The sequence below is a fragment of the Crotalus tigris genome, unplaced genomic scaffold (genome assembly GCF_016545835.1).
Source record: "Crotalus tigris isolate CLP2741 ecotype Arizona unplaced genomic scaffold, ASM1654583v1 scf7180000018606.670481, whole genome shotgun sequence".
Taxonomy (NCBI): Eukaryota; Metazoa; Chordata; class Lepidosauria; order Squamata; family Viperidae; genus Crotalus; species Crotalus tigris.
This window is the reverse complement of record NW_024097102.1, coordinates 10,646-299,003: the sequence shown is the minus strand read 5'-3', so window position 1 is coordinate 299,003 and position 288,358 is coordinate 10,646. Positions and strand designations below refer to the sequence as shown.

The 288,358-nt window shown below is 38.4% G+C and overlaps 1 protein-coding gene and 1 long non-coding RNA gene across 4 annotated transcripts; both read right to left on the bottom strand.

The window, feature by feature from the left end:
- Positions 1–12,848: 12,848 nt before the first annotated feature.
- LOC120313325 lies at positions 12,849–14,222 on the bottom strand. Its single transcript, XR_005558120.1, has 2 exons — positions 13,704–14,222; positions 12,849–13,302 (listed from the first exon to the last, which is right to left on the bottom strand). It is a non-coding gene; the product is annotated as an uncharacterized LOC120313325 (long non-coding RNA).
- Positions 14,223–49,671: 35,449 nt separating this feature from the next.
- Positions 49,672–227,897, bottom strand: PARP8 (poly(ADP-ribose) polymerase family member 8). Of its 3 annotated transcripts, none has more exons than XM_039355122.1 (26): positions 227,287–227,897; positions 226,351–226,405; positions 147,992–148,029; positions 144,693–144,782; positions 136,356–136,426; positions 126,253–126,330; positions 117,967–118,061; positions 112,843–112,903; positions 111,377–111,467; positions 102,232–102,298; positions 101,022–101,147; positions 96,467–97,052; positions 92,941–92,994; positions 92,743–92,838; positions 75,858–75,950; positions 68,926–69,051; positions 67,503–67,568; positions 63,198–63,265; positions 62,422–62,470; positions 60,410–60,522; positions 60,185–60,257; positions 59,098–59,167; positions 57,632–57,708; positions 55,279–55,348; positions 53,121–53,205; positions 49,673–51,340 (listed from the first exon to the last, which is right to left on the bottom strand). In XM_039355122.1, the coding sequence occupies exons 1-26, from the start codon at positions 227,375–227,377 to the stop codon at positions 51,238–51,240; spliced, it is 2,592 nt and encodes an 863-aa protein (XP_039211056.1). In that variant the 5' UTR covers positions 227,378–227,897; the 3' UTR covers positions 49,673–51,237. The 3 variants fall into 3 exon arrangements, with proteins under 3 accessions (XP_039211058.1, XP_039211056.1, XP_039211057.1); XM_039355123.1 differs by having other exon boundaries at positions 49,674–51,340; positions 96,488–97,052; positions 227,287–227,377; XM_039355124.1 differs by lacking the exons at positions 136,356–136,426; positions 144,693–144,782; positions 147,992–148,029; positions 226,351–226,405; positions 227,287–227,897 and adding an exon at positions 133,662–133,711 and having other exon boundaries at positions 49,672–51,340.
- Between the last annotated feature and the right edge of the window lie 60,461 nt (positions 227,898–288,358).

Below are 288,358 nucleotides of genomic sequence, written 5' to 3'. Positions count from 1 at the left end.
CAGTGTATATTTATCAGTAAGCCATTGGCAGGTGCAAATGAAATTCTGCAGGGTCCAGAAATATAATGTATAAATATAATTTAACTCCTTCCCTAATGGTTCAAGGAAACCCTAAAATAAGTGGTCTCCATGTTCAAGCAACAATTTCCAATGCTAGATGAATCTTGATGATCTCATTTTCATCTCAAGGCCCATCTGAATATCAGATCAGGCAGAATTATGGAATCATCACAACCCTAGAATAATAAAATTGAAGGGAACTAGAACAACTTCATATGACTCCCTGGCTCAATCCAGGAATTTTTAAAATATAGTATCTCAAAAAAATGCTATCTAGGCTGTGCTCAATTATTTTCAGCAAAGTTGAGGCCATTCTCTCCATTACATTCAGTCCTATTGTTGAATGTTCTTGCAGTGTTTCCAATTATACAAGCTGGCTTCATTTTCTTCCATGACAATTTCTCAGATCTTTGAAGACAGCTACTAATATACACTTCTTTGCTCAAGACTAAATATACCCAGACCTCTAAATTATTATTCACAAAGTTACAGCTGGCCCAGGACATTTTTCTCATGGAATGGTAGATAGCACTACCATATCACTTATAATAATTCATTTGGTCACTTATAATAATTCACTTGGTGAATCTTATTTCAACAATGTTGATAAGTCAAATTCATCTACATTGCTGGAGGGCAGTAAGCAAATGTAGAGGGCTCATATAGAAACATGCAGTTAATTGTCCATGCATTAATCCTTCCAAACCAACTAGTAACTGCTATCTTAAATTATTGTTTCGCTCTGATTTGCATAGGACTCAGTATCAAGCTCTATCAATAATCTAACTGTCCTCTTCTATCTTTTTTTTTTTAAATGTGACATTTAAAAATGCATATAACATTATGGGTGCATTTGGAAGCATGTAATATTGAGAAATATCCCATTGCTAATTCTTTACAGGAAGACATTACCTTAAATTCAGGAAGGGTCCACATATATATAATCATCATCACTGGATCATTGTAACATCCTATATTGAATTTTATGTCCATATGCAGAAGCTATAAATGTCCATATGCAGAAGCTATAACAGTAATTAATTTTATTATTATTACTATTATTATTATTATTACTATTATTGCTTAGCCACTGTTATAAAATATTACTTTGATACTGTGATTCTAAGACCTCCCCAAACTGGTTCTTTGTGAGTCATGTTTTGGGCAATTATCCTACATTTTTTAAACCATTTATTTCGCTAGTGGTCTCTAAGAAAATGAAAATAACAACTTCCATAAACCAACAATGAAACTAAGCATGGAGAAAAGTGTATGTATAAAAAAAATTCTTGGATGGCAAATTGTGGCTAGAGCAGAAGTCTTTGAAGCAGAAATCTAGATCCCATGCCACAAAATGAAGGACTGCCTTACTGTGATATGAGGTAAGCAAAATAATACATTTCACTTTCTAAAAGGTTCTTTCTCCAATGCAGAATCGAACATTTCAGCTAATCCACTGATGGAAGGAAACTGAAATATTTTGAAGATGAGGAAAAATCAGACTAATGTTTTATAAACTTTGAATATATCTGGGACAACAGAAGGGGCTCTCTGCTCCAGATTATTTCCTGTTGATTTCATGCTAATGGAAAGAGTATCTTTATATTTTTTTAGAAATTCAGCCTGTCTGAATCCAAAGTTCAGATGCTGCATTCTCTGGAAGAAAGGGAACCTAGTCACACCAACAAGTTCCAAAACAAAATCCATTAATTGTTTTTCTTTAGCTTCTGTCTCTCCCAGACTAATTCTGTCTAATGCATGTACGCTCTAATTATTCTCAGTATTTTTTAATCAGCTAAAAGCAGCTCTCATTGCTCCTACCATATTTCATTGCTCCTACCATAGCTGTACCCAGATGTGCTATTTTTGGTCTTGGATGGTTACAGTTTCCTCCCTTGTTACTATGGAGATTATCTACTCAACAGTTTTGCTTACCAGCTCCTATGCTGTCATCGTGTAGTGTTTAATTTATAAAACTGATACAAACCTTGGAGGGGGAAAAAAGTTGCCAATATTTCTCACACTCTGTTTGATTTATTTCTCAGTGTCAGCCAAAGTAGAGCATTTATTATGATTCACCTTGGCCTGATGACATTCCATTTTTCATATTGAAGATGTTCCTGGAAAACAAGATCAACTTCCCTTTAGACTTCAGGAGATCACATAATAAATGAGAAGTCTGGTTTTCTTCAGGGCCCCAATAAGAAGGAGTGTTTATGTTGAAGGATCAAGCCCCATGGAATATTTACAAAATTTGTTGCGAGGTGTCGAACTATAAATCTCCAGCTTGAAGCCTACATCAAATAGAAACCAAGATCTATAAAACATAGTGTAAAACAAGATGTCAGAAGACAAAAATGTAAATATTTTAAAGAATTATTTAAATCCTTAAGTGTCTGCCACATAAATAACACAAAATTTATGTTATCAAATGGACTTTGGGGCTGACATTCAAAAATTATAAATGAATTAAATATTTTCACTACAGCAAGCCAGCAGAGAAAAATAATTTTAGAATAGGAGATAGTGGTGCTATTATTAATAGTTATTATTACCACTGCTATTTTCTTGATAATAGAACATAGTACATCTAAATTCACAGGGCACTTTGATCATTTTAATCTCATCCATCACCAAATAGTCATACAGACCAGGTCCTTAATAGCTCCAATTTACAGATGGAGGATTGAGGCCAACGGACAGTGACTTAGCAGAATCTTAATGGCTGAGAAGGCCAGTTAGTGAAGAGACAGAGGAAAAGAATCTTTCTATCAGGATTGTATGCCATCAGTGAATCAAATATTCCAGTATTAAGAAGTATCAAAATCTAATATAGACAAAGTTGATCTCTCTCTCTCTCTCTCTCTCTCTCTCTCTCTCTCTCTCTCTCTCTCTCTCTCTCTCTCTCTCTCTCTCTCTCTCTCTCTCCTCCATCTTTCTTTTTCCTATTCTTCCCTAGTTCTTTCACAGACTTTGAAATCTTTGAAAGTATATGCAAATAAAAGATGGACCACTAACAGTCTTGCCTGAGTTGCACAACCTTGGACTGATTTGGATGTGTGCTTGGTTTTATTGTTGGTTACTTGTGTAGTGGTTAAAGCATCAGGCTAAAACTCAGGAGATCATGAGTTCTCAGTATTCTTCATAAATGACTTAGATGAAGGAATAGACAAGGAACTCATCAAATTTGCAGATGACACTAAGCTGGCAGGAATAGCCAACACCCCAGAAGACAAGCTCAGGATCCAAAAAGATCTTGACAGACTTCAACAATGGAAATGAAGAAAATGAAATTTAATGTGGAGAAAAGCAAAGTGTTACATTTAGGCCAGAAAAATCAAAGGTATAAGTACAAATTAATTGAAATCTGTCTGACAAACTGTAACTGTGAGAAGAACCTTGGAATCCTCACTTAAATATAAGCTCTACAGAGGCATAGAATCAAAATCACATGATGTATTAGTACTGCTTTATAAAGCCTTAGCAAGGCCACATATCCAGTTTTGCTCACCACATTACAAAAAAGATGTTGAGACTTTGGAAAAAGTGCAAAGAAGAGCAACTAAGATGATAAAGGCCTGGAGACAAAAACATATTAAAAATGGTTGCAGGATTTGGTTTTGGCTAGTCTAGAGAAAAGAAGGACTAACAGGGACATGATAACAATATTCCAGTATTTGAGAGGTTGCCACAAAAAGAAGGGGATCAATTTATTCTCCAAAGCACCAGAGGGCAGGACAAGAAACAATGGATGGAAACTAATCAAGGAGAAAAGCAACCTGGAATTAAGGAGAAATTTCCTAACAGTGAGGACAATTAACCAGCGGAACAGCTTGCCTTCAGACATTGTGAGTGCTCCATCACTGGAGGTTTTTAAGAAGAGACTGGACAGTCACTTGTCTGAAATGGTATAGGGTCTCCTCTTTGAGCAGAGGTTGGACTAGAAGGACTAGAAGTCCTTTCGAGCTTTATTCTGATTGATTGATTGATTCTGGTCCCACCTAAGGCACAAAACCAACTGCTGGCCTTGAGCCAGTCAACTTCTCCCATCCCTAGAAAGAATTTTTTTTTTTTTTTTTGCTCTGGATTTTTGTCTGACAAATGGCAGAAAAATTTTTCTGGGATATATCTTACAATGGAGGGAAAAAATCCTTCCAAATTGAAACCCGTAAGTACACAGTTTTAGTTAACTGCATTGCATTATTTATCATTGAATTACAATGAAGTTTTATTTTAAAAATATTTAAGAAATCAACAAAGTAATCAGATATAGGTAGATATGCTGTTTTGTGCTGTTAATACATTAGACTACTATCCATTGGCATGGATGATAATAAGGTGATAATATCTGTCTGTCTGTCTGTCTATCATATTTTGGAATAACTCATCTCAAAGGACTCTGGCTGAATGTTAAAACATAGAAACAATATATAAAAGTTAAAAATTAAAAAAAGGCAAGGATAGTTAAAAACAATGTTAAAAATTATTTAAAATGAGAGGGGAGGGCTTTCAGGGTGCTAAGCACCCCCCAGGATGCCTGCTTCTGTCTGTGCCCCATACAAGATCACAGAGCCATGTTTTTACACTTTCCTAGAAGGTCAGGAGAGTGGGGGCCCACATCACCTTTGGGGGCAGAATGTTCCACAGTGACAGAGAAGGCGCTTTTCCTTTACCCTTTATGCTTTTTTACTCCTTAATGTCACCAGGTCTGGGGGATCCAGGAAACTGCAGATATTCTTAGGGAGTTCCTATGTGGTCTATCTTTTTACTCTGTCTATGTAGTTGGCATATTTTAATTTTTATCATGTGTTTTTCATTTTTGATAATGATTTTTATACATTTATAACATTTTTTATATCCCTGTGTTATTATTGATTGTTGTAAGCCCTCTAGAATCAATGGGCTGCCATATAAATGTAGTTAATAGATACAGAATTAAAGAGTAGAGTAGAGTAGAGTAGAGTAGAGTAGAGTAGAGTAGAGTAGAGTAGAGTAGAGTAGAATCTCTTCCTTTTAAAAAATTAACAATTGAGTGTGGTTTATATGAATTATTCAATGCTAAACATTTGCAATACTTTGCAATATTTGCCTTTAGGTTTTGTTCTTGTATCCCCACTCACTCCCACTCATCTTGTACTCATCTTACACTCAGGTCATCATTCTTGCAACTGGCCTGGGGCTTCATGCTCAAACTAGTTCCTTTGGAAATCATGAATGTCCAGATTGGGCAACCCAAATAATTTTGTGCTGTTCTGTGTTCTGTCCTCTTGTCAGTACAAAGTGCATAAACTGGAAAGCTAATAAGGTCATGTGATTTGGTCCACAAAAGCAGCTGCTACATGAGAACAATATCTCCATAGAGATGCAATCTGCATATTGTGATGCAGCAAACATGAAACCAATGCAAGATGCTTTCTAGATATAAGCCTTCAAAGTTGCATTTTGTACATAGGACATGTGTAAGCTTGGGACCTTTCTCATTTTCCTACAACAACCATCCTTGAGGAAACTTGTTATTCTTTTCCTTCAGTTATGTCCTGTATTTGACCTTCACTCTTCTTAAAGATAAAGCAATAATGCTTGCCCCTTTTACCAAAGAAGGTTGGAAGGGAGGTGAATTATTTCCGTGAATTTTAATAAAGATTTTTTTTCATCCATGAGCTAGGCGCTAATCACTATTTGAATCATACTTGGGATAAATGATTCCTGATATAAAGCTGACTGGAAGGATACTGAGGGGACTGCCAAATGTGGTGATGCTCTTTCTACTGGACGTGTCTGCATTGTCCCAGGAAATAATGATTTACTTCTTTTCCTTCCCATGCAGAACTGCAGTACAGTATCCTCAACTGACTCTTAGGACAACAATCTGGAAATCATTCCAGATCTGCAATGCAGTATCAAGAACAGTGATAGAAAGCCAACTGACCAAGCTTCTGCCACCAGCGCCCTCCCATTGTATGGTAAATTGATGCACACAGATTTCAGTTTCCCACCAAGTTTCACTTGTGTGAAAACTGGGGAAAGTCACATTCCAAAAGTGAATGAGTCCAGTGCAAGGAGGTAGGCAGGATCAAGGCAAAAAAATGGATTTGTTTTCTTGTATTTATGCTTAAACGTATACCAAAAGTAATGTATCAATTGCTGCTGCTTGGATTATTCTTTGCCTATTTCATAGCTCTCTCTCTCTCTCTCTCTCTCTCTCTCTCTCTCTCTCTCTCTCTCTCTCTCTCTCTCTCTCTCTCTCTCTCTCTCACATTAAAGAATTATACCATGCCTTGATGCCAACCTCATTTGCAGGGGTGGGGGTGGGGATTTTGATCACACACCCACAGCTGCCACCTTTTTTAAAAAAAAAAATTGCAGCCCTGCTTGCTCAAATGCCCTTGTAGGCTTTTGAGAGCACATAGATTTTTCAGATTGTTCAGTTCTGTGATAGAATAAAAATATATGGCTGAAAGGATAGGAAGACCTGAGTTGGAGTTATCAAAAATTTCAATGGACTCCCTAGCATGCAGCACTGCACATGAAGATGGGCTATTAGCATTAAAAAGGCAGGATTTCCAAATATGTGTGAAGAATCCTATACCCATTCAGTGATACATGTGGAGGCTTCTAATAAATGCAAAACCTGCTTCTGCTGCCCTTTCACAGGTGCTAATCTTATGTTAATGAAAGGATAAGAAAGGCCTGGCCTGAAAGTCAAATCTGACTTGTGAGACTTTTTTGTATGATCTGCAAAAACTCAAAGTCATGTCTGAAAATTCCTCCTCACTCATCCTGCCCATCCATTCAGCAACGATCCACCCTAGACTAACAGTCTCCAGACACTGTTCAGTCCACACATCTCTGAATCATGAAAATCCACTTATGGGATATTGGCAATGAATGAGAATGAGGATCACTGTGAAATGATAGTATCAGAGTAAAATTAAAACTTTCCTAAGAGTCATTCCCACTCTGTAATAAAACCTTTAGCTAACTTATTTGTTTCTTCTCTTCTAAGATGTGCTACCATTAAGTAGAATGAGATAGCTGTCCCAGATCACTGATTTAGAAATACAGGAAAAGGTAGCTAATTGTAGAGATGGGATATTGTTTTTCCTGCCAAGGGATGTGACAGGTGACTGAAGTTTTCTGCCTCAGGTGCCAAAAAAAAAAAAAGGCAAACATTTGATACACCTTCTCTTGGGGAACTTCCAAAAGCAAATACATTGCATGATAAATTAATGTTGCTAAATATACAAGCTTGCCATCTGCAGCCAACTAGGATTCCGCAAAATACACATACATTCATGGCACAGTTTTCCATTTAGTAGTGCTATTTGTTGGAAACCATCTTCAGTTTCTTTCTCCTGGCACACAAAATATCCAATATTCATTTCTAAGTCTGCCTGTTCATCTGTGACTCTGGGCAGCTTACAGAACATAAGAAGATCAATTAAAAGATGGTTAGGAATGAATTTATAACATTATGTCTGTTAATATGTCAAAAATCCACTTTTCAAACCTGTATGTGATTCAGACAGAGGTTTATAGTTTCTGATGCTATCTAGGGAGGAAAGGGGAGTGGAGAGGAGAGGAGAGGAGAGGAGAAGAGAAGAGAAGAGAAGCCTTGCAGTCCTGTGAGTAGGCAATGATTCCCCAGTCAGAATAGAAATCAGAGGGGTGTCCACTGGGAGAGGAAAGAGTTGAATAGAGCACAAGCTTATTTGATTTAATGGGCCATTGTTGGATGAACTGCAACATTATTTAAAAGGCAACATAAACCAGCATCCCCAGTTGAAAGCTATGTGGAGCAGTAACCAGCTCTTGGAGGGGAGGGGCAGTGCCAACGCTGTGGCCAATCAGAGTTGGATTGTTGCTAGATCAGACAAAGTGTGTGAGACAATTGGCCTTAAGAGCTTAAAATGGCTCAGACTGAAAAAAAAAAATCTGCAAACTGAATATTTATTTATTTGGTTAAACAAGTCAACATGTCACTACAATTAAAAAAAACTTATCGGTTTTTATACAATATAAAAGACAAATATCAGGTTGGGAGCTCAAGTTTTCCATTCTTCAACATTTGTATTAATGGATAAGTGATAGGAATCATAATCAAATCTTTCAAATTTGAAATATGTTGATAGGAAACAAAAATTAGATGAAAGTAACAGGTTCATATTTAATGCAGATAAATATTCTTTTATTTGTTTGGGCAACAAAATCAGAATGGGGGGATCAAATTCACATTGAGGGAATAGGGCAGCAATATTTAAGATCTTGGAATAGCATTTGATTACAAATGGACTATGAGGGTAAAAAAAGTTGACAGTGGAATCAACTACAATGGTTTGGAATCTTCTTCATTGAATATTTTCAAGAGGAAACTAGACATCCATGATCTTTTCCACATTTTGTGATCCAAAAATTACCCAATCTAGCTAGATAAACAACCTGGAAGCAAAGCAGAGTTGAAAACTCTATAGGAGAACAAAATAAATGTCAAACAATAGAGTATGTCCTTGAGGCTGAGGTGGAATCATTTCCATCTGTTAGTTCTACCAACTGTGTAAAGACTCTAAGTAGAACATATTCTTCGCATTTAAAAAAAAAAAAAAAAACAGGTTTCCAGGGAGGTTAAAGAGGTATGGGAAAGAAGAACTGGAAAAGACCACAATTAGCAGCCTTCCCTAAATTCCATGCTTGCAAATTCCATGGCTGGTATTTCAAGGGGTTCAGCACATCTGGGAGCACAGGGTTGAGGAAGGCTGCAATTTGCTTTTAAAGCTTTGTACCAGTTATTTGGCTGACTACTCAGCACGTAGCAAACCAATGAGCTAGCTGTTCTAATGTAACAAGTCTTCAAAACAACCATAAACTATTAATATAAAAACCACCATCACAAGAAATTGTAGGGTTTTTTTAACTAGACCCTTATTATTTTTGTTAGATTGTTTTTCTACCTTTGACTCACCCAACATCATTAAATGAGTTTCCATAACTGAGAGTGGACCTGCCTTCTCTGATACCAGTTCAACCCCCTATAACTACTAGATCCTGCTGAGTGTTATCATATCTTTTCAAATGGTCTAGTTTACAGGTGTCAAACTCGCCACACCATGTGATGTGTTGTAACGTATCACAACTTTTTTCTGGGGTGGGCTGGTCTCTGCGTGCTGCAACCGGCCTGTGGGCCCAGCAGTTTGACACCCCTGGTCTAGTGAAAAGAGTATTTGAGTACTTGAGGGGGGGTTGCCACAAAGAACAGGGGGTCAACTTATTTTCCAAAGCACCAGAAGGGAAGACAAGAAAGTATGGATGGAAACTAATCAAGGAGAGAAGCAACCTGGAATGAAGGAGAAACTTCATAACAGTGAGGACAATTAACCAGTGGAACAGCTTGCCTCCGGAAATCGTGGGCGCTCCATCACTGGAGGTTTTTAAGAAGAGACTGGACAGCCAGTTGTCTGAAATGGTGTAAGTTCTCCTGCTTGAGCAGGAGGTTGGACTAGAAGATCTCCAAGGTCCCTTCCAGCTCTATTCTGAATGTGTCAAAACTGTCCTCCAGCACATGCTAGATTGCAGCATCACTGCCATCTTCTCTCTCCCTCTCCAGCTTCAGCTGCCATCCTTTCTGCCTTCCTCAGCACATTTTTTTCAGGGCTGCAAATCAGGCTGGCAGAAGAAGGGCAATGGCTAATCGGATCCGGAGGTTTCTTCTAATCCCGCTCTATCCACTGCACTCGGCTTTCCCTTCCCCTCTCTCCAATATCACTAATGCCTTCTCTATTGGCTGCATTAGACAGATGTTTGAAAACTCCCTCTTTGGCTAAATCTGATCTCTCTGTAATACTTTCACTGCTATTAAAGCCGCAAGCTTGCTCTCTATCTCCCCACCCTCTGTTATTACATTCCCAAATGGACTTGGGAGAGGTTAGATCGCCTTTTCCAGGGCAGAAGAAGATCTGCTGGAAAAACAATGAGATTTCCTCCCCCTCCCCCACACCCCACTCCCATCCACCACCCCTTTGGCTCCATCTGTTGATATCTTAGAGAACACTTTCAAAGGCGCAACGACTGGATATGAGGAGGCCTTCTGCTTTTTTTTGAAGGGTCACCATTTCGGTGCAAGATTAAACCCAAAGTTAGGTATCGTCTCTCCTTCAGCTTATTTTTAAAAGCAATTCTGAAAGAAGGTCATTTGAATGGCACCTTTTAGAGCACTGTTCCTATAGCAGAGGAGTTGGACAAAGTTCCTCCCAGCGGAGCTGGGCAGGAAAAAAGGAGAAGCAGCCGTCCCCAACTCTATGGTCTCCTGATGGCTTGTGCTAAAACTTCCATCCTTCCCAGCCAGCCAAAGAGGTTCTTATTATGCCAGCGCAATAATGGTAGAGGACCGTGAAGACTGTGGTTCAAACCATCCAGAAGGCATCAGATCCGGAGAGGCTGGAACGTACATTGCGTGATCTGCTCTTCGTGAAACGAATAGATCTATTCTAGAGGAATCCACCCCTCCCTTCTCGCCAGTTGCTCAACCACTCTCTTTCGTATCCACCTCGACCAACCCCCCCTCTTTCCTCCCCCCGCCTTCGGGAGCCCCCGCATCTCACCGGAAGCCAAGGCAGCCCCCTCGCGGTGAGAAGGTCGCCTTCCCCGCGGAGCTAGACCCGTTCCGCCCGGCAACCAGCTTGGCTCAGGACTCCTGAGCCCTCAGCGTTTGGAGATGCTTCTGTCCCAGCTCCGAGCGCGATTGTCCCCAGCCTCGGCGCACACTGAAAACAGGCTCTTTGAAAGGAGGGGGAGAGAAAAGGGGGGAGGGTGAAGGGATGAATTGGGGTGATTTACCACTAAAGCGGGGGCTGCGGGAGGCAGAGCGGCAGGGTAAAAGTCATTCCCCAAAAAAACCCCTTTTTATTCTGCACATCAGATAAAGAGAGAAGAAATAGTGGGTGGGCGGGTGGTAAGGCAGATGGGACTTTTTCCCTCTTCGCAGTCCCGCTGATTGCCCTTGCCCAACGACGGCAGACGTTCCAAATCAGACTCAGCATCGGAACAGCTGCAAATAATGCCTTGTTTTGTATCCACCAATAAAGGATTGTAAAGCCCCCAATGATTTTATCCCCTCGGACGATTCGTGTTTGGCGACGGCAAGGAAACTTTTGGGGCACTTGGAAGTTGGATGGCGCAGATTCTAAGGGGGGGGGACTAGATTTGGGGGGAGGGGACTGATTGTCTATCTACCCACACGCACACACATATAAAGCCACACACACGTGTATTTGTATGTCCATTTGCATCCCAAGTCGGAGCAAAGAAAGTTGTAAGGCTTTGCTTTGGTGAACAAGAGGGTCACTTCCCCTGTAATCATGTCAGATCGCCTGTTGAGAATGGAGGGGTGGGGTGGGGGGGCTGCCTCTTAATTCCACACCATTCCGGGTCTTTGTATCCGAACAGCAGGTGCGTTTGGAGGTCACTAATTGATCAATGGATCTTCCTCCTCCTGCGCCTATCCAGCCCTCCCACTGCGAGCGAGAAATCGGGGTATGTGATTTAAGCTTGAGAACTGGAAAGAGCCAAACTACTCTGAGGCCACCTCTTAATTTTTAATTTCGAATTGTTCTGTTATCTTTGTGGAAGGAGGAGCGCCTATGGCTTTAGTTGTGCTTGCACAGCACCAAAAAAAAAAAAAAAAAAAAAAAAATCATCCATGGGAACCAGTTCGGGTGTGATTCTTTTCGGCATCCTATGTACAACCTGGTGCCTTGCTTATTTACAAATACCTCTGAATAAGTCTTTAATAATTACAGTAATAATAATGAAATAAAAGCTTCTCCTTTGTTTCCAGCTACCACGTATGGCTCCATCTGCATCACAGAAACGAATAATCTCGGTTGGTTCAATCCTTAATCCATTTTCTTTCTCCCCCTCCCTCATTTTTTTCCAGGGAAACTAAGCCTGGAGGGGGAAAAATTAATACCCCTCAAACAAGGCACCGGTTCTGCCGCCTCCTCCCTTTCCTTAAAAAAATAAATAAATAAAGATTGCTTCGCTTTAAATAGCTGCCCTTTCCATACCCCTTTACCGCTCACTGCAGATAGTTTTGTAAAGGAAAATAAATAAATAAATAAAGGAAATCGACAATTCCCTAAATCTTCAGCTATTTTTACTATGTTAGACTTGGAACCTCCAGATCATTCTAAGAGCGAGAACGGAAACCTCGACTGGGCAAGACCCGTTTTTTTCCGACCGGTCTATATTCCTGGACAACATGTCCCATCGCCTGGGGATGCGTGTGGGATGGAAGATGCAGTCCCAGCGGTCTGGGAGTGTCAGCTTTCTTCTTGCTATCTAGTGTGGAACTCGCTCGCTTTCGGTCTCGTTGTCCTGAAGTTGTTTTTGCCACGCCGCCGCCTTTCCCGGGACAGAAGAAGCCGAGGCGGCAAAGGATGCTTTAGCCATAGGACCTGGAGTCCCTTAGCGCGCCTCCAAGCCTGGTTGCCGCCTGTCAAGAATTCGTGGCTGGGGGATTTGGAGTGCCTACTTCCCTGCGGAAAAAACCCTTTCTCCCTCCCGCCCCGCCTCCAAGAACCCTTTTCCCTTGGAACGGGCAAAAACGTCTCCTCTCCCTTTCAAATGACTGTTTTCTCTCTCTCTCTCTCTCTCTCTCTTGTTAAAAGACCCGCAGTCATTTGTTGTACGTATATAGCCACCTGTGTGTACATGCCTACGCGTGTCTACACTTAGGTGGGATGCAGGAAGCCTGCTTCCCAATTCACGTCTTATTAAAAAAAAAGATGAAAGAATACATTAAGGAGTCGTTGTTGTTTTTTTCTAGCCAACTTCCCTTCCCCAAGTATTTTTCGTGGTTACCACCACCGTCACTGCTATTTCAACAACTAAAGGCTGGGGTTTCTTTCTTGAAGTGGGCTCCTGTTAGGGAGAACTCGGCTTGACTTGGATTGAGCGAAATAAAATGTCGACTTTTCTTTCTTTCGTTTCCTCAATAGAATCCATTCAGAGCACGCTGTTTGGGACGCTGAGAGAAGGGGAACACCAGTCGGAGGACATAATTGGAGTGCTTCCCCCGGGTTCCACTTTGAGTCCGAGAGTTGCACTTTTTTGGCAGGGTTGAATCCCCGAATTAAGTCGGCACAAGGCGATGGAAATGGGGGGGAATCACCGTTGGCCTGCATCACGGTTCCGTCTTCCTTTAAGCAGAACAATAATAATAATAGAGCAGAAGCGAACGTGAAGAACCTGAAACAAATTTTTAAACAAATCGTCATATGTAAAAAAAAAAAAAAAAAAAAAAGGGAGGGGGGAGCAAATTGAAATAAACGCCGTGGTCAAGCTGAAAAATCTTAGACCCGCAAAGGGCCTTTTACCTTCAGACGACCTCCATAATAAAGCGTGATAGCCGGGGCTTTTGGCAAAGAAGATCTGAAAGGAGCTCCCAAGCGAGACCTAAGCTAATTTCATTAATCTGTGACTTTTCTGTTATGACTTTAACCCGGAATCTTTCCCTCCCATCCTCTGGTTAATCCCCGCGCCTGGAAGAAACACCCCCAACGCCCACTCTTCTTGACTGAGCCTTTGAGACGCAGTCCCCACGTTTGGTGAATCTCGAAGTTAACAATCTGGAAGCCGGAGGGACTTACTCCGAGAACTCAGAGAAGTAACAGGGTCAGACGTCGTTTTCGTTCCGGAGCAAAACCCAACGACTTTCTCAAGATTTCGCCTTCCGGGAATCAGGAATACGGCCGCCACGGCCCTAGCTTTGCTCGCAATACTCTCCGTCTCCCTTAGATTTTGCTTCCCCCCCCCCCTTTAACAGAAATCCAGATAAGGCTGCCCAATTCCCGCCCGCAACCCTAGAAGGAGATTCTGTTTTGCGGAGAGGGGTGGGGAAGGGGCAGAGATCTTCTGGCAAGGATTTATTTTGGGAAGGTGGCACAAAGTCTATAACAGATGCCCATTCGCCGACAGCCAAGCGCCTGCTCTTCCCGCTCGGCTCCTTCCTCCCAATAATGTCAAATTGACTTAAGTGCTGGTTCATCTGCGTTTCTCTTTGTCCACACCGGTTGTAAATTAGGGTTTCGAGATTAGCTAATTAAGGTGCATTAATCACGGCTAGAAAGAGAATGAATCAAAATCCCTGCTCCAAATTTACAAACTCACTTGGCCCTCCCCGCTCTTCCAACACCCCCCCCCCCCCAGAAGGGAGAACTGCTGACTCTCCCGACGAGGCTTGAAGGGCTGCCAGCTGAAAAACCGCCCTTATTCGCACCATCAGACTATCACAATCGCCGCCCCCGCCGCCGCAGAATACCTGTACCAGTTGCGCGGCTAAAAATCACCGCGAAAGGAGAGGGGAGAAAGCATTTTATAGGATCGGGGGGAAAAAAACACCAGAAAACCAATGGGAAGGAAAGGGGAAAGGAAAGGAATGGGGAAAGGAAAGGATTCAATCTGCTTGTCGCGTTGTCCCTGCTTCTTACAATTCGCCTCCTCTCCGTCCCAATCCTGCTTTCCTTAAACTGACAGACAGATCCCTTTTCCTTTAAGAAGCAAGACCACCACCCTCTCCATTAGACGCCCCCCCTCCCCATTCTTGTAGCCTTCCGTCTCCCTTCCCGTCCTCCCCCCCTCCTCTCCCAGTCAGGCGTCTATATCCGATTTGTGAGGCCGCGGCTGAAGGGGCAAAAAGACACGGACTTCTTCCTGCTCAGTTTTGTGGACGGGGGTCCGCCCCCTCTGGTTCGGAATCTGAGCCCAGCTCACAGTTTGGCCAGAGAACTCCCCCGTCCCCGATCATCATCATCCCCTTACAACAGAGCCAACAATCCTAGACGCTTAAAAAGGCAACCTCCGCTCTCCCCCCCCCTCCCCAATTCTCCGCCGTTAAATTAAGCCCGGTGTGGCGGAGGGAATACGCCTCTGCTCTCTTCTCGCCCGCCCTCCCCCCAATGCCCTCTCCGCCCGAGTCAGTTCTCTCGGCAGCCTCCATGCGCAGCTCTTCTGGAGCAGCCGACGAAGACGAGAGGAGCCAAGGCGAGGGGCTGCAGCCGGACCCCCACGCGGGCGCCGTCAGTCACCCCCCCCCCTTCATCCCCAGCCCTCCGGGCGGCAGCACAAAGCCAGCGGTTCCCCTGCGTTTGGCTAGGCAGCAGCCCCGCTAAGTGCAGGTGGCTCAGTCTCTGAATGCCCAGCCCGCTGAAAAGCCCAGCCGGCCCCCCGCTCCACCTGCTGCCCCCGCCCCTCCTTCCTTTCTTTTGGTCAAGAACCTCATAATTAATTTTAAGTTAGTCAAGGTACGGTATCATTAAAAACGGGGCTGGCAAAACAGAGTCGGAGACACGAGGAGGAGGAGGGGATGAGTGTGGGTGTAAGTGGCTGGAATACACAAGAGGGGAAGTGAAGGGGGGGCTTTAAAAAAAGACAAGAGGGTTGATTTGCATAAAGCTTTGTCTTTTTTAGCGCCTGTAGCGCTGCCAAGGGTTATAACGCTAATTGCGCAAGATCAATGGGACTATTGTAGTCCACGGATTTCTAGGATTTTATTTTATTTTTTCAAATGGCTCTGTGTGAGTGTGTATGTGTGTGTGTGGGGGGGGAGGAATGGGAGAACGACCCCAAGTTGTAAAATCCCAGATGTGGGTGATAGGGACGAACTCTTTCTGCCATAATAGCTCTCACGTTCGTATTAAAAGAACCAGGTGTTTAAAATGGGCTTCTACCACTAAAAGAAGCGACCTTCTCCCACCCACGCCAACAGACTCAGGACGTATTAACCTTGTTTTAGATTAGACGGGTATTGGTGGTGGTTACAAACATGTGTGACAGTGCCTCTCAGCGGCTGGAATAGGTATTTCAGAGAGTCAGCGGATACTTTGGAGAAGCAATCGTAGCGCGGGACTCTGCTGCCCCTTAGTGGACAGAGAAGAAAACGAACCATTCCCTGTGGCAAAGAAAAGATGTGGGAGCCAGATTGTGAAATTGCTCTCCACCAAGGAGAATAGAATAGAATAGAACAGAATAGAATAGAATAGAATAGAACCTTGGAGGTCTTCTAGTCCAGCCCCCTGTTCAAGCAGGAAAACCTATACCATCTCACACAAGTGACTGTCTAGCTCTTCTTAAAAATCTCCAGTTATGGAGCACCCATGATTTCTGGAGGCAAGCTGTTCCACTGGTTAATTGTCCTCACTGTCAGGAAGTTTCTCCTTAATTCCAGGTTGCTTCTATCTTTGGTCAGTTTCCAACCACTGTTTCTTGTCCTGCCCTCTGGTGCTCTGGTGAATAACGTGACCCCTTCTTCTTTGTGGCAGCCTCTCAAATACTGCTATCATGTCTCTCCTATTTCTTCTTTTCTTTAGGCTAGCCCAGGGGTAGGCAACCCAAAACACTCAAAGAGCCACTTGAACCCGTTTCCCACCAAAAACAAAACACCGGGAGCCGCAAAACCCTTTTGATATCTAAAATGAAGATAACACTGCATATATTCTTTTTTATCTTTATTATAGGTGTGTGTTTGTGTGTGTGAGAGAGAGAAAGAGAGAGAGAGAGAGAGTTTGTGTATGTGTGTGTGTGTACACACACACACACACACATACACACACACACACGTTAAAAATAAAAGTAAAAATATGACTCTTGGGAATATCCATACTATTAAAACAATGATCACCGAGAGAATGCTTTAAGAGAATAAAATTACATACACACACAGGTAAAAAAAGGATATATGCAGTGTTATCTTCATTTTAGATGTCAAAAGGGTCTCTCTCTCTGTGTCTCTCTCCCTCTTCCCCCACTCTCTTTCTTTCTCTCTCTTTTCTCTCTCTCTTTCCCCCTCCCTCTCTCTCTCTCTCTTTCTCTCTCTCTCTTTCTCCCCCCCCCATCTGCTGCTCACCTGGCAAGCTTCAAGTTGTTCTCCAACAATCTCAGGGGTAGGCAACCTCGTGTCTTTTATGACTCATGGACTTCAACTCCCAGAATTCCTGAGTCAGCCTAGCTGGGCTAGCTAGCTCTCTCCTGCCCTTCCTGCTTCCTGCAGAGACGCAGCAAAGGGAGGAGCTCCGCCCAGAAAGCTTTTCAGCTCCTCGGAGAACAATGTGAGTGCACTCTCTTTTACACATATATACACACACACACACACACACACACACACACACACAACACACACACACACACACACAGAGAGAGAAAGAGAGAAGCAGGGAAGCGCAATTGCCTCTCTCTGTCTCTGTCTCTCTCTGCAAAGGCAGAGGAGGCTGGGAGCCACAAGGGAAGGCTCAAAGAGCCGCATGCGGCTCCGGAGCCGCAGGTTGCCGACCTGTGGGCTAGCCAGACCCAAGTCCTGCAGCCGTTCTTTGTATGTTTTAGTCTCCGGTCCTTTGATCATCTCAGTTGCTCTTCTCTGAATTTTTTCCAAACTCTCAACATCTTTTTTGTGATATGGTGACCAAAATTGGCTGCAGTATTCCAGGTGTGGTCTTACTAGGGTTTTATAAAACGGTACTAATATTTGGTGTGATCTTGATTCTATGCTTCTGTTTATACTCAGGATTGTATTAGTTTTTTTGGCTGCTGCTGCACGCTGCTAGCTCATGGTTAAGTGATCATCCACTCCAATGTTCTTCTCACAGTTACTGTTTTTAAGCCAAGTCTCACCCAGTCTGTACTTCTACTTTTGATTTTCCCTGCCTAAATGTAGAACTTGGCTTTTCTCCACATTGAAACTTATTTTGTTGGATAGGGCCCATTGTTCAAGTTTGTCAAGATCTTTTTGGATCCTGGAGTGTTGGGTACTCCTGCTAGTTTGGTGTCATCTGCAAATTTGATGAGTTCTCCTTCAATTCCCTCATCTAAGTCATTTATGAAGATATTGAAGAGTACGGGGCCTAAGACGGAACCTTGTGGCACCCCACTGCTTACTTCTCTCCATGTGGATGTAGTGCCATTGAGGTCTACTTGAGTACGGTTTGCCAGCCAGCTATAGATCCATCTGGTGGTAATGTTGTCTATTCCACCTTTTTCTAGCTTACCAAGGAGTAGGTTGTAGTCTACCTTATCAAATGTCTTACTGAAGTCTAAGTATACTACGTCCACAATATTTCACTGGTCTATTAGTTTAGTCACTTTATGAAGAATGAAATAAGATTGGTTTGGCATGATCTGTTTTTAACAAACCCATGCTGGTTAGTAGTTATAACTTTGTTTGCTTCTAGTTGTTCGCAGATCTGTTTTTTGATTATCTTTTCCCAGGTATTGATGTTAGACTGATTGGTCTGTAGTTTCCTGGGTCTGTTTTTTTTTCCTTTCTTAAAGATGGGAACCCCATCTTTAGGTATTTCCCCAGTGCTCCAGGATTTTTGAAAGATATAGTGCAATGTTTCTGAGATAACATCTGCCAGCTCCTTCAGAATCTGGAATGTAGTCTGTTGGGTCCTGGTGATTTATATTCATCAAGGTCGGATAGTGTTTTCTTACCATTTTCTTGCTTATTTTAATTTTTGTTTCTAGTTTGTTTTTTGCAGTATTTTTTGGGGGGTATGTTGGGCTATAGTTTCTTTTTATGTGAAGACTGATGCAAAGTATGAGTTAAGCAGCTCTGCTTTCTCCCTGTTGCCTCTAATTACCTTGCCATCTTTTCTCTTTACTGGACCTATAGTTTCCTGGGGGGCTTATGGAGCTAAGACTGAATGTGTTTCAGCATAGATGGCCACCACAAAATTGTACATTGGCTCCTGGCTGGCCTGGGCCAGGGCCAAGGCAGAGAAGGCCATTCCCTCACTGTTTCCAGGATGGCTTCGCGGGCCACATGAAACCACTTCGCGGGCCGCATCCGGCCCCTGGGCCTTGTGTTTGACATGTCTTTTCCTAGACTCTCTTGTTACCTGCCTTCCATTTCAACTTCTCTCCAAACTTTCCAAAAGGAGAGCTCTCCTCAACTATTTTATTTGGGGAAGAAGGGGGGTAGGTTTGTGCTAGCCCACCTTAATAATATTTGGAAATCTATTTCTACTTTATATGTGAAAGACCCTTCACTGCAGTTGGATATTGAAGTCACTGTCATTGCTTATTCATCCATTCCATGTTTGTCAGATTCAATTATTGCTATCCCCTGCAAGTGAGTAATTACTCAAAAACCATTTCAGTTACCTCACTCCTAGACACAAATCATGACAGGATTTTCCTCCCTCCTCTGGGTTCTATTTCTCTCACAGGGCTGTTAATGTGGGAATAAAATTAGGGGAGACCCCATCCCAACTCTGTTGCCTTGAGAGAAAAAGTGAGATATCCACAAAGTTTACTTGGATATTTTTCTTATTTCTATTTTCCTTATCCATACCTTTTCATAGCTTCTTATGCATATATCCCCTCTCCCATGAAACATAACGCAGGTAGATATGAGAAAAAAGTTATTTTTCATATCATGATAAATTGCCTTTCCTCCTATCCGAACTTTAGGGAAAGAAAACATGGGCAAATCTCATGCAGTATCTGTTAGAATTTTAAAACTGAAGCATGCAGATGAAATCTTAGCAAGAGTCATTCATGTTATCATTACACCTCATACTGGATACATCTGCTGAAGATGATCATGCTTAACATATCCACAAGAATATTCTTGTTATCAAAATTTGATATTCCTGTTTGTTAATTTTGCTATTTTTATATTACTGTAGCTTTAAGGGAAAAAAGCAGATTCAGGTTCTTTGTCCTTCAGGAAGAAGGAGGGAAAGTTTCTTATCCATCTTCTTTTGTGAATCTTCTTTTCAAAATGGGTAATAGGTCATCCCAGAGCCAAAGCAGGCACTAAATTTGCTTGCTACAGGATCCAGATTAGGCTTGCAACAACTTCAAACCTGGGAACTGGAACTACATTAAGGTCTTCAAAGAAAAAAAAGACACCCTCCAGCCAAGGCAGAAAGTGTTATCAGGATAAAGAGAGAGTTGCCTATGCTCTCCAGTTCTCCAACTTCCAAATTTTAAAATAAAGTATTATTACTTTTTGCCCGATCTGCAAATTTCCTCTACACATTTGGGAGAAACCTCCATGAAACCCAGAGGACTTTGTTTTTAGTAAAGGATAGAAATTGCTGTACTTCTGAACACTAAGCCCTTCCCCCTTCTCACCCAACCCCCATCACTCACACGGTCTCCAGGCCAGAGGATCTCCTGAACACGCAGGCACAAAACAGCTTTTTCAGGGAAGGGAGGAAAAAGGTGCACACGCATAGAAGGCGAGACTCTGTCACCGGCACTGGGCAAAAGGCTCCCCTCTCTCTCTCTCTCTCTCTCTCTCTCTCTCTCTCTCTCTCTCTCTCTCTCTTTCTCTCTCTCTCTCTCTTCTTTTAGCCTCAAAGAAGCTGGAGTAGGGAGCTGCGAGCCAATCCAAGGAGGCGAAAGATGTCTTTATTTAGGAAAGGGGAACGGAGCTAGAGCCGAGTGTGTCTCAGTTCCTAAGACCATCAGTAATATGTGTTTTCCGATGGTCTTAGGCGACCGCTGTGAAAGGGTCATTCGATCTCCCAAAGGGTTGCAACCCACAGGTTGAGAACCGCTGCTTTACATGGATGCAAAGCTGGCTGAGCAACCATACCCAACCAATGGACATTGACTGCTTAATGAGAAGCCAAAGAAGAATGTTGCCTGGTGATATTTATCTATTTGTATCTTGTACTGTTCAAAATATTTATAAATGACTTGGAAGGATAGTTAGAAGATATTATATAATATAATCTTGGAAACTGCCCATTTGCTATGAGAGGGTGGCAAATAAAAAAAGAAATTATCAAATTTGTTGACATCACAAAGATAGGACTGATTCAACTGATAGCGTTGTGATTCAGGAGGAACTCAGTTAGCTGGAACAATAGGCAAAAATCGGAAAGAGGAATTTAATTAGGGACGAAATCCAGTAGGACCATACTGGTCAGCAAAACATGTGAAAAGGATTTGAGTGCTTTGGCAGATCATATGCCAGTAATTTGATACAGCTGCAAAAATATCAAGATTATCAAACTAACCTAAGAGAGAAGCAACCTAGAAGTTCCTGACAGAACAATTGTTCCTGTCAGAACAATTAACCAGTGAAACAACCTGCCTCCAGAAGCTGTGAATGCTCCAACACTGGAAATTTTTAAGAAGAGACTGGACAGCCATTTGTCTGAAATGGTATAGCATTTCCTGCCTGAGCAGGGGGTTGGACTAGATGACCTCCAAGGTCCCTTCCAACTTTACTACTACTACTACTACTACTACTACTACTACTACTACTACTACTACTACTAAAATATCTCTACTGCATTCAATTCTTTTAGAACAGGCAGTGACAAACTGGAGCTTGCCCAGATTCAAATAACAGGGTTGGAACGGGCCTTGGAGACAATCAAAAGAAAATTCTGGTTTACAATCTTGTCCTCTGACGGCTGGATAATTTCTTTGAGATTCTTTCAGAGTCTTTATGGGATTTGTTTTAGCCAACTTGATTGTTGGGGGGGGGGACCAATTCTGCTGCTGCTGATTCTGATTTCAGTGATAGCTTTTTCCACCAAACTGGGGCTTCCATCCCTTGTGATCCACATTTTCCAGTCTAAAAGAACAGGAAGGAGAGAGTTCCCTTGTACAGATAGTCCTCAACTTGCAATAATTTGCCTGGTGGGATCACGTATCATCTTTTGCGACCTTCTGACAATCAAAATCAATGGGGAAGCCATATTCACTTAACAACTCTGTTACTAACTTAACAAGTGCAGTGATTCCCTTAACATCTTTGGCAAGAAAAGTGATAAAAATGGGGCGAAATCCACTTAACAAAAAAATATTAAATTAATATTTTTTAAAAAATTATGTTTCAGCATATTACATAAGTATGTAAATGTTTGATTGTGGAATGATGAAGTGAAAGAAACCGGGAATAAACAATTGCGGAGGAAAAACAGAATGAGAGAAATAGATTGTATAATGTGTATAAAGAAAAAAGTAAAAAGATTGTCCAACAGAGCAAGCAACAGTTAAATGATCTTGAGAAAAAGCTAAGCCAGGTTGATCAAAATGAAATGTTTTGGAAGTGAAGAGGGCAAATCAAGGAGAGGAACTGGGATTAAAAAGGAAAATAATAAAATTATTTGGGATGAGAATGAAATGGAATGCTGGAAAGAGTATTTTAAAAGTGTGTAAAAGGTTTGAGAGGTAGATGTCAAAAAGTGGAAATTTTTAAAAGGCCACAAATGTTAATCCCAAGGAAAAACGTTGATGAAAAGTAAGTCATGAGTGCTATGAAAATATTGAAAAATAGTAAGGTTGCGGAAGTAGATGATGTCACTGGGGGAATGTTGAAATACAAATCTGGCTGATTAGGAATGACTGTGACTGTGACTTGCTTAATATGTGAATAAAATCTGCATCTCAGGCTTTTGATTGGAGAAGTGTTGATATTGCTCCACCAAACAAAAGGAAAGGTAACAAAGTGAATGCACAAACACAGAAGAACAACTTTGTTAAGAGTGTTTAGGAAGATACTTATCAGAGTTCTTAATGAAAGGGTACAGGAAGGAGAAGAAATAAAATTTGCAAAAGCAATACATTTTATGCAGAGAAAGGATGCTCAGACTAAATTTTTGGTGTTCCTCAGGTCAAAAACTACTAAATATAAAAAAATAAAGAAAAAAATAATTATGCTGGTTGATTTAGTGGGAACATATGATAAAATGAACAGGCTTCAATTGTGAAATGTTTTGCACAAATATGAAGCTGAAATGTACAGTAAGAAAGGTCTTACTGAAATTTTTGATGAAAGTTGTAAGATTGCTACCGGTATATAATAAAAACATGCACGTGTGAGAATAAACAGAATGCTTTGTAAATGGTTAACATTGATTGAGTAAGGAGAAAGATGAGGCTCTATAAAGACCTCTTGGTCCATTTACTTACTTACTTACTCACTCACTCACTCACTCACTCACTCACTCACTCACTTACTTATTTAATTTTTAACTCTACCTGTATTGTTTTATACCTAACTCAAAGTGGTGAACATACTTAATACTCCTTCTTCTTCTTTATGGACAAACACATAAGGAATCTTTATGGTGATGTTAATGATCTGTCAGTTGGGTACATGAATAAACACTTCTGTAAGGAGATGATGACACCTTATTTGCTGACCATCCAAATGATGACACCAGTTTTACATGGATTATACGCTGCAATAATTGATATAAATCTATATATTAATGCAGCAAAATTTTGTTCAATGGGAAAAACTGATGCAATGATTGCATGTTATATACAAATGCTTAAAAGAGCATAAAAGTGCATAAATTTGTGTACCTTGCCTACTAAGTATAGGCAAGAGAAGGAGACATTTTAAGGTGCTAGTGGGAAGGTAGTGAATCGTATATAGTTTGTTGCACACAAAATACATAATCAGCTCAATTAGACAACTTAGCTACATTTAAAGAATGTCAATCTTGGCTTGTTTTAATCTTAATTAGTGCATGTGTGTGTGAATCCAAAGAAATTAGTTCAGGATTCACTGCATTGTGTAAACTTTGAAAATGAGTTGCTTTAGTAAGCAAACTAACTATATTATATAAATACAGCCAATAAGTGTGATACTTATTGAAGTGGTAGAATCCAAAACCTAGTTTTTCCTGGCAAAGCTCTTATATTTTAGTATCCCAGAGACAGATGGAACTCACAAGTCCTCCATGGAAGAAAAACCTTACCTGTTAAATTTCAGCCTGCCTTACTGTTATTAGAGGCACAATAGACTGTCACAATAGCTTCTTGAACTGTACCATTGTGGACTCTAACTGAAGGGCTATAGGAATAATAGGAAAGGAAAGAAAGGAAGACAGAACTTCATCTGAAGAAAATTTCAGTTTATTGTAACATATGCAGCTCTACACTTTTTAAAATTAAGGTTTTTGAACTTCTCAAATACAATTGTGTTTTCAAGGGTCTTTTTATGATTGAGAGTTAAAGAAAATCTTTGATTCTCCAGATTGTAACATGCTCAAAGGAAGAGATGCCTTCCCCTGATTGCCTGTTGTGAAGTTAGGTCGTTATCCTTCAGAAATCACTCCGAGGGCAGCCTGATTAATAGACTGATCCATCAAAATTGCTGGCATTGGGTCAATGTCACATGGCCAGGCAGGGAGAAGGCCATGCATTATTCACTCCTCTTGCAAAAGGGCTTCAGCCACAAAATATGAATGCATGATGGATGTAAAGGATTGAGATCTACAAGAGGACAAAAGACCAGGCTTCCAGCTACGTATATCCTAGTACATAAGAGGAAGAATTGACTATCTGTCCCCACAAAATGCATTTAGGTTTTCCCCAGGTTTATATGGACATGGGATGGATGAGCCTTAAGTATCTGGCTTGAGAGTGTTCAAGAACTGGAGCCTGACGGGCATTCTATGCAACTTTATGTATGTAAGGGTGTATGTCTGTAGTACAGATCAACAGAGACATTTCAATTCCAAATCAATAGATCATATAATGTGAAAATGACCTGAAGAACTATAGCTAGCTAGGCAGTGTTTCCCAAACTTGACAATTTTAAGGCATCAGGACTTCAACTCCCAGAATTCTGGGAGTTGAAGTCCACATGCCTTAAAATTGTCAAGTTTGGGAAACACTGAGCTAGAGGAAACTAGCTGAACCAGATGAATAGTCTGTCCAAATTAAAGAAGGCTTCTAATTGATCTCATGTCATTGCTGTAAGCTGCCTAGAGTAGCCTCATGGTGAGATAGGCAGCCAATAAATTTAACAAATAAATAAATATCCTGTCCAAAAGAAGAAATCTTGCTGGGTAGTTGGCAAATCTGACAGAAACTTTGGATCAGTTCCTTCAGCTTTGCTCATTTGTTAGCTATTTTGGACAACCATACCATTTGCTATCAAGTTTTGGCACCAAACTGTGTAGCAAACAAAGGAAACTGTCCCAGCTAGTGTAAGCTGAGATGATCTAGAATTCCAAGAGACTTATTAAAAGAGTTCTGCATGCCATCCCTTGACTCATATCTTATATGCAATTAGGATTATGGACCTCCTTTGAAAGATGAAGATAAGTTCAGAATGACTAATGTTACATAGTGCATGGAAAAAATTAAAATATTTGCACAAATTGTCCCACCCATTTTTCTATTGGTCCCTATCAACCTTGTGGGGATGAGTGGAGCCTTTAGCATTCTATCCAAGACTGGATGAAAGTTTCAACTCCAAGAAAAGTCACCCACCCCTGATCTGAAGCTGACAGTAAGTAATGCACACAAGTAGGGTCTAGAATTATTTCCTGTCCATAATACATTCAATCAATCTTCTTGCTTTTAAAACTAACAGTACTGCAATACACTTTTCCTGTTACCAAGAGCTACAGCAGCTCAAGTTCACCTTGCAGCCTGTTGAATCAACATAAAACCTTGAAAAGGACAAGATATCATATATATTACCATCTCCTGCTTAGTCTCTGTCATCAGTGCTGAGTGGCAATTAAAGCACCCTGCCAGGGCCAGACTGAATGAACAAACAATTCAAGCTGTCACAACAATTGCATTGTTGCCAAGGAAGTAATGTGCAGTCTGAAAGGTGTGTCCTCCTGCGAGGTCTTCTGTGACATTGGAAAGGCAATTTGTTTGCTTGCTTCTTTATCCTAAAACTTATTTGTCACTTTTTTTCCTGGGTGATTTTCAAAGATGACCTATAAGCAAAACTAAAGCATTAAAATAACTCTATAAATCAAAGAGAGAAATGGTTGCAACAACTGTGCAATAATTAAGAAGAAAAAGTGTTCCCATAAATGCCTTAATTAAAAGATCCAGTGAGTGAACTACTAATTGATTTTAAGATGAAAGTTGAAAATCCCATTGTGAGATATAAATTTTTGCATGCTGAAAAACAAATTGAGGGAAATGGAGGCTAGTTTATAAGGTCACCCATCAGTGCTTTACACAAGGCCTTTAGCTTCAGTCTGTCAGCTATTACTCCACTTGAACTCAGTCATCATCATCTGTTTGGCCATGGTAGATTAAGTCCACTTTCTGGACCTTTAAAGTCACAGCAGATAGTAGTAGCTAGCTAACCTTGGATGTTCTCAGAAAGACCTAAGCATATAAAACTGTTGAGAAGAGAGTGATTGCTAATTTGCTGATTAAAAACCAACTCTTTGATATTTATTACATCAGATATATATTGTAGCTATCCAATCAATGGATGGTTATGTTATAGACCAAGGGTCTTCAAACTTGGCCCTTTTATGACTTGTGGACTTCAAGTGGCTGAGAAATTCTGGGAGTTAAAGTCCACGAGTCATAAAAAGGCCAAATTTGAAGAGCATCCATTGGCTGAGGTGGGAGGGTCAAGAAATCAGAATGCTAATCATGATTGCATAATTAAGCCTAACTTCTTTTTTACCTGCTTTTTATATGTGCAATGTCTATCAAAAGAAGTGTGGCTTTGATCATGAGGTCATAGCTGCCATATTAATGTTTTTGACCTCTTCCAGAAGACACACATGCTCAATGGGCTATTTTTTGAGCAGTTCCTTTCTTTAGCAGTACAACCTCAAAGATTTTGTCTTGTTTTATTTTATTTTGATAGTCCTGGAGGTTTTAAAGCTCGCTTCTTGTCGATGAAATTGTACAGTTGAGTTTCATAAGCCACAGTCTTTCAGATTTGAATTTTGAAAATAGAAAGCAGAATCAAAATAAAACAAAAATATCCACTATGAATGTTGAGAGTCCGCAGATCAGATGTTTGTTTCAATCCTTAGGAAAAGAAATGCAAAATGAGATCACCAGTTTTAATTTTCATTGTGTATGCATTAAATCTAGGCAGTTGACCAAAAATATGGATTTAATTAATACTTGAACAGAGACAGAAGCCCCAATGACTAGTGCTCATCATTCCTGTTAATGTCCCTTTTTTGAAAAGTACCTGTGTACATATTATTTGTACATATGGAATCTTTGAGCAGAAGATTATAAGAACAGGTGAGGATGGGTGGCAGTTATGAATTATAAAAGCCCCAATATTGCCTTCTTCTCCATATGTCCAACAAACATTTGGTGTCTGAAAAAGACAATTGCATTGCTTCTCCCCAGAATTCATTTAGTGAAAAATGAAAAGATTTGTATGAAGTGGGTATTGGTGCAGATGTTAAAAAGTGTGAGCCAAAGTCAGTGTAGACCATATGGCTGGGATTATGTTCAATTTAATTCCCTCCGGTTCATTTGCTAGCATATGTGTGCTTGTAACTACCTTTGTTACTTGTTATGTTAGACAGAAAAGGAGATAGGAAAATGGAAAACTTGTGAGATTTTTAATCTGATTTCGAGAGTATGCAATTTGCCATGTGCCGGCATAAAAACTAGGCTTTTGATGATTATCTGCACTAACTCCTCAATATTTGGAAAACTGCCCAAGAATAATCAACATGTGAATTGTGACTGTCTTTAGTGAGTGTACTGAATATATAAATAATGATGTGAAATTTGTTTTCATGCTAGCAGAATTATTTATTGTGTGTGTTTGCATGTGTACAGATAAATAGCAAAGAGTTAGTTCTCCTAGAAAAGAAGGGATTGGAGGAAAGCTATTTTAGCCCTGGGGTGAAAGTAGCTACCAAAAAGCCTGTCAGGAACATCCTGAGAATAGTAATACAGCCATATGTCAAAACAGGAAGAGATATTCCCTGAAGCCATGAGACCTTTGAAGGACTTACATCCATGACAAGCATTGGATTCATCCTGCATCCACTGAAAACACATGTATTAAATCAGGGGTCTTCAAATTTGGCCCTTTTATGACGTGTGGATTTCAATCCCCAGAATTCCTCAGCCAGACACTGGCTGAGGAATTCTGGGAGTTGAAGTCCACATGTCATAAAAGGGCCAAGTTTGAAGACCCCTGTATTAAATCCTAGGAGTTAAGCAGGGTCAAACTATGGTTAGTAGTTTGGAGCTTGCCTGTGAATTCTAGCATTATTGACTTAAATGTGGAGGCTGAAAAACCCTGGAAAATAGGCAATGGCCAATCATTTAGATAGCACTACTAAGAAACTGTATGAATGCAATTACATGGATTTCAGTTCACTTCGAGCACATCTTTACATATGTCCTCTCTTCTTGCTCTCTGTACTGTGGTGGCCCAGTAGTGCAGTGGTGACACAGTGGTTAGAATGCAGCATTGTGGGCTAATTCACTGCTGACTTCCAGGAGTTTGAACCTGACTGGCTCAAGGTTGACTCAGCCTTCCATCCTACCAAGGTCAATAAAATGAGGAGCCAGATAGTTGACTCTGGAAACTGCTTAGAGAGGGTGTAAAGCACTATAAAGTGGTATATAAGTCTAAGTGCTATTGCTATTAGACTGTATACAAGTAGTTCTCGGCTTACGAGTATTTGTTTCATGACTTATCAAAGTTACAACTATGCTGAGAAGAGTGATTTGCAAGCAGTCCTTGGATTTATGATCATCACAGCATCCCATGGTCACACAATCACAGTCTGGATATTTGGCAGCTGACATGCATTAATGACAGTTGCAGCATCCCAGGGTCAAATGATCACCATTTGTGACCTTCCCAGCCAGCTTCTAATAAGGGGGAAGCTGGCACAGAAAGTTGCAAGTTACAGTCACACTGCTTAACCATGAATTTTACAGTCCCAACTGAGGTCATAAGTCAAGGACCTGTATGAGTATTTATTGAACAGTGTACCTCTCTGCACTCACAAATATATTTGTATATCATTATATAAATTATAATATATATGCATTCATAGACACACTTGCACACACATACATAAATACAAGCATATACATAGGCTGTTTAATAAAATGTAATATTCTTTTTTGCAAATTCTATCTAAATGCAGAAGCAAGGTTTCATTCCTTACCATAGCTATGCTTTGTATTGAAAATAAGTGAAAAAGCAGTACAGTTTTTACTTAAGAGTCCTAACCAAGATTGTGATGGTTTCTAGCTCTAGACCTTTTTCTTTCCAAAAGGAATTAATTTAAAGCTATAATTGTTCTCTTATTTCCTTTCCTTTTTTTTTTTTGAAAGAGAGGGAGGGGTTATCTGACTAAGTTAACAAAAAGCTGCAATTTTGTAGTCAAATAATGGAAAGTGCATCTGCCTAAATTGATTTGCTTTTTCATTTTGTCTTATTTTATCTCTTTGTTCTTATTCTTGCTAATGAGACTTTGATCTAAAACGTATGAAAACAGCATTATTGTGGTTGCTGATGGATGGCCTAGTAGTTGCAGATTCTTAAAACAGAGCCCTATGACCTATTTAGCAATGGGAAACTTCCCTAAAATTAAAAAAAAAAAAGTCTTCTAGACAGTGAGCTAAGTATTATGGCACACCAAGAACTGGGTGCCCATTTTCATGAGTCTGCTAATGCTAGCCATTTCAAAACAGGATTTGCAGACAAATTTGATCAATGAACAAATTTGTGATTTTACTCCCTTCTTGCTGAATGTGGGAAGCTAAAGGGGGAAAAAAAGGGTACAGTGATAAAGAAATGCTAATATTTAAGAAAACTTCCAAATCCATCTGATGGAAGTTAATAGAGGTGGAAAAAATGACCAATATGTACTAGTGGAATTTGGGTGCATGATTTTGGAACCTACTGTAGTTTGAGGTAGCTTGTGTGGGCATCTTCATCGAGCAATTTGCAGCCTTTAGACTCCCTCATTGCAATTAAATGCCAGAGAAGAAATCAAAGAATTCCTTCCTTCCTTTAATTTTCAGACTTTGAACTATTTCCCAGAAAACTAAATTATACTTTCCACTCTTTTAATTTCTGAATATTTATATTTCACATCATTTTATAGATAACAGTCTAATAAAATCAATAAAATGAATTGACTCCAACAAGCAAAGTAATAATGCCACCAATAAATATATATTTTATATTGCCAGGCACAGCTATCCACCACCCACTGATAAACCTGCTGAGGTGTAGATTTTTAGATTTTTTTTGTAGTGGTCAATAAACATACAAAAATGATTTACAGCAAACTGCTGTAGATGGCTGTTTCCTGGCTTGAGAATCCTGTCTCTCCTATAGCAGAGAACCAATATTTTTTCTTCTGACAGACTTGTAAAAATTTTAATTTAGGGGATGGAAGCTCTTAAATTATTTATTGATGGGCATTTCTCGGATGATTTTTTTTTTAAAAAAGTTCAAGCTGTAGAAGTTGGCAGACTCGAAAAGCTACTTTCCATTTCCAGAATTATCTTTATTATGAATAAGATAATGCCCCAAATCCTGAAAGTCTGCCAAAGCCATTTTCCAGATCAACTTATACCTAGCAAAATTAAAGCAGAATTACCCTGAGTCTCTTTCTCTCACTTGTCTCTCCACTCCAAGCCCTAAATCTTTTCTACAACAATCCTAATTTCTGCTCTATATTTGCAAGGTGTGCTAGACTTTACAAAATGAGAGAGAGAGAGAGAGAGAGAGAGAGGGAGGGAGGGAGGGAGGGAGGGAGGGAGGGAGGGAGGGAGGGAGGGAGAGAGAGAGATTTGCAAACAAGGGCCAAAATGGGTGGAAGGTGTATGAAGTTGTACCATGATGATATATTGGTTTGTGCTTGTTTATGATTTTCCTGGATTTCTTTTGAGGTTCTTTTCTAGTTTGTCTATTTCACTGTATTAATTCTATCCTGAACTTATTCAATAATTGTCATGTATTTTCAGCCTATGTGACTGTGAACAAGTAAAGTGAATTGGTGGTCTGCACATGGGAATGGCAACTGCAGTTATTCAGGGAGAAACGCTTCCCACTCCATTTCTAATTGAGTCACACCTTGATGTTTTCAAGGATATGCTGATGTCCAGAGGCAGCCTCACTCCAGCAAAGCTAAGACAGAATATGTGTAGAATAAAACGTGTAGAATAAAAGGAGATAGAAAGTGGATGAGACTTGGATATTGATAAGTATTATAGGCAAGCAAGAGGACTATTAGTCAACTGGTGAGATTCCTGCCTAGAACTTGGCTTGGGAGCTCAGCTGGGGGGCTGAAACCAACACTACTGAAACCAACACTACTAAGAGAAGAGCTTGTTGCTTGACCTGGACCTGGGTAGCAACTAGAAAAGGAAAGACCAGATGGAGGCAGTACTTCATTACAACTATTGCAAGAACTTTTGAAAAAGGGCAAAAGTTGTATGCTACCTTATAAATTTTCAGACTTTTGTCTGAATTGAATATTAAAAGATTGACTTCAAAGGACTGAGTATTAAAGGTATATTTATGTGGCACCAGCAACTTGCAAGTCCTAGAAGGATGATGTTGATCCAGAGCAATAGCTTGTTGTTGAGAAGGCATGTGCTGCAATAAAGCATTTTGTAAAGATTTGCTACACTGTGGTGTGTCAAGTCCCTAGAAAGCAAAGAAACCTTACACTAGCAACTGAAATTCACTGGAGAGGTTAAAGATGGCCATTAAGGTTCAGGTGGAGCTATTATGACTGTTGGATTCTGTGAATAATAAGTCCCATGATTTGAGACCTGCTCATACTTCACCAGGCCTGGATACAATATACAAGGAATGCGATATATTCCTGATTCAAGAGGCTACATTTAACAGAATAACAGAATTGGAAGGGACCTTGGAGGTCTTCTAGTCTAACCATCTGCTCAATCAGGAAACCCATAACATTTCAGACAAATGGTTGTCCAATCTCTTCTTAAAAACTTCCAGTGCTTGGAGCACCCACAATATATTTCACTTTATATTTTGGAGGTGTCCTAGGGGACAGAAATGGGGATATCACCAAGCAAGCTTCCTTTACCTTGACCCTCTTTGGGTAAAAGATGTTTAGCTTACCTTCTTGGCCTATGTAGAATATATATGTGATTCTGCCTGGTTCAAATGGTCCTGAAGGTAATGAAGAAACAACCATAAAGGGTTTTATAGATAAGAGCAGATGCTTCAAGCTGGACCAAGAAGCCTATGGGTAGACCTTGATTTATTAAGAGGGTGGCTTAATAACTTTTCAAAATTAAGACAGGTCTGGAATAGGTGTTCTACTACATCCCCCAAAGCTCTTTTGTTCATCATTGTCAGGTGACCACATTTCCGGTGTTTGACAAACTTCCATGAGCCAAGTTCAGAATTTTTTCTTGGCGATCTGCCATATGTAAGAAGTACTTGTGAAAGAACTGGACAATGCCAATAAAATAAGCTATCCTGGAAAGACAACCCAGAAGTGGATGGGTGGGGAAAGCTAATAGACTAGAGAAGCAGGACTCATGTGCTAAATTTCCAGAAGGGCTTGAAAATGCTTCCCATATGTTGAATTTTAATTCAGTAAAGTGAATGTGATCACAAGTTGTTTTCAAACTACTTTTTAAGGAAATAGAAACATGGGCAATATGAAAGGACTTTCAGTCTGGGATGCTCTCATTCAGCCGGGAATCAGGAACTGGATAAATTTAAGGCACACATAGCTCAAGATGGGGGTTAATTTGGAATCAGATCATTCTGTGGTCTTAAGTGCAGCTGGATAACTTTATGTGGGTTGAGAAACTAAGCAGGATCAGGCCAGGATAATACAAACAATACCAAGATGGCAGGCTAGAGTCAGAAATGAGAAAGTATCCCAGAAGAAGGCAGTACAAACCATTTCCATATGACTGCCTGCATGGTGTGTCCATGAAATCACCAGAGACCTTATGTTTTATTATATTACTGCTATATGTAGAAAGAACCTTTTTTGGCTTCATCATTCTCTTCTGACTGCAATTTCATTTCCCCTGAGGGGTTTCACTGAGAAAACCCTATAAATACCTATATGATACATTTAAATGATATCCAACTTAGCAAAATATACTATTTTCCTCTACCTTTAGTTTAAATTGGTAGAAGCCAAATGATGTCAAACTATTAATATAGGAAGGAAGGAAAGGAGGAAAGGAGGGAGGGAAGGAGGGAGGGGGAAGGGGGAGGGAGGATTAAAATAGGAAGAAAGAGAAAAATCATAAAGTAACAGTATGCTCCATGATGGCTGTGTAGAAAAGAAAACCAAAGATTAACCTTTCATTGGGTGCTATCATTCTCATGACCCCTAATCATGGTGCTTATCATCAAGCTCTTTTGTTTCTAATTTTTTCCTTTTCCTCAGAAGAGCCCCTTGTGCTTCGGGTCAAGATCATTCAACAATCTCATGTTTCAAATTCACCAGCTGAAGAAAGTGTCATGTTGTGTTAGATTTGAAGAATAAGGAGGGTGCTCATCAATCAACGGTTTTGCAGGGTGCTAATCCTCGCCACAGTTAGTTGATTTGGCACTCTGAATTTTGACCACTGCTCTGGTCAATCACTAAGCAGTTCTTTTCAACTTCATCACCTCCCTATTCTTGTCAAAGTCCCCCTTCCCCCACTTGGACACCTAGATAAATAAAAGAAGGAGGTGGGAAGGGAGGGTGGGAGAGAGAACAAAACCATCACAGTTATAACTACTGTGGAAAATAACATAGGCTCATTCATCCATGAACTAAGTTAACACAACACTATTTATAACTCCATCTTTTCAACTTGCCTTTCTATTCAAGGAGTTTTTTCAAACAGATCCTTCCCATAAAACCTTTGTAGTTAATGGGAACAATGTAATCAATGGAGGAAAATAAATAATTATTTGGGGATGTATGGATATTCTTTTCAGGTATTTGTTTGTGAAGTTACTGTTAAATTAGACTTTGTAATTTGGAAAACAACTCTTTTGATGTATTTGTATATGTAAATTTGAAAATAAGTCTCCAAGTCATGTTCTCTAAAGTACCAGAGTGAGAATTTAGGGTGGGACTTGGTCAATTCTTTGTAGAACTCCCTTGTGAAAAAATATTGATGTTGCTTCCTGATTATGATTTTCTATGCAAAAATCTTTAAGGAATTTTGTGTTGACTAAGACAAATGCATAAATAAATAGATATACCACATCTGGCTTTTATAGAAATATTTTCACAGTTCTTTGCACCAATTGAACTTGATATTTTACGACTGCAATATATTAATCAGTTAAAATGGATGAATTTTTAACTAGAATGTTTTTATCATTCAGTGATTATATAGGCAGTTCTTGGCTAACAACCACAATTGTGACTGGAATTTCCATTGCTAAGCAATGTGCTTATTAACTGAGTTGTCCTTGATTTTATGGCTATTTTGCCATGAACTTTAAGTGAATCACTATCATTGTTAAGTGAATCATGCAGTCATTAAATGAATTTGGATTCTCCCATTGATTTTTTTTTTATCAGAAGACCCTTGTGAAGGTTATCAGTGGCAGTCACATGACCTTCAGGGAGTTCCAACTATTGTAAATACATGCCGGTTGCCAAACACCCAAATTCTGAACATGTGATTACAGGGACATTGCGACAGTTATAAACATGAAGACTGGTCATAAGTCCTTTTTTTCAGGGCCATTTTAACTTTGAACGATCATTAGAATGAATGGTCATATGTCAAGAGACTATCAGCTAACTAATATGTTCATAATGTATCTTATTCTGCCAAGATTTTTATTCTTTAAATTCTGTTCTTATTCAGGGGTGTCCATGCCAGGAAATTAAAAAGAAGAAGTAAAAATGGCATTGTGGCCATGTGATCAAAAGCCCACCTCTTGTTAACACCTTTAAAAAGAGGCAGACTTTGATCAAGTGGTTGAAACTGCCATTTTAACTTCTGGACCTCTGCCCCTGGGATTTTCCTGTTCTTCTCCCTTTGCCATTAAACTACTACCTATTAAGTCACATTTGTAATTATGTCAACAGCCACCACGTAATAAACCAACTTGTCCGAAATGGTATAGGGTTTCCTGCCTGAGCAGGGGGTTGGACTCGATGACCTCCAAGGTTCCTTCCAACTTTACTATTATTACTATTATTATGGATCATCGCACAGTCAGCCAGATGTTCAGACTGGATTTGGCATTTTGTCTACCTATCGAGTCCTTACCCAGGACCTGGGATAGGCAGATGTGGATGTTTGATGGTATTACAGATATCGTCGCAGGATGGAAGCAGTTCCTAGTAAGGCCGCCTTTTGCAATTGACTAATAGCGAATTTGTCAATGCCAATGGTGTTCAAGTGGTGCTCCAGTTGTTTTGGGATTGCACCCAAGGAGCCTATGACTATTGGTACTACCCTTGCTTGCTTTTGCCACAGTCTTTCTATTTCTATTTGTAGGTCTTTGTATTTTGTTATCTTCTCCAGTTCTTTCTCTTCTATTCTGCTATCTCCAGGCACTGCCACGTCCACTATCCAGACTTTTTTGTCTTTCTTATCGACAATTGTTAAGTCTGGGGTGTTATGTTGCAGGTGCTTGTCTGTTTGAATTCTGAAGTCCCAGAGCAGTTTAATTTTATCATTTTCTATGACTTTCTCTATTTTATGATCCCACCAGTTTTTGCTTACAGGCAAATGATATTTTTTGCAGATCTTCCAATGCACCATTGTTGCTACTTTGTCATGCCGCTGCTTGTAATCAGTCTGTGCAATCTTCTTGCAACAGCTTACCAAGTGGTCCACTGTTTCTTCAGCTTCTTTGCATAGGCGGCACTTACTGTCTGTTGCTGTCTTCTCAATTTTGACTTTGTATGCATTTGTCCTTAAGGCTTGGTCTTGTGCAGCCAGAATTAGTCCCTCGGTCTCTTTCTTCAATTTTCCTGCTCTTAGCCATTGCCAGGTTTTATTATTATCTGCTTTCCCAGCTATTTTTTTCATGTATTGGCCATGTAGTGCTTTGTCTTCCCATGCCTCTATTCTGTTCTTCATTTGGTCTTTCTTGTAGGCCAGTTTGGTCTCTCCAGTAGTTAGTAAGCCTTTCTATTATTATTATTATTATTATTATTATTATTATTATTATTATTATTATTATTATTATTATTATTATTATTATTTTGAAGCATAGTGTAACAAGTGCATTTAGGATTGCAGCTGGTGTCTCTTACCTAATGAAGGCTTTAAGATTGTTTTAATTATTAGATAAGTACCCCATCAGCAATATTGAGATGCAAAGGGAAGATAAATTGAAATTATTTATCTAAGCACAACCAACAGTATTCCCAGTGACTCTTGTGGAAGCAAAAGTTGGGCTTTGGAGAATCAGGATAGAAAGAATATTGATGCCCATAAATGTTGGTATTGCAATAGACTCTTGAAAATCCTGTGGGCATCGAAGAAGACAAACCAATGGATCATCAAACAAATCAAGAGTTCTTACTCAAGGCACAAATGACCAGGCTGTAATTATCTTACTTTGGACACATTATGTTAAAACTCAGTTCTCTGGAGAAGACTTTAGTGCTGGGAAAGAGAGAAGGAAAGAGAAGAAGAGGAAGGCCAGCAACACGGTGGATGGACTGAGTTATAGTGGTGATGGGTACCCAGATGGAATTGCTGAAGGACCAGGTTAGGGTAAAATCTATGTGGCTGATACAAGTTGATGCCAACTTGACAGCACATATTCAATCAAGCAATTTCAGGCACATTATTTTACTCTGCTTAGTTTATTTCTCTGTACGTATGTATTTTTAACACATATTAAACTCAAATAAATTTTAATAAGCAATTATTTGAAGCAAATTGTTCTGCAGAAATATTTTCTGGATTTAGGGACTTAAGAAAGAAAAGTCATAAGCAACATAGTAGATGGATGACCTTGTTCTGGGTTCTTCCAAAAGTCACGACAAGAATCAAGTTGGGAAATAATAGAGGAACAGACTTAAATTAAGAATTAGGAAAAAACTTATTGATGGTAAAAGCCATTCAGCAACAGAAGAATGCACTCTGGGAAGTGATGTATTATTTTCTGCATTTATTGTTGGTGGCTATATGGCCATTCCTTACACCCTACCCTGTAATTCTTGCCCAAAGCAGATTACAAGTCTATAGGACTCTTGATGTTCTCCTAACAGCGGCTTCTGTGTTTTTCCTTCTTTGCAGATGCTTCTGACCTTGATTGTATTTCTTTTGTAATTTAAAGGTATCTGGGCCTCAAAAATTGCACAGCCAGTAAATGGCAGCAGAGTTATGTTTTTGAGATTGTTAATAGAAAGTCAGATTTAGTTTGGTCAAAAAATAAGAAATGTGTGGACTATAGTGACCTCTTGTGGGCATTTAATTGAATGAAACTAGATATTTCTTACAAATAACTGGAACTCAGCAAAGTTTGAAAATTATATAGAAAAAATACTTTGGGCACACATAAGCACACTCTCACTTTGCTGATGTTTAAATCAACCATGTTTTTTTCAGACTTCTGGGTGATTCTGAAAAAAGAAAGAGATATTTCTACTTTAAGAAGTGGCCCTTAAGCGGCCCTTAAACAATCAGCAACTTTGGAACCAAATTAATGTTCTTGAAAAACGAGATGTCTTATCTAATAACTATCTGAGAGATACTTTGCATGTACAGGATCCAAAATATTGCTTTTGAATAATTTTGAAGTGCATACAGCTGTGAAATGTCTATTTGTTGGGTACTTAAATAACTATTTTTTGTTTGGTTTCAATTTAGTTTGCCACTGAATGAGAATATAGAACAAGCAGGATGCCTTTGATTGCATTTCTTGAATATATAATAATTTTGGAGGCAGTTCCAGAATAGTTCATAGTACAATCCACCATTCAATCTTCACCAGTCTGTTGGGTTTTTTTTTTTTTTTTTAGATGAACTGCATTACAGCCCACAGTGCTTTTTTTGTAAAAAAAAAAAAAAAAAAAAAGGTGCCAGAACTCACACACGTCAAATAACCCGCCTTGCCTACCCTACAAGGTTCCATCCAAAAAAGGTGCCAGAACTCCGTTCTGGGCGTTCTATGAGAAAAAGAGACCTGCAGCCCCAAGCATTACTCCATTAGTTCTAAACCTGGGCAACTTTAAAATGTGTGGACTTCAATTTCTAGAATTCCTCAGCAATCCTTCATGCTGCTGGGGAATTCTTCAAGTTGGAGTTTGCACACTCAAAGTTGCCAAGGTTGAGAAACATTGCATTATGCAGTTACTAGTGTGCTAGCGTGGAGTTACAGGAGTTGTATCAAATACATTAGGAAGGTCACTGGATGATGGTTCCTCAGCTTTGTTGTTGTTGCAGTTCACGGATGTCAAATTCGCCATGTCACATGATGTGTCGCAATGTATCACAACTTTTTTCGCATTACCGGAGCTGGGGTGGGCGAGGCCTTCACATGATGCAACCGGCCCAGAAGCCGGCAGTTTGAAACCCCTGCTGTAGTTGGAGTACTATGAGATCAGGATGATTGCATTTTTGGCAAAGTTATACCTTGAACTAAAGAGAAGCCTTTTCAGGACCAAAATCTTGGGAAATCTCTCCCACAATGATTTTGCTCTCGTGGGATATTTGTTTTCTTTTTCTTTTTTTCTGGCTTCATCACTCCAAACATGGTCATGGTCTGTTCACTTTGGGTAACAACCTGAGTAAAAACTGTAACAAAGGTTTATGCTGATGGATGGATCCTTCCCTTCCATAACTTCTTCCCATCATTCATCAGGGTTCAAAAAATTAACAAGGTGGAGAAAGCCTACAGAGCATGGTGTCTGGAATTCTAGCCATTTAACAGCAATAACTCTAGGAAGCATCTGTGTATGGAACAAAGTGAGGCCTGTGTGTCTGGAAATACCTATATGCATTTTCTCCCCAGAAATTAATCAGGGTGTATGCCTATGTGTGTTGCTTCTCTTTGTGTGTGCGTGTCTCTGTGTGTGTGCATCTGTGGGTATGCATATATTTAAGCTATATAAAGCTATATGACTTTTAATGCAAATTACAAGCTGATAAAATATCTAAAAAGTAACAGTATGTCAGCTGTCACCTGATGCTTGCTGTACTTTGCTGTATTATGGTGACAGACTGCCATGAACTGCAGAGAGGAGGATGAAGAAGGTAAGGCTTGGGGAAAAATCAGTGCAAAAATATGGCTTACTGATAAAATAGAATAGAATAACAGAGTTGGAAGGGATCTTGGAGGTCTTCTAGTCCAACCCTATGCCAACCAACCCTATTTCCTGCTCAGGCAGGAAACTTTATACCAGTGGTTCTAAACCTTTTTAATGCCGTGACCCCCAACCAGTCGTAAGTCGAGGACTACTCAACCGGTCGTAAGTTGAGGACTACTCAACTGGTGCAGTATCATTTGCAGACTGGGACTTTTGGTGGGCTCAGCAGGGCAGAGACATCCTGGACAATTCCTATTGGCTTTTGAAAGCCAATAGAATTAGACTCTATTCAAGAGAGTCTATTCTATTGGCTTTCAAAAGCCAATAGAATAAAAGGGAGTAGCACAGCTAAGGAAAAGGGGAAAAAATGGTGGCCTGCGTTGTTTGGCGACCCCTGTGAAATGGTCGTTCGACCCCTGACCTACAGGTTGAGAACCACTGCTTTATACCATTTCAGACAAAGAGCTGTCCAGTCTTTTCTTAAAAACTTCCAGTGTTGGAGCATTCACAGCTTCTGGAGGCAGATTGTTCCACTGATTAATTGTTCTGCAGGAAAAATTGTTCTGTCAGGAACTTCTAGGTTGCTTCTCTCTTTGGTTAGTTTCCATCTGTTGCTTCTTGTCCTGCCTTCAGGTGCTTTGGAGAATAGCTTGACTTCCTCTTCTTTGTGGCAGCCCCTGAGATATTGGAACACTGCCATCCCTTGTCCTTCTCTTCATTAAACTAGGGGTAGGCAATCTTAGCTCTTTTATGACTCGTGGACTTCAACTCCCAGAATTCCTGAACCAGCATAGCTCAGGAGTTGAAGTCCACGAGTCATAAAAGAGCCACGATTGCCTACCCCTGAACTAGACATACCCAATTCCAGCAACCATTCCTTATGTTTTAGCCTCCAGTCCCCTGATCATCTTTTGCTGCTACTCTCTGTACTCTTATAAGAACAAAACATACATTTAATGAGCTGAAACCACTGTAAGATTGGTGCAATTTATTGTACGAGTATGACAGCTGAAAACTGCCAGAATGAACAATCACCATTATGCTACTTTTGCACAATATTTAGCTAATCAGTTTGTGTTTTAACCAACTGTGCAAATTTGTTTGGTTATAATTCAGTTTGTGTGACTGGTAAATATGTCATGTAAAGACAGCCCATAGTTTGTGGATTTTGCTTGTTCTCTGAATATTTGCTAGGGTGAGTGGAGTGGGGTGATGGTGGTTCAAAACATCAAGATAGCAACCATGACTGTACAACTGAAGCTGCCATCTTGAGGTTTTTTTACCTGTTTTGGGGATGTCACTGTTTGTTGCTGAACATATTCAGCTACCAATGGTTGTGAAGGGACTAAATATGGGAATCCACCCAAACTCAAATTCTCTATGGATTTTTAATGAATCCCTAATCACTGGTAGTAGTTTTAATGCATCTCCATGAATATCTCTGGTCTTATTTCAAAGCCATTAAAAGTTTAACTTGTGACTACACTTTATGCCAATATATTTTTATTTTGCAAAGGATAAAAAGGATCTTTGTTTTTCCTTACATTCTGTTTGTAGATGTTCATATAGAACCAATATTAAAATGCCCCTAAATTCCTCAGTGATCTTGCATCTAGCACAGTGCTTCTCAACGTTTGTGTGACGGCGACCCCCGTCACACAAACGTGCCGTGCATGTGCAGCGGCACCCCCATGTGCGGCGCCGCCCCCATGCGTGGCGCCGCCCCATGCGCGGCACGCACACGTGGAGCCCCCCATGCGCGGCGCCACCCCCCAAGGGGGAAAAATGGCGGATCGCCTTGTTTGGCGACCCCCAAGAAATGGTCGATCGACCCCAAATGGGTCACGACCCATAGGTTGAGAACCGCTGATCTAGCAAAACACATGGTCATAATAGAATTTGGTCCTTCTCATCCCTTGTACGTTGTCCCTCTTAATAATAAAATACAAGCAAAATCTGGCTTACAAGAGATTTAAGTAATATAGCCAGATGTCAAAATTAAAATCAAACAAATGAGGAAGCAGCAGTAATTGAATAAGTGGCAAAATCAGGAAAACTATTCAGATAATAACAATGCATTGCATATATAAACACTTCTCTTTTTTGCTATTGTAATTTAGTTGTCATTATCCTCTAGCCACAGAAAATGCTGACATTGCAAAGGAACTGGAAAAAATTAGAGCAGAACATACAGAATGGGAATCACAAGAGACTATTAGAAATATACTGGAAGAAGCTCATAGCAGGTGTATCTCATAGATTTATCTCTAATCTTTGGAAATTTGCTTATAAATTGTGCATAAGATTACTACTAGTTGTACTTTCCCTAATTTCTGTTTCTACCTAAATGCAGAATCTTACATTGGTTACTATTTATCTGCAGATTGATGGCTAGGGCCCAATGCTCAACTATTTCAAAATATGTCTTAATTGTGTCTCTTTTTGGAAGTGTCTTTTCTCCACCCTCATATTGTCTCTCTCCCCACTTAATTGTGTTGTCTGAAAATTGGATGAGTTTACATGATTCAACTGCCAGTCAAATCTACCTGAGTGACCGAAATTCTTCATATACATTAAATAATAATAATGACGACAATGATGATGAGGAGGAGGAGGATGGAGGAAGGGACATTGAAGGTCATCTAGTCCAACCCCCTGTTCAGGCAGGAAACCCTATACCATTTCAGACATATGCTTTGTTTAAGTACAGGTAGTCCTTAATTTGCGATAGTTCATTTAGTGACCATTTGAACTTACAATGGCATTGAGAAAAGTGACTTGTGACTGTTTTTCACACTTACAAACATTGCAGCATTCCTGTGGTCACATGATCAAAATTCGAACATTGGCAACTGGCATGTATTTATGACGGTTGCAATGTCCCAGAATCACGCAATCAACCTTTTATGTCCTTGAGAAGCAAAGTCAATGGGGAAGCCAGATTCACTGAACAACCATGTTACTAACTTAACAACTGCAGTATTCACTTAACAACAAGAAATGTCATAAAATGGGAAAAAATCTTTTAACGCTTGTCTCACTTAGCAACAGAAATTTTGGGCTCAGGGTCGTAAATTGAGGGCTACCTGTATATAATGAAAATGTTGCAGAGCATTGGCTATCCACTTCCTTTACATCCTTTTAAACACAATGTGTTTAATAATTTCAAATTTGTGAATGTTACATGATCACATATCTGCTCATCATTCTGGACTGATTCAATTTAGAAGGACTAGATTTAAATGGCATGATGTTTACTAGATGACCTCAGAAGAACATCATAAAACATTAATCTGAAAAAATCTACATATGCTTTTTAGAGAAGAAACTGAGATTTAAATGTATTTAAGCGCTTTTTGTGCTATTCCTGCCAATTATGAAATACTTCTCCTCTCAGTGGCTCTATGATTATATTTTCTAGCATGATTGCAAAGGTGCTAGATTAAGTACCTTTCAGTCTGACCATTTCAAGTTGCCTTAAGGAAACTATTTTTACCACCTTTTCCTGCTGCCAATGGTGTATAAATAAGTTTTTAGATAAATGAATAAGTAAAATGATCAGCATAGTTATTACAATAGGTATTTGCTTTTCCCCAACTGTGCATGGTGAGACTACCTTTGTAGAATATATTCATAGAGTTTGCTAATGGCCAGGAGATTCAATCCCACTAGAAGCAGAACACCAGAAGATTCAATCTCACGCCCCATGCATTCAAATGTTCAGGTACATCATGGGAACAGATTAATTGGCTGTTTAATAGGAATGGAGCTGTACTGTATTGCAGTAACAAGCACACATATCCTGAATTCTATCTCCAACTTCTCCCAGTAGGATTGTCTTTAAAAAGATATTTTTTAAAAAATAAAGGAACAAAAAGGAAGGGAAAAGCAGAACTTTCATCTTTCATCACATGGAGTAATACTGATCAGTTTTTTCATTACATTGGTAGAGAGCCAATTTATAAGAGGAGAGTGAATATCATCAATTCAAGACTATAAATCTGGAGTGTTGCTATCGTTTCACTATAAAAGTATTGTCTTGTTTGTTGAGCCCCATGCTGATTAAATACAGTTGTCCATAAAATGATAGATACCAATATTTTGGTATAAAATTCAGAATCACATTTACATTCATTCTACTTTCATCAAAACTGTATTAACAAGCACATGAATATTAAAGCAAAATGCAGCAATAATGAAATAAGCCTATATCATATAATTAACTATTTCCTCCATTATTTCACACTTCCTCCAAGCAGCTGATAACTACCCTTTCTAAACATTTTCTATAGTATCCAATAAATATGAATAAATGATTTTGTCCTAAAAACATTAAAAATATAGTCTTTAAGACTATTATGAGGTAATATGAGGTATTCTAATTCTTTATTCCACAATTCTTATATATAACCAATATCCACCTTAATAATTCCCTTTTGTTTTGTGTCTATATGCATGTGAGCTTATAGATTCTACACACTGAAAACACACACACACACACACACACACACCACACCACACCACACCACACCACACATAGTAAACTTCCGTAAAGCTATTAGGAGTTTAGGTGCTGCTAATATTTCTAGAGCCAACTTAGAATCAAAAGATGTGTTATTAGATATATTATCATATTACACTTAGAGACAATCCAAATTCCTCTGGCAATAATTCAGTTTTCTTTAAAAATTGATTGGCAATAAGATTATCTATGAATATTCATATTGTCCCATGAATTTTTCATTTCCTAGAAAAATATTATTATCGCTTTTTAGACTGAAGTGTCTAAAGCATCCTAAAATATAAACAGGGGTCAAAACATTCCTTTCATCCTAGCATCTGTATAATAAACCATATAGTTTTTAATGTTGAAATATCTCTTAGTGCAGGGGTGAGGAACCATGGTCCTTTTATGACTTGTGGACTTCAACCCCCAGAATTCCAATTCTGGGAGTTGAAATCCATAAGTCATAAAGGGTCCATAGTTCCCTACCTCTGTCTTAGTGGGATGGGGAAAAGATCTCTTTATGAAAACCTAAAGAGACATTTACTGTCCTTTGAGATTATACTGAGCCAGACAGACTAAACATTTCTTTTGGAATGAGGCAACTTCCTATATTAAGAATAATGGAAGTAGTAATACAAAGGTAAAAAATTTTAGGAAATAATGGTACAGACATACATTCAGAACTTTAGTTGAGACTGATGTTTCAAGGCTTGAGACTGATACTGTATCTCAAGCATAAAAATAGAACATTTGGGACCAGCAGGGTAGACGTTAAGCTAATGAAATGGGTTGTGTTCCACAGTATGCTAATGCATGCATGCATACTCAAACTAATTAAGGTTAAAATTAACCTAGCATAGCATGTTGTGCACCACGTGCTTTGACTATCCAGCCCGTTTATGTGTGTGTTTTCTCAGGAGCTGGCATACATTGGAGTGGGAATTGGTTGGGGTGAGCAACTGTCTCAAAATAATCCTGAAAGGTCCATGAGAATAATTTGAACCTGTTCCCAATCCAGAGGTCCAGATTGACATAGCACAACTCATTTAATTCCTTCAATTTCTTTTTCTTGCTGTTAGTGAAACCATTTTGATGTTCTTTAAAATTCAGAATATCTAAAACAGTTTCTCAACCTTGGCAACGTTAAGATGTGTGGACTTCACTTGCTGGCTGAAGTGTTCTGGAAGTTGAAACTCATCTCATCTTAAAGTTGGCAAGAATGAGAAATAATGGTCTAAAATCAGACTTGGCTACTATGTTTATCATATAGACATTAGAACGGTCGTGATTTATTGAAAGTGAAATCTGCCTTGATTACAACACTATAACTGCTAGATAGCTGAATAAAAGAGTTTAAATAGTGATAGAAAACTAGTGCAGCAGAAAGTGAATATAGAAAATATTTGGCCTATTTCCTTTCTTTGGAAATAGTTATAATTTGTATAAACTATTAACTATCTGTAATAATTTGAAGGCATCATAGGCTAAAATTGGAAACTGCAATATATTTTAAGCACAAAATTCAATACAAGTTTCTTATTGTTTCTTTCTTTTTCTTTTTTAGGAAATACACAGAAAGGAATTGTAGCAGAAAGTAGCAACAATCTCCACTGTAAGCCATGTCAAATCTATTTTATGGCTCTTAATTATTGAGTCTAGCCAGTGGAAACTCTGCAGGTATTGCAATCATAAACTAGAATGTTTACAAACCATTTCAACGTGCGGAAACTATCAACCTTGGAACAGTTCTGCAATTAATATATTATTTTAAGCAAATCTATTTAGAGCAGGGACTGACATTTTTGCCTTGCTAAGGGCCGCAATTGACCTTAAAATTACATGTTGAAAACTGCACTCCAAATGTAAACTGAAGCCAAACTTGGGTTTAATATAGTTAATGAAATACTACTAATATAGTTACTTGCCATTTATTGTAAAAATTATGTTACAGACTTTTTGTCTTATGGAGCTGCTTGCAAGGCTTTGGTGATGAATAAAACTGCTTATTTCTGAAGTTAGGTCTACCAAATCTAGGCTGAAGAAAATCTAAAATTCACAATGACCTGGCAGCAAAAGGATATGGAAAACTCTTTTAATTATTTGCTTTCATGTAGTGGTTGTTCAGATTTTTGCAATACAAATGCAGTAGGTCTAGTTTATTTCATAGCAATAAGTACTGGAATGACTCCTAATTCAAGAAAGGTCAGAAATATCAGCTAAGTAAGCAAGGATAAACATCCAGAAATAGCACTATACAATTCAGTACTATTTTCAGATGTCTCTGCAAGTACTTCACAACCAGAAAGTCAATTCAAATACACTACTGTTAAAACCATTCAACTAGGCCTGTTAAAACCATTCAACTAGGACTACTAGAATATTTACTTACTCAAACAGATCATTGTAAGGCAACCTACCCCTCCAACTGCATATTCTTCAGATCTAAGCAACTTTCTCTGTCTGCTTAGATTTGGGGCTAGATCGGTCCACTGGTAAGTTGTACCAAGTGCAGATAGCAGTCCAAATATCAGACTGTTTTTCGTCTAGAACAAGGGAAGCAAATATGTGACTTTTGTGTCCTCTGGTATGTTCCAGATTGCATAGGATCAACAACTTGAGCTGTTTGTATGTGCTGCAGCAGCCAAAAAATCCAATGCGATCTTAAGTTGCATTAACAGAGGGATTCAATCAAGATCACATGAGATATTAATACCACTCTATAAAGCCTTAATATGGCCAAACCTAGAATACTGCATCCAGTTCTGGTCACCACCCTATAAAAAAGATGTTGAGACTCTAGAAAGAGTGCAAAGAAAAGCATCAAGATGATTAGGGACCTGGAGGTTAGAACATATGAAGAACTGGGCATGTCTAGTCTAGTAAAGAGAAGGACCGGGGAGACATATAGCAGCATTTCAGTATTTGAGGGGCTTTCACAGAGAGGAGGGGAACGACCTATTTTTCAAAGCATCTGAAGGCCAGACAAAGATACTAGAAGAGTGCTTCAATCCATTTGTAATATACTATATGTATTTCAGTCATCTCACGAGAGTGTATCATGTCAGCAGGGACACAGCTGACTGAGCATGGCCTTCTTAGTAAAGAATAATTTTCCACATGCAGAAAAAGCAATTTCATGTTGTGCATTATGAAGTGATATTTTTACAAATATGGCAAGAGAAGTGTATTAGATCAATAAATGCATCAGCAGCTTATGGAATTGTCAAACAAATTTTTGAAGGACTTTTCAATTGTAATCTTTATTGAAACAAGTAGCAATTGAGTTAGAATGGGAGTAAGAAAAATGTTTCAATTTTTGTATAGAAGCACAGCAAACCCAGTAATAAGAATTCCATATGAGGAACAATTTACAATTAAATGCTGAGTGTACTTGGCTACTGACAACATAGAAGCATTAAAAACCTTATAATGGTCCTCCAAGTACTGAATTTCTCATATGCCAGACACTTTGAGATAGAATCTATAGCAGTGTTTCTCAGCCTTAGCAATTTTAAGCTATACAAACTTCAACTCTCAGAATTCGCCAGCTTAAAGTTCCCACGGTTGAGAAACATTGTATGGTAAATGATGAAAGCTCTATAACATTCTAAAAATGCCAGATTTGTCATAATTTCCATGGCTTCTGTAGTTTAAATATGCTGAATGACAAGTGCAAATTCAATAAAATTTCCTTCCCAGTGGAAGTACTGCCTGTCTTGAATTTATGCTCAACATGAAATTGCAGAAAGCATTTAAGCCTGAAGGATACTTGCAATTCTTCTTATCTCTAGCAAAAAATTCCCTGGATATTTTAAAACCTCTTTGCAAATTTGCTCCAGATTTCAATTTCTATTTGTCTTATATACAGACATATATAATCTTTGTGTATGTGTAACTATGGGAAAGAGTTAAGTACAGTTTTTCTATTAGTTTTCAAACTTGGCTGTGTTGTACAAACCTGGAAACTGGGACACTGAAGGTGCAAAATGTAATGCAGCACTGGCACAGGTCAAAGAAAATTTTAGCTCCTGGTGATAGGAACAGAAGCAGAGTCCTCCTGGATCATCAAATCTACTGGCCATATTTTTCCTACCAGAAAGCAAATGCTTTGGGGATGTCCATAAATAGAATGCAGGCTGGAATCTTGTCTGAATCTTGGTCCACAGCATAAAAGCAATATGATGGTATACAATGTATAGCAGAGGCATATTGTGTTTGCTCCGGAGGGACAAGTTATATATAGACACATTTTAACAATAAACTAGAATGGCGTCTTGGACAGATCAATTTAGATGATGTACAGAATACAACTGAGTAAGGTTCTCACTTTTGAAATGCCATCAAGAACTGTATGTTCCAGAAAATCCTTGCAGACTGAAGGAAGATGGCTCCCCTTCAGTGTTTATATAGCTGATAGTTTATGTGGTGCATCAATATGCATTATATCTATATTTTGTATTGTTTTAATCTCTGTTATGAAAATTTTGCCAATAGTCCACCACTATTGAAAGTAGTAATGGCTAAACAATGAAATAAATAATCTGTTGCCCAGCTAATTTCTTCCATCATATCTGTATGATCTCTCTATGAGATTCTGCCAGGTATCGTTGTGTCTCTTATATACTGTATAATGTTTGGACATTAGACTATACCAGAGGGAGAATGCTAAGAGTACAAGGGAAAAGGACTCTGGGTAAATCCTTGGTAGTATTTTCATAGAAGCACTGAATGAGAAAAAGTAAGCATCTGTCTATATCAGTGTTTTCCTCCTTCGTCCACAATATTTGCTCTTGAAATGGAATCAAATGCTGATTTAAAATCTACAAAGCCGCATATGACGTCTTTCCTTTATGGATGTATTTCTTGGTTAAATGTCATAAAGCCAGCACATTAGCAATGGCAGTGTGCCTAGAATGAAAACCTGCTTGTTCATTACCTAGTATAGATTTTCCCTTTATTCACTCCTGCAATTTCTAATTTAAATGGCATGACTAGAGTTTATTAATTATGCTTAAAAGGTTATACAGATGTTTGCTAAAATAGAATTAAATTGGGGTGACAGTCATCAATGGACATATAGACCTATTCATGAATCTCAACTGCTTATAAAGATACTTTAGCACTGAATGTGTAGAATTTGAAATGTGTCCTAATATGCTATGGCCATATTTGCAATCCAGATACAACTATAAGCCATTTTAGCTGAATATGTCTACACTGTACACATATATATGAATGTGACCAATTGTTTCTACAAGTAGTCCTTACTTACTGATGGCCATTGGGATCAGAATTTCCATTGCTTTGTACATCATGTGACAGCACCACTTAAAATGCCAGTCCCAGTAACCATATTATTCTTCTCATCTTTCCTATTATTTTTTCTCATTGGTATTTTATGATTATTATATCATTTTGTTGTTTGTATGTTACACTGAGAGCTTATACACCAGAGACAAATTCTTTATACGTCCAATCACATTTAGCCTATAAAGAATATTCTATATCTATTCTATATCATTGTTAAGCAAATAACCATAGGTCATTAAGCAAGGACCTCACCTTCAGACTCTTTGGTTGGCTTCTCCACTGGCTGCTTGTGGGAAGCTTGCAGGGAAAGTCACAGATCATGGGACCCTTAGATGGTCAGAAATTGTGGCCAATTGCCAAGAACCCAGATCATAATCATGTGCCCATAGGGGCGTTGCAAGAGCTAAAACTTTGAGGACTCGTCATAAGTACCAATTTGTTCACAAGTTTGGATGGTCACTGAGGGAATGGATGTTCAATGAGATCCGCCTGTACTTGGATAGTTTCTGCTGCAATAGTTACATTCATCTTGTTTCTTCAACAATTATTGTAAACATCAAATGAATCAGCAAACTTGCTATTTTCCTGCCTGAATGAAGTCACTTAATGTTTAAATATGTTAAATTAACCCTGTTTTTTTTTTAAAGAAAATGAATGGCAATGACACTTCAAAGAGAATTTCTCATTACAGATTTCCCAACTAATTATTACAGCGCTTATCAGATGAAAGATGTTTGATTAGGCAAGAACTGTTTTATTAGGCAACATCGATACTGCTATCAGCCACTGGGTTTGTTATTTGCATTAGGAAAACTTTCATTTTATTTCCCATTAGGTTAAAATTGTAGACAAGAATCACTGATGGTTTCATGGGTGTCAAAACAAAACAGATAATAAGAACAACCCTCAGGAGGAAGATGCTTACCATCTTATTTGGTTACCCTTTAAGGTGCGATTGTTTTACCCAATTCAGTGACAACAAGACAACAAACTCAGCTCTTAATATGATAGAAGTTGCATACTGTTTCTCACAATCTCCAGAACTACATGTAATGTATGCAATGAGTAGTAGCCTTAGGCCTTTCTTGGGCATAGATTCTTCTTTGTGTAACAAGATAATTGCAAGTAGCCACAAATTGTTTTGTATCCTGAGAAAAACAATGAATCAGTACAAACTATTCTGTATATGTGTGAGTCTAGTTCACAGAAATTAAAAAAAATGGGAGCACATATCCAAGATTCATTAGCTACCCCACTATACAAATATATGTACAAATTACATGTTCCATGTGAAACAGCTCTGCAAATAGGATCAATGTGATTTTGACCATTTATGTGTGTACAGTGAAATGGAAAAGATTGGACATCCAAAAGCATGTTTTCATTTGGAATGGGGGGAATGGTAAAAGTTTTGCAATTAGGTTTCTAGAACTTCTGCTCACGGTTTCTTTTTTTGTCACATGAATATTGCTATATGCTTGTGGCAAAAATCCAAAGAAAACAGAATTTTTTGAGCTGTAAAAAACTCAGTGCTTTGCCTGTAATAATTTGAAATTTTCATAAAGGTAGCATGGACACAATCAGACATTAAATAAACTCTTATGCGCACAAAAAATGTCTTCCCAAGAATTTAAGAGAGATGTATTGATTGAATCCACCAGGAATGTTTTCTCTAAAAGCTCCTTCATCTAACGGAATAAAATCTGTACACCTTCAGATACATGCTGTTATACCGACAATTAATAAAACAATTTTAAGCTAGGATACATATATATATATATATTATGTCAATAGAACAGAAAGGTGTTTTTTCTGTAACATTTTGGATCCCATACATCTTTTGCATAAAGGGAAAATATATTACAACTAACCTTTCTATCTTATTTATTAAATTTCAAGCAACTAATTCCTATGCTGTATTAAAATGTAAATATTTCAGTAATTCCATTTATATAGGATTCCACTTTTTTAAAAGAAGTAGACGCCTTTCTGTAGTTATCATACATTTAAAAATATAGATATACAATAGTAAAATAATCCAATTCAATTCTTTAATATAAAAATAGCAGCACAAAACTCCTGTTCAAAGTATGTTTATTGTGAATAATCAAAATTTCTGTTCAATTATCACCTGCATTGTATCAACACGTCTCCCTACTGTTGCGCATATATATATATATATATATATATATATATATATATATATATATATATTCATAAACTTTTGTGATAAGAAATACTAAGTAAGAAAAAAGTATTCAAAGGGTTAACTTGTTCAGGAAAAAAAAGAAATATATTTTACACTATATCTTCTTCAGTTCAAAATCCAGCTTTGAGACTGAAGAAGGCTCCCAAAACACAAGAACTATTTAAGAGGTCCTTTCAACCAGTAGCAGTTTGATTACCAATGACTCGGAGGATCTCTTTATGGATGTTTGGCTCTTGAGTGTTTATACTTGTATCGCCTACTTGGCCATCTTCATAGCTAAACAAAAACAGAAAGTGTACAGAAAAAATTGTTTAATATTTTGAACACTTCCGTATTATGATAGACAATTTCAAATTTCATCCTTTCTGTATGTAGCTTTTATTTTTGTTATCTTCTATTATTAAGGAATAAAAGAGAAGATGTAATATTGGATTTCTACTTTAACTATTGATGAAACTGGAAAACAGAGAAGCGAATTATTATTGCATCACAAATGCCTTCACTCATCATTTTGCTAAAGAATACTGTCTGTGCTTCTTGGCCAGTGTGATTCCACTATAATTTGCTTGCCTCTGAGATTTCTGATTGCCCTTGGTCTTAACCAGGAAGATAGAAGATTAGAGGAACGGTGTTTTACCTTTTTTTTCCTTAAAGAGAAATATCCTTGAAGACAAATATTAATCTATCTACTTGATATTTTAATCAAATGTGAATTACTGGACTAATAGGAGTGGGGTAGGTTAGGATACTGGGTTGACAATCACAAGCCCGCGTTCAAGACCCAAGTGCTGTTGTATGGTGGGATGAGACCCGTCATTTGCTCCAGCCCCTGCTGACCTAGCAGTTTGAAAGTGTGGAATTGCAACTAGATTGATAGTTACCTCTTCAGAGGCTACATTAATGGGGACATGAAAGGAGGCCCCCAACTGGGCATTCCCTAGACAATAGTGATGCCACTGGCTAATCCCTTAAACCTGGAAGTGCCTTAGTTGCTTCTGAGATGAACACAAGTGAACGACTGGACTAATCACTACTAACTGACATTATTGTACATATTGTATATACTGTATATATATATATGGATTTTAACTTTTTAGTCCTAGGGGCACTTATTTTAAAATGTATTAAACTTCCAAGGAACTTGTGCAAAATGCAGATAATTGTTATTGTAATTGTTGTAGTTGTAATGGTATTGTTATTTTAGTTCTAACTGGATTCTAATGGTCCATATTTTGTCTTAATCCACATTCACTGAAAAATATTCTGTATTGAATGTTGCCAAGAAAGATCATTAGTGGTAACCTATGTTAAGTAATAATGATCAAAAAGTTTCTGAAATAATTGAATCTTCTGAGAAAGTTTAAGTTAAATTAAAAGTATGGGGGACTGGAAGATTCCTAGTGGAGATATACATCAAATTTAGATGCACTCTGAAGATCTTGTATCACCATTAACTTTTTCATCCTACCATAAATCTGAGAGCTCAGAGCAGCTTGCACAAGCAAATCCTTAGTACAGTAACTTTGTAAAATATGTTAGCAGAGAGTGTGTGAGAGAGAGAATGACAGATCAACTGAGGTTCACATTTAAATGAGAATCTGAACAGGGAACCCCATGATTCAAGTTAGTATTGTAATCATTAAAAGTTACGACTAGTTTCATCCTTTTAAAGAATCAAAATATAAAGGAAAACCTAACTAACATTTTTGTACGATTTTTCATTCAATTGGACTTCAGTTCAATACATGGAAATTTATCTTATTTTGTAGTTATAGTTATTTGGTGTTTTCCCAAGGGGGGGGGGGGTGACTCAAATTTCAGATTGCACTCTTGCTAATTCAGATCAGGAGCATCTGTTTAGGTTAATTTTTCTAGATACACAATTGGTTCAATGAAAAAATTGCCAGTGTTTTTTGTCATAGGCAAAACGTTTTTAAATGGAAGGCACTGTGGCTAGATGTTAGGCTGAAAAGAAATTAGCATTTTGTATATTTTAGCATAAAAAATAAAGTTCAGTTTAGTAAAAATAATTCAAATGAAAGACTGCAATACGTACACAAAGAAGAATCTCGTACACACATGATCAGTGTTGGGAACTACCCATATCTCCCCATGTTTGTGCAGATCTGGTGAAGTTATCACTAAAAGAAAGAGATTTGAGGAATGGTTAATATTTGATGATCTGATGCCCTCAAAATAAAATATATTTTAAATTCTAATAAATGGGCTGATTATCAGAATCTGACATTCATTGACTTTATTAATTGCAGCCAAGACTCTTATGGGTGAATGTCAACTTTGTAAACATCAACATTAAAGGCCAATGTAATTTGTCACTAGCTTAATTACATCATGTAAAAAGCCTGCCTTGTGTAATGGTTAAGGCACCAGACTGAAAACTAAAACACAATAAGTTCTAAGCCCATTTGAGGAACAAAGCTAGCTGGGTCACCTTGTCAAACTTAGGAATAAGGCTATGACAAACCACTTCTGAAATCTTGCCAAAATCTTGCAGGATATTGTCCAGGCAGTTGCAAGGACTCTACAGCAATAATAATAATAGCAACAATGTACACCATATGGCAACATCTAGTGGACCTGAATTAATCTCAAAAAAATCTAAACAGGATCAGAATTGGTTATTGATAGGTTAAGAAACCACTAGGAAATGCTACAGCAAAAGGCTAGGCTTGGAAGTTGAAAAAAGAAGGGAGTGATAAACCACTATTGATTAAAAAGAACTATAAAGAAATATTTAGATAATCCATAGGAATTGATATGAGGAAGTTGTTATTGTTATTCTTAATGCTATGTATCAGAATGAAAATATTCAGATGACAAAAAGGACCTAGTTCTAAATGGCTGCTATTTTTATTGTCTCAGAATATCAGTGGGCCTACATAGGTTCAAAAAAAATCATTTGAATTAAAAACTGGAAAGATATTTTGCAGGATGCCAGCCATCCAGTTATTATTTTCAATTAAATATACTGCAACAAATGAGGACAGGCAGATGGCATGGAAAAAAAATCAAGGATTAATGTTTCCATTAATGTTCAGATGTACCATGCTAGAGACCTCAAAACTAACAACTAGATAGGTTACTGAACACAGTACTTCCTGTGAAATAATAAAATCTTTAATCTAAGTCTTAGCTAATGATTTAAATAGCACAAAGAAAGTCATTAAAATCAATCTGCTACAAAATCATAGATCTGGAAGGATCGACTGCAGATCAGAGTGCTGCAAGGGCCACAGGTGAATCCAATCATTAGCTCAGTGCAAGAATTGAAATCAAAGCGTCCCAGAATTCTGCTTGAACAAATTGAATTAAGACTCTGGGGAATAGATTCCACAACTTGCTGCTATGAAGTTTTTTTTTTTTTTTAAAGATTTTCAATTAGCATCTGCTTTCTTGTATTTAAATTCTTTATTCCATGTCCTGCATTCTGGAATGGAATGCCTTCTGGAATGAGTTTGGTGTTTTGTGTGACATCGAGTTTTGACAAAATGAAATTCAATGGTCAAAATAGTAAGGTTCTACATTTAGGCAAGAAAATCCAAATGCACAGATACAGTATAGGTGGTACCTTACTCAATAGTAGTAACTGTGAGAGGGATCTTGGGAGTCCTACTGGACAATCACTTAAATATGAGGCAGCAGTCAGATGTTTAATGATTGCAACAACCTGTTTAATGACTGCAACAACCAATGACTATGATTCTGGGCTCAATTGCAGTTGTAACATGAGAATTATCTGCATTATCAATTTCTATGAATCCTTAAAAGTGTGATGCTCAGAACTGGACAGAATATTGAAGCACTGTATTAAAAGAAAGGAACAACTTGTTAAAAGTACATTAATAATGTGCTTAGGAACACCTCTTTGTTATGGTCCTGGTTAGATCAAACATTGCTGTAAACATTTCCCTGATTCCACCTCTACTTTCTGTCCTGTATTTTCCCTTCTTCTTTTCATGGTATGTAGGATGTAGCAGATATACAGAAATACAAAAATAAATGAAAGATTTGTAAACCTAGAATAGTTACACATAAAAACACAGTAAATAAAATAATAAAAAAATTCTGTGTTTTAAAACAAGTCAGTTTAAATCAGCAAAACCAACAGATTACTTTTTATGTAACACAAGATAACTGCAAGGACATCAAATAGAATTCAGCTATTTATTATTAGATATTTTAGAAGTGCTTACCTTCACATAAGGCTATGCATTTTAAGTTTCGGCTTTGCAAAAATTGAGACTGCTGCCCCTTTTTTTGTAACTGTTAAAGAAAATAAATATTGGAAGTATTATATCAAATATTTTTAAAATGCTTTGATTCATGAATTATTCTTGCTGGTATTACTGATATAATCTCTGTGGTCAAAACCACAATCATTTTTTATATTAGTCATAACTGTCCATTCAAGACCTTGCTCCAATAATACAGATAATTTCTGCAGACATTATGAAGTCTGAATATTTTCCTTTAAAGAATGTTTTTTTTTTTCATTTTATGGGCCAGTGAAAGCTTCTGAAATGAGATTGTATCTGTTAGGAGCATTTATAAATATGTAAATAAAATTTCCTTCTCCTGTCCTCTACCAGAGGCCTGGGAATTTGGGGGTTCTGCATGGTATCTTAGCTCTTTCTAGTGCTGCATTTGTCTGGATGTTTTGGTGTTATTCCAGGGATCTTTTGGACCCATTTTCCCAGTTTAGGAGTCAAAGCCCGAGAATTCATACCACCACAGGGCCCATTTTGGCCTTTACTTTCTACATCCACTCCAGTTTCTCCTTTAGAACCTGGTACTTCTCTAGCTTCTCATACTCCTTCATCCTATGTTGCTGCCACTTGGCACCACTACATCTATCACCACTGTTGTCTTTTGGTCCTTTTGTCTACTACCACAATGTCTGGGTGACTGGTCAATACCTGTCTGTCTGAATCTATTATGCTCTGTGACTTTCTGGACTTAAGAGGATCTAGCCCCATTGTGGCGAACCTATGACATGCGCATGTAGAGCTCTCTCTGTGTGGGCATGCACACTATCACCCTAGTGCTAGGTCTTCAGCTGGGTTTTAGGCCTCCGCCACCGGGTTCAATCAATCAACCAGTTTCAACTTCTCGCAGGGAAAAAAAAAGATCTTGCAAAGTTGGAATTGATTGATTGAACTTTTTAGTCCCACCCAGTCTGCCGTTACCACCGCAGTCACGCCCACCCAGTGGGCCACGCCCACCCAGAACCCGACAATACCTAAATGGGTTTTGGGTTGTAGTTTGGGCACTCGGTCTCAAAAGTTTCACCATCACTGATTTAGCCCGTATACTGTTCATATGTTCCTATACACAATTTATTTATTTATGAGACTTATATACCGCTTTAAGTGCAAGCACTCTCTAAGAGGTGTACACCAGTAAGCAATGTATATATATATTTACATTGCCCCCAACAATCTGGGTCCTCATTTTATCTACCCCGAAAGGATGGAAGGCTGAGTCAACCTTGAGCCGGTGAGATTTGAACCGCTGACCTGCTGAACAGTCAGCTAAAGTGGCCTGCAGTACTGCACTCTAACTGCTGTGTCACCTTGGCTCATACAATGTCAGTTGCTTGGTTGTGCTGTTTAGTGCTTTTATGTTACACCCTGCCCCAATGTCTCTAGGGCCTCCCTGCAGCTTAGTCCTGCCTAAGCACCAAATCCACAGAAAATCCCTGTTTCTATGGATTTGGTGCTTAGTGCCTGTTCTTGTGCTGCTACAATCAGAGCCTCAGTGTTCCTTTTAGCCTTTTCAGTCCTTTTTGACCAGCCCTTTCCAGCCACTGATTAGATTCCCCAATGTCTGCCTCCTTAGCTACCTATTGATGGTTCATTCCACAAAAGATCTTGTCTTGCCATTGTATTTCTTTTGCCTGATCTTCGTCCCCTGTCTGCTGCTACCTCAGGGATTTTCTCATCTTTGGGTGCTGTCTCACTGAGTGATGCTCTGGGTTTTCTCCAGGATGCTGGTTTTGATACTTACCAGACTGCACCAGTTATCCTCTTTGGGTATTGGACTTGGAGTGGGAACCTATGTGTGTTGCAATACAGCTTCCATGTCTTCCTTTGGCCATCTCTTACTATAGCAACAGGAAATCTGATGATTGGGAGGGCGTATATTTGATGGTATGGATTCTGTTCTTCCCATTGAGCTAGTTCTTCAAGATCTATTCTCTCTCTCTCTTCTTCCCTCTCTCCCTTGTCCACATATATAAGTGAGCTCTAATTATCTATGGAATTGTATGAATGGATGTGTCAGCTGCATCACTAGCTTCCAAATGTCTTTCTAAATCAAAATATATTAACAGGCAGAATAAGAATAGCACACACACAAAAATTATGGTATGTCCTTGTCAAATATTAATGCATTGGCTTTCTGGATCTGTCCTTCCCTGTATGAGTCACCCTATGTGAACAAGGAAGCTCTGGGGGTAGATTACCACTGCATCTGGCACCTGCCTTGAGCAAGGAGAATCATAAAAAAAGAAAGTGCTTTTTTGAAGTGTTTCATATATTTCTTTACCTGTAATACACTGCTGCTTTTACTGCTTGAAGCAGGCTCATCCTTAGCTGATACCTTCTGCTGTTTCTTGTTCATCCCTAAAGACATTGGATTTACATCAGACATAGTGGTGCATAAAATACTGTATGTTCCACTTCATATAGAGACTGCAGACAAGTATTAATGCCATTGCTGATTTTCATTTCCAGCAGCCTATAGTTTAGTAGTTAAGTATATTTTTGCAGGCAACAATGATGACCCAATCACATAGCATTCTAAAACCCACTTCTGTTTCTCATAAATAATGGGAAGTTGCATGCTAAGCTCAGGTTAAAAAACAGTCAAAACTGGGTTTCACATCAGCTGAGTCAATCTTAAGTTTATGTATAAACTGCAGAATACCATACAATGTTAGCCTAGCTAATATTTTTTGTTGGAACCTGGATGAAATTTACTACCTAGGCCTTAAAGGTCAAATACTATTACTGCCCACTGCATCAGAAAGCCCAGCACCTCTCCCCCCAGATTTGGCACCTGGCTGGATCTTCTGTTGGAGCTAAATATATAATTTTTAGAGAGGAGGGTATTTCTGTATCTTGTCTTTTGTAGCAGATGTGTCAGGATTCTCAGGAACTACAGTTGAGAACTACAGTTTCTAGCTAAAATGATCAATAATGAGGGATGCTGGGAATTGTAGTCCAGCAAACATTTGGAATGTCAAAAATACTTCATTTCTATTAATATTCTTGGGAGAGTAGAAAGCAATTTGATATTTCTTAGTTACATATGGAAGGTTAAATGTAATTAGTAAGGAAGTAAAACTTGTATGAGCAGACCCCTTGAGGAATCTTGATATTAATTTATCCAAGTAGCTCATGGGGATATAGAGGGCAAGCAGAATAACAAAAGAATAATATTGGTGCAAGTAGATAAATGACATGGTTCATGAAAACTGAGAGTTTAGCTACTGCCTTTTGTTAGCTTCAGACTCCTGTTAGATTAACAAAGAACAGCCTTATATCAGTTTATATTTTACCTAGTGTATTTATTTCAGTTCAAGGTACCTCCTACTCAACAAAAAGCAGTTTCTGTATTCCACTTTGGAATTCAGCTACTTTAGTGTTTCTCAATCTCAGCAACTTTAAGACGAGTAGACATCGACTTCCAGAATTCTCCAGCCAGCAATATGCTAAATTCTGGGAATTGAAGTACACACATTTAAAGTTGCTGAAGCTGAGAGACACTGAGCTACTTGACCATCTTTCTTCTTCCCTACAGATGTTTTTCTTCTAAACTCTATCATGTTGCATATGTAGAATAAAACTGGCCTTATTCAACAGATAAAATTTAGAACTGTGGACACTTTTTAAATTTATTTTTATTTACTAAATTTATATGCCTCCCATCTTTCCTAGGGGTGACTATTATTTATTTTTCCACTCTCTTTGGTATCCCTCCACATGGACAAAGGGATTAATATACATCACCTGAGTAACCAAAAGATATGCTTGACAATGGACTAAGGTAAATACCACTTCCAAACATTGCACCATGGAGCTGAAAGTTGAAATAAACAAAAAGCTAGTAAATTCTTCAGTTGTGGCATTTGATCAAAGATAAACTTGGAAGGTTTTTCTTATGCTAATCTAAGCCAGTTTTGGCTAGTGGATATATCTGAATTTACAAAAGGTTTGCTGTGGTGGCTACAGCCAATCACAAAGCCTCCATTTATCAGAAAGCAAGCATGATGAAGTGCTACTCTCTCTCTCTCTCTCTCTCTCTCTCTCTCTCTCTCTCTCTCTCACACACACACACACACACACACACACACACAGACACACACACACCCATCTGACATCTGAAGATGCGCTTTATCTCCTCAACTTTTACAGCACAAGTTGCTGGAAATGATGGCTACTCTATATGTTACTTGTTGAATGTGCTTTTACTTTAGGATTATGTTGAAATGTTAAGATTTTATGTTTTAGTGATTGTGTGCTTTTATCGGATTACACTGAATTGCCTATAAATATTGAAGAAATAATAAATAAATAATAGAGGTACAGGGAGGCAATTTTTACTTCATCTTCTGTTACTTTTCCAGATGGTTCTCTAAATAGATAACAAAACTCAAGAGGGTGAAAAGAATATCATTTTGGTTCCTGGCAAGTTCTGCTCCTTGTAGTATAAGCAAATTCAGCTCCTTGTAGTATAAGCAAATTCAAGGATCCCAGGTAATAATAACAGTGATGATTATGCCAACCTGATAGTCATCTTTTCATTCTATGAAATTGTAGATTATGTAGGAGATGATCAGGCTGAGCACGAAGGAGGGATCAAATGAGTCATCAGTTATAAGTCCCGTTGGGCTCACAAGAGATCTAAGTCCAGCTCACCTTGAATTCCTTTTACTCTTATCTATACTAGTAGTTCAGATTCTTGTAGAGAGCTTAAGCATACAATAAATCTTTATGAACTTCCTGGATCTCCTGATTTTTCTGGAGCTTGACAGGTTAGGCCTCTATGGCTTTCAAAATAACATTCACATTTTGCTGCTACTTCTCACTTCTTTACCTGCAGCCTTGTATTGGAAGCAACCACTAAGCCATTCCTCAGGATCGAGTGCCAGTTTTCAATGTGCGATCCACTTAAATACAAAAGACAAGACAGGCAGAAATCAAAGTAAGGAAAGCAGTATAATCGAAAAGCACTACCAATGAAATTAGAATGGATGTGTATTCCTATCTCTGTTATTTGGTGAGACAAGGATTTAATTTATTTCTATTTTTTAATACTTACTGAAATGCAAAGGTACTTCCATAAAGAGTTTTAGCAGCTCTGAAATTGGACTCTTTGGCTGGTGGGCTGCTGAGCAGAAGAAACTGGTGTGGGGTGTGCATAAATTTCAATTGCTAAACAAGAACAAAAGCAGAAGAGGAGAACATTATATCTATAACAGTTTGACATTCTCATGACATTGTTATATATTTTTTTGTTATTTTGTGGTTCAGGATGCAGAATAATGGATTTGGATCAAAGGTAGGCAGATTGCATTTCAGTTTTTAGAAAAACTTTGACAGTGGAACCAATCACAGAGAGAGCAGTTTATAAACTCCCTTTCCCTAATCATGTTAAAAAAAGTCATCTCTCTTGAACACTTAATTTGAATCCTACACTGAGCAAGGGGGCTTTACTTAAGTAGCCCCTTCCCACTCTAATTCTATGATAGCCACAGACTTTGCCATTAGCCACAGACTTTGATATGCCAAGACCAAACTCTGTAAAAGTTGTTTTCGAAAACTACACAATCTGAAATTGATCTTGAAAAAGTAGTTAATCCTTCCCGGTCCACACATTTATCTGGACTGAACTCTTACTCTGTACAGATATTGTTTCCTCCAAAGGATCAAATCTATAGATACTATTAAAATGCATATTTTAAGTATGGGATTAAAAATGGAAATTGTTTTCAAACCAATAAGAGATGCTAATGTTTCCCAAAAAAAAGACTGCAATTAAAAATCAGAGAAAGTTTTTTCCTATATGTGATCATTCTAACTGGATTGTTCCAACAGTAGAGAATGCATGCATGCATGCATGCATGCATGAATAATGATACAGAATCTGGTGACAAAGCATCCACAAGAAAACTACAAGCTTAAAGAACAATGAATCCAACTGGTTGAGCTAAAATTTAAGGATGCTTTTGAGGAATCAACCAGAGAATAGACTTTTCTGTTTCTGTTTCCTTTTCTTTGGAATAATGTCTCTCCAGAAATAAATCAGCACTAATACTATTCCAGTTTAGATGCATATTGGGTAAAATAAATGCTTCAACACTGAGAAAAATTGATAGTTACAGTTTCATTGACAGTCAATAATTATGTTATTTTCTTTTGTTTGTGTTAGTTTACAATGTATAGTTTATACTGGTTTTATTACTTTGTACCATCTGGATATATCCTATGTTGTAAATCATATTGAAAGATTGTTGACAAATAATAAAATGATTATGGCCGATAAAGTACATAAAGAACTTCCTTGGAACTTATCAAGTATTTCATAGTTTTCTAAACTTTTCTTATTGTTTTCTAGAAATAACTTTGGATAGTTCTATTTGGCTATTAGAACTTTTCCCAGTTTTAGTACCTTTGTAAAAGTACTGTAAAAGTATTTTTCTGGAAGATCTGCAGATGTGCCATAGAAAGCTGTAATGGCAAACTCATTGGGGTTGGGATGATAAGGCATATTTTTCTAGACTTAAAGAATTTCCTATGCCAAACAGTTCATTCTTAAAATCTGATATCATCTATATCAGACATGTCAAACTCACGACGTCACGTGACATCGTGCAACGTATTGGAACTTTTTCCACATTGCCGGCAATGGGGTGGGCGTGGTTTCCTTGTGACTCATCTGGCCCGCGGGCCGACAGTTTGACACCCCTGATCTGTATATTCAGCCAATATTATTTTATATATAATTAAAGGCTGAGCCAATCATATGTTAGATAACCCAGCAGAACTGAAACACATAAAAAGTTAAGAATGTAAATCCTTATAATTGTTTGTAGGGAAATTTGTCATTATTGCACTCTGCTTCCTTTGAAAAAGCATACTATCCTAATTTTCATGATCTTTCACAGTGTGATGATCTCCATATACTCCCATTACCTCCAGCTTATGAACAGAACGACCATTGAATAGTTGCAATTTTTCCAAGGTAAAAGCACAGAAAAACAAAATTTACTGGTTGATAAACTGAAAGTCATTTTCTTCCAAAATCCAACTTGCTCTTAACCTTAAACTTACCCTGTTCACAGGTAGCTTCACAATATGTGATCTATTACTAGAAATAACCCTGAAATAGAGAATATGGGGAACAGAATAAATCACAGTTTTTCATGCTAGCCCTGAATGCCAAAAAAGTACTGTTGGGAATCTTTATTCCATTTTCCTTGCATTTATATAGAGAAGCTCAACTATTGCAAGGTATATTTTGTCTCCTATGGTAAGCCTGATTATTTATATCAATCAAGTAAAAATGGAGAGTTTACCAAAACTATAGTAAGTCACAAAATAAAATGCATCCTGTTGAATTCAAGGAATCAATCTTTGAGTTCAAAAGAAAATGTACTCTGTACTGTTGAATTCAAGGAATCTATGTCATTTTAATTATTTTTAATCAATATTTACAAAGGAAGGGCACAATCCATCTTCAATTAGCTCAGTGTAAATTTGATCCTTTTTGCCTATCCCCCTCCAAGAAATAATGTTATGAATTCTGAAGCTCTATTTTTTGTTACAATGCCTACATGACCATTTAATGCCCCAGGCCCTCATGCAGGTAAGAATGCTAAATGAGTTTTTAGAAGTTGTACATGATTTCCCTATTACACTGGATAATGTCATAATGCACTGGGCTGTTACTTACTATCTTACATAGGAAGAACAAATTTGGGTCTTCTTCATTTTAAGGAAATTGCACATCATGTTAACAAGCTATGAGATAACTAGAGACTTATCATAATATTTGAAAAATACTTTGAATTAAACAAACAGCATATAAATCTATGTAAGAGCTTTACCACTGTAGTAGAGGATGCGCAAGTGAGTCTTGTTTGTCCATCTGCTTCTTTATTTCTAAATAAGGTGCCTATGAAATAATAACAGTATAATTATCAATTAAGAGATATGCTGGAACTAGATACAAGATAGTTTTGATTCTGATAATTCTACTAATCCAAGAAACTGTGGATCAGTTTAGCAAGTCACCTAAAGAAAAAGCTATCACTTTAAGTCTCCTTTGGGTCAAGCTTAGTTTCTAGTGACCCCATGGCATATTCATGTAGTTTCTTTGATAACAAAAAAAAAATGGATTGTAACTGTTACCTTCATGGATTTCTTCTGGCTTCTTATGGATTTTCTGGTAATTTCCCACTCAAATATTAAGTAGGTCTGATTCAACTGAACTTTTTGTGATTTATAGGCTTTGAATGAACTATAGTTTAAAACTAGCAATAGTAACATGTTTTCTTATAAAACTGCATCCTATCACTAGTTTCTGGGATTCTTTCCCAATTATCTCTTAAAAGATATTTGCCACTCAGTGTAGGCAGTTCTCTGTAGGTGTTTCAAGAAATTTCCTTGAACCTGCTTATGCTAGCCTTATTTTTCAGTGCTCCCCTAAGCCAAGGGTCCCCAACTCCTGGACTGCGGTCCACTATACTTGCGTGAGCGGAAGAAACTTGCACTCATACACAAAGCTTCACTTGCATGACTGGAAGGCGCTTGAGCTCATGCATGAAGCTCTATTTACCAGAATGGAGCTTAATGTGCTGGCACCCTCCACTCGCATGAGTGGAGCTTTACGCACAAGCGTCTTCTGCTCAAGGGGCCTCCGCTCGCATGATCGCCAAGTTGATTTCTAAATCAGTATAGATTTTGTAAAAGAAATTAATCTCTAAATCTGTATGTAGTTTGCCTATGTAAGGTTTTGACATTCTATTTTATATATAGCATTCTACTTACAAAATTCTATGCAGAATTTTGGCACCCCACTAATTCCCCTGAAGTAATCCCATATTCATCTGTCTCTCTGTTTGTCCATCTGTCCATCCATCCATCCATCCATCCATCCATCCATCCATCCATCCATCCATCCATCCATCTCTACATTTCCTGTTAGGAGTGGGACAGCGCTAATACCTATCTTCACTACCTTTCGAATTAAAATTTGATCTTCTTTGTGCCTCTTATAAGTATAATTCACACTTACCCACAACAGTTAGCGAAATATTACTTCATTTTAAAAATTACATTATTGAATGTAATAATCATTAAAAACCCTCCTTGAGAAGCCCATTGTAGTGATTCATTCAGTGATACCCCAAAGGCTTCTCTTTTATCTTGTGTCAATGGAGCTGTGCGCACATGCATGCATGCCAGTCCGTCGCTCTTGCAGCCCTTTTCTCCTCTCTCTCCCAGCTGGGCCACCAAGCTGCCTGCTCCCAATGCTCTAAAAATGGAGTCGTGAGAACAGAGACTGAGTGGGATGAGTGTGCCCTGCTCAGCTTCGCTGACTCACCAAGGCTGTTTGCACAAGACACTCAATCCACTTTTGGAGCATTGGGCAGCCTTGGTGAGTCTGAAGGAACATGAAACCGCACCCCAAAGGTTTCTCTGTTTGGTGCCAAAAGCTTTTGCAAATGGACAAAAGTGATCACCCGCTGCTTCAGACCTTCTGTCTCTTTTGGGGTGGAGAAGCCTGAAGGAGTGCAAAACCGTACCCCAAAGGCTTTTCTTCTCTCTTGCATGAGTGGAGCTGCACACATGCATGTGTGCCAGCCCAACACTTGTGCAGCCTGGTTCCCCTCTTCCCCCCCAATGGGTCACCAAGCCATAAAGGTTGGGGACCACTGCCTTATAGTGTTTTCATGAACACAAAGTTGCATGTCCTCAAGTCTGTTCTTCCTCCTAGATGGCCATGAGATCAGAGCTTTTTGCTTTCTGTTTTATAGTAAAAAGACTTGTTAGATACAAACTGAGAAGAATAACTGTTTGTGTAAGCAATGGTTAATGTAGCTTGTTTGATCCTGGCTTGCTTGCAAAGTAGTTGCAAACCATTCCTCAGTTAAAATCTGACTAAATATCCTCAGATGATGAAAACCCTTGGTTAGTTTAAGATCAAAAGTTGATTATCTCTTTGTCTTATCTGTGCTGCAACTAGAAAGATTTCATGACGTTGCTCATGAACATGAACTAAAACCATGAACTAACTTAAGATAAATTGGTGCACTATGGAAACTATTCAGAACAATTTTATGTGGAATGCTTTCCAAGCATCTAATATATACTTCTGGTAATATTACAATGGCACTGAAAAAAGTGACTTATGACATTTTTCACACTTATGACCGTTGCAGCATCCTCAGAGTCATGTGATTTACATTCGGATGCTGATTCATATTTATGATGGTCACATTGTCCTAGAGTCATGTTATCCCCTTTTGCAATCTTTTGACAGCAAAGTCATTGGGAGGCCAGATTCACTTAATAACCGTGTTGCTAATTTAACAAACAACTGCAGTGATTCACTTAACAAATGTGGCAAGAAAAATCATAAAATGGGGCAAAACTCATTTAACAAATTACTCACCTCTCCTTTTATATCCTCTCCCCCTTCTTTTATCTTTCTTCTCTCTCCCCTTTATATCCTCTCTCGTCTCCCCTTTATATCCTCTCCCTCTGTTATATCCTCTCTTCTTTTCCCCCTTTCTATCCTCTTCTCTCCCTTTTTATATCTTCTCTTCTCTCCCCCTCTATATCCTCTCTTCTCTCCCCGTTTATATCCTCTCTTCTCTCCTCCCTTTCTATCCTCTTCTCTTCTTCTTTTATATCCTCTCTTCTCTTCTCCCCTTCTTTTATATCACCTCCCCCCATTTTCTCTTTGGTACTTCTCCAGCTGAGTGCTCTCCTCAAGGCTGCTCCTCTCTGTCTCTCTTTCACCACCCCCTTCTCTTTCCCCCCATTGTCTTTTTTTCTCTCCCTCTCCTGCCAAAACCTGCTCTTTTTATAGCCTTTCCTCTCTCTTCTCCCCTCCTCCTTTTCTCTTCAGGGTGCAACTGTGCGTGCTGATCCTGGGCTCTCAGCAGGACCCAGGCAATACCTCGCGCAGCTCCAGTTGCATCTGTGCCTGAAGACTGCACGAGGCTGCCTGTCACCCCCAAGGCCACTGCCAATCAGCTGGAGCTGAACGCGCCAATCCTGGGCTCTCAGCAGGACCCAGGCAACACTTCACGCAACTCCAGCTGACTTTCCCACAATCCTGTGCAGCACTGCCACTGCTTCACTTCATCCACTTTTACACTTTTTTTACAGTGCTTTTCAACCCATTGTACGCATTCCACCTGCCAGATGCCAATGTACCAACAGAGGTATGTGTACCACTGGTTGAAAACCCCTGATTTAGAGTGTCCCTGAATAGGGTAAACTGGGGAATGAGGAAACACTGAGAGAAGAGAAATTTCTATCACACTGAAAAGAAGAATTTTCTGCATAGCGTCTGTAATACCAGCACTTCTTTCTTCTTGTTCCAACTCATATATTCTGTTCAAAGAATGTGCCTCTTCCTAATTGTCAAAATATTGTCCATCTCCTTGCAGCTCCTGAGATATAAGCTACTGTATTCTGAAGGGTGCATTTTTAGGGAATTGGGGTTTACCATGGCAAGAAGGGCCAATAAATCTGCACATTCACAAATAAGTACTGTGACCCAATTTTAAACCTTGAGTGAATGTCACCACATTCTAGTACATCATTTTGACTGTCCAATCTGAAGAGACACATCAAATTTAGCTTCAGCAGAACTTTCAGCACAGTCACAATAGAACCCTCTTCCATCTCCAAATGCTCTCCTGTTTCACTTAAGCGAACAAGCTTTTACTTGCAAAACCATCAGTGTCATTGCAGCAGATTGCTACAAATCTGTATTTTTCCCTTGGCAATTTGCTTGGCTTGTTCCTAAGAATGCACATGAATAAAGAAATAAATACACAAAAATGCAGCAAGGGGCTACTGGTCAGAGCTGTATTCCCTGAACATTGAAACAATCCATTTACTCACAGGCAATCCTGCCCCTAGGACTGAATAAAAAGTTCATTGTAATGGCATATGATATCAGTGGTAATATTCAAGCTTGATCTGTCAATGTTCTGGTTCATTGATTTTATCTTGCAACTTGTTATCTACACAAAGATTATTTTGATAGGCTTTCCTTGCACGGGTCTAATAAAACAGCAATGGTACTACACAGTGCTAAAACTCATAAACATATGTATCATATAATAACAATTTAGAACACAACAATTCATTTACTTATTTAATATGCCTACCTGCGTCATTTCTCTTATGGAAGTAATGCTATCCAGTGCTTTCATGACTCGGTCATAATTCTTCTTCTGTGGTGAAAGAAATGAAAGATTACTTTTCAGCAAGCATGTTTTAAAGTATATTAACTTTCAGATGTATCTCATATAATTATAGAATTGGAAAGATCCATTTAATTCCTGGATCCAAGTCTCTGCTATATGCAGGCATTCAAATAAAGAAATCCATAGCAGACGGTTATCAAAACTCCCTGCTTGAATATATCTTGTGAAAGGATTTTACTGTTATTGTAGCTATCATAACCATTTCCTATAATTTTATACAGAATGTGAAATTTATAATCCCTACATCATTACAAGCCCTAATTATATCAAAATGTTGTACACATGACATCATCATGCAAATAATGCAACTGACATACTCATGTCAACGGTTGTCATGATATCTGAAACAAGAACATCAATTGCATCACTTACACAAAGACAAATGATATATTTTCCCACCCTTGCTCTCCCTACAAACAGTAAGATACTGTTTGAAACCACATGTGGAGATACTGCTACTTTCCAATGCTTTAAAATCCATTACAGATTGTATATCAAAAATGTAGCTGAAATTGTGCCTATCAACCAATTGTTGTAGCCCAGAACATCTGGAAATTATTTTCCTCTTCCAAACAAATAATATTCAGATGTTTTGAACTGAATCTCACACTATCCCTAACAACTGGTAATGTGAACTTGGACTGATGGAAATCCTAGGGTGAAACATCTAAAACCAGACTGAAAAAAGCAGTTGAGTACTAAAACTAGTGGCAACTAATAACAAACGTTTGTTTTAGAAATAAATGAATGTGAGTATATATATAAAGTCATTTTTTTCTGTATCCATCTGTATCTTAAGGTAATTATTTCAGTAATTAATTACTGTATTTATTCAGAACTAGATTACTATAGGCATATGTTTGAAAACAACCAAATCTCAGACATAAGGCACATTTTTGCTCTGAAATTTTAGTTAGAAAGATGTTATGCTTTTGCCTGATATCTTAAAGAGTAGATATAAGAATGAACCAAGCCATAACGTGGTTTGCTTGGTTTTGGTTTACTGTATGGTATGAACCCAGTTACTGAGATCTGTAAATTATGGTTTAATACGAATCAGAAAAGATCTAGTTTAAGCAACAAACCACTTTATAGCTTTGCCACAATGTGTGAACTGAATGTTTATGTAATTTTGATTAATAAATTGATACCACTTAAATCTACTGGTTTTCATAAGGAGTTATGCTATTATAAGTAACCACATAGTACATAATTTTTATCTGAGCCTTGATCTCAATCATCTTCCAAGAATGTGGAAAAGGAAGGAAGCAGTGGTTTTTGCCCATAATGACACCCTTCCCCTCCAAATACAAATGATACATACCCTGGGATTAAAGGCTAGCATCTGAGAGTCATTAGGATCTACTACTGAAGGATATGGCTCAAAAATGACAACTTTTCTTGGGGATTCTAATGCAGAACGGCACATAGATACTAGTAAGTCTACAACCTAGAAAAAAGAAAAGGCAAAAGAAAGTTCAAAAAGAAGACTTTCCCCTCCTCCCAAATAAATTCATAAATGATTCCCAATGGATCTGGACCAGAACCTTGTTAAGATTTAACAGGATTTCAGATACAATTGTACCAATAGGACTGAGATCTGGACCAGAACCTTGTTAAGATTTAACAGGATTTCAGATACAATTGTACCAATAGGACTGAGAGAATTTATATCAGAAAGAAGCTCTGGGTCTGTTCTCCATTGTGCTGCAATGTCTCCACTTTGACTAATTTAATAGGAGTGTCAAGTGATATAAGGGGCAACAGGACAGTGTCTGATTTTGTAAAATTTTGCTTTGGCTCCTTTATTTGAGCAACTTCTTTTTTGGGAGCACCACATTTACTTCTTCAAAGACATGGTTCAGAACATTCATTCAAGGATTCAGATTATTCATTCCATAAATGTACAAGGTGTGTACTAACAGGGTTTCCTTCCTTCCATGTACACATATGACATCTTTTGGTGGAGTCCACATGTATACGGTTAAAAGTATGGGAGCCTCTGTTTATGAAATTGTGACTCAGCGAATGGCATTGGATACCAAGTCTCTGTGAATGTTGAAAGGCCACCTGATCTGAGGCAGGATTTTGATCCAATAATGGACTGACTGAGTTCACCAGAAATATTCCAGTCCAACTCAATACCCAGAACTGAAATGAGAATGAGAAAAATGTTCAGTTCTCCCATAGTCAAGCATAGGAAATATGTAGATGACTAAAATATTTTTTCTCCAATCAAAATGGAGGTAAACTTCATAAAATCCATAATGTGTGAAAAATTAATTAGGATAAAATAGGTATAAGTGAAAAGATGTGCTTTTTTATAATGCAGATTAAAAAAAAAACTTCTCATAAAGTCATTATTCCAGACCTTAACAAAAATTTCTATTTTTTTTTTATCTTAACAGATGCTAATACATTTGCAATCTCGACCACATGAGGTTGCCTTTGAAGATTATCTGCAAATTTCAGCTGGTCTGGAATGAAATGCATGTGTGCTCAAAGGTCAGTTACAGTACTACTAGGTTAAACCTCTGCTGCATGAACTGCACAGTTTAGCAGTAAATTTCCAAGTGCAATTCAAGATGCTACTTGCTACTTACTAAATCCCCTGTGGCTGGAGCCCTGAAATCTTGGGGGCCACCTTTCCCAATGTATTTTGCCCATCCTATTCAGATAACCAGGGAGCACTTGCTTAGCATTCTCTCATACAAGGAGGTATGATAGGAGAGGGGCTAATATTGGATGTTTTCTATAGCAGTTCCCGTCTACTACAGTAGTCACATGTGTGAAAAAATAATTGCATTTTTTAAATATGAGTTATTTGTATTTGGAATCAATGAAGGATTAATATGCCAAATCAATACAGCTTATACCAGTTTTTTTTCTGATTGTAATATCACTGTGAATTTGGTATTTATTTTCCAATGGTATTCCCACTGTTGCATATCAATTGACCTGTTTACATTCTACATCAATTTAATCATACAGTCTTTGATTTGATCAGTTTCTGAATCTTATTTCAAAACAACTTAAAATAAATCACAGCAGATGCTTGGAATTTTGTGTTATATTTTTTCAAATTTAGTCAAATTCCTGAGCATTCCACCTTGTTTCTGTGATTTTTTTTAAAAAACTACACTATTTATTTGAAGACACTGAAACCAATGAGTCATTTCTGAATGTCCTACAGAAACTGTCTGTAAATATTTCACCTTAGTTTCAATCTTGCTCTCTATACAAATTATTATCACTTCACTGATGAAATTCTGTAGCATTTAAGCAAGGGGCCATAAATTGGATTTATAATCTTTTACTTTTATCACATACTTTTGGTGTATTGTTTATGATGAAGTCATCTCTTATATATTAAACACTTTTGTTTATATCCCACCAAAATTATTTTGCGTCCTGCAAGTCCTGCTCCTTCAACAATGGTAAACTAGCACTTTAGCAATCCAATCCAATCCAATATGTATTCCAAATTAAACTGGCTTAATAATATAATTTGAAATGTGTGATACAGCTACCGTAGTTCACCTTGTATTTTCACAAAACCTTGCAAAACCTTAAATTTAATCCTTAGTCTTCAGTTTCATCAAATAAAGTTAGTTGTCCTTGCCATTCATTTAACATCTTTTTTTCAATTTTTACTGAAATCATCTGGAACTTGATCTCTGAAAAAATATTTATTTTTACTGATTATATTCTTTCTAGTTTTAACTTCTATCTTAAAATATCTGCCATTATATTTTTCCAAGTCTGTTAATAATTTTTCTTGAATTTGTTGTCATTATATTTTGTTAAATAATTTCCCAGGTATTAAATTGTTAAACAAAGATAGTGAATCTTGTTATTCTCATCTTTTTTTGTGTAATATTTCTAAAGCCAACAAAAATAAAGGAGAGAGAAGATAAATCTGTCTTGTCCCTTTCATTATAATACATGTTGCTGTACATATTAATGGAATTTATTTAGTGGATAAACTACAGCCATAAGAAATTAATTTGCTATACCATGTCAGCTGCCAATGCATCTTGCAAAATCCCATAATACAATTGTTCATGATAAGAGACTGAGCAATGAGATGACACAAATGACCGAATGATCCATCTCTTCCCTCTTACTCAGATGTCATCATTCCTTACCCAGGCCATTCTGACTGGGCTGATAAATAATAATACTGATTGGAGACAAGGCCTGGCCATCACTGAACGAACTATCTATCCTTACAACCTGGTATTTTATGTAAAGACTGTTTTAATTTTCTCTCTGGCTGCTGTGCTTTCAGAGAAACAGATAAGCCCTTCAGCTTTGTACAGGCTAAGAGAAGAAAAGCTCACATCATCATGTAGGTTTAGATTTTATCTGATATGCACCATTATACATTCAACAAATATTTTCATGTGAAAATGGTAGAGGATACTGGCCTTCCCAGATGCATGCTTATTGATAGAATGATTCCCAGAAAGCAGTGATGCTAGCTGTTTCTATGATCCAGGTACTAACAAAATTAACTAACAATCATCTTCAGTTGGGTGGTTTCCAGAAAGCCTGGACAAGAATGGATAATCTGTGACCCATGATCTTTATCTTCTCCCCTGCTTTCTACATGTGTCCCCCAAAGTGTTTTAAACAAGTGATTTTCTGCCTTTTGTTCTTAGCAGGATTTGGTGGGGAAGAGTGTTAAAGGGTAAAATGGGGTTTTTAGTCCCACAGAAACACAGAAAACTCTAAAATAAATCAGGCAATTTCAACCTTTAGGTTTTAGAGATAAAAAGAATGCAATTTTCCTAATATTATTTTCTTTTGACTTTGCTTTTTGTTACATATTGCTTAGTGAGGATATCTGAAGCTCATAAAAATATGCATATATCTGTAATCTTGAGAGGGTGTAATAATAGTTTTGGTCCACAGTTAATTTTGCAATATGCTTTTTTGTTTATTTGTTTGTTTATCAAATTTATTTGCTACCCATCTTGCAGTTAAGGTGACTTTACTTTTTCCTACATAACAATGTGTGCATCATAAAATGTAATAAGTGATTCTTCTCCCCCCAAGATCACAGTAAAATTTCCTGCATGAGAAGCTGGAAAGAGTTAAAACACTTAAAGTATTGTTTCTTAGCATTCCCAAAAAATGTTTTGATTTCAACTCCCAGAACTTCCAGCAATGAACACGTAGATTAGAGAATAATAGGAGCTGAAGGCCCTATAGCTGAAAGGTGCCCTGTTGGAAAAGGCAAATATAAAAAATATCAAAAAAGCAATCTTCAATGGATAATTATGAGAACTTATATGTACTAATGTCATCTTTTCATCAGGAATGACCTATGTCAAAGCCTTCCCTTATAAAAAATGTCAAAAAAGCAATCTTCAGTGGATAACTATGAGAACTTATACGTACTAAATGTCATCTTTTCATCAGGAAAGACATAGGTCTTTTGTGATGAAAAGATGACATTAGTACATATAGGTTTTCATAGTTATCCACTGAAGATTGCTTTTTTGATATTTTTTATAAGGGGAGGCTTTGATATTTTTATAAGGGCAGGCTTGTTCTGATGCCTTCCCTTTTCATCAAAAATGATACTACTAATTAAGATTTGAGAGCTACATAGAGTTTATAATAAGTTATGACTTTTCTCCCAAGCATTCAGGTGGATTTTCAAAAGACAATGGCAAACCATTGCTGGATCACCAATGGATGAAGAGAATGAAACCACATTGCCTGGGATGTGGAGAAAAGCTCTAAGTAAGGTTGCAGTGTTAGTCTTTACTTGAGAACTTCAACTCCAGTGTTGAAGCAACAAACCACATGCCCGATATTGTGATACAACACTTTTCCTATAGAGTAGGTGAACTGGATTGGGGGCTTAGGAATTGGTTTGAGCTTTTCTAATTTCTTTTAGTGCAAGTTAACTGAGCAGTTCTAAATATATTGTGTCTTCAAAATGGGGGCCAGAATGTAACAAGGATACTAATCATTTCTAGTTTTGAACAAACCACTTCTAGAAAAAGAACACATGGGTTTTCCCCATGATGATTGGACATAAGGAGCCTGACAGAACTGGATTAGTCCTATGAAGAATAATGTGGTGGAAATCCATGTCTTTGTTTCTGTTCTCCAAACTCCTGATCTTCAACAGTATTAGCTGCTCTCCTGGTTTCTAATCCTTTATTAGTAGCCTGCCTTTGTTTTGCCTGATTGACAATTTTATGGTGTTTTGTTATTCGTTTGATTTGATTTTATGAAACAAACTAGTGCCTGACCTTCAGCTTCACAGTCTGTCAACTGCCTATGAGGAGAACACCTAAATCATCATTTGATAATGGATTGGAAAAACAACAACATTCCAATGAAAAAGCATCTGATTTACTTTGCAAATGTTCAGATTATAGCCATGTTTCTGATACTCACACTGTCTTTTAAAAGAACAATGTAAAAATATTCCCATTAATATTATTAATAATCCCTCTTGTTGGAGTCTATGATAAAATGCTGAACAACTCTGAATATTTCAGAGTGCAACTGAAAGTTATTTATTTCTGAAATAATTAAGAAAACCAGCAACAATCTACGAACAAAGATTATATTTAAAAATTATTTGACTTCATCATGATATTTACTGTAGCACAGAAATACTTAAAAGGACCATTCAACAACTATTCAAACACTTGAAGGAGTAAACATATTCTTACTTAATGGAGTGCTATGAAATGAATTATTTAGTCCACAGCCCTTCCATCTTTCCGATCTTTATTTGATTTAAAATGATTCATTCAGGGAGAATATTAAAAAAAGGGATTTGATTAATGCAACCCTCTGATTCCTCCTACAGCCCCAGATGGGCTCTGACTCATACCAAGGTTAGTTCTGAAATCTTTATATTCAGTCCTCTGGAGGGAAATAAAAAAGAGGATTCTTTCAAAAAGTGCAGTGAGAAAGAAACATCAGAGAGCAAAATATATTTAGGCTGTCTTCCCTTCTCTCCTTTTCTCACACTTGGCATGAATGGCCAAATGCCAGTGAACAAGTGTGGTTCAGCAGAGTTGAATATTGCATCAATTGCTCCTCCTACCCACAAGATAAGGATACACAAGTATCGGCCTAGCCATAATATCAATGCTAAAAGGTAGCGGAGTGGAACTGCAGCCCTTGCCAGGGTCTAATTTCCATTGGTGGGAATTATGGTAAAGCAGCCCCAGAAAGAAACTGACTGCTCATTCCTGCTATCAGCATAGGTTAAGGTTGTCATAAAGTTTACTTATCTGAAGGCTACCTATCTACGTACTTTGGATTCCTTAACACAATTGATTTTGGAGAATAAAGATATGGCAAAACTAGCACAGGGAGGAATGAAGAAGTTTCTGTGTGGTGTTGTAAAGGGAAGCTTGGATGGAATAGTTTTGGAATATAGTTCTGACATACTAAAAGTGTGCAGTACTTTGATCTCCAGAAAATGCTTTGCCGAGCAGCAGGAATATGAATGGAAAGCCTGGTTGCAACACCTGGGTCATTTCCCAGGATCATTCAGCAGTTCAGGAAAAGCACAGCTACTTTAAGGCAGTGTAGGTAAGTGTTATGTTCATTACTATATGCCCTTTGAAGCATCTTTTGGAGACTGAATTGCTGCACAGTCCTAATGTATTTGTATGTTGGATGTTGTATTACAACCAGTCAAAGTTATACCAGACAAAGGCCCCTGCAAAAGGTACCTACAACCCAGTCCCAAAGTCCTGATAGCCAGGCCCTCCCCATAATGCACTCAACAACTGCTCCACATTTACAGCCATTGGCAGCATCACATGACCCTGATTTATGCTATTTTTGCAGAAAACTGGCATTTACTTCTATTTTTCAGCAAAATGCTCCATTGTAGACAATGGGTTCGCTTAACAACTATGGTGATTGTTCAACAACTTTCACAAAATAGGATTGTAAAATAGGGTACAGTTATTTGATGACCTGCTTTATGACCATCACAACTTACAACCTGTAATCATGAATTTAATACGGATTATCTAATATTGACAAAATACAGTTCCATAATAAAAACATGAAAAGTTGCTTTTCTCTAATTTTCATCCGCTATATCATAAAAACCACTATCTTATAAAACCAAAGTACAATGAATATTTTGTACTAATCAAGAGACAATAAAATGAAGCAAAATGATATACAAAAATAAATGTTAACTGAATTTGCTACATAAAAGCAATTCATTCTTCTACAAATAAATTATCTGAATTTTACCTGAGCCCCTGTTGCAATTTCATCTGCGGCTTCATTCATCACGCCTAGAGTTTGGAAAGCAAATACACACAGTTCCCGTTCACAGACTGTTGGCTAAAAGCAAAGGGAAGAAAATGGTTATTCTTACATTTAACAATTTTCATCAACCTAACATTCTACACATGCTGAGAGTACAGTTCCTAGAACATCTACTGTATGTGTTTTGTCCAAAGTCTAGTTGGGACTCTGGGAGATATAATTCCACCCAAGGGACTGATATCTTGTACATGTGTAGAACTGCCATGTGTGTGTGTGTGTGTGTGTGTGTGTGTGTGTGTGTGTGTGTGTGTGTACTAATTTCATGTGAAAAAAGTATTCAGGGTTTTGTTTTGTTTTTTTGCCTATGAATTCTCGTTCAGTTTCATTGAAGAAAATTAGCTTTCATCATATATTTCAAAGGGGAATAAAAGTTTGGTGTTATTCTTGTATTTTTCCATTTATTTGCAGATTAGATAGCTAAGAGCTGTTTCTGAATGTCCCATCTCTTATTGGATAATCATCTTTGCAGTGGTCTGCAAGTTCCCTGGTTTTCTCTATTTCAAGAGGAGAAATCATGAGGGGATTCTCCCAATGAGGCTTTTGGAAATGGGAAATATGGACAGTCAAGGCAGCCCCAAAATGTTGGGAAAATGTGTAATTCTTCTCCCTGCAACTACTAGGAATACTATCCCTACCCCTACATCAGCAACAAGGTAAACTCAAAAACACTTTCAAGAAATTTTTGAGAATAAGATATAAAAAATTCAAAGCCTATTTTGCATATAGGCTTGCAAAAATGTAAGTCAGATCTCAGCAGAGTATTAATAAACTAAATCTCTGTCTCTCTTTGTGCTTCTCCCTCTTTATTTCATTCATGTGAATAAGGGATAAAGGCTTGCATCAGATGGCCTTACCCATACCTTGCTTTCTTGGCCTCTCATTGATGTTTTCTAAAACTTAGAGGATGGAAGTCTGAGTAAGCAGTTTATTATTTCAGTTGGTGCTTCTAGTAATATTTAAATTAATGTCTAGGAACCCTAAATGTATAGTGCAGGCTCTCTATTTTAGATATTTGCCATCCTAACCACTGGGTCAAGGTTGTAGGAGTAAAGTTAGAGAATACAGTTTCCTTCTCCCCATAATTATGGGAAAGATTAAACACACAATTCTATCTTCTCTGACCCATTAGTAAAGACTAATGACAAAAGAAATGGAAGTGTAATCTTATAAATAAATGAAGTTGCTGCTTCTCAGATTATTTGCTCCCAAGCTCATGCTGAAGTGAAGATCACTGGGAATATTATAAGACTCCAACAGGCACAAATACCTTTTTGAGCAATATATTCTTGGCATCATGAACATTGGGAAATGCAGAACCTGGTCAGGGTTCTTATTGTCAGTAAAGAACACCTCCAGCTGAAGTTTAGAATAAATGTAGACTACATCTACAACTTTCATTGTTGTTGCTGCATAAAACTAGTCAAAATGACATGATCACAGCAAGAAAGACTGCTAGTATCCAATAAAATAAAGTCTAAGCAGGAGACAATTCTACAGTTTGCATATGAAAATACTGTCAGTAACAGACAGTCCTCTCATTTTGAGTTGGAAGATGTTTTTTATGATACTGGAAGAGCATTGCCCATCATCTCTACCAATATTTTTCAAATCAAAATGAATTTCAGGTAAGCTTGTGTGATTTTCAAAAAGATACCATTTTAAGAATCTTATACACACAGAGAGATCAGTATTTCGTTTTTGCACTTTGCTTTATCTGCAAAGTAAAACAGGGATATAGATAATCCTGCTGAGCTCACGATGGGTTACTGCTACTGATCTCATTTTTCTGCCATTTTTTTAAAAAAGGACAATATTATATCTTACAAGGAACTACTGAATAGTCTATCATCACGATGTTTTCTGTTTTTCATGTTACAAAGATAACCAGTGAAATTAATCTTACTTTGCTCTTTGAGTCATTTTTTTAAAAGAAATGAAGCTAAACAATAAATTGTGTTTAGCACCATCGGAAATACAAAAAATACAAAATGAATTTGCATTTTTTCTTTACAAAAAATGCTTCACTGGGCATGTACTTGCATCAATAACTTTTTCATCAATTTTGTTTAAAATATTATCCTTCTCCTCTTCCTCTACTTGCAGTCCCAGTGATTATATGAAGTCTTGAAATATTTTTGCAGTGATGGTTTTAGAAGATCCATTATCTTTCAAGTCCAATACAGCATTGCTCATTTGATATATCTCATCTGCTATGTTACATTGAATTAGGCAGCAGATGAAGCTTAACACTATCTAATTCACTGTACCATGGCGCTCTAGACCAAATGAAATAATCTATATTAACCTCACTGGTTCTCTTTTGGGCACATTTTAGGAAAGTTTGACTGATGCACTTCAGTGGCTTAGTCTTTTTTTATCTCATAACTTTTATTGTTTTATCAATGTATAAAATCAAAAAACTAAAATAAAAACAGGAAATTAAGAGAAGGAAAAAGACAGGGGGAAAGAACTATGAGGTGTAAGGGAAGAAAGAAAAAAGCTTTGACTCCCAACTCTTTTTAGCACAGTACAAAATAACAAGATTACAGCCTCATTTTTTTACTTTTACACATTAGTACAGGGATCCCCAACCTGTGGGCCATAAGAGGTTTGCAACTGGGCTGTGGAAATGGAGTTGCATGTGCTTGCCGGCCACTTTTGTGAACCATCCCCCTCTCCCCCGCTAATCCGCAAAGCTGGAAATGTTGGGGAACTCTGCATTATAACTAGCTATTTCTATAACAACAAATCTATCTAATCAGCAAAATCAGAGTAAAAGTTTCATTTTATTTGTCACAAACACAAAATCCAGAAATGATATCTAAATAAAAAACATAATTAAATATATTCTCTTCTTTGAATAAAACAATCTATTTAATCATTTCTGCTTTACCTTCCATGGTGTGGAAATAATATGTATTTCTATTTGTATTTAATAATCTTTATAAACTATCACCATTTATATTTATATTAAGGTTATATTCTTTAACCTTAAAGAGAAAAATACTTTTTTCCCATCTATTATAAAACACTAACTTTTTTTTAAAAAAATTAACATAAAACATTCTAATACATCTTTTTTTAACTTCTTAATATACTTTAAAGTTCACTTTCAGACCCATAAAATTCCAGCTCCAATTAACTCATTGAATTTAGAACACTCGCTCCAAGTTACCCTCATAGAATAACTTTTTTCTTCTTGTATATATCCTTTTTAAAACTCTAAACTTTTCTTTAAGCTAATACATGTTTTTCTTTAACTTTCTCTTAACATACATACTTTCAAATACACTTTCGATAATCTTTTACAAACTTTAGGAATTACTTAAGCATTATATATAAAAGAAACAATACATTTTTAAACTTAAATTAAGACGTTCAATTACAAATCCAGACCAATAAAAATCTATCCTAATTCCAACTGACTCATTAAGTTTAAGCCACTCCTTTCAGCTTGTCTTCTGTCTTCTTCTTTTATCTTTTTCTTCTCTGGAATGTTTGTCAAGTAGTTATAAGCTTCTTTTTTTCTCAAGGATTTCTCAACCTTGTTAATGTCCATGAGGAAAAAAATCCTAAACTTGTCCTTTTAAAAGTTGCAGATTTGCTTGGAGCTTTTCTTTCACTTGTTTTGGGAGGTTTATATTTAAACCATCATAATAACAATTGGTGTCAGGTTTATATTCCAAAATTGCAATGGACTCCTCTGCAATGTCAGCAACTTGAGAAATTGCCTTGGTGGTTTGGTAACTTTCTACACATATTTGCATCTCTGAAGCAGTTTGAGTAGTTTGTTTTAACATCCTTAGAGCATACCTGATCTATGAACTGATGGATTTTATTTAAAGATTTTTCAAATACATCTCTAATAATTTGCTCCTCCATCTTCTTGAATTCCTTCTTTAGTCAAAGAATAGCTTTTTTGTAAGTCACTTAAGAATTGCTGGCCAATCAGGAATCATAAAAATCGGAAAGTTTTAGCCACCCGCAGCAAAGCAAACCAAGCTACAAATTACTAAAAATAATAAACTAGAATTACAACTGTCTGCCCATATATTTTTCCATCGTTTTTTTTTTAAAAGATACTCCAGATTTTCTTATTTTAGCTTGCATTCATCTGCCTTCTTCCTTATTGTTTAACAATGAAGAAATCCCTCAAATGGTGCAGATCTTCAAAAAGGAATATCAGGCTGTGACTAAAGAGAGCTTCTTTTAGTTTAATAAAGACTAATAATCCTTAAAAATGATTAAGAAATGAAAGGCACAATTTATTGTCCATTTGAAAAATAAACTCCAAAATGGCTGATTCTTCAACAACGAACTGATTGCATCCCCACCCCGCCAGCTTTCAGCATATAGTCTGCTTCAAAGCACAGCTCCTGAAGCTACTTGCAGACCTTTGCTATATCGGAAGATCTTGTGGGATCATGCTAGGACTCTTTCTAATCCAAGAGACTCATATAAACTAAAAGAATGCTGGTTCCTTCTGTTGGTTGAAAGAGCTACAGTCCAAGGAAAAACCCTTCAGATATCCTTCCCTCTGCTTGTCATCAATTGGCCATCTTTTCACCTTCAGTAGCTCAGTCTTGGAGTTGTCATCTAGAGAACTGTCTGCTTAATAGGGAAATGAATCCAGTATGTTTTACAAGCATGAAAGACAAAACAGGCACTGAGATTCACAACAGTTTAGGGAAAGGTTACAATGAGATGTAGAACATATTATTTGCAAACTGAAGGATCCTGTTCCCAATTCTAGGATCAACTTTGCACAACATACTAAAGAAGATGTATCTAGTATCTAGAACATACTAGATAGCTGCCTTGCTAGATAGGCAGAACTGGTTCTCATAGGACATTATACCACCGGCAATTAGTCTGCAGCCTGTGGGACATACTTAACCTATGGAGACTTTCCTTTAAGATACTGTGTGCACACAAGCCACTATTCCAAATTATTTATTTCCAATAACCAAATTCTTATGCTCCTATATGGACTACCACATAGTTGGACAAATTAATACAAGTTTGATTTACCTAAGAAAGATACTCACAGTCTCCCGTTTTTTAGTCTGGTGCCTTAAACACTACACAAAGATGGTTCTCTGGTTTATTTCTGGCTTATGTGAAAGAAGTCCCAATTTAGGCTATTTGGTTGTTCTTCATATTTCAGTTCTATCCCTAAGCTCTTCAGGACTTCACTTCAAGAGTAGGAAGCATATATATCTTCTACATATGTTCTGTAAAATATATGAACTTGAACACTAAGGAAGACAGGCAGGTAGGCAGCTATGACTGACAGTCTCTTTTTATTGGTTGACTGCCATATGGCAACCCAAGATCCATGTTTGTTTATTTATTAAATTTATTTGCCACCCATCTTGCCACAGGCTCATGTAACAGGAAAGGCAGGAAGCAGATTTCTTTTCCACTACTCTGTACTTTCCTCAGTACAAAATTTTACTTGCCTGATTATTTTTGGTGACCAGGAAAATAGTTAAAATACAGGGCTACAATTTCACATGCTGAAGCAGGGAAGGTTTATTTTTAGTGATGGCTGATATAACTGTTCTCAAAGGTGAGCAAACTGGAGCCTGCACTGTGGAATCAAACTCTAGCTGGGGGCTGTAAATAGATTGCTATAATACCATCAAGAATTACATTTTTGCCTCTCCCCCTTTGGAGAGGCGAATTAGGTAGGGTGTTTAAGGATAAAAATTGTTGACTTAACAATTCCAAAGATTCAGTATGAAAAAGGAAAGCAATAGCAATTATAATATTCAGCCCCCTTCATTTGTGGGGCTGTAAATAGGTCAGTGGTGGGAGGAGCACATTGGTTTGATGGCCTGCATCTCTCAGGTACTGCATTTTTAACACATTTGTTGTAAAGATGTGAAAAATATGAAGCATCCCCATTCTCCTTGGTGACATTTAAGGATAAAATATGAATGTTTGAAGAGAATTTTGACATATGTTCAGCTGAATTCGCTTAGAAATCTTTCTGCAATTGGGAATCCTAATAATGAAAGTTCCTGATTGTAAGGAATTTTCTAAGTACATTCAGGTGAACAAACTTGAAATCTTATTTCAGGCATTTATGCCACTAAATGAGCAAAGGTTGAAGAGAAAGTGGCAGAGATGGGCGACACAGACACATATATAAGAGTATTTGCACGGTAAACATTACATACACTATTCCACAAGATATATCCATAACTAAATAATGCAATAGTTTGTATAAAAAGTAATTCATTTTGCTTGCTCTACTACCAAACTAGAATGCCTCTTCAGAGTTATTTTTCCTTTTCAATTTTTCTTAGTTGGATAGAAATGTTTATGAAAGGATTCTGTTAATGAAACAATATTTTAGCTACTTTTATTTTGTCTTTTCCTGGGGCAGGCTGTCAGAAAGGAATTTGACTTACTTGGTGGACCCTTTACAGATCAACCATACCCAGAGACAATGTAAGTTACAATTCAACATGTCTTATTTAGGAGATAATAAATTATCTCTCAGTCTGAAAACTGCATCACTAAAGCACTGTGCTTTGGATTTATATATGTATATTTTTAAAGGCAGGCAAGAAATATAATATTTATGATAGTCTAGAATTTTGAAAGTTCCTCCTTCTAGGAGATTCAGACAAAGTTAAACAGATCCCAGAGAAATGTTGTGCATCTTAGTGCCCTTTAAATAAAAGCAGAAAGCCAAATAAAACAAAATGAAAATTATACCCTATGTCTATCTGCTCAAATTGCTGTGATACAGAAGAGTAAGGCACGTATGAATCCTATAAGAAAACTGCAGTTCCAATCTATACTATCATTATGCCAAAAACACTATAAAACAACCTGAGCGCATAAGAGCACAAACACTGAAATTTGCCTTCTCTTTAGCCTTCAAAGAACGCTTAGGAATGGGGATAGTTTAAGCAAAACAGACAGATGAACACAGCCCAGATGCATATTTGGGAAGTAGGAAACTGAAGCAAAAGAGAGTTCACTCAGCTCTGATATGCTTTACACCAGTCTTCTCTTTCTATGTATTATATTTCATCCCACGAAAGACTGTGCAAAGGATCAGTGAAGCTGCATGCTTTTGTATTACACAGTTTAAAAAAGCAAGTCACGTATCTTGAGAAAAGAGAGCCGTGGGACCAAATCAGAATAAGATTGGTTCCCCTGCATCTATTACCTGGTAAAGATCCCTCTCAAGTCTCCCTGCCCATGAGTGCTATTTGTCCCCCAGAGTGCTGTCTGCAGTAAGCAGAATTTTTAAGGGTTAAAAGGAGCTGAAGGTCAGACCCAATTCACTCTTGTTGAGAATGAGTTGGAAAAACTGAGCTTTTAAGAAGGATATGGTTAAAATAGTACTGGTTCAGTGCAGGGCAGCAAAGATGACTGGAAAAATAATAAAAAAAAAATCCTAAAGTATGAAAAAAGTATATAAAAAAAGACAATCACCATTTGATGGTGGAGAACCAAACAACAGTTTGTGCCAACTGAAAACAGTGATTACTGTCAGCAAAATAAATCATATTTTTGTCAGAGGCAACACACTTAATGAAACAGTAATTTATAGCTAGTAGTTTTCATCCGAAGTCTTTGATCTTGTACTAAAAAAGGTAAAGGAGTGCCTGTGGATTTTACTCTTCATTTCTGACTCAAGGGTTCATCCCCGTTTCAAGGGCCGTTGAGCCAGAGCTGTCTGAAGACATTTCCATGGTCATGTGGCCAGCGTGACATCATGCTATTACTTTCCCACCATAATTGTACCTATTTATCTACTTGCATTTCCTTGCTTTCAAACTGCTAGGTTGGCAAGAACTGGGGCGAGGACAGGAGCTCACCCTGTTGCATGGCACTTGGGTCTTGAACCTTTGCAGTCAAAAAGCCAATGTCTTAAATGCTGAGTTACTGCTTTACCCCTTATAGACCATATTTTAATTCATCAATTAATTATATCTGACCCTTTATCAAATATATGCTTATCTCAGAACTACTTGGTTCTTGGCATTTTTGTGAGTTTCATTGTTAATTTACTTTAAGATGAAAGAAGAAAAGTGGCTGGACATTTCAACACAAGATGGCATTGTAGAGGACATGTCACAAATGGAAGAAAAATAATTGTGGCAGGCTTCACAGATTCAGGAATCAGTCATTTTAAAGGAAACTTATTCCTCTAAATAAATGATTGAAAATGAGTTCTATCTTATGTGTATATTTGACTTTGTCAAATGATTTAATTTGGACAAGTTTGAATACCTTTCATTCACAGGCACAAATGTTTTTAATGTTTTGAATGCATTCAGACTAATTTAACTTGATTTGGATTATCGAAATGGTTTGGATGTATCAACTGAACTGAATTAGTCTGAATCATTGGTTAAATGTGGTTCTGAATGGGCATTTAAGTTAACTGCCATCTTGCTTATTTTGATCATCTTGCTTATTTTGATGCCACTGATAGGTCTAGTACTTATGTATCGGGACAGGCAGCCATGTAAATAGTATAAAAAACAAACCAATTGGCTCGCAAATCCCAATAGCCAGAAGGGGAGAAGAATAGGAAAAAGAAAGAAAGAAAATGTGGGGTCAAGATTTTATCTTGATGTAGGATTTGGATCATAAAGAAAGTTTGGCAAAGAAAAAGGGGTTTCACCAGAGCACTGTCACCATGGATTCAACGGACTACAAACCCTCCTCTCTATGGCTGCATTCACACAAACTACTATGCTAGGCTAATGGGATTGGTCTGTTTGTGAATCACTGTGTTGTGAGAATATACTGCACTGTGTACTGATGTCAGGTTCTAAAACCAAGAAGGACATGATGAGGTTCTTCTAAGCAGTTTTCTTCATTGTTCCTCACTTACAGGCAGAAATCATGCCAAATTAAAGCAGACTGCTTAAACCATTAAAAATACTCCTAGGATGGGCTGTTTTGTCTCTCTTCTTCCCACACAAACTTTGCGGTCTTTTGATTCTCTAGAATGCACTCCCTGCCTCCTGGGAGTCTAGACTACATTCCACAACTGTTATCTAAACAGGTTGTGTGAATCAAGATAGTCTTGACTCATAACTGACATCAGTATGGTTTATTTCGTGAACATAGCTTCATGTATTGAGAATATCCCTAACTTAAAGAGAAGGAATACAACTCCCTTCTCTAGGTTCATCTCCAAAAGAACCACAAAAGGCTATAATTTAAGGAACAGAGCACCTAAATGTCTCTTACTCTTTTTTCCCAGTTCCTATGGTGCTGGAGAAGACTCCTGTGAGTTCCTTGGACTGCAAGGCATTCAAACTGGTCAGTCCTAGAAGAGATCAACCCCTACTGCTCTTTAGAAAGACTGCTCTTTCTGAAGTTGAAACTCAAATACTTTGGCCACCTAATGAGAGGAAGGACTCACTGGAAAAGGGCCTAATGCTGGGAAAGATTGAGGGCAATAGAAGAAAGGGACGACAGAGAATGAGGTGGCTGGATGGAGTCACTGAAGCAGTAGGCGTGAACTTAAATGGACTCCAGAAGATGGTAGAGGACAGAAAGGGGTCCATGGGGTCAAGATGGGTCAGACACGACTTGGCAACTAACAACAACAAAATTCCAGAGCTTCACATCACCAAGCACTTGTTTTCTAGTCTTACCAGTAATATTTTGAACACAGATGGATGAAATATTAACTACTTGCACCCATTCTTTCTTTTTCTTTTAAAAAAAAGTGAACTGAGTAACAGAAACATGGGAAAGGAGCAATTAACTCATTTGGTTGGATTCTGACTTCAAACTTTCTTGTTTCGCCTTCATCTCTGCCCATGAAGGAAAATGTATATGCATGTTCTTAACCAAGGAAGAGCAGATACATGGCCACAATTTTGAAAGAGAAATGGGAAAGGAGATTATGCTTTTTGACTTCTTTCATGTTTTTTTTTCTTCATTCCAAAGATTAAGAAATGGAATAGAGTGACTCAGGCAAATCTTACTTTTAATCAAGTAGATTTAAAATCCGAGGATATAGTAGAGTTTTGTACACAATTTCAAGTGCTAATAGAAGATGATAAAATTTAAAGCAGGAGTAAGAAATAAGCTGCAGAGATCAAAAAGAGAAAAGCAAGTCTGGAATGCAGCAGAGGGAAAATTCCAAACAAGATAAGGTTGTGATGACTTTTAGGCAACCAAAGATAAAGGACTTATTCCAGTTTTAAGCATGCTACATGAAAGTCTCTCCCTCCTTTTCCTTCTCTCCTTGTAACCTTGGTTAATAATTATTATCCATCATTAGACTAGGATGATTGCCCTTTCTCTGAAAATGAGGATCTAATAGGCAAGAGGATGCCATTTATATTAGGAGTAATTTAAATGGGAGACTTGGATTTGGTTGCTAAGAATTGGTTGCTAACATTTGATGAATTTCTGAGTGCCAATAAAAAAAAAAAAGATGTATTAAAGTCTTCAATGGAAAACTACATTTCCCAATCGGTTATGGAACTAAATAGCGATTCATATGTTTCCAAACCTACCTCTAACCCATGAAATGTACAGACTGTACAAAAATTCACTGAAAAAGAGATGAGGAAAATCTGATTTTGTAGAGATAGGGTATCATACTTCAGATTGGTGATAGTTTTTAAATGAGGGCAGATGGCAGAATAAACAAGTAATGAAAGGGAAAACTTCCTTTCACAGCTTCTTTGTTTTGCAAGTATACTCCAATGAGCTTAAAGAAATCTCCCAGCTTCCTAGCAGGCATCTATCTAAAAGGATAATGCTAACTTTCAGGCACTTTATTTTTTCCTCAAGTTTTTGAAACTTTAGAACTTTCTAAGGAGGCTTTACATTCTGCCAATATGTGTAATTTAACAACAGCTGTATCCAACCCTTGCTAATTTCTGGGAGGAGAGCCAAGCCACGGAGGATGCTACAAGCTCTAGAGCTTCTAAACATACAGTAACTATCCACTATCTGTAAAAACGGAGAACTCTTTCAACTTCAAGGTCAGAATAGGAAGGACACAGGGAAATATATATATATATATATATATATATATATATATATATATATATATATATATATATATATATATATATTTATATTAGATGCAATTAAAGAAAAGATACAGGTTTCCAATGAGTTTTTGGAAGCTGAGGAAGATTTATCTCAGTTGTTTGACACTTCTCCCCAAGGAATGACAATTGATCTTAAAGCAAGCTTGAAACAGATAAATCTATCTTGCAGTCAGCCACTGCTGCAATGGAGTCTCTTAACATCTTCCCTCTAGTTGTTCCTCCATGGAAATGTTGCTAAAACCAATCTCTGAGTCCACAACATTTCCCATAAATAAATAATAAAGAAGTGTTCTAGTCCAAACCATACAAAAAATATAAATTTAAAAAAATGTTCAGCTGGTCAAGGTAGTGCAGATGTCGCATAATTAGTTGGAGAATAAGATTTATTTAAGAGAATAAGATGATTTATTACAGTTGGCTTCCTAGGATCAGCCTGAACAACCTAAAAAAACATTTTCATCAGTTGTCCCCAGCATAGACCCTAACCCTGGCTCCACTCCATAAGGGGTATTCTACCCACAACTTGCCATTCATTATCACAAGTTATTTCTACCCACAGGAACCTTGAATTGGGGCAGTTTTCTTTTATCAGCCCTCAACTTGACCCTAATTTTTCTCAAGCCCAGCAATTAGAAAATGAGAGGGAGGGACTGAGTTTAGCTGCCGGTGGTCCAAGTATAGACTCTCCAGTACCAGATTGGAGTTTGTTAAACTCTATTTTTTATAATAAAGAAGAGCAACAGTCACTATTTAAACAGAGGAAAGATGAATTTTATAATAGCTGTCTATATTGGAAGCATTGGTAATGTGGATCCAATTTGAAAAATACTGTCTAAACTGTCTAAATTAAACAAGGAGAGAAGCAACCTAGAACTAAGAAGAAATTTCCTGACAGAACAATTAATCAGTGGAACAATTTGCGTCCAGAAGTTGTGAATGGTCCACCACTGGAAGTTTTTAAAAAGAGATTGTACAATCAATCATTAGTCTAAAATGGTATAGGGTTTTCTGCCTGAGCAGGAGATTAGACTAGAACAGTGGTTCTCAACCTTCTTAATGCCGTGACCCCCAACCAGTCGTAAGTCGAGGACTAAACTGGTCATACGTTGAGGACTACCCTACCAGTCGTAAGTTGAGAACTTTCCCTGCCCGGGAGCACTGCGCATGCATGGTGCCGCCCCCTGCACCGGCCGAGGCGTAGCTGGCAAGTGGCAGAGACAGAGCAGGCCGATCACTGGCTGGGCCACCAGCTGGCACCCGCCGGAAAAGGGGAAAAAAATGGCAGACAGCCTTGCTTGGCGACCCCTGTGAAATGGTCGATTGATCCCAAATGGGGTCGCGACCCATAGGTTGAGAACCGCTGGAGTAGAAGATCTCCGAGGTCCCTTCCAACTCGGCTATTCTATTCTATTCTATTCTATTCTATTCTATTCTATTCTATTCTATTCTATTCTATTCTATTCTATTCTATTCTATTCTATCCTTCATCTTCTACTTAACCATCCCATCTAGAACACTTTATATCAGACAGACCTATACAAACTGAATTTAAAAAGTAGCTGGCTAGAAAGATTCTACTGAAAGTTATTTGGTGAATTTGAGACAATAGCTTTACAAAAAGCCTGGCTTAGTACAATTCTCCAGTTTTCAATAATGGTATATCTCTACCCCAAAGTTAAAGAATAAAGAGTGAGTTTATGGGTTTATGCATTCTTACTAAGGAAGAACTGCAATGGCAAGGTGAGAAATTATATATTGGGGATAATCTATCTCATACTAGCAGTCCCTGACATGACTATTAGTTTAACAATGGTTCAAAGTTATAACAGAAAAAATTACTTATGACCTGTACTTGCACTTATGATTGTTGCTCCATTCCCATAGTTATGAGACTGCAATTCAGGCACTTAGAAATTGGCTTGCATTTACAACCAGTTGCTGCATCTTGTGATCACGATTTGTGACTCTTTCCAGCAAAAAAGGCAAAAAAAAAAAAAATGTCTACTGGGAAAGCTCGATTTACTTAATGACTGTTTTGATTCTCTTGGAACAACCACCATAAAAAGTGTCATAAAATCAGATCCAACTCAATTTACGATCATAATGATTACAACAGAAATTCCAGTTTGATTATCATAAAACATGAACATGAAATTCAAAGATTTTGAACTTGCACTGGTAAAAGTTTATATTTTACTAAATACATCATTTTATTATAATTCTGATTATTAGGTATGTTTAGAAATAATTACTTTGCATACCCAAATTATAATTATTTTACTTAGAAAGTTTAATGCTAAACTAGACCAATCTCTATTATGTTCCCACCATTTTTTTTCATTGCTGGCACTTGATAATTTTACAGATGTTCCAGCAAATCATTTGGGCAGCTGTCTTATATCATTGTTTATAATTAGTCTATATGATCTACTTGTACAATCTGAATATTATTATGATTCGTTGCATGGTGAGTCAGATGTTTAGACTGGATTTGACATTTTTATGTAGCTCTCAAGTCTTTCCCAAGGACTTGGAATAGACAGATGTTTGTTGTATCTGGTTTTAAAGATATACTAGTTTCAATAGTAGTACTGTACAATTATTCCATTCCTTCAGATACTCTTCCAATGACCTTTTCTTTTCTTCAATTGTCTGGTGTACTTGCAAAATTCCACAATGACCTGTGTTCTTTGGTAAGAAGTCTGTCAACATTTGTTCATCAATGAAAGGCAAGATTCATTATAATTATTTCTCTAGTCTTCCTATCCACAGCTTTTTTTTGTCCTTGAGCCTAGTCTACTACTCTAGTTGTGTATCTAATGACTGGAATTGCTCGAGTATTAATTGCCTTGATGGCGTAGCCTCCACTGAATTTGGACTTTTAGATCTTCTTTACTCTCAGAATACATTCGCTTTTAACTTCTTTCTTGACTTCAGTGGGCTTGATGTCAGCTTGAAAAATGCCTAGGGATTTGTAGAGATCTTTTTCATCCAAACTCTTAATATTATTATTTCCTTAGGGCATTTTGTTTCCTTCAGTTTTCACTATTTTTCCCCTGTTAATAAGGGTGGCACATTTGTCCAGTCCAAATTCCATTGCAATATCTTGGCTGCATTTATGGATGGTGTTGACCAGCAATTCTATTTCTCAAATAACTTCAGAACACCCATATAAAGGAAGTAGGATTGCCTGGCAGATGTTTTTGATGTTTGATAGTCATGGCCTGACTTGTTCAGTATTGTTGACAAAAGAATTAGTGAAATAATAAACAGTAGTGGTGATAATGAGTCTCCCTGAAAGATTCCTTTCTTGATATTAACCTCTCCTAATCTATCACCATTCATCAGGAACACCATCTTCCATTGTGCAATTGATCTTTGCACAAAACTGTTGATGTTTCTACTGACTCCTGTTATTTCTAGGTACTTGATCATCAAATCATATATCTATTATCATCATCATCATCATCATCATCATCATCATCATCATCATTGATATGGTTGGTCCCACAAGCATCCAGATGCCAAATCTTGCCAAGCTCCTCTTTGGGATACAGCAATTCAGCAGATGGGAATTAAGGGTATGCATTCATTTAATCCATAAGGAGAGTGGAAAAAAATAAAGGGATTCATTTTTATTGAGTATAGATCTATTACAAGTAGTCACGTATTTACAGTTAAGGTCTAATCTTCAAATTCTCTTATGTTTGTAGGATTATTTTACGAGGGATCCTTGGTACACTCTGAGCTTGGTAGTTTTCTTGCAGACATTTCATTGCCCCCAAATTAGACAACATCATCATTGCACTGATGATGTTACCTAGTTTTGGTAATGAAACATCTGCAAGAAAATAAACTTAGAGAGCACCAAGGACCCCTCGTAAAATAATCCTACAAACATAAGAGAATTTGAATCCTGATTTCAACCCTGAGTTACAGATATTCTCCTTTAAGGGTTATTTTATTTTGTGCAGAATAGGGAGGAGAATCTTGCAACCCTATGCTTCAATGAAATTATGCAAGGGATCAAGTCCAGCTTCCTGCTCAATGCTGGATGCCAATACACCACGCATTACAGAAAACTGTCCTATTCTTTCCATTAATTTGAAGGGTGATGAGGGAATGGAAGAGTAACTAAATCCTCCCACAAAATATCCTTTTAAAGGTCAAAGGATAGGCCACTGGGCTTGTCCAAATTCAAATTTATTGTAAGCAGTGGGGATAAGAACACCATTCCCCCCAATAATCCTTCTTTGTTTGTTTGTTTCATTGCTTAGGTCCAGCTGTAAACTCTCAATGCTTCCATTCCTAATCGCCTTCATTGTTATTCTGGGATTCTTTTGAAGTTGTTTATCCTAAGAGAAGGCAAAAGCTAGCTCACTCTTTCTGTGATGTGCTAAGAAGCTGAAATGAGGCTCTGGTATCCCTCAAGCTTCACTCAAAAAACTATTCCCAATGGGCAGAAATGAAATGACTATAGCTCAGAAAGGTATGCTTGAACAGAGATGGAAAATGGCAAGAGAAAGTTGACAACCCAACTGTTTTAAGTCTAGATGGCTTTTCTTTGGAATAGAAGTCAGATTTGTGGCAGGATATTTTAGAAGACCTTATGATGCCTTATGACTTCACCAAATCTTTCTTTTCATCTGGAAGAAAACTTGAAAGCATTTTCCCCTATTTAAGTGAAGGAAGAAAATTGCAGAATACATTTTCAACAAAGCATTAGTGCTGAAATGTTATGGTATTAATATAAGATTTTGAGACATTCATTCATAATGCATTCACTGAGTACATGTGAGAATTCTGACATAATGTAGCTAACCCTGTCCATCATTATTTTTCCTTCTCATCACTTAATATTCTTCAAGGACGTGAACCAATGGGCAGGACTTTTTGTCCTCTCAGTTTTTTTCTCAATGCACATAGAAATGCATTGTTCTTCTTCTTCATAACATGTACTAAAGATACAATTTGAGAAGGGGGAACTTTGCAGCATTTATCAAGGCTGATCCAGTGTCTACCTATGGTGTATGTGCATGAAACTATGTTTCAGGAAGATGGGCCACATACTGAGATTCAGTGAAGCAGTCACCTTGAAGGATGGACTGAGACAGATGCCAAACTGTCCATCACACAAAACAGCCCCCAATATGCATAGGCTCTCCTATTAGCACTACTATGAGAAGATCCTGGGAATGATGTGAGCTGCCCATTGGGTCTTCAATCCAAGTATTAACCAAATAGAACCTGCTTAATTCTCTCTTTTCCCACACACACAGATCTGCAAAGTTGCTAAACTATCTACCTATTTTCTTAACTTATAATAAATTACTACCGCAATAGAATGAACCAACTAGTTGAGAACTGGAAGTGACCGTTACTCTCACACATAAAAGTTCCAGGCTTAATCCATCAAATCCACAATAAAAAGACTATAGCTGACACATAGGGGCATGTGTACCTGCTTACTTCACTGTCCTATGCTCCTATATATAATATTACACTGGTACAAAAGATATGATCTTATCTGTTCAAACCATAATTTTATTTCAGTTTTAAATATGCACTGTCTCCTTTGCCTCAAATTAAGAATCACAGAATCCAAATGAAGACATGACAAGCTTGATAAATCAATATTTAAATTGTGGCAGATGTGAATTATAATTCTACTCTATCCCTCCCTGCAAATTTCTTAAAGGAGCACATGCACCCATATCAAACCATATTACATAGTTTATTGAGCTTACCCTGAGCATGGGTCCGTTCTGGAATACATGTGGTTCATCACAAACTACACAATATTCATTTAGTACAGGTATCCTCTGCTCAGCAAACTCAATTGTCTGAGAACAACAGAAAAGAGAATAATACAATCTGCTTAAAATAATTAATAAGCAGCTCAGCCTCCTCCAAGTTTGTAAAACTCATCAGGCATTCTCACCTACCTGCACAAGAAAGCCATGGTCTCTTATAGGAACAGATTTTGCACCATAATTTGGCTGTTTAAAAACAAAGAAAAAGTAACATCAGGCTGTAAGTTTGAATATGTATAAGCCTTGATATAATATTACTTATAATATACCCATGCAAACTAAATAGTATTCCGTTCCCAGAGGGCATTCAGAACTATTTGCTATTTTGCTGGAATTTAGTTGGATCTTTCTAAGTAGTTCTGTGCCCAGTGCATTCATTTATCAATGCACTAGGGGGAAAAGTTGAAAATAATTCATTTGCTAGGGGCAAAAAAAGTGAAAACAATCTGTCGTTTTCAAAATGCTACTTCAATATTCATAAATTATAAAACCTCAAGAGAAACTTAAGACCAATACTGGTTAGGCTGGCATTTCTGTTGCCTGGTTTCATATTGATATATATAGCATATATATTTGTTTTCTGAGGTTTTCGCGGGTGTTTGTATGTAGGTCTTTGGTTGTTCGGGTTTTCTCCCACGTAAAATTGGAAGTGTCTTGGCGACGTTTCGACGAAGTCCCATTCGTCCTCTTCAGGCTGGTGCTTTCAGCTTCGTGCCTCGAGCAGCTGCTCGAAGCACGAAGCTGAAAACACCAGCCTGAAGATGACGAATGGGACTTCGTCGAAACGTCACCAAGACACTTCCAATTTTACGTGGGAGAAAACCCGAACAACCAAAGACCTACATACACACACACACACACACACACACATATATAGTCCTATACTAACACCTGCTGTTGATATATATAAAATGGTGTGTGTGTGTGTGTGTGTGTGTGTATAGTCCTATACTAATACCTACTAGTACGTGCTGTGAACTGCTGGATGTATAGCACATGCTTTGAATACATAAGATCCCATTCCATTACCATCACTGTTAATTATTGAGAGTTTGGAGTTTGTTTCTCCAATCCAGACCATATTTGGTGACAAGAATTAGTGTTCTAATATGTAATAAGTTCCTTCCTTCCTTCCTTCCTTCCTTCCTTCCTTCCTTCCTTCCTTCCTTCCTTCCTTCCTTCCTCCTTCCTCTTTTTATACTGGAAGAACACAACCTGAAATGTCATGGTCTATGGCTCCAAAAAAAAAAAAAAAAATTCCTTTATTTCTAATTTTAACATGATGGAAGGGGTATAAAGTTAAATATGTGAAAAGTAATCCTATTAACTGCATGTAATTCAATTAACTTAGGAAGTTAAAGCACAATTTGATTTTGTTTAAGGTTTGCTTACTTTGGGGCGTGTATCCTTAACAAAGTGTCACCTTGGCCTAAAGAAGCTTATTTCTTCAGCAGAGGTGAGCCCAGATCCAAAAAGCCTGAAACCAAAGTCAGCCCTAGTGTGCAAGGAAGTTCAAAATCTTGCACAAGTTATATTCATTTATCTGTCTGGAACAGATTTCCAAGGACTCCTCAATGAGACTTTATCAAATGAGCTCAATTAGACTAGGAAACTTATGAAGCTTGTTTCTCTGCTCCCAAAGCACAGAAGCACCCTTAGCTTTGATCTGTGGATTAATTCTGAAAATCAAAGTTCTGGAGTTTGCATAGCTCTGTGTGAGCTGTGAGCAGTAGAGGTCTCATACAAAAAAGAAGCAGGAGGTGGAAGAGAAAGAAGACTATATATTTTTGTGTGTCTTCCTTAACTGTTTGTCCTTGAAAGTGGAGGTTTTGCTGAAAAACATTATGTCATGTAAGAAAAATAATCACTTGGATTTATAAATATAAATAAATACATACTATATAAATCTTTTAAAAAATACTATCAATATGCATCATTGCTCCCTACAATAACTCGGTTAGGTAGTGTCGACAGATATGTAGCCAGAACTGAGAAACAAGAGGGAAATATCAACATGTTCAGAGAAAACCAAATGCAGAAATGATGAAATATCAGGACGTGTATCTCAATAACCTGAACATGGTCTATAAAATCACTTGGGAGTGGGGTGGGGAACCACAAAATAGTTTATGAAAAACATTATGAAATAAGAACATTTCTGTTAAGAAGTGGAACATTTTGTTTAAGGTTCTTGTGGTATTCTCTTATTTCAGCTCTTCAAACTAATGAACTATCTCAAGCTTGCCCTTACATTACTATTCTGGCTTTATGGAATAATAATACATATATATTCTTGGGCCACAGCTGGTTAGAAAATGCAAAGATTTTAGTAGGGATGCAAAGACAACTATTCACTGTACATCAGCATCTTAGTAGTAATTCTAGTAGGGATCACCCAGCAATAGTGTACCTCTACAGAGATCCTTCCATCATAATTGAATTGCACACTACTGAAGTTCCCTCCAAGGCTAAGTCACTTTCTCTCCTCTGGAACAGCATTTCTCAACCTTAGCAACTTTAAGAGGTCTTGATTTCAGCTCCCAGAATCCTGGGAGTTGAAGTCCAGATGTCTTAAAGTTGCCATGGTTGAGAAACATTGCTCCAGAAGCACTGGGACTATGAATCCCAGTCAATATGACCAAGGTTATGCTGTCTGGGAGTGCTGGAAACCGCAGGCCATCTTTTTCTCAATTGTTACAGGTAGGGATTATATTTCTCTATGTATGTTAATGTCACCGACGTTTATATATGTTTCCATTCACATATTATATCCTGTACACACTAACTGCCACAAAGACGTAATAGTTCATAGCATGAGAAATTGAAATTGGATTGTTTAGTGTAAGACATGATACAGGTTATTCAGTAATCATTTCTGACCATTCTATTCTTAGTACTAAGAATTTCCCATTATACCTTGTGGCATTATGTAGTATATCTGTGAGAGCTACTTCCTAGAGTACATTGTGTACAAAACAATGTAATGTCTGAAGGAAGATTGGTTATAATAACTCCATTAAATATTGCTCTAATGAGAAAATGCCAAAAATCTTGTGGATGCATGCATTAGTGTATGACACTCATAACTTACAGACATTAGGTACAGACATATGCACCCACCCACAGCATACGAACACAACTTGCTGAAAAAAATCCATCCATTCAGAATTGATACACAGTAAAGCAGTAAATGTCTGACTTGTATAGTAGCATATCCTTTCATTTTTCCTCCTCTAAACCCTTTAATATTTGCTTCTTAGCCAATATTTGCTATGAATTATAGTTTAATTCAGCAAGGTTTAGCAGTATAGATCAAGAACTGGTAATTCAGATCAAGTTACCTGCCAATCCTGAAAATAATCAAATAATTTCAAATGAAATTAATATAAAATGTGCACAAAACTCATAAACCAGCCTCTCCCATAAAATCTCAGGTCATTCATTGACAAAGGTAACTGGGCCATCATACTGAATTGTACAGCGATGCTTAAGGCTTCAAATGTTTATCAAGTCTGGATATGTAGAAGGATTTTTTTTTCCTAAAGTTTCAACTTTTTTTTTAATGTGGTTCCAAATTTATAAACGAAGGTACTCTGGCTTCCTAAGATGCCTGTGCATTTAACCATTCTAAAAGTATGTGGGAAGGAAAAAAGCTCACAGAAGAAAACAGTTTACGCACAGAGGATGGCGATGGCGAAGATGTGGATGGTGTTAAGATACCAATAAGCCCTGAGGTAAGAGAGAGTCTCCTGCCCTCTGTTATTGTGGGTTCTTTGAAAAGTTCCATTTTAGATGATTTGGGGGCACTGGAATAACTCTTGCTGAGTAACTTGTGGTTCTTCAACCCATCCAATTCATCCATCCTAAGATTACTGGAATAAGACCTGCTTAAAAGTTTGTGGGGCTTCAAAGTACTGTTGTGCTCACATCGCATATCCCCAGAGCATGGTCTATTCAGCAGTTTGTGGGACTTTAACGTGATGCCTTCATCCTGCTTAATGGTTGCAGAGCAAGAGTGGTTCAACAGTTTGTGTGACTTAATGGTCATTGCATGTTCAGCCCTAGGATCGCTGGACAGCGAGCGACCAAAGGTTCTGTGAGATTTTGCCACACATGATTCCTCAGCTTTAACTGTGCTAGAACAAGTCCTCCTCAATAACTTGTGGGTTTTTGAGATACCATCTTGTTCAGGTTTCAATTTTGATTTGTTTTTTCCACAGCCTGGTGGAGGATAACTCGGCGACCTTAAAGACAATCAGAGAGAAGAATTAATTAGAGTACATGTAGGCCCTAGATTACTATGAGGTACATCCACATGAACATGTTTTTCTTCAGCTTCAAATTGTAGATCTTCCATATAACCAGTAAATGTTTTGTTGTTTTTCAATATATTTGTGGTATAACACATACAGCAATACACACACATACAACCACCCATCCTTTATTTTTGACAAATGTGTGGAACTTTCTGTTATCAGATTTGGCAAGAATACAAATGCAGGAACATCAGAAGCTGTAATTCATTCAGTTACTTGCACTGAGTGGAAAATATTTTCCCAAATTTAAGATAGGAATCTTTCTTGCATTATTTGAAGAGATTGAGGTTGCAGCTTGCTGCATGTAAAGTAGATGGAAGGTCCTCTGATTGGCTTATGATTGGTTGTGATGACAATGAGATCAATTAAAATCATTCTATGAACAGCAAATAAGTTGGCAGTCCCAAAAATATAATAGGTACCAGATTGAAGAAAGCCAAGCAGCAGACTAACTATATAACTTGCAATTGTTTAAATATTTGTGTGTGTGTGTCTGTGTGTGTGTGCATGTGTGTGTGTGCATACACATGTGTATAAGTCTTCAAGTCAGTGTTAACTTTCAATGGCTGCCTGGAGTATTCCCTGCAGTTTTCCTGGCAAGATTTTTGGAAGTGGTTTGCCATTACCTTATTCCTTGAGCTGACAAGAGAGTGACTGGCCCAAAGTCACTCAGTTGACTTCAAACCAAAGGTATGATTAGAACTCATGGTCTTCCAGTTTCTAGTTTAGTGCCTTAACCACTACACCAAATTGGCTCTCAAATATTTGATAGTGAGTACTTGCCAAGTCTCCAACTACAATTTATTACTTAAACTAATTTATTAAATAATAAAAAATTACATAGAGCACCCACGACTTCTGAAGACAAGCTGTTCTGCTGATTAATTGTTCTCATTGTTAGGAAATTTGTCCTTAGTTCTAATTCTGACCTTGATGACTTTCCATCCATTGTTTCTTGTCTTGCCTTCTGGTGCTTTGGAAAATAGATTGAACTATTTTCCAAATTATAATTTTAATTCTAAATTTGTTAGAGATGAGAATTTGAAAAATCCAGCCTGTGATGGATCTGTAATGGAATTCTGAATCTAAGAATAGATGGTTTTGAAATCTGGCACAACCAGAAGAGATTAACATTATTTTTTATATCTTATAAGTGGGAAACAATCTTCTCCAAGTCAAGAAAGAATTAGAAAGAGGATCAAGGTCATAAAGGAAGTCCTGCCTTATCTTGCTCACTGACTAATGAGAACTAAAATATAAATTCAATAATCTAATCTTTCTCTTGTCATTGACCTGACTAATAAGACTATGAAAATCTATTTTTATGGGTTATATACTGCAGTTGGGAGATTGACACATACTTGCTGTCAGGGATTGACACCACTGAATATATCTCTCAAATGGTGATTGGCTGCAGTAGTTGCTTTTCTAGCCAGCAGAGAAAAAGCTGATGATAGTGTGATTTTTTTTTTGCCAATAATTTGGTAACACAAAGACTCATGGGAAATCAAAGTCCTAGAGAAAGTATATAGGGCTCTATAATCTCAAAGTAGTACGCCTTTTTAAACTGCATTAGTATGTTTGTGTGTTGTAGAACCACTGATAGATTAATTTGATCATTTTAGTGACTCTGTTGTGGGAAGAAGAGTCACTGAGGATTCCAAATAACATTACCATTGTCTTATCAATTTATGAGTGGAAAAATGCTTATAAATTAGCATATGGATAATATAGTAGTTCTAAAAACACGTTTTTAACATTTACTTTGTAGCAGGCAGCATCTCAGAAAAGAAAATTTCTCAACTCTGTAAAATAGAAGTGATGCAACTTCTAAAAAGAACATTTTCTTTCTGCAGTAATGTTTATCTTTTTTATAAAAAAATCTTTTTTTAAAAAAAAGACGAATGGGTTGCCTGATTAATTGAAAATAGCATTTCAGTTGGATGGTATTCAGTTCATTAAACAATTAAATTACACAGTTGCCTTTTTTAAAAATCATAATTTGTTAAATAGAACAAACAAAAGAGTAAAGACAAGGTGCTTCACCAATTATGCAAATAATCTGTTAGGAACACAGCTTAATAGTTATTTCATGGTTCTGTGAATTTTCTCCATCAAGACACTAAGCAGATCAGCAATCTTCCTAGCAGTGAGATCTTACAAGATGTAACTGAAAAATTACAAGTTTATTTTTTGAAGTGTCTACTATATTTACTGTGCTACTAATAGATCTCTGCAAGGCAGTGGTGAAAGCCAGGGAAGGAAATTGCATTATGTGGATCTGCAGAACTTATTCTATGAAAAATAAACTGACAAAACCTATGTTTCTCCTTAGTTGATGTGTCACATCTCTAGATAGTGTGAACTATTCAGGGACATATAGACATAAATGAATACGTATTTAAAATAAAGGGAACCACTGAGATATTTTGGACACACAAAGTTGCATACCTTTTGAGATCTGTGAATATAATGAATACTAAAGGCTATTTTAATTGGCCTAGAATTTCTAATAGCATAGGGAATTCCTGTACATGTATCTGTAAAATCAAAGAGCTAGAATCCAAATGAAATCAGTTACGAAAACTGCATGCAAATCCATTTCTTCAGTTGGCAGGTTTATGGGTAGGAGATGGCTGATAGATATAAAAAAAAAACCTGCAACCTCCTCAGAGTGAAACAGGAATGGACAAATAATTATTCTCTATGTGGCATCAGTTCAGCCTTTGGATATGAATGATCTGCCACTAGGACAGTGGTTCTCAACCTTTTCAATGCCGTGACCCCCAACCGATCGTAAGTCGAGGACAACTCAACCGGTCGTAAGTCAAGGATTACTCAACTGGTGCAGCACTGTTTGCAGAATGGGACTTCTGGCGGGCTCAGCAGGGCAGAGACAGCCTGGACAATTCCTATTGGCTTTTGAAAGCCAATAGAATTAGACTCTATTCAAGGGAGTCTATTCTATTGGCTTTCAAAAGCCAATAGAATAAAAGGGAATAGCACAGCTAAGGAAAAGGGGGAAAAAATGGCGGACTGCGTTGTTTGGCGACCCCCGTGAAATGGCCGTTCGACCCCAAATGGGGTCCCGACCCACAGGGTGAGAACCACTGCACTAGGAAGTGGCAAAATACCAAGAAGAATGAGATTTCAGCCTGGGATCCCCTCCAAATTATGCCGATCTATCAATAGATGAGAGGACCATTCCAATTTGGGATGCATAGGTGAGATTACATCAGGCATATTTTTCTAATATTGCTAATATTTATTTTCTTTGGAAACAAAGGCCAAAGAAATATTCACCAAATGAGAGAAGACTAAATGGAGGTGCTTCTCACTTTCCATCCACCCCAAATATACTAGTCTTTTTCGTTCTGGAGGCACTTTCCAGATTGATCATATGGACATAAACTGTCACATTCTCATATAGCATTTTCAGGATACATCAAGGAATGAACCTCTATTTTGTAAAGAGAGTGGCATTGCTTTATCATATATAAAGAAGAGACCTTTTGGCAATCATCAAAACTGTTCAGAAATGAACACAACTACCAATCACTCCCTTTATGAGTTTTTTTTTTCCTCAAGAAATTCAATAGACTAATTGGACTATATTCTTTTTCTTCACCAGGGATGCCTTGGGAGCAAAAAAAAAAAAAAAAAAAAAGAAAGAAAAGAAAAGAAAAAGAAAAGAAAAGAAAAAAAGAAAGCAAAATTAATTACTAGCAAGACCCATGGCAAAAGTTTTTTTAAATCCCACGTTTGTTGAAACAAAATAAAATTAGTCATCAAGCCGGTGCTGAAAGTATGTGACAAGATTTGACCAAAAACCTATAGCAAAACTCTCTCTCTTTTTTAACAAAACAATAAGGCATGTATTTTATCACTTCCTCCTACCTGCGCAATGTAGAAAAGATGTGCAGGGGAGATTTCACTTTCTTTTCTGAGAATTTTTTGTTGTGCATACTGTTCGATTTTTCTTTGCCATTTTTCCATTGCTGTGTAACAAATGTTTGCATAATTCTGCAAAATATGAAACAAACAACTACTCTGGGAAGTCTGGCAATACAGAACAATCAATCTATCAATATAGTGCATGCATATCTTACCCAGAATGGAAATTTAAGTTTAAACTGACAACGAAAGTCCCGGAAATCTATGTTCTGTTTCAAACTGGATTTGGTTGATTAAACTGAAATGCTTTCACTCTTATACTTTCCTAGTAACCATTATCTTTAGCTTTTATAATAGAAGCAAGTATAAAAGTCTAGTATATCAGAATCTCTTTTAACACATGTACTATATGCTCAAAGCTATCTGCAACTCTTTCAGCAGTTGAAAAAAAAATACAGAAAAGAAGATGCAACATGCATTGTAGTCCATTTAATCACCCTTAATTTATCCTCCATGCTGTTAAATACAATCTATGGGTAGCATTCTTACAAATGATAAGGAATGGATTTTTCACTTTCTAATCTATTCTGCAGAATATCTGTATATCGATATTCCCTAGAGATTTCCATTCAAATCCTCCCAGTTACAATATCTGAAACTTCCATTCCCAAAAAACAACAGGGTTCCTGTTTTAGGTATATAAATAAGGCAGGATTCATCAGATTTTCTTTTCTGTCAAAAACATAAAATTCATAAAATCATCACAAAGTGGCCTAAAAGTCTTGGCTTCTTGAATTTTTCAAGAGACCATCTCTAAAAAAATACAACTGTGCAATTCAGGAATTGCTGATTTAGCTTTTGGGTTTGTTCATGTCCAATACATTTATATAAGATTGACCTTAAATATCCATTCATAAATTCTGAGAAAATAAAAAAGCAAAATTATTTCGTTACAGTCATGCAAGGCATTGTAATATTCAAATATAATTATTTATCTAAGTGAGGAAACGCAAAAAATGTTAATTTTTTTACATAAATTATAAAATGAAATGGTAAATGTTGATGCATTTTTGGGGTCATCAGAAACATTGCTAGAGTTGTTAATAATTCAAAATGCATTCACTATAAAATACTGTAGCCAAAAACAATACCTCACAATGAGAAACAAATATTTATGCCTAATACATTTATGTCTCTCTTTGGGAAAACTTACTTCTTTAGCTGATGCCCCAGTCCAAATCTTTCCTTAGTAGAGATCTGAAATACATCAATGGTGGGCACTGTAGAATAAAAGATATTAATGAAAAAACAGGGGCAAACATATTGTTTAAAAGTCATTATTAATTGTATTGTATGGTACAGTTGGGCAATCCATGGCTCTAAGACACATGAGGTGCTTCAATCCTCATTCAAAGATACCCAGAGCACTCCACAATTATTTTGGGAGAAAAATTATATATTTTCAGTGGCACTCTTTACTCTTTTGGGGGGAGAAAGAGAGAGAAGAGGAAGTATAAATTAAGTCTCCACAAGGCAAAACATTCTTTTTCCACTCTAAACTCCTGGTGAGCCATCTCCAAACTCTGAAAACCTTTCAACCTGCCCTTCTGATGATATTGCTATATCATTAGAGACATTCCCTCATTGGTCCCAGAAGCTGTTAAAAAAAACCAACAAAAAAAAAACCTAAAGCCTCTAAACTTATCCCGCTGTTATTATATGAGCAGAATGAAGTACTCGTTACAATTAAGGTAAATCATGTATTAGAAAAAAGACTTAGAGCTGTCGTAACAATGGATAAAAAAAGATCTGTAGCATCCATGCTAGCAACGTTTTCCAGTGATAAACACAATACATCTAGACAGCTATGAATAACCTCTGGAATTGATTTGGAATAGAGTTGCTTAAATGGATTCCATTCAGACAGGTGCTGAATTTCATACCGATTTCAATTACATGAGAAACTACAATTCCCACAATCTTAGTGTTCACCAAACAATACCTCCTCTTCTTACCACTGCTTCTGTAAGTAGGATAAGCTTATGAACAAGTGATGAGAATAATTTGCAACGATGTGTCCAATTCAAATGTGCTAATGAAACCAAGCAAATTGTTGTAGTTTGAAACTGTGGTCATAACTGGAATTCAGATGAATAGGAAATTTGTGGTCCACAACATCCTCAAATCTGACTACATTATTGTGGAGGAGAATCACTGGTCCTATCACAAAACTGAATTCCTTAATTATGTCATTAACTCAGGTTCAGACTCCTATCTTGGTAGGGCAAGCTTATATGTACAAAGGACAAGAAAGATTGCCCCATAGAAATGTCCTGACACATTTATCCTACATGGACCAGAAGCCAATCTGGTCCATGGTTCTCCTGTCAGAAATTATTCTACACATAATGCTCTCTTCACAACTGGAGTACAACTGCCAGTACTTCTGTCGTTAAGTGACACAATCATGAAGTAAGCTGTGCCCAATTTTACATTCTTTTTTTGCATAATCATTAAGCAAATCCAACTTTTCCTCTTGTTTTTGCTTGTCAAAAGCCACAGGAAAAACTGTAAATGGCAATCAAGTGATCCCAGGATACTGCAACCTTCATAAATACAAATCTTGACCAAAGGAACACTGCAATGGTTGTAATTTTGAATGATTATTAAACAAATGGTCATAAGTTGAGCACTACCTGTAGTTGACAATTCTCACCAATTATGGAAGTCTTGCTCACCAGAGGCAGAAATGATGATGTAGAAGAACGTGCTACCTCTATCTGATTTTAATGGTTGTTAACACTATTAAGCACAGAAGCTTTTCAGTAATGTTTTAACCTGAATTTTATATGGGACTGTCCAACCTGCTCATGTGTCAATTCACCTTACTGGCTTTGTCTTCTCTCACTGGTATCTGATCCTCTTTTCACTAAACAGTTTTGTTTTGCTGATTACACCATTTTCTTCATACTTGGACAAAACCCTTATTTATTCTGCGTCTTGTTTGATACAGAATAAAGCAGACTTCTGCTTGTATTTCTCCAAAGCCTTTTTCAAGACAATTCCTTTTTTATCAACATGGAACTGGGGACAGGGAATTTGTTTTTTGGACTGGCAAGTTGTGGAGAAGGAAATAAATGATTAGGCCTTTTTGTGTTTTTCTTGCCATTCTCTGAACATTTCTGCAAGATAGAAACTATTTCATGTTTTCAGGGAATCACAGGTGGGGTATTTATTCTCTTGGAGATAAAAGTGATATAATATCAACCGAGAAAAAGAAAGCAGCTTGGTAGGTGAATCAGCCTATTCAGTGATGGCAAGTTAGGAATGATTTGTACAAAGGAGGGCAAATGCATGTGTCCTAGGACAATGTTGCAGGAACCAATCTGGGTCAGTCATCGGGACCAGAGGTTTAATCTTCTAAGCTTTTGGGTTCATGCTGGAGCCCATCCACAGGGAACTTTTCTTCTCATCAGAATACGTCACTCAGAAGACTAAACCACTAGGCCCGGTGACCAACTCAGATTGGATAATCTATACATCTTACAATTTTGTATTTCAACCCTGTTACTGGATACAATCCAAAATCCACAGTTATGGAGTAAATGAAAACATCAGCAAGTTATATAAATTATGCAGATTCTAAACATTGGAACAAGTTTCATGTTTTTTCGCTGAGTAAGGAGTTAAACAAAACAGGAAGGTGGTGCACAAAAATGGTGACGGCCATTTTTAGTATTTGGCAGGTTTTCACTTTTTGTGCCTATTGGATATATCTGACATTGGACCTTGTAGAATTTTATTCAAGCCTTACTTGGCAATAAATGAGTTTGATTTGCAGGGACATTGCCCGAAAAGTTAATGTAGCTGTTGGAGAAATGAATGCAAAGAGAGCAGAGAATACAGAAAGAGAGATATCAATGCATAAAGGCGATGCATAATTTATAAAACAGGCCATCTGAAGCAGAAACATTTTGCTATCCATTTATGAGTATTTCATTCCCCATTTATGGTGTGTGCCTGTAAGAAAAAAAGAGTCCCTGGTTTGTTTTTAAGGAAAAAAAAAAGAGTCTTCCTTTGGTGGTGATGAAGTATTAATACTGCTAGGGAAAATTAGAAAATTGGGCTGAAAAGAGACTTAGGAAAGTATACAGTTTTAGAAAAGTATAAAGTTTCTAAAAGGAAAAAGGTTAAATGAGCTGGTGTTATGGAAGACCTCTCACTGAATACTTTTAAGGTTAGTATTGTATTTTTCTACATGTTTTTCAAATTTCTATATTTGTGCAGTAATGTTATATAATGATGGCATATATGTGTTATATAACTACATGCATGACCATGGTGATAACCATGAGCTCTTATCCCTTGAAAAAAGTCACCAAATTATGAAAACAAGAGACAGGTTAGATTTATCAAAAGAACACAGCTGATTTCTTTAATACAAAGGGGTTTTGTCTGGAAATCATAGCTAGATACTTTTAGAGAAGCTCAGCATTGAAGCAGCACTTGATGTAAACCAGTGCTTCTCAATGTTTGTGTGACGGTGACCCCCATCACACAAACGTGCCGCCATGTGCGGCGCCCCATGCGCGGCGGCGCCCCATGCGCAGTGCGCATGCGTGGCGACGCCCTCCCCGAGGGGGAAAAATGGTGGATCGCCTTGTTTGGCGACCCCCGAGAAATGGTTGATCGACCCCAAATGGGGTCACGACCCATAGGTTGAGAACCGCTGATGTAAACAAAAACAACCTTCAGGGTTACATTTCAAAACTACTTGTATTAGTATAATTAGCTACTGTAAATTATAACAGCTGGTTTAGAAAATTTTAAAGCATGAAAATTACTAAAAGCAGAAGGAATCATTTCATCAAGTGACAGAACCAATTATGATACTGAAATTTGGTTTATTACAATTAAAATAATAGCCTATCAAAATGTAAAACTGAGTGAAGAACAGTCCCCTATAAAAGGCTTATAATGACTTTTATCTCAGCAAATATTTAAAGTGTTACTTAATTGGACCCAGTTTACTGAATCTCTAATGCCATAAGTTGCTATTAATAGAGAACTATAATGTTCTCTATTCTTTTTTCTCCCTTGCAGTATTAATATTTATAAATATATTTGTATACAAGCATTATTTGCATTCTTAATTGCTTGGCTACAATCCAAATCACCACAACAGCAACTGGAATAATCATATAAGAAGAAAATACTAGATGATAATATGCAGCCTTTTTGAAGTTTTGTTGTTATTGTTAAGGAGCAGTATCAAAGAACACAATAATTTTTGCTGGAATATCTAGTGATTACCCCTAATTTCTGCCTCAAGTAATCATACTGTACTAATTGCGCAAATTACTTGCAGCCTCAGATGATCTAATGTTATACATTAACTTGCAATAATTTAATATATACCATCATAAGTGAATTATTTAGTAAAAATGAAAATGATTAGTCAAATCTATATCACCAATTTCCAAACTGACTCATGGCAATACACTAATAGACGTCCTTGGAAAAAGCTTGACTTCTAATTACTGTATCCATGTAGTTTTCTTGACCGGATCCATTTGCTGTTGCTGTCTTTAGGGACAGTTTCTTCTTGTTTTAGTTTTCAAATCTAGTCCACTGCTCTAGAATTTTCATCCAAGCACTGCTCTAGAATTTTCATCCAGGGTCAATCTTTATTAACTTCCAAAGTCAGTGAAGGTCTATAAAGTTCTTACTTAGATGGACTACCAGAGAATATCAGGCAGTTGATTAGACTGAGAAATTGAATATGTCTTGGAAATAGGCAGCTATGTTTTTACCGGGAAAAGTATATGTGTATGCCATGAAATCCCCAGAACTTAGTTACTTAGTTTATTTACTTACTTTGATTTATAGGCCACTACAATCCAAAAGAACTCTGAATGGTTTACATATCCCTCTTACAATAAGAAGGCTAAAAATCAGAGTAAACAAACAAAGCAATTTACATTTGAAACTGGAATTGTACTTATGGACCAAGTAGTCTTGTATGCTAATGTTCCCATATAGCAGTTTGCCCAGCTCCCAATTTCAAAATCTCTAGTCTCTAAAATAGTATGTGTGCTGGCAGATATATCTAATGGTGGTAGCAGCAGGGCTCAGACAAGCTGGGAAACCTAAATCTCTTGGGTATAACCTACTGCCAAAGATATTCTAAGACCTGACACCATATGGCATAAAGCCACCCTGTCCATTTTTGCAAAATCTCTTGCAAAGCTCTGTGCTGGTTTCCTGGAAAGACTCCATCTAAACTGGATGGCCCATGCCCTGCTGCTAACTCAGGCTGCTTCTCATGTTGCCCAAACTCTGAACAACATCTTCTCTCAGGAACACCTGACACCATCACCCATCCAGTCCATGGCTTCAAGCATTTTCCACACTTCATGTGGCCTAGATCTCAATCAATCTTCTCCTCTTTTCTCTCTTCTCTTCTTCTGCCGTCCAATATGCCAAGCCCTCAAAAATCCCTCTCATATTTTCTTCATTTCCAATTGCATCCAATCTGATCCAGTAACTTTTACTGCACTTTCAATATTTCCCTTTCAATAATTTTCACTCTTCTGTTTTTGTCTATAGCTTTCTCTTCCAATGCTCCTTATGATTGAGCTCAAAAAATATTTTACTTTTAGGCACCCACTATTTTTCAGCATCATTGTATTACTGATTTGTAGGAAATATTGGATATTAAGCTAATGTTATGTATAATGGTAAGTACAGCTTGCATTCACATAAGCATCCTGATTATTAGTTTGTTTTTCATCTTCTCTTCTAGGATAGTGTAGAGCAGTGGTTCTCAACCTGTGGGTCGGGACCCCATTTGGGGTCGAACGACCATTTCACGGGGGTCGCCAAACAACGCAGTCCGCCATTTTTTTCCCCTTTTCCTTAGCTGTGCTACTCCCTTTTATTCTATTGGCTTTTGAAAGCCAATAGAATAGACTCTCTTGAATAGAGTCTAATTCTATTGGCTTTCAAAAGCAATAGGAATTGTCCAGGCTGTCTCTGCCCTGCTGAGCCCGCCAAAAGTCCCATTCTGCAAACGGGGCTGCACCAGTTGAGTAGTCCTCGACTTACGACCGGTTGAGTAGTCCTCGACTTACGACCGGTTGGGGGTCGCGGCATTAAAAAGGCTGAGAACCACTGGTGTAGAGTTTAAAGCTAAGGACATGGGTGGGAGAGAGACATAGGTTCGATTTATGTGACTCCTGGGCCACTTTCACTCTCAGCCAACCTATTTCACAGGCTATCATTGTGAAGATAATATATGGAGAGAACCTATGTAAATCTCCTTAAGTTCTTATAGGAATGGAGGGATATCAATAAAATATTTATGTATTGGCTATACATTCATACCAATATTCACTTTAAAAGCAAGCAAAACTGTAATGATCAGGAAGACACTCCTGCATGAAATAAGATAGTCTTCTACTTACAACCACTGGTTTAGTAAGCATTCGAAGTTATGGCTCTGAAAAAAGGGGCTTATGGCCGTTTTTCACATTTACGACCGTTGCAGCATCCCGTGGCCATGTGATCAAAATTCAGACACTTGGAAACTGATTCATCTTTATGACAATTGCAATGTTCCTGGGTCATGTGATCACCTTTTTCAACCTTCTGACAAACAAAGTTAATGGGGAAGCCAGATTAATTTAACAACTGTTTTACTAACTTAGCAACCGGAGTGATTCACTTAACAACTGTGGCTAGAAAGGTGATAAAATGGGGCAAAACTCATTTAACAACTGTATTGCTTAGCAACAGAAATTTTGGGGTCAATTGTGGTTGTAAGTCAAGGACTTGTAATGTTCAAAAAAAAGAATAAAATCTGCAAGTTTTTTTTAAACATAAAAACAATAATTTAGACAGCTGATATCATCAAGGCAAATAAATGCATTAACGTTTTTCCAAAAGCTCTTCAGCTTCAGGACCTACTTATTTTCTATCTGATAGCATTACACAAAAACATTCAAATGATATTCCCAGGATCCCTAGAGCTGTTAGGCTATCTTCAGGGACAATAATGAAGAAAACCCTTCCCTGACTCTTATTTAGTTCATGTCTCTAGCCACCCATCTCAGCCTGGGTGATCCTGGGAGGCGAAAATTCTAAAATTTGGAATATCAATTTAGAATTCTTACTGCGAATGGGGAGCATGCTATTGTCCACAATTCATGACTCCACTGGCCTTAGAAAAACACACTAGCTTGTAATATTTGAAACAAAACAAACAAACACCAGTGGAGCTTTTGAGCTTTTGAGCTTTCTCCCACTCTTGTTAGGGAGAAAGCCGAACAGGGGGCAATGTCTCTTCCAACTCTGTTATTCTGAGATATATATGCAACCAACAGCAGTGTTAGAATATACGCTAAGTTCTTAAAAGTCCCCTGCATGACTCAACCATTCCAAGAAGACAAATTAAAATAGAAAAGGCCTTCTGGAGGGTCAGAAGTTAGAAATTCTTTGTCTCATTATTTTATGGGAAGACAATGTGGTGAAGGGAAAATGCCAGTTTCCTGTACAACTTCCAGCTACAACTCCTGAGTCCCTGCAGATTCCGGGTATAGCTACGGTAAGTGCAAAGGCTGCTCTGTAAAAAGGGCATGTGTGTGGGTTGGAGAAAAAGGTAGAAGAAACAGCAGATACCGGAAAACAACAACAACCACAACAAGAGAAGCCTGTGGAGGAAGTACCAGCTGGAATTATAGCTATCAAGGCCTGTATAAACAGACTCGCCTACATTTCTATGCTGTCTGGCTGAAATCCAGCTCATTTCGCGGACACAGATTAGAAATGGTTCCTCATATTGGAAAGTGTTATTTAAGAGGAAGGACCCAGCTGGGTTTTTTCGACCTTTTGAAGCCTGGAGGAACTCTTGAAATATTTTTTAGGTCTTAAGGAACCCCTGTACCTTCAGGCTCAAATATAGGCCAGAAATTACAAAATTGTTTATTTATTTTTCACATTTATGACTTGCCTATCTCTCTAAAAGAGGGATTCTGGGCAGTATACAAAAATGTTAAAATTTGAAACAGTACCTATAAATGTTAAAAATTTAGGAGGAGCAAAAGAGAGATTGAATACTATTAAAATTAGTTAAAAGGTGAGGGGAGGGCTTTCAAGGGACTATAAACAGCCCCTTGACTGCATGCTCCTCTGAGCTGTCCCCCCCCCCTTGAAGCTGCAGAGCCATGGTTTAACTTCTTTTCAGAAGGCCAGGGCGGCATGCTTCATCTCCAGGGGAAGAATTATACATTATTATATTCATTTCATGTGTAGGCTCATATATATGCATAAACAGAGTTCTTAAAGTAAAAATAAAGAATAACTTTTTCCTTTCCCTCACCTCCTTACACCCTGCCCCCTGGCCTTTGTGGTGGCTCCAGCCACCACTGGTGTCCAAGCTAGGTAAGCCCTATATTTCCTGTGCTCATATTAGAAATGAAGCCCCTAAGCTGCTGCACCTGCAGAAAGGTAGGGGTACACTGTTAAAGAGAGCTCCAGCATGGAGGCCCTGGTAGTGTCTCTCTTGCATGCGGTATCTCACCATCTGCCACTCAACCCTCCTTCCCTCTTGTCTCATGCCTTAGCTCATGCACATTTCAGTGGGCTATCTCAGTGTTGGAAGCTGGAGGGTTTTTGTTTGGCTTCTACTTTTTAAAAATAAATCATCTTCTTCCAGGGAACTTTTAGTGACCTCTCATGGAAACCCAGGATGGATCTATGGAATCCTGGTTGAGAAGCCCTGGACCAGAGACTCCCAAGGAAGAGAAATGCCTTTATGCCAAGGTCTGAATGCCCATTAAGTCTGTTGGCATAAAAGGAGGATAATAAGCCTCAAACTGCTGTAGCCTGACACATTTTATTCTGCTTTGCTTTCTTTCTTTTTTAAAAAAATGAACTGATTTTTGCATTTTTGGTTAGGACTGCTGACACTCCAAAGAGTCTGTCTTGTTTTCAGTCCCAACACTGAATTCTTAAGGCTCTCAGGAGAATAAACTATAGCAGGTTTTCTACATCTTTGTAGAGTCCTCTGTTTGTTTTCTTTCACTAACAAGCCAGCTCCACACTTCCTTCTCTACAAGGGACTTCAAATAATAAAGAGATGGCTATTGAAATTTAACTAGAAGACCACACAAAATAATGAAGTTACCAGTTTTCTTTATTAACAAATTATTCTGATCGTTAACAACCCAACCTGTTTGCTTTTGGAGTATTGCTATCTACCCATACAATTATGTACCGCCTTAGTGACGAAAGATCATCATAAATACATAGATGTCCTTGTGAAGATATTATACAGGAGAAAGACAAATGTAACTTACCAGGTCCATTTAAGTATTGGGTGAGTGAACAGTGCAAGCGCACAATTATAGGCTCTGTGCGGATTACATCCCAGGCCACTGCAATCTCGTCCTGAATGAACAGCACAACAGAACGTGTTAGCCATTATCAGCAAATTTACACTGGACATATTTTTGGGGCACCTGACCAAGGAAATGAAGGTGTTCACCTAAGTTCCTTTCTAAACTGATTGGCCAAGGCATGTGTGGTATCAGCTGTTATCTAATATACAAAAGGTCAGAAATAGAACTAAATTGGGACTTGAACAGGAACTAGCTCTGCAAGTGGAAAGAAATGCCAAATTTGCATGGTCATAATAGCAAATCAACTTTTTTCTGGAAGATTTGGTTTTCTGAGCTTCCAGAAATGAAACCAAATTCAACCACCATCTTTTACACTTGGGAAGAGATAACCTATTACATACAAAGGATGTATGTACCAATGAATATGTGTTTGTACATATATTCATTGGTACATACATCCTTTGTATGTAATAGGTTCCAAGTTCTTTTTTAGGTATCCCAAAATTGGACTGAAAAAAACATGCTTGTGACATTAGAAATCACTGAAAAGTAACAGTGTGCAATAGGTAACTTAATGCTTGGCAGGTAAATAGGAGAAAGATACAACCACACTTCTTGGTAGGGATTCCATTTTCCTCTGAGAAAAGATTTTTTTTTTAATGTTATGTTTAGTCTATCTGAAGACTTTGATACACTAATTTCCACCTGGCTATGTTGAGAGTACAGGATCCTACCACAGATTTTTATTCATCACTTTCAGAGGTGGGTCTGAGGGCCAAAAAATATGGGCTCAGGAACTGCACTAGAGATTGGTCATTTGTGGTATAAGCAGGTGATAATAGATAATACAACTTCCATCAGGAATGTGTGAATCAGTATAAATCCAATCTATTTTGCAATCCATATTTTCATAAAGAGCTTTTGTACAAAATTTTGCCTAATGTAGTATTTTTAAAATCAATTCTCTACTACATCTTCTTAATAAGGATAATGCAGAACTATTCTGTATTACATACATTCTCCATGTAACCTTTTCTTCTCAAGAACACAACTGTCTTGTTTTTGTATAGAACTTTTAGAAATCTTCAGAGATGCTTTCTTTTTCAGACACAACTGGGAAAATGTTTTTACCCAATGAGATTAGTTAATCGTAATTCAAGGTGTGTCGCATCGGCTTAGTTGAGGCAGATCTCACAAATGTGTTTCCAAAGAAATCTAGGGCATATTGCTTTTATAGGAATTTACCTTTGGAAATCATCCTGCAAATATTTCCATTGAAAACAGAAACACATTCTTCCCAATGCAAGAAAAAATTATGAAGTTAAAAAAAGAGATAACTGCCTGTGAACAGTTGACTTCATGCTGAAAGACAAAGACAGTTGCTTATCAGCCTTCATTATAAACCTTGTTATTAGTTTACTTACATCAAGAAAGCTAACATCAATATGCAGATCAATATCTACATCATCAATGGCTCCATATTCCCTGAAAGGAAAAAAAACTTACATTATATCTAAGTCTGATACTTTTAATCATCCTTCTCAAGCTAACTGGCTATCTGAAGAGCAGCTTGAGCAGAAAAACTGCTTTTATAATAGTGAGAGAATTTTGATTTGCCAATTGATTAGGATAAACATTTTTTTAGTGAAAGAATGAATGTACTGTATACTGCAGGTCCCCTATTTATAGTTTAGCAAAACCTTGAAGAGTGCATGCTAGTGAAAATAGACAGGATTTGACTAGATAAACAAACAGTCAACCCTAAAGTACACAAAGAATGAATAAGCAAATATAACAGCACAGTCAAGCATCTCTCCCAATAAAGAAGCTTTGAAAAAAGCAAATGAATAGTATATGGAAATGTGATTTCATTGAATTTAATATTTGCGTAATAATAAAATGATATAAGAGAATATTTGTAGTTCAGGGTGAACTGTAGAGTCCTTCGTGCTCTGTAAGCTTAATTGTTTTCCTACAGACATTTTATTATCAAACTAGGTAACATCATCAGTGCAGTGATGATGTTATCTAGTTTGGTAATGAAAGGTTAATAATAAACATCAAGCAAATGTAACTACTTTTTTAAGCTCATCAATTATAAATATTGTTTAAGCTCATCTGAAGAACCAACATTGTATTCCCCAGACTTTTCATATATAACAAAACTGTACTTCAGAAATTAAGAGGAAGCTTAAGAGAAAAAAGAATAAAAATATTTTGGTTCTAATGCATGCTTAATGATGGACAAGAATTTATCCTCTAGAATGAATCTGGGTGGAACCAATAGTTTTGTTATTCTGTCCAAAGAAAGAAAGATTAGGTTTTTTTAGATTCCTTGACAACAATTTTATCTATCATTTTCTATACAGTTATTTTCTTATCGATGCTGTCCAGTATTTGACAATTGCTATAATACTTTCTTTTATATGTAAGAGAAAGCACAGGCTTTCTCTTAACTAAGCTGCAAACTTCTTAAATTGCTAAATTCATTTAGAATAACAATGTGCAGCAAACACATTCCTTTTCCATCTACATCAGTGGTTCTCAACCTGTGGGTCGGGACCCATTTGGGGTCAAACGACCATTCCACAGGGATCGCCAAACAACGCAGTCCACCATTTTTTCCCCTTTTCCTTAGCTGTGCTACTCCCTTTTATTCTATTGGCTTTTGAAAGCCAATAGAATAGACTCTCTTGAATAGAGTCTAATTCTATTGGCATTCAAAAGCCAATAGGAATTGTCCAGGCTGTCTCTGCCCTGCTGAGCCCGCCAAAAGTCCCATTCTGCAAACCGTCTGCACCAGTTGTGTAGTCCTCGACATACGACCGGTTGAGTAATCCTCGACTTACGACCGGTTGGGGGTCGCGGCATTAAAAAAGTTGAGAACCACTGATCTACATCTTATAAAAGAGATAATGCTTTTGAAATTTTATTTCAAGAAGGAACTTTGGTAAAATTTCATGGATGATCTTCTTGCACTTATTCTAGTTCTCGTTCTCTCTCTGTCTCTGTCTCTGTCTCTGTCTCTGTCTCTCTCTCTGTGTGTGTGTGTGTGTGTGTGTGTATGTATGTATGTGTAAGTATCCAGTTCATCTTTGTGCAATGATCCCTCTGGCAAGCTGCAGACTTCCTGGCTTCCTCTTGTTCACTCATAGCCAAGGGAAGACACCATAAGCGGATTCCTCCAGTGTGTGTGTGTGTGTGTGTGTGTGTGTGTGTGTGTGTGTGAGGGGAAATTATGATTATGTTGATATATGGGGAATATTCAGAAAAGAACATAACCAGCAGTTGCCTCTTTTATCATTTCTAAAAAAACTCAAAAAAAAAATCACCAAGAGAATTTTAAAAGAAATTCTCAACCCCCCCCCCCCCAATAAGGTAGAAAAACAGACACCTCCTTCATAAAATTTTGAGAAGTTTCAGGGCAGTTTTTGGCACAGCATTAATTTTGAATCTTCTTAATTTAGGAATATCCAAAAAAAATCCAATAAAAAAATGGCTTGCCTATTCCCAAATATCTACCCTACTTACAAAACACTCATGAACCAAAACTGATTAAGCAGAGAGTATACATTATCATCTCCTCCCCAGATTTTTTTTTTATTACTCCAGATTACTTTGGTTTTCTAAACATGCTTCCAAATCAATCACTGGCTGTCAAAAAAGACTTGTATAGGCCATGTGGAGTCCAGACTCATTCTTGTAGTAAATACAGATGTGGCTAGAAACTGGCCTTCTGTTTTGCAACATTTCAGCTTCTCATTTATTTCTTGTAATAATAAAAAAGCCCAGTAGTGCAGAGAGTCTGATAAACTCCAAGAAAAAAACAGTTCCTTGCCCATCTCTTGTCTAAATATAAATATCTTTATGTTACAGGGCTATGTTATAGCAGCTTGAAAAAGCACTGCCTGTTATTGATTGATGAGTTGGAATGGAAAGTGGGAATGAGGCCTCCTATGAAGGTGACCCTGGTTTAATTTACAGTGATGTCCCAGTTGCTGGACTAGGTTATGGAAGTTGGAGACTAGCCATAAAGCTGAGAGTAAAAATTAATCAGTATTCAAGGGAGCACTTTTTGACCACCAAGGAAGTTAAAACACACTCAACAGTTTGCACACAAGAGAGGGTTTTTTTTTTTAAAAAAGAAAGTGATGCTTCCTCATTTATTTGTTTATATATAAACACACACATACACACACACACACACACACACACACACACACACACAAAGTGATGTAGAGCTTTTCAACCATAGCTGTTATCAGGACATGCAATTAAAATGATTATCTTATTCATTTCCTCCTTGGACCTTAATCTCCAACATTCTGTATACTCAATGAATTTCCACTTAATTCAAACAGCATGTAATAAAAATATTTTTCCCCTGTACATATTGTCAAAGGAACTGGAATGTATACTCGCAATTCAATTTACATGTCACTGAGCAAATGAAACAAAGGAATGTTAAGGTATCTTTTGCTTCACTGTGGGTCTGGATAACTGGAGTGAGTGCGAATGAAATAGCCCTAGAAAGTTATGTTCAAAAACTGACAAAGCATTCAGATTAAGAGAAAGACAAGGCTGTAATCTGCAATAACATTATATCTAGAATCCCAATGAAGACTAGTCCATTGTAAAGTGCACTATAAACTGATCCATAAAGATTAAATACCACAAAAAGCAAGTGCAAAAATTGGGATGGGCATTATTCAAGGGAGTTTTGGCAATTACAATGACCACTTTTTCCCTGGCAGTGATTTATTTTGATTGATTCATGTGGAATACTACAAGTATGAAATTCAGTTTATGAATAAATGAATGTACTGTCTATACATGAGAGTTACCAATTGCTGCAATCATATGAAATAAATGAAGAAAGCCAGTAATATATCAGTCTATGACAGTATGCTGAAGACGTTAGGCAGGAACTGGAACTGAAGGTACAATCCTAGGGATGCATATTACAGGGAGGAAAAAAATCACTGTTAAACTCTCTACATTCATGACAGTTGAATTACAGCCTCTAATAGGTTCAGGAAGCACTGGCAGTTTCATGAAATGTTAGTCAGCATCACTTACAGGAACACAACTTCCCTTTCTATCTAAATCTATTTAGTTGTGGCTTTAAGAAAATCAGTTTAATGCAGTTAGTATGTTTTTAGAAATAATGAATTGACTCACTTAAGTTGGCAGTGAAGTTAAAAAGAACATTTTAAGTATGTTTAAGTTAATTGTTAAAAATAACAATTAAAAACATTTATAACACTCATCACCTAATTCAACTTTTGCTCTTTAAATAATCTCATTATTCCAGTAAATAATCCAAGGTATGCCTCTGAAAAACAGATTTTTCATAGAAGCCTAGAGCCAGCAATTAGGACTTTTGTGTATTTACTTTCAAATTTAATCTCCTGTTTTTTTTAAAAAAATGAAGAAAAACACCAATGTTCTAAGTAGCAATGAATATCTAAATCTTGTTACTATAACTGTTTCCCATAATGCTTTGATACACGAAGAGTTTGAGGCATTGTGGGACATTTAAATGGATTTTAGAAAAGTTCTGACTTTTGTCCAGAATTTTTCCAGGCCTGCAACCAATTCTGCCTATTATTGATTTGACTATTTTCCATTAGAATGGCCAAATAGAAAACATTCTGTTTAAATGACTGCCTGGTTCAATTTCAGTGTAACTTAAAAGAAAATTGGGACTTTGCAATGTGTCTCAAGATAGCATCCAGATCACTGAGTTAGAATTTTTCTTATGAAGAAAAGAGAATTATATTGCTATTTAATTATAATTACATTTCTTTTTTTTAGTTGTTTAATGCAAATGGCTGTCCATCTCATAGCTAGATTTGTATGTTCATTCTTTAGTTTTCATCATGCAACCTAGAACTAAGGAGAAACTTCCTGACAGTGAGAACAATTAATCAGTGGAACAGCTTGCCTCCAGAAGCAGTAAATGCTCCAACACTGGAAGTTTTTAAGAAGAGACTGGACAGCCACTTGTCCAAAATGGTGTAGGGTTTCCTGCCCGAGCAGGGGGTTGGACTAGATGACCTCCAAGGTCCCTTCCAACTTTACTACTATTATTATTATTATTATTAAATACTTTCTCTTTTTTTGTCAAAATATATGTGTTTATCCATACTTTTCCTTTCTTACATAGATATTCTTAATATTGAAAGAAAAAATGAAAAAGAGCAAACATTTAACACTCTGAACTAATTGAAAGGATGAAGTCATTTAATAAAGGAAACCAACTCATTAGTCAAACTAATGAATGTATTGTGAACTCATTAGTCAAACTAATGAATGTATTGTGATTGATTGGGACAACACAATGTATGTACCAATATTTTAATGATTTAAACTAGCTCAAATTGAATCAGGTTTGGAGACTCAGACAGAATTGATTCAGATTTCTGAGTCAGAAAAAAATTGGGAATTCTTTTGAATCAATTTGAACAAATCAACTTGGACACCCCTGATAGGAATGTGGGTAATTCAATGGATAGGTAACTGAATAGAGAAACAGACACACCAACCTGAGAGATACTGCATTTGGCCCATAGATTTCTCTTACTGCTGCCAAGTCAGCTTCCAGCTGTGGATGTTTGTGAAGTTCTCCATCATAACTAACCTGCAGAGGAATGGGGAGTAAGAAAGATTTTCTTTTAAGGTATCACAAATTGAGTAGCAAAGGAAAGTTTTTCTTTTCCAATGTCTCACTTTCCTTTTCAGGGCCTTGTCCAAACATAAAATTGCCTTGTCTCAATAAGTATATCTGTAAAAAGGGAAGACACCTAATTCTGCTGAATGTGCCCTTCCCATTGAGAACTCATTTTGCTATATGGTGTCTTAGAATTCTCTCCTAAGTCCTGCCCGGAGAAACCCCCTCTGGATTCCTAGTAGATGAAGCCTACTATTTACTAATTATGTTTCCATCAGCACTCAGCAGGAAGAGTATAAAACAGGGCTTTTCAACCTTTTCACCCATTGTACCACTTTTAGGATATGGCAATATCCGAGTACCACCAGTCATCTAGCAAGGTGTCAAAAACTTGATGAACCCTCCCCCCAAAAAGGGAAAAAAGCGATAAAGTACAGGTAGTCCTTGACTTATAACAGTTCACTTAGTTACAATGGCACTGAAAAAAGTGCCCCCCAAGCCACAGCTGAGCAAGACACCTGCCTGCCCACCCGGTGGTGCTCTTCCTCCTGTCCAAGGTTTTCATTGTTGTGAGCATTTCTGTTGAGGATTGGCAGCGGGGGTGGGGTGATGGGGTGTTTAGTTTTTATTCCCCCCCCCCCCAGTCTGCTGGGTGGTTGCAGAAGGTTTTGGTCACTTCACATGACCCTGGGACACTGTGACTGTCATAAATATGAATCAGTTGCCAAGCATCTGAATGTAAATCACAAGACCCTGGAGATGCTGCAACATTCCAGCTGATCGGTGCTCCTTCTGGGCTCAGCAGAAGCACCAGGATCAGCGCTGTTTTCCAGCTGATTGGTGCTTCTTCAGGGCTCAGCAGAAGCACCAGGATTAGCCCCGAGCTACAGTTGGAGCCTGGCGCCGATCCTGGCTTCCGCTGAGCCCTGACAGCCCTGCAGCTCCAGCCATCTCTCGCTCAGGCTTGTGCGGTGCTGCCACCAGTTCAGCTCATTCCTCTCCCCCGCTACCATTTCTCTAGGATGGTCACATACCACCTGCCAGGTGCCAATGTACCACAGGTGGTACCCATACCACTGGTTGAAAAGCCCTGGTATAAAAAACATATATTTACTATTGCTGCTCCTGGCAAAATTGTTATTCAGACTTATACAATCTGTCAACGTGGTCATTGTGCTTCGTTCTCATAACAAACAAGGACATCTAATCTTTGATTGACTATCTTCATGTAATAGGTGTAAACCAAGATAACATTTAAGTACTCATTGTTAAAAAAATAATCCTACATGGAGTTGTTATATAAATGTTTCAAAAATTATTGTACTTCTTCATTAAAAGACCAGAACAGAAGATTAGTATCAGAAAGGTAATGTTTCATTCAGTACTGAGCATGCATAACATTGATATAATTTGTTGTTCAGCTGCAGCACAGTATACCACATGGATTCCAGTTTCTTTTAATTTGTACTTATTGAATTACTACATCTATGTTACTAAATTTGTTTATACTTGTTGTGAAGAATCACTTCTTTATGCATTTCTTTATTATATTCTCTTTTTCTTTTTTCTGCCCTTTTTCTTTTTTCTCTTTTTGTCTCTTAAGTTTAGTTTGTATTAATTTTTACTATTATAAACAAAATTCTTAATAAAACTTATATTTAGAAAATGCTTAGTGTTAACAAATTACATAATCTATAACTAACTGTCATACATCAACAATATCCCAGGCAGTCACTCACACTTCTACTTTGTGTAATATTATTTATATCTAATAAATTTATTTCATAAATATACTGTTAGGCAGTGCTAAATTACCATTCACGATTTCATCTTATAGCTGATGTTCAGGATGAATGATGCCAAGAAAACCTTGAATAAGATTTCTTTAAATACCACTCTATTGGCATCTGAGTAGGAGACTTATATGATATAAATAGTTCTGACTGAAGACAAAGACTATCAAATGCTGAAATTGTTATCTAATGATAGAATTAAGTATTATCACTGTGCTGGTGCACTTTTTCCTTAGCTAGAGACCATTTCTTCCCATTTATTCTATAACAATATTAAAAATGTGCATTGATTTTATTGGAGTCTGAATGTTTAGCTTTTAGATTCATTTGCAAATTCCTTTAGGCTTTGTTGAAGCACTAGGTATAATGAAAGATCTATACAGTTGAATGGTAAATTGCAAAACTCCAGACTGCAATAGGGAGGGGGGAACTAGCAAGTTATTTGAAGAATTAAACAGTTGTGAACACCTGACAGCTGTCAACAACTGTGCAGTATCCTATTTTACAAAGCAACTTGATTTACTGTCTGCCATGGAACTCAATAGAATGCATCTGTCCAAGTAAAAGATTTCTCTGTAAGTATAGTGTATCTGGTTTTATTCACATTGAATTTTGATTTCCAAGGACACCTACATAGAAGGATACATTACCAGATTTTAATATATTTTCCTCCCTATGTATGCTTGAATCATTGTTTCTGTTGAGTGGTTTTAATCTTTATATCTTGCCTTTCCAAGAGTTCAAGATGGTATATCTAACAACCTGCATATTACCTCGGTCCCCCACAACAATAGCCATGAGAGTAGGTGGGGCTGAGAGAAAACAATTAGCCCAAAGTGCTGATTGAGATTCTCAATCATGGTTGTCCCAAAGATTGTCAGCTGAAGCTTCTTGGATGAGAAGTGAAACGTTTTCAAGGGAAAAAACCAAAAAACTCCAGTTGCTTTTTGGAAAAGCACCTTAGGGAAAATTGTCCCAAAGTCATCTAATAGATTTCTAATGCTAAAAATGAACCTGAATCTGGGTCTCCCTGGTTCTAGTTCCACTCCTTATCTAATGCACATCTCTGTAGTGTGGAACTGAAAGAAAAGATCTGTTGCACTTAAGAATGCCCAGTTGAGCATTCAAAACATGAAGAAAAATGCATGCTTTCATATCAAAGTCATATCAGAGACTTTCTGACATAACAATTTGATTGTGTAAAAGTACAGCAGGACCAATTCAATGCTGGCAAATGCTAAAAAGAAACAAATACAGTCTATCCCCATGTGTACAGAGACATAGAGAATACAGTAGCAGCAACTTTGAATGATGGATTCCTACATCTATTCTTAGATAGATCTAAAGAGAAGCACAACAATAACGTTAACATTATTATTTTTTTTGGGTCTGGGCAAATGCAGTTTTGCTTTCACTTCCAGAAACATTATCATAATGAAAAGTGAAGTACTCAAAAAGATAAAAGATATGCCTGAAAAGATTGTACTTAAAAGTGATGAGCCATTAAATTGAGACGTGTTATAGATTTCTGGTTGTCGTTTGTGAAGAACAAAGCATTTTTCTCTGTAAAGCTGTACAGGTGTCTAGCAGGAGAAACAAAACTATCAAAGCTCAAAGCTGTTTTCTTTCTTACCATCTCTGCCTTCTAATCTTTGAACTGATCGCAACCATTCATCTCTGATTATTCAGTTCCATTAACTAAAAGCACAACTCTTATTTAGTGAGAAAGATTAATGTATCCATCTATTTCTATTCCTTATCACTTTTATTTGGCTTTGTTCTTACATCCATTCAAAGCCATTTCTGCATTAATTACAATTTTTAGAATACATTTAAATTGGTGATTATTTATGTCCATTGGTCAATACATTTTTGCAGATTACACTAAAATGGCAGGAATAGCCAACACCCCAGAAGACAAGCTCAGGATCCAAAAAGATCTTGACAAACTTGAACAATGGGCCCTATCCAACAAAATGAATTTTAATGTGAAGAAAAGCAAAAGTTTTACATTTAAGCAGGAAAAATCAAAGATTTAAGTACAGAGACCTGTGAGAGGGACCTTGGAGTTCTAGTGGATGATCACTTGACTATGAGCCAGCAGTGTGTAGAAGCAGCCAAAAAAGCTAATACAATCCTGGGTTGTATAAACAGAGACATAGAATCAAGATCACGTAAAGTATTAGTACCACTTTATAAAACCCTAATAAAACCACACCTCAAATACTGCAACCAATTTTGGTCACCATATCACAAAAAGATGTTGAGAGTTTGGAAAAAAAAAAGTCAAGAGCAACTAAGATGATCAAAGGCCTGGAGACTAAAACATATGAAGAACAGCTGCAGTATTTGGGTTTGGCTAGTCTAAAGAAAAGAAGAAATAGGGGTATTTGAGGGGCTGCCACAAAGAGGAGTGAGTCAAATTATTCTCCAAAGCACCAGAGGGCAGGACAAAAAACAATGGTTGGAAACTGACCAAAGAGAGAAGCAACCTGGAATTAAGGAGAAGCTTCCTAACAGTGAGGACAATTAACCAGTGGAACAGCTTGCCTTCAGAAATCACTGGAGGTTTTTAAGAAGAGACTTCTTGCCTGAAATGGTATAGGTTGTCCTGCTTGAGCAGGGGGCTGGACTAGAAGACCTCCAAGGTCCCTTCCAGCTCTATTCTATTCTGACAATTCTATTAATTTCACAGAATGCAATAGTATAACAGTTATAAAGGTATACATGATTATAAAAATTATATTACAGGAATTAATTTGAAAAATGGGCCTGGAAAGTTATTTTGGCAGAATTCTGAGTGACAGGGCACAAGAATAAAATAGTGATAGCAGAATATTGGAAATATGATCAGGCTTCATACTGTGAGATGCAGACAAAAATGTTGCATTCTTGCATTTTAGTGGAGAAATGTATGACTATGAGAAAATATACTGAACATTTGCTGAATAGAAAAAAATGCATGATAAACGCCTTGGAGTATTGAATGCGAATTCAATAAGAACAATAGAGGGTGTGTGTTTACAAATGAAATGCTTAGCAAATGTTTCACACAGAATATAAAATAAACCAATGCTATTAACTAAGATGATTAAAGGCCTGGAGATTAAAAAAAAGGAAAAACGGCTGCAGGATTTGGGATTGGCTAGTCTAGAGAAAAGAAGAACTAGGGGGGAACATGATAGTAGTATTCCAGTATTTGAGAGGAGAGGGTCAACTTATTTTACAAAGCACAGAGGGCAAGGCAAGAAACAATAGATGGAAACTAATCAAGGAATGAAGCAACCTGGAATTAAAGAGAAACTTCCTAACAGTGAGGACCAGTGGAATAGTTTGCCAACAGAAATTGTGGGTACTTCATCACTGGAGGTTTTTAAGAAGAAACTGAATAGTTACTTGTCTGAAATGATATAAGGTCCCCTGCTTGAACAAGGGGCTGGACTAGAAGACCTCCAAGTTCCCTTGGAGCTTTATTCTATTGATTTCTGATTGATTTCATTGTCTGATGTCCCTTTAGTCATTTATTAATGGGCATGCAAGAAATGTTGGACATATGTTGGTTGGGGACTTGTAATTTTGGTTGGCTGAGCATGTACTTTTATATACAAATCATGACATGTTGCTGCATGAAAATATGAACTTCTGCACTGAGTATTAAGACTACATGACACTATGAGCAATATGGATCTAAAAATGAATATGTCAAATAGTAAGGTAGTTGTGATTTGCAAGTGAAAATGGAGTGAATGTTATGGAAGGAAAATGAGATCAAGTAGGTAAGTTTTATGTAGTTTAAAAAAATAGTTACAAAGGTGAGAAAATGGATGGTTAATAGAATAGGCTACTAGACTGTCTTGTGAAGAATGATAGCTATGCGTAAGACTATACTTTATTAAATGGAAGTGAAAATTTGGTGTGCCAGGAGAAATTTAAATGCAGCAGGAAGTGGTTATTTAAGAAGTCTCTCTCTCTCTCTCTCTCTCTCTCTCTCTCTCTCTCTCTCTCTCTCTCTCTCTCTCTCTCTCTCTGTGTGTGTGTGTGTGTGTGTGTGTGTGAGAGAGAGAGAGAGAGAGAGAGAGAGAGAGAGAGAGAGAGGGAGAGGGAGAGGGAGAGAGAGAGCAAGGAGAGGTAGGGTTAAGAATGAATAGGATGATAAATGAAGGTGGATTGAATACAAAAATAAGTGATCAGTTTGAAAGAAGTACTCTGAGGTGGTTTGGTCATATAGGCAAAATGAATTATGATCAGGTTTTAAAAGTAAATATATGAAGGACACTGAATGGCATGAAAATGGCATAAGAGGACTAAGAAAATTGTGGTTTCATTAAGTTGTAGTACTATGAGAAATTTAAGGACAAAGGCAATGAGGTGCATGATAGGGAAATCTCAGGATGATTTGCAAGGATAGAAAGGTATAAGGAGTGCTATAATGAATGATGTTGGTATAAACTAGATTTAATCAGATTTCCTTTCATCTCTTACATTTAATTTATTTTGCTCATTACTTCATATGGTTTTTCTGAGTTTTATATAACATTGCTCACCCTGAAAAGTATCTGTCTAATCAAGAATCTCACTGAATGTAATGGAATTAACTCCCACATAAGTAAATATTACTGTCCTGTAAATGTGTGTTAATAATAATATAATATTTATTTAATAATATAATGGAGTATGATTTCTACGATAGATACTGTTTCAAAATAGACACTTCTAAGTTACATGCCTATAAAATGCACATATGACATCAAAATTTTGGGAAATCTGAGGAGCCCAAAGGACAATTATGTATGTTTTTATTTTATTATATTCCATTTACATACAATCCTGAGAGAATTAAATCCAATTAATTCATACAAAAATTCCTCAAACATTATTGGAGATAAGCATACATTTAATTTTCTTTCATTCTTTTGGTAATTGTTTTGTTTTTTTAATCTTATTTTTTTTAAGCATTGAATAACCTTGGTCGGTAAGTTCATTAATAAACTGTGTATACCACAACTTTCCAAAAAGTACCCCTAAAGGAAATTCATAGAAATAGCAGAAAGGTAGGCTCAAACAGCAGCCTACTAAGAAAAAAAATCAAAATATTGTTTCAATTGACTTCTGAAGATTTAGGGTATGTTGAATCTCTCGAAATGGATAAAGCCTTCACTATCTGATGCCACTACTGAAAAGTATCTTTACAAACATGTACATGCAAAGTACAAGACACAACAGATTTTCTTCTAGAAAATGAAATATATTCAGAAATTTGTAGGGCTGGGGGTACTCCTAGAGATGTCCAGATCCCTACAGTTATTGAACAACAGACTCTGAATAATGCTTCTCTGAATATTATTTTGTCATCCTGTGGTTCTTTGCATGCCACTTGTTAACATCTACAAAAGGTGTTGGAATTTGTTCCTAATCTGAAGGGAGATGGTCAATATATGAATTATCAGACATGTATATTGACATTTTAAGATTCAAATCAATGAATATCTTTGGCTGATTTTTGATTAATAAGTGTTATTTAAATGGAAAGTAGGCTTCCTTAATTTTTGATCATATACATTCTTAAATTCCTAACATGCACATATTTTAACAGTAAAAATCAAAAGCACTCTAAAGTGTAAATATCACAACAGGAATCCAATTCACACTATCAACACTCTAGAAAGCAACATGAGGACCAGCAAGCGTCTGGACAGTAGCTGGCTAAAGTTGTAGTATAAAATCTTTGCCTGGAAATAGATTTTCTTTCACCACCATAAGCAAACATACACAAAAGTGCAATTCTGTAATACAAATAAAAGTATAAATAGGAACTAAGAAGCTAGTTTACAACAAAACCAAGACTACAAGTTTTTTCACAAACTGCATAAGCCCCATTAGTCATGAATAATGACAATCTGAGTAGTGCAGTGATGCAATTAATTTTAAATGATAATTGAAATCCAGTTTGGATTCTCTATAAGTTGATCTTTACCATATAGCAGATTTTGGAAATTTTTCTTATGGCCACAGAACTACTGTCGCTTTTAGTATTTGAAGACAATCTCTAATAGCTGGAAATTCTACTAAATTGCTAAATTCTACTAAATTGTTTTCAGAAACACTTTCTAATATAAATGTATTTTCCTAAAGCAAGAATAAGCAATGTACATTCATTTGAGTTACAAATCTAACAGTTCTGAAGTGGCAGAATATTGTGAGCTATTATGGAAGTTAGAGTCCACCTTCATTGGAAAGATTACCTGCTATTGTGTAATAGTAAGAGGGAAAAAAGAGAACTGCAGAGTAGGATATGAAGACTATCTTATTATGTGTAGATTCAATATTGTATTTAAATTCCATCTGGATGACTGATAACTCTTGTTTACCTGCCCTCCATAGTAAAACTCTTCTGAGTCATTGTCCCCTTCTGAATCTTCTTCAACCACATTACTGTGTCTTGATTCCTGATTAGAAAAAAAAAAAAAGAAGAGGAACTCAGAGGGTTTTTCTTTGATTAAAAAATCTACAGAATACTCCAGATTCAAAAAAAAAAAAAAAACCATTTCAGAGTATGCAGCACTATAGCTGTAGCCCTTAAATCAAACTTATTTTCCTCCAGAATTGCATGGCAGCTGCTCTATCTATAAATTACTTCCATTTTTCTAGTAATTTTCACATTCTATAAATCTAAGAGGTAGGTAGAGACAGAATCAAAGACAAAGACTGAGGTATATAACTCTAAATCAAAGTTCGTTCATGAGCTATACTTGATTGGCAATAATCTAGTCATTCAGATGACTATGTGTGATAGTATGTAGAAATGACCTTGAGGAATGAGGGGAAGAAGATACTACCTAGGGATCGAACAGACAAGAAAAGAAAGTCTGCAGTTGGTTAATAGTCAGAGAAAAAAACTTAAGAAGGACCACCCTATTTAATCAGGCTGTAAAAAGAGACCGACTTGCAAGATTCTTTTAATGTAGTCCTACATCAGTGGTGGCGAACCTATGGCACGGATGCCAGAGGCGGCACTCAAAGTCCTCTCTGTGGGCTCCTGTGACGTCGCCCCAGTTCTAGGCCTTCAGCTGGGTTTTATAAAACCTTTTTGCTTTAGGCCTCCACCACCGTGTGCAAAAAAAAAAAAAAAGGTTCAATCAATCAGTCAATTTCAACTTCTCTCAGGAAAAAAAAAATCCTGCAAAATTGGAGTTGATTGATTGAACTTTTTAGTCCCACCCAGTCTGCCATTACCACTGCAGCCACTGGGCCACGCCCAGCCTATGGACCACACCCACCCGGCACCCGAAGATGCATAAGTGGGTTTTGGGTTGCAGTTTGGGCACTCGGTCTCTAAAAGTTTCGCCATCACTCTCCTACATCAAAGCAGAATTGGCTCATCTACTTGTGTTTCTTATCTGCTTTACCTGGAGGGCTGCTTTACCTGTTATTATTTATGTGTCAATTCTTTGAACTGTTTAGATCAGGGGTTGTAAATTGTTTAATGCAAGAACAATTGAGCAGTGGCTCAGTTATGAGATGATGTCATTGATAAGATGCTTATCAGGCACAGAATTGAGGGGCTTCACTTTATAAAGGTAATAATAGGGCCAACACATTCATTTGGACCAGTTATGCTGTTAAAATTGGTCATTTGCCACTTTTAACGAAGCAGTCTTAGGATAGTTTGAGAGGTGCTTGCAGCTATATATGTCCTGTGAATTACCCACCCCTTGTTTAAATGACCCCACCTGTTAAGCGGTTGAGATTAAGCAGTATGTCCTATCAAAAACTTGTCTGGATTACCATTCCACAACAACACAAAGTGTATTTTAATGTAGGAGAACTAGGGGAAAACATTTATGTTGAATAAAATAAAATATCTTCATAGCCGTGACTTGATAGGACAGTTTGGATCCAAAGACTAAAATGAATGGCTATGAAATCCAGAACAAACTAATACTCCTTACAAACTAAAGAGTTTGACTTGCAGGAATTGTCTAAATATACTGAGGAACACAGTCTTCTAAAACATTTTGCTGTAGTTCCTGGATCCCTTTCCAAAGTTATGCCCAAATTGTACATTTTCATGTTAAGAAGCATGAGATGATTAAATATATAAAAACATACAATTCAGTTTGAATTAATTTAAGACAGATTTAATATTTGTCCAGACTCTGCCAACTTTCTTGAATACTGTGATCAGCCTGCTACACAAAGATTAAAGGCTCCCAAGTAATTTTTTTTACCAAGATAGATGAAAAAAAAATCTGTAGGTCGGGGTTGAACTGTGGAAGTCCTAACTGCACTCCAAGCTTGGGTGTTTCCTTGTACAAGTTTCATTACTTGAATAGGCAACACCATCAGCACAAACACCCTCGATTTTAACTACCGTATATGCCGCCGTATTAGGCGACCCGGCGTATAAGACGACCCCCGTCTTTATAGCCGGGCCACATTCCTAGAACGTCGTCTTATACGCCGGAAACTACCAGTATTTTCGGCGTATAAGACGACCCCCGTCTTTGGCGCCGATTTCAGCGCTCGCGGAAGTCGTCTTATACGCCGGCATTTATGGTATATTTGCTTTTAATTAAATTTAAATTTAATTATCCTGTTTGTGCACTTCTTTTTCCAGAAAGGAGCTTTAGCAACCTATTCAAAGGTTTTAGAAAACATTATTGATACTACTAGCTATTATATTAGAAAGCAACATCTTCTGAGTCTACAATGTTCCTTCCATTACTGAATATGTAAAGTGAGTGCTTATCGGTTGGTGTCCATGAACACAACTAACATGAGACAGGTATAAAAAGGCTGAATTGCAAAAATATGAACAATCTCATTTCTTCTGAAATTCTTTGGTAAGAATAAAATACAATGTCTGTAACCACAGGCCTTCAAGAAAAGCTTTAAGGCTCATTTATTTTCCATGGCCTTCTGCTGAGTTGTGCTTTTTATAGAATTGTTAATGATTGTGACTGCAACATTTTGGCTTCTTAAAATATTTTAGGCATGACAAGTTTGTTTTCTTGTTACATCTGTATTTTTATTAACTCTAATCTTCATATTTGCAGGGTTTTTATCTTTTGAGGGCTTTTTTCCATCAGAAAAGATGGCTTAAATTTAATAAATTAAAACTTATAAAATTAAAATAGCCAAGTAAAATATTTTGCATACTTAATGGAAAAATCTTGGAAGGAAAATATGTTTCTATTTATTTCTATTGAAATATTACTAATTAGCCTGTTTTCAGATACTTCCAGATAAAATGACTGTTTCACCCTACCAAATAATACACAAGGCAATGAAATTTGCTGGCAGAGGTTAGTGATGGCCACCAGTATCAGAAATAAATTTATGAATTTGTGCAGAAAGGTTTAAGCAAAAAATGACTGTTGATCACAAGGACTATTTTTTTTACTCAAGATCACAGATCTTTTACAGGCACCTATTTGATCTAGGCCTTTGAAGTACAATTTCAATGACTTTGAAACACCATTTTCATCTATTTTTGGATCATGCAGCCCTACTTACAACAAAACTGTCAAGCATGGAGGTACTCAGATAGAGTTAAATGATGACTTGTGTGGGATCACATCATCATGCAAAGGATGTGACTTATGTAGGAGATGTCTGTCCATCGGTACATAATAAAGCTCATACTGGAATTATGGCATCATTTAGCTTACTACAAATGACACTACTATCAGGATTTCTTAGTCATATGAATTAGAGCACATACAGATTCCAATGAACATAAAAGTAATCTGTTCTCATCACAGAAGTAGCTTGAATATGATTAAAGTAGAACATATATATATAGTCCCTGACTGATGAAGGTAATAGAGCTTGCCTTAAATCGTGATTGTCATAAAGTGGATCACTCATGTGACCAAACTGATTTTACTACCTTTATTTTGTGGCAGTCATTAAGCAATTCACCATGGTCATTAAATGAATCCATGCTTTATAAACAAACCCATTGTTTGCAATTGGGGGCTACAAAAGGGGCGTTGACTTACCTGAACGCCTTTTCTCAGCAGGATGATGTAGAGTCCAATGGATGGGTTCTATGACAGCCTTCCTGCCTGGCAGACTGGGTAAAAACTTTGGCCACACCCCTTCCTCTGGGCGTGACCCCAGTTTTGACTTAGGCGAGAAACTTTGTTGGAATTAATATTGCAGCTCTTTATTATCTACCTGCCTAGACCTAACCCCTGGGTGGGCTTGGACTCTACATCATCCTGCTGAGAAAAGGCGTTCAGGTAAGTCAACGCCCCTTCTCCAGCAGGATGGCTGTAGAGTCCAATGGATGGGACATACCAAAGCCCTCATGTCCCCCTGGGAGGGAAAGTCTAGGCTACCAAATTCTGAGCAGATACTACTTGCTGTAGCACCCTTCTACCAAAGGCAGCGTCTGATGCGGCCAGGGAGTCTAAACGGTAGTGCCGGATGAAGACAGACGGTGAAGACCAAGTTGCTGCCCTGCAAATTTCTTCTACCGGCGCTTGCGTTAGCCACGCCGCCGATGTGGCTGCACTCCGTGTGGAGTGGGCGGTCACATGTGCGGGTGCTGGTAGTTCCTGTGAGACATATGCCTGGGCTATGCAGGCTCTGATCCACCTACCTATGGTGGAAGAAGACACCTTCTTTCCCATAGATGATGGTTGAAAGGAAACGAATAATGCTTCTGTCTTGCGGAATGCCAACGTGCGTTTCACGTAGAAACACAGCGCCTACGCACGTCCAGCTTGTGCCATCTATGCTCTAGCCTATGTTTGGGTTTTGGGCAGAAATCAGGAAGAATCAATTTCTGAGATCTGTAAAAGATGCTGTTTACCTTCGGAAGGAAGGCCGGGTCTGGCCTAAGAACGACCCTGTCCTTGAAAAAGGTGCACAGATCCTTCCTTACTGATAGTGCCGCTAGTTCTGAAATTCTCCTTGCTGAAGTACTTGCCACGAGAAAGGCTACCTTCAGCGATAGGTGGTGAAGAGAACACGAATCAAGGGGCTCGAATGGTGCTGATGTCAAGGCTAGAAGGACTTTAGGCAAGTTCCACGACGGGTACCTGTGAATGACGGGGGGGCCTTGTGTTGGTCGCCCCCTTTAAAAAGGCGCTAATCGCTGGATGTTGCGCTAGGGATGTCAAGTTGTCGCAAGAGAGAACAGTTGAGAGGGCCGATATCTGTCTGCGAATAGTGTTGACTGATAGGCCCTTGTTAAGACCCTCCAGGAGGTAATCTAGAATATTGGGGATGGATACTGCGGCCGGATCTAGGCGCGCAGAAACGCACCACCTACAAAAGCCTTTCCATGTAGCATCGTAAATCCTGTTCGTGGACGCTCGTCGTGAAGCTTGCATGATCGATATCACCCCTGCCGAGTAAGCCTGCTTGGCTAAACCTTGCCGCTCAAATGCCAAGCGGCTAGTTGTAGCCACTGGGGGTCTGGGTGCACAAACTTCCCCTGGCTGAGAGTTACTCTGTCTGGGGGAATCCTCCACGGGGGTGATATCGAAAGGTCCACGAGGTCGGCAAACCACGGGCGCCATGGCCAATGCGGGGCAATGCAGACTATCTCTGCGCCTTCCAGGATCAGTTTGCGTATGGTCGCCGGTGTTAAGGGCAACGGTGGGAAGGCGTACAGGAGATGCGCTGGCCACCGACACCTGAGAGCATCCGTTCCCTCCGACCCCGGAGACGGGAATCTGGAGAAGAACCTGGGGAGTTGTGTGTTCTTGTGGTTGGCAAATAGGTCCAGGTGCGGTTGCCCGAATCTCCAGGAGATCTCCTCGAACAGAGCCGGATCCAGGCACCATTCTGACTGGTCCACCTTGGCTCTGCTCAGGGAGTCTGCCTAGGTGTTTGCCTCCCCCGAGATGTGTTCCGCTTTGATGGAACTCACGTTGGTCTCTGCCCACCGAGCCAGAGCTAATGCCTCCTTCATAAGTTCCGCTGATCGCGTTCCCCCTTCCTTGTTTACATGGGCCTTGGCTGCTACATTGTCCATTAACACGAGGACGTGTCTCCCTGTTACTAGATGTGAGAAATGGCGTAGGGCCAGGTGGATGGCCCGGAGCTCTAGCCAATTGATGCTGTGTGACAGGTCCTTCTGGTCCCACTGGCCCTGTGCTATCTGGGTTCCCAGGTGGGCTCCCCATCCAAACAGGCTCGCGTCTGTCGTGAGCGTGACCCTGTTTGGTTCCTTGAATATGTTCCCCTTGAGTATCTTGGGGGATGTCCACCATTTCAGTGATCTCATCACCTGTACTGGTACCAAGACCTTCCTGTTGGAGGTGCTGAGATTTCTCCTCTGGTAGGGTAGGAGGAACCACTGCAACTCCCTCAAATGGAGCCTTGCCCATGGTGTGATGCCCATGCAAGATATCATCTTTCCCAGGAGTTTCGAGAGCTGTATCAAGGGCACTCTCCTGATTCTCTGAATTTGGTGAATTAGCTTGGATATGCTGATTTGTCGTTCCTGGGAAAGGTATACCCTGCACTGTGACGAGTCTATCACTGCGCCTAGGTGCTGCAGTCTCCTTGAGGGAGTAAGATGACTCTTGGCTAGATTGACCGAGAATCCATGCCCCTGTAGGGTTCGGATTGTGGTGTTGAGATCTGCCTTTGCTTGTTCCTGAGATCTGGACTGAATCAGGATGTCGTCCAGATAAGACTGTACGCGAACTGGCATCAGCCTGAGATGGGCCGCTATTACTGCTAGGATCTTGGTAAATACCCTTGGCGCTGAGGATAGCCCGAAGGGTAGGGCCCTGTATTGGTAATGCCGGCCCGCGTAGGTAAATCTGAGGAATTTTCGGTAACTGGGATGAATGGGAATGTGTAGGTACGCCTCTGTTAGATCTATTGAGGATAGCAGATCGTCTTCCCTGATGCTGGCTAGGATGGATTTCAAGGAGTGCATCTTGAACCTCCTGTATTTTATGTAATAATTCAGGCCCTTCAGATCCAATATTGCTCTCCATCCTCCTGATGTCTTCGGGATAACGAAGAGGATGGAATAAAATCCTCTTCCTTCCTCTCCCTTTGGAACCCTCTCTATGGCTTGAATTGACAGAAGGTGCGCTATGGCCAAAGTTAACAGCCTTGCCTTGTGTACCTTTTTGGAGATGGGACATCTGATGAACCGGCTTGGTGGGGGAGAACAAAAGTCTAAGGTCAGACCATGTCTGATCGTTTCCAGGACCCAGGAGTCGGTAGTGGTCTGCTCCCAGACCTCAATGAAATTTCCTAACCGACCCCCTATGGGAGTGTCCTGTTTGGCGTCACTTGGTGCGCTTAAAGGACCTGCCTCCCGATCCCCTATATGGTCGTCTGGACTGAAACTGGCCTCTGGCTCCTGTGCTTTGGCGATCCTGGGGTCGATCCTGTCTCGGGTAGAAGGACCGCGAGCCTCTGGGCCAGTCCCAGGATTGCCCTGACCGAAAGGGCTGCCTCCATTCCCAGGGGCTTCCTGGGTGGGAGCCCTGTCTCCGGAAGTCCTGACTGATTCTCCTATCAAATTTGATGGGTGTACTAATATCTTCCTCTTGTCTCTGCCTTCACTGACATGGGGGTCCAGTATGGACCCAAATAGGGATGCCCCGCTGTATTTGGACGTCGAGAGACGCCACTTGGACCTCAGGTCTGTCTTCCAATTTTTGAGCCACAGTAGTCTACGCGAGGCCACTGTGGCCGCAATGGATCTTGCCGCGTACTTTGTTGCATACAGCGAAGCGTCAGCTATGAACTGAGAGGCCACGAGGAGCTTGGCCAATGTCTGGTGTACTCTGACCTGATCTGGAGGCACCGTGCTTTGCAGTTCCCTCAGCCACATAATACAGGCCCTCGCGAAGAATGATGATGAAGTGGCCGCCCAGGCTGCAGCCATATGGGAGCGGCAGAGGGAGTGTTCAAATTTCTTTTCCTCAGGTTTCAAGACCTCCGCCATGTCTCCTGGAATCGCGCAGGTAGAAAATAATGAGATCAAAGGGTTATTTACCGTGGGAACCTCTAACATGCTCGAGAAGGAGGGAGAGAGATTGAAAAGCTTTCTTTCCACGCTATTGGGCGCCGGTGGGCTTGCAAGTGAGGACCATTGTTCCTCTACCGTGGTCATGAAGACCTCCGGACATGGAATGTACTTATCCTGTGGGACCTTTTTGGCAAATAAAGGATTGGCCTCCTTGCTTGTAGAGGGCTTCTCCTCCTGTACTGATGTCAGGCTGACCGTGGAGACTGCCTTTATCAGGAGTGATTTTAGGAGCGCTGGGTTAAAGAGGCCAGAGCTCGTCGCCTGCTCGGGTGTGGTCTCCTCATCCTCCGACAGGGGCATGTCTGACATATCAAGGTCTAATGAGTCGCCCTCTCCTAATTGAGAGGAGGTCTCAGAAATGTTGGTAGGGGGCGGCCTAGTTCGTCCCTTATGGGGAGTGTGAAAGGCCACTTGCCCCTTAGAAGCCATGAACTGGGAAAAGGCATCCTGCATGAATGCCTGAAATCGTGTTGACCATATGTTCTCCTGCGCTTTGTCGTTGGGGTGACACGCTGGAGTATGGTCGGGCAAAGAAGCTGGTGAGGAGGGATTGGAGGAATCTAACTGTTCAGTTTCCCCAGGAGGAGACCAAGTTTTGAGAACTTCCTGGGCAGTAGGCTCTGAGATGGGAGTCACCACTGGGACAGGGGAAACCATACTTGTCCCATTGGAATCGGTTCTCTGTGCCCTGCTAATTTGTCTTTCTAAAGCCAAATGTCTCCTCAAAGCCTCTCGCTCAGCCGTTTTAGATTGTCCCTTCTGAGTAAGGTGCTTTGTTTTAGTCTTCTTCTTCCCCCCCACCTCTGTTTCAGAGGATCTGCGCTTTTGTTGCTGCTGTGGGGGGGACAATTGAGGGACCTGTGTGACTGAATACGAGACATTGTCTGCCATTGTGCCAGGTACCCCGAGTAGGCAATACCTGGAGTGGGGAATTAGGTTACGCAGATCAGTAGCAGATAATTGGGACTAAAAGTCCTCCTCTGCACAGATAAACAATGGCCGGACTGACAGAATCTTTTGGACCAGAAGATCCTGTAAGGCGGTGACTAAAGGTCACAATAGAAACAGTCAGATAAAAATATTCCTCCTCCCCTCCTCACTGAGGTCCAGACTCAATCTGGTTAATACGTTTTTTCCCCCATCTGTGGCTGTGGTAGCAGACCACGATCAGAACTGATAGCAGGTCTCTTCTTTTATTCCTCTTCCCCTCTTTTGCCCCACTGTGTTAATGTAACCTCTGTCGGGCAACTTGCACCGAAAATTCCTTTCTCTATATGCAGGGAAATGAGCTCCGGATGGTAGGCCCACCCACAAAGGAAAAAACGGCAGGCTAACCGCTCGTTTAAAATGGCGAATGGGAGGAAGCCCCGCCTCCCAACAGTAGTCAGGAGAGCCACGAGGCTCCAGCAATGGCGGATCTCTACTAGCCAGCAATAGGGTAATTACCGGCTTAAAGTGGCCTTTTGGCCTTAAGGGGCTGCACCTCTCCCGGGGGGGGGGGAACGGCGCTGAGGCTCTGCCGGCCGGTTAGTGCGCGCCTTGTTTCTCGCGCTGCTCAGCTGATCAAGAGCGAGCGGCGCAGCGGCTCTGTTGATCGCCGGGTTGGTATTCCCCGCGCCGCTCAGCTGCTTGGTGCTGAGCGGCGTCCCGGCTGCTCAATCCGGACGGAGTGCGGTCCCCGTGCCCTCAGCTTGCTCGGCGGGCCGGAGAACGGCGAGCGATCCGGAAAATGTCCCCGCGCCAAACAGCTGCTTGGGGAATCTGTGGGGAAACCGGTGACCGGCCCGAGCCCCCCCCTTGGCTAGCCGCCCTGACGACCTTCTCACCACTCCGGCAATCCTGGTTGGGAGTCCGTCTAGGTCCTAATCAGCTGCCAGAGATCCCTGCTTGCTAATACCAACAAAACAAGAAAAAAAAAACTGGAAGAGGAGGTTTTTCTCTTTGTGGAATTTCCTTTCTTTCTCAAGAGCTGCTCTTGCACTTCTACCAGGCTTCGAGACTGAGTCAAAACTGGGGTCATGCCCAGAGGAAGGGGTGTGGCCAAAGTTTTTACCCAGTCTGCCAGGCAGGAAGGCTGTCATAGAACCCATCCATTGGACTCTACAGCCATCCTGCTGGAGAAAACCAGAAACAATTGACAGTTTTCAGCAAAAAAACATTGTAAATTGTGGTCACATGACCGTGGCATAATGCAAACAGTTCTAAATACAGGATGCTTGTAGTCATGTGACTATGGGGCCTGGAGGGGGCAGACATTGGAGCTTTGGAACCAGATCTAAATTCCTTTAAGGAAGTATCTTTTGTGGGTGGGCCAGAACTTTAAATGGTCACTAAGTGACTGATTGTAATTTGAGGACCACCTGTATCTTGGAAGAACATTTCCCCGGTGTTATTTTCCTTTTTGACCTGGCACTTGGAAACAAGTATTATCAATTTTTTAAAAATATACTGTACCTCTCCATTTTCTCTTTGTAATTTTGACTTTATAAATAAACAACAGTTGACATCATTGGTTTTTCGCAATTCTAAAGAAAAATATGAAAAAATGATTAAAATTAGCAGGTTAAAACATTTTTTTAAATGTGTACTTGTTATTAGATACTTGTTATTCATAAGCACCTTTACATTCTTGCACTGGGACGTTAGATACATATTGGGTCAAATGATGATCTGTGTGACAGTGTATTTATAATGTCACAACAAAGAAGGTTCCAATGATCTAGCCAGAAAATGTTTTCAGAAGCATTTTCATTAGAAGTGCATGTCAGTTGTCCTAACAAAAATTTTCATCTTGTATTTTTGCAAATCTCTCCTTTTGTTTGCCCATTTTCTGCTAACAGTGCTATTAAAACAAAATACTTCTAAGAAAAGTTGCAATCTCATCTGAGATGCATATTTTAACTCCCATTCATGTAAGAGTTAAATTAAAGAAATGTAACATGACCTTTTATTTATGCACAAAATACTGGTTATTTATTTACTTGCATCCCATTATTTTTACAAATAACTCAAGGCAGAGAACATATTGAACCCACCTTCCTCTTCCTATTTTCCCCACAATAACTTTGTGAGGTGAGTTAGGCTGAGACAAAATGACTGGCTCAAAGTCGCCCAGCTGGCTTTCATGCCAAAGCAAGTCTTGAACTCATCAACTCTTGTTTTCTAGCATGATGCTGTAACCACTAGATCACTCTTGATAAGAAGTCCAAATAAAATAAATAAGCTTGTATGTATAAAGATCACAGTCTATGTTTATTGGGGATAGACTGAGTTGTCTGAAATCATTTAGCTTCATTTAGCATCATTTAGCATCTGTAAGTAAGTGATCAAAGGACTGCTCTATTATAAGGATGCTGCATTTCTTTGAAGCCATTATCTTGAAAGAGGAAGATGAAGTCTAAATGTATGCTCATATATGGATAACTAAAAAAGGTACTTCTCAACAATCCAGTCAAGGTTTGATGTTTTAGTGACTTACATTATTAAATTTGATATATTTTTGGGGGGAGGAAGCAGGGACATAAGTACGGCTTAGTTGAGGGCAGAGAAAATGAGGAGAACCATGCCCTCATTTGTTTTCCCCACATCCTACATCCCATGAAGGTGTCCCCCTCCTTTCCTTGGGCACTGAAAGCATGTCTTTCCCACTCCAGTTTGAGCTTCTGCACCCATCCACCTTTCTCAGAAAATGTCCAGTTTCTTAGCAGCAGCAGAAGAAAAAACAACTCTAGCTCATATAATAATCATCTGGACTTTTCAGCTTGGGTATGATGTGCCTCTTCTTGACCCTCATTCCTCCACAAGCTAAAAGGAAGATGTGAAAAGACAAAAAGAGTGTCCAGCTATGGTCTCTGGGGAAACCTTCAGAGCCTCTGAGGTCTCTGCTTCTACTGCATATTGTTGCTGCCTCTGATTACAGCCCACAGAGGCACCCCTTGGAAATTACCAAATAATGGTGGTACTTTAAAAGGGAGGAGACAACATCACCCCCAACAACAAAAAAACTAAGTGCTAAGTTAGGCAAGCTTAGAAAAGAAAAAAGTGAAGGGGCGTTGTCTTACCTGAACGCCTTTTCTCAGCAGGATGATGTAGAGTCCAAATGGATGGGTTCTATGACGGCCTTCCTGCCTGGCAGACTGGGTAAAAACTTCGGCCACACCCCTTCCTTTGGGCGTGACCCCAGTTTTGACTTAGGCGAGAAACTTTGTTGGAATTAACCTTGCAGCTCTTTATTATATCTTTATTATATCCCTGCCTAGACCTATCCTCTGGGTGGGCTTGGACTCTACATCATCCTGCTGAGAAAAGGCGTTCAGGTAAGACAACGCCCCTTCTCCAGCAGGATGACTGTAGAGTCCAAATGGATGGGACATACCAAAGCCCTCATGTCCCCCTGGGAGGGAATGTCTAGGCTACCGAACTCTGAGCAGATACGACCTGTTGAAGAACTCTTCTGCCAAAAGCCGCGTCTGCTGCTGCTAGGGAGTCTAAACGGTAGTGTCGAATGAAAACCGAAGGTGAGGACCAGGTTGCGGCCCTGCAAATCTCTTCCACCGGAGCTTGCGTTAGCCACGCCGCAGATGTGGCTGCGCTCCGAGTTGAGTGGGCAGTCACCTGAGTGGGTGCTGGCAAATCCTGTGAGACGTAGGCCTGCGCTATGCAGGCTCTGATCCACCTGCCTATGGTGGAAGAAGATACCTTCTTTCCCATAGTTGATGGTTGAAAGGACACAAATAATGCTTCAGTCTTTCGGAAAGCCGAGGTGCGTTTCACGTAGAAACACAGTGCTCTCCGTACGTCTAGCTTGTGCCATCTGTGTTCTAGCTTATGTTTGGGTCTTGGACAGAAATCAGGAAGCGTAAGTTCCTGAGATCTGTGAAAGGTGCTATTTACCTTCGGGATGAAGGTCGGGTCTGGTCTAAGAACGACCCTGTCTTTGAAAAAGGTACACAGATCCTTCCTTACTGACAGAGCTGCTAGTTCTGAAATTCTCCTTGCCGAAGTAATTGCCACAAGGAAAGCTACCTTCAGTGATAGGTGATGGAGTGAGCATGTTTCAAGAGGTTCGAAGGGTGCAGATGTCAAGGCTAGAAGGACCCTAGGCAGGTTCCAGGACGGGTACCTGTGTATGACTGGGGGCTTTGTGTTAGACGCCCCTTTTAAGAAGGCATTAATCGCTGGATGTTGTGCTAGGGAAGTTAAGTTGTCGCAGGAGAGTACGGTTGAGAGGGCCGAAATCTGTCTGCGGATGGTATTGACTGACAGGCCCCTATTAAGACCCTCCAATAGGTAGTCTAGGATATTGGGGATAGATACTGCGGTCGGGTCTAGGTGAAGCGAAGCGCACCACCTGCAGAATCCCTTCCATGTAGCGTCGTAAATCCTATTGGTGGACGCCCTTCGTGATGCCTGTATGATCGATATCACCCCTGCAGAATAAGATTGTTTAGTTAAGCTTTGCCGCTCAAATGCCAAGCGGCTAGTTGTAGCCACTGGGGATCTGGGTGTACAAGCTTGCCCTGACTGAGTTTTACCCTGTCCGGGGGAATCCTCCACGGAGGTGATATCGAAAGGTCCACGAGGTCGGCAAACCACGGGCGCCGTGGCCAGTGAGGGGCAATGCAGACCATTTCTGCGCCCTCCAGGATCATCTTGCGTATGGTTGCCGGTATTAGTGGCAGCGGTGGGAAGGCGTACAGGAGTTGCGCCGGCCACCGGCACCTGAGAGCATCCGTTCCCTCCGATCCCGGGGACGGGAATCTGGAGAAGAACCTGGGGAGTTGTGTATTCTTGTGGTTGGCAAATAGATCTAGGTGCGGTTGTCCGAACCTCCGGGAGATCTCCTCGAAGAGAGCCGGGTCCAGACGCCATTCCGACTGGTCCACCTTGGCTCTGCTCAGGGAGTCCGCCTGGGTGTTTGTTTCCCCTGAGATGTGTTCCGCTCTGATGGAACTCACATTGGCTTCTGCCCACCGAGCCAGAACCAATGCTTCTTTCATTAGTTCCACTGATCTCGTTCCTCCCTCCTTGTTTACATGTGCCTTGGCTGCTACATTGTCTGTAAGCACGAGGACGTGTCTCCTCGTTACTAGGTGTGAGAAATGACGGAGGGCCAGGTGTATGGCCCGGAGCTCTAGCCAGTTGATGCTGTGTGACAGGTCCTTTTGACCCCACTGGCCCTGTGCTATCTGGGTCCCCAGATGGGCTCCCCATCCGAACAGGCTCGCATCTGTCGTGAGCGTGACCCTGTTCGGTTCCCTGAATATGCTCCCCTTGAGTGTCATGGGGGATAGCCACCATTTTAGTGATTTCATCACCTGTGCTGGTACCAGCACACTCCTGTTGGAGGTGCTGAGGTTCCTCCTCTGGTAGGGTAGGAGGAACCACTGCAACTCCCTCGAGTGGAGCCTTGCCCATGGGATGATGCCCATGCAAGATATCATCTTCCCCAGGAGCTTCGAGAGTTGTAGCAAGGGCACTCTCCTGATCTTTTGAATTTGGTGGATTAGCTTGGATATGCTGATCAGTCGCTCCTGGGAAAGGAATACCCTGCACTGTGACGTGTCTATCACCGCGCCCAGGTGTTGCAGTCTCCTTGAGGGAATGAGGTGGCTCTTGTTTAGATTGACCGAAAATCCGTGCCCCTGTAGGGTTCGGATTGTGGTCTTGAGATCTGTCCTTGCTTGTTCCCGAGATCTGGACTGAATCAAGATGTCGTCCAGATAAAACTGGACGCGAACCGGAATCAACCTGAGATGGGCCGCTAGTACAGCTAAGATCTTTGTGAATACCCTTGGTGCTGACGACAGTCCGAAGGGTAATGCCCTGTATTGGTAATGTCGCCCCGCGTAGGTAAATCTGAGGAATTTCCGGTAGCTGGGGTGGATGGGGATGTGTAGGTACGCCTCTGTGAGATCTATTGAGGATAGTAGATCGTCTTCCCTGACGCTGGCTAGTATGGACTTTAAGGAGTGCATCTTGAACCTCCTGTACTTTATGAAATAGTTCAGGCCCTTCAGGTCCAAGATTGCTCTCCACCCTCCTGATGTCTTTGGGATGACGAAGAGGATAGAGTAAAATCCTCTTCCCTCCTCCTCCTTTGGTACCTTCTCTATGGCCTGAATTGACAGGAGGTGGACTATAGCCGAAGTTATCAGCCTCGTCTTGTGTGCTCTTCTGGAGATGGGACATCTGATGAACCGGTTTGGTGGGGGAGAGCAGAAGTCTAAGGTCAGGCCATGTCTGATCGTTTCCAGGACCCAGGAGTCGGTCGTGGTCTGCTCCCAGACCCTGATGAAATTTCCTAACCGACCCCCAATGGGAGTATCCTGTTTGGCGTCACTTGGTGCGTTTAAAGGATCTGCCTCCCGCTCCCCTATATGGGCGTCTGGACTGGAACTGGCCCCTGGCTCCCGGGCTCTGGCGATCCTGGGTTCGATCCTGTCTGGGGTAGAAGGATCGTGAGCCTCTGGGCCAGTCCCAGGATTGCCCTGATCGAAAGGGCTGCCTCCATTCCCAGGGGCTTCCTGGGCGGGAACCCTGTCTCCGGAAGTCCTGACTGCCTCTCCTGTCTAACTTCTTTGATGGGTGTACTAGGATTTTTTTCTTGTCTCTGCCTTCGCTGACATGTGGGTCCAGAATGGAACCAAATAGGTCTACTCCACTGTATTTGGACGTCGAAAGACGCCATTTGGACCTCAGGTCTGTCTTCCAATTTTTGAGCCATAGTAGCCTACGTGAGGCCACTGTGGCCGCAATGGATCTAGCCGCATACTTTGTTGCGTACAGTGAAGCGTCTGAGACAAATTGCGAGGCCGCGAGGAGCTTGGCCAATGTTTGGTGTATTCTGACCTGGTCTGGAGGCACCGTGCCTTGCAGTTCCCTCAGCCACATGATGCTGGCCCTCGCGAAGAAAGATGAGGAAGTGGCTGCTCTGGCCGCCCAGGCTGCAGCCATATGGGAACGCCGGAGTGAGTGTTCAAATTTCTTCTCCTCAGGCCTCAAGACCTCCGCCATGTCTCCTGGAATCGCGGAGGTAGAAAATAATGAGATTAATGGGTTATCGACAGTGGGAACCTCTAACATGTTAGAGAAGGAGGGAGATAGATTGAAAAGCTTTCTTTCCGCGCTGTTTGGTGCCGGTGGGCTTGCAAGTGAGGACCATTGTTCCTCCAGCGTGGTCCTGAAGACCTCCGCACATGGGATGTACTTATCTTGTGGAACCTTTTTGGCAAACAGAGGATTGGCCTCCTTGCTTGTTGAGGGCTTCTCATCCTGTACTGATGTTAGGTTGACTGTGGAAACAGCCTTTACCAGGAGTGATTTTAGGAGCGCTGGGTTAAAGAGTCCAGAGCTCGTTGCCTGCTCAGGTGCCGTCTCCTCGTCCTCCGAGAGGGGCATGTCTGACATGTCGAGGTCCACTGAGTCACCCTCTCCCAGTTGAGAGGAAGTTTCAGAGGTGCTGGTAGGGGGTGGCCTAGCCCGACCCTTACGGGGTGTGTGAAAGGCCACTTGTCCCTTAGAAGCCATGAACTGGGAGAATGCATCCTGCATGAATGCATGGAATTGTGCCGACCAAATGCCCTCCTGCGCTTTGTCGTTAGAGTGAGGCGCTGGGGTGCGGTCGGGTGAAGAAGCTGGTGAGGAGGGGTTGGAGGAGTCTAACTGTTCAGTTTCCCCAGGAGGAGACCAAGTCTTAAGCACTTCCTCGGCAGTAGGGTCTGTGCTGGGTGCCACCGCTGGGACAGGGGAAACCGAATTTGTCCCATTGGCATTGGTTCTCTGTGCCCTGCTAATTTGTCTTTCTAAAGCCAAATGTCTCCTCAAAGCCTCTCGCTCAGCCGTTTTAGACTGTCCCTTCTGAGAAAGGTGTTTTGTTTTAGCTTTCTTCTTCCCCCCCACCTCAGATTCAGAAGATCTGCGTTTTTGTTGTTGCTGTGGGGGGGACAATTGAGGGACCTGTGTGACTGAATACGAGACATTGTCTGCCATTGTGCCAGACACCCCGAGTAGGTAGTGCCTGGAGTGGGGGACAGGATACGCAGATCAGATGCAGATGTTTGGGGCTGAGCCCTCCTCTGCCTATACAAACAATGGCCGGACAGACAGGAGTCTTTGGACAGAAGATCCTGCAAGGCAGTGACTAAAGGTCACTATAGGAACAGTCAGAGAAAAATACTCCTCCTCACCTCCTCACTTAGTCCAGAGAAAGTGCAGTTTATACCTCTCTCTCCCCCTGTCTGTGGCTGTGGCAGCAGACCACGATCAGAAAGGGTTCTCTTCCTTTTCCCTCTTCCTTCCTCCTGTCTCAGTTTCTTGCGATAATCCCGGATTTTAGCTTAAGGGCTGCCCCTTTGTCTGCAAGGGAATGGAGTCCGGATGGCCCCGCCCCCAAGGGAAAACGGCGGGAAGGTCCGTTCGCTCAAAATGGCGAATGGGGAAGAAACCACGCCTCCTAATGTTAGCCCGGGAATCCACGAGGTTCAAACAATGGCGGATCTTTGACTCTGAGGCTCTCGCGCCGCTCCGCTGGTCTATGCCGAGCGGCGCCGCGGTTTAGCCGCTTTCCGCGCGGCTCAGCTGTTTCGCGCTGAGCGGCGCCTCGTTCTATCGGCCCCAATCACGCTTTCCGCGCGGCTCAGCTGTTTGGCGCTGAGCGGCGCCTCGTTCTATCGCCCGAACCGCTCAGCTGTTTGGCGGCCCCGGAGAGCGGCGAGCAATCCGGTAGTGAAACCCCCGCCCCAACAGCTGCTCGGTGGGCCGGTTATCGGCGGGCGAGCGATCCGGTCCGGCTCCAAGCCTCCCGTTAGTCCCTGACGCCCCACTCACGAATCCGCCGATCCCGGCTGCCTCTCTCGAGTCCTATCCGCTGCCAGACAAATTTTCGTTCAACTGGAGGAAGAGGGGATTCCCTTTTTTTTTTTTTTTTTTTTTTTTTTTAAGTTAAGTTAGTTTTGTTCTGAGAGCTGCTTCTCGCACTTCTACCAGGCTTCGAGACTGAGTCAAAACTGGGGTCACGCCCAAAGGAAGGGGTGTGGCCGAAGTTTTTACCCAGTCTGCCAGGCAGGAAGGCCGTCATAGAACCCATCCATTTGGACTCTACAGTCATCCTGCTGGAGAAAAGCTATGTCTACATCCTGGCCAAGTAGATAGGAAAAATTTGCCCACATTTCCATCCTCAATCCGACCATGTTTGGTAACATACTTAATGATGTTGCCTATAAAAAATTAAAATATGTAATTTTAGCCATCACAATATTAATCATCTTTTCAGGTAGTCCATTCTATGCAGATCAGAAAATGTTCTAAGAATCTAGCAGAGTGTGAGGTTCTAATGATAATTTTCTGTTTCCAGTTGTTCTATTTATTCTTAAGCTTTTTCTAAGCCACATCTGCCAATAGGTAGCATGTGCCTTGCTACAGCATAGGAATACATAAATTTGGTCTTTTTGTAAATCATACAAAACAATGGGCACAAAGAATAGTTAACATGCTTTCCCCAATCTGTTGTCCTCCAGATCTATTAAGATTACAACTCTGAGATCTCTTAGCGTTGACTGAGAACTGATATATAAGGGAAACAAAAGATTGTTGATAGTTCTGTAGTTTTACAATTCATTTTTACTGTGGCATTAGGTGTTATCTCTTCTGCCTTCATCAGCCTTAAGAAATATTGAACATAATTTCCTTGGCTTCAGAAACATCTGCTGGTAAAGTTGGGTATAGTCCAGTTGTAGGAGAAACATGCCACATTCTGCCCAGTGTAATAAATTAGATGATATAAGATATCACCTGTGGAAATTCGGTGGAAAATTACTGGAATTGGCTCTGTTGTAACTAGTACATCTTCATCATTATCTGAGCTGGACACATAGGTGTTATCTGCAATAAGACAAAGAAAACACTATATTTAACTTACACAGAAGCCTTTAAATCTTGAAGTGACAAGATACAAAATGCAAGCAACGAAAAAATATCAATATTCATAGGTTTCATGGAGACCAGACCGAGGCACAGCATTAATAAGCCAGAGTCAAAAGGGCAAGTGTTGCCTTGCCTCTGATGAATTAATAATAAAAATGTACTCAATAATCTGTTTTATGGGTCTAGGCTGTAATCCATAACCCACTTAGTCAAGGCCTTAAACTATTTTTTTAACTGCAAATTGATTTTCAGTCCCATTTGGAAACCAGAACATGCTTTTTCCTAGCCTATTTCTCTTTCATTTGGCAACCATTAATTTGCTTAACTCTTCAGTAGGCTGAAAAAAAACTCCAAAGATGCTGATTACCTTTTATTTACTTTATCTCATCTCCATGAGGTCGTGACCAGTGGTGGGCAAGTGGCCATTATTAATCATTTGAACCTGGTTGTTAAAGAAGTTGTATCCACTTCCACCCCAACCAGGGACCGATCAATCAGGGCTCCATTGTGGGAGGTAGAAAGCTGAGTAGGCTTTGTTATAGCTCAGTGTCTCAAACCTGGCAATTTTTAATGAGGGTGGACTTCAATTCCCAGAACACTGGCTGGGGAATTTTGGGAATTGAAGTCCGCACATCTTAAAGTTCTCAAATTTGAAAAGTACTGAACAATTCTTCTTTGTAATTCAGTAAGCTCAGACAGACTATTCATTGGCTAGCCATTACTTCATGCTGTTACTCATTGGAACATACTCCTTAAACTATAATGTCTCCTAAAGGAGTCATTGTGTTGTATATTGTATTGATTCCCAGTAATGGAACTTTTAATCTTTGCACTGTGTATTGGAAAGCTTTTTTTTAATTTTTTTTAACATTGGCTTCTTTATCAAGCATATATTCAGGAAGAGATGCAATAAGAATTCTAGAATATGCCTCCAGTGTGTGTTGGAAGAAGGGATTGGTGGCTGTGGAAATGACTGAAAGGCTTTGCCAGAAATCTCTTCAATGGGGATAAAGCAAAGTGATCCCCATTCTGCAGAAGTCACTCTCATCAAACAGTGATATGGAATTGCTGCGCCTCAATTTTTAGCAGAGGCAGAGAGCACCATCATTTTGCAACCTATCCTGACTATATTCACAGGACAACATACAATACACGTCCATTTTACATGCATGTATAGAAACACATGTGTGTCTCCCTATTTTTACTTGCAGTGATAATGATATAGATAGTATGTGTTCTAAGGGTATGGTTATTTTAGCTGTATGTTTATTTGAATGATTTATAGAGCTGTCCATCACAAAATTGATGGCTATCATTTGCCCATCTGCAGCATTAAGAAAATCCAAATTTGGTGCCTATTAATTTAATGCATTTATTCTTCTTCCTAGGTATAATTTTCAGCTGATTTGAGATACTTGGATACTTGGATAACTCTAAATCTATTTCATATGTTTTCTAAAGCCTATTCTTGATAAATCAGTACCCCTACTCTAATAAAGATGTCATTTTGGGAAGAATTATTCATTATTGATCTGTTTAATATGATCAGTTAGCTTTTGACTAAATATTTATTGAGGGACTAGACTGAACAGGAGAATCATTTGGCAGAGGATGTTGGATGTAGGAAGGCTCACATTACTACAGATCTGTTCTTGGTGCCATAATATCTGATATTTAATCTCTACTGAACTATACTTTTTCCTGTACCCATCAAAAGAAAACCAAGCATAATGACCTCTTAGTCCCACTATTATTTAATCATCACTTAGACAAATTTGGTAAACTATTTAAACAATCTGAACTTTCTCTTTCCTAAAGGGAGGAAAGATGAGGAATAAATTTGCCAACATCTCATTATATACAATAATGCAGCTATACTGCAAATCTCAGAAGAGCCTTCAGGGCCTTCATGTCCTAGTGACAATAACACAAACACACATGGAGGGGGAGACTTGACATGCAAAGGCTTCCTTACTTGATGTCAAGCCTTTGGCCCATGAACTTTCAAATGGTGCTGGGCATTGTTTCCCACTCATTCTCATTCAATTAGATGGAAATTGCTACATACATTTCTCTCTCTCTCTCTCTCTCTCTCTCTCTCTCTCTCTCTCTCTCTCTCTCTCTCTCTCTCTCTCAAAACAAAACAAAACAAAAGACTTTGAAGAACATTCTGATGGGAGGAGTGTGATGTTCTTGTGTTTTTTTACCGAAGCCCAAGTAAGTCCTCGACTACATTAAGTCCTTTATTTTACCTTGGATACAGAATAGGACACCTCACAACAGCCAATTTTTGTTTAATTGTTTAGAAATAATTAAATTATTTTAGTTTCTGTCATTCACATTTCATCCCTCCTTTTGCATCCTTTCTTTAATTCTTCATTTTTTCAAAAGTTGTCCCATGGTGAGTTGGCCATGATGAATTGTCCCGTGATGAGTTGGCTGTAGGGAGTTGTCCTAGACCCCCTTGGATAACCCATTGACCAATTCAATTCAATCTCCAGGAAAATCATTTCAAGGAAATTTCTCCCACTGAGGTATTTCAGCCCAGAAAACATGGAATAGAGTGAGGGAAACGTCTCCAACAACCAAAAAAGTGTTGCAAGGAAGAGCATCTTTTACCATCTCCAACAAGGAAGGAATCTCAAAAACAAAAGCAAATGGGAGTTAAGGGATCACTCTAAGATAGAAGGCAGAAAAACAGATGCCTCTTTTGAAAGGCAAGAAAACGACTAAGAAATTACAAGGCAGTTTTAGTTTTAACAATCCATGAAGATGAGAAATTCCCTTTTCTTCAAAGACACATGCTTTAGTTACAGCTAGCACATTATCCCATCAGCAATAGCTGAAAGCCAAAAACATCTTTTTTGGTTTTCCCCCTTCCCCCTCTGTGAGGTTTTATATATACATATAAAAGCCTGATACACATCAGCTATTTATATAAAAGCTTTTTTAAAAAAACCAGGCAAACCACATTCTTTCCCAGATGCACTGAATTCTTACATTCTCACCCTACTTAAAAAAAAAAAAAAGGAAGGCTAAAAAAGAGAAAATAAAGGGTGCAAATGAGGTGGCTAATGAAATGTGATTATCAGGAAGGTGATCCTAGGGCACAGTAATGGAACATGAAACCTCTTTTACTGTCAGCAGCATAGAAAGTCACACTTTACCTGGGTAATCCTCAGAGACGTGCACCGAATAGGATATGCTGTTAAAAAGAAGAAAAGGATAAAGAATAACATAAGAGAAGCAGAAGAACAATTGTGCTGCCCACATTTATTTATAGATTTTTGTCAATCCAACAAAGCAGTTACTTTACCAGATTTCAAAGGGTCTAGCACAAAAAAAATAAATAACCCAACCTAGCAGGAAAGCTTTTCTAGATTTCTCCTCCCCCTCAAAGATATGCCTCTGCAATTAAAAAAATTGCCATTTGGGGGAAAACCAGGAAAAATGAGAATCAACACTGTTCTCAAATGTCTAATTTCTTTAGTATTGCTTCCCATTATCTGTCCCCATTTCTATTCTGGAAGAAAAACATCATACATCTGCAATGTACAAATCACTTACCAAATTCTCTCTAAGCCTATTTAAGAAGTCCTTAAGGGTTACACTCCTGCAATTTAGAAAATGGGGTTTGCCTATTGCAGACTTTGGTATAAAGACTGCAATCTATTTTATGCGAGAATAATTTGTTCTAATATAAGTTGCTTAGCACCTTCAGGGTATTATTATTATTTTGACCAAATGAAGTAGCTATTTTGAAATGTGCACGGGATCATTTTTTTAAAAAAAAAGATTCACACCAGTTCTTTATGTAAAAGAGTTTGTCTATGATCTTAGCCTTCTCAAATCGTTTCAGGAATAGCCAAAAAACAGAGAACCTCCTCAACTTTGGACCAGTTATAACAGTCTTGGAAAGGGTACTTTACCACTTATCCAGATGTTATGTCCTCATGGCCACATGATTGCAGTTCAGACATTTGGCAACTAACTCACATTTATGACTGGTTACAACAGCCTGCAGTCTCGAGACCATGATTTGTGATGTTTTTTGCTAGTTTCCATACACACAAACACAAAAACCATTCCGGAGAATGGATTTGTACTTATAAGCATGTGATTCATTAATGATCACCATAAAAACTGTAATAAAATCTGATGCAGTCACATCAGTACCTGGATTTACGACTATCATGACTTAACAACCAAAATTCCCGGCTCAATTATGGTAGTAAGTCAAGGACTACTTGTATTTCATTCCTTAACTTTCTCAATGCCATAAATGAACTTTCCATTAAGAATTCTTATGTGTATGGGAAACTAATATTACGTTGTTCCCCCTGCCTGTGAGTAACAATACCCCCGTTTGTGGAAAAATACTCTTTATGGTGCCTATAAGCGTTCAGGTTAACAGCCAATGTGACTACACTGATACCCATCCTTGAGAGAACCAGCCTGTGTATTAGTCCAATGGCCAAGCTAGACCTTTTTAAGCTATCAAAGAGAAGAAAATGAAGATGCCTAAAGAAATAAGTAAAGCCTATCGATCTATTCCTGTTTCACCCAACACAATCAAATTTCTCAATATATAATAGATACATCCAGCCTTCTTTAAGACAACTAGAAGGTTGTAGCTATTCCACGTACCTTTATTATTTAAAAGAAGGTTGGACAACATTGCTTCCCAACCTCCTTGAAAACTACAGAAAACCACTTTGATGTTCCTGAAGGTTCAATTCTACTTTCTTCTAGCTTCTTTTTGTATCTAGTGAGGCTAAGGTGGTAATGGAAGTGGGAGGCCTCTGGGATGCAAACCACTATCCACTGATAACCATAACCCTTCTCCTCTGCACTCAAACAATAACCACAAACCAGGTGTGAGGGGATGAGACTGTCAGGTTATATGGATGGGAACGGAGGTTATTTACTTTTCAGAACACTTGGTTCTATTGCCACTTATAATTTATTTTTAACTTGTGGTTTTAAAAACTGACCATTTGGTAGCCAAATTTTGTCAAAACGATCACAGAGTTCACAGATTATATAGTCTTGATTTAAATCAGTATGTTCAGAGTACCCTTATTAAAAAGTTGGAAAAGGCCATTGAGGTCATTACACTCACTGCAGGAATCCCATTTAAAGCCTTCACAGCCAATATTTATCCAGCTTTTGTTTGAAGATAGTTAGTGAAAGGGAGCCCATCAATTTGCTAGGTAATTAGTATGCTATTGACGCATTCTTACAGTTAGGCCATTTTCCCATAGATTTAACTAGAATTTGCTTTCCTGTTTCTTAAAAATTCTTCTGCACTCTAGGATGGTAGAAATAGGGCCTGGCTCTCTTTAAGGTGACATATCTTTAGGTAAGTGAAGACTGTATCTCACGTTCATCCTCTTTTCTCAAGAGTAAATAGACAATCTAGTTCTCCCAATCTCCATTCATCGTTCTTAGTTTCAAGAATGTAAAGGTAAAAAGAGGTGCATTGCAAATGGCTTATGTAAAAAAGTTTACTCCCTAGTTGACACTCCAAAAGAATTCATTAATAACAGTAATTAAAAATATATATTCCTGATCTATTAAAATATATTTTGCTCAGTGAGAATTTTTAAAGATACATACTATGTTAAATCAAGAATTGCAAAAATTTGCTAAAATTTGCAAAAGCTTTTCTAAATAATACAAATTTTATGGACTGTAAAATTGATGATACCCACTCTGTTTGGCTTAAAACTGCTGACTCTTTCTGCATGGGTGCCACCGTTTCCTATTTTTGCTGTTGTTTAGACTAGTAATTGCTTAGTTGGAACACTGCGCGTGTTATAAAAATCCCACAGAATTCTATATGTTAAATATCAAGAAAATGCATTTGTATTCCCCTTCTCATCAAGTAATCTTTGCTATTTCAATACCTTAATCTCACCCATGCTTACAAAAATGAAACTTATATGCACTGATCACTTTAAAAAGGGGGGTTTTCCTTCTTATTCTATTAATAATATTCTGATTCAATAATGAAATGCAGAAGCCTCAAAGCAGAACTTAAGCATCTTTATGGCTGGGTTCTCCAGCGAAAGTCATATTGCTTCCAATATTAAAAGTAATATAAAGCCATCAAGACTAGAAAGCACTGGTTGTTTTATTTTCCATCAGTCCATCTACCAATTCATTCAGATATAAAACTGGGAAATCCTTCCATTTTCTAGAAAGTAATTCATTGCTTATTCTGCCCTATGTGAATAATGCTTGAAACAATTTTAAAAATATCTTTGGACACACTTGGACATCAGCTAAACAGATAAGCTATGTTGTTTGCAAAGGATTCCAATTCAGTGCAAAGAGCCAGACTAGATGATCAGGCATCATATGGGGTGATTCTACAGGTAGTCCTCAACCTATGACCACAATTGAGCCCAAAAATCTCTGTTGTAAAGTGACACATTTGTTAAATGAATTTTGCCCCATTTTGCGACATTTTACATCAGAAATTAGCAAAAGGTGAGGATCACATGACTCCGGGATACTGCAACCATCATAAATATGAATCAGTTGCTAAGTGTCTGGATTTTGATCACATGACCATGGGGACGCTGCAGCAGTCATAAGAGTAAAAAATGGTCATGAGTCACTTTTTTCAGGGCTATTGTAACTGAGCGTTCATTAAATGAACTGTTGTAAATTGAGGGCTACCTGTATTTCTTTTCTTGATAAAGAAATCAGCATCAGTAAACATTTACTATATGGAAATTTTCCTAATCAGAAAAAAAATTCTTTGTAACTAGTATTATCGACAGTTAATGGTTGAGTCAGTAGAATCTCTCATGAGATATGTACAGTTTATTTATAGTTCAACTTACTTCCTAGTGAAAGCATATCAACAGCATGAGGTCTCACAAATCTGACATCATAGCTCTAGTACAAGGAGTTGATTAAGTCCTTATTTGGAGATGGCACAGAGTGGAAAATATAGCATGTTATGCTACTCAAAAGAAATACTTTGGCTTGACTGATTGAATGATGAACTGAAGGAAGATGGTATAAAATATATGAGCAATCAGTCATGCACTGAAGATTGCACAACTTCATCTTTCTTACAGATTTCTGAGAGAGGCTTGAGTGTTGAATCAAAGGCAATAAATATTTGCATTTTTTCACCAAGAATAATTCTCACAGCTAGCTCATCCATGTGACTTGACCACAAATGAGCTAAATAGAAAATATCATTTGTAAATTGATGCTTGAATTAGCTTGCTATGCAAACAAAGTGGTGGCAAGACTTTGCAATACTATCACCTATGGCTTTGCAAAGTTTCCATTTGAAAACTATCTTACAGTAGATTTTCTTTTACCATCCTACTGTATATATTACATCATATTGCTAAGCCACTTGTTCAGGATATTTGTATCTTGAGTTAAATCAAAAAGTCTTATGAATGCACTTTTCTACAGTGGTAGAAAAGGATATCCTACCCTGCAAGTGATCTTGAAAAAAATCAGTCAGAAGTTAGTGGCAGGTCAGATATTGCTGGATGGCTCTAAACCAGTGGTTCTCAACCTTTTTAATGCCGCGACCCCCAACTGGTCGTAAGTCGAGGACTACTCAACCAGTCATAAGTCAAGGACTACTCAACTGGTACAGCACCGTTTGCAGAATGGGACTTTTGGCGGGCTCAGCAGGGCAGAGACAGCCTGGACAATTCCTATTGGCTTTTGAAAGCCGATAGAATTAGACTCTATTCAAGAGAGTTTATTCTACTGGCTTTCAAAAGCCAATAGAATAAAAGGAAGTAGCACAGCTAAGGAAAAGGGGGAAAAAATGGTGGACTGCATTGTTTGGTGACCCCCGTGAAATGGTCGTTCGACCCCAAATGGGGTCCTGACCCACAGATTGAGAACCACTGCTCTAAACCTAAATATATACCTCCTTAGTAAAATATTTAAGTGTCATTTATAACTTGCTTTTCTATTAACTGTATTTAGACAATGGTATATTATAGTATAACCACAATACAATTAACAAGAAGAAAGTTCTAGAAATGAATAAGAAAGACAAAATAGAATGGTGGAAACACCACCGAAGCCATCAGTGTCTGGGCCATTCCTATAACAAGATACACCGCTGATACAAGAGTCAAGTTCAACTGGACAATTTGGACCAAAAAATAAGAAAACTGATGGCTATTCACTAGACATTACATCCTGGTAGTGATATTGATACCTGCCCCACAGAAATGGAGGCAGAGGTTTACCTCAAGTCAAACTGTCAAAAGAACAAAATCATGTATTGGATGTTTATGTCAAAGTCAGCTAAGAAGAAGCACTGATGCAAAATTGGACTTACTGAATGTATTGGAAACGAAGCATGAATATTGAAATAATGAAATAAAAACATGAACAAAATGCTGACAAGGAAAAGCATTACATGGTCAATTTCTACAAAAGATCCAGGACAAAATAGATAAAGATAAAACCTGGCAATGGCTTACAATGGAACAAAGAAACTGAAAGCTTGATTTTGTTGCTCAAGAGCGAACTATTTGAATTAATGCAATCAAAGTAGGAACTGGGGGAAAAAATCAAATGATTCAAAATAGATTGTACAAAAAAGCAGAAGAAACAGATCATATGTTTAGTTCATGCAAGAAGATCACACAAACTGGTTACAAATGACATAACATAGCTTCCAAAATGATTCACTGAACATCTGTAAAAATAATCCTGTGCTAGAACTGTAATGAAAAAGTGGTGGAATATATAATTGAAAAATGAATAGGTTAAAATATTGTGGGATTTCCAAATACAGACTGATAGAAGTATATATGATTGAACAGAAGAAAGTGTGGATAATTGAGATGCAATACCAGAAAATCAAAATTGAAAGATTATGGCATAAACCAGACGTGGTGGTCCAGTGTTGACTGGCACACTTGGGTGTCATACTAAAAAAATATTGGACAGTCTGTGCATTGCAATCTGTGCATTGACAAAATTTCCAATTGTCAATTACAAAGGGCCACATTGCTTGGATCCATACATATAGTACAATACCTTAAAACATCCTATCCTAACTTTGTTGTGTATATAACAATAAGGCATTCAACTCCAGTCATATGATTGGATAACCAAGTGCCCAGAAATAGCAGGAGTTAGTAGAAACATCAGGAGCTTTGTGCAAAGGTCAATGGCACAATGGAAGACAGAGTTGCTGGTTAATGGCAGTAAACTGGGAGAGATTAATATCAAAAGAGGAATTTTTCCAGAAGACTCATTATCACCACTACTGTTTATCCTCTGTCAACAATCCTGAATGAGTTAGGTCATTGTTATCAAACATCAAAAACATCTGCCAGGCTACTGTATCTCTTTTTCATGGACGCTGAAGCTATGTGGAAAAACATCACCTGAAATAGAAACCCTGCTTAACATCGTCCATATATAAAAGGAAAATATTGCAATGGAATTTGTACTGGTCAAATATACCACCCTTAGCATCAACAGGGGAAAAAGACTGAAAATTGAATGAATCAAGGTGCCCTGTGGAAATGACATCCATAGTCTGAATGAAGAAAATCACTACAAATCCTTCAATATCCTGCAAGTTGACAACTTTCAAGCTTAGAAGTGAATACATTATGAGAGTAAAGAAGAACTAAAAGTCCAAACTAAATGGAAGAAATGCACTGGCAACTAACACTTGGGCAATTCCAGTCATTAAATATGCATCTGGAACAATGGATTGGACTCAAACAGAACTAAAAGTCCTGAATAGGAAAACCAGAAAAACAATGTGACAATGAATCATGTCCTTTACCCACACAGCAATGTTGATAGAGTCTACTTACCAAGGCAAATAGTTGGGCATGGAATGCTGCAAGTGTACCAAACAACTAAAGAAGAAAAAATGGCATTGGAAAAAATATTTGAAGGACACTTAAGAAGATGCACTGAAGCTAGAAGACAGCAACAGACAGCAAATGCTGCCTGTGCAAAGAAACTGAAGGCAGTCCTAACCAGTGGACCACTTAATTAGTCTGCGCAAGCTTCTTGCAGTAGCTATCTACAAATGATGGCATGACAAAGGATCAACAATGATGCATTGGAATTTCTGCAAGAAATACCATTTACTTGCAAGTAAGAACTGGTGACAACACTAAGTAATAAAAAATGAAGATGCTAAAGTGCTCTGGGACTTTAGAATTCAAACAGACAGGACCTGCCACACAACACTGCAAACTTAACAACTGTCAATAAGAAAGACAAAAAAAAAGTCTGGATAAATGGATGTGGCAGTACCTGGAGACAGCAAAAAAGAGAAAAGAAAGAACTGGTGATAAATCACAAAATACAAAGACTTAGAAATAGTAATAGAATGACTGTGGCAAAAGAGAGTAAAGGTAATACCAATAATATTAGAAGCCTTGTATGCAATCCCAAAACAACTAGAGCACCACTTGAAAATCATTAGCATTGACAAAATCACCATCAGTCAATTGCAAAAGGTAGCTTTACTTGGAACATTATGCAATAATACCTTTTGACACAATCAAACACCAACATCTGCCTAACCCAGGTTTTGGGAATGACTAGACTGCTGCATAAAAATGCCAAATCCAGGCTAAACATCTGGATGACTGTGTGACCAACTTTAATATAGGTTATGCAGTCCTGTGTCTTTAAAGGGAAAAGGTACTTTGTAATATTCATGCAGCAGCTGTTGCAACTCCTTAAACTAAATGCATATTTTCCCAGAATCACATGGAACTATGTAATCTGAGGAAAACACACTGCTGTTTTAAAGAATTGCAGACCCTTGTTATGGGAATGCTCTCCTAAGGATTTGTTGCAACTTTTCCCCTTTGAATCTGAAGGGATGCCACTACTAAATGCCAACCCTGAAAAAAGACATTAAAACAGAAGGGGACAGGGAAGAATGAAGGGAACAATCATAGTGGCATCATTGGAAAATGGAAAGCAGTTTCCTACTTTGATCATTTGTTATCTTAGTTCAGAAGTCTACCTTGACATTCATCAGTTCTCCAAAGTATTAGTCTTTTGTAGAAAAGCCAAGAATTAAAACAGAGATCTCCTGCTAGTTCATATATACTTAACACATATGGCTGATATGAGGCTCTGACAATCTCAGTGTGGACTTGAAAGCCAATTGTTTCTGAAAATATTCCATCTTTAACAATGTGGAGCTGTGGCTCCTATCGAACACAGAGATTGTGGCCAGAAGAGTGTTTGTGCAATTACATTTTGTGATCCAGCTGCAAGTATTTCTCCAATAGGAGATCACTCATTTCCTGTCATTTTGCCTCTGGATTACTGCAATGTATTCTACGTAGAGCTCAGCTTGGAAGTTCATTCATAACCTTCATTAGTTCACCATGCAGCCAGCCCAGGTAGTTATGGATTTGCCCATGTTGGGCTACTGCTACAAAATAGAAATGATTGGTAATCATCTTTAAATGTATATACTTAAATACTTGCAAGATTCTGTTAATATAATCTTACAAGAGAGGCAGGACTAGCATTCATTGTCCTACTTCTATTCTGGATTATCTTGAAGAGCTAACAGTTTTGTAAGTGTGAAAATACCCCTTTCCATCCCTTACTTACTCTCCTGAAAACTAGGAAGTATCCCTTCCGACATACTTTTTCCTTCTCCCCTCCTTCGGATTCTAATTTCTTTTATAAGGCCACTATCTTCTGTCTCCCAAATTTATTCTACATATTATTTCACAAGGTCAATATTGTTGGGCCCAGTATATCCATTTTCTTCATATATTGATGCTAGGACTATATGCTGTTGCCAATCTGAGATTAGTCATTTGAGAGCGCAATTCACTACACTATAAAGCCAGAATCAAAAAATTTCTCATAATAAGCATGGGCGGGATTAGTGTGAAAAGAATCCTGGTATGTCTCTTTAATAAATTTTATACAATTGAATAAACTCAGCCTTATTGGTAATACACAATGAGGGTCCCCACTCTGGAATGATTAACTTCCTAAAGCTGTGACACAAGCACCGTTAGAGCCTTTGAGAGTCATATTAAACTAATTCTCTTGGAAGCTCATGTATCCTACCCCTGGCTGTTGAATGACTGCAATCATCAAAAGGCAAATAACAAGTAAAATAGAAGTAAAAAGGATTTACAAGTATCTGATATAAAGGATACACACACACACACACACACACACACACACACACACACACACTACATTTTTTGGATTGCTAACAAAGAGCTAAAGGGAGACTGGGATAGCTATTTCGAGCTAATTAGCTCTCATCAGCCAGCCCTACCCTTCTGAGATTCGAACCTGGGCTGCTTTCACATTAGGCAGCTGTGTTGACCCCTAAGCCACAGGCTCTTTCTCACTTTGTCAGCTGCATCAGGGAGGGAAGAGAGAGGGGAGGAGATATGTCTTGAGTGTTTTTTGATGCACCCTGTCAGCCCAAATATGGGATTTATTTGGACCGACGGTGCATCAAAAAAACACTCAAGACATATATATGACACACACACACACACACACACACACATATATACACACACACTCACACATATACATACATACACACACACACACACACACACATATAATGATCACAGCTAACAGTTAAAGCATAAATAGGTCAGTCTGCAGCAGGAGCATATGAATTCCGCAACTGCGGCACAGAATTGTAGAATACAAATAACACTGTACAAAAGGAAGCAACTTAAGAATCTCAGAAGTATTTAGCGCTTGGTTCTAAAGATAGGCTTTCAAAATGCCACAGACAAGAAAACCAGTTGGATCTTTTGAAAATGGAATTGCACCAGTTTGCCCAAACTTTGATCCATTAAAATCTAATACACAAAAGCTAAAAGTGTACAGGGACAATTATGCAGAATCTTCTTCACACTAATGAGCAGTGCTAATGAGGATTTCTACGAAAATGTATCAGAAGGACTTAAAAATGCTGGTATGAACATATAGAGACTTTACAGTTCTATTATTCAGAAAACACTTTGCACATGCAGAAATAACCAGAACCTATATGCTTCTGCACATACATATTGAATGTGATCAGCTATTTAGTACTATATTATCCCTTTCATATATTTTGAGCATTGTGTAAGTATGATGAATATAACTCTTGCTGTATCTGGTGGGATATAAACAAGAGAACAGGTAGTCCTTTTTCAGTAATTCTCTTAGTGATCATTTGCAATTACAAAGGGGATGAAAAAAGTAACATTGCAACCATCTTCGCATTATTGCCATTACAGATCTGTAAAGCAAAGAAAAGATCAAGTAAAATCATAAACACACTTAGTGATTGTTTCATTTAAAAAATGAGTTGTCAGTGCTAAATGTGGTCATTAAACAAGGACTATCCATATGTCGGCTTAAAAAGCAATAAATACAGGTGTGTTGTTGATAAAAGGTCAGACTACATGTGCAGATGGAGTAAAATATTATAGTGTGGGTATGGCTTGCTTGTAAACCAGAGGTGTCAAATTTGATCATGTCATGCAACATATCGTGATGTATCACAATGTTTTTTGCTGGGGTGGGCATGGCCTGCCCGTGACGCATCCAGCCTGCAGGCTGCCAGTTTGACAACCCTGTTGTAGAGTGTCTGCATGATTTTTTTTCAATGCATGTATGAAAGACTGATGATTGAAATATCACTGTTTCCTTATATAATGAGAAAGTTAATAAAAATGAAAGCAAAACCACAGAAAGCAAAATCACAGTCTAGTATGTGTGCCTGGGAAGATGTTTGGCAGAATTCTAACTGAAAAAAATAAATGAGGCAAATATTAGTAAAATTTGGGAAATGCAGATTGTGTCATGCAGCAAAGTAGGGATATAAAAATTAATTTACTAAATATCAAGGAACTCAAGCTTCACATAAAAATGTGGATAGAAACACAATAATACATTATTAGGAATAAACAAACATTAGTCAAAAGAAGCAAAAGTCTACATACAAGAGCTTGTTTCTGCTGTTTTGTTATATGGAAATGAGAGTTGGGTACCCAAGATGAAATTTGAATGCAGCGGAAATATGTTATTGAAGACACGTATATGATAAAGTTAGAAGTATTTGAATCAAGAATGAATAAGCACTGAAAATATATGGATTGAAGACAAAAGTGGGTAACCAGCACAAAATAAGTTATGCTAGTGTGGTTTGGGCATCTATGAAAAATGAGGATCAAATCATAGGACAAAAATGTAAAGAATAAATGAGTTGAGAAGAACATGGTAGAGTGAAAAAGCCAGGGTTAGATTGTCGGAAAAGAAAAAAAGGTGATTTATAGTTTTATTTTCTTTTGCTTAGTATTTCTCACTCCTATATGGCACTCTGTATAGTGTTGGTCATGTCAAAAGGGGTAATATTGTAATACTTTTTGTACATAATTTCCTGCATAATAATTTCAAGCCTACTATCCTAAGGCAAGAAAAAAAATCACTCAGGGAAGGAAGGAAGGAAGGAAGGAAGGAAGGAAGGAAGGAAGGAAGGAAGGAAGGAAGGAAGGAAGGAAGGAAGGAAGGAAGGAAGGAAGGAAGGAAGGAGTACTTCTGCATAAGACTAATGCAGATTAGTGTGGACATAAATGGCATAATGAAGGTTATTGGATAAAATAACTTCCTGTAGTGACAGGATAGAGCTATTGTTCCAAATGATGCTATTCTCTATTATGACAAACTATAAATAAATTGTGCAAGTCGAGAGATGAACTTTATTTATAGAAAAAAAATTTTTTTTTCTAAAACTCAGGTTAACAAACTTGGTTCTATAGTTGTGTTCAAGTTTGGGTTTGGAGTCAACAACTGTTGCTGGTTCAACTGGCAGAAACTCTAAGTAGACCAGCAGTTGTCCAACTTCAGTTGGTGCACCAGTTGCAACCTTACCTGTTCTTCAACGTCCTTTATATAACTGCTTTTAAAAATGACTTGAAAGCTGCAAGTTAGTGCCTGTGTGCTAACTAGTTCCTATTGTTGGGAACCTATTACATTTATAGTGTGGTTCCTGCAGTGGCTATTAATTAGCTTCTGGTGGCAGATTTAAAGTTCTGATCTTGACTTATAAAGTCCTTTTGTTGGTATCTGATACCTACAGAACTGCCTGTTTCACCCTGAATCAGTCCAGCCCATTAGCCTTGCTGGGAGGGGGGGACAACTTTTACTACTCCACCAACAGAAAATATTAAGGTAAGTGAAACAAGAAAGTCTGTTTGGTGTAGCGGTTAACGCATTGAGCTAGAAATTGGGAGACCATGAGTTCTAGTATCTCAAACACAAAGCCAGCTGGGTGACCTTGGGCCAGTCACTCTCTCTCATGCCTAGGGAGCAGGCAATGGCAAACTACTTCTTAAGTCTCTGTCTAGTTAAAGATTCTGGCTGCAGCACAAAGTCTCCAAGCTTTTCACTTCAGGAAGAAATAGGAGTGGCATTATTTTTATGCTACAATCAAAAGGCCCAGCAGCAGTAGTTAAACTGAAACTCTGCCTTATATTGTTAGATAAATTATAAAGACGATCCAGGTCCAAGAATAAAGAAATATGTTGTCTAAAATGTTTGTAGGAAATTCCAGATACCCCACTAACAAATACAATGTGACAAAGACATTGAACAAATTTCAGAAAGAAGAAAGGGAAATGTTTCTCAGGCTATGGGATGGACAATGGGAACATTCTCTCTCAGGAGAGAAATAATAAGCGTACAAGGAAATAAATCTAGAAGACAAATATGGGCCCTGTGGGCAGCTACCATAGGTCAAGTGGTAGACTATGGTGAGATGGAAACAGAGATGCTCACAATAATAGAAATCTAACCTTTCTCTTTTTGCCCTTTCCATCTTTCTGAAAATGTGATATGCAAAGAAAAATTAAAATTCCCACTGACTGCCATGAACAGCTACAGGTATTCAGAGAGAGTTGGTTTGGTGTAGTGGTTAAGGCACCAGGCTATCAAGGCATTGTCATTCTGTGGTTTGGAGGGAGGGAAGGAGTGCTACGCAGTTAGTCTTCTTTAGAGCATTTCTGCTACAGTATTTTGTATTCACCCTGAAATTTGACCCACGTAGAGTGATATGTTCAAACTGAATTCATTCCATCCAATCTAGGGAATTACTTTAGGAGAATATTTATTTCAAGTTTACTTCCTTTTGCAGAGAAAAATGCTTTGTCCAAAATGGGAATGCCTGTGGGAATGATGGAGATTATAGTCCAACAACTCTGGAGAGGACTGGGCTGCTAAGGCTATTGCCTTAGCTCAGACATGTCAAACTTGCAACGTCACGTGACATCGCGCGATGTATCGGAACTTTTCCCCCATTGCCGGCAATGGGGTGGGCGCGGTTTCCTCATGACGCCTGGCCTGTGGGCCGGCAGTCTGACACCCCTGCCTTAGCTGATCATTTTGTTTGATGGTCTTTGTTAAAATCATTTTACATAAATTTCTACATAAAATTGTATAATTCTTTCTCTTTGCAAACCGGGTATTGATATGTGCCCAGATTCTAGGTATAAATATATGTAGGTATTCAGAGAGAGTTGGTTTGGTGTAGTGGTTAAAGCACCAGGCTAGAAACTAGGGGTGTTTGAGCTTTACTCCTGCTTAGACTTGAAAGCCCAACCTACCTCGCAGGGTTGTTGTGCAGAAAAATTAGGAGAAGGAAAAATATTAGGTATGATCACTGCCTTCAGTTATTTATCAAAATAATAGAGGGAAATAAATAATTACAAAACATACATAAAATAATTTCAAATGCCTCCCCATATAAAATCTACCCATGTAAGATAAATTCATAGATTAAAATAAGATTTCTTTTCTCTATGGGTTAGTTTCCATATGTATGAAACAGGGAGATGTGTATGCCTGTGTATATATCAATTGCTGTTATCTCCTATTACTAATTTCTTATTAAAGGAACATTTAAAATTCAGACTTGTTACCACAGTCTGAAGGGTACAGTTCAAGAATTATGCTCCCTACTTCATTTGGCATGCATACAATAATTAAGGCGGGGAGCAAGTGATAATTATTTCCCTATTCTTACTAAGACTAAGCATTTTACAATAACTATATGCACACCTCATACTACTTTGGCATTCTTGATATAAAACTTGCTAATGAAATAAGCAAATCAATTACAGCTGTTTGGCTTATGATCTATTTGTTATGTGAGATTAAGTGATGAACAAATTTGTCAATCTTGATATGAGTATCAGGAAAGATTTAGCATATTTACTAGATGCCCCAAAGGATATATTAAAGGTAAGCATAATAGATCTGATGGGAGCAATCGGGATGGAAAATAAGTCTTCTCAAGAGAAAAGGTAGAAGTGGCATCATTCAATCACATTAAAACTGCAAATGGAAATTGCTGTTCAGAATAATTAGTCAACCAACTCAGCACAAGTAAGAGTCCATGAACCAGGATGATTCCCATCACTAATTCTTAGGATGCTCCTTTTGGAAACATAGCAAGAAATTAAGAGACAAAAGGTACCAACTTAATTGTACTGGAATAATAATCTTGAAAGGAGAATGAAAGCAGACCTTTCAGCAATACCTCAACAACAGATAATCACTGGGGCACTGACAATATTATTAATAATATTTGGCAGATATAGGAGGATGAGTGGCAGAACCTGGGAGCAGAATCAAAGAAGGAATCGGCCTAGAATCACTGCATAGCCACAAATGGACTAAGTCCAACCTCTTTTGAGCCCATTGACCCTTATCTAGCACCAAAATAGTGCTAACTGTTAATTGTGTATATTCCTGTGTATAAGCATGAGAAATAATAAATCAGTGTAATTGGAACTTGGTCCTGGTCTTTCATGCTTTATACATAAGAGCTAAGCGAGCAGGAACACAGCAGGAGGTAAACGGTTTTCAAAGAAAATCCTTAGCCTTTGAGCTTTGCAAAAGAATGGGGTTATGTGGTGACAAAAGCATAAATTCACCCTTTGCAGAATTTGATCGCCTCAATATAAGCATATTAATAACCTTTTAGAGTTGCTATTTGTTTTATATTTTTAAAGATGAGAGAGAGAGAGAGAGAGAGAGAGAGAGAGAGAGAGAACCTTTATTGTCATTTTTTACTGTGGGCACAATGGCACACATTAAAAATGAAATATACATAACACACATTTAAACATGCTATATACAACACATGTATAAACCTACACCTTACATATAAACAACATCTAAATATTAATCACTGTCCATCTTGAATACTTAACAAAAAGAGAAAGCTTTAGAGTTCACAAGGTTAATACTGTATGGAACAAAACTATGACTGAATCTGGATGTTCTGCTTTGGATACCACAAAGCCTCCTTCCAGAAGGTAACAAGGAAAACAGATCATGAAGAGGATGTGTAGTGTCCCAGACAATCTTGCGGACCCTGCTCAGGCAATGCTTATATGCTATGTCCTGATGGAAGGGAGGGAACTGCCAATAATGCCAGGTTTTGGTAGCATACTTTTTCTTAAAAGACTTCAGAAGCTTCAGGGATGGTGATGGAGGGCCATATGCGATAATCAAAATGATTATATTCTTCAATCTTGTTATACATGTTTCAAGCAATTTTTACTTTCCAATCAATTGGGGCAACTTGGGAAAGTAGATGCTTCTCATCCAGTATCTCTACCATTTGCAATATATCTTTATTTCAATATTTGACCAATAGAAAGTAAAAAAGGCAATGAAATGAACAACTATAACATAAAAACAGCCTATGCCTGACAGACATGAAGGACAGTAACTATAAAGTTAAAATATGGAGAGGTAAAAGCCATCAGACTGCTATAAAACAGATTTGTACTGTGTCAATCTAAAAAATTAAAAGAACCAGCTACAGCAATAAAAATTGAAAAGTTAAATAAATGGATGTTAATAATAAGAGTGTAACAGGCATGAATTGGGTTAAACCTCATTGGCTCTAGCTGGCAGTCAGTAACCAGAAGATTTTGTGTGCTGCTGCTCAAAACCTAGCACCATTATATGGTATGGATACTGGTAGATATAGAGAGTGAGTGGCAGGGAAAAGAAAAATTACAGGTGGTTCTCAGTTAATGACCATTCATTCAGCAATTGCTTGAGTTTATAATGGCATTGAATGAGTGACAGGTACAACTGGACTTCGCACTTAAGGCCATCACAGCATCCAGTGGACATGTGATTACAATTTATGATCTCCCCTGCTGGCTTCTCATAAGCAAAGTCAATGGGGAAGTTGCAGCAATTCGGAGATTGTGGTCACATTGAGATCCTTGCTTTAATGACAACAATTGGGACTGCTGGGACTGCCATTGCTAAGTAGCATGCTCATATGATTTTTTTAAAAAAAAATCCATGACCATGTTGCTTAACGATTGAGTTTCTGGTTCCAATTATCATTAAATGAGGACCACCTATAGTCCATATGGCCTGGTTGTTTGGTAAATTGTTTAGAGAATATGAATATTGCAATGTCTCTTCAGGAAGAACGACTCAAAGAAGACATACTCAATAGTTTTAATTTGCATAGTATTGCATCAGCACGTTCTGGGAAGAGGATCTTTCTACAGTTTTCTTCTGAAGTACAAAGAGCTAGAGTGAAGACCTTCCAGGTTTACAAGCTTTTAGCTCTGTAAGTTATGCAGGTAATAGATTATATAGTTTAGGCCAGGGCTTTTCAACCTTTTCACCAACTGTACCACTTTTAGGATATGGCAATATAGCAAGGTGTCAAAAACTTGATGACCAAAAAAAACACAAAAAACCTGTTGAAAGTTGCAATTGCACTGAAATGACTTATGACCATTTTTCACACTTACGACCATTGCAGCATGCCCAGAGTCATGTGATTTATATTTGGATGCTTGGCAACTGATTCATATTTATGATGGTCACAGTGTTCCAGGGTCATGTGATCCCCTTTTGCAACCTTTTGACAAGCAAAGTCAATGGCAGGGCTGCTGGTGGCCAAGTGCTAAGGTGGGACTTCCCTCTCTCCCTCTTTCTCATTCCCATCTCCTTCTCATTCCCATATTTTCTCTCTTCCATATATTCATCAAACAAGAAAAAGCCTCCAGAGACAGAAAAGACAAGCTGCTCAGTGAACTAGCTTAAAAAGGTATATTCCTCTTTAAGAATTAGCTACTGGCTAGAAAAGAAAGTTAAGCAGCCAGCACTTAAGGAAGAAAAAAAAATGTAGTTAACTACTGGCTGCCGGCTAAGGCAGCCTTGCCAAATGGCTCCATTCTTAAGTAAAGGAATGCTACAGGCAAAATCCATTCAGGAGAGAAATACTTCGAAATCCCTTGCAGCAAAACTTACAGCTAACAATAGCAGAGCAATAGAAGCTAACAAGATCCATCAGCCAAATGTATATATGTATATGAAGATATGTATCATTGAACAAATCCGGCCACAGTCCTAATTTGAGGCATTAATGACCAATTCCAGGTCCTAGCATTCTGGAGAACACTCTAATGCTAGGAAAAATGAAGAAAAGAGAAGAGGATGACCAGAAGCAAGGTGGATGGACTTGTGTCCCATGTTAATGGGTGCACTATTGGACGACCTGAAGAATCAGGTAAGGGACATATCTGCAGAACATTTGGGTAATTGCTAACAGTCAATTTTGATGGCAAATAATTATAGTCACATTTAAAGCTGACTCTATTCAATACCAGCTCAGATCCTGTCCACCAATTACTGTTACCATTTTTGTACTACAAAAAGCCATATTACCAAGCTTTCAAAAGCAGTACAGCACTTGATTTATGGCACCTGGGTTTTTGTTTTTTAAACAATCCCATTCTTTCTGTAATCACTGTATCCCAGTACCAAAGTTTATTACTGAGCTTTTGCTCATTATGTAGATGTTAAGGACACAGGAAGCCTGCATGAACAAACTAACAATTCCATCACTCTTTAAAGTGATAAAAACCAGGTGGAAAAATTTCAACCTTTATCCTACAATGTATAATGATCAATTGCATGATAGTTCATTCCTGTTGATTAGTTGTTCTGGTTCTGTAATATTTACACTCCTTTTATTGCTAGAGGTTGAGTTGCAATTTGTTGTTCTTATTGTTATTGTTTGTTCTTCCCTGAAAGTGATAATAAAATATTCTAAATAAAAAATAAAATTTATTTCGAAGTAAAGAAATAAAGACAAGAAACCACAGAAGCATAAATTCCAAATCTGATTTTTCAAGCTCTCCTCCCCTACAAATAAAGCTTTAATTCTTGTCTTAGCTGGACCAAACAGTCTAGTGAAATATTATAGTTAAGCAATAAAGGGAAATAATGACATAAACCAGTGGAGGTTATTCATTGCCTCATGTATCAATCTTATTTTGGACAAAGAAATATTAGAAAAGGTTAAGTCCCAAAACCATGTTCTTTGATTGAGCTGTGGTGGCGCAATAGTTAGAATGCAATATTGCGAGCTAATTCTGCCCACTGCCAGGCTCAAAGTTGACTCAGCTTTCCATTCTTCTGTGGTTGGTAAAATGAGGATCCAGATTGTTGGAGGCAATGTGCTGCCTCTGTAAACTGCTGTAAAGCACTGGAAACTGGGATATAAGTCTAAGTGCTATTGCTATTGTTGAGTATTTTCATTTTCTCAGCAGGAAACTTGCATTTTCTTTTTGAAAAATGACCCTGGCCAGCTAAGAGATTCCTTTGCTGCATTGATTGTTCTAGTAGAATTTCTGCCTATCCTCCTCTAGTCTTAAAGTAGCATCTGGCATTTTGGCTTGTGAGCAGTGATACAGCTAAGCCTGCATATACCTGAGAATACATGAATACACATGTGTTTTACTTGGTCATAAAATATATGGATTTTCAGTGTTTGGAGCTTTCCATTTCTTTTTTCTTAACCTTTCTACTTCCACTTCAAAGAAGAAATACCCAATTTTGGTTAATGCTTTCTACTCAACCTTTGTGAACCTGAAATGAAATTTGAGTTGGATATGTGTAAATATGCATATATGTGGAATTAATGGGAAAAGTTATTTCATGATATGGTGTTAAACAGGGATCTAGCTATCAGAACTCTGTATAAATATCATTACTTATTAGCAATGCATACACACACAAATACATACACACTTACACCATAAACAATCCATTTGCTGGATCAAATAACAGCATTGCCATTGTAGCAGTTCACTTGAAGGAATGCAGCTTTCAAATTAGTTTCCCAGCTGCATTTCCATTAAGGTCACACATATCCATAACACAATCAGCATCAACTGACTATGTATTTGATCACTGGAGAACTGAGGCTTTTTCTCAAAGTTTTCCACATATATTCTTTGCTCCCAATCATTTTCATAATTTCCCAGACCCATCACAACACCCTTGGCTGACATGACTTCCCCATCACAAGACCTTCTGATCACATGAAGCCATTATAAGGAGAACACCGGCACTGACATCCCCTAAACTCTGTTGAAGATGTTACCTACCCTGGTTAATGAAACCTTCAGAAACCAACCCACAAGCTAGAGAACAAATCTCCAGCCTTATTTCCCAGTCTGTTTTTAGTGTATGGCTTAAAAATGGGACAAGAGGGTGGCTGTAAGAGAGCAACTGAAGCTAGACCCATTTTAATGCACATGAAAAATAGGTGTAGGTTCCATCACACATTGTGGTTACAATCTTCACTTTAAAAAAACAAAAAAACAAAACAATATTCTGCTAACATCTCTGTTGACTTCTTTACCTGGTGGGCAACATTTGAGAGGGAGGGGATAATACTGAGGTCTAAAGCCTACGGTACTTACAGGAAATAGTTCTTTATACAACTGTCAATAGTTTGGACAGCTAATGTCAAGTTTGCAGCTGGAAAACATACAGAATCTGTCCCAGAAATGCTGTATTGATTTTTTTTAGTCATGCTAATTGCACAACGTGAAACAGGGCTACATGGGGGGGTGATAGAAAAGCACACAGTATTTGTTGGCATTCAGTCTCAAGTTTTGTTCTGATAAGATGTATTCCCAAAACAATTGTAACTGTTTCTTTTTCAATCTAGCATGTCTGATAGGAACTTGACATAACAAATTTATATCAATGAAAATTATATAGCTTATCATTTGTTGACTGGCATATGGGTAATAGGATAAAAGGAGGATAACTGTAAGTCATTATTCTGAAGGCTGGGAACAAACTTTTTACCCCGATGTTTGTAATAATTTTTTTCTCTTACTTATCTAAGGAAGATTCTGGATGGGGCTAAATGTGGAAGCAACTACTTTTTTGCATTTAAGAAAACCACACCTCTTTAGTGTATCAAAATCCAGGAACATTTCTTTCAGGTGGCAAATATCTGACAACAGTGCCAAGGATTAAAAAGTTAAGAAGCAAAATAGAGGATCTAAAACTATGTCTCAAATCCCATATATACAGTACATAGGAGAGGCATATGCTACATACAAAGGTATTTTATTGCTATCCATGGAGTTAACAAAGAAAGTGAAAGAATGGTTCAATGGCTTTCAATAATTGATCCAGCATCAATACAAGGGGAATTCACAAGCAGATCTAGGAAAAATAGAAGAATATTGGGATCAAAGAATTGCGATTTTTTCCCCCTGGAGAAGGATTCCTACTTTAGAACCTTGGATTTCTTAGTTTAAACTACTGCATAGCTTATTTTAAAATTTAAATAATAGGTAGTAGGTTTCATTTGTTTCCACTTCAAGTAAAGCACATTTCCGATGAATAACTGCAGGTAGGTGAATTCTAGAGAATAAAACAGGCTGAACTAGGCCTTTGAGCATTGGATTATCTACATTGCTTAACTAGCATTGAAGAAAAGAGGAATACACCCTGAGTCCTGCTGCTGCTGCTTTATAATACTGTACAGTGGGTATGATAACCTATTGGAAAAACACTATTAAAACTGAAGTGATACTTTAAAGATTACAACAATGGGGTGATTTTGGAGTTAAAACTTTCCAGTAGTTTATATCTACCTACTCTCAAACATTTTCAGAGAGACTGAATTGCTCAATAAGGTTTTTCTTGTCCAGTTAACATTTGGGATTATCTCAGGGTTGGGTTTTCATTCTGACTGGAGAAAAATCAAAGCTCCTCTTTGGCACTCTGCTTTAAAAAGGTTACTAACCTCTCATCATCCAATAGTATCATTAAACTCAGGAGAGATAGAAATAAAGTGCCTGGAATTGCTGCCCAGGGTAAAATGAAACAGTAAAACAGTACTCACTATTTGCACAGGGAAAATTAAGGTGAGAAATACACCTTTTCCATGCAATCTTATGGATAGCAAAAAGACAAAAAAAAAGTGTTTTGCTTTCTGAAAAAATCTCATAAGTGAGATTTTCTACTCACATACATAATGATTGCTTAGCCAGAAGTCCAAACAGCTAGATTTCAGAAGGACTGATACTTTTTTCAACTTAAAGTATGATTCATTATTTACTTATGTATTCATTAAATAATACGTTTTCTACATCAAATGCAACTTTCCACATATTCTCAATTATGCTTTATGCTATCAATATGTTTAACATATACTATGACAGCTCAGTGCTTCACTGAATGCAATGTTAATCAGACAGACTATAAACAGTTGCTAATCCATAAAAAGTTCAAAATCAATTCATAAAAGTAATATCCACTGATCTGCTGTATATAGGACAAACATGACTACATTATTAAACTACTAGAACTTCAGAGAATCAGGTTTTAAGTCTAACCCAAGCCATGGAAATCTTTTTGGGTTATTATGGGCCAATTCCTACCTTTCAACATAACAATGTTGGTGTACTGTACAAAAGAAAAAATGCACAAAAGAAGGAAAGAAGGAGTTGTCAAGCACAAGTAACCAGGAACAGGAGTTGAGCCCAGTCTTGGCACTGCCAAGTGCCACTTTTCAGGATGGCCTAGATTGGGGTGGGAGAGATAGAGAATTGTTTCTTTTTTGTCCAGGTGGCAGGTGTAACATACCAGCATAGTCAAGCTAGGCATTTTCTGAAGTTTTGACACTGCAAGCCCAAAGAGGTTAACTCTCACTTTTGTACATCCTTCAAAGGCCATATATGGTCTATTCGGAAAAGATACTCCATCCCCCTCTGTTGAATGTGGAAGTATCATCATCATCATCATCAACATAACAACAATAACAACAACAACAGCAACAATAGTTGGAAGGGACCCTGGAGGTCATCTAGTCCAGTGGTTCTTAACCTTTTAGAACAAATCGCCCCCCTGAGCCAATGAGGAAGTTGTCATCGCCCCCCTCCCCCAACATAACCTCTCAATCACAACATAGGAAATAATTCTTCGATTTATGCAAACACTTTTTTATTTTCTTTAAAATTGTCATCAGGACATATCGATGCAAATAATTTATTTCCAGTCTTTTTCCCATATCTCCCATATTCTGGCCAATGGTGCGCCACTGTATGGGTAGAGGCTGCTGCACACAATGCGATAAGCGATGCATATTCACATATGTATGGTGTGCTGTACTGAAGCTAGCTGGAGGAACATTTGGAAACACAATTCAATCCACTAATAGCGAGCGATCTGATGTTTTTGTACGACAGATATACAGTGATTCATTGTACAAAAAAGTCTCAAAAGTGTCCCCAAAACTTCTTGCTCCATCGCCTCCATATCGCCCCCTTTTCGTTCCTTCACCCCCGCATTGCCCCTTTTCGTTCCATCGCCCCCCTGAAAAATGAAATCACCCCCTGGGGGGCAATATCGCCCAGGTTAAGAACCACTGATCTAGTCCAACCCCCTGCTCAGGCAGGAAATCCTATACCATTTCAGACAAATGGCTGTTCAGTCTCTTCTTAAAAACTTCCAGTGTTGGAGCATTAACAATTTCTGGAAGCAGGTTGTTCTACTGATCTAAATGTAAAAAAGAACTCTTTGTATGATCAACCCCTCAAAAGCAAGATTCCCAATTATGTGGTACTTTCTGCACCCGTTCCAGCTAGAAGAGCAAGCTAATCTTCTAATTCACTATAAGAAAGGTTCTTTTTTCCCCTTTCTTTTATAAATTTTTAAAAAATAAACTACATCTCATAACCTGAAGTCTGGCTTATGATAAAAAAAATTCAGCATGAGTGTTGCAACTTGCTTTCCTCTGAGCCAGACCATTGATGGCTTTCTGTTTTTCTGAAGGCCTGGGATTAAATTTGGGGGTGGGGTGGAGTAGAGCATCAGAATGCTTATGGATGGGAGTATGAAAATTTCATGTTCCTGAGATATGTCTTCCTCCCACCTTTTAAAGAGTACAGCAAATTCATTAAGGTTTCACATCGCAAGGCCTTCTCCAGTACTTAGCATAAAAAAGCTTTTGCAATGTATATACAGAAATGTTTTCTTGTATTGCTAAATCAACTACTTAGAATTGCTAGAAGTGGCTTCTGGACATATAAAAGTGCCAAAGCAGATTTCCAGACAATGTAGAATTGCTTGATGAAATGAGCAGGACTGCTTTTGACCTTATGAAGGGAACTACTATACGTTACTTCACAAAATTAAATTGCAGCTGTATTTCCATATTATTTTCACAAATTATAGCCCCATATCTTTCTTCTGGAATTCAGTTGTATATCAAATTTCACTGGCAAAATCTTCAGGTACCTCAGAACCCATAAAGTGTGCCCAGCCCTGCCCTAGAAAAAGGTCCTTCCTGAATGGATACCACTGAATATTTTCCTGAATTAACATTAAAAGAGGAAGAATCCTCTTTTGGCAGCATGCTACATTTTAAAACAGGACTACTATTCTTGCCTGTACTTTCAAACTAACAGGTAGAAATTAAGGTAAACAAGAATGCCTTCCTATATTAACGGGACCATTGTCTTATTAAGGTGAAAGGTAAATACTCTAGTTAGCTTGACTTTTGATGTCTTAATAAACATGTCTGGGCACAGAGCCTAGCAACAATGAGGAAGTGGTTTGCCACTCCTTTCTTCAGGATGTTTTTCAATATCTGAGTCACTATAATAAATTATAACTTTATAAATGTTGACGGAAATCTAGTGGATGATTGGGAAACATGAAGAAGTTTGACAATATTTAAACTGAGCAACTGTGGACCTGATCAGCAAGTTAAGTAGGATTTCATACAAAAGCAATATGTATATAAATAAAGACATTAAAGATATTGATTGTTGTTTTGACATGCAAAAAAGAGAGGAAAACACCAACACTTTCTTATCCAGCAATTGGTAAACAATTGAAATTAATAAGTCTTTAAACAATCTAAATATTTATTTGGATGCACCAAAACGTCTGCACCAGCAAAAATGCAAATGTAGAAAGGCAATATAATTTATTCACATCAGCAACACTTTGCAAAGCAATTTAGAAGCACAGAAACAATTTCTAATGTCTCCAAAAATTCTGTTGTACTTTGTACTAAATTATGCAACTGCAACTTCTGAACACAAAACACTAACATAATTTAAATATGTAGCAGAGTACACGTTTTGTACAGTGTCCTATGCATGTGTAACAAAAGGTAGTGTACTTCAGTTTTTTAACAAGAATACTTAAGATAGTATTCTTAAGTTTGATACTACTATTTAACATTGCTACACACTATTACTATACAAAACTGTCTATGACACCTAAAAATCATAACCATTTGATTTGAAATAACATTTAAAAGCTTGGTTCTTTAAACAAATGTTAAAAGTGAAGTTCACTATCATACCTATGATTGAGTTGTTATTTTTATTTATATTGTACCAATCATGTGTAGAGTGAAAAAAGATAGATCTAAAAATTCAACATACAGAAAGAGGAAGGAAGTGACCCTGTGGTTATGCTGAGATGTAGAATGAGTTAGGTTGCTTTTTACCAATTGATATCTTCCAGATATGCTGGGACTACATCTTTTAGAACCCATGTTTGATAAAAAATTTGAAAGCTGTAGTTCAACATTACAGGAGGAAGGTAAATTGGGGAAGATTGAAATTCAAAAAGCTATAATAATTAGAAAATTATTGTATAGCATAGGAGTTTTGAAGAACATAAGAGATGGCATAACTCAGTTACTCTGGGAGGCAGTATTAAGTCTATAGTAAACTGATAAAGATAGGGAAGAGTCATTTGAAGGAAAAGAACAGCATTTAGGTATTATAGAGAAGATTATGAGGATGAAAGGGTAAACATTCAGACAGATAAGAAACACATGTAAAATATCTTGGATAGAGATAAAAGGATCAAGGCACATCACTGCAAACTCAGACCAATTTATACAAATGCACATGTTTGCCTATGACTAGAGGAGAATGAAAAAAGTTTATGAAGTGCTAAAGATGAAAAACTGTCTTAGAGATTTTTAATTTCTCTATTGGTGAAAAATAAATCAGAAGCTCTCACAGATGACTGCATTTAGCTGATTCAAATAACCTTTTTATATTCATATCAAAATATTTACAATACCATACGTTCTTCTTTACAGCAACATAGCTCAATGAAGACTTCTTACAGAGAGATACAAAGACAAACCTGAGACTGAAAATTCAGCTCCTAACTCAATACTCTTTTGCACAGACTCAGTAGTACTTTCTTCACATTGGCTGACTGAGTTACCACATGACTCTTCCTGCTCATGAATATTCCAACACTCCTTCCTTCATGACAGGAAGAGACATCAGACCTATTGACTTAATACATTCTCCATAATGAATATCACCCAATGGTTTAGTCATCATGTCTGCCAAATTATCCTCAGAAGAACAATGATGTAAATGAATCAATTTTCCTTTTACAGCTTCCGTTACAATACTTAATGTCTACATGTTTACTTCTGTTCTTCACCCTGTCACCAGTTGCCATTTTTATACAGGCAGCATTGTCTTCAAATACCTTTACAGATTCTTTTACATTAATATTTAAATCTTGCAACAATTGTAAATACCATGTTACTTCAGAACACAATTCAGATAAAGCAATAAACTCTGCTTCCGCTGTTGAAATAGCAACAGTTGTTTGTTTTCTGGACTTTCATCCAATCAGAGTGCCTCCAAACAATATTATAATCCCAGAATTTGATTTCCTTGTGTTTATGTCATTTGCATAGTCACTATTGACATAACACTTTAATTTCAATTCCTCAGTAATCTATATTTGAAGACCCAAATTTATAGTTCCCTTTAAATATCTGAGAACCATTTTTACACCCATCCAATGTAACTTTGTAGGTGCAGCAGTAAAATGACTCAAAATGCTTACTGCACAAGCTATGTCTGGTCTGGACCACTGTGATAGATATAACAAACTCCCTATTGCTGAGTGATATATCTCTTGATCACAGGTTTCACCTTTGTCCGCACTTAAACTATTATAAAAATTCGTACTCATGGGTGTGGGAGCAGTATTGCAATCTTTCATATTATATTTTTCCAATAACTGCTCAATTTTTCTCCTTTGACTGAGAATATAACCACCTTTTTCATTTTTCTGTATCTCTACATCGAGATAATTTTTTATTTCTCCCAAATTCTTTAATTCGAATTTCTTTCCTAATTTATCAGCAAATTCCTTGACTTGTGATGCATCCTTTGCGATGAAGCAAAGATCATCCACAAATGATAACAGTAGACAATTCCCTCCTTGTAACTGTCCAGTATATATACAATTATCAGCTTTGCAACTTTTAAATCCAAGACCCTTTAAAGCAGTATCTAAACAGATATTCCAGTTTCTGGCTGACTGCTTCAGCTCATAAATAGACTTGCTTAATTTATACACCATGTTAGGTTTTGCAATTTCATATCCTGGTGCTTGGATCATATAAATTTCTTCCTCTAACTCAGCATTGAGGAATGCAGTTGTGATATCAAAGTGCCAGATTTTATGCTTATATGCCGCTGCCAATGCCAGTGCTAATCTTATACTCTCACTTTTCACAGTTGGCGCAAATACTTCATCGTAGTACACATTATTTAATTGTGAAAAACCTTGTGCCACTAACCTGGCCTTATACTGTACATCATTATTTGGCAATACCTTTTTCTTATATACCCACTTAAAACCCACAGCTTTGGTTCCCTGTGGCAAAGTCACTGATTTAAATACTTCATGGTTTCCCATGGATTTCATCTCTTTATCCATGGCCTCCTTCCATCTTTCTTGTTCAGCTTTTGGTAATGCCAACACATCTTTATAACTTCTTGGCTCATACCACACATTGCAAACCTTTACCTTGCTGGCAGAATACCTGTCAGGCGGAATTCCTTTGTTACATTGCTCTAACCTACGTGTTAATAACTGCTCCTGTGTCTCAAGTCTGGCTTCATGTCTTGTTCAGCCTCTCCTCCCTGAACATTGACGTCTTCAATAACCATTTTTCCATCATTAGATGAGTTATTGTCATTAAATAGATTGCCGTCATTAAGTGAGACATACCCAGAATTTGCATTAATTCTGTCCCAATTTTGTTCTGCAAAATTAACAGACCTTGAAATTACAATTCTTTTACTTCCATTGCTAAAGCGATATCCTTTTGACCCTGGCTCATAGCCCACAAACCTGAGCTTTCTTGCCTTTTGCTGTCCCTTTCTTCTGATTGCTTTCAGAATATGTACCCATGCAGTATTTCCAAAAATTCTCAAATGTGCCAGTGATGGCTTTCTCCCATATAGAATGGCATATGGAGTATTATTAATGGAGGAACTCCACAGCCTGTTAACTATATAATTGGCAGTCAATATGGCTTCTCCCCAATATGACCTGCTCATACCAGAATCCTCTAATAATGAATCTTTCATTGTTTGCAAAACACCATTCCTTCTTTCAGCTACACCGTTCTCTATTGCTGAGTAAGGATTTGTACGTCTGTGTCTTATCCCCAATTTGTACGTCTGTGTCTTATCCCCATTGTTGGAATTTAGTTGACATAAATTCAGTACCTCTGTCAGTTTGCAACTGACACACTTGTTGTCTGTACCTTCTCTCTACAAAACTTACCCACTGTTTGAATTGTTGTAGCTAGCACCTCTGTCTTTCCTCTTAAGCAAGTAGCAAAACGAATACCTGCTATAATCATCAACAATTACCAGTGCATATTTTGCTCCTCCCAAACTGGCTTGCATAGGTCCCACCAGATCTGCATGGACCAGCACTAGAGCTCTTTTTGTTTGTCTTGTGCTATATTTACTAACTGGATATGCCTTTGACTTTGATGCTTTGCATACTGCACAGTCCATGCAGATGTTTTGCATCCCATCAAATTTAGCCCTTCTGCAAGCTCTTGCATTTGCTGCAAAACTTTAAAGTTTGCATGGCTAAGTCTTTTATATAGAAGATGAACACATGAATCGTGTTCTGCAACATTCTTAAATATATGGGAACACTGAACCTTTTGTCCCTGCAATACATATAGATTATCTTCCTTTATGCCTTCTGCACAAATATTCCCATTCCGTTTGATGAGACACTTCCCATTTACAAAAATGATCTCAAAACCTTGTTTGTCTAAATTAGACACACTTAACAAATTATGTTCCATCTCAGGTACACAAAGCACATTGGTAAACTTTGATTCCAAATATGGAATTTTTACATCGCCTCTTCCGATGACTTTTGCTTTCTGGCCATTTGCCAAAGCCACAGCTTTTTGTGCTTCAAAATAATTCAGAGTCATTAACAATTGTTTGACTTGCCCCACCATCTATTAGCCATTTGTCTCTGTTGTTGCTATAGCAAACTTTTGCAACACCAAAATGTTCCTTTTGCAAATGAGGTTTTTTTTTTTTGCACAAATGTCCTTCGCTACAAATTGTTCCTCTGCAAACAGTTCCTTTTCAGATGTGTCTTTTCTCCACAAATGTAGCAATTCTTTTCTTGCTGAACCCTCTGCTTGTAAAATCTTTCTTTTGATGCAACTTGGTCCCATCTGCTTGTTTCTTCTCTGGAGACTTGCAGTCTGGACCCCCTCCTTAGGAATTTCACATCCTCATGGCTGTTCCTAAAATGTTGCTTTTCTTCTTCATTAAGCAAACATGCCTTTAAAGCCTCAAAATTTAAGTCTTGCTCTTCTTTACACTCATATATCGTAGAAACTGTGTCCCAGGTTTTATCTAAACTGTTCAACACCAATAAAACCTCTGGGACTCAGGGAATTTAATCCCACGTTGTTCTAAGTCCAAAAATAAACTTTGCATTTTATTTAAATGCTGTTCCACAGATTCACCTGATTGCAAACAGGCCCTGTAAAGTTTTCTTCACAATTGCACTATATTGCATGCAGAAACATTCACGTGCACAGCTCTCAATTTCAACCAAATCTCCTTTGCACTCTTTAAATTTGCAACATTTAGAAATTGTTCATCATCTAAATTCAAGATGAGATAAGCCATTGCTCGATCATGACTTTTCTGATCAGTAGCTGCAAACACTTGTGGTGGATTTTCTACGATATACCACAGTTCTTTAGCCTTCAGCAAACATTCCATTTTTGCAGCCCACACAATGTAATTTTTCTGGCTCAAACGAGGCACGGAGCTTTCCTTAAATTCCATTGCAGCCATTCTGCTAATTCTGTTGTTCTTATACTTTCTAAACACAGGCAATTTCTTCCAGCTTTAAATTACAATGCAGTTCTTAGTAAGCTCTGGGCCATAACCTGTTAGAGAATTTTAATTTCTCTGTTGGTGAAAAATAAATCAGAAACTCTCACAGTTGACTGCATTTAGCTGATTCAAATAACCTTTTTATATTCATATCAAAATATTTACAATACCATACATTCTTCTTTACAGCAACATAGCTCAATGAAGACTTCTTACAGAGAGATACAAAGACAAACCTGAGACTGAAAATTCAGCTCCTAACTCAATACCCTTTTGCACAGACTCAGTAGTACTTTCTTCACATTGGCTGACTGAGTTACCACATGACTCTTCCTGCTCATGAATATTGCAACAAACTGGATAAGATTAAACTGTAAAAATGTTTTTGAAGGATCAGAACACAGCTGATATCACACAGATGGTGTACCTTCCTTTCCAGTAGTTTCTGTGGCAATAAGTCCGGGACCATTCTGTTCAAATTATACAAAAATTTAGCAAACGGTTTTTCATGATGCTTGATTTAACTCAAAATTAGGGACTCTCTATCATTAAAATGTCCTAAACAAACAGTGAAGGATTACATATAAGAAATTTTGTAATAAAGCATACCTTCTAACTACAGTGATGGAGAGATGTCTATTAAAATCTCATTCAACTGTATGATACAATATTTCCATGCATTATTTTGTTTTTGCATTGTTTATCAGTTTTTAATGATAAATGAATAGTTCTAAGTTAAGTAAATTAAGTTACCTGTACATTTAAATACTGGAAATCTTGCCCACCTATCTCTGTAGTGTCTAATACAGATAGTCCTCAACTTACAACAGTTTGTTTAGTGACCGTTCAAAGCTACAATGGCACTGAAAAAAGTGACTTATGACCATTTTTCCACACTTATGATCATTGCAGCATTCCTATGGTCAAGTCATTTACATTCGGACACTTGACAAGTGATTTATATTTATGACAGCTACAGTGTCCCAGGATAATTTGATCTCCTTTTGCGACCTTCCGACAAGACAAGTCAATGGGGAAGCCAGAATCACTTAACAACCGTGTTACTAATTTAACAATTGAAATGATTCACTTAACAAACATGGCTGTTATGGTTCCAACAGATGAAACTCTTCAAAGAACTTCAAGGCTTCTAACATCGGATGTTTTTGCTTTGACAATGGCAAGAAAAGTCATAAAATAGGATAAAACTCCCTTAACAAATTTCTCACTTAGCAACATAAATTTTGGGCTCAATTGTTGTCATAAGTCGAGAAGGGGCGTTGTCTTACCTGAACGCCTTTTCTCAGCATGATGATGGAGAATCTACCATCATGCTGGAGAACTACCCATAGTTCCATCTAGTAAAATCTAGAATCTTCTACTTTCTTTTTTAAAGAAAGCTCAGACTACCAGGAAGTTGAATTGGGTATCAGGTATGTCACAATGCCAGTTTTCAGAAACATCGTAACTACAAATAGTCTCACTTATGAGTAAGACAACACAGATATTTGCAAACATTATTATAGTTTGGATTCGGCATTGCCTTTACTGCTGAGATATTAAGACAAAAATAATCAACTTTGAGGATTTATGACAACCTTTTCACAGAAAAAATGTGACAGTGAGGGGAGGGAGGGTAGCAATTTGCCTAAATTGCTTTGCCCTTCTATCATGCAATAGATAAAACAAAAGAACTGGAGGGCTAGGAGAGTTCACTTACATCTGAAAGGATTGTGGGCACATTAATCATTGTGCAAAGCTCCTAAAGAGCTAGAGAGGGCTGAATTATTGTCCTGAAAGTAATACTCTTGACCTCTATGAATTAAAAATTTGGCATTGCCATAAAAAGTATATAATGAGCTATACTCCTCTATGTCATGCTGTATGATTTAGTTATTCCCCCAGAGAAGGGAAGGGAGGGTAGAGAAGGAAGAGAAGGAAATCACACACAAAACTTTGTTCAAAGAGTTGTTAAAATAAAATATTGAAATTTTCTAATCAAACAGCCATTTATACAGTCCCCAAGGAAAAAGAGATCTCTCTCTTCTGCTGGGTCTTCACTGTGCTGTCTATATCCCTTCAGTCCATGGGCAGAACACAGAATGTTTAAACCACAATAACTTCTTCAATAAGTGAGTTTATAAAAACCTTATAAAAACTATTCCTAGCTGAGTACTAGAAATTGCCTTCCTAACCATATTAGATTATTGCAATATAGCTCAGCATTATCTGCTCCAAACTGTACTAACTTTCTGTGGATTCGAAAAAGCTATTTTTCTTACTACATATTATCTCTTCTTAAGATTACTGATCCAATCTGGAATCTGAAATAATAACAGACCAATGAAAGATGTCTCATGTGACCCTGGTTGCAATAAATGTTGTATCTTAAGGTAGGCTCAGAGTTGACTCAGCCTTCTATCCTTCCCAGGACGGTAAACTGAGGACCCAAATGGTTGGGGTACTATGCTGATTCCGTAAACCGCTTAGAGAAGGCTGTAAAGTGCTATTGCTACTACTACATACATGAATTCCAATTCAGAATTATCCTCTATTGTTCACAAACACAGACAAACTTTTAATAAATGATGAAATGATCCTGCTTGCACAATCCTGCTTGCACAATGAGGCAACATTATAACTGAAGACATTTTTACAACCTCAGAATAAGTTCAGGTGAGGTCGCCCAAAATTTTCTGCCTATTTGCAGCCATGAAAACATGCATTGATAACTTGCAAAATCATAAACCAGTCTACATGATGATAGGGGTCAAAAATGTTGATTTATTAGAAAATCTATGCAATTTTTTTCATGTTGCAAATGCTCAGCAAAGGTAAACTGCAGATTTTTAATGGCTGATATTGTCAAACCTGGTTTGCTGCACAGCAGCTCTAGAGAAAGATGTATTTGCAAGGTGGTGCTTTATTCTTCCTTTCCATCTCTTTATCCCTATTCCAATTCCTTAGAAATATTCTTATCTCTTAATAAACTTTGGCCATTTTAAGTCAACCCTCAGAATATTATTGCAAAATTCTTCCAGAACTGCTAGTTATAAACTGGTCCACTTCAAATTGCAGGTATTCCTGAAACTGTTAGAAAACCAGAGCAGCAAGCAATGGGTTGCACCTGAATGTCTTTAATTTGTTCTCTGCAGTAGAATACAACATTTTTTGTTTTGTATTGTATTCATTAAATGAATGTTCCAAAAATCTACCAAAATCACATAGCAGGGGTTATCACCATCGCATCTGCAGTGCCACTGTGACTTTAACACCTCTACGATGACATTTATGGAAGCCCAACACCTGTTAAAAAAACATACTTTTAAACATTAAAAATGAAATTTTTAGCTATTCCTTGGGATCAGTGCCATTCCACTTAATGGAATCTCTCAACTGGATCCTTCATATCTTCCATTGGACCTACCCATCTTGCTGATAGTCATCCTCTTTTTCTTCCTATTTTCACTTTTCCCAATATTATTGACTTCTCTAGAAAGCGAGGTCCTCACATAATGCTTCCAAATATGATAGATAATCTGAGCCTGGTCATTTGTGTCTTGAGTGAGAATTCTGGATTGATTTGTTCCATAATCGTAAAACATTAAGTTTCTATTGAGTTGAATGAAAACCAGGAAAAGATTGTTTTCTAATAGTATACTGTTTGAAGTGAGCTGATGTTATGTTTTGTCAAAACAACCTGGCATCTCTACGTACAATGCAAATGTCAACAGGGAAGGAAGCTTCAATTATTTTGCTATATAGGTAAAACTGTCTCCCAGATTCAAAACACAACGAGTACAACTTGTCTCCTGTAGACACATGAACTATACATGAACTGCAGGTTCCCATGAATGGAGAAGGTGACATCAAAGTCATCCATCTTGTTTTGACAGGATGCATAATATACACCCAAGTAGGGCTCCTGCTTTACTAATACAGGTGTGCAATTCTACTACTGATGGACCATTTTTGAGAGAGAAACTCAGAACAGGAGAGGAAAGGAGAGAAAAGCCAAGCCTGGGCACACTGCAATATTTAGATTCTTTTCAGTGCTATCTTTTTATCAGACAGAAGGCTTAGAGAAAGATAAAAATGAAATTTTGATTTTGGGATTGCATGATCAGATTTGTTCTGATCATGAAATATTGAAATATTGTGAAGTGATACTATTGTAATATGTATGTTTTATTTTTATTTAATTACAGTCTTTTATATATTGGATTAAATAAAAAATGACGGTTCAGTATAGATTTTTATGTATTTACTTAAATTTAGAGTAAGAAGTTCTTATAATGTACAGTACATTGGTATCTGTACTGGAAATTACTCTTTTTATATATTTGTTTTATATCATGTCACCTTTTAAATGTCCTCCTTTTTTTCCTGTCCAAATGTTTACCTTTGTGTTATTTTATGTTTTATTTTTCTTTTGAAACTCAACAAAATTGTTTGCAAGAATCCAAAGAAAGCTGTATTAGTAAAAATATTGCAGAGAAAAAAATCTACATAACCCTGATATAGTTATAGTGATGTTCACAGCAAGACTGCTATACGTATTTCTTGGCTTTATTTACTAAGTTATAAATGCAGGTGCATATATCAGCAGCACAGAACTAAACATGCAGATAAACTGAAGAAAATTAAGACCAATGCTTAATTCATATACTCCAACTCCAGTAATAACTTTAAACATTATGTTCAGCCAAAATATAAATGCCACATGAATCAAACTAGGAAAAAAAATAGGTACATTGTAAAAATCTGAAGTGCTGTATAATATTTTATCTGCATATGTGGAGAAAAATGGGAAAAGACCAAATTCATTGGAATAAAAATATACTTTTCATAATAAAGATTCCAAGTTTTTAATTCCCTGGGAGACCTGAAAAGGTTCATAATCCAACACATAAGATCATGGGTGACTTTTTTGCAGTTTTTAGGAATACACGAATCCCCTAGCAATCTCATTTACTTTATCTATCACCTACTCCTGCACTTACTTATAGTTAGGCAAATTCCAAATGTTTTTTATAACCACTTGATGCAAAAAAAAGGAAGAAAGGTTTGTCTACCTTTAATACTGACAAAATTATGCCAGATGAACTAAGTAACTAAAAATATATGATCTTCTGTAATAAAGTGAGATGTTTGTGTAAGCAAGTAAAACAAATTTGGAGCGTGACAACCTATTCCACGTCAAACTGTGTCAAATTTCCAACATATATATTTTCAATGTACATATTACAAACAAACAAGCTCCTAGGATGAAGAATTGATAGGTGCAGTTTTTATCCACAAGTAGCTATACTTTCAAGAATTTATCAGTATGAAACTAAAATATCCCCACTTATTTATTAAATAAATATTATCCCTTCGGTAATGTCTGGGTCTGACCAGTCATGAAAAATTATGATAACTTGCTAATTACCACTTCAGAAATGTTGGTACTATGCAGAAATGTAAATACATACTGCAGATGCATTATCTCAGAAAGCCAGATTACAAAGGGAACCCTTATTAGACTCTATATAGCAATTAAAAAGAAAGAGAAACAAAATGTTCTTGTTGCAGCTTAGAGGCAAATTTGCTTGTTGAGGCATGAATTGCTACTTCAAGCCAACACAGCAACCCACGTACTGCCAACTACGATGTTCACAGGGTCACTGTACACAAGCTTGCTTGAAGTAGAATATGAGGCTTCCTGTTTCCTAACGATATTTGCTTTGCAGAGAATGATGTATTTTGTGAGAGGCGAGGAGTATACAATGTTTTTGATAACAATGGTTGCTTTCATCTCACATTGGGTCTGATATGATACAAACATAAGATCTATAGACGCCTCCTAAATCTCTCCACAGATCTAGCTAGCTCACCAATCTATTTGACCCTGCAAATAGCCAGATGCCTTCAAAAAAACTTTAAAGTTAGAGGTAAGGTAAAATTGAATTGATGTATCTATACAATGAAATATTATTACCTTATTTGTGGGGAGAATGAAAGAGATAGCCTGCTTTGGTTTCTGTGGAAGAAGAGACATACAGTGGACAGCCCTTCTTCCTTGCCCCCAGCCTTTACACAGATTAATAGCTGGACCACAACTATACTCCAATTAAAAGAGAAGGAGGCAGGGAGTGGGGTGGGGTGCAGGAAACAGATGTAGTTGTATGGGAGATGAGAAAAAAAGAGATTGCAGATCAGACAGGAGGACAGGTCAAAACCAGTCACCAGCAATGTGGGCAAGGTGTTTGTGAGATTCAGATAAAGAAGCATCCACACTAACTCTTCCAAAATTGCTAGTCAGCCACCAGCTGGTAACAATTTTTTCTCTTCCTTGCAAAAACTGAAAGACTGTGAGACACTAACATGTTTGCAACAGTTCAGGGCATACGGACTGGTACCGTACTTGGCTGAAAATCCTAAAATGTCAGCAAATCTAAGGTGGTTAAAGAGTGGCTAAGTAGTTGAGATGTTTTGCTTACAATCTACAGCTTCAAACTTGCAAAGAAGAAGGGAATAGAGGGAGGACAGAGGTACCCACAGGCTAGATGCACATTGGGAAAAAAAGATTCAGGCACCATCAGGGCCACTATAGTGGCTTTTTTTTACACATCCCTGGAGGTTATGAAAACTTCTCATAAAACCAGATAAGAATCCTTAAATACACAGCACATACAGAAATAAGTGCATAGGTAAATAGCCACAGGCACAGCAATAAGAATTAAAAATAATTGGGACTAATTAGGACTAGAAATACTAATTTTTGTTTAAATAAAAGTTGCAAGTTTTGTATAATACAGATTGGGGGGAGATTACGTCTCTTATCAGTGGTCTGCATCATTCCCCATAAAGAGATGTCCACAGTCCCTGTATAAAGAATTCTATTCAGCAGATTTACTTTTGGCTCAAGTACATTCAACTTCCCAAACCTTTGAAATAAATAAACGTATGCTGGAACTGTAACAGAATCTGAAAAAATAAGTACCAGAAACACTCAGTTCCTCTTAAGTGTACAGAGATTTAGAAGTTCCCTAGCACGTCTAGATTAGAAGCAATTCATCATGTCAATATTAGGCAATCTAGCAACATAAATTTTTTATGGTTGCAGTAGCTGTCATTCCAACCTTATCATCTTGAGCTCCATATTAGAGATCAAGAACTCTTGATTTATTCATTCAGTTTTAGTTATTGCATCAGAAATGGCTAGATTACAAGAGTCCCCTTCCCCCATTTAATCAGGCATCATCTAGAATATTTGTCTAGTTCTGAGCACCACAAAATGGAATGAATTTGACGTAGGACTTTTCTTAGGCAGAATCCATACTATATTTTCTAAAACAGAAATATAGAGGTGAAACATTGTTATTTACAGAGGGGGAAGGAGCTAAATAATTGGCCTTTCCAGAATGAATTAATGAATGTCTGTCCCCCTTTTGCTATGATAGCACATTGAATAGCAAACAAACAACGAGTACCAGGGCAATGCATTGAGTCCCAAATTCAATGAATTTTGAAACAATCAAGTACCAAGGTACTACTATACTTGAAGCCAAGCTAATAGGTAACGCTAATCTGAATAGGTGAAGGGGACTCAATTCTAGGCCTTGCATTATTCAATATATTTATAATTATTTGGATTTGCCATTAGAAAACATGATTACTCAATTTGCAGAAAATGGCAAAACAATTATAGCACAGTATCAAAGGTCCAAAGGATCTTGAGAACATGGAAAATTAGGTAAAAATTAGCAAGATGAAGAGAAAATTGGACATGAGCAAGGAATGTGTGGGGAGGGGAGATGGGGGGATATCATACTTCAGAGGTCCCCAACCTTTTGGCCACCAGGGACCAGTTCCGCGGAGATAGGTTTTTCCGTGGACCAGAGGGTGCATGGTTTTGTGTGCTGCCTGCATCTCGCGGATGGGGCTTTGCTTGTTTGTGCGGCCCAGTTGCTAGCATGCCGTGGCCTGGTACTGGTCCATGGACCTGGGGTTGGGGACTCCTGCCATATTTAGCAGGAGGACATGCAGAAAGGATCAGAAAAAGATTCTTCATAGTAAAAGCTGTTCCAACAATGAAACAGGAGATAGTGGATTCTCCTTCACTAGGAAAAGAATCAAAAGACATTCTTAGGATTGTCTTACATGACTTACAATGTTGTGGGTTCAGCCACAATGAAGGGAAGAGGCAAACTTAAATTTCTTCACCTGATAAATACTTTCTTTCTGGAGAGCTGCTCATTCCTTTGATCAAGCAGAGAAGATCATTCAAGGGCAGATTATTCCTTTCCCACAATATTAAAATGACATCAGCAATTCTGGAGATATTTGGGGAGTGTTTAACATAAATAATACATTTTAGTCAACTGCTATACTATTTTGGAATGTCATAATGATGGAAATCATTTGTGATGAATTATAGGATACTGAAATGAAAATTCCAAAGTTGGGAATTTGACTTTCTGGGGGCATTCAAAGAATAATGAACTAAAGGTAAATACTAAGTCATCCCTTGCCCATAATTTAGGCCCATTTTTCCAATAGGCTGCTAGTGGGAAGACTGGGCATTGATTTATCTTATTTTCTTATCTTGTATTGAGCTTTAATATAGCAATATGTATTATTTACATATTTCCAATTGCTTCTTCAAAAGTAGGACCAAACTCTTGGGATCAATTCAGGTATTGATTTGGAATGGAAATATTGATGGTACTCAAGAATTATTCTCATGTCTTTTCAACCTTGTCTTTTCACAGTAGCCAGATCTTTGGTTGAAAGCTGAAATGACTTAGTGTAGTAATGCAACTGTCCTACTGCTCAAACCAAAGAGTAGCCCTTGGTATTCCTCTTTCCTGCATCCAATTTGTTTCTTTGGCACCATGTTTCTCTTAATGAAAGAAGGGCTTGAATGCCTCTGAGTTGAAAAAGTAGTTGAAACTTTTCAGCATAAACAAGCAATAAAAAAAGGAAATGGGAAGTTCCTTTTAGCTGGTGTCTAATAAGAACAAACAAGACAAATTGTTTTAATTTTAAGCATATTTGCTTAGAAACAAATCACTCTTAAATTTAAAGTTGCTTGCCACCCTAATACGTTCTTTATGGTTTCAACTTCTTTAAAACGTGTCCCGAGTGGGGTTTAGAAGATTCTAAAAGTATGTGGGAGTGGGAAAAATTAGATTTTGTACCTGAGCAAGCACTCAGTATGCTAGTAGCTGTCCTTTTAACATTAGTAAGAAAGAAATGACCTATTTCATACTTTGTATTGAGATATGGTTTGTTTAGCTAAATGGCATGCTAGGCCATCAATCAGAAGTGGACAAATTGAGGTTCCCAGGTTGAATGTAGCACTTGACACCTTCAATACTTGGGGCCCATAGTCTTGAATATGACTGCTAAGCTCCACTTCAAAATTTAGGAGATGGAAATGAAAACCATGCTCCATTGATATAACTTATCAGTTGATATGATTTAATACTTACTTTGTATCACCTATTTGTTCACTTTTTCTAAACCCTCAAATTAATTTATGCATGATCCCATCAATAAAAAGGTTGTCCACAGATGCCATGTATCAACAAATCACAAACATGTAACTCAATGTGTGAAGCCAACTGCAAATGCTCAGGCATGAAAGGATATAGCAAACAAGCAATAAGCCACCACATTAATGGATACTTGTGGGGCATTTGCTTAAATGTTTTGAGGCTTAAAGTAGCAAAAAAAAAATGAAAAAGGAATATTTCCTCAATGGAGAATACCTATGCTGCTTGGAAAAATTGAGATTGGACTGCAGAGAAGAGAACAAATAATATAACTGGACTGAATAGTGACCTCCTTCCATTCAGACTTTAAAAATATTACATTCTATGCATTGTCTCCCACTTTTATTTTTGGAAAAAAAAGGATCTCTATAATATTCAATTAAAAAGTTTTATCCATCTTCCATTCTGTATCACAATGAACCGCAAAAAAACTGATTTAATATTCATGGTCCAGTGTAAGGATTTGAGTCTGAGTTAATCTGAAACCTCAAGCAATAATGTCAAGCTCTTCTCTGCTGAGCTAATTTTCCCAGTGTTTTCAGCATCTGTATTCAGGCTATTATTACTAGACAAAAGCTTCTTTTCTTTGCAGTATCAGTTCAGAGTCACAGCCACGTAAAAATTTCTGAAACCCAGATTGTTAAATAGATAAACAAAGCAAAGTGTTTTAATTCAAGCATGACGACAACAATCACTGTGACAAAACAGTGCATTTGGGCAACTCTGCCAACTATATGTATATCCAGGAAAATAACAGCACTGCATTCAAAAATTCTAAAAGGCAACATGAATGACAGAACACTAATCAGGGAAGGGGAAATACTTTCTAACTTTCAAAAACATTAATAAAACCAAGAAGATAGATTGGCACCTGTCCAATTTTCCAGGCCTGCAACAAAGGAAGAAATTGTTATATTTCAGCCACTAACCATTTATTTAGACGAGAGACAGTGAATGCTATTAGGGATGGATAGAGATGTACCGCACCCTGTACTAGTTGTTTCTTCATTCTTACATTGTTAATATATAATGAGCACAGAATATATCTAATACTTTTTTCTGGGCAGGCAGAGGCTATGCTCATAAGCCTAGTTCATTAGGTTCCAATCAGTTGACCTCCCAGTGATCTATTTGCACTTTAGAACTCTTCTAAATGCTAAGTGAGAGTATCTTTCTTGAGATCAAGGAAGGAGTCTGCAAAGCCTCAGAGCTGGTGATCTCTTTATTGCCTTTTACCAATGTTCAATGGGATAAGACCTGCCAGTTCTTCCCATTCCTTGTTTCAATCACATAATTATTATTCACTAATTGCCAATAATGGGAGTGACAATAGACTGATAGTCTGTTTGATCAGCCAAGAATGAGAACAAGTTAAAATTTGCAAGTCTAGTTCTTAATAAATTCAGATTTTAATTTCTTTACCTGAAATAAAAGTGCTTTGAACTGCTGCCAAGATTTAATCAGGTTGTCCTGTTAGAATTCGCTACTGACTGCAAGAGTTGCAATAGGACAGAAATAAAAAAGCTGGAGCCAATTCCTGCAGTGATTTATGTATCAATGTGATTCAATTAATCAAAGGAGGCTGTCTAAAGAAAATTAAACACTCTTTTTTGACATTTGGAAAAGTCTACCATGTAATCTACCTCTAGAAGACAGACAGTAAGTACAGTGTAGGCCAGAGAACCCTGGATTTCTTGGAAACTTCATCAATTTTTTTTTGTATTGCAACATTAATCATAATGACTTCAAAGATAATATCTATCTAGTACCAAATATTTTGTTCAATGTAAAATAACCAGGGAGTTTTGCATATATTATGCTAGGTTGTCCACTTTTTAATGAAGCCTTGCGCACCCTTATTTCTTGTGCTGCTCTTTATTTATCTTCCCTCCTGGAGCCCAATGTGAATATAGTACATAGAAGAGGGAAAAGATTATTACAAACAAAGCAGAATTCCAAATCTGGCCAATATTGCATTTTCATATTGAAAAGTATCATGCATTTTTCAAGAAGGCAGATATTCCCTTTATTTCTATATGAAAGGCTTGGGTGGTAAGACATGAAAATTCATTTAGCAGACTCCACACATCATTCTTTTGCACTGGTTCTGTTCAAGCATCTACATACAAAACTGCAATTTCTTGTATTTGACCAGAGTTATAGGTAGCTCCAAATTTGGTTTTCAGTTTATATTGAGCTCCTAGAGGACATCAGTGAGATGTTGGTTTACTGTAAACCCATAGCAATGGCAGATACAGCAATGTAGGAGGAAAGCCATGGTAGTCTATGGTTGTCAAAAATTAGAAGGAATCATCTGAAATCACATTTTCAAGAAGTTTTAAAAGATGTTGTTAAGCTACTTCTAAAATCTAGCAATGTTACTGTACATTTCTACCCTACACCAGAGAGCAATGAAAATTATATCAACAATTTGCATAATCAAATTGACTTTTAAAGATCTGCAGCAGAAAATGATCAAATGATGCTATTCACTGTTGACAGGCCGAGATGTCCATGCTGATACAATACAATGTCATTTTATTGTGCACCAGAAATAAATAGCATCCTCAGAATGATTCACAGATCTTAAACATAAGTGACTGCATTTGTATCATATGGTTTTCGAGTTTCATAAATTCATGATTGAATTATACCACTCAATTAATGTAGTTGTCCATCTGTGAAATATAATCTTTATCTTGTACTGTATTGCTTACTTCTAACAATTTATGAGCTATGTCTGAGAAAAAAGATAAATTTAAATTTAAAACCGTTTGGAGGCTAATTCTGGCAAATTTTATTGTGGTATATTCTATACTGGTCACAATATGCTAGGCTAGGGACAGGATAATAAACATTTTGTTTAATAGATGAAGCTACTTTTTAAGGTGAATGTTTGTATCTCAATAGAACTTCAGAATGGAAGCAGAAACAAACAAAGCAATATTCCAAATTATTGCCTTTCATTCTTTGCAAATGCTTGGTAACTGATGTTAAGGTATGATTGACTTCGAAAGAGTTCTTTCCTTTTCTGCAAATTAATCACTCCACTCAGACAGCCTATTCTTTAATAATTTGCTCAACTCCTCACAAGTCATTTAAGCTCCTTCTGACCTATCCAAAGAACTAACCTTCACCCCAGATGCTTCCTCTAGTTGTCAATGTTATTTACTTTGTCCTTGTTCTTTTCTAAAACTGTCTTTGCACACATTTTTCCACTTAGCTTCACTTCTGGCTGAAGGCAGCAATGGAAATGGTATTGAAATTCTTCCTCGAAAACACTAGAAGCCGTATCAAATAGCTACAAATTAAATATGGAGGTATTGGAGAATTCATAAGCATTCTCCTTATCTCCTTCTGTATATTCTTTCTATGCTTACACCAGGATATGAAATAAGTATTCACTTTAGGTTTAAACATGTTTGTATCAAATAACTTGCATACTTGCTACATCTTAATTTCTTCCCAAACCATATCTGAGAATTGTAGCATTTCTGTAGTAGTATTATGAGATTTCTAATGTAGTGACTTCTACAGCAAAAACTGAACCTACAGCATGAATCTTTCCAAAACAACTGATGGCATAGAACAAATATCAGTACAGATGGAACTGAATGAAATTTGAATAGGCAGATGGATTTTACATGGTTCTCCTTTGTTTATTTCAAATCCAAGAGGAACAGAATGTGATTTGAATAAAAGTTTATAAAATTTTGGAGAAATAAGTAGAATGCAGGAAATCAAGTAATATGAATAATCATATGGACTTCCGGTGGATTTTGCGTGCGTGATGGCGGCTACTTTGTAGCCGTCCTCCTGGGTAAGTGTAAGAACCGCTATGAACAGCAGATATCAGCTGTTCAGCGGTTCAAAATCCCCCTCCCGGGCAAAGGGGGGGGGTAGAGAGTGTCTGAATAGTGGTAGAGCCTCTTTCGCACCCCCCAAGTTTTTTTTTTTGGGGGGGTGAAAGGAGTGCTCCCACGGAGTTCAGACTTGTCTCCGCTTCCCAGCTGTTTTTGTCCTCAGGGACAAAACGAGCCGCCGCAAACACCTCCGTGCTTAAAGAGAACTGGTGAGTTTTTTTTTTTTAAATGGACAGAGCTGAGTAGAGGATTTAGTTTTTGCTTTCTTTGACTTATTTGGATTTTAAGTTTTAAGATTTGTTTCTATTTTTATTCTCTCTTTTTATTTTTTTTCTTTGTTGAAAGGGAAAGTAAAATGGCGATCGGCAAACTCCTCGGTGTTTTTTTTTCTGGAAGTTAGAATGCTGACCGGCAGGCTTTTTGGTGTTTTTCTTTCTTTCCTTTCCCTTTCTCTTTTTATTTCCTTATGATTGGAATGGTTGTTTTTGGTATCTCTAAGTATTTTTTTTGGAACGGACTTTTTTTATTTAATTATTTTTTTTTTCCCCTTCTCCCTTTTTTTTTCCTTTGAACTCCCTTTTTTTTTTTATTGTAATGACCCTTTTTTGAAGGACTTTTTTTCTGTTTAATTTTTTGTAATTTTTAAGAAGGAGTAAAACTTTTTTTTAATTCTTTTTCTCTTCCTTTTTTTCCCTTTTTTCTTTTTATTATAATGACCTTCTTTGGAGGGAGTTATATTTTTGAAGGAATTTTTATAATTGCTTAAGAAGGACTAAAGGTTTTTCTTTAAGATGGCTCCAAAGCGTCCAGGGATTTCTACAGTTTCTAAATCAACAGTTTCACCCTCTTCTGGGGGTCAGCTAATAACTATGAAGGACTTGCAAGACATGATGGGAGATGTTATAATTCAAATTAGGGCAGAAATGAAAAAGATTTTAGAGGAAAACAATAAGATCTTGAGACAAGATTTTGTTTTGGCTTTAGAAGGTGTTGCTTCTGTTCTTGAAAAGGTGAACTCCCATGTGGAAGAGGTAGCTGAAAAAGTGGACATAATGGAGGGGAAAATTGAAAGTATGGAAAAAGAAATGGAAAATGAGATTCTTATGCTTCAATATGGACAAATGGAATATGCCTTAAGAATTAGAGGCCTGGGAGAGTCTTTGCAAGGAGATCTGAAGGAGATGGTTGCAAAGGACTTTGCATTGATTTTGAATAAAGAAAAAGAGGGAATACTTAATGAAATTGAAAAATTATTTAGGGTTAACTCTGTGGTGGCAGCACAGAAGAATCTGCCAAGAGATGTGGTAATTTACTTTGGTAAAAGATCTTTACGCAATGAAATTGTGCAAGCCTATTATAAGAAGAGATTTCAAATTGCTTCACAAGATGTTATAATTTTTAAAGAGATCCCATCTAAAATTTTAAGAAGAAGAAAGGAGTTTGCTTTTTTAGCAAATGAACTTAAAAAGAGAAAAATTTCATTCAGATGGGATGTTCCGATTGGAATGGTGGTGAATTACCTGGGGACATGTTATAGACTTAATACTGTTTCTCAAGCAAAAGATTTTTATACTTCGGTCCTGGGGGTATGTGCATCGCCATCAATTAAGTTTAAAGCTTTGGAAGAAAAGAATGTAGAATCACAGTTTGAAGAGCCTATATTTATGAAAACTGGAGAATCTTTGTGTGAGAGGCCTCAACAAGTCCAGGTTGAGGAGCAGAAGACAACTTGTGCAGTATATAATCCCAAAGAAAAGCAGCAACAGAAGAAGGTTAAGGAAGTTTCATATTTAGTGGTTTCTGAATCTCTGGGAGATGTTAGACCTACAAAGTCTTTGGAGCAATCTTTAAGGGTGGAATTGTTGCCTGAAATGGAAACTGGGAAATCTCAGTCTGAGGGGCATCAACAAGAGAGGAACGGGCAGAGGATAACTTGTACAACTTACAATTGTAAAGATCAATACAAGGAGGAATTTAAGGAACCCTTATTGGCTTCGGAGTCGATGGGAGATTCAGGAATTTTGGAGCAGTCTCCTAAGGCAGAACTTGCAGCATTTCTTACGAGTTTGATACAAGAATGGAGAAGGGAAATGGAAGAATGGAAGAATGGAGAATGGAAAAAACTGGAATGTGAATAATTAATAATACTAATATAATTGAGATTGATAAGGATGTAGTTTTTTACGGATGGAATTAGTTATTGGTGAAGATTGAAATGTTTAATGTGTTTATTAACTTTGTTGTTTTAAGTTTTGAACCTTTAATGATAATATTGTTTAAATTTGTGTTTTGAAGGGATTATAATTTGCTTATTTTAGTGAGTGGATTCTAATATTTTAAATTTTAAAAATTTGTGGTTTTGGAGGGAGTTTATATAGAGTGATGATTGTATTTAGATTTGTTTAGGATTTAAAAGTGTTTTTAGTTTTTAAATATTATTATTAATATTTTTAAGACAAAATAATTTGTTTAATTAAATGTGCTTAGATTTGTTTAGGACTTATAGGTTTTTTAAGTTTTTGTTTTTTGTTTTTTTTTTTTTTTTTCTTCTTTTTGGATAGGAGAGAAGATTATGAAGATTGAAGGAAATATGTACTTACTTTAAGTTCTTTAAGAGTATTTAGCTTTAATGGTATAACAAAGATTTGTATGTTTATTTTTTCGTTTTAGGATAAAGAAAGAGGGAGAAATTAGATTTTATATTATAGATATAGATATTCAAAGAAAGTAATGTTTAAATTTGTGTTTTTGGAGGGAGCTTATATAGAATGATGATTGTATTTAAATTTGTTTAGGTTTTAAAAGTGTTTTAAGTTTTTTTTTTTTTTTAATTAAGCCTGTACTCAGCTCTGGGAAGTCCAGGGGAGGGTTTGGGAGGTTGGGAAGGGGGGGGGTGAGGTAGGGGGGGGTATGGGAAGGGGATTTGTTTTTGTAAAATGTAAAAATTTTCAATAAAAAAAAAAAAAAAAAAAAAATAATCATATGAACCAGTAAGCATGTGTATTCTGAAATGTATATAAAATTTTCTTTAAAAATATCCATGCAACTTCTAATGTATCCATGACCAAGCATTGTTCTTTTGTTTGTTCTTTGAGAAGAACAAAGAGTGTCACTCTTAAAAGAGAATCTTTTAAGGAGAAGTTCTACAATTTGGAGGTTCTGTCTTTAATATCCTCCAGAGGGTACAAAATTTAAATGAGGAATAGTTTCAAATGGTTTTCAAAAAAAGCTATCATGATAGCAAGGGAAAGATGGAGTATGAAAGCCTTGGGCAACGAGAATGACATAGGAAAATTGAATGCTGACTTTCAACATGAAGAAAGACGGACATGAAGAAGAATGGACAATGAAAGCCTTAGGCAACATTGGAAAATTGAATGCTGACTTTCAACATGATGCGAGAAAGGACAAGAAAATATATTTCAAATAAAGAGTACTATCAAATAGATGAACATAACAAGAATTAAAATTAGACATGTTTTTATGAAGATCAGAAATCTTATAGAGAAATGAGATAGGAAAACTCAAGATTAACTTAATAGAGGCTATTGTAATGAATGGAAAACAGAAATATCACTTTTTTTACAAATTGGATTGCAGGCTGATTGAACCATTTGCATAGAGAACCAACATTCAGGAATAGACTCCACTAGAAAGTTAGGTACAACAATTAAGTAAGCACCAAATCTTGATGTAATAATCATTGAAGTGCTGCAGGAGAAGAACAATTAAAGCACTAACACTTCTAGGTCATCAAATATAGAACGAGGCTGTGTGGAAAGATCAGTGCATATATCTATATTGGAAAGGATGATAGTGCAAATGACCAAAGCATTGTACTTATGGCTTACAATTTTATTGAGTTATACATGGAAAAAGAAATGAGGTTTCAGAAAAGGCAAAGGAACATGAGATCATAAAGTTAACATAAGATAGCTATTGAAGACAGCAATAACGATGCTTCATTTGCTATAAGTCGGTTTGGGGTGCCATTAGGTGGAACATATAAAGGGTAATGATTATGCTGAATTATTATTAATTATGATTATTTTTCTAAAGAACTTTTACATTAAATCAGAAGTTACTGTAAAACTTGAATTTGGAGGAACAGAATGATCCAAAATTAGAGAGTGTATACTGTCCCCATATTAATTTAATTTGTAGAGCAAATATGCTTTAAAAATTAAAAAAAAATAGCAGCTGAAATCAAAATTGGAAGTTGGAATACTAAGAATCTAAGGTACCGTATTTAGATAAAACAATTCTGTAAATTGAAAATAAAGACTTAGAAGAGGTCATTATGAAATACACACACACACAGAAACAAACATACATACATACACGTATATACTATGCTGTTCAATTAACCAGCATAGTGAACTTACAAATGATAATAGAAAAAGGAATATGGTAGATAATTTTCTGTTTTTAGGCTGAAGAACAATAAAGTAATCCTAGGTTGTATTAAGCAAAATTTCAGCACTGAGAAAGAAAAGATTCTGGTCTGTGAGGGGTCTTTGTTTTCCAAGGAATATAACTATTCACCAAGCATCATCTTCCCTGACAATAGACAATTGTCCTGGATGAACTCCACCTTTCTAAACCTAGCAAGTTGATATAACTATATAACCCATGTAAATACATCTTTGATGCTTAGTCTTTATGAAAGCTTGTAAATTGGCATACAACTTTTGCTTTCCTCCAAAAGTTCTTGCACTTGTAGGGATTAGTGCTGCTTTGGTGTGGTTGTTACCATTCCAGCTGCTACCAAACTTGAAGTTCTCCTCCTAAGCAGTATTGCTACTGAGCATTCTAGTTGAGATTCCAAGCCAAGCTCCAAGTAGGAATCACAGCACAATAGACTTTTTAGTTCCTCATAGGCTGGAAGGCAATGTCAAAAGATCATGAAGAATAAAAACATTTCAATAACATCAAAGAACCAATGAAGACAGATGCTGTCCCTTACAGAAAGTATTGTTCAGTCCAGACATTCTGTACAACTATCAACCACTATCTAAGCAAGTGGACTGTTAAGCAAGTGGAGGGCCTGCAAATACTGAGTATTCTATAGGAAACAGATTATCTGGACCATTTTCAGTCTTGGTTCAGGGCTGGACATGGAACTAAAAACACATTACTTACTCTGGGAAATGATGAGTGAGATATGGGAAGTGCAACCTTCCTGATTGCATTTGATCTGTCAGCTACCTTCAATACCAGTGATTACGATAAACTTCGGGATCACCTTTGGGTGCTGGAATAGGAAGCACTGTTTTATGCTGATTCTTCTTCAGGCTTAGGGGAATTTCCAATAAGTTGGAAGAGGGAGATAACAAGCTTTTGTGCCCTCCATTGTAGGCTGCCTCAAGCTCACATTTTCTCATCTTTTATTTAACATCCCTAAAAGAGGTGATCCAGTAATGGAGCTGGTTATACTCAATACATTGATAATATTCATGTATACATCTTTTAAACTCCAGGAGACAAAATGGAGATTCTGTTCCATTGCTTGGATTGAGATTTCATCTTTGGCTTTGATTGGGTTGCACTCCTCTGTAGCTGCTTGGGAAATGCAAGGGCTCCACTGTATTCTTAAATCTAGTGAAGTAACTAATTAACTAACTAGAAAATTAATAATTTTAATTAAACTGTTCCTATTAATTGGGACTCTCCTGAGTTAATATAAGCTTTAATATTATGAAATTTAGCAAAAGAAATCTGAGTCTCCCTGCAGGTCTTCATTGAATTAATTCAAAACCATGCTGACCAATACAACAATAATAATAGAGGAAATGAGAATTAATAAGTATGTATAAAGTAATACACACATACACACAAAAAATGAGCATGATGAAAGTATCACTACAAAAGATACAAATTAGGACTGTTAAAGTACTGTTTCAAAATCTGAACTTTATAATATGGAAAATCTTAAGTAGCATCCTTAGAATGAAGAAACAGCAGCAGATCAGGACAAACATTATAAAGCATTTCTTAAAAATCCCTGTTCACATCTGAAACATTACAAGGGCATAAGTATTTTTAAAATATAATTTCAAATTTTTACATACACCTTTATGTACAGCTTAGCAGGTTATATAAAATATGTCTTTCTGCATTTGTATTTCAGTAATGAGAATGTCAGTGTGTATGGAACATAGTATATTATGAATAAAGTAGTATTATTAAAGGAGCAGGCAGCACAATCTAAATTTCAGATTGTGTACTGTACATTGTAACACTATTCCTTTCATTTTATGAAAGGTAATATATTTGCTAGCATTCTAAATTCATACAACACAAAATGTGAATTGATATATGCAATAATGGATTGAGGAGGGAACACAAATGTATTTTACTCTATCCTTCAAAAATAATAACTTGCCATATTTCAACATGTCTATAAAGGTGACTTATATGCCATCATTTTACTGAGAAAAAACTTCAAAACTCAACTCTATATTCTGCTTTCTCCCTTAGAAATTAAGTTTATGAAGAAATAGGCTAGTTTAATTTACTCTTCTATTTATTCTAAGGCAGTGGTTCTCAACCTTCCTAATGCCGCAACCCTTTAATACAGTTCCTCATGTTTTGGTGACCCCCAACCATAAAATTATTTTCGTTGCTACTTCATAACTGTAGTTTTGCTAGTCATGAATCTGCTGTTTGCAGATGACTGTTTTATTGTTTTTACAATGTATTTTTTTTCTGTAGCCTATTGAATAGGTTGCCTTATAACAAGTAATAATAGTCATTCAATCATAAAAGTAATTCACCTAGCCAACTGAAACAGACTGATAATACCACAAGTCTATGGTCTACAATTTCCTAGATTGTACTTAAATTACATACTATTTGTAGTTAAAGGAATGTGAATGCTTTCTACAAGAACTTTAGTATGATACACTCCCTCACTCACCTTGCCCCATAAAAGGAAGACACAATAAATAAATGAACAACACTTTCTAAATGCATAATCTGACTATGCCTGCTTCAAACCTGATTCAGCTCTGGATTGCATGTCATCAAAGCACTTCTCTTGTCTTCATTCAAGCAGCTCAACCTTTTCAGGCTTCTGCACAATCCTTTAAAAAGACGTCATTGCTTATAAAGTTAATGTGACTTTTAATCAGCTATATTTTTTAACGATTTGTCCAGCAGCCTGGAAAAAAGCTGTTTTAAATGCAAAAAACAAAGAGGTATAGTGAGCCTTATATCTACAGTATCTACAGAATTCCTGGTTTCAAAAGTATTCAGGCAGTTAAATCCAGGACGAATGATCTACCAGTGGCTATTGCTAGCAGCAGCAGAAGTAGTAACCCAAAAACATTGAGGCAAAGGAACAAAATTGAGTTGACTTCATGGGCAAGATTGTGCCATTTCTTCTTCTTTTCTCTGCTATGATCTTCCTAAAGATAGGTTTCTTGGCTACTGGAAAATCAGCAGCTGGATTCCATAAGAATTGCAAAGAGTAATAAAAAGAACAACCTACACAAAATTGTACCCACATGCACCATCCCATAGGGTATATTATTTATTTAAGTTATTTAAGTTTTAAGTCCGCTCACTTAGCAATAGGAGCAAGAGAAAAATTATACTACTACATGCAATCCATTTGTCTAAATTTCCTTTCAAACAAGAAAAACCTGCTGAAATACAGAAAGAGAAATGAATTCTTCAGACCACCTTATAATTGAAGAAAATCTCCTAGCCTTGTAATATCAATCTCTTTATGACTATAAAGGCATGGAATATTGAGTCCCATTATCCTCTTGTTAATTTCTAAAATGTTGGTACGTATTTCAAAAGACCACAGACAGCTATAAAAGCCCAATAAATCTCTGAAACCAACATTACTGTATGGATTTCTTATCTAAAGGGAAACCATGTTGGCACATGATTATGTCATGTCATATATCACTCTCTTAAGAAACAGTCCTTTTCACTGATAGTTGAAGCATTAGTACTGAGTGTTGTATCTTATGATTTATGATGATTGTATTTTACGATTATGATCATGATTTATTTATTTATTTATTTTTAAAATTTATAAGCCGCCCCACTCCCGAAGGGCTCTGGGCGGCTAACAATAAAAAACACATAAAACATAACAAACAACAATACAAAAACAATCATCCAGGGGTAAGGTTTTATAAACCCCAGGCCTGTCGGAAAAGCCAGGTCTTAAGTAGCTTACGGAAGACCAACAGGGTGGGAGCAGTCCTAATCTCCGGGGGGAGCTGATTCCAAAGCGTGGGCGCCATCACAGAGAAGGCCCTCCTCCGCGGCCCCGCCAAATGGCACTGCTTGGCCGAGGGGGCCCGAAGGAGGCCCAGCCTGTGGGATCTAACCGGACGTAGGGAACTATGAGGTAGTAGGCGGTCTCGCAAATTATTGCTTGTATGTACATTGAGAGCTTATGCACCAGAGACAACTTCCTTGTGTGTCCAATCACATTTGGCCAATAAAGTATAAAGAAAGAATAAGAAGAATTTCTTGATCAAAATACGTACGTATTCTCCCATTCAGTTAATTCAGCAGATTGCAAGCATCACACTCAAGAGGTTATTGTAGGAAGTAGAAATTCCATGCTTATAAAAGTTATTTGAACCTATCATCTTCAAATTTATAAAATTTGGCTGATGTTCTGAGATTTTTGTCCTTGCACAAGGATACTCTGATTAGCCAAACAAATATTCAAGACCCGGAGAAAGAAGGTATGACTTAGGCTATAGATTTATGCCTGTTAAATTCAAATCATCTTCTCTAACTGATATATTAAACTTGTTTAAATTAAAAAGCAAATAAATCTCAAAAGTGATGCATTAGTTTTTTCCCAGAACTCAATTTAAATGTGCCCCATGTATCCCTATTGACTATGTCAAATAATAATTAAAATAAATTTAAATACATTTTAGACATTTAGGTACGCATATCCTTAGATGGAAATAGCCTAGAGCCCTGGGAATTATCAAAATTTCCTGGAAATAGCTGGTTTTTTACAATGCAATAGTCCCCAAAGGTATCATCTAGGCATGATCCAAGCTCCCAGCGGGCTTATTCTTATCATTCTGATTTCAGGCAGTGCATGCCTTTCAGGTTTTTCTAGTTTACCATGAAAATCTCTGAAGCATGCAGGGGCATTAGGAATGAGACTTTCAGCATGTCTAAATCCTATTTTTGCCAAATACATTTTGCAGATATACTCCTAAATATTTACATGGAAGAACAAGGGGCAAAAGGACAGCATTATTCATGAGTGCATGTCTGTGTATCCTAAAACTTTTTTGTTCAATGAAATACTGGGAATTTCTACCAAGATTTTCATAGGAAAAGGGTTCCAGAGGAGAGAAAGAAAGAAACAATAACAGAGGCCCAGTTCAATAACAAATGCCTTCAACAGTACTGTGGTGAAATATAGACTGGAATCTCAGGACAGAGGACTGCCTCGCACAGGGCAAAGAAACAGCAGGATGTGAAATGGTAGGCAGGAAGAGAGGTAATATGGCCTCCGTATAGCAGTTCACAAAGTATATCTATAGTTATGCAGATAAATTGCTTTACTCTGGCAAGATTCTGTCTGTAGGTGACCAACAATGAAGAAATTACTTCACATGTCATCTTGGTTCTTGAACCTGACACAAACTGGTTTTAAAATAATTCTGACATAATTATCCTCAGCATAGTATATGGGCATGAGCAAGGAATGTTTGTTTGTTTATCAAATTTATATAGCCACCCATTTCACAGAAAGTGATTTATATACATTTATGTTTTCCAGAATGCAATTGCTTTATCTACTCCAACATAATTTGTACTGACTGCAACTGACTTTCTCACACTGGAATATTTCCAAAGCTTTAATCTGATAAAACAAGTGCTGAAACACATTTGTTTTTTTTAATCAAGTGCATTATCCCAAAAGAAGTATTCTAAGGAAATTTGTGCTGGTCAATGGGTAAGGCTGATGCTAGTGAAGGCCTCATTAATAGTTTAGAAAGGTTAAAGCTACATGTTTTTCTTTCCCTCTTTTTACTACCTGACTCTAACTGCCAGCAAGCTCTTGCCCAATTCCCCAATTAGTTGCTTACAAAGGTTTTTTGAAAATAGCTGGAGTATGATTCTCATTTATTTATGAAGTTTACTGGATTGGTTGGATAGTTGTCATGTTCCCTTCCTCACAAGGTTATTCTGAGGATAAAATTGAAGATGGGTCATATACATCACCTTGACCTTGTTAGAGGAAATGCAGAATATAACAAATGTAATGAACGAATGAATGAATGATTGAATGAATGATTGAATGAATGAATTGATCTTGAATAAGTCAACAGATATAATAATTGGAGTATCTTTATTTCCCATACATGAAATTAACATAGTGTAGTTTCATCAAAATTACTGGGTTTTTAATAGCAATATAAAAGAACTTTGTAACCATTTTAGTTATATCTGGACTCATATTTGCAAGATAGTAAGTTATATTAAATAAATAATTTGTTGCCAATACCTTGAAAATAGAGATTTTAGAATTTATGGAGGGGATTCTTTGCAATCTAGATATCTCCAAAAAGCATAGATAGGTCTATGGTTTTTCTACCTGTCAAAATCTCTCCAGAAAAAAGAGAGATCATGAAATTGCCCACCTGTACTCTAGACAGCTGCTTCTCGTGAATAGACTACAAGAGCTGTGGTTTTTTGTGGTTGATTTGTGAAGCAGAAAACTTTATTAATTGACCATATCAAATATATAAAACTGATACAAAAATGCAAATAGTTATAAACAAAACAAAAATTAAAATTAAGACTGCCATTATAAATAGGTTGTTTAAAAGATATTACAGAAAAGAACAAGTTTTATAAACAAGTCTGAGACTGATCTGAAAGTGTTTTACAAATGATAGGCTACAAGAACGATGTGGATAAGATAAAGATAAAAATGAAAAGAAATCAAGTTCTAAGATAGTATTTGAAGGAATTAAAGATCAAGATTATTAAAAGTAAAAGGAAAGAATATACTTGGTTTATTTGATTAAAGTTAAAATACATCACGATATCTCTGGTAACCCTTAATGGACTTTTGCTGACTAAGATTGAACAAAGCAATTTTAAGGATTATTTATAGATAAGATTCGAGATATGGGAAGATCATTTGTTATATTTTAAGAGAAGGTAATAAATTACTAATGTTATTAGTAAACAAGTTATTTATGCTTGTTGTTATAAAGGGAAAAGTTATTTTTGTATATATTTCTTTTCTTTTTCTTTACTATATTCTTATTTTTCCTTTTCTATTTTTTTATCTTTTCCACACTTTCTATTTTTCATTCTCTTTTTCTTCTTGCATTTTTAATTTGTATTAGTTTTTATCTTTCTTAATTGTAAAACATTTATATTAATTACTATAAAAAATAAAGTTTTATCATAAGTTCCTTCCTCATATCCTGGTAGAGACATCAAAAAATATCTTATTAGATCAGAAAGAACAGTTGACTGTCCAAGAATGAATATGTCAAAGATTGTTAAGCATTCTGTAGAATAGTGGTTCTCAACCTTTTTAATGCCGCGACCCCCAACCAGTCGTTAAGTCAAAGACTACTCAACTGGTGCAGAGCCGTTTGCAGAATGGGACTTTTGGCGGGCTCAGCAGGGCAGAGATAGCCTGGACAATTCTATTCAAGGGAGTCTATTCTATTGGCTTTCAAAAGCCAATAGAATAAAAGGGAGTAGCACAGCTAAGGAAAAGGGGGAAAAAATGGCGGACTGCGTTTTTTGGCGATCCCTGTGAAATGGTCGTTTGACCCCAAATGGGGTCCCGACCCACAGGTTGAGAACCGCTGCTGTAGAAGAAAGGGACAATATATACTCTGAAATCTTCTGAAAAGCTAAGGGGAATTCAAAATTATTTTCAGACTGCATACAGAAAACTTTTTCAATGGACAAGTTTTACAGCATAAACTATTGGACTGCATTTCAACTACATAAACACAGAATCTCACAATTTTAAGTCCACAGAACAGAGTGGGTCTGTTTGCAAAAAACACAAGGTTGCATTGCTATGCAAAAAACTCAAGGTTGCATTGCTAAGACTGTGCTTAAATCTTTTACTGATATCATCGGAATCTAAGCAGTGCTTACTCCTTTCTGATTTGTGTCCTGGGTAATTAATCACAAGTGCATTGTAATTGCTACCAGCTGTAATAAGCTTGATGTTTTCTAGTTGGTACAGTTGTTGCTATGGCAATAGCTGATCGTTGTCAGTGGTATTGTAACCCTAGAACTATGTGAAATCCATTAATCAAATAAGAAAATTAGAAATGCAGTAAATGGATCTGAAATTTTGGGGTTGTCTAACATATCAAGCCAACACAGAAATAAAATATTAAAATGTCTCACAAATCATTCTTGGCAAGAAGTTTCCATTTTCCCATTTTGAACCAAAACAAGGTATGAAAACATGGGACATGAGCACATACACTGTTACCTTATTTTGTATATAAATAAGTAAATTATTTGCTATTTTTAACTCACTCATGTGGTTAATGCTGAAACAGTATGCCTTCTCCATATAAGTTTTATTGGCTTCAATATCTCATTTTTCCTGTCCCGAAACAATGTTTTGCTTTTTAATGCTGGAGAAACATGTTTAGAACTGTGTATAAGGTCATAGACAAGATGAGAAGCTAGAATTGTGAATTTGCAAGCAGCTGGTTCAAATTTCATTGTTATCTTTTAATCTCAATTCCCTATTATCAATATGGGCATAATAATATTTTTTTGCAAAACTACAGCCAGGGTTGCACCTTGCAATTAACCTGTGTGACTACATGCTGAAAGCAAAAGGTGAAAAGAGTTCCTCTGTCAACAAATTCTCCAACTTTTCAGGTTTCAAAAGAGGTAAGAATGACATGAAAAACTTCAAATCCAAATGTTTAGAGAAAGATGGGCAGAACAATGATGTCAAGATGTCACGTTTAGAGTTTAGAACCATACGCGGCAGCTAATCCAGACCTCATTTAGTTTTGCATTCTACTTAATGAGGACCCAGATTGTTGGGGGCAGTGTGTGTATATATATATATATATATATATATATATATATATATATATATATATATATATATATACACACACATACACATTGCTTACTGGTGTACACCGCTTAGAGAGTGCTTGCACTTAAAGCGGTATATAAGTCTCATAAATAAATAAATAATGTCAATTTGTATATCCAACAAATACAAAATTTGAAACAATCCTGTTGCATTTGTGATTTCATCCCACCTGACAATCAATCTGTTCCTTAGATTTCTAGAGCTCAAAGCTCAGCTTCTATAATGGAAAGCGTGCCTGTCCAGAGAGACTGTACAATTTAAATACAGAATGAGTTTGATAGTGATGACAGACAACTAATTGACAAAGCCAGAGAAAACACATGTTCAAGTCTCACATCCCCCTCTAATCAGTGGAGGATGGCCATTCACTCCCAACTTACACGGAATAATTCAGGTAAGCCCTTGACTTTGAACTGCATTTGAGTCCAAAATGGGAATTCCTAATGTTAGGCAGCATGATATCTATTATTACAAAATACAGTACATTCCAGAGTCCTAAGCATATTAAATGGAAATAAATAGTATTTTCAATTTTGCTTATTTTTATACTTTGGATGGCCTTAGCCATAAGTCTTTTTTCTTAATGAATTTTTCATTGAGCTTCATCTGCTGCCATCAGCTTTGACAATACAGACCTTGTAGCTTAATGACTGCAAAGCCTATCATATTTTGCACCCCTTCAGGCAAACTAATTTCTCACAATTCTTCTTTTGGCAGTATCATAAATCATTCTTCACTAGGAACAAACAAACAACCAGTATGATAGGGAAAGTATTTGGAGAACAATAGACAATTAAGGTTTCAGCAGCAATGGTCAAAATCTTATTGCAGCTGAGTTAAATAAAGTACATAAATCTACGTGATGTCCCAAGGTGAACAGTAATAAAAAATAGGCTAATATCCTATTTACCTTAATTTATTACATAGTTTTAAGTTGGAACAGAGGATACAAGTTACATGACAATGTTACTTTTAGCTACTTTGAGCCCCTGTGAAATTTGCAATCCAGCCAAAACGTTAACTTCTGAATTTTGAAACTGCAGCATTTCTTGACAAAATGTCATTCTTAACTTCAACTCTCATGCTAGAACTGGACTTGTATGTACATACAGTCTTATTAGGTTTCAATGTCTCCCCAACATGATCTACCTCTATTTTGATATGTTACACATACAGGCAGCACTCTGAAGTCCCATCTATCCAAAGAACGCAGAGAAATTTTACCAAAATGTTTCTTTCAATGGCTTTGAATATATTATATGACTAACTTGAAATATAACTAACAAAACCAAAACCATTTCTCCCATGTAACAGATCTGATAGGATGAAAAAATTAAAAAATTTCCATCAGGGTGAATACATAATCCTGCACTTTTGAATACATTACACAGTCAACTCTCTTGAAGCTGTTTCAGCTGAACTGAGCTTCATTAACTCGGCTCCATTCCATAGCACTTCAGATTAATATAAGAAATGTTCTCCTTAGGCTACAGAGTAGAAGAATTTTCCAGTTTAGCAATCCCTGAAGTATTGGTATTTTTGTTTTTCATTAGCAACCACCCCTTAAAAGTTGCAACAATATTCTCTCATTTGAATGGATGACATTTATCTTAGAACAAATTCTTAACAAGATACACTAAGCTTAACACATTTTTGCATTTATGTCAATGTCCTTCTTTAAGACACCAATCTAAGGTATCTCCTTGACTGAGATAATATTTCTATGTATCATAAGGATACTTTTTTTTTATTTACAAAGCTCTATTCAACAAAATTAAATTTTATAAAAACAGATGTCTCTTCTGTTTCAAACTGAAGCCAAAAGAACCAGTCATATCTTTTGCATAAGGACTTCTATCTGCTGGAACCCAGATAGTGTACTTTTCTGGCTCCCGCCCTCTGGAAAATCATCCCCCCCCCCCAGGCAAGTTTGACCTCCATCTTTGCTTGCCTTCCAGGAAAGCCCTTAAAAACCACTTTTTCCATCAACCTTGAAGATCTCATGGTGAGTATGCAAGATATCTGTATGATGTTAAGTGACTGTTTTTCTCCCACAATAGTGGGTTTTAATGTTTACTTTTTAATTTATGATTCAGTGCTTTATATTTTTTTTAAACTACCATTATATTTGTATGCTGCCCAGTTGTGTTTTGCAATATAGGCAGCAATATAAATTTTGATAAATTAAATAAAATTTTCTAGAAAAAATTATTCTTCCAATTCTTTCTAAGACTCATTTTGAACTATGAATCCATTTACAGAAATTATTCTGTGCCTGCTAACAAAGTAAGTTACTGAGTAACAAATAAATACAAGTGGATGATTTGACTTTCTTTAATCATTTACCTAATTGAATTCCTCAAAAATAATTTTATGATATTCTATTCCTCCAAGCACTGAGACAGAAAATTTTATTAAAAGGAAAATATAATTCTCACAAGTGTCTCCACTAGCTCTGTCCTTTGAAACAGAAGAAAGTTGCTAAGAATGCATGAAAGGAAATCTGTTTCCTTAGATAAATTATAGGTCTCTCATTTTTGTGAAAGCACTCAAAAACAAGAACCTGTCTCAAAATACAGCAGTTATAAAAAAAGAACAGGAGCCATATTGATTATACCACTGTGAAAAATTACATGAGCTTTGGGGGGGGTCAAATACACCATTCCATTGTAACAGAATAAATATATTACATCTCTACTACCTCATATAACAAAACAGCAGAATTTCAGACCAAAGAATAATTTCCCTTTCATTAGGCCTACAGTATTGTCAAGACTGAGGTTGCTTCTTGTGATATGGTACAAAAGCAATTTCAATTAACATTGTACTTTCATGGATGAATAAAGACATTGATAACTGAAATGAACCCACACATAGCACCAAAGTGAGAGAAAGCAGGAACAAAGATGAGAACTGAAAGAGGAAGCCAACTATCTTTCCATTGTCATAAAACTCAATGATCCTGGATACCTTAACTATTCCTTAAGTTATCTGAGTCCACCAACAACAAAATATCCACAACCAAAGAGCCACATAACATAAGTGTACTGAGACTAATATTTTCTGTTTTTCTTTCAATCCTTTACGGAAATATTTTCCTGGAATAAAGTCAAAGAACAAAAATTGAAATGTTAATGTCTACCCACTTCTTGGTGGTCTCCCCACCTCTTTTTATAGAAAATTACTTATTTTTAATAGGAAAGTAAAAGTTCATTGTTTCCCAACCTCAGAATTCTAGCTGGCTGGCAAATTCTGGGACTTGAAGCCTATACCTCTTAAAGTTGCCAATGTTAAAAAAAAAAACATTGATTTGAAGTACAAAGCAAACTTTTCTTCAAGACTGAGATGTTGAAAAAGGGATGATGAAGATTCAACACTTCCCACTTTGGCTCAGTTCTGGAATTCCTATTTGAGGACTTCCCAAAATCAGGATTTCTCTCTCTCTGAATTTGGCACTTGTAAAACTGGTGAAGAACTGATGTGGAACGTCTCTTCCAAATAGGAGGAAAAAAGTGTGGCCTTTGTATGTTTACACCAACAAGAACAGTGTGCTGCTCTGCTGTGGATATCTTTACTGGGAAGCCAATTCTACCTATAATTGCTTTCATATTTGCTGTCTACTTCCACTCTAAGGAATCCAGCTTACACAGAAGAAATTGTACATACACACTTAGATTCCTTGCTGCAAACCAAGCATGCTAAAAGCATGGTGACAATCTTTTCACTTAGCACACCAAAGTGAACAATGCTCATTGTTCCTCCCATATCGGACTGAGTATACAAACATAATGCCCAACAGAGCTACTGCAAACTGCATTATTACTGTCCATTGATTTTATCAAATATTTTTTCTGGCAGAGGGTTTTCAGGCTTCCATGCAAGTATTTCCTACATTAGCTCCTTTTTGCCTTCAATGCAGTCCAAATAAAACTGCAGAGAAAACATCCTTATTCAGAAGCAAATAATTAGGTCATTCTTGCAAAAATAACACATTAGACATTTCACAGGAATTGGTTTAGTTTCTACTAGGTCAAAATAACTTGCTAGGTTTTTTTTTTAAATTCACATTTCAAAATGTACATTGTAATAACAAAGTGCCATTGACACAAGATAATGAAGATAAAGTATTGCCCCTAGGTGAAGCTATCAAAGAAGAGTTTAAGTGGACAGGAAATCCATGCTTCATTTCCTGCTCATCTCTTTTAAAGCTCCTTTCAAAGTTTCTTTTTAAGCCACACACACACTCAGATATCTGATCCTAGTTACTGATAATCTTATCAAAATGTTGAATACAGCTGTTTCCAAATTGATGTTCCCTTAATGGCTTGGAATGACAATTATAAAAAATTCCCAGTCAGCATAATTATCACAGAGGACAGAAGCACCACAAAAAAGCCATAGTTCCCAAGCCCTTTCTCTGCCAGGTTTACCAAACTAAGTTTAGGACCTAGATCAGTGATGGAGAACCTTTTAGAGACTGAGTGCCCAAAATGCAACCCAAAACACACTTATGCATCGTTGAGTGCCGGGTGGGTGTAGCCCATTGGCTGGGTGTGGCCAATTGGATGGGCGTGGCTGCAGTGGTAACGGCAGACTGGGTGGGACTAAAAAGTTCAATCAATCAATTCCAACTTTGCAAGATCTCTTTTTTTTCCGGAAGAAGTTGAAATTGACTGATTGAACCTTTTTTTTTTTTTTTTGCACATGGCGGCGGAGGCCTAAAGCAAAAAGGTTTTATAAAACCCAGCTGAAGGCCTAGGACTGGGGCGACAGCGTGCGTACCCACAGAGAGGGCTCTGAGTGCCACCTTTGGCACCCGTGCCACAGGTTCGCCACCACTGACCTAGACAGATAGATTCACACAAAAGCAGGTGTTCATATGGTCCCAACTGTTTCAACACAGTGAAACACCAGCATTTATCACCAGCATTTTAACTTAGGCTTAATAATATTCTAGCAACTACTGTAACTCCATATATCTGCTCTGCAAGTGGACAGAGGCTGGAATATGCACCAGCTGAACTTCTAAATCATCTTTAAAATTAGCCTTCTATAGAGAACTCTATACAAGTTCTGCCTGGATATAATCTGAAAATTATGATTATACAAGATCTGCTTCCTCTGTTGAGGTATGCAGTGGGCAAATCATCCAAGTCTGTTAAAATGAACTTGGTAACTAACAAGAGAACTTCCAAGATGCATTCTTGTTTTTTCAGTGGGAATGTTACTGCCATTGTACAAATAACAGCAGAATTAATGCCAACTATTTCGCCTACAAAATTAGTTATAGTAAATCTCCATATATTGTCTGAATTTTCAGAGAAACATGCTTTTGACCAGATGAAAAAACTTCACAAAATTATTATTAGAAAAAAACCCATGGGCTGCAATCAGTTCACATTCAAGCAAAAGTTTCATAGCAGACCTTTCACATAAAACTGCAAAATCATCACCCAAAAATCTCAGTTAATAATCTTGACCCATTTATTTCCAAAATAAAACTAAGAATAGTCAGTAGGTTAAACTTAATCAGGCAATTCTTGATGATTGTGTAAGCAAAACAAAACACATTGCCCAAACTTTGTCCTCTCAGCTTTCACCTGAGCCCCACAGAGTATCCCTAGATTGCACTACTAAATTTAAATTTTGACATTGCTTTGACATTTCTGTTTTACCTCACCAAAGATGAGAGCTAGGTTTCTGCCCAAACTACAAAATAAGGCAAACATGTATCCTGCAGCAAAGTGGTCAACATTTTTTTAAAAAAAAATAAAGAGCAATCTCTGTTGGAAAAAAGTTGCCTCTACCTAACTTTTCAAGCCTTTTTCTCTTTCTTTCTCCTCTGCCTTTCATCTTTCTGGAAAGATTTTTCAGCACTCCCAAGTTCCCGGAGCTAATTGAGGCTTGTTCTTTAACAAGTATACCATGAGTAGATGTTTCCCTTCAGAATTGACTTTGCTGTCCCAGTTAAGAAAGTTAGTTTGCTTATTCTTTATTACCTATGAATTTTTATCAAAAATATTTGATTCAAATAAATGTGTTCTATATAAAAAAAGATTGCCTTAAAAACAATAAAACAATCACTCCTTCTCAGTTAACCTACCTTTGTAAATTCTTTGAAGAAATAAAATTGTAAACTATTTTCCTAAATTATCTTAAATCCCTTAATGGAAAAATAGGATTGACAGTAATTCTCTCTCTCAAAATACAAATCCTGGATAAAGCCACGCAATAAAAATAAGTAAATTCGAACACCAGGATAATATCAAACTAAAAACTGTTTAATACAAGTGCTCAGCTTTATATATGTGTGTGTGTGTGTGTGTGTGTATCAGAGAGAGAGAGAGAAAGAGAAAGAAAGAAAGAGAGAGAGAGAGAGAGAGAGAGAGAGAGAGAGAGAGAGAGAGAGAGAGAGAGAGAGAGAATGTTCATTTTAGGAATTGGTAATATTCATAGTAATAAGCAATGTGCATGGAAAATAATGGAAACTATTGTCCAGTTGACATTTTGATGCATTTTAACTTTAGTTTTTGCTTCCAGAACTTATGCATGATACAGAATGAAACTGAGTGGGATCCAAAAATGCATACTTTTTAAAACAGTGAGCACCATTTTCTGAGCTGTTCACTTTCCCTCTTTGTCCACATCAGAGATAAGATGGACCTAGCAACAGATAAACTAGAATTTGTGATAGGGTGCAACAATAACTGAGGCATTGCAAGTTCCCTCATCATATTTAGCCCCATTTTCTTATCTGAAATTTTTATCTTCACATCCATGCCTAAATTATACTTCCAATTTTACAGTATCCATGAAATATGTTTCCTTAATCAGGGAACCTGCATTTTTCGTATACTTTTGTTCTAATGCAGGTTCTAAAAAAACGTGTAGCAAATTTTATTCCTTTTCAGTCTTTCTTTTTTATATCTCTAACTAAGAGGTGACATAATACCAAAACACAAGTAAGGGAGGTACAAAGCAACCTTGCTGGTTAGAGTAACTAAGCAAAAAGATTGATCATTTAAATTTAAGCAAGAAAGAGGTTTCCGATTCCAATGGTAATTTAATATTACTCTAATATTAGTTTTCTACTTCAGATGGGCAGACTCACTAAACAAAATTTCCAAAAGTGGTTTGAAATGTGTGACTAAAAATACATATGAAGGAAATTTCAAATGAAAAACTTGTTCTTGCAATATATTTATGCTTGGGCTTGAGTTGTGGAGCAATCCTGTGAGTCTCCAACACTTCACCTATGTATTTAAGCAGGGTTTCTTTTTTTAGACCAAAACATAACAATTTCTTCTCTTGGTCTTTTGATTAATGTTTAATTTCCATTCTAATGTATATTAAATGTATATTAACTCTTACAATTCTTAATGTATATTAACTCTTACAATGTTCCACCCAAAGAGTTTCTATTTTTTTTTCTTACTTCTAGTTACTAGTCAAGTTTAGAAGAAATGGATGCTCAGGTTTACTGAAACTTGTATAAAGCTTTATACACAGATATTCAGATATAACAAAACAACTCTTGTTTGACTTTCTTTTTATATTTTTATTTTTATACTGTTTAATTAAATTAAATAAATTAACATGAGAAGCTTCCTTACCCTGAATCAATTATCCAGCTATTCTAGCCTGCCCTTTTTAACTCCAACTGGAATTGATGCTTCTCAACTATGAGCAGCTCTGATATTCAATATCAGCATACTAAAGGTAAAATGAGTCGATGTTAAGTAAGCTGTATGATCTACTATCGAACTATTTTTAATGACTATATTATTATCAGGTCTACAACATTTAATCAGTGAATCTATTTACTCATTTAAAAGCTTTTGGGAAATCAACTGAAAGACATCCCCTCTTAATGTGGACAGTAGTTTTTATGTCATTGAGAAAATAGCAACGGGTTTTATGAAAATTATTTTGTCATAGTATTTATATTTTAAAAAACTGCATGATAGGCAACCCTTTCAGAGGGAAATTTCTATTTTACTCTTCTACTTTCTTCTACATAATTCTTCTGAAACAGTGTTTCTCAAATTTAGCAACTTTAAGATGTGTAGACTTCAACTTGAATATTCCCCTTGAAGATTTGTTTACTTTTATGCAAGTACGTATAGATTTAATTGGTAAAAACCAATTTCTTCAACCAAAGAACATTTTTTTAAGGTAACAGATTATCAGTGCTGGCAAATTGATTTTGTTTTAGGGCTGTTACAACACAGGGGTTATGTGGTATGGATTTAGCAAATGTGCTGATTCACGGGTGGGGGGGGGTTGTCACGGAGGAAAGAAACTTTTGGAGAGGTGGCACCTTAGCCTTGTGGTAGCACTAGAACTATGAAGAGTACAGTGTGCAAATGCTTGCATTTTCCAGATAAAACTTGACCTTCTTTCCATTTGCTCTTTTTCAGTTTGCTTAAATCATTTGTATTACATTATGCTAACACCTCACAAATGCATGTTTGGTCTTTTATAGTTTCCTGAATGTTTTATTTGTTTAATTTCATTTTGAAACACAAGTCTTGCTCTTGTAACTGTTTTAGTTAGTACCTCAGTTTCTAGGATAACAGCCAAGAAGAGATGTTCAGACTCTAGAATACCTTTTGAATACTTGTATTATACTGTAAGCTATAAATAAGAATTGATTATGAGCATTTATCATATAGGCAGTTAACAAACTCCATTTCTGTAATTTGCATTTCTCTCTCTCACTCTCACTCTGTTTCTTATTCTTTCTTTCACCATTTCGATTTATCAGTACTTGATAAATACTTGATGAGTATCTAGAATGCACTGAGAACAATGACCAGAAGTAGATACTCGACCAACTGGCCTCTTGCTGGCTATTGACCAAATACTAGACTCTTTTGGTGGTGGTTGTGAAAAAAAAACCCACTGAAGATTCCCTTTAAATTCCAAGTTAAAAAAAAAAGATAGAAGAAGCCACATTAAATCCATTTCAACTTGAGCGTACAAAAGATATGGCAGTTCCCTCCAACTTACCAGTTGTGGTTAGGATTTAGGTCATAGACATATCACTTCTGGACTGAAGTCTGAAATGAATGGAGTCTACAGTGCCAAACAAAAACTTGTTTGTGGAAAGCTGCTTTACTCTACTACTGAATATGAACATGAGAAGCTCAGTCTTAAATGGCCACTTTTCTGTGAGTCATGTTTTTTGAGTCTTTTTCTTGGAGAAGCCTGGAATGAAATGTGAGACATTTGTGTGCAAACTCCTAAAATAAAGCAACAGGTTATCCTTCCTGATTCATGCAGCCTTGTTTTCCTCTCTGCATATGTATTTGATTTATTTAGATTTTCCCTCACTATAACATTGTATATTTTTATGGGCAGTGTCACACAAAAACATAATAATTCAGCATTCACTTTACTAAAACATGAGCAATTGTGACAATGCCTGGTTCTCTAGAAAGTTTAGCAAAAAAATCCATTCCAGATATGCTTAACAAAAATAAAGAGCTGAAAGGTAAACGACACATAGCCCCATGATGTGTTTCCAATTTTTTGCAAAAGGAATAGAAGAACTGGATCTTATTTAGAGACACATATATGTATTTCTGATAGTGAAGATGAACTCAGTTCTTCTTTACATGATGTTCAGCAAAGGTGAAAACTCTCTTGTATTTGAATCAAGCCCAAGTATTTTTCCAGATATACTTAATTTCCTTCTTCCTAGCCAAACCATTTTGTGATTGTTGATGATGTGCATATCACCCATAAGGAAATGGCAATCCACTTTTTCCTGAAGAACTGAAGACACTTTTTTTCTTCTCATATTAACACAACCTGAAGGCATGTATATTTGTTATACATACTGCAAAACTTATACAAGCTCTCCTGACTAATGAGGCCTCTGAAAATATTTAATTTTCCATGGTAACCAGAGCACAGGCGATAGGTTTCTCTGTTCCAGTGCACTTGATCTGCTGCATGTAAAATCACATGGCAAATTCAATTAAGCTGTTGCAATGAATGATCCTTAAAAATCCTCTCAGTATCTCACCAATGACAAGAAAATTAGCAGATGAGAATCCACTTATCCTGAAGTTGCTTGGAGCAAAAAAATCTTGCTCCAAGACATCCAAGAGACTATGGATGTTATTGATCTGTCCAGGGTCCTGATACAAGTTCAAGTGTATTCATAACACCGCCTGTTCACCTGATCATATACTGGAGATGAAGAGAACTTTGCAGCAAGTTACTGAGAGTCACAAGAAGCAACAACTGCTAAAAGCAGGTTCCTACACTGTGGGTTTGGGCTTACCATGAAAAACACAAATACCATTTTGCTAAAAGTAGTTAGTATCAGATCAGAAAGTATTGAAAGATTTGACATTAATATCCTAAAGCAATGTTTCTCAAACTTGGTAACTTTAAGATGTGACTTCAACTCCCAGAATTCCCCACAATTAATAAAAGTCTAATAAGACTTTAATCAAATGTGTCCTGTATGCTCTCTCTTCAGAGCATGAGATAGTTAAGAAAAAAAATCTGAAGCATCCTGATAGCCAGCTTTCCAAGCATGTTTGAAACTTCCACTGTTCTTATCATTCTTCTTGTGTAGAGAGAGAACATTACAAAAAAAAATGCTGACAAAGCAGAAGCAGAGGAGGAGGAGGAGGAAGAAGAAGAAAAAGAAGAAGAAGAAGAAGAAGAAGAAGAAGAAGAAGAAGAAGAAGAAGAAGAAGAAGAAGAAGAAGAAGAAGAAGAAGAAGAAGAAGAAGAAGAAGAAGAAATAGACAGTCTCTAAGTCAGCGGTTCTCAACCTGTGGGTTGGGACCCCATTCGGGGTCGAACGACCATTTCACGGGGGTCGCCAAACAACGCAGTCCGTCATTTTTTCCCCCTTTTCCTTAGCTGTGCTACTCCCTTTTATTCTATTGGCTTTTGAAAGCCAATAGAATAGACTCTCTTGAATAGAGTCTAATTCTATTGGCTTTCAAAAGCCAATAGGAACTGTCCAGGCTGTCTCTGCCCTGCTGAGCCCGCCAAAAGCCCCAGTCTGCAAACGGTGCTGCAAGACGAACTTTCCAGAAAGCTTCCCTCCCTGCTGAGCAACTACTAAAAGTAAGTAAAAGAGGGCCAGGGGTGGGAGGTGGGAGGCCAGCGAGCGCAGGGAGGGTTGCTGGCGCACGTGGGGCCCGGCGGGTGCCTTACCTGCCTTGGGCTGGGCCAGCTGGTGGCCTAGCTGGTGGTCGCCCTGCGCCATCACTGCCACTTGCCGTGGCCGCCCAGGAGCGCCTGGGCCTGCCTGCCACCACCCCAAATGGGTGGTGGCCAAGGTAAGGCTAGCAGGGCAGCGGCGGGCAGAGGGAGGGTTGCTGGCGTACATGGGGCCTGGCGGGTGCCTTACCTGCCTTGGGCTGGGCCAACTAGTGGCCCAGCCGGTGGTCAGCCTGCGCCATCTCTGCCACTTGCCAGCTACACCTCGGCCGATGCAGGGGGCGGCACCACACATGCGCGTCATTCCCAGGAAGGGAAATACAGGTAGTCCTCAACTTACGACCGGTTGCGGGGTCGTGGCATTAGGAAGGTTGAGAATCGCTGTTCTTGTCTCCATGAGATTTCCATTCAGGGGGAAAGTGCTTGAGTGCCTATAGGGCACTTGGGGAAGCTCCACCCCCCTCCCCCACCTGTCTCACCTCATGGCGGTAGTACAGCGTGGCAGGCCACATGGCCTCCTGCTGGTCGGGGCTGTTGATGCTACCGCCGTGAGATAAGGCAGGTTTGGGGGGGAAAGACATCCCCCGAAAATAAGACCTACTGTCTCTTTTGGAAGCAAAACAAATATAAGAGTCTTATTTTGGGGGAAACACAGTATACCCACTTAGCAACTTACAGTACACAATTACAGTAACAGATAATAACAATAGATTTATTTTTAAAGTTCTGCTTTTGGACACTTTATACTGCAAAGGAAAAACTTCAATATAGTGATAAAAAAATTACAATTTGTTAAGTGAAAGGAAAGCTTGATCATTTTTCTTTAAAGAAAGAGAGCTAAGTCTGTGTTTTAAATAAACCAAGTCAAATATCTGGAGATTCTAAAGAATAAGGTAGCAGCTTGAAAAAAAAGTGTCATATCAGCATTCTTTGTAGTCTGCCATGTTTTGGAACAATCAGATGTCCATAAGAGAACAGCTAGCAGATTTTAAAATAATTTATAGTAATTTATTTAAATTATTTTTTAAAAAATATATATAACTAGGTGTACTTATTCATATTCTAATGCCCTTTTTATACCTGAGGTAAAAAGGTAAAAGAAAGGAAGATAAACAGCACCATTTCTCATTATTTAAAAATGTCTCTCAATTTTCTAAGGTTAAATTAATTAAAATTATTCAAATGCCTATACTATCTATTCCATGTTTAGTGCCCAACTTACCCATAAAGTTATTCCTAATCCGTAGATTCCTAATTAGTTTTCTTAAACCACAAAGAGTGTAGTGCAATAAACAGTTCCAATAATTCTGAAATATAAAGATAATTTTCAAAAAAGAAAATATGAAACAGTGATCAATCAGCTCAACTTCCAGACCTCAAAATAATCCTTCAAACCTCACAGCACATGTATTATTTATGATAATCCATGCAATTCACACACTTGAGCTACTTATTACATTTTTCATTTTCCCTACTTTGTATTTATTTTTTTCATATCTTTATCCCAATTTTTTCTATTGCTTTTTTTATACTCATCTCATATAAAACACATCTCATACAATATACCTTCCTTCTCCTATTTCCCCCACAACAACCTGTGAGGTGGGTTGGACTGAGAGTCACACAGCCTAAGGCAAGATTAGAATTCACATTCTCCTAGTTTCTAGGCCAGCACCTTAACCCAGGGGTCCCCAATTCCCAATCCGTGGACCGGCAGCGGTCCGTGGCATGCCAGAAACCAGGCCACGCAACAAGCAAAACCCCATTTGCGGGATGTAGGCAGCACATGAAACTACACCCCCTCTGGTCCATGGAAAAACCTCTCTCCACAGAACCAGTTCCTGGTGCCCAAAAGATGCCTTAACCACTATACTGTCTGTGATTTTGGAGCATTTAAGTACCTAAAATGAAAACTCTGCTATCGATATCCCTCCAAAAGGTAATTGTCCCACAATTTTCAGAACATTATACTCAATATCATTTGAGAAGAAATGACCATTCCAAGATCTGATGCCAAAATTTCACTCTGAGGTCTAACAGGGAAACATCAAAAGTATAATTCTTGGTTGAATTGTGGTTGAATTTTTTCAGAATATATTACTCCATAAACAAATTCCAGGCAAGGGAGTTCATTCTTTCAAAATTTGCATTCTCTTCACTTGGAAGGCTGTTCCACTATGTTGATTCTGCAATGGGAAAACAGTGCCTTTTTGCCTCAGACCCTCAACTTCCTTAAAGTGTGGGATTTGCAACGGATTCTCCTTTGATATATCTAATCAATCAGGCTGAAGCCAAATATGGTTCTGAAGATATCCTGGTGCCGAGCTATGAAGACTCTTAATAGGTCTCAACTAGTATCTTAAATTGGAGCTGGAAACTAATTGACAACTACAGGTGGTCTTCAACTTACGACCACAATTGGGACCAGATATTAAATAAGTTGCACCCAATTTTACAAAAAAAACCTGTTTTTTGCCATGATTGTTAAGCAGGTGGTAAGTGAATCATGCAATTGTTATGTGGATTTGGCTTCCCCTACTGACTTTGCTTGCAGGAAACTGGCAACTGTCATAAATACATGCTGGTTTTCAAGTGCCAGAATTTTGATCACATGACCATGGTATACTGCTGATTGTAAGTGCGGGAGGATGAGTTCTAAATCACTTTTTTTTTTTTTGCTAAATTGAATGGTTGTATGTCGAGGACCCCCTTTATGGATTACTGCCTTGTCGTGGCGAAGGGGCTTGCGTAACTCAATGAAGCTATAAGCTATGCCATGCAGGGCCACCCAAGACGGACAGGTTATAGCAGAGAGTTCTGACAAAATGTGATCCACTGGAGAAGGAAATGGCAAACCACTCCAGTATCTTGGCCATGAAAACCCCATGGACAGTACTAAAAGGAAAAAAGATATGATGCTGGAAGATGAGCCCCTCAGGTCGGAAGGTGTCCAATATGCTACTGGGGAAGAGCAGAAGGCTAGTACTAGTAGCACCAGAAAGAATGAAGCGACTGGGCCAAAGCCAAAAGGACGCTCAGCTGTGGATATATCTGGTGGTGAAAGGAAAGTCCGATGCTGTAAAGATTTTTTTCTCCATAGGAACCTGGAATGTAAGATCCATGAATCAAGGCAAGCTAGACGTAGTCAAAAAAGAGATGACAAGAATGAACATCGACATCTTAGGAATCAGCGAACTAAAATGGACAGGAATGGGTGACTTTAACTCAGATGACCATCAGGTATACTACTGTGGGCAAGAATCCCTCAGAAGAAATGGAGTAGCCTTCATAGTCAATAAAAGAATAGGAAAAGCAATACTGGGATACAATCCCCAAAATGACAGAAGGATCTCAATTCGAATCCAAGGCAAACCATTCAATATCACAGTAGTCCAAATCTATGCCCCAACCCCTGGTGCTGAAGAGGATGAAATTGACCGGTTCTATGAAGCCCTACAGCACCTTATAGAATTAACACCAAAAAATGATGTCCTTATCATCATGGGGGATTGGAATGCTAAGGTAGAAGCCAAAAGATAACCGGAATAACAGGCAAGTTTGGCCTTGGAGTACAAAATGAAGCAGGGCACAGGCTAATAGAATTTTGTCAAGAGAATACGATGGTCATAACAAACACTCTTTTCCAACAACCCAAGAGACGGCTCTACACATGGACATCACCAGACGGTCAACATAGAAATCATATTGACTATGTACTCTGCAGCCAAAGATGGAGAAGCTCTATACAGTCAGTAAAAACAAGACCAGGAGCTGACTGTGGCTCAGATCATGAGCTTCTCGTTGCAAAATTTAGGCTTAAATTGAAAAAAGTAGGGAAAGCACTAGGCCACTCAGGTATGAACTAAATCATATTCCTGATGAATATACAGTAGAGGTGACAAATAGATTTAAGGAATTAGATCTGATAGACAGAGTGCCTGAAGAACTATGGATGGAAGTTCGCAACATTGTACAAGAGGTAGCAACTAAAACCATCCCAAAGAAAAAGAACTGCAAGAAAGCAAAATGGCTGTCTGAGGAAGCTTTGCAAATAGCTGAGGAAAGAAGGGAAGCGAAAGGCAAAGGAGAAAGAGAAAGATTCACCCAATTGAATGCAGAATTCCAGAGAGTAGCTAGAAGAGATAAGAATGCCTTCTTAAATGAACAGTGCAAAGAAATAGAAGAAAACAACAGAATAGGGAGGACCAGAGATCTCTTCAAGAAAATTTGAGATATGAAGGGAACGTTTCATGCAAAGATGGGCATGATAAAGGACCAAAATAGCAGAGACCTAACAGAGGCAGAAGAGATTAAGAAGAGATGGCAAAACTACACAGAAGAACTATACAAGAATGAGCTTAATATCCCAGATAACCACAATGAGATGGTCATTGACCTCGAACCAGACATCCTAGAATGTGAAGTTAAATGGGCCTTAGAAAATCTGAGCAACAACAAAGCTAGTGGAGGTGACAGTATTTGAGCTGAGCTATTCAAAATCTTAAAAGAAGATGCAGTAAAAGTGCTACACTCAATTTGCCAGCAAATTTGGAAAACTCAACAGTGGCCACAGGATTGGAAAAGGTCAGTTTACATTCCAATTCCAAAGAAAGGCAATGCCAAAGAATGTTCAAACTATCGCACCATTGCACTCATTTCACATGCTAGTAAAGTTATGCTTAATATCCTACAAGCTAGACTCCAGCAGTATGTGGATCGAGAACTACCAGAAGTACAGGCAGGATTTCGAAGAGGCAGAGGAACTAAAGATCAAATTGCCAACATATGCTGGATCATGGAGAAAGCTAGGGAGTTCCAGAAAAACATCTACTTCTGCTTCATTGACTATGCAAAAGCCTTTGATTGTGTGGATCACAACAACTTGTGGCAAGTTCTTAAAGAGATGGGAGTACCAGACCATCTCATTTGTCTCCTGAGAAACCTATATGCGGGTCAAGAAGCAACAGTGAGAACCGAACACGGAACCACTGATTGGTTCAAAATTGGAAAAGGAGTCCGGCAAGGCTGTATACTGTCGCCCTGCCTATTTAACTTATATGCAGAGCACATCATGAGAAAGGCAGGGCTAGATGAATCAAAAGTTGGAATTAAGATCGCCGGGAGAAATATCAACAACCTAAGATATGCAGATGATACACTCTAATGGCAGAAAGTGAAGAGGAACTAAAGAGCCTCTTGATGCGGGTGAAGAAGGAGAGTGCAAAAGTTGGCTTGAAACTCAACATTAAGAAAACCAAAATCATGGCATCCTGCCCTCTCAATTCCTGGCAAATAGATGGGGAAGAAATGGAGGTAGTGACAGATTTTATTTTTCTGGGCTCCAAGATCACCTCAGATGGGGACTGCAGCCAAGAAATTAAAAGACGCTTGCTCCTGGGGAGGAAAGCTATGGCAAATCTAGACAGCATACTAAAAAGCAGAGACATCACCCTGCCAACAAAAGTGCGTATAGTCCAGGCCATGGTTTTCCCAGTTGCAATTTATGGCTGTGAAAGTTGGACCATAAGAAAGGCTGAGCGCCAAAGAATTGAGGCCTTTGAACTATGGTGCTGGAGAAGACTCCTGCGAGTCCCTTGGACTGCAAGGCGTTTAAACTGGTCAGTCCTAGAGGAAATCAACCCCGACTGCTCTTTAGAAGGCCAGATCCTGAAGTTGAAACTCAAATACTTTGGCCACCTAATGAGAAGGAAGGACTCACTGGAGAAGGGCCTAATGCTGGGAAAGATTGAGGGCAATAGAAGAAGGGACGACAGAGAATGAGATGGCTGGATGGAGTCACTGAAGCAGTAGGTGTGAACTTAAATGGACTCCAGAAGATGGTAGAGGACAGGAAGACCTGGAGGAATGTTGTCCATGGGGTCGCGATGGGTCGGACACGACTTCGCAATTAACAACAACAACAACAACAATGTCGAGGACTACATGTAATGCAGATTCTGTAAAACCAATATTATGTGTGCCCAGATGAGACCAAAAGTACGTTGGCTGCTGTTTTCTGAACCAACAGCATTTTCTGACAATTCCTTAATGGCAACCCCAATTAGAGTTCATTACAGTAATCCAAAAGAGTGATGACAAGAGCATGAGTTACAACTGCCAAGTCCTCCTGCTCTAGGTAAGGGTGCAACTGGTTCCAGAAGCACCCCCAAGCTATCCTGCTTTCACCAAATTGCAGTGCACAAGGAAAGACGTTCTTGTGACTGTTCCTGAGATTCAAAAAAGTGCTGTAGGAAAACAAGTAATGCAAATACCATTAAGTTCTTGTGGGGAAAAAAATCCTTTTTATCTATTTGACACCAGACCATATATTTTTAAATCTATATGCAGCAGCTTCACCTCCTTGTATCTTTTGGTCCTTTCTTTTTCAGAAAGACAGTAAATAGGAATTAATCCACTTTCCTATCAATTGTGATGAGAACAGACATTTAGTCAGACTGAGCATCTTTGCTTTCTATGAATCTAACCAAAGTTAACTGCAAACCAAGAATTCACATCAAAGTCACACACCAGAAAGCCGAGCCTGTGTTTGTTTTGACAACATGAGATACATATCTTTACATAGTCAACATTATCTATCACAGCAAAAACATCATTTGTTAATGGGCTCAAACTTCCTTTTGACATCAAAAACCTATCTAATTTTCAAGAGTTTCTTTTTTTGTTTTTTTTTTCAAAGACCTGGCAGGTGTTACAGCTAAAGAGAAGAAAATCAGGTCCTTCCACCAGGTATGCCTTCAGGGAAAGGTGATGATCTAAAAGTGGAACTAAAACAAAGTTCACAAACTTTTTCTTACATGTAGGAATAGAATCTACATAATTTCAGTTTTTTTTCCCATCATTCCCCTTCACACAGCTGACAGATTGCCTCTTGGAAAATAGTCAGAAATGAAAACTGAACTGGCTAACTTATTTTGAAATACCAGAATTTGATCAAGGGAAATATAAAATAAAATCAAGAAAAGAATTGGTGGCAGAGGAATATACTGTAAGCTTATTTATTTATTTGCTTATTTACAATTATTAGAAAGATTTAAAGTAGTCAAAAAAATGCAATTGCAATATAGTGATTGACTAAGAATGTAAGCAAAAAAGTTCTTCGCTCAAGTTTCATTAAGAGTCAAGAATTAATTACATACTCATAGTCAAGTTCGAGTCTCTTGGGTTTAGTTTCCTATCTCCACCATGACGTTAATCTATTTTACAAAACTTAAAATTAATCAAGGTAGGTAGATAGATATACAGATAAAGAGGGAGTACTATAAATTCTCCAAAAGTGCACATATAAATATTAAATTATCATATTTATCTATGTGAACCAACACTGAAGATGCTTTGATTTGATAGACAAGTATCACTACCCATTAAAGATGCAAGGAATGAAAATCTGATTTCTAAATATCATGACTAAAAACCAACTTTTCCCTTGAAATGGTATAAGATTTCCTGCTTGAGTAGGGGGTTGGACTAGAATACCTCCAAGGTCCCTTCCAACTCTTTTGTTCTATTACTTTGTATATGTAAAACAAGAACACTAAAAAGCTAACCAAATTCTTAAGGTTCTATACATCCTTTGAAATTTTTGAAGACTTTTGATTTTAATAATCATATAGTATTAAAAAGTCATTAAGTCTTAGTCTTGAGAATTTCTATGAAGCATATTTGCATGATTGATGAGAAAGCAAATTAATTAACTTCTCTACTTACAATATTTAGCTGCAACTGTGGCTTAAAATTGGTTCTGGATTTTTTGTTTAGAGCTACAATACCTTAGCTACTATATCAAACTTCCAAATGGAGCTTTCTAACACCAAAGCTAATTTATTTTGCACTGAATAAACACTTTTTAATCCTGTATTGCATTTTCATTCATCTATCTATATACACACATAGGCTAATCTATAGTCCTTCACCTGAATTAAGCATATTAACTCACTACTTACTCCTTTCTGATACTGAATGAAGGCATGAGGCAGCAACATGTTTGAATTAAAGTTTCAGTTTTATTTACTAAATGAATATACAAAAGGCATACTTAACAACCTAAAATCACACTGGGCTATCTGCTGTCTCCCAACTTTCACTAAAACATGTTATTAAATGGTATTATTTCTGTTGCTGAAGGAGAAAATAATCAAACAAATGATTATTTAAATAAATATAAGTGAAAAGAAAGGGAAACAGAAAGTGTCTTGTTTTTAGAATGTAGCCATCAGTGTGTTACCCAAACACCAAATGTAGCTCATAGCTCAGACACAGTTACATATACAGACATAACATAATGAATAGACATTTTCTAATCCAGACCTTAAGTTTGCAAATTTTAAGTCTTATACCACGTCCATACTGATTAGCTACAGCTCAAAATTTGATTTGGGCTTTTAAACACCCATCCATATTGAAGAGAGTCAATTGGGGTTTGGGCCTCTACTATGTATCTGGATTTGGTTTAACTCAAGAATTGTTCTATTTTCTGAGGAAGACAATATTACAGCAAAGCTAAATGAACAAGACCTGTGCTGATGCCTCTTTGGACATACCACATAGATGTTTTTGAAGGAAATGTCAATGGAAGTCAGGTCAATAACTGGCCAAAAGAACCAGATCTCAGTGGTAAATCAGTCACCTTGTCTTTACAAGTCCCTGCATTCAAAATTTGGCATTTAAAGTTTAAACAAACAGATAGTAAGAAATGAAGGAAAAAGAGTCCTCTGATATTACCTATCTAGTTGATAATAACTATTATTCTGACTGGAAAACTGCAGTCAATTTCAATAGCAGTCAAGAATAAACTAGATGGACAAACAGGTATGTCTAAAGCAATTTCTTATATAGTACTGTATTTTTCTGTGTTCAAACCACTATGCCTCAAAAAGAAGAAGTTGGAGCTAAGGCTGCTAAGAGAATCTCTGAAATAAAGAGCATTATTTAAATAATGATTCATGGACAAAGAAAGCCTTGTATCCCCAGAGTGTGGAACTTTCATTCCAAAAGAGACTTAAGTTGCCTCTCTTACTAAATTTGATTCAGATGAATCTTTAGTATTGTTTTTCTACCAATTTGTATGGCTTTGTATGGCTTTGATTAGGCTGCCCACTGCAGTTCCTCTACAGTTTTTTGATATTTTTATTTTGCTGTTTGAGGACATGTGTGTGTGTGTGTACAGTATGTGTATACACACACAACCACAATCACAGGTATATTCATGGGTATGGCAAAGAGCTTTCAATATTTTATACACAAAAGCAATAAACCATATTAATCAAGCCCTTATGGAAAATGAGATGGTGGGTTTACCTACAATAATAGAAAATTAGGTATAGAAGGTATACCTATTCTATACCTTCTATAGAAGAGATAGAATATAGAAAATTCAAGCTCACTGCCTTCCTTAAAGCTCAGTAGGAGAAACTGGGTAATTTTCAGTCCCTCATTTCTTGGTGCAGCCATCAAGCGACCTCTTGAATTGAGGTTCAACTTGAAGTACCTTGCAGTATCCATGAAACACATAGCATACCAAGAAATCTTTGAACAAAAGCCTATGTAGATACAAGTTCTACAAGCAAATTCTTTTATGTTTCATTTTGTTCTAAAGCACTTTTAAAGGCTAGCCAAAAAGAAAACACAGGAGTGCTGGCCTTGGACAAATATTGGAAACTCATTTGCATCAGCCATACCAATACTACAAGAGTAATCAGCACTTATTTGAAAGATAAGATAGCCTCTAGGAAAATTGCAGAATTATCTTCTGGCAGGCTACCCCATACAGAGAACTCATAACTCCTCAATTACCACATGAGTTCAACAGCTCAGTGACTGAACTGTTAAAGAGAAAAGCAATATTAGTTACACCAGTATTGCTAAGTATACTTTGTGCAATGGATCCATAAACATGTTCTAATACAAGCCCAGCTATTCTCATGTCGCCTAAGAAATAGATGAAACAGATAGGAAGTCAAATTTTAAAGTTGATGCATTTTGGGGGGGAGGGGAAATACCCATTGTCTTAAATAATCAGCAAGTCAAAACTAATCTCATCTACTGGTACTGTCTGGTCAATTCTAAGATGCTAATTCAGTAAAGAATTCTCTCAGTGAGATGGCAAGATATACAGATAATAGATCTTTGATTGCTTAAATGTAACTATGTTATAGGAGGAGAGCTGCAAATTTTAAGGGAAGAGGTAGTATATATCAAAAGACACCATAAACTTTTTTCCAACCAGACCACTGTCACAATACTTTCCTCTGCTCTTGTCCCAACTGTAAAAGATAAAGGACCTGTGAATATTTTTGTTGGAAAAAGAGCTGAGGACAGCTATTTGGTTGTAAAAATCTTCTTCTAGAATATTTCCCTTTAACCTACCAGGACCCTAGCTGTCACCTCATCTTTTTTTTTCAACACAATGGATACAGACTGTAGGGACTGTAATAGTACTAAACTAATTTCCAACACTGTTCTTGATATTTCATGTAATTAATTTAAAAGAATATAAATATGAACAATCATTTAAATAATGAAAATTCTAAAATGTTCACAAAGCATTGCCATTTAAAACACCTATAAATTACAGAAATGTATAAACTCATATGAATATTTGTATGATGGGGCAAAGTTCCAAAAACATTTCCATTTTAAAAAAAAAAAACTATGAAATTTCATTGTTTCGGTGTTTGTTCCTGTATATGTGCTATAAACTTTACTGATTCTATTTTTAATGACAAACAGTTGCTTTACTGAAGAAGAATAAACAAACAAATTCATATATTGCAATTTCCTTTTTCCACTGTGCTGTACTGTTGACATAGGTATCAAATTCCATGACTGGTAACATTCAAATATTGTCTTTCTTGCTTCTGCTTTGTATCACACCTAGCCTATAGGAATTTTTTTTTTCATGTCCCCTGTTCCTCTACCATTTACCACACATCAAACATAATGCCTCAAGTCTGCAGATTGGAAGGAGACAAAGAGGAGGAAATGCAGAATCAATGAATCTCTGATGACTAATAATCACCCTATAGAACACCTGTTCCATGCCAATATATCTTTGGAAAAAAAGCCCCAAGCCATCACTATTTCAAAATATAGGCTACCTTCCAAGGGAGGGACAGTGAGAGTACAGGTCTCAACTTACTCCACACAAGCAGCTTACTAACAGCTTTTGTATTACCAGTCAGTGAAAAGAAATCCATCTGTTTTAAAGGGAATTCATACCTTTTGGATCCTCCAACGTAGGTGAAGGTAAAAGTGGAATCTGCGTATCTGAAATCTGAAATACAAAAGAAATGTATTGCTATGGATCAATCTTGCTTGTTTGCCACATCTGTCTTGCCTAGTCTGTTGACCTCCCAGCACTCACAGCTCTCTCCCCAGTACTGCACACACATATAGCATCAGAGATTAATTCAAGCCGGGAAATAAAAATAGCAACCATCATCATCATAATATAGGAGGAGGACCACCCCAGCCTACCCCTCCCTTCAACAAGTGCTCCAGTGCTATGGCAACAACAAAGATTTCCATTATCAGTGGAGGCAACAGGCAGTAACAAGGCAAACTGCTCAAGGCAAATCAAACATTATCATAAATTATCTGAAGACAGTAACAATCTGAAATATTGAAGATTTGAAATAAGAGGAGGGAGAGGGAGGGAGATAAAAGGCAATAAAGATAGTGATATGGTATACAAATGTCCCTAAGTCCAACCTAAAAGATATACTTTTGACCACCACCTTCCCAAGCATGAAAAATATGATGGACGGACCCCAGTTTATTGTGCAGGCACTGGTTTAAAAACATGGAGGGAAACTGGGTGCATGAAAACGAAGGCTGAGATGGATGCTGGCTTATTTTTTTACAGGTAAACCAAAATCCAATCTAATTAGGAAATCAATGAGCAAGCATCCAACCATTCCCCAATTAAATGCCACAATAGCTACTTTATCTATAATGAGTGAGGAGGGGGGGTCCTCACATGCTTTGAGGAGACCCAAGAAGAAACCGCCAAAGGATTCTCTCCAAATGAGTTCAGTCACCCTCCTCCCATCAACATGTTTGGAGCCAACTCCAGCCACTGCCCTCCGTCGAGAAAAACCGTCCGAAAGCAACTGAGTCGGGATGGGAAGAAAAAGACCAAGCTGAGAAACTCACCTGCAAACAGGCAGTCCTTCTCCGCCTTGCACTTTTGGATCACTATGTCAATATCCTTCTGAATCCTATCTTGCCTTGAACACATCCCCATGAACTGAATCCCTGGGGGGAAGTAAAAGAAAAAGAAAAGAAAACCGCCTTGGGATTCCTCCGCTGTCTCCCTCTAGCTCGTTTCCTTGTTTCCTTTTCGGTGAAAAAGCGGTTCAAAAATGGAACCCTTCCAGGAAGACTGAGGGCTTAACGAGAAAAGAGGAAAAGCTTTCCTTCCTGGGTGCGCGCGGAATCCGGAAAAAATCGGCGTTGCATGCCCAGATGTGCTTGCCCAGATGTGGATGCCAGTTTCCCTTGGGGCTTGGCAGTAGATCCGAGAAGGGTTTCGGGGTGCTTTCGGCGCCGGCAGTGGCTTGGCTGGCGAGCGGGCTGGCTGGCTGGCTTGGGAAGGGGAGCACCCCGGAGATCGAGATGGAGCCCAGCGACTCTTGGCTCTCCTGCTCCCCCTCCACCACCGCTGGGCTGCTGGAGTGACAGGGGGAGAAAGGAGATCAGGAGGCGGCGGCGGCGGCGTATCACAACAGCCCCAGCGGCAGCTCCAGGCAGAGAGAGAAAGCGAGCGAGCGAGCAAGTCACTCCGCCGCGCGCGCTCACGCACACAAACACACACACACACACACGCGCGCATATAGGGGCAGCTCCCCGAGAGGCCGACACTTCTGCAGCGACGCCAAGCCGCAAACCCCTCCCCTAGCCGCCGCCGCTCCCAGCCCAGACACTCCGCCTGCTACGCGTACTGTTGCTTTCTGCTCAGGGCACAGGAGCTGAGCTGAAGGCGGACGCTGGGGCGCGCTTCCCTCTCCTTCGCGGAGCCTTTGGCTTCTCCGTCCACGGCTTCTACCGAAGGGAACGGCTGATGGCTGCGTGGCCTCTGGCGCGAAGGGCGGGGGAATTATCGAGTTCCCCTCCAAAGACGCGCCGGGTCTGGCGCTGCTCGCGCCCCTTTCGGGCTGAGAGGTTAGGCCTGCGTGGGGACTGGAGGCGCGAGCTGCTGCAGGGAAAGCGCCGCACATGCACAGCCCCGCGCGCCCTCTGCCTCGCGCCGGCTACCCACGTTGTGGACGGGCGCTTCACGGCAACGCTGGCCCTCTCCCTGCTTCTGCGTGTATACTTGGCACGCCGGCCGTCGATGGATGTCGCTGGTAGCGACCGAGTCGTAGAGGTTAGGTTCATGTGATTGTTTAGTTAAATAAATTCTAGGCCAGAGAGGGGGGGAAGGCGGGCAGTTTAGCTCCGCGGGGAAAACACTCGATTACCTTGGTCCCAGCCTGTCCAACCTCTGCAGGGTTGTCGTAAAGCTAAAATCCTCCTTCGCAAGATTGATGAGCAAAAGAAATCCCCAACCGGGTATCTTTAATAAAATGGAGAGTATTTCGGTATAATACATAAAGATACAAATGAATCGGTACGATAACGTTTACATCTTAATAACTCCACGTGGAAAACTAATAATGTAGGGGAAAGGAATTTAGGGGAATGCTGCAGACAGATTTGCAAAACACCACAAGGTAAGCAAAATCTTAGAATTAAAATAACAATGGAAGACCTCAACCAAGTAAAGCCAATGAGTGAATGTCCTCTGCTGTGAATGCCCAGGATTTTAGATAGAAGGGCTGCCACATTGCCTTTGGTGTATTTACTTTATTCCCCTTATAACCTGCCTTTCTTTCAGCACTTCAAGGTAACACATCTTGAATTCCTCTGATTTTTCCCTGTGGCTGTGAAAGTTGGACTGAGAGTGAGTGACTGATCCGAAGTCATGGATTTGAACCTGGGTCTTCCCAGCCCTAGTTCAAGATCTTAAAATGCACCCACCCATCATGTTTGCATGTAAAAATCATCACTCCGAGTCACTAATTGGTCTGCTAATTCTACAAACAGCTAAGCCAACCCAGGTGGCAAATGTGTTATGTTTCCATATGTTGCCGGGTTAATGTAGCAAACCTATGGTTGGCAGCTGAAGTTACATCTGTTTCAGACTTCCACTATGAATGCACAAATGAAGCAGTTTTGGTTTCCTCAGTTTCTCATTTTTCTAGTTTAACTTGTCTTCTGATGTTTGCATCAGTTTACAATTTGAAACAATTCACACAAAACGTTTATACATCTTAGTACACATCTCTTCTATTTGCATTTCCTTTTTCCCCAATGTATTTTTCATACAGGGTTATGCTATGTTCATTTCTTGATTTCTAGTCAGCCAACTATGAACCTGCAGGTGTGAGTCTGCCTCTAGGTCCAACTAGGGGGGTTGCTAAATTTAACTATTTAAATGCTAAATTTAACTATTTAAATCAAAATAGAGTTGGAAAGGACCTTGGAGGTCTTCTAATCCAACATCCTATTCAAGCAGGAGACCCTATACCAGGGGTAGGCAATCTTGGCTCTTTTATTACTCGTGGACTTCAACTCCCAGAATTCAACTCCCAGAATTCCTGAGCCAGCCAGGAATACCATTTCAGACAGGCTGTCCAGTCTTTTCTTAAAAACCTCCAGTGATGAAGCACCTACAACTTCTGAAGGCAAGTTCTTTCATTAGTTAATTGTCCTCATTGTTAGGAAGTTTATAGGAAAAGGTAGGACCATAAAAAAAACTTTTTAATCAGAATGGGTTTTCATCAGAAAATTTTATGCATGTATGTGAAGAGAGAAAAGGATGTTAAGTTATGACTAAGAAAAGTAGGCTTCAAATTCCTGCTCGGCCATGAAGCTCCTTGGGTTAGGCCAGTTGTTGTTTTACAACTTTGCCTATTATGTAATTTGCATTGTGTATATTAAGTACATTGCTCTGGGCTGAAAAAGGAAAGATAAGTTGTGCACTGCTGTTGTTGCAATTACCAACATGCATACAGTGCAGGAAAAGCTAAGAAATACCAAGTGGGAAGAGGTTATCAATCAATTTAGGATGGGGAATTAATTGTGTGTTACCACCCTAGACTAAACTGCAGATGCTGTGGAAGTTCTTGTCAAATGTCTGGAGGCTGTGAGAGTCTGGATGTGTGATGGAATGTGTCTACTAAGAGGGAGATGATATGATGGATTGCAGTAACTCAGCAGGTTTCTAGGAAGGAGGGAGCATATCTTGAGAGGGGCAAAACAAAAGACAGCAGGATCTGGAGCTGAATCATGAGAAGAGGAAGGGATTTAGGATCATCACTCTCTAGAATAGCAATTCTCAACCTGTGGGTCGCGACCCCATTTGGGGTCGAACAACCATTTCACCGGAGTCACCAAACAACGCAGTCCGCCATTTTTTCCCCCTTTTCCTTAGCTGTGCTGCTCCCTTTTATTCTGTTGGCTTTTGAAAGCCAATAGAATAGACTCTCTTGAATAGAGTCTAATTCTATTGGCTTTCAAAAGCCAATAGGAATTGTCCAGGCTGTGTCTGCCCTGCTGAGCCCGCCAAAAGTCCCACTCTGTAAATGGTGCTGCAAGTTGTCTGCAGCAAAGGCGAGCTGTCTGGAAGTTTCTACCCCTCCCTGCTGAGCAACTACTAAAAATGTAAGTAAAAGAGGGCCAGAGGTGGGAGGCCGGCGGGCGCAGGGAGGGTTGCTGGCGCGTGTGGGGCCTGGCAGGTGCCTTACCTCTCTTGGGCTGGGCCAGCTGGTGGCCCAGCCGGTGGTCGCCCTGCGCCGTCGCTGCCCCTTGCCAGCTACGCCTCAGCCGGCGCAGGGGGCAGCACCACGCATACCCTCCCGGGCAGGGAAAGTCCTCAACTTATGATTGGTTGGGTAGTCCTTGACTTACAACCGGTTGGATAGTCCTCGACGTACGACCGGTTGAGTAGTCCTTGACTTACGACCGGTTGGGGGTCGCAGCATTAAAAAGGTTGAAAACCACTGCTCTACAATTTCCCAGAGTATATCTGTTAGTTGAGGGTAGTACGGTTTTAACTTGGCAAGATTCTGTCTGTTGTGTAAGCAAATAAAGAACTAAACTTTGGCAGGAACTTTGTTTGTATCATCCTAGTACTAAGCCTGACAACAGGGGTTGAAACAAGCCCTGACCAAATTCCAGCAAGAGTTATTGTTTGCCCTTCTGGCTTCAAAATTATACCAGTGTTGGTTTTGAAGGGGTCACTGTCCCTCAGAAAGAACAAGCCTGCAACTTGAGGGTCCTCCTGAACTTGAGGGTCTTCTTGAACTTGCTGTTTCTGGTAGAACAGACATGTCAAACAAAGGCCCGGGGGCTGGATGCAGGCCGTGAAGTGGTTTCATGCGGCCTGAGAAGCCATCCTGGAAACAGTGAGGGAACGGGCCCCACTGCCTTGGCCCTGGACCAGGCCGACTGGGAGCCAATGTACGATTTTGTGATGGCCATCTATGCTGAAACACATTTGGTCTTAGCTCCACAAGACCATCTGGAAACAGCGAGGAACCAGCCCCTGCTGCATTGGCCCCACCCCGTGGGTGCATGCTGGGGAGGTGTCACCCTTTGTGAGGAATGAAGAAATGCACCATCGCCTGGAAGTGGGCAGCAAATGGCCCTCGCCTACTTAACATATCCGGCTTGATGGGCTCCAGGGGAGGAGTTTCAGCAGGCAGCGGGTGGCACAAATCCAAAAAGTAGCACAACACTGCCCAGTCCTCAGCCTTCCCGGTTTCGGCAGGCAGCGAGGCACTCTTCTCACAGTGCCAAGAGCTGAGCTGGGTGGCACGAAACTGATGAGAAGTGCAATGCTGCCTAGCCCCCAGCCTGCCCAGTTTCAGCAGGCAACAAGGTGCAAAGCTGGCGAGCTTCATACCACCCGGCTCCACCTCTCGGCGCTGTTAAGGAGAGTGCCCCTCTGCCTGCCGTAACCCTTCCCCCGGAGCCCATCAAGCCGGATATGTGAAGTAGGAGAGGGCCATTTGCTGGCCACTTCCAGGCAATGGTGCATTTCTTCATTCCTCATGAAGGGTAATACCTCCCCAGCTGCGTTTCTTGCCTGTTTTTCTCCCTCCCTCATCTCAAATATTTTACCACCTCTCTGTACTTAGGAAGGAAGAAAGGAAAGGAGAGAGAGGGTCTCAGGGAGGTCCTGCCTTAATCCTGCCCTGCTGCCCTTTTACCATCCCCTTGCCCCCTCCTCCTGGCCTATCTGGGTGTCCCATCCTATTGCTAAGGAATAGAGAGGGAATGGGCTTCCCTCTGACTTTGCCCTTGTACCCATCATGAGCAACCTGGGTAAGGAGAGCAAGCAGAGCAGCAGCAGCAGCAGCCTTGAGGAGCAGGTAAGTGCAGCTGGGCACCCCCTTGGGGAAGTGGGGCTGGGCTTGGTTCCGCAGGTGCTTGAGGGCTAGGCTGGGCATTTGACCTCTGCTGTCCAGGGCTTCTGGCAACCCGCACCACCATCGAGCCCGCCCCGCATGGCCTGAGAGGAACAGTGAGGCTCCTCAAGTGGACCATGCCTTGACACTTGCCCTGGTCCCACCCCCTTCTGTCAGAGACCCTCAGATCTGTCCCACTCTTGCCCAGGCCCCCACAGAGGCACCCTTGATGCGAACGATGTAGAGCTGCCCATGCCCACCCAATAGGCCACACCCACTCCATCCATGCCCACCCAGTAGACTGCACCCACCCTTCCCACACACCCCCACCCCCTCCCGAGGGCAACCGCAATGCTGATGTAGCCCTCAAAGAAATTGAGTTTGACACCCCTGTGCTAGAACCACAGGTCGGAACCATGGGGAGAAGATGCCAATTGTGGGCCTATCTGTTGCCTTAGCAACAGTGACTCATCCTCTTTCACCAGGAGATTAAATTATTGTAATGAGATCTACATAGTCTGTCTTTGAAAATGATTCAAAAACTGCAATTAGGACAAAATGCAATGGCTAGGTTTTTTAGCAGGTGATACTCAAATTGTTTTGCTCAAGTGATACTCCAACCGCATTGTTTTTCAGGAAGTTTCCAAGTACAATTTACAGTTCTGTTTTTGATTTATAAAGACCTATATGGTTGTTTGCACCTTAGGAACTGGTCTGTCCAAGTGGATCTGCTCAGCCTGTGTGTGCTTGCACTGGAGATGTTGAAGGGCCTGATCTTCTTGGTTATGGCCTTCTATCAGCTCTTTTAAGTAGTGGAGATCAGGGTACAGACAACATAAGGATTAATGGAACTCTATGGTTATAAAATACAATAACAGGTGTTTTATTTAAAAAAAAACAACAACCCTTGAAAGCTTGCCACGGTAACCTTTTATCCTCTTATACCAAACAGAATCTGCAGGTTTGAGTTTCTTTCTCACACCTTCTCTCCCAGAACTGAATTATTTTGTTTCTGAATTGGCATCCCCTCCCCATGGTTTATACCTGGGGTTCGAACAGGACCTGTAAGTTCAGGAGGATCCTCAGGTTATTTTCTTCCTTGCATTCCTTTTGCAAGGTTTATCTCTATACTCCTCTGCACCCCTAGATGTGCACTTGGCACCCTGCAAGGCAGAGAATACTCTTCTATTGGGCATTCGTGGCTAGGTAATTGGTTAGATTTGGGGACTTTCTATGATTTATTGTTTAATTACATGGCTTTCCATTGAAGTTTTTATTCTTTGCTATCCAGACTTATGTTGAACTGACCAGTGTAGAAATACCTGTAATAAAATAAATGCACAAAAACCAGTGGTAGTTGTATTTTTATTCTGACATTTTATCAACTGAAGCAGGGGTCTCCAACACTCATTTGTGAAAGCAGCTCATGTGTGCACATGAAACCATCCCCTCTTCCCCTCCCCCCACCACCACCGCTATCTCCACCAGTCCGCCAAGTCTGAAATGTTGGAGAATGCTGAACTAAAAGTTCTCTATATAATAAAAGTGTTTAAGAATGGATGTGTTTTAAAGTTTACATGTCTGACATTCACCTACAACTGAAAGTCCAGCAAACCTTACTGGCTATTGATACAATGTGAAAAAGCTTTTAAGAGTCAAGGAGAAACAGGAAGAAAGTTTCTTCTTTTCCAACTTGAAACTGATATATAATTTTTGAACACACTGCAGTTTAAAAATACAAAACTAATACAAAAGAGGTATAAAGAGTGAAATTTGAGGCCCAGAGCAAGTAAAACAATACAAGAGGAAGAACAATATACTCAAAAAAAAAAAAAATGAAAATAACGTTGGGCAAGCAAAGAGCAAGGTGAAGAAGTAAATTCAAGTTTTGCAGAACTCTGAATGATTTGTTTTCAGTTGTGACCTGACACATTTTCCATTTCTTAGTTGGGCTAAACATACTGCCTAGAATCTTCCAGCTGTTTTTCCCCTTTTAGGCAGGTCAGCTAGCTCAAATTCTACAAGCATTTTTTTTTATGTAGTGCAGGCTGGATATGTCACGCGCAGACCATGCCCATCCTAGTTCCACAAAAGCAAAAAACATTGCAATATGTCACAATACAGCACTTGACATGATTGAGTTTGACACCCATGATTTAGAGCATTTATTTTACCTTTCCTCTGGAGGTCAATGTATTTGTATTTGTATTTAATTTTATTTATATGCCGCCCAATCCCAAAGGACTCAGGGCAGCGTACAGAGTTAAAACAATCATAAAACAATGTAACATACAGGGAGGTTTCCCCTCAATTTTCCTCCCATAACAAGTTTTTGATGCTATCTGGGCTAAAAGAGTAAACATCTGAAACTTACCAGTGAATTCTGAATGAAACCTTGATGCTGTGTATGTCAGCTTCGTGTTCAGTGCTACACTGGCTTTGTCTATAAAATATTTTATGAGTCCCATTAGAATGTTCATTTCTAGTCAAAAAGTCAATTGCGAGTGGAATATAGGGGATTAGAAATGTATGAATACATTTGGATTAAGATATGGTGGAATATTCAAAGAATTTTTAAAAGGAGGGTAAAATTTACTCCGCAATTATTTTTACTAGGTATTGTTATTGACTGTGATGCTAAGGAGGTTATATTGATGTTAAATTTGATTACAGCCGCTAGGTTGTTAATAGGACAATATTGGAAGAAGGAATCTTTGCCTACTTTACAAGAATGGTTTCATAAAGTTTCGTATTTGGCAGAAATGGCAAAGATTTCGGCTTTCTTAAAGGAGCAATCTCAAGAAAAATTTTTTGCGGTATGGGAAAAATGGATAAATTTTATACAACATAATTTGGATATGGAAAAATATTATTTAGCCTTTTTATAATTTGTAATGATTGTTTTTTCTTTCTTTCTTTCTTCTTTTTCTTTTTTTATATATATATATTTTTTATGTATTATTATTCATATATTTTTTTTATATATATATATATGCTTTATTCTTCGTCTACTTCTTTTTTCTTTCTCTCTCTCTCTTCTCTTTTTATTTTATTTTTTTTTCTTTTTTAGTATATATTATTCATTTTAAAGTTTATGTTATGTATATTATTATTATATATATTATTACTGTGATTTTTATTATTATTATTAATTATTTTATAAATTGCAAATGTTATTTTTAAAATATTTGTTAAATAATCCTATATTCAGTTCTGGGAAGTCGGGGGGGGGGGTGGGGTCGTTGGGGAGGGGGGGGTGGATTTTTATTTGTAAAACTTTTGAAAAATTTCAATTAAAAAAAAAAAAAAGAAAGAAATGTATGAATACATTGTATTAAGGTTTGTAAACTGCCCAATAATGTGCCATGATTATGTGACTGACAATTTTTTTTACTGAAAACCGGCATTTACTTCCCGTTTCTAGCAAAAATGTCCCATGGCAAACAATGACTGCTTCATTTAATAACTGTCACAAAAAAGATAAAATCTGGTTGGTCGTATGATGATCTGCTTTATGACTCTCACAATTTACCACTGTATTTGGCAGTTCCAATTACTGTTGTAAGTGGAGGACTACTGTACAGACAATTTACTCACCTGTGGTTGCTAATTATTAACATAGTAGAGCTGATGTAACTCTTTAGAACAAAGGAACTGAAAGTAATGTCTAACATGCTTAGTTGCATTTTATTAGAAAGCTCAATTCTATTATTATTTTAAAAAATTGACTGGGTCTGATTAAAAACAAATTTCCTATCCCACTACAGATGTAAATCTATTTTATTGTTTTGTTTCTAATACATCTAGTGAGATTATTATTTTCCCAATCATTTCAACTACAATATTATTGCAGGCAGGGCATTGATGGATATTTAACTCTGTTCTCTCCCACTTTTCCCTGTGAAATCCATATATATAGAATGATAGCTGAGAATCCCAGAGGAAAGGAACTCAGTCTCTACTAAAGTTTATACCAGGGGTGTCCAACCTTGGCAACTTTTAAGACTTGTGGACTTTAACTTCCAGCATTCCTCAGCTAGCATGTCTTAAAGTTGCCAACATTGGACAACCCTGGTTTATACCAAATAAAATATAGTACTTTAAAAAATTAAGAAGCTGATTATAATGTAAACTTTCAGTTTCTCCAGTACATAACAATATTGCCAGGAATGTAAGCAAGTACATAGATATGGCTGGATCTTAGAAGCAGAAGGGAAAATGAAAAAATAAAAATGAGAGACAAGTTTAATAAAACACTAGGGACTCTTTTTTTTGCACTGAAGAATTATTTTGCTATTTCATTTAATCATTTTGTTTGTTTATAGACATGAAATAATTGAAGTACTCCACATGTTAAGTTATTAACATTATGTTTAAAATATAAAACTATAAAAAACTGCAATTAATAGCACCACTGTTGTGGGATCTTTTTAAAATTATACCAATTAGATTGACCCAATCTAAACAGAGACCCTAAAGCAGACATGCGTCATGCCGAAACCAGGCCCACCCCATTGCTAGCTATGGGGAAAAAGTCCCGATGCATCGTGCGACGTCACATGACATCGCGAGTTTGACATGCCTGCCCTAAAGCACCTAGTCTTGGTAGATGTTTTTTTTTTATATATCTCCCTAGAAATAGGGTTGGGAAGATGTTTTATTTAAAATGAAGTAAAATATGAAATGTACAAGATGTACAATCAAATGCCTGTGATTTCTATTGTCTCTGTCTTATATTACTGTTTCTATTTTACTACACATATCTGTATAACAATTACAATACTTTATTACTATTCAATTACTATTACAATACTACAATCTAGTAATATTATATAACAAAGTTTTCTTTTTACAAACACTGTTCTTCCTTAATTCCTTTCTAGAATTCCTTTTGCTATTTTCTTCTGTTACTGGCCAGCATGTAGCATACAGTGCTTGCAACTTTCCACATTGTGCTTTTATACTTTTTTTTCCTTGCTGTGCCTATGTAAGTCTTTTCCTCTGAACCATTTACTCCCTTTATAGCAGCGGTTCTCAACCTATGGGTCGCGACCCCATTTGGGGTCGATTGACCATTTCTCGGGGGTCGCCAAACAAGGCGATCCGCCATTTTTTCCCCTTGGGGGGTGGCGCCGCGCACGCGTGCCGCGCATGGGGGCGCCGTCGCGCATAGGGGTGACGCCGCGCATGGGGGCGGCACCGCGCATGCGCGGCACGTTTGTCTGATGGGGGTCACTGTCACACAAACGTTGAGAAGCACTGCTTTATAGGAAAAAAAAACCCTTTCATTGGGCTACTTTTCTCTGAATGCTAGTTGCCTTTTGTGATTACAACAGGATTAGATCTTACTCTTTTTGGTTTCTAGCCTGGTGCCTTAAACACTAGCCCACTTTGGCTCTCAGCCAATATTCCCATAAGGTTACATGTGAATTTACTTGTAGATGATACTATTACTGCTGTTGTAAATAGCAACTTACTTTTTCGTAAACTATACTTAGTACTGTCACAAACTGTTCTTTTACATACTCCTGTTTTCTCCTGTTTATGTATCTTTATGCAAGAGATGAATTAGAGTCATCTACTTACCTTTAAAAAAAATACAACATAACTGTATTGTTGAATTCTTTATTTCTTAGTTTAGCAACATTTTTGGCCATACTGGTTGCCAGCATGGGAACTGCAGTGTACCTGTTTCATTGTGTTACCAGATGTGTCCTGCAAAGATACAGAAAACTACATCTTAGTGATGTCCGGTGATTGCCCCTATTTATGCAGTCCAGATTTGATAGCTGCACTCAGAGTCCAGACCTTATTTCTCTCCCTCCTTTTGTCATAATAAGATTCCTGATGCCGTTTTAGATCAGCCTTCCATGTCATACAATAGTGTATCATGCATTTAACACATGGACAGGATGGTGATGCCCCTCTTCCACTGTTGTTCCCCAGCTTGTGATATTTAAGCTATGGTGCCTATACATCTGGAGGTAAGAAGGGCTATGGCTTTCAGATGCCATCAACTCTAGCATCCTCTGATAGCCAATTCATTTTAAAAACCATGGGAATTGGTAAGAGACATCAAAAATCACATGTCGCAACAGTGTAGGCCAGTGGTTCTCAACCTGTGGGTCGGGACCCCATTTGGGGTCGAACGACCATTTCACAGGAGTCGCCAAACAATGCAGTCCGCCATTTTTTCCCCTTTTCCTTAGCTGTGCTACTCTCTTTTATTCTATTGGCTTTTGAAAGCCAATAGAATAGACTCTTAAATAGAGTCTAATTCTATTGGCTTTCAAAAGCCAACAGGAATTGTCCAGGCTGTCTCTGCCCTGCTGAGCCCGCCAAAAGTCCCATTCTGCAAACGATGCTGCAAGTTGTCTGCAGCAAAGGCAAGCTGTCTGGAAGTTTCCACCCCTCCCTGCTGAGCAACTACTAAAACTGTAAGGAAAAAGAGGGCCAGGGGTGGGAGATGGGAGGCCGGTGGGCGCAGGAAGGGTTGCTGGCGTGCGTGGGGCCCGGCGGGTGCCTTATCTCCCTTGGGCTGGGCCAGCTGGTGGCCCAGCCAGTGGTTGGCCTGTGCCGTCTCTGCCGCTTGCCAGCTATGTCTCGGCCAGCGCAGGGGGCGGCACCATGCATGCACAATGCTCCCGGGCAGAGAAAGTCCTCGACTTACGACCAGTTGGGGGTCGCGGCATTAAAAAGGTTGAGAACCACTGGTGTAGGCAATGGATAGAAACCTGTCACAACCGTAACTTCAGCAGTTGAAATTTTATCTATGGGAGAGCAAGAGAAAATAAGAGGCAGATTTTCTGCACAAGCAGGAGTTACATACTGTATATCTTTACACATCTTCCCTTCCTGCTTTTACTCTAAGCCAAAGGATACCAAACACCAGTTTTCTCACTGGGAAGTTCAGCAGCTTCTGCAGTAAATTGCAATGACGTCCAAATGTTGCTGTACATGTGGTAACACCCCATATAAATGCTGCAGTAGTATTTATGTCACAAGATTAGATGCAATTGTAGTATTTAAGTTGCAGCGTTTACATGATTACATTATGACACACATTTTGTCATTTCCCAGCACCATCATTTTTGTGGCTGCTCTTGGGTGAATTGCTTTAGGCTACAATATTTTAATTGCCCTTTTCTTTCTTTTTTTCCTTTCACCTTTTCAGGATAACCTATCTGGGGCCTGAAAAACACTTCCATGACTCAAAAACTTGGTCAAAATCAATGTTAATTGCTAAAGTTCTCATTCAACTCTAAAATCTGTGAATTCATTGATCCTATGCATAATTTGTTATCACTTTCTGTGATTGCTGTTATCTTCCTCTTTCCTTTAAGCCAGTGATTCTCAACCTGTGGGTCGGGACCCCATTTGGGGTCGAATGACCATTTCACGGGGGTCACCAAACCATGCTGTCCGCCATTTTTTTCCCTTTTCCCTAGCTGTCCTACTCCCTCTTATTGGTGGCCACACCCACTTGGGGGTCACCACAACATGGGGAACTGTATTATGGGGTCACGGCATTAGAAAGGTTGAGAATCACTGCTTTAAGCTAAAAAGAGCTTTGACCATTTGATTGCCCCTTTTTGCAACTTTTACAAATGTACATACTTTTCAGGTGTAGTTGATCAGAACTTTATCTGATATTCTTTAATGATAAATGAGTAATCTTACCATATATTAGTAAAACAGTATGAAGGAATTGGCAATTTTTAAAATTCATATAGATTTCCAACCATAGAGTCGGCCTTCTTTTCCATTGCTATGTATTCTATTGACATTTTCATTGAATTCTCTATCTTGCTTCCAATTTCTCTCTCTCTCTCCCTCTCTCTCCCTCTCCCTCTCCCTGCCCCCCTCCTTGCCTCCCCCTACCCCTCTCCTTTTGTTTTTTGTTTTTTTAACTCAGTCACCACCAACACCAAGCAAACCTTAGACTTTTAAAATACAAAAACCAGTTTCTATAGCAGGGGTAGGGAACCTTGGCTCTTTTATGACTTGTGGACTTCAACATGGCTGGTTCAGGAATTCTGAGTATTGAAGTCCACAAGTCATAAAAGAACTAAGGTTCCCTACTATAGTATTGCAAAAATATTCCCTCCCTACTATAGTATTGTAAAAATATTTGAGAGAAATTCTAACATGGAGAAGTGGTGTTCAAAGAGTTTAATTTGGAATAAGCATAAAATATGAAATCTTGACTGGGTATTGTGGAGAGAAATGAAATGCATTAATTGAAAGAACTCATAGGTAACAGCCAGGTATTTTGAATAACAGCTTTTCACCTAACACTTCCGGGCCAGTCCTAATTTTGTACTTCTAAGTGCTAATGGCAGGAAAAGACAGCTATTCTTGCTGTGGTTGGCTCGGGACTTTGCTTGGGCATCTGGCTGGAGATAAATTGATCTAGCATTGGACCGTAATCTGATTCAACTAAGCCAGTGGTTCTCAACCTTTTTAATGCCGTGACCCCCCCCCAACTGGTCGTAAGTCGAGGACTACTCAACCGGTCGTAAGTCGAGGACTACTCAACAGGTGCAGCACTGTTTGCAGAATGGGACTTTTGGCGGGCTCAGCAGGGCAGAGACAGTCTGGACAATTCCTATTGGCTTTTGAAAGCCAATAGAATTAGACTCTATTCAAGAGAGTCTATTCTGTTGGCTTTCAAAAGCCAATAGAATAAAATGGAGTATCACAGCTAAGGAAAAGGGGGAAAAAATGGCAGACTGCATTGTTTGGCGACCCCCGTGAAATGGTCATTCGACCCCAAATGGGGTCCCGACCCACAGGTTGAGAACCACTGAATTAAGCAGTTCTGGCATTCACAATAATGTTTTATTACTGCATAACTGCATATGTAGACAACTCTCCATACTTGCTCTATGCTTGGCTTCAAGCCAAGATTTCTTTGACCCAGATGAGGGTTTAGTAAAAGTATTATTAATTCTGAGTCTCCCAGTGGCTGATAAAATTTAGTAGGGAAGCTGAAAGGAAGATGTGGAGATCTAGGAGATTAGGAAGGAAGTATAGGGTGTGACTATGTTGGATGTAACAGAAAATAAATGTCAAAAGTCTTGTGACACTCCAGTAAATGTATACCAAATGTAATTACCAAAGTTCTTGGACTGCAGCCCACTTCATCAGATTAAGAAAGATCATATAAATTACAGCAGAGCTATAAACACTGGCATAAGAGAGTCATATTCCAGTCATCCAAATTGGGCTGCTACTAATAAATATATGCATAGGACATTGAAAATTCAACTACAGCTGGTGGCAGTAAGTAACATGTTAGCACAGTGCAATATGTTATGTAAAACAGGTTAACATAACTAAATTAAATATGATGTACAAACACGGTCACTTATTTGTCAAATGCTTTGGAGGCTCTTATGTACCCAACCAAGAGGGTACAGTAGAGAGCATTCCTGGAGATTAGATCACTTTCTGGTCAATAGCAACCATACTGTTTTGTGGGTGTATTCCCAGAAGTTCAGAAAAATTGAAATAAGACTGGGACAAAAAATAGCCTTATCCTGCTATAGCTTTTATCCTGAGGTATTAAAAAAAAAGACTTGTTTTCCCAAAATCACTATGGTTATCTGGGTGACCAAAAGATGTCAAACTTAACATATCAAGTTAGAGTTCTCTTCCTGGCCATCAACAACTGACACAATGAAGGAGCAGTTGGTTACCACTAAAATAGTTCCTGGGCTGTAATAATTCACTTACATTAGTCTGGTGATCTATCATAATATCCAGAAAAGGTCATGCAAATTAAAGGGGTTTTTTTAACCCCTTTAATTATGACATGACAGTTAATTATTCTGCTACAGCTTTCATCAAGGCATGATGTTTAAGGTTGATGGAAGGAATTTTTTTAAAGAAAGACTGTAATTGTAAATTGATTCAAAAAATGACAAGAACAGTAATTAAAGTATAAGGGGTTTTTTTGCAAACAATTCATAGATATAAATATTCACATAAAACATTGGCTTGGTCATTCAAAGAAGCTGCTGTAAATAGCCAAAAACATGTTAAGGCAATGTGTTGATTCAACCAACTCTACAAAAGCAATTCACTTACTTTTCACCAGGCAAGATAGTAAATCACTACAGGATAGAATGAAGAGGTGGAGAACAAAGAGCTGATTAGAAGCTATGCAGGATGTCTAGTCCAGTGGTTCTTAACCTTTTTGAACGAATTGCCCCCTTGAGCCAATGAGGAAGTTGTCATCGCCCCCCTCCCCCAACATAACCTCTCAATCACAACATGGGAAATAATTCTTCAATTTATGCAAACACTTTTTTTGTTTTCTTTAAAATTGTCATCAGGACATATCGATGCAAATAATTTATTTCCAGTCCTTTTCTCATATCTCCCATATTCTGGCCAATGGCGCACCACTGTATGGGTAGAGGCTGCTGCACAATGCGCATGAAGATAAGCAATGCATCTTCACATATGTACGGCGTTCTATACTGAAGCTAGCTGGAGGAACATTTGAAAACACAATTCAATTCGATCTGATATTTTTGTATGACAGATATACAGCGATTCACTGTACGAAAAAGTCTCAAAAGTGTCCCCAAAACTTCTTGCTCCATCGCCCCCATATCACCCCCTTTTTGTTCCTTTGCCCCTGCGTCGCCCCTTTTTGTTCCATCGCCCCCCCCTGAAAAATGAAATCGCCCCCTGGGGGGCAATATCGCCCAGGTTAAGAACCACTGGACTCTAGTCAATATTTTCTGATGTCATTAACTTTTTCAAGTGCTTAAATAATTCCATTTTACCCCTAAAAAGAAACAGTGATTGATTCTCTGTATCTTTATCTGCAAAACATAGATTAATTTTGATCAATTTATCACCCTATCAAGGTATGGCTGTGCACCAATGAGTCAGTAGATATGGCCATATAATTAATCCCACTTAAACTCTTCTTTCTGTGCTCTGTTTACCTTATGAACCTTTTTTTTCTTTTTTGATTTATGGTGTCCGTATGGCACCTGATATAATAACTCACTGTTTTGTTGAATTCACTTTCTGTTTTGCTATACAGGATGTAAGTTCAGATGAAGTGATTTGGGGCTTTGAAAAATTCAGATTATTAGAGAGGATAAAGAAGGATCCTGGGACTTGCATGTATAGCACTCCCAAGGCCCATAAATAATGAATTTGCTAACTTGATGATGAAGTGATTTATTATCTTATTTCTTTTACAAGAGACAGTGTTGTCTCAAAATTATTTGAAAAACTGTGCTTTATTACTTAAAAGTTTGTTTACATGTAGAATCTTTCAGAATCTAAGAGCTTGGAATCAAAATATTTTCTACTAAACTTTATCAGTTTTTCTCAGTAAATCCCAAGTCAGTGATTTTTAAAATTTATTTTACACTATTCTTTCACCAAGAGAAGTCAGTGAACAATAAACAGAAGTATGTCTTAAGATTCAAAATTAATTCTTGGGATTATATATTTTTTTTTAAAAAAAATTATTGCCAGGAATGAAACATAACAGCCCATATAATCATACCAAAGAGTGGAACTGTGTGTGAGTTGGTCAATGCCTTCCCACAAAGGTTCTTATTTATATAGTACAAATAGCATTCTATGGTTCCTTTCAACAACTGTGTTTCTGCTTTTAGCCAAAGAATAGTTCTATTTATTCCTGAAAGTTGACGCATGCAATGGCAATGGAGAACTGTTGCTGAAAAATAACTGCCTACTGCTTTCTAGTAAGTTAGAAACCCATTGAGCCCCTGCCAACAAATCTAGTCCCCTTTTGAAAGTTTCCAGTGAAGAATGATCCATGATCTTTGTATTGCTCAATAGTTCTTGTTGTCTGGCAAATGCTTCTAGTATGTAGCCTTTTTTATATTTTAAAAGTCATTTTGCTGCTCACTTTTGATTTGGTTTTTAGTGAACCAGTCCTATCCCTCTGTTACTCGTGATTACACATGATTGCCTTTCAGATGTCCATGGAACACAATCATCACTCTCCTTAGACTTCCCTTTTGCAAGTTAAACAGTCCCAGCAATTTTAATCATACTTCATAGGATTCGATTTTTTAAAACATATTTTCATCCTACTTGTTTTTCTTTGAATCTGCTCCACCTTCTCCTAGTCCTTTTAAAGTGCAGTACTTAGAATGAGCCCAGTATCCCAATATCACTAGAGCCATAGCCATTCAATGCAAGATTCTTTTAATTAAGACTAAAGCTTATTTTTTTAAATTTATGATATTTAAGAAATATGTAATAAAAATTAAATAAATAAATAATGACTGTTATCTAGGATCAAGCCCATTGTTAGAAATCTCTTCAAATAATTTTAAGAATGTTCATTTCATTCATAATACCGTGGTTAAATTTGGCTTACCAGTGTTGCAGTGATGCTAGGGACAAAATGCTGGGTATTGTTGATGTTATTGTTGTTGGTGTTATTATCATCATCATCACAGTTGCTGGGTCATCATTTACTCCATCAAAGTTTTCCTGACTTCCTGATCTTAGAGGAAAATCCTCACCCTGGTTTTGGAAAAAGGAGAATTTTTCCAGCAAGGCTAGCCTTATTGTAACGGGTGGAAACTCATCAAGGAGAGAAGCAACCTAGAACTAAGAAGAAACTTCCTGACAGTGAGAACAATTAATCAGTGGAACAGCTTGCCTCCAGAAGCAGTAAATGCTCCAACAGTGGAAGTTTTTAAGAAGAGACTGGACAGCCATTTGTCCGAAATGGTGTAGGGTTTCCTGCCCGAGCAGGGGGGTGGACTAGATGACCTCCAAGGTCCCTTCCAACTTTACTACTATTACTACTAATGCAAAGCAATTTGAGGTGGCTTGGTCTTGAATGGGCAATTAAGACCTATTCACTTGAAGAAAACTGCCATGCTGATGCCTCTCTGAATGATGAGTAATGAAGCTGAATGGATAGACTGAATAAAAAGAATAGGACTAACGCCCTAGGAAAGATAAAATGCAATTATCTATATCTATAGTAACTTTGAACTGCAGACTTTGTAGCTGAACTGCAGACCTTGTAGCTGAAACACGTGGCCTCATTTTTGATCTTCTTCTTCTTCTGCTTCTTCTTCTTCTGCTTCTTCTTCTTCTTCCTCCTCCTCCTCCTCCTCTTTCTACTCCTCTTTTTCCTCCTACTTCACTTCTACTTCCTCTACACACAGTTGATTGAGCCACAAATATTTACCCAATCACATTTTATCTCTGTGTTTTGTGCAAGCTCAGTCTGTAAAAGTAGTTGTGTGTCTTGCAGGGACCAGCTTAGAAAACTGCAAGTTTTAGTCCCACCTTACACAAAGCTCAGGGTGATCTTGAGCCAGTCATTCTCTCTCAACCCTAGGAAGAAAAAGAAGACCACTTCTGAAGTATTGCCAAGAAATCTGTAGGAATTTGTCCAGGCAGTTGCCAGGAGTTGTTAATTTAATTGTAGACATGCATGTGTGCACAGACACACAAAAAAATATCAACACAGCAAAAATCTCACACTTTGCAACATTTTGCTTATCTTATATATTAACCAACTTCAGGTACTGTATCAGGAAGATGCCTTTTTATCAAGGACAAACATTTGGACCCTATGATCTGGCCTAGAAAGGATTGTAAGGTATTACAGATTGCAAATATTTGGTGTCAGAATTATAGATTTTTATTTGTGTGAGTTTATTATGAAAGAAAAAAAAGAGAAGAAAGTGGAAAAGAAAAAAAATGGGGGAGAAGATACCCATACCATCAACAAACTAACAGCAGAGGATGCACAAAATTGTAAAAAAAATAAAGAAGTTAATTCTAAATGAAAATGTTTAGGCTCCTTCTTGCTCCCTGATGGAGAATTGTGTAATTAGATTCTCTCCTCAATATACTTTATAAGGACAAGAAGGGGGAAAATAGATAAGAGAAAGAATAAAATGGATCAAATTCCTGAACTTCAGAATTTATTATTATAATTGAATGGACAAAGGCAGCATGAAGACATTTTGCACATACTCCTTTTATTCCAAATAAATTTATGAAATCCATTTTGGGCTGTTTATAAAAAATAAAGATAAGATTTTTTTAAAAAATGTAAAAAATCATCTTCAAGTGCTGCTTTTAATTTTTGACATTTTCCATGTTTTTGGCTCTGTATCCTTTCCTGAAATGTTATTGATCATACTATTCTATTCTTTGCCAGGAGTGGTATGAGGGCCTAGGCCAGGGGCCTGCAACCTTGACAACTTGAAGACTTGTGGACTTCAGCTCCCAGAATTCCTCAGCCAGCATAGCTGAAGAATTCTGGGAGCTGAAGTCCACAAGTCTTCAAGTTGTCAAGGATGCAGACCCCTGGCCTAGGGTGAAGATTTTCATCTCCCATTCAGAAGGTTGAGAGTTCAATCCCAGGTAGCAACAGATGTTTCTCTCTGCAAGAAAATGCACATAGGTATCAGGAAGGGCATCCAGCCAGTAGCAATAGCACCTAGACTTATATACCACTTTACAGTGTTTTATAACCCTCTCTAAGCAGTTTACAGAGTCAGCATATTGCCCCCAACAATCTGGGTCCTCATTTAACCAACCTCAGAAGGTTGGAAGGCTGAGTCAACCTTGAGCTGGTGAGAATTGAACTGGATTGAGCAGTGAGTTACCTTGAAGAACTGCAATCTAACCACTGTACTACCATGGCTTAGTAAATGCTCAGCTCCATGACTCACCCAACCCCACCTCCAGGCAAGAGATTACAGGTTTGTAAAAAGAATATGCAGAATATGCCTGATGCGGAACAACTCGATGTGAGGAGCCTGGCGCAGAGGCAGGAGGCTATATGAGCAGCTACCTTCCCAATCTCCTGCTATTCTAACTCTGATGACGCCGGCAGTTTTTTGGCTGGACGAAAGCTTAGTAACTCTTTTTAATCACAGGCCTGTTTATATTAAACAGGCTGGTTTATTATATCCTGGTGTTCATTTTTTCTTTTATTTGTTAGCATAATGCCCAGGATTCGCATTTTTAGTATTTTAAAAGATATATATCTTTTATCCAAATTTTAGATCCTTTACCATGCCAGATACAAGGGAAGTAACATGTCAGTCTTGTTTTCATTTGGAATGAATGGAGATGGCTTGGGATTCACTCTCAATGGTTGGTGTCTTAGATCCAGTGTGTTGTGTAAATAGTTCAGTATTAATCTTTAAAATTCAAGCAGGCTTTTACTCTCACACCTGCAAAATCAATTACTATTTGCCTAAGTGGTTGCTTTAAAAATTGCAAATAAATTATATCATGCAAATAAATTATATCACTTGTTTTAGAATTCATGGGAATATTTGTAGATTATGCTATTCACTTTTTCTAATCACCATCTATGTTTTATTCACCACTTATTACAATTGCCTCAGTGCTTTTTCATTATACTAGTCCATATTAATCATGTATTGCTAATGTCAAGCACAGGGGAGCAAAGACTAAGCACTTAAAAATATATAAATAACTAAAGTAGTAAGGATGTAGCTTGACTTTTACTTGGATGAGAGTCTGCAGAATTAGATCACATATATCTTAAGGTTTGTCAGATTATTAGAGGGCAAACCTGTAGAATTAAATGTTGCTGAAGACTGTTGTTATTCATTGCTCTATTTGATGGAAGTATTTTAAGGGTATGCAAATCCCTTGAAAGTAAGCTTTGGAATCGCAAAGAAAGAAACATTTTTTTTGAATTGTTAAACCTATGGTGTCTTTTCCCAGGCAGCTCCCATGATATATGTAGAGATAGCCAGAAGCAGTTATATGAGTCTGGGAAAAATAGATTAGTCTGCTTTAATATTTCAAAATGCAATGTTTTGAATATACTTTTACAGAATATTTTCCACCCAAAGAAAGGGAGCAGCTGCAAATCAAGATATGTGAAATATTTCAAATTTTACACTAGAAAAATCGTGGTTTGTTATGTGCTGTGATGACTTCTTTGCTTTAGTTAGAAACACTACTTTATATTGTTGTTGTTAGTTACGAAGTCATGTCCGACCCATCGTGACCCCATGGACAACGTTCCTCCAGGCCTTCCTGTCCTTTACCATCTTCTGGAGTCCATTTAAGCTCACACCTACTGCTTCAGTGACTCCATCCAGCCATCTCATTCTCTGTCGTCCTCTTCTTCTATTGCCCTCAATCTTTCCCAGCCTTAGGCTCTTCTCCAGTGAGTCCTTCCTTCTCATTAGGTGGCCAAAGTATTTGAGTTTCAACTTCAGGATCTGGCCTTCTAAAGAGCAGTCAGGGTTGATCTCCTCTAGGACTGACAGGTTTGATCGCAAAGAAATTCATAGATTGGGTTCACAGATCCTAATGGTGAAGGATTAGGCTAGAAACCAGGAAACTGGGAATTCCAGTCCTGATTTAAGCAATTTCTCCCTCTTATACTCCAGTGAATTAGGGAGACATCTGTGTGAGCCTCTTCCAACTGTTGCCTTGTTGCCCTGGACTTTTAAAAAAATGTTTCAATCTCTTTGCCTAATTCTTTCATATTCTATCAAGATACTCTCCCTTACACTCTGCAGAATGTTACTGGGATATTGATCTATTTCAGACCTCATTGAGTTATGTTGTTTTTTTCTATACGCAATTCCAGCAAAGTTTCTTTATATCCTCTTTTCCTCCAAGGCAATTTACACTGCACTACCTTCTTTCCTGTTGCCACAACCATAGCAACTTAGTGAGAAAGTTTGTGTTGAGAAAGATGACTGGTACATATTCATCCAATAGTTTCCATAGCTAACAATGGGCTAGAACAGGAGTCCCCAACCCCTGGTCCGTGGACCAGTACTGGGCTGTGGTATGCTAGCAACTGGTCTGCACAAACAAGCAAAGCCCCATCCACAGAATGCAGGCAGCACACAAAACCACACACCCTCCAGTCGGCAGGAAAACCTCTCTCCATGGAACCAGTCCCTGGTGCCCAAAAGGTTGGGGACCTCTGAGCTAAAAGATGAATCTCTCCTGTCCTAGCTCAACACTTTAAACATAACACCAGCTTTCAGGTTGTTCAAAAGACTACATTTGTTGATATACGTCTGCTCAGCTGTTAAAATATTTGGAGAAAAATCCTTCTTTCAGTTTATTTCCACCAGAGCATATTCTTCAGAGATTTGAGTAAGACTTACCTTTGTGGGTATTCCCAGGTTTTCCAACTACCTAGTAAAGGAAGTCAACCTAACCCCTTCCACTATCAGATAAACAATTCTTGGCATCCAAATAGATCTTTTGCTAAGAATTTTAAAAGACATGGCCATGTTTTTAACTGAAGTTTTAAATTATGGCTTATTTTATTTTGATTGTTCATTTTCTATTTTGAAATAAAATGGATAGATAAATAAAATGTAAGGTATTTATCACGACTGACTACATCTTTACTCCATACTTATTTTCTCTTGGACTAGAAAACAGCCAGAAAATAGTTGCACTATAGAAATAGCAGAAGTCAGGTGTACATTGGATGCAGATATAGCCTTCAAGACTGATCTTCATTTCTTGTTTGTTTGGGAAACATAACACTGAAAAACTTAGTAAGCAATGCTTCCAAAGATGAAGAAATGGGGATGCTCTTTTACTGTAACAACAACAACAACAACAATAATAATAAGCCTTCCTGATATACTAATTTCAGTGCATCTTCATCATTGTTTTTCAGATATTCTTCCAAAGCCATTTTTTCTTCTTCAACCATCTGGTGTACTTGTAGCATTCCACGCCCACCTATTTGCCTTGGTAGATAAAGTCTGTCAATGTCACTGTGTGGATGAAGGGCATGATTCATTGTCATTATTTTTCTGGTCCGCCTATCCATTGCTTTTAGTTCTGTCCACTATTCCAGCTGTGTACCTAATGACTGGAATTGCCCAGATGTTGATTGCCTTTATGGTATTTCCTCCATTGAATTTGGACTTTAAGATCTTCTTCATTCTCTTGATGTATTCACCTCTAATCTTTTTCTTGACTTCAGTGTGCTTGATGTTATCAGCTTGAAGGATACCCAAGTATTTGTAGTAATCTTCCTCATCCAGACTCTTAATGTTATTTTCGTGGGGCATCTTGATTCCTTCAGTTTTCACTACTTTTCCTTGTTTGATAGTAAGTGTGGCACATTTGTCCAAGCCAAACTCCATAACAATATCTTGGCTATATATGAAGATGCACTGAAATTAGTATATCAGGAAGGCTTACTGAGTATTGGAGAGACCAAACTGGCCTACAAGAAAGACCAAATGAAGAACAGAATAGAGGCATGGGAAGACAAAACACTACATGGCACTACATTAGTCAATTGCAAAAGGCGGCCTTACTAGGAACTGCTTCCATCCTGCAATGATATCTGTAATACCATCAAACATCCACATCTGCCTATCCCAGGTCCTGGGTAAGGACTCGATAGGTAGACAAAATGCCAAATCCAGTCTGAACATCTGGCTGACTGTGTGATGATCCATAATAATAATAATGTTGGAAGAAAGGGGGAAAAAGAGACCATTCAGGCTTTAACAAATCTTTTACACTCAAAAATATTATGAAGGATTTATTTGTGTTCTGTGTCCAAGGCAATCAGAGTATAATCCAACAGCATGGTTTCATAAGTTAGAGCCTTTAAGAACTTTCATCAGTCAACTTTCCCACCATCTTTTATTTTCTACAGATATTGGCATTACTTACAGAGTGGCAAATATCTTTCAGTCCATGAAAACCTTGCCAACAGATGCATCTGTCAAAGCTTGGGTTTGAATCTGAGCAGTGACTTATTTGTTGCAGGATTGGTCTCAAGCATTTTTACAGAGAGGTTTCCACAATTAATGAAAATTCTTATCAGCCTTTCAGAATGCAATTGTCATTCCCTTCTATCTAGGAGCTCCTCCATAACTTTAACACACAGAAATCCAAATAACATTTAATATTATGGTTGATCACACAATAATCCAGTTGTTTAGACTGAATTTGGCATTTTGTCCAGCCATCAATTCATTCCCAAAGACCTGGAATAGGCAGATGTTGTTGCTTAATAAAGTATCATTGCAGGATATAAGCTGTTCCAAATAAAACTGCCTTTTCCAACTGACTACTAGTGATTTTGTTAGTGTTTTGATGGTGTTCAATGCTGCTGTTTCAAACTGCACCCAGGGTGCCTATTACTATTGATACCATGTTTGCTTTCTTTTGCCACATTCATTCTACTTCTATTTGCAGGTTTTGCATTTTGTGATTTTTCTCCAGTTCTTTCTCTTCTGTTCTGCTGTCTCCGGGTACTGCTACATCCCCTATCCAGTTTTTTTTTTTTTTGTTCTTCTTATCAACAATTGTTAAATTTCTTTATAAATCAGGTACGTTATGACACTTTATCAACTTGTATTCAAAAACCTCACAATATGCTCATTTTTTCAACAATATGTTCCCACCAATCTTTAATTACTGGTACATGGTAATTTTTACAGGTGTTCCAGTGAATTATTTTGGCAATTGCATTATGCCATTGTTTATAATCAGTTTGTGTGATCTTTAATGTGTGAGCATTATTATTATTCATTCCTTGAACAAAGTCATGTATTTCAGCTCATGTTAATTTCTGTGAAAATGTTCTGAGAGACATCATTTGGCCTTTGTGTTTGGGTATTCACAGGGAGGACTTCCTTGATCTTTTTCTTATTTGCTTTTTTCATTCTTCAAGTACTTGAAGTGGAAATCAGTTTCTTGAGAAAACCAACTGTAGTTTTGCCCGGGGCTTTTTTTCTCATAGAATTCCCAGAATGGAGTTCCAGCATCTTTTTTGGATGGAACCTTGTAGGGTAGGCAAGGCGGGTTGTATGACATGTGTGAGTTCCAGCACCTTTTTTTTTTTTTTTTTTAGAAAAAAAGCACTGGTTTTGCCCGTGAAAGACAAAGTTCCACTTATAAGGTTTTAGATCTAAGGAGAAAATTAGAAATCACTTCACAGCTAAACCCACATTTCTAGTGACTTTTAATTTTTGCTAATTGTTCTTATATGTAAATGGGATTAACTGGAGAAAGGTCTTTTCAGAAAGAACTATTTTAAGGGGGTGCCTCACTTGAAATATTTCACCTCTAGCGGGCAACCTCTGCATAGTGAACGTGGGGAGAAAAAGGGCATAAATAGATAAAACTGGATTCAATTAAGCAGTGCTTTTCATATGTTCTTTTATTTTTCTTTCAAGAGCTGAAATTATCTTACAAGTCTTTCCTCAAGACAAGAAAGCTATTATTGCTTCAGGAACAGAATTATAGTTCCATTTCGATTAGGCTAACAATTTACAAACCTGACCCAAAACTCCCTATGGGACGTCTTTCCTTGAATGTAGGTGTCTGCTTTTATACCAAGTATACTGTTTCTGTCAAGGAGAAAGAGAATTCTCTCCCTTCTACTTGTTCCCAATGCAGGCTATCTCCTCACTTGTCTCTCCCAATACTTGAAAACTGCGATTGCAGCTTGCCGAATGCAAAGGATGCTAAGGAATGTAATTTTCCCAAAGTCAGTGATAAATGTATATTTCCCAAAATTACGGTGTCTGGAAATTGTGGGTGTGATACTCTAGCACAGGGGTGTCAAACTGCCAGCCTGTGGGCTGGATGCGTCACATGGAAGCTACGCCCACCCCATTGCCGGCAATGGCAAAACCGGCCCGATGCATTGCGCGACGTCACGTGACATCACGAATTTGACATGCCTGCTCTAGCAAATATCACAAGTTGAGAGAGAAGAGTGGTCTAGAAATGTGAAATATAAATGAATAAATGTAAGCATAGATGTTCAGATGTTCAGCTTCAGTTCAGTTTTTATAATCAATAAGCCTTAGGAGAAGAAAATCTGAAAACAGGACAGTCTTATATTTGAAATAATTATTTAAATACTTTCCAAATACCCAAGAATAAAACTTAATTAACTCTAAGTATTTTTAAAGCATATACTTGTGATGTAGGTTTGTTTCCAAATATGGAGTTTAGTCTTGGGATTTAGGAATAGATTTAAACATAAAATTTGATGACACTTAGGCATATATTTAGGCTTGGGGTTTAGATTTAGTCCTGTGGGAAGTCAGTCCCCCCCAGAGAAGGAAATTTTAAAAGAGCAGAAAAATATATTTCCTCCCAGGATCCTAAAGAGACAGAAAAGCATGCCAAGTTTTTCTTAATGGCCCCAAGTCTGCCTCCCCCAAGCAGAAGCCAGCTGTGTACAAATGCAGATGTAAACCATCAGGAAAGTTGGAGGTTGGAGATTAGGAAGACAAAGATCTAAAATCTGCATACCCCACCTGAGACACAACATGGTAGGATTAACTCACAAAGGCCAAAGGGCACACCCAAACTCAGGTCAGAATAAATGACACAGGAAATAGCCTCAAAACAGGAACAGGAAATAACTCAAAAGGTTTCAGAGGGTATAAAAACCTACTCCCTACATGTGTTCAGTCCTTTTTTCTCTCCTCTTTGCTGCCAGAACCATCTTCCTGTCTGGCTCTCCTCTCCAATAAACTACAACCTTCTTCCCAAAGCAGTTGCCATGTTTATTCCCAGCTTGGATGAGCCAAGATGAAGACTTTCCTTCCAACAGTCCTAGAACATTTTTAAGGTTGTGATTAAAGTACAAATACAGTACAGTAAAGTACAAATTTATTTATTTGTTTAAAAGATTTGAATGGCCTCCCATCTTAAACAGAATTCTGGGTGGCTCACAACAATAATAAAACCCAGGAACAATAAAACCAGAAACCATAAAAATGTAAAAATGCTTCAGTCATCCTCTTGGGATACTTGCCAACCAATTCCAGGTGTCTTCATTTGATCCCAGTGCCTGGGTAAAAAGTGACATATCTGGCAGGTGGGGTCACTACAGATAGAACTAGAAAGCCAGTTTGATGTAATGATTAAGGCACTGTACTAGAAACCATGAGAGTGATGTGTTCTAGCTGTGCCTTAGGCACGAAGTCATCTGGGTGACCTTGGATCATTTTCACACTCTCTCATCCTAGGAAAAAGACAATAGCAAATCTCTTCTGAAATCTGCCCAATATATATATATATATAGGGCTTATTCCACACAGTTTCCAGGTGTCAACAATGAATCAAAGGCACAATATCTATCTGTCTGTCTGTCTGTCTGTCTGTCTGTCTGTCTGTCTGTCTGTCTATTACTTTAGGTATATTTATAGATATATCACAGAGAGAGATAGAGAATGTAGAAGAATGTTCAGGGAAAGTCAAATCATCTAACCCAGGGGTGTCAAACTGCCGGCCTATGGGCCAGTTTCATCATACCGAAGCCGCGCCCACCCCATTGCCAGCAATGCAAAAAGAGTCATGATATGTCACGACACATCATGTGAGTTTGACACCCATGATCTAACCTGTTATATTGGTAATTTATTAGTGACTATGACTAGTCGCAAAAGAATGGTATAAATGCAAAGGCTGCACTTTTGAAAAGTTTTCTAGAGAAAACCACTATTTCATTCTGACTGTGAAGATCTTGGAAAAGCTGAGGTGGGTGAAGCAGAATTTAAGAAATCAGAAGAATAAGATGCTAGGATAGAGACTGAGTGACCATCAACAAAAGTAATTGAGCTAAAAGCAAAACATCTGGAAACTGCACTGCCAACAGATTAGGTTAAAAAATTACTCAATCTTGAGTCAAGTAGGAAAGGGAAAGTAAAATAATATAGTCAAGCACTAGATGAATTCATTTACCTTGTTGAGTTTGAATCTTAAATGCTATTATGGCTACCTCCTATACTGTGTTAAAATATATTATCTCTATAAAAGTTATTAATTAACTGTGTAATTGGGGCAACATCTCTAACATAATAATCCCTTTAATGACCAAACAAAATGACACAAAAATATTCTTCATCAGTCAGAATGTTGCAAAAAGCTGGGGAAAGCAAAACAATCAAGACTGTAAGCTAGTCACCAAGCCTGCCACTGAAAGTCACCTTCAAAGCAGTGGCTGTAGAACACATGCTTCAGACAGTGATCAGTGTCAGGTTAATTATGTTATGGACCAATATGGCCTTCATTATTCTTTATGTTGTTGACATTGTTCTTTGTGTTCCACCTTTAGTAACAACTAAATCTGACATCCTGATTTCCACCACCCGTGTAATTGCTTTTCCATTCTCTCCATACAGTTAGCTGACTGGGACTTTATGGAAGTTCAAAGAAGATGACAGAATGACTGAGAATAATGGATGATTTAGTCAAGGCAGTTTGGAAAACAAAAGACAGTCACTTGATGGCAGTAATGAGAAGCACAGAAAGACTAAGTCAGCTCCTTTGCTCTTCACTCCTCCCTCTCACTGTGTGCAGGCTACAACTTGTGTCATGACAGCTTTCTTAATAACCAGTTTTTCCAGTGGATGAATCTGGGACTCTTTTGTTCATCTATCAAGTGGTCAAATTCTCTGCATTTGATTGTCTTGGTGGAATTGTACTTAATAAAGCTGTTTCTTTCAGGAACCAATTCTACGTTTATTCCACCCATTAACACTTTCTTGCTGCATGATTTCCTCTGAGAAAGCATACTTTAATTTTGTCTCTGCAGCAACGTTCATGCTGAAGATTTTCCTTGCTATTTCTTCAGTTTTTGACAGATTCAAATCATAAAAGGGGGAAAAAATAAAGCCTCTCAAGCATGGATAAAATATAAGAATATTGGACCAAATCTTTTTTTATGGAAGAAAAATACTGAAATACTGAAAGTGTCCTGAGTTTGTACTATCTTTAGCAAAAACAAGTCATGCTGAGTTTCTTTATGAATTGTGCTGTGGATGTTCACAATTTTTCAATTTTATATAAATGACAGTTTAATGTTATATCATGTTCTAGTGTGTTATATTATGTTCTAGTGGCAAACACAGAATGTACTTCAAAAACAGCAATATATATAAAAAAGAACAATAATAAAATCTTCTATCAGTGTTCCCAACAATTTTAAAAGATACATGGAAATTGCAAGCAATAAATAATTGCATTCATTTATTTGCAAACCTATGTGCCTAGTCTCATTATTTAGTTACATGAATCAGTTGTCAGTAACACATATTGCATTGCATTAAAGCACAAGGCATTCAAGTTATCAATCATCTTAAATCATACTAATCATGATCAATGATCATATTAGATGTGATGTAATATCTACAGAGAGAGGCTAAAAGGAAAGAGGGTCCTTGCCTCCTCTGTAATGTAATGACAGAAACGCCTATAAATGTGCTTTTGAAGAAGGCCTCTATATTTAGCAAGGTTCATTAAATGAAAGGGAGTGCTTTTATGAGTAGGTCTTAAACCATATATGGTTTTAAAACAGTGGTTCTCAACCTGTGGGTCGGGACCCCATTTGGGGTTGAATGACCATTTCACGGGGATCGCCAAACAACGCAGTCCGCCATTTTTTCCCCCTTTTCCTTAGCTGTGCTACTCCCTTTTATTCTATTGGCTTTTGAAAGCCAATAGAATAGACTCTCTTGAATAAGTCTTAATTCTATTGGCTTTCAAAAGCCAATAGGAATTGTCCAGGCTGTCTCTGCCCTGCTGAGCCTGCCAAAAGTCCCATTCTGCAAACGGTGCTGCACCAGTTGAGTAGTGCTCGACTTACGACCGGTTGAGTAGTCCTCGACTTACGACCGGTTGGGGGTCACGGCATTAAAAAGGTTGAGAACCATTGTTTTAAACACTTCAGAGCTGTGGTTTTCAAGAAAAATAAGAGCAGTAGTGTGGCTTTCTGTTTACAAAGTCTGTGCAAATAAGAAAAAAAATTAACTTCTGCACAGGATATCTAAATCATTAAGTGTGAGTTTCTGCTGTATATATAAGTATTTTATGTGTACATTTGTGCACTATGCAGTTTGTCACATAAAACAGGAAGAATAAATTAAAATTCAATCCAGAAAAGAAAGACAGATCATCAATAGCAAATCACTCTTAGGCTGTGTGATTCAAATTCTGTGTGGAAGCCTAGCAGTGCTTCTTCATCTGACACAACTCAATTGTCAGTTGTCAATTCCAAGTGGTCTCTGCTTTCAGAAAAAAATGCTAAGACACAATTTTATATAAAAACTGAGTTCAAAGTACTCGACTGCAGTTTTGATGCATGTCAAAAATCACCAAAACCTAAGTAAGATAAATCTTATTTATGATTGCGGAGGACACCATATCCTATAAGAGGTTCTTAAAAATGCAGAAATAGCTTAATAATGACAATTGACAATAGTTTAAACTATTAGCTTCTGCTGTGTATCAAATATTTTAATCATCATTCTCTGCTATAGTTTTTAGCTACTTGAAAGAAAAGTGAAATCTCTGAAGAGTGGGGAAATGATGGGAAATCATATTAAGGTATTTTTGGTTCATTGAACATATCCAAAATTTACTTTCTAGTCTTAAAAAAAAGTCAGCATCTTTCTGCTCAAATTAAGTCATGTGGTTGTTATGGGGAAAAAATGGAGAATGGAGTATTAGATATTTGAGTAGATAGATGATAGATAGATAGATAGATAGATAGATAGATAGATAGATAGATAGATAGATAGATAGAATATAGAACTTTTTAAATTCTAGTATGATTTAGGCATTTAGTTATTATTAGAAATGTATATATTGTATATGTAACTGTATATATACATACATCACAACTTTCTACTGAAGAATATGTTCAAACTCCTTTATTAAAAAGGAAGCAAATAAACAAGAGGTATAAAATGTAGAAACAAATAGTTACAACCAAGCAGTATATATTGTAGTTGTGATATAATCTTAATTATAGGAGAAGTGAAAAAACAGAGACTTTCTGTGAAGGTATGTGCAATATTTTCATAACTAAAGTAGGCAGGACAGGGCAAAAAACTGGATGGGATAAGATAAAAACTTATGTAATTTAAATCAAATGTAAATGTTGTAGGTATTGAAGTAAAGATTCACACAAAAAAACATTCAAGGGAAACCTAATTCTGATTTGTCAATCAAATTTAATCTGCCAGTCTAGATTGTGGGCAAAGACAATTGAAGTCTAGGAAAGTCAAATGCTAAAGAGTTAATTAAGAGCAAAGTTTCCCATCAGCTAGACTTATAAAAAGAAGAGAGAACATTTTGTCTTTATTTTACTTTTACTTTTATGGGAAGAATTAAGTTATATTTACCTCTCTGGCTCCAAGCCATGTAAATAAAATAATAACAGAGTTGGAAAAGACCTTGTTCATCTAGTCCAACTCCCCACCCAAGCAGGAGACCCTACACCAGTGGTGGGATTCAGCCGGTTTGCACCAGTTCGGCAGAACCAGTAGCTAATTTTTTGTTGCCCAGGCCCAGAACAGACTTCCAGAAGCGGCATCCACACAGAGAACTGGTTGTTCACATATTTGAATCCCACCATTGCTTACACCATTTGTGATAGATGGCAGTCCAGTCTCTTCTTGAAAGCTTCTAGTGATGAAAATCCCACAACATCTGAAAGCAAACTGTTCCACGGGTTGATTTTTCTAACTGTCACAAAATTTCTCCTTATCTCTAGGTTGAATCTCTCCTTGATCAGCTTCCATCATTATTCCTTGTCTGGCTTCAGGTGCTTTGGAAAACAGGCTGATCCCCTCCTCTCTGTGACAGCCCCTCAAATATTGGAACACTGCTATCATGTCTCCCCTGGTCCTGACTTATGACTGTTATTCACACTTATGACCATTGTAGCATCTCTGAGATCATGTGATCAAAATGCAGACACTTGGCAACTGCTTCATATTTATAACGGTTGCAGTGTCCTGAGGTCATGTGATCACCTTTTGCGTGATCTGATAAGCAAAATCAATGGGGAAGCCAGATTCACTTAACAACCATGTTACTAATTTAACAACTGCAGTGATTCACTTAACAACCAGGGCAAGAAAGGTGGTAATATGGGGCAAAATTCACTTAATAACAGAAATTTTGGGATCACTTGTGGTCTTAAATTGAAGACTAATTGTAGTATATAGTAATATAAAGTAATAGGTGTTATGTCCCGAGCCTTGCAAATGGCTCGGGCGTTTGCAGGCAGTCCCGGGCAGGTGCAAAGCTGCTCGGGACCAGACAGGCTGTCGCCAGCGCCGTGCGCATGCGCGGGTGCTGGCGCAGGAAAAGTATCACATTTACCCGGGAAGCGTCTATATAAGAAGCTGGGAGGTTTTGGGCGCTGCTGAAGCCATCTACTTGTAAGCTGAACGCTGAATAAAGGAAACTGAGAACTTCAACTGCTTCTCGTGTCTGCTTCCCGCCAAGGACTCAACACTGGCGACGAAGGTGGGATTGCCTTACACCGCCTGGAAAGGAAGAAGTGTAAGCTTACCCAAGTGAGTCCTGAGCAGCGGAACGGCGTCGACTCGGCAGCTACCCGCCAATCCAGTGCGCATTCGGGGGTAGGCTGGCTGATAGACCCGTCTTCTGAAGATGGCAAAAATCGGAAGGCTTTCGGAATTCGACGTCTCACATCCAGAGCGGTGGGAGTCATACGTAGCCAGGGTGGAGAACTACTTCAAGGCAAACCAAGTGAGGGAAGAGAGCTTGAAGGCTGCCACCCTGCTTTGTGTTTGCGGTCAAGACGCCTTCGACATCGCAGAAAACCTTGCAGCACCTGTTCCAGTAGAGTCTGTCAGCTACGCAGATCTGAAGAAGCTACTGAAGGAGCACTTCCACCCCAAGATGTCCGTCATCGCATGGCGCCACACCTTCGAGCAGAGGGATCAACGGCCCGGTGAGTCGGCCAAAGAATTCATCGCCGCATTACGGAAGGCCGCCAAGCACTGCGAGTTCAAAGACCTCGAAGAACGACTGAGGGACCGATTCGTGTGCGGGTTAAGGCATCGAGATCTACAACAAAGACTTTTCGCTAAAGAAGAATTGTCCTACCAAGATGCCTTAAGGGAAGTCACCGCAGAAGAAGCAGCAGGCGGCGCTGTCAAGAACATGCGGCCGATCAGAAACAGTCCAGAGGTTGCATCCGTGCACCAGGAAGACGCCCAAAGAAACTCCGAGGAGGATCCGGACGAGGAAGTTGACCGTCTCCACCCCACGACGGAAGAAAAACAGAAGGGAAGCTCTTCAGCTCCGCTCAAGTGCATCGGCTGTGGAGGTCGCCACAGGAGAACCGACTGCAAGTTCCGCTCCGCTACCTGCCGGGCATGCGGCAAACAAGGACACATTGCAGCTGTGTGTCTGGGCCGACGAAAGGTACAACCTCAGGAAGAACTGCGCCTGAAAGGTACCAGATTCCCCAGCCAGAATAGGGTAGGTTTTTGCGCTTCGCGAAGAAGCATCCTTAGGACAGGCACACAGAAGCCCATTAAGAAAAAGCTGTCACTCAAGGTGAAGCTACAAGGGGTTCCATTATCTATGGAACTAGACACAGGGTCTGCCTTTTCAATTATCTCCTTGCATACATTTAGGAAGATTTGTTCCGGTAGTGGAACTCAGGCCAAGTTAAGGCCTTCTGACATTGTGTTAACAGATTTTCAAAATTCAAGAGTGTGTGTTAAGGGGGAGGCCACCCTTAACGTGCAATACAAGAGTTTTGAAGGTCCACTAGACTTATTAGTAGTAGGGGGTGAACGAACGAGTCTCATAGGACTCGATTGGTTTGAGGCCCTGGGGATACACGTCACAGGACTCAACAGTTTACAAACACTCGACCTACAGGAAGTCTGCAAAGAATTTGCAGATGTTTTCAGCCCCCAGCTGGGCACATTCAAAGGACCCCCTGTGTCCTTAAAGCTAGACCCCACTGTCACTCCCATTAGAATTAAAGCAAGAAGGGTCCCTTTTGCTTTAAAGAGTAAAATTGACACTGAGTTAGACAAACTGATTCAACAGGGAATCCTAGAACCTGTTGATTCCAGTCCTTGGGAGACCCCCATTGTCACGCCTCTAAAGGCAAATGGGGACATTCGCATTTGTGCTGACTACAAATGCACTCTGAATAAGGCATTGCAGCAACATGCCTATCCTGTTCCTGTGGTCAGTCATATTCTGGCCTCCCTCAAGGGGGGGCGCGTTTTTGCAAAGCTTGACCTAGCTCAAGCGTATCAACAGCTGCCTGTTGATGATGATGCTGCTATAGCTCAGACTATTGTGACCCACAGGGGAGCCTTTAAGGTAAAAAGGCTGCAGTTTGGAGTGAATGTCGCTCCTGGGATTTTCCAAAGCGTAATGGAAAACACACTACGGGGTATACCAGGGGTTTGCCCCTACTTTGATGATGTCTTAATTGCAGGAGACTCCACACACATTCTAGCTGAAAGGCTAAGGGCTGTTCTGTTAAGATTCAGGAAGTCAGGCCTCAAGCTCAAAAAAGACAAATGCAAGATTGGGGTGCCTTCTACTGAATTTCTGGGGTTCAAAATTGATGCTGCTGGGATTCACCCTGCTGAATCCAAACTAACAGCTATTTTAGAAGCACCTAGGCCAAAGTCCAAGGCCGAACTTCCGGCCTTCCTGGGCCTCCTGAATTTCTACAATTCTTTTCTTCCTCATAAAGCTAGTGTAGCTGAGCCTCTTTACAGGCTACTAGACAAACAAGCAGTGTGGCAGTGGTCACAAACACATGAGGCTTGCTTTAACAAAGTCAAGGCCTTGCTCACTTCTAACAGTGTACTTGCACATTTCAACGAATCTCTTCCTGTGTGCATCGCATGTGATGCGTCCCCTTACGGGGTAGGAGCTGTCCTGAGCCACCTCAGGTCTGATGGAACTCAGGTTCCTGTTGCATATTACTCCAGAACATTGTCTTCTGCTGAGCGCAACTACGCTCAGATAGACAGGGAGGCTCTGGCTGTTGTTGCTGGAATTAAAAAATTCCACGATTTTCTATATGGCAGGCATTTCACGGTCTTTACTGACCATAAGCCTCTGCTGGGACTGTTTACCACACGTAAGCAGACTCCCCAAATCATTTCCCCTAGAATGCTTAGGTGGTCTATTTTTCTGTCTGCATATGATTTTTCTTTACTCCACAAGCCTGGGAAAGAAATGGGCCATGCTGATGGCCTCAGTAGATTGCCTCTGCCAGTAGTAGAAGCTGACCCTGCGCCAGCTGTCAACATTCTATCAATCCAAGCCTTGCCCGAGCTCCCTCTTTGTGCCAGGGATGTTGCCGCTGAAACAGGTACAGATCACACACTTTCACGTGTCCGTTCCTGGGTTTTGTCCGGTTGGCCTGAGCACTGCCCTAGTCCTGAGTTTCAGAGTTTCTGGTCCAAAAGAAACGAGTTGTCCCTTTCTCAGGGTTGTCTGCTTTGGGGAAACAGAGTTGTCATTCCCACCTCAATGAGGACTAGGGTCTTAGAATCCCTCCACGAGGGTCATCCTGGCATTATTCGTATGAAGGCTCTTGCACGCAGCCACTTGTGGTGGCCTGCTTTAGATAAGGATATTGAGGCTAAGGTGCATGCATGCCACCTGTGCCAACGATCTCGCCCAGAGATGCCCCAAGCTCCCGTGCATAAATGGGAGGAAATACAGTCCCCATGGTCTAGGGTGCACATTGACTACGCTGGGCCCTTTCAGGGCCAGTTCTTCTTGGTCCTTGTTGACAGCCATTCAAAATGGCTTGAGGTTGTACCTGTCTCATCCACCACCACTGCAAAGACTATTCAGGTACTGAGGGGGATTTTTGCTGCACACGGGCTTCCAGATGTCATCGTGTCTGACAACGGCCCTCAATTCACTTCCTCCGAATTCCAAGCTTTCTTACAGGCTAACATGATTCGTCATGCCACGTCTGCACCCTTCCACCCGTCCACCAACGGTATGGCTGAACGTATGGTGCGCATCACAAAGGACGCCTTGAAAAGACTCACCTACGGGGACTGGCATCACAGGTTGGCTGACTTTCTCCTTTCTTATCGCACCACACCGTCCACTTCTACAGGGAGAAGCCCAGCTGAACTTCGCTGGGGGCGTCAACTTACTACTAAACTTGACCGGTTGCATCCGGACAGACTGCCTTCATCTACCTCACATCCTAGGGCACCTAGACAACTACTTGTGGGTGCCCCGGTTTGGGCTCGCAATTACGGGCCTGGTCATACCTGGGTCCCCGCTTCTATTTCCAGGGTCACAGGTCCTCTCTCCTACGAGGTTGCCCTGGACAACGGTCGTGTCCTGCGTCGGCACATCGACCAACTCCGCCCTAGGCGGGACTTTTCAGATGAGACTCCTGGGTCTTTTCCAGGGGGGGAGGGGGACCCTTTGGAGCAAAGGGAAGGGCACGAGCTGCTGCCCATCTCCACTGATGGAGCCACAAACGGCCCATCCCAGGGTTCCGCGAGAGCTCCGAACAAGAATTCTATGAGCCTACCTAACTACCAGGCATCCACGCCTACTCCAGCCAGGGAGTCACCCCGGGGGCATACTCACTTTCCACACACATCACACAGCACTCCAGTCACGGAGGATACCCGGGGGCATCCCAACAAATCATTCCCCGCAAGAGAGCTGGCACACAATCCCCAAGGTTGGCCTGACCTTACCCCAAATTCTACAGGGGGTCAAACATACAGGGAGGTGGTCGAGGAACCAAGTCCCGACTACAACACCTCTAGCCCAAATCAGGGAGTAACTGAGTTTTGGGAAAGTACAGAAACCCACACAAGCCCGGACACAGAACGGGTTCAGGGAATGGTCAGCCTCCTGACAGGTCTTGGACGGACCTAGGAGGTTCAACAGAGACGCCAGCAGTGGCTATCACTTCAAGGGGCCCGAGGGTCTACAGCTAGGCAGGTCAACCAGGTCACAAAGTGACAGAAGCCCTGGCCTGACGAGCCCGGTGGGCGAGCAAGCAGGCCAGGCATCGGGGCACAGTCCTTGGAAGGCACCAAGGCAAAATAAGGAGAACAGGCTCACATCTCCCTCCAGTCAGGGAACTCATGCTAGTAACCCAGAGCTGAGAAGTCACAGAGAGCAAAGAAGTCTCCTAAATACTTAGAGGATTACATAACATTGCTGGCTAAACAAAAGCCAGGTAGCGATAGGAGCACTGAGAAGCAGAACACTGCATAAAATAAATGATTATATGTTGGTAGTAGTTTTAGCCCGGGGGAAAGGGGTGTTATGTCCCGAGCCTTGCAAACGGCTTGGGCATTTGCAGGCAGTCCCGGGCAGGTGCAAAGCTGCCCGGGACCAGACAGGCTGTCGCCAGCGCCGTGCGCATGCGCGGGTGCTGGCGCGGGAAAAGTATCACATTTACCCAGGAAGCATCTATATAAGAAGCTGGGAGGTTTTGGGAGCTGCTGAAGCCATCTACTTGTAAGCTGAACGCTGAATAAAGGAAACTGAGAACTTCAACTGCTTCTCGTGTCTGCTTCCCGCCAAGGACTCAACAATAGTGATAATACTATCTAGTATGTAGTGTACTTGTACTTGTTCCCTCTTGTTTAATTATTTTTTTAATTTATTAAAATTATTTTCAATTATTTAAATTTATTAAAATTATTTAATTATTTTTAAAATGGATGGCAACTTCTAGACTATTATGAAGTACCCAAAAGCTGGCCTTAAGATGTAAGATAAGGACCTCTGTCTTAAAGTCTACTTGCACTGATGTAACCTTGGATATTACTTGGATTACATCCAGGGCTTTTTTTCTCATAGAACGCCCAGAACGGAGTTTCAGCACCTTTTTTGGATGGAACCTTGTAGGGTAGGCAAGGCAGGTTGTATGACGTGTGTGAGTTCTGGCACCTTTTTTTTGTTAGAAAAAAAGCACTGATTACATCTATGTGGGAAAATCATTTTTGAGAACATCCTATCCTTGATCCCAACAGTGTGTATTCTGGTACAGGCTGCCACTAAAATAAGATGTGTGAAGTTTAAGAAAATTATCAAATATTTAGTGGCCCTCTCCAAGCTACAAACAGATTGGAATGCACGAACCATAAGCAACTATACTACTGTTTTTTAAATACTAAGCCAAACCTACAGGAAACTGAATATTCAGGCCATATATTTTCCTGTTTTTATGCTAATCAATACTCTGCTGAACAATCTGTAGCATTCCTACAGCAAATTAACCAAGCTAAAGATAATCAAGACACCCATAAATATCCATTAGAATATACAGTTCTTTAAATATAGATGAGGTTGCTGGTGTTTATGACTACTAAACTCTTGTATTGTTTTTTGTGTTAAATTAATTATGAATCTTAGATTATACTTAACTAAGAGAGTTAAATTTTGTAGCAGTTTTTGTTAAGTTAGTAACCTCATTTGAGCAGTTGTTTTGCCTTTAGGATCAATTACCTTGCACGACACAAATGAGAGTAAAGAAATCTTTATTTGTAGAGCAAAAAGTATTGCCAGCAGCTTAAGTAAAGTGTTAATGGTTATTACTGTATAGCACAGGAATGTAACCTGAGTCCTTAAATTCGTATGTAAATTCTCAAAGGTTTTTGATGAAACTCTCAGACCTCTATTAAAAGTTATAGCCAAACTATAATTTCTGACATAAGAAAAAATGAAAATGTAGATGGAATAATCTCATTATTTCTTGCACAGAATCTGACTTTACAGGGAGCTTCGCCCAATGCCTGATCTTCCTTACGCATTCTGCTACACATTAGAAATTTGTTGCCCATCTGCAAAACACCAGCTGTCTAACAAAGTGAACCACCAAATATTTCTACTTTGCTGTTTAGAGAAAGGACACTATGTTGATCATAGTTTGGCTTCAAAGGATAATTTTCCTCAAATCTTCTCTGACACAAGTGATTGAAACCTACCACACTCTAATTAAATAAGGCTCTAATTAAACAAAATACAACTCTTTTTTTTTCTTTTGTTTTTGCCCAACCTACCACGCCTCAGAATGGGATACTGTGGAAAAACCTTGTATACAATTGGTTTAATAGCACTGATATAATAAGATATAATAATGTTCCCAAATCACCGTATTCATTCAAATTAGTCTTAACCCAGTTGATGAAACCTAAAATATTTAAAAAGCTTGATGTTAAAAAAAAAAGGATGTAGTTTAACATTCTGAGTATAGTAAAAGACAACGGCAGCTTAGCTAACCTTAGTAAGCCTCAGAAGCTAAGCAAAGCTAATCATAGTTAGTACTTAGATAGGAGACCCTGTTTCCATATTTTCAAAGAAAACAAAGTGGACATATCCATGAAGTCATCTGGAATTGAGTTGGACATAAGAAAACAATCAGCTGAAGCAGGTAAACAAATTTCCCCCCTCCATTCTGTTGACCTCAGAAGGAAAGAGAATGCAGCAAATTACATTTAGCTCAATTTGGTGTACCAGGCTAAGATTAATTTCCTGCCTGCAAAAATAATGTTTCTGCTACAGTGTCAGTGTGTGCCTATTGCTAAGTATATAGTTATTATTAGGTTCCCAATAGATGTAATCAAGAACTTCTGAAACAACTTAGCTGGCAATTTCTCATGCTTAGCAGAGTTTAGGTGTTTCTCTTGAGCCTTCAGATACTCTTCTCCCTCTCTGCAATCTGCCCCAAGTAGATACAAAATCCCTGCTGCTTTATTACCTCCCTTCATAGCAATCTCTTTGCCAACCCCTCTTCAGTGACCATAGAAAATTCTTCTATAATCAACAAAAAAGCATCTGCTGGAGCCCACAGTCCTCTTGGATCAAAACACAAATTGTTCTGTGAGTGGTTAAAATAAAAGATAAAATGTTATGTATACATAAAATTTTATGTGGCTATGTTATATATCTGAGAGAATATTCATCATTTTAACGATCCTTTGTAAACATCTATAAACCTTGTTGCTCTTAGTATCATTTTCCAGAAGGAGGATAAGGAATAGAGCTGCTTAATCAATAGAGTGATGTGCTGGTACTTAAATGTGGTATCTAAGGAGGACTAGCATGGACTGGCTGTAACACTGACTTCCAGGAAATACAAAACTCTTTGACAAAGAGAATCAAATTGCCTCCTTCTTTTGAAAGAAAAATCCTGTTCCCTTCATGGTGTTAAGCACCCATCAAAGACTATAAATGTAATAAATGATGGTAAGTGATGACTTTGGGATGGATCTGAGAACATTACATTGAATTTTCCATATTTAAAGGATGGAAAATTGCTGTAAAGACTGACTTAAATTCATACAATTTAAACTGGATTTGAAAAAATATCATTTAGCTTTTTTATAACTTGTATAAAAACTCTACTTTTTCCTTTTTTTTCTTTGTTTTTCTTTTTTAAATACTTTCTCTTTTTAAGGATTATAACTCTTTTCTTATATATATTTTATTTTTAATTATCTTATAATTTTGTTAATTTTTTTTTTTAATTAAGCCTATATTCTGCTCTGGGAAGCTCGGGGGGGGAGGGAGGGGGTGGTTTGAGAGGGGTTGGGGGAGGGTTGTATTATTTTGTTTGTTTTTTTTGTTGTTGTTATTGTTTTTTTCTGTCTTTGTAAAAGTTTTTAAAAATTTTTCAATTAAAAAAAAAAAAAGACTGAGCTGTTCTGGCCTATCAAAGCCAACCACCAGTCACAGAGCTGCAAGTCAGGTCAGAATTTGGCTGATCTGTTTAGAACTTTACTGAGGAAACAGTTGATGATGATGATATCATGGTAGGGTAAGGATAGAAAGAGAACAGAAGGAAGAAATAGATGGAGAACATTAAAAGTGAATGCAAAAAAAGAGGAAGAACTAAGGAATTAAATTAAGTTCCAAACTTTCAAAACAGCACTGACTGGGAAAGGAATAAATGGCATCAGAAGCTAAGTGGCTAAGACAATGGTGGGGTTTGAGAATATTCCCACTAGTCTCCAAGGGCCTGCAAGAAGGTGCTGCCATTAATGTGACCACTGAAAGAGGAAATAAAGCTGATGTCAGTACAGTAGAGTATGAACTGCTGAGATGGATAGATGGATTTCAGGACACCACAGATCCCATGAGAAGTCCCTAGGAATCCCAGCCAGTCAGAGAGCAATCTCTAGAAGGAAGGTGGTTTGGAAAAGAAAGCAAAAAATTAGAATAGAGGCTGGTAACATTAATTCACTAGATACCAGCCTCTTATTTGGGTTGGCTGAGAGAGGGAAAGGTTGTAGAATGATTGATTAAAGGGAAGATTGTGGATCAAATCTCCTATCTCTTTTCATGGTGTAGGAAGATTAAAGACAAGTGTGTAGAGGGAGAAGGGAGTGATACATTCTCACTGTGACAGCTCATAAGAGCTATACAGAGGTTAAACCATTAAATGAGAAGGGAGACTTGCAGTTTAGAGCTGGTTCCCTCTTCCAACTGAAGTGCTTCTTTCTGAGTCTAGAATGATTAGACTGTTAGTCACTCTGACTTCAAGCCATCAGTGATGAATGCCAGGTTCTTTTGCAATAAGAGCTGATAATCTGGTGTAGATGACCAACAGATCTGGCAGCCAGTGTCAAAATTTGGTTGGTAATCTGGGCCTCTTTGAAATTTACCCTTGTAGGTTTTGGTTCTTTAAAACTTTAACTTTAAGCGGCTCAGAAAGTAATGGAAAGCAAAGTAAACATTAAAAAGTAAGAGCTACATGAATATTTTAGTAGTTTTTCTTATAAATTGCAAGACCACCTAGGTGTAAAGAAAGCATGTCAAATTATTAAGGCAATTCTTTCATCATGAACTTACTATAAACCAGGGCTGGAAATTCCTTTTGCAGTTTCCAAGGTTCTGTATTTATCCTAAGACTAGCATTGTAGATTCCTGTAATGGTATGTGGGAATGACATTGGGAGATGGGGAAAGAGGGACAGAGAGAGAGAGAGATGCTACCTACGGAACAGTCAGATAAGAGAAGGCAAAGCCCACAGCTGCATAACAGACAGAGAGCTCAGAAGGGACACCTCCAATGTTCTTAGGTGTAAAGTAGACAGAGATTTGTTCTTTCAGACTTCAAGATTGATGTTACCCTTTCAAGTACATCAGGTAAGAAACATGACCAGATGAGATCTAATTCTACTTTATTGTAAGGCTAATTAACAGAATCTTGTGAACCTTCTACGGAGGTTAGTTCTTCCTTCTTTCTGGCTAACCTCTATGTGAAGCACTGAGAGATCCATTTCAAATGAGATAATGGAGGAAAGCCCAGAACTCACCTCAGAGAAGATATATGGAGACCAATTAAGAACCCAGGAAAACAAGAAAGCTGCCCTGACTTCACTCTCTTTGGTATAAAAGGAAGAGAAGGAGAAATGTTGCCAAGCTTTCAAGATTTTCTTATTATAGCCTACATCAGTTAAGTAGAGCAGGGCTTTTCAACCAGTGGTACGGGTACCACCTGTGGTACATTGGCACCTGGCAGATGGTACGCGACCATCCTAGAAAACTGGTAGCGGGGGAGGGGAATGAGCTGAACCAGTGGCAGCACTGCACAAGCCTGAGCGAGAGATGGCTGGAGCTGCAGGGTGTCAGGGCTCAGCGGAAGCGCCAGGATCAGCGCCAGGCTCCAACTGGAGCTCGGCACAGATCCTGGCGCTTCTGCTGAGCCCAGAAGAAGCGCCGATCAGCTGAAATGTTGCAGCATCTCCAGGGTCTTGTGATTTACATTCAGATGCTTGGCAACTAATTCATATTTATGATGGTCACAGTGTCCCAGGGTCTTGTGAAGTGACTAAAACCTGCTGCAACCACCCAGCAGACGGGGGAATAAAAACCAAACACCCCCCACCCCACCCCTGCTGCCAATCCTCAACAGAAATGATCACAACAATGAAAACCTCGGACAGGAGGAAGAGCGCGGGTGGGCAGGCAGGCGTCTTGCTCGGCTGTGGCTTGGGGGGCCACTTTTTTCAGTGCCATTGCAACTTTGAACAGTCACTAGGCGAACTGTTGTAAGTCAAGAACTACCTGTACTTTATCACTTTTTCCTTTTTGGGGGGGGGTCATCAAATTTTTGACACCTTGCTAGGTGACTGGTGGTACTCGGATTTTGCTATATCTTAAAAGTGGTACAATGGGTGAAAAGGTTGAAAAGCCCTGAAGTAGAGTACTAGTACTTCCTATGGTGTCAATTTTCTAATCTGTCCTATCTCAAAATCCTGATAGGTACTATCAATATGCTAGTGGTTATCATATGTTTATTTCCACTCTGGACTGGGCTGAAGATATTACAGAATTTTTGAACTGATTGTTATAGGTTTCTGAAATCTGGATGGGACAAAATAAGCTGTAGTTAAATCCAAAGAACATTGTGATTGCTTTTCAGCTTTAGTGATAATGCTAGACAAAGTCACCTCCCTCTGAAAAGAGCAATATGTAGTGTCTATGAATGTGTCTCTGTGTGGGGAAGTCCTCCTGGACTTAAGGCTACTACTTGGCATGCAGGTGTAAGCCAAAATATCTTTACCCAGATATGACTGATATAATAATTATAACCCTATATAGAGTGAGAGGCTCTAGCCCTGTTTAATCATCACTCACCTGATATAATTCATAAATATCTAATCTTTTTTCAGCTTTATTGACTCTACCCCTTCAGATCAGACATCATACATAAGAGAAGGATGAAGATTTGGAAATGACCTTCACAACCATCAAACTTAAATAATATTGAAAAACCATGGAGAGATTTAAAGCATGCAGTTAAGGCAAGGAGACCCAAGAATATGCTCAAACTAAAAGAGTTCAAAGCAGAGTGAAGGCTAAAAATCCAGAAGCAAAAGCAGGAATATTCCTGGCTATAGGAAGCATTTAAAAGGAGTTAAGAACTGCACATGAATAGTAAATGTGACAGTATAGTGAAATATGTCATGTCTAAGTTTTATCATATGGAGGTTCTGCCAGTTTCTACTTAAGAATTCAGTGAAATATAAAATCTGACTAGGAGTACTTAAACTTCTGCATGCAGTTGTATTGTGTGTTTTTCCTTGTTTCTTTTTCTGATTTTATGCTTTTTATCTTTTGTTGTTATATAAATTACAGAGAGCAGTTTCTGGAGCCTGGCTATGTACAGTAAATAAATAACTAGATAAATATATGCTCTTATAAGTTCATGACTGAAGTATCCCTTTCATTTCAAAGATCTCAACTTCGAACTTGCTCACACTAGTATTCATAGCTCCTCTGAAAACAAAATTTATCCCATCTTGCACAAAGTATGTTTTAAATAAAAAAAAGTCAGACACATGATCCCCTAATGACTTTGGGCACAGCCTGAAGGGGTCTTCCAAAGTTGCCACTAAATTTTCATTTTTAATGTATTACACCAAAAGATAAAATTAACCCATACTAATTTATGTTTTCCCATCTGGGCAAGAAACCTTTTGGTTCTGGATATGCCCTCCTAGGAGAGTACAATTCTCAAAAGTAATATTCTAAGAATCTATACGGTCTCCAGAAATTGCACCTCTTTGTTTTAGGTAGGTAGGTAGGTAGGTAGGTAGGTAGATAGATAGATAGATAGATAGATAGATAGATAGATAGATAGATAGATAGATAGATAGATAGATAGATGTGTGTGTGTGTGTGTGTGAGAGAGAGAGAGAGAGAGAGAGAGAGATATTCAGTAATATTTTAACATAGAGAACCCAGAGACTATATATATAGCTTCAGGGAGAAAATCTATCTATATGGTCTCTAGATGCTGACTTGATGGCACATAATCAATTATGACTAAATTAATAACAAAATATTGAATGAAATTCAAGGATAAAGACTCTTAATCATTTTTTTAAAAAAATATGCATCTTCCACCACATTACTTTCTTAGCACTACTGGTTTAATACAGTCTCAACCTCTCTGACTGGAATCTTGTTGGTTGAGGGGAGTGTGGAAGTTGGCAGATGAACTAGCATGTTGATTAAATACAGCATCTTTATAGATTGCTTCAGTTTAATTGTTTCACTCATTTTGGGGAAAAAACACACTCACCTGTTCTTCTTGAAAAGGCTGACAGCTCTTCTGTGTAGAGCAAGCATAACAGATAACAAGGGCAGTTTCACACTGCAACATTGAATGCAACTTCATTTTATAAATGGCATCTGGAATACCAGATGTCCTAGTTTATATTAACTCCACATCACTCCATATTTATTCTGCTAGCCATAGTGTTAAAAGGATAAGTGAATTTCAAATGATTGTTACTGCTAGGGAAAGACTATTTTAACAATCATTGCCAAACCTAAAAGAGAAACAAACGGATGATAAATTACATACATAAAATTTTGAGGCAAACTGCTGAGAATAGAACCACTTCAGCAATTTTTAGTGAAGCTTAAAAAGAGTCAGTGAGCAGAATTTTAGATGCAGCTATTATCTTACCTTAATAACTATTGTACTATTACATTTTCAACTCCCAGGATATTATTTCCTTACATCTCCTGTCAATACTCTGTTGAAATGTCATGAAGCAAAGCTAAAATTGTCAAAGAAAGTTAAAAAACTAGTCTGTTAATTCTGGAAATCTTAAAAGGTAACCTGGGAACTAATCTCATGACCTCCTGCCTGTCTCCCATCTTCCTCTTCCTCCTTCTCCTTCTTCTGGAGTAAAAAGAAAATAGAGTTTAGCCATTATTTTATCTTATTTTATTGAAGTGATGGATTTTGTCAAGGAAACAAGTGTTATTTTTAGAAAACTTAGGTATATTGTTTCTTTCAATAATTGTTAATAAAGATACTCTAGCAAGGTGCTTAATTATTCCTATGAGTAAGAGAAGCAGGGCCAGTGAGCTGGTATGGCAAGATATGAACAAGGAGAGGAAAAAGTCAAAAGATGGTAAGATCAACAATTTTGCCAAGTCTACTCAAGACATTTCGCTGCTTCTCTTTCTAGACAACAGGGAAATGCAAGGAGGGGAAAAAAAGAGATAAGAATTATTTACAAAAGAAAGAAAAGAAAGAAGAAACATTTGACAGTTTCACTTCTACTCAATTCAAATTTGTTGCCAGGCACTAACTTGGCATTGCGATTCCAAAAGAGACATCTGTTTTATCATCCAAGAAAACCAGCCATTGTGGCAAAAGGATGTAAATAATAAAAGCTGTAGTCATGTGGAGGGTACTACATTACCAACTGCAAGTATAAATACTTGCCTGAAAGAAAGCCCCTCTAATTGGGCTTACTATATAAGTAGATACATAGTTGTGTATTACAGATAATCCTTGATTTATGACCAGTAACTTAACAACCATTCAAAGTTACAATCTACCTGAAAAGAGGGACTTATGACCTTGATTCAAAGTTCAGATGATTGGGCACCCTTTATTGTCACATGTGTGTTTATATTCTCTCTCTCTCTCTCTCTCTCTCTCTCTCTCTCTCTCTCTCTCTCTCTCTCTCTCTCTCTCTGTGTGTGTGTGTGTGTTTGTGTGTGTGTGTATGTAGTAACAGGAAGAAGAATAGCTGTCTTTGTTTTACCCATTTTTCCTTTTTTTTCTATTGTTGTCCTATTCAATTTAATAAATAAAAGGGTGGGATTTTTTTCTTTTAAAAATGTGGTGTCACATTGATTACTTTCTGGTTCTCTGGCACTAAGCCTGTTTTGAAGGACAAGCTACATAGTTCTGTAGGAGGTCAGCAATTTCATATTTGAAATTGAATTAAAGAACTGTCAGGTGAATGCCACCAGGACCCAGGGATTTGATGCAACTTAGTCACCCCAAATATTCTATACTATCATCTCTTGAAGAGTTTGATGCTCTACTTCCCTCCCTCAAAAAGTCAAATATCTTTCCTGCATCATCTATAGAAAAAGGGAGATGCACATCATTCATTTAATTTATTTGCTATCTCCCCATCTTTTTGAGCATCTCTTTCATTTTTCTGACCAGTGGTCTAGACAATCTTCCCAGTTTTCTGCTTTTAAATATATTTAAAGTTCTTATTGCAGATTTCTTATCATCACCTTATGCTTTTTCTATCAAAGCTTTTGTTCTCCATATTAGGACGTGATTTCCATGCCCTTAAGGAAGACTATTTATACCTTCCTGGACACTACTAAACAGACATTCTGGCCAATTCCTTGACTTTATTTCCCATTTTTTATATTATGGAATATATTTTTATTGAGAGTCAACTAGGCACTGTGGAAAGATCTGAAGATCTTCACTTTTCTAGACAGTTCTATATTTCATCAGTTGCCTTATTTCTCATCAGTGTACCAATAGAAGAGAATATTGTAGCTATTTGGACTGTGGACTCTTTGGTACTCTCTAAACTTGGTTGTTTTCTTGCAGATTGTCCAACTAGTAATGCATGGAAGATGTTACTTAGCTGGGAATGAAACATCAGAAAGAAAACAACCAAGCTAGCACAAAGGACTTCATGCCACATGCTACAGTAAAACCTGAATATATTAGATCATTCTACCTGGATGTATGTAAAATGTGCTATTAGTTCTACAACATTTAATTCAATCATTTGAATTTATAATTAAATGTAAGACTGCTTCCCTTCTGATTGGTTGATTTCTAGCTGCTCTTAGGCACATTTTGATTATCTAGACATAGAGTTTCTTCCTCATGATTCGAACATGAATGTATGAATGTCTATGGACAGTTCCACACCATGGTCAAAGCCCTGCCTCTTTCTTAAACTAGCTTCAAAAAATCCAATCCAGATTGCAATGGATTGGCAAAGGGACCAGGCTGGTGCTCCTTCTCAACTAGGACCACAAAGTCTGACTGATGGTTCCCTGCTCCTTTCCCTTTTTCTATGTGCAAGGAAAGGCAGCTTCACCAGCAGGTCTTTGCATAAACCAGGGGTCTTCCAACTTGGCAACTTTAAGACTTGTGGACTTCAACTCCCAGAATTCCTCAGCCAAGAAGGAATTCTGCTGAGGAATTCTGGGAGTTGAAGTCCACAAGTCTTAAAGTTGCCAAGTTAGAAGACCCCTGGCACAGACAAAGCTTTGTCTTTTTGTTTTAGGAATCACTCTTTTCTCATAAGCCTGCAGCCTTTTTCTTTGCTTTCCCCAATGTTTGCACACATATGCCTTGATGCATGCATGTATCTCTCTCTCACACACACACATGTGCACACAAATGCACACACAGACATACACACACACACACACACACTTCCCACATTATCTCTTTTGAAATTTACACAGACGTTATTTTTCTTCTTCTTTTTTCTCCTTATAAGGTTGCACGTCTAATGCTGCAATAATGAAAGCAACTGGGCACAAATTATACTTTCATTCGTATGCTCCTATGTAAATGCATGGAAATTTTATCTACAGCTTTGTTTCTTTGAAGAAAAAACTTCATAGAAACAAAGTAGCAAGGTTTCTACAGAGCACCTTAAATATTTTTTTAAAAAGTAAAGGAAAAAATCTTCCCAGTTCTGGAAGCAAGGGTTGGGGAAAGCAAGGGAACCAAATCATACCCACCAGCAACCCAGGATTAAATGGCTATATATTGGGTAGCAACCAAGCACTGGAGGAGAAGAGACACTGCAGCTAATTGTAATTTGCAGCTGTTATTAAAATGGAATAAGCACTGGGAACCATCTGCTCTAAAGGACAGTTTTGAATTGAATGTGTATACATAGGAGGTATACATTTGCCTGGCAGAAAGTGCAGATCTGCCTCATGAGATGGCATCTAAACTCCCCTATTGTTATAACTTCTTTGCATACTTCTCCTGATTTCAACCTTTTAATCAGGTGGCTGATAGCCCTCATTCTAAGTAACATTTGGAACCAGTTATAATAACTGCATCCTACTGCAATCAAGCATTCCAACTCCCACATCTTGGCTCGAGACTTTTAGCACTACCAAAGGCAACATTGTTTTTCAAATGTGGATCTGAGCCTTTTTCATGACTTAGTAGTAGTAAAGTTGGAAGGGACCTTAGAGGTCATCTAGTCCAACCCCCTGCTCAGGCAGGAAACCTTACACCATTTCAGACAAATGGCGGTCCAGTCGCTTCTTAAAAACTTCCAGTGTTGGAACATTTACTGCTTCCGGAGGCAGGCTGTTCCACTGATTAATTGTTCTCACTGTCAGGAAGTTTCTCCTTAGTTCTAGGTTGCTTCTCTCCTTGATTAGTTTCCACCCGTTGCTTCTTGTCCTGCTTTCAGGTGCTTTGGAAAATAGCTTAATTTCCTCTTCTTTATGGCAGCCCCTGAGATATTGGAATACTGCTATCATGTCCCCCCTTGTCCTTCTCTTCGGTAAACTAGACATACCCAATTCTCGCAACCGTTCCTTATATGTTTTAGCCTCCAGTCCCCTAATCATCTTTGTTGCTCTTCTCTGTACTCTTTCTAGAGTCTCACATCTTTTTTACATCGTGGTGACCAAAACTGGATGCAGTATTCCAAGTGTGGCCTTACCAAGGCATTGAAGAGGGGTATTAATACTTCACGTGATCTTGATTCTATCCCTCTGTTAATGCAGCCTAGCACTGTGTTGGCCTTTTTGGCAGCTGCAGCACACTGCTGGCTCATATTTAGGTGATTGTCTACTACAGTGGTTCTCAACCTTTTTAATGCCGCTACCCCCAACCGGTCATAAGTCGAGGACTACTCAACCAGTCGTAAGTCGAGGACTACTCAACTGGTGCAGCAACGTTTGCAGAATGGGACTTTTGGCGGGCTCAGCAGGGCAGAGACAGCCTGGATAATTCCTACTGGCTTTTGAAAGCCAATAGAATTAGACTCTATTCAAGAGAGTCTATTCTATTGGCTTTCAAAAGCCAATAGAATAAAAGGGAGTAGCACAGCTAAGGAAAAGGAGGAAAAAAAATGGCGGACTGTGTTGTTTGGTGACCACGGTGAAATGGTCATTCGACCCCAGATGGGGTCCCGACCCACAGATTGAGAACCACTGGACTACTAGGACTCCGAGGTCCCTCTCACAGTTACTACTGTTGAGCATGGTGCCACCTATGCTGTACTTGTGCATTTGGTTTTTCTTGCCTAAATATAGAACCTTGCTTTTTTCACCATTGAATTTCATTTTGTTAGTTAGTGCCCAGTGTTCAAGTCTGTCCAGATCCTTCTGTATCTTAAGCCTGTCTTCTGGAGTGTTGGCTATTCCTGCCAGCTTGGTGTCGTCTGGAAATTTGATGAGTTCCCCATCTATCCCTTCATCCAAATCGTTGATGAAGATGTTGAAGAGCACTGGGCCTAGAACAGAGCCCTGGGGCACCCCACTACACACTTCCCTCCATATAGATGCAGTTCCATTGAGGACCACACGCTGAGTATGGCTGGTCAGCCAGCTACGGATCCATCTGGTGGTGATTCTGTCTATCCCACATTTTTCTATCTTATCAAGTAGTACTCTTGTCTCCTTTTTGGCTCCTGATTGTCACATCCATTTATAAAACCTCTTCCATCACTGGCCCTTCCTTACTGCTCTCATAGCACTACAGGTATGTATTACATATTCATTTTATACTTACGTACAATATGAATGTCAATAGATGAGAAAGCAGTATTTTAGATCTTGCTGTAATACAATGTCATGCTTAGATGGCTTTATTTCATGCTGGATTTATTCTTTGCATCATCTTGACAAGGGCTGTTTTGTTACAAATACTGCTTATCACAGATACAGACTTAGTGAAAAGCCTTCCAACCATTCTCAAATTGACAGAGGTCTATGCCAGAATAAAAGTTGTTCATGTTTTTGATTCCTGTCTTTCCTCTGTTGCCTCAGTTCTGGGTTATTGCAGGTCACTTGAGTTTTTCCAAAGTAATGGATGACAAAGCCTTTATACACTAAAAATAGGTCTTAGCACAGGTATGGACAACTTACAACATTGTGCAAATCCAGTTAGCACTACCAATTATGAGAAATATTGGGAGTTGAGGTTTAATAATATCCACCCCTATTTTAGAATCTAATGGTACCCTTGACTTACTTTTCTAACTCTGCAAAATAACAATTCAGACTTTTGTAAAGAGTGATCTATTCTCCCATAGCGACCTGTTGCCAAGGAAATTAGAGGGAAGAAATAGTTGGAAGGGAAAGGAAAAGGATAAAGATCATCTTGCCTATGATTGTCTCATATCCAGTGGTGGGATTCAGCCAGTTCGCACCACTTCAGCAGAACCGGTAGCTAATTTTTTGTTGCCCAGGCCCAGAATGGACTTCCAGAAGTGGCATCCACACAGAGAACTGGTTGTTTACATATCTGAATCCCACCACTGCTCATATCCCACCTACAACTGGTTATAGAAGTACTTATAACCAATGTAATGACTTTGATAGTTCATCTCTGAGGAAAATTGGTCTTTGGCAGTAAAAGAATTATGCTATCATTGCTCTAAGTTGATGGCCAGAATTCCATTAATTAGGATACACTTTGTCCAAAAATTCAGAACTTTGCTTAAGTATAAAATTCAACCACTGGCTTTCAGTGAGCCATCTCTTGTCTATTCAATGACACACAAGTGACCGAAAAGATAAAAAAGCTTGACAAGGCATGTCAATGGAATGCAATGGGGGAGGTTGGGGGACAGGTAGAAAGAGTCATAACCCTGTTTTGAGCATGGGCACATCTGGTTTGGGCACCTTGGATGGATATAAAACTATCCCCCACCTCTTGTATTACTTGCTATAACTCCTTCTGTGCTAGAATGTCAGGATCAAATGTTTTAAACAATCCTCTTGCCACAAAGATAAAATCTTTGTTTTTTAACTGACCAAAAGCATCACCTCCTAGTCTGGGTTACATTATAATAATGATGATGATGATGATGATGATGATGATGATGATGATGATGATGATGATAAAGTTGGAAGGGACCTTGGAGGTCATCTACTTCAACCCCTGCTCAGGCAGGAAACCCTATATCAAGGGTGGGGAACCTTGGTTCTTTTATAACTAAGGTATGTAGGAAGCACATCACAATAGTACTGACTACCCTGACATCAACTGGGAGACAAACTCTGCACCAAGTGGAAGATCAAACAGATTCCTGACAAACCTAGCAGACATCTTTGTCCCATTTTGGATCTAATTCTCACTAACAGAGATGAAATTATAGAAGGTGTTGAAGCCATAGGAACCTTGGGAGGAAGTGATCATGCAATATTGGAATTCAACATTATGGAAGCACAAGCAATAGAACACAGTCAAACTAGAGTCTTGGACTTCAAGAGAGCTAATTTCAATAAACTTAGAGAGGGTTTGGAAAGGATGAGAATCCTCCAGGGGCTTGGAAAATTTTGAAAAGTGAGATAATAAAGGCCCAGTCTAGCACAATACCAACAAAGAGGAAAAATAACAGCTCTCAAAAGAAACCAGCATGGCTACATAAAGAACTCTCTGATCAATTGAAAGATAAAAATGACAAGTATAGAAAGTGGAAAGAGGGACACATAACTAAGTCAGAATATCAGCATATAGCCCGAGCCTGCAAAGATGAAGTGAGGAAAGCTAAGGCTCAAAATGAACTAAGGTTTGCAACCAAAGTCAAAAATAACAAAAAAAGCTTCTTTCAACATGTAAAAAACAAGAAAAAAGTGAAGGAAACGATTGGTCCATTAGTGGGTGAAAGTGGCAAGAAGGTGATAAGCAACAGGGAGAAAGCAGAACTATTTAACTCATTTTTCGCATCTGTCTAAACACAAAGTGAAAAAACAGAGTAACCTATCAAAAATAGTGCCATAAAAAACAAAATAGAAATACAAGTTAAGATAGACAAGAAAATGCTAAGTGAACACCTGTCCAGCCTAGACGAGTTCAAATCACCAGGACCAGATGGATTACACCCCAAGGTTCTTAAGGAACTGGCAGATGTCAGAACCAGTGAACTATATTTTTCAAAGATCCTGGAGCACTGGGGAACTACCAGAGGACTGGAAAAGAGCTGACGTAGTTCCCATCTTCAAAAAAGGAAAAAAAAAAGGACTCAGGAAATTACAGACCTATCAGCCTGACCGTAATACCTGGGAAGATTCTGGAAAAGATAATCAAACAACGAATCAGCGAATACCTACAGGCAAACAAAGTCATTACTAAAAGCCAACACGGGTTTGTCAAAAACAGATCATGCCAGGCAAATCTTATTGCATTCTTTGACCAAGTGACAAAATTAGTGGACCAGAGGAATTCTATGGATATAATTTACTTGGACTTCAGTAAGGCATTTGACAAAGTAGACCACAACCTACTACTTGAGAAGATAGAAAAATGTGGGTTAGACAGCATCACCACCAGATGGATCCATAGCTGGCTGACCGGCCGTACTCAGCGTGTGGTTCTTAATGGAACTGCATCTACATGGAGGGAAGTGTGTAGTGGGGTGCCCCAGGGCTCTGTTCTGGGCCCAGAGCACTTCAACATCTTCATCAACTATCTGGACAAGGGGATAGATGGGGAACTCATCAAATTTGCAGACGACACCAAGCTGGCAGGAATAGCCAACACTCCAGAAGACAGGCTTAGGATACAGGTGAAAAAAGTAAGGTTCTACATTTAGGCAAGAAAAACCAAATGTACAGGTATAGTATAGGGGGTACCTTGCTCAATAGTAGTAACTGTGAGAGGGATCTCGGAGTCCTAGAGGATAATCATTTAAATATGAGCCAGCAGTGTGCTGCAGCTGCCAAAAAAGCCAACACAGTGCTAGGCTGCATTAACAGAGGGATAGAATCAAGATCATATGAAGTATTAATACTACTTTACAATGCCTTGGTAAGGCCACACTTGGAATACTGCATCCAGTTTTGGTCACCACGATGTAAAAAAGATGTTGAGATTCTAGAAAGAGTACAGAGAAGAACAACAAAGATGATTAGGGGAGTGAGGCTAAAACATATAAGGAACGGTTGCTGAAATTGGGTATGTCTAGTTTAACGAAGAGAAGGATGAGGGGGGGACATGATAGCAGTGTTCCAATATCTTAGGGGCTGCCACAAAGAAGAGGGAGTCAAGCTATTTTCCAAAGCGCCTGAAGGTAGGACAAGGAGCAACGGGTGGAAACTAACCAAAGAGAGAAGCAACCTAGAACTAAGGAGAAACTTCCTGACAGTTAGAACAATTAACCAGTGGAACAACCTGCCTCCAGAAGCAGTGATGCTTCAACCCTGGAAGTTTTTAAGAAGAAACTGGACATCCATTTGTCTGAAATGGTATAGGGTTTCCTGCCTGAGCAGGGGGTTGGACTAGATGACCTCCAAGGTCTCTTCCAACTTTATTATTATTATTATTATTATTATTATTATTATTACTACTAGTAGTAGTAGTAGTAGTGGACTTCAACTCCCAGAATTCCTGAACCAGGCTGGCTGAGGAATTCTGGGAATTGAAGTCCACAAGTCATAAAAGAGCCAAGGTTCCCCACCCCTGCCCTATACCATTTCAGATACTTTGATTTGTTTGCTCTTATCCTGTCCATCACTGACATCAGACATCAGATTTAGAACCTGAATAGCTTCTTGGGATTTAGATAGAAAAGGAAAACACCTCCGGGTCATCAATATCAGATATACATTCAGCAAGGTACAATGATTTAATATTTTCACTTCACCCTGAAGTAACATTTATGCTCTTAATCACTTCAGAAAGGGACAATTGGCCTTCTTTTAGTGTTTCTAAACCTTGGCAACTTTAAGAGGAGTAAACCTCAACACCCAGAATTCCCCAACCAGCCCAGAGAATTCACCTGCTGGTTGGGGAATTCTGGAAAATGAAGTCCACATGTTTTAAAGTTGCCAAGGTTGAGAAACACTGGTCTAGATTCTCTATCAGGACAAGTCATCACACCAAGCACTGGCTATTTTAGCACTGATTTGCTCATTGGCAGAAACCTAAAAATGTCTTTTGTATTTCTTTTCTTTTTTTTTACATTTTCCCCACATACTGGCACCAAATGTTCAGAGTGCTCATTTACAACCTGTCTTTGGGCAATTTCAAATCCATGTTGCCCAGCAGGTGCTTATTATGATGGACAATTGGCTTAACTGCCCATTCTGCTTTCCTAATTCAAAAGCACACATATTGTGCTAAGTAGTTGTAATGCAGCTGTGAATAATTGCAATGCATCACACACACCATCTCTTGAACACTGGACGTGGGTAGATCAGCATCAGCTGGTCTACCCACCACTACTTTTTCTTTCTTCTGGGATTGAGGAAACTACTTGGAAAATGGCAGTCTTTTTTAGGGCACCAGTAGTCTGAAATAGTGAATATACAGTTTAGGTGGACAGTGTCAGGTGCTTGCCATATCTCTAGTCCTTTGGCTGAAGCAAGGCATGACAATGTACATTAAAATACTACTTTGTCAAGCTGATGTAAAGGTGACAGCTGCCCATCCAATACGTGTAAGTTTAGAGGAAGAGTTGCAGATTCTGTCCCTGCTTCAGGAAGTGGCAGTGGCAGTCTTATTTTGGAGCAAGTTGCTATCTGAAATGAAATGGCCCTTTCCTGTTAACATTTAGTATATCAGTAGTACAAACTGTGTTTTTCCACTTGACCTTTGGAAGAGAGAACTTCACACATGACTGGCAGCAATATAAAAGATCCCTTGATTATTTACCAGCATTATGTTGGTTATATTGATATAAAATACCACTGGAACACTTTAAATATTTAAATATAAATATCAGAATTACACTAAACTCACTTCTGTCCACTTAGGAATTCACTGAGACATACAATTTGACTAAGAGTGCCTGAAATTAGTAGTCCTCAACTTCCAGCTGATCACCTAGTGACCGTTACGATAGACCCCCTTCTGGTCACATGACTACATTTTGAACGCTCAGCAATTGTCCCACAATGATGGCCATTTGCAATGTCTCATGGTCATGTGACCATGGTTTATGTCATTTTTTGCCAGAAAGTGTGTTTATTTCTAGTTTCCGGCAAAACCCAGCCCATAGCAAACAATGGTTTTACTTAATGACTTTACAACCACTGCACCAACTTAATGCCACTGCAGAAAAAAATCAGGTTGGTTACTTATGATCCATTTTACAACCATCACAGTTTACAACTGTTAATTGCCAGACTCAGTTTCAGTCATAAGTCAAGGACTATGTGTATACACATTTGCACTATGAAGACAAATGTTAGTGGAAATATACTGACAAGGTTTGTATATTTGTTTTAATGAAATATTGTTGAATAAGGTAGGATCACCTCATTTATACATGGGTCCATATATCACATTAACCATAGTTTATGATACGTAAGGAAATTGGCTGAGTTTATCCTTTGCACTAAATAAAGCATATATTAGTGTAGGGTTTAGTGTAGGGTGATGATCCAGGGACTTCAATTGCTGCTATGAATAGAATAGAATAGAATAGAATAGAATAGAATAGAATAGAATAGAATAGAATAGAATAGAATCTGGAAAGGACCTTGGGGGTCTTCCAGTCCAGCCCCCTGCTCAAGCAGGAGTACCTATACCATCTCAAACAGGGGATTGTCTAGTCTCTTCTTAAAAATCTCCAGTGATGGAGCGCCCATGATTTCTTTAGACAAGCTGTTCCACTAGTTGATTGTCCTTGCTTCTCTCTTTGATCAGTTTCCAACCATTGTTTCTCCTTCTTCCCTCTAGTGCTCTGGTGAACAAAGTGACCCCCTCTTCCTTGAGGCAGCCCCTCAGATACTGGAATATTGCTATCATGTCTCCCCTATTTCTTCTTTTCTTTACACTAGCCAAACCCAAGTCCTGCAGCTGTTCTTCGTACGTTTTACTCTCCAGGCCTTTGATCATCTTAGTTGCTCTTCTCTGAATTTTTTCAAGTCCTCAACATCTTTTTTTGTGATATGGTGACCAAAATTGGCTGCAGTATTCCAGGTGTGGTCTTACTATGGTTTTATAAAGTGGTACTAATACTTTGCATGATCTTTATTCTATCCCTTTGTTTATACAACCCAGGATTGCATTAGCTTTTTTGGCTGCTCTGCACACTGGTGGTTCATAGTCAAGTGATCGTCACTAATACTAATATTGGTAGAGCAACATATATAGACAAATGAACAATCAGGTAAAATATGGAAAAATACCTGACTGTATAAGCTACTGTTTAGGGCAAACAATGTTGCTCTAATGAGACAAATTGTCTTTATGTGTAGCAGCTTCATCTGAATTATATAAAAATAATTCAGGATGCATATTGGTGAATCACTGTCTGCCTTTCCTTGTAGTAATAGTAGTAAAGTTGGAAGGGACCTTGGAGGTCATCTAGTCCAACCCCCTGCTCGGGCAGGAAACCCTACACCATTTCGGACAAATGGCTGTCCAGTCTCTTCTTAAAAACTTCCAGTGTTGGAGCATTTACTGCTTCTGGAGGCAGGCTGTTCCACTGATTAATTGTTCTCACTGTCAGGAAGTTTCTCCTTAGTTCTAGGTTGCTTCTCTCCTTGATGAGTTTCCACCCGTTGCTTCTTGTCCTGCCTTCAGGTGCTTTGGAAAATAGCTTAATTCCCTCTTCTTTATGGCAGCCCCTGAGATATTGGAATACTGCTATCATGTCCCCCCTTGTCCTTCTCTTCGTTAAACTAGACATACCCAATTCTAGCAACCGTTCCTTATATGTTTTAGCCTCCAGTCCCCTAATCATCTTTGTTGCTCTTCTCTGTACTCTTTCTAGAGTCTCAACATCTTTTTTACATCGTGGTGACCAAAACTGGATGCAGTATTCCAAGTGTGGCCTTACCAAGGCATTGAAGAGTGGTATTAATACTTCACGTGATCTTGATTCTATCCCTCTGTTAATGCAGCCTAGCACTGTGTTGGCCTTTTTGGCAGCTGCAGCACACTGCTGGCTCATATTTAAGTGATTGTCTACTAGGACTCCGAGGTCCCTCTCACAGTTACTACTATTGAGCATGGTGCCACCTATGCTGTACTTGTGCATTTGGTTTTTCTTGCCTAAATGTAGAACCTTGCTTTTTTCACCATTGAATTTCATTTTGTTAGTTAGTGCCCAGTGTTCAAGTCTGTCCAGATCCTTCTGTATCTGAAGCCTGTCTTCTGGAGTGTTGGCTATTCCTGCCAGCTTGGTGTCGTCTGCAAATTTGATGAGTTCCCCATCTATCCCTTCATCCAAATCGTTGATGAAGATGTTGAAGAGTACTGGGCCCAGAACAGAGCCCTGGGGCACCCCACTACACACTTCCCTCCATATAGATGCAGTTCCATTGAGGACCACTCGCTGAGTACGGCCGGTCAGCCAGCTACGGATCCATCTGGTGGTGGTTCTGTCTACCCCACATTTTTCTATCTTGTCAAGTAGTAGGTTGTGATCTACTTTATCAAATGCCTTACTGAAGTCCAAGTAAATTATGTCCACAGCATTCCTCTGATCCACTAATTTTGTCACTTGGTCAAAGAATGCAATAAGATTTGTCTGGCATGATCTATTTTTGACAAACCCATGTTGGCTTTTAGTAATGACTTTGTTTGCCTCTAGGTGTTCGTTGATTCGTTGTTTGATTATCTTTTCCAGGATCTTCCCAGGTATTGAGGTCAGGCTGATAGGTCTGTAATTTCCTGGATCCATTTTTTTTCCTTTTTTGAGGATGGGAACTACATCAGCTCTTTTCCAGTCCTCTGGTAGTTCCCCTGTGTTCCAGGATCTTTGAAAAATATAGTTCAGTGGCTCCGATATCACATCTGCCAGTTCCTTGAGAACTCTGGGGTGTAATCCGTCTGGTCCTGGCGATTTGAACTCATCTAGGCTGGACAGGTGCTCACTAACGATTTTCTTGCCTATCTTAACTTGTGTTTCTGTTTTGTTTTTTGTGGCACTATTTTTGATAGGTTGGTCTGTTTTTTCCCTTTGTGTAAAGACAGATGCAAAAAATGAGTTAAATAGTTCTGCTTTCTCCCTGTTGCTTGTCACCTTCTTGCCACTTCCACCCACTAATGGACCAATCATTTCCTTCACTTTTTTCTTGTTTTTTACATGTTGAAAGAAGCTTTTTTTGTTATTTTTGACTTTGGTCGCAAGCCTTAGTTCATTTTGAGCCTTGGCTTTCTTCACTTCATCTTTGCAGGCTCGGGCTATTTGCTGATATTCTGACTTAGTTATGTTCCCCTCTTTCCACTTTCTATACTTGTCCTTTTTATCTTTCAATTTGTCAGAGAGTTCTTTATGCAGCCATGCTGGTTTCTTTTGAGAGCTGTTATTTTTCCTCTTTGTTGGTATTGTGCTAGACTGTGCTTTTATTATCTCATTTTTCAAAATTTCCCAAGCTTCTTGAGTTGTTTTCCCCTTGAGGATTCTCATCCATGGAATCCTTCCCAAGCCCTCTCTAAGTTTATTGAAATTAGCTCTCTTGAAGTCCAAGACTCTAGTTTGACTGTGTTCTATTGGTTGTGCTTCTATAATGTTGAATTCTAATATTGCATGATCACTTCCTCCCAGGGTTCCTATGGCTCCAACACCGTCTATCATTTCATCTCTGTTAGTGAGAATTAGATCCAAAATGGCTAATCCCCTAGTTCCATTCTCTACTTTTTGGGAGACAAAGTTGTCTGCTAGGTTTGCCAGGAACCTGTTTGATCTTCCACTTGGTGCGGAGTTTGTCTCCCAGTTGATGTCAGGGTAGTTAAAGTCCCCCATTACTATTGTGATGTGCTTCCTACATACCTTAGTTAGCTGACTAGCAAAAAGTTCATCTATTTCCTCTGTTTGGTTGGGTGGTCTGTAGTATACACCTATGGCAATGTCATTTCCCCCCCCTTTTATATTGACCCAAATGCATTCAAGACAGTTTTTATCATTGTTGTACTCTATTTCTGTGAAGATGTAGTTATTTCTTATATAGAGAGCAACTCCACCTCCTCTTTTATTTGGTCTGTTTCTTTTAAATAATTTAAATCCCTCTAGCTGTGTGTTCCATGTGTGAGTTTCATCCCACCATGTTTCCGTAATGGCAACAATATCGTATCTGCCCTCATTAACCTGAATTTCTAGTTCACCCTGTTTGCTGTTCATACTTTGTGCATTGGTGTATAAACATTTGAGTCCTTTGTGGGTGGCCCTGTGTTTCCTTTCTACATAACCTGTGTGGTGCCTGAGTTCCCCTATTGTCTTACCACCTATTTGGTTAGTGCACTTTATATGGCACTCGCTATTAGAGGCTTCATTTTGATTGGTAGCAAGGTTGGTATTCTTGTCCACACACACATCTGTGCTACATGCACTGATAGCCCTATAGTTTTTAAATTGCCGGGGACAGGGTTGTTCCGTATCAATTAACTCCCTGTCCCCGCTGTTTAGTTTAAATTTCCCTCCAGAAAATCTGTGAATTTATAGCCGAGTAACTCAGTCCCTTTTTTTGATGGATGCAAACCATCTCTTTTGTACATCTTTTGATTGGACCAGCTACTGACATCGTGACTAATATATCCAAAGCCTTCCCCTTTACACCATTCCTTTAGCCACATATTGAATTGTGCTATGCGCTGGCCTTTTCCGTTTTGCTCCTTATACACTGGTAAAACCTCTGAGAAAGTAAGCCTACAGCCTATTCTGCTAAGTTCCTTCCCCAAGCTCTGGAAATCATTCTGCACAGAGAGTACATCTTTTTGGGACAGATCATTAGTGCCAAGGTGTACAATAGCCTCCACATCACAGTCCTTGCTGCCATTCTTGATTATTTTAGAAATACGCTTCTTGTCCCTACTGGCAGTAGCACCTGGAAGACACCTGACCTCTTTCAAAGCCTCTGTGTCCTTTCCTAAATTTACATCCCTTATAATTGAATCACCTACCAGAAGGTAGCTTCTCTTTTTGGGAGCCTTTCTATTCTTGCATGACTGATGTGCAATACCTGATTCACACTTCTCCCTATCAAAATCTAGTTCTTCATCTCGGACCACAATCCCCT

Bases quoted from the DNA above. Each gene is read 5' to 3' on its own strand.
- PARP8 (XM_039355122.1), bottom strand. From the start codon at position 227,377: ATGGGGATGTGTTCAAGGCAAGATAGGATTCAGAAGGATATTGACATA. The intron at 92,839-92,940 runs GTAGGTGAGAAT...TGTTGTTCTCAG, and splicing joins ACCATGGCTTTCTTGTGCAG to ACAATTGAGTTTGCTGAGCA. The intron at 60,523-62,421 runs GTAAGTTTAAGG...GTTCTTGTTTAG, and splicing joins TGAAGCTACCTGTGAACAGG to CAATTGAAATTTATGCACAC.